Consider the following 288358-nt stretch of genomic DNA (forward strand, 5'->3'; position numbering starts at 1 on the left):
GAACTGCAGACTTAACATCCTTCTATATTGTCTGAATGTCCTATGTATGTCCTATGTTGTCTGAAAGATGTAACAAAAATAGGTTCTACGTCAGTGTCACCACTTTTTTAATTTCAATAACTAAATACTTAGAACTCAAAATTATGATTTAAAAAATTTACTTTGAAAACATTCTTCTGCTTGAATATATTCTGTTCAGAAAGACAATGCAGGATTTAAATCCTGTGTGTCTTTTGGAAAAAGTAATAGTGAGAAACCCACAAAGCTACTGAAGCAGAAACTAAACCACAAATGTCTTCTCTTTAGCTGAGTGACAGCTTTAATCAGTAAGCTAGAAAGTCACACACATGTATATTCTCTCCCTTGATTTCTTGCTGTCTTTGGTCCAGCATTCTTTGATTATTGCATGAAAAATGGAAAGGTTTCAAACGCAAGGATTGAGAATGCCCTTGATCTCTGTATGTGTCCCTCAGGCAAAGCCATTTTGACTGTAACTTATATGATTTTGACTGTACCTTATATGAGTATTCAAATAAACACTATGTGATAAAAATGGGAACAGAGAGGTACTTTCTAAACTAAAGGAATTTTATAATGTTATAAAAAGCGATTTAAGTATTTGAAAGAAAAAAAGTTGTGAGTGTCATGCTTTGGGAAGGGGTTCAGAGGTGCAACTGCCATAGCAGGAAAGTACTTCTCCAGGAGATACACCTTAGACACATTCAGAGAGAAGATCATACCTGTGTCCTCAGATATGATCTCTTCACCTTCAGTGTGCCACCTTCTCATCATCCAATGCTTCCCAAGCATCTCATAGGGATGGACAGTAAAAGCCAAATCCAGATTGTGTTCTTCAAGGATCAAAGTTAAAGATGAGGTGTTACAAACATTGCAATATATATTTTCTTGTAAAGTTAAAATAAGTAACGGGTACACTTAGCTGCTACTTTTTCTCTGGTTCAGGCTCCCCCTGGAATATTTCAAAGCACAGATCTACACAAGAAATCCGGAATCTGGCCAAGTGGGATGTCAAAAACAGAATCTTAGACCCAAATATTTAATCCAAGCTTTAGGTTGGTCCCATCTTAATTAGACAGCTGTTCTAGAAAGGACCCCAACAATTCAGAATGCCATTATTTCTCCTTTTGAACATCATATAATATTTTATTTAGTAAGATACATTAATAAACAATGGATCTGTTACCTTCCTGGCATTATTTCATTTACCATGGTGGAGATACTCAATCTAGCACCAGTTAGAACATTTCTGTAGAGTGTTTCAATGATAAATGCTAATTTAACAGTTATAAAATATCTCCAAAAATTAAGATGTTATGCACCCTAGTGTCTGTGAAATTAGACAGTAGACCGGCAGCAATCAAATAAGCATTCAAGATCATATAGTTCCTATGTGATTTCTATAATTGTCATACTTTCATTTTATTACTCTTTACAGCAATATTTTTCAATTAAGCATTAGGGTCTTGGAATCTGCAGGCTGGCTTCAAGACTTTGAGGTATGACGTTAGATACTCATATGGTTCAATTTAGTTGCATCTGGTCAACGACAGTTGCACCCAGTCTCTTTGCTATAGATAATTGACTTTGACAGCATTGAAATGAAGTGACAGGATGCTAGCAATCATTGTAAATGACATCTGTCATTGCACCTGAGACAAAGTACTATTGGCTTGTACAGTATATAAGAACTTGTCAGTAAATTATAAAAATATAGAGGATTACTTTTTTCAGGCTTGACCTTAATAAGGAAAATAAAAGCATATGTCAGAATTTTTCTTTTTGTATGGTCCATAAAGGTACATTTTTGCTACTGAAAATTATTTTTTTAATATGATACATTTTTTACTTTTATTCTGCACATTTATAAGTCAGAAACATGATGATAATACTGAAACAAACTTCTTCTGAATTGGTGGGCATTGTCTCCATGGCACACAACTTGTTCAAGTAACAGAAATGCTCTCCAGGCATGCCAGGAACTAAGTCTAATCACAGATGAAAGACAGGTACATAAACAGTTGTTATAGTTTTGGCCCGTGGCCGACAACAAAGGGCCACACGGTCACTCTATAGCCCCTCCACCTGCTGGGGTGGAGAGGAGAATGGAAAGCAAAAGGCAAAAACTTGTGAGTCAGGATAAGGGCAGTTTAACAGAACAGCAAACAAAGCGAAGAGTGACAACAACAATACTGATAAGAAGAATATACAAAACAAACAGCGAAATGAACAGAGCAACTCTCACTGCCCATTGCCCCCACACATGATGAACTTCCCCCAGGGCAGCGACCCCACCCAGAACCCAGCATGGCGGCACATGGTATGGAATACCCTGTTTTGTTTGGCCAGTTTAGGTGGGCCAGCCTGGCTGTGATCAGTCCTGGCTTCTGGTAAAAATTAACGCTGTCCTGGCTGAACCCAGGACAACAGTATAGATGGAGGCTTAAAGTCAGGGAAGTATCCTTTATCTTTGCACTATACCAGGATACTTCCTCATATTCCTGCTCAGTCTTATGCTCCACTTCTACCCTCTCTTTGGTACATGCTGTGCTCAGCTGGATACAAGTGATAACAAAAAAATATTATTTACCTTGGAATGCATACAGTAATATATGTTCAATTTTTTCCCACTTTAGTTTTTCTTTTCTTCATATGATTTCCTCAGTCAGTAACAGTCTCACTTCCTGTGTGGCAAGAAGAGGTAGTTATCTGTAATTCCTGGCTGTCAGTGCTACTATCACTCCCCACACTGAAGGAGCTGAGTCTCTTGTATCGGTTAAACGTAGTTAGTAATTCCTTGATCAGTATAAATACAACCAGACGTTACAGCCTTTTTTGACTGTATTGAAGGCTCTGCACTGCTGTCAACTCAGGTAAACTGCTAAATCCTGCCTCTAACAATTTTTATCTTCTCATCTATCCAAGGGAACTGCAGTCCACTCTGACAAGTGTGGCACAAAAGGCACTTTTCTTAGCACGGGGGTGCTTGCTCACTCTTTGTTCAGCAGTAGAAGACTAAAGAGATTGTTGTTAGGGTATGTGCCCAGATAGTTAACCCTGACCTGTAGCTACACTAACAAGATAATTGCACAGGTTGTTGACAGACCTTAAAAGTAGTAGAAAAATAAGAATATTACTTAGGTGAAGAGAACCAAGATAAGAATATGAGAATATCAGAAATCAGAAGTTATATGGATAACAGAAAGGAAGAGCAGGTAATAGCTCAAGAGAATTTCTGACAAAGGTAGAAATTACCAAATTATCATATCACAAATACCAAAGAAGTTTAAAAAGTCACCAAAAAACAGAGCTAATGGAGAAAGAGTAAACACAGGGGGTTTGTTTGTTTGGGAGCGGATGAAGATGGCACAGGGAAAGAACCTGGGATGGGAAAAAGCATGTAAAAAGGCACCACGGGGAAGAAAATCCTGTGATGAGCATTGTACAGGCACTTGCTAAGCATCCCTGTGCCTGATTGCTGTAGAAGAAAGAAAACTGCTGTTCTCACCACATGGGCATCTAATCTAGGGGAGATTTGGAGTGCTCTCTTTAACACTAATGAGGTATTGCCCAGAGAGAATGTCCAAAGAGTCATATAGGCCACTCTGTGGAAGCAAATTCACAGGAAAAGGGTAAAAGAGGAGAAAGATGTGTCTCATATGTCTTAGCAGTATTCTATTGTTTACAGTACCAACAGTCCTCATCCGGGTGAGATTCCACTTTTATTTCTCCTAAGTGTTTCTAATTGCTGTCCCTCTCACGTTGCAATGTTGGAAATCTTGAAGAACATTAAGAACATTCATTACTACAGGTTCATTCTGTACAACACTTTGCTAAGCTGTAGGATGTTTTGGAACCTTGCAGAACTATTTCCCATTGACAGGGATATCTATTTCATGCATGTGGGGTATTTTAACAGTTTAATTAAGCTTTTCTCTTACTCCGTACTTCTATTTCATTAACAGAGGTGGTGAAAAAAAGTATAATGAAAACCTTCTTTTTCCAAAATCTCAGACAATACCTAGTTCTCAAAAAGTGTATCTGTACTGGTAGCTGAATCCAATTAGTAAAAACATCATAGATTATAATAATATTCTTGTTGACAAAAAGTTCCCTAAAAATATATTTAACTTTTTAAGATTATGTGTAACAGCAGTCTGTGCTTATTCTCCCAGAGTGGCTTAAGCAAAAAGGCAAGCTGAGCTCCCTAGCACGTTGCCTAACAGTCAGCCCTCAAATGAATTTGCTAGCTTTTCCTTCTACCCACACATAGCCAGGCATTTGCCAGTGTCTGTTTGTGTGGTCACACATTTAAGCTGCTAGTGTGACTGTTCTGAGCCAGGTAATATTTTCTCACTGATTTAGAGCAGCTGGGCAACCCTACCTGAACTACATGTGGGTTTCTGCATAGCCATGCTTTAGCAAGGGATATGTCCTCTAAATGTAACCCAAGCTGTAGTAGAAACTGTGAGGCTCTTTGGGTTTGTCTGGTTTTTTTTTAATTACCTGATTCCGCAGTCAAGCTGGGCTTGGGAGTGGGATACCCATATATAATTTCATTGTTAAACTAATGCTATACCAAAACACTTATATGGATTTGTATGTAAATATTTGACTTCAAAGCTAACATTGCTTTTACATTTTTACAAATGTGAAACATCAGGAATTACTGCTCTGGACTGTTACATTTACTGACTATTCCTTGTTTTAAGAAAAATATGACATTTTCTAAATGGAAAGAAAAAGGAAGAAAAGCAGAAGCCTTTGTATTCCTTATTCCTTTATTTTTCCAAACAATATTGTTTTAAAATGGCATTTTTAAATTTACTACTAATGGATATTCACAGAATTTCTTGTGATCTATTTCTTGTTGACCAAAATACAGAACAAAAAAAATAATATCTAAGGCTTCCTTCATTGAAGAAGTGACAACATATTAAAAATATTCAGAACATAATCTGAACATATATCTTACATAAAACATAAACAATGAAATAGTACAAAAGGCATACTTCATACTTTTATATGTATGAGCATGAGTACATGCATGAATGGATGGAGATGAGTAAGTTTGACTAAATAGTTAATGGATTCAGGCAAAGTAGCACCAGATCTGGAATGGTAATTTAAATCAGGAAACTAATATTTGTTTTCATATTTTTATTTTCTCATTAGTTTTGTAATTGACCATTTCTGTTACCCTTAATGAATATTTTTATATATATGGTATTTACAAGCACTCTTGTAAGTTTGTTACTCTGTAGTTCAGAATTAGGCACCTTGAGGTGATATGAATATAAACACTTTACTTCCCTGGTGCATTCCATCTAATCCATTCAATCTTCCTTTTTCACTGTTGTTAGTTTGTTTGATTTTTTTTTCCCTTTGCACAGACAGTGCACTACATTGAAGGAAGCTTGAATGGGGCATGCAGCTCTTCAGAAGGAATCCTGTTGTTAGGAAACCAATTTCCCTTGTTTACAGCATATTTGTCTGGAATTGTCACACCAGATTTGGCATTTTTCTTACAGCTGCAGATTGCAAAGTGATGTCGGGAAATATGACAAAAACAATAGGCTTAAAAGGTAAAAGTCAATGAATATTAGATTTCTGCTTTAGTCTAGCTGTGTTGCAAAGAGCTGAGTGTGTTGTAAATAAAAAAAACTGACGATTTATTGTGTACTGCTATTAAGAAGTTCCCTTAATCCTTTAAATTCCATTTTGAAAAACTTTAGAATATACATCTTCAATTTACTATGACAACATTTATGGGATTAAAAAGCACAATATTTGGAGCTCTTTATTATTCTTGATTAATAGAAGTTATTATATGAACTCTTCTCATTCATTTGGAACAGGGTTAATGTTTAAATTCCCTGCTGGATTTTCAAATCTTTTCATCGCATGAATGTGTTTAGTAATCACTAACTTAGGCTCCTCTGCAGTGTAAAAAAAATTAATAACTGGAAATGGTAGGCTCTGATCTAAGGAGCTCATGGCAACTAGACAGGCCAGGTGGTCAAGTTAAACAAACATCTGTGGTGGCACACAAGGTGGTTTCAAAGAGGGCTGATCAGGCAGTAGCCTCAGCTTGCCACCTGCTTAGCCATTTTCTGTACTCACTGTAATGGCCGTGACCTTTTCCTTTTGCTTTTTTAAATAACTAAATTACTGCAGAGAGCTCCTGAGTTCAATGACATTGCATCTCTCAGTCTTTCTAAACTGTTCTAATAATCCAAAAGTGATCATATCACCCATACTTATTACTATCATTATTACTACTACCGATTATTCTCTGTTATGGTGGCAATTAAATGGAGTTTAGAATAGCCTGCCTATATGTGGTAACATCATATTTTAACCAGATGTGAGTTTTAACCCATGTAAGGAATGACACATTTATGCTAACTTAGTTTAAAAAGAAATAAAAAATACTTTGGTTCCATCTGTTTTGTTTAAACTTTTTTTTTCTTTAGCATACCTCAGTTTAATTGTAAGTAGCGTCAGCAACAATAAAAACTTTCATTAAATTCCATTGTTTCTCTGTGTGAAAGATGCTGTTTATTAACAGCATTGTTTTTTTTACTTCTTGTTTGCTTTGTCTTTATTTTCACTGAAGATTTGTTAGCTAAGTCAGATTTATAGTCACTGGGAAATGTATCAGGTACTGTTGCAACCTTTCTCATTCGTTTCTTCTGCTTGGTGTTTTCTCAGCTCAGACACCTTTATGCATAGCAGTGAAGTGAATCTCAGAGCATCAACCTGAGATTGGTATGTTACATTGGTCTGCCAAACGTTTACATACTTCTTTAAGTCTTTCCTTTATTTCACTTATCTCTTCTAAATAGTCCTTTATCTCAGGAAAAGCGGAGTTAACAGTGAAGACAAAATTGTTAAAAGCTCAAATAATTTAAAAGACACCTAATGGAAGCTACCATTAGAAACCAACCATATTGACTCCCCCTCTCCTCCCCTTTATATTACAAGAAAAAGGAAAGATATTGCAGAAACAAAAAAACAGGAAAATATCTTTAAAAATTTATTCCATTTTTCAGTAGTTCCCAGAATCTGTGAAGCATTTCTCCTGTCTCCTATTTTTCTAAGTATTCTTGAATACTGTTTGTTAATTCATTCTAAACTGTATGAAGTTTGAAAGCACGTAAAACTAGCTATAGAGAGGAAAAAAGCCATTTTGACTGACAGTAAATTTGAGAGATGTGAGCCTATTCTCAGTGAAAATGAATGTAGCTAGCAAATTGGAAACGTCTCATAATTCCAAGCTATCTAAGAAAAAACTAATTTTGAACACAAACTTGCATATAAACCAGATTTTAAAATACGAAAAATATTTTAAATAAACCTGCTTAGAACGTAATGGAATACTTGTAAATATTTTGAAATAGAGTGAAATTTAGGGCATACTCAAACCCTTTAGTCCTACTCCTGTTTTCCAGTTTGGTCAAGGAATAAAAAAAATAAAATTAAAGAAATATAAATTCATCTACAAAGTAAAAGTCTTTTGGTCAGAGAAGCAATTTGTTGGACTTCACAGAAGCAGATCTTAAAGAAAGTAACTATTTATATTTTTCAGCATTTTTCTTATGTGGAAAATATAATTTTTGAGGAAGCAAATAACAATGATTATTTTTCAGCTTATTTAAAACTGAAAGATACCTTCTGTGTGATTATTTTCTAATACAGCTCTGCTTAAACAAAAAATCCTTAAAAACATGGTGACAGTTCCACAACAAAATTTTGCTATTTCAGAGCCTTGACTTATCCCAAGCTGGAAAAGATAATTAAAAAATTAAATTATTCTTCAAGAATGAAAATGTAAAATATAAAATAATGTTTAGAAACATCAGAACAAACTTACAATAGTGTTTGCACTCCCCATGATTAGTATGGGGAGATTAAAAGTTTTAGCCTTTTTGACCCAACAGCTTCAATGACTTTTGCAGAAAAGTGAGACACTGAGGAAGATAAAAGCATGATGCTTTCCTGTACGGGTAGCAGAAAATTAGGAAGTTCCCTATAACTGAACAGTACTAGATACTTTGTAAGACCAGGAGTTATGATGAAGAAAAGGGGCATTGTGTGTGTTCCCAGGAGGTGACACTGCATTATATGAATGTAAGAAGGTGTTATATAAATAGTCACGATGTGAATGAACAAAAGAAATTTGAATCAGTACTTTACTATGCTTGCTATGGAGGTAAGCCTTAGGAGTAGGGGGCTGCCGTCATCTCTAAAGCCAAAAAATTTTGAATGAAATGCTGTGGTGAGTATTTTTCAGCAATAGTCGATGTGGTGGTTTATGAGAAATTATCTTCTATCATGCTTGACTGAATGGAGACCATCACCTTTCCTGCACAGCACCACCTCCTCTCGCCTGCATCTTGCATTACACATTTTGCTACAAACACTCTTCAGGGACCTGTAAAGGCCTTATGCAAAGTCTGCTGGCTCCCCTGCCTTCACTTGCAGGGATTTGTGTAGCAGGATTTCCATGGGATCCTTTTTTCCTTGCTAGTCTTTTCTTTTTCTGGCTTTACAGACCTCCAAAGAAGGGTGTCACTCTGAGGCTCACCCTCCAGTTTCCTAGATCCACCAACAGCTCTCTCTTTGGGGCTCTGGGAACATGAGGATAAAGTGGAACACTTTTTTCTTTGTTTTAGAGACCGCTGCTGCTTCCTGAAGCAGGACAACAGGAAACGACGCAGGCAAGCTTTCTGCCATTAAATCAGTGAATAACTGCTGTCTCAAACAAGAGGATAACTGTCTACTAAAAAACCATCAGAAGGAAATCATAAGTGAAAAAAGAGCACCTAATTTCTTGTTGGGCTGGAAGACTCCTTTTCAAAAGCTGCTAGTCCCTGCTTGTCTTTCACCAGAGATGCAGTCTGTGGAGTGCTGCAAAAATAACTTCAAATGATTAAGAAAAAAACAACCAAGCAAGCACTGACTCTTAAGAAAAAGCAGACTTCAAGGGACTACGCAGAACCAATTGGGTTCATAGTTCTGCAATGAAAGAGCGTGTAAGACAACACATTCCAGAAATATGCACATAAGAAATGACAAAAAAAAATAAAAATGAAGAGATTTTGTTTAAAAGAAACAATACATAATTTACTGGTTTTGGCAGGGATAGGGTTAATTTTCTTCACAGTAGCGAGGATGGGGCTACAGTTTGGACTTGTGCTGAACACAGTGTTGATAACACAGGGATGTTTTCATTAGTGCTGAGGAGCACTCACACAGAGACAAGGCCTTTTCTGCTTCTCACATCACCCCACCAGCTAGTAGGCTGGGGGGACACAAGAAGATAGGAGGTGACACAGCTGGGACAGCTGATCTCAACTGACCAAAAGGATATTCCACACCATATGACATCATGCTCAGCATATAAATCTGGGAGAAGAAGAGGGAAGGGGGGTTATTTGGAGTGATGGTGTTTGTCTTCCCGAGTAACTGTTACATGTGATGAAGCCCTGTTTTCCTAGAGATAGCTGAACACCTGCCTGCTGATGGGAAGTGGTGAATGAATTCCTTATTTACTTTGCTTGTGTGGCTTTTTCTTTACCTATTAAATTGTCTTTATATCATCCCAGGAGTTTTCTCAGTTTTACCCTATTGATTCTTCCCTCCTCCCCATCTGGGGGGAGTGAGTGACCGGTTGTGTGGGTCTTAGTTCCTGGCTGGAGTTAAACCACGACACAGAAGCAGAGAAGAAAAGTCTACCATCCATAGAAATACATTCTAATTAACAAAAGAAAAATCTCTACCCATTTCTGAAGTTGAGATGAAAAGATAAATTTGATATATGTATTTAGAGTAGTTATTAATTGAAATGATCAAAGTTAATTTCAACTTTATGACAATATTTTTTCATAAAAATTCTCAGCTAACCATTATATAACAGATTTTCAACAAAACATTTTTGCCTGTGAAGCTGCCATATGTACCTGAGATGTTGGTAGAATATAATTTACTTTCAGTATATAAAAAATTCAGTTAAAACTAATGTTGTTTTCATATTTTTTCACTCTTTAGACCTTTTTTAGCTACCATGCAGGCACATTTAACTTAGAATTTTTGAAAATATTTTCTTTTATGAGCTTCCAATGCATAACACTTGACTAAGAATAATGTTAAAATAGGATTTTATTTGTTTCATTTCTAAGTGGAACGGAACAATTATAAGAACATCTACTTATTTATTTGCTAGCTCCATTTCATGTTAAATGCACACATTGTTCTTGCATGTGTCCATCCAGCAAGTCATCCAGCAAGTCATCCTCTGAATAAAATCTGAATATCATGAAACTGAATAAAGCTATAAAAATGCATTTCAATGAGCTCCTGGTAAATGCAATGTTCCATTAATTATCATGTTTCTTTTGCTATAAAGAGGTACTAACTAAATCAATAGTGCCATACATAAAATCCCACAGATCTTTTAAAAGTAATGTAGTATGCATTAGTTTTCAATATATGTAGTTTTCAATAATACTATGACTGAGAATGGTGTGCATCTGTTTCATAATTTGTTGTTGAGATGAGCTTTCAGAAATTAAGTTTCCCTCCACAACTATTCTTTAATTTGATCTAAATTTGCAAATTAGAAAATTGGTTATACTAGTGAAATAAAATATGCATGATTGATACATTTAATAACTTGTCTTTGCATTATGCTGTGTTATAGTTACTTTTCATTTCCATCATTAATTAAAATCAAGACTATAAACTACTCAGTGAAGAAGCAACAAATCACAGAGGCATCTTGAATATATAACTATAGTGACAGCAAAAATGAACTGTATGTTTTTAACAGATACGAGCTTACTTCAGAACACCGTATTTTTCTCATGCTTTCAAACTGAGTTTTGCTGAAAAATAATTTAGAAAATATGAAGAAAGCTAGTCTTTATGACATTTTAGTATCAGATATTCTCATTTGACAGAATTATTGTTTATTACTATCTGCTCCTTCAAGATGTTGAACATCTTTGGTGATAAACAGAGCCTCTTAATTCTCAAAGAAATACAAACTTAAAGAATAGCCACTTACAGAGCCCTTTCTGTTTCACAAGATCAGGTCCTAAATAAGCTTTTCAATTCGTTGGTTCCACACTAGTGCATTTTTCCATTCAGCATTTATCGAGGACATTTATTCATATTGAAAATTGTTTGACTATAGGATGTCATGCAGCTATAGTAAATATCAAATAGATTATTCAATTACTCTGTACAAGAAGAGACAACAAAGTATGCCAAATATTAAATAAGTTCTTTGATGTACACATTTACTTGTTAAGACTTCAACAGCATTCTAAATCCATTAACGTTTCTTGTGGTTCCTTCTTGCTTCCAGAAAGGTTGCGTTTCTAACAAATTTGACACGGCCATGATAAATGAGTCATATTTGCAGATGTTGATTATATGACCTGTTTAACTTCCTGTCCACCAGTCCTGTCTTGCTAATAGATGCCAAGTAGCATAAATAAGGACATTTCCTGTAAGTGAGTAGCAAATGTCATTAATAATAAAGTGTATCACCTAAGATGCTCACAACACCTGCAACACACATGATGAAAAGCTATGTCTGACAAACACTATATGAGCTTTTAAGGAGCACAAAATTATATTTTGTTTAAGGAAGAAAACTTTTCAAGACAATTCCAAATGACCTAATATATGTCTGTCTTTTTTGATTGCTACAGTCAACATCTACAGTTAAAAAAAACAGTTAAATGATATAATACTTGATAGTAATTTTTTAAATTTTTTTTTACCCTAGTCGATCACTGTTTACATTGCTAAAATGTGCTCCATGGGCAGCAATAACCAGTAACGAGACATTCTGATTCATAGGACAAGGGAAGTTGAACTTCTCTCTGATCATACAAGAGACCTTTGTAGTTCACAGCATAATCCAAAAAGCAGTTAGCCAGCTAATTTCAGTGTAATTACTTGGTGTCTTATATTTGATTAGATAGGACTTTCAAACCTACAGAGGTATGTGCTTCTAAATCCCTTTGGTGTTTTTTAACAAAGCATTTTGCTAATTTCTTTGGGCAGCAGAGACTGTGGAAACCTCCACTGTAAACTTTTCTGAAAATAAAAAGAATATATGCTTCATAGGCTGCCTACCAGTCAAGTTTATATCCAAGTGCACACTAAATAAAAATTTCAAGATAAATATGCAGTAAAAATATGCTTAGTAGATATAGATTTTCCTTCCAGAAGCTGTCCTTTTGACTAGCCAGAAAATCAGCAGAGATTCAGTTAGGAGGAAAGGACCTAGACTGTGCATTATTTAATAACAAAAATGAATTGTGAAAAAGGCTTAATAGTGTCCCCCATAAGATCACAGATTCTTTAGCACTACTCATTAAACAGTCTTTATCAGAGGGACACAGTAAGTTATGTCAGAGCTAGAGTGTCAGTGGTGTTCAGAGAATTCATTAACATGGGACAGGTCAGCAGCTCATGATAATCATGGAAGAAACTAGAAATTCATAATGAAGTTTCTAAGAAAGTTCTAAGGAAGGTGTAGAGCAGGGGATAAATACAAATAATGGTGTATATAACGACGACTGTTCCTCCAAATATATGTAAACATGCACATTGCTATCTTTATGAAAGTTTAGCTAGGGCAAGAAGACTGACCCTTTTGCTCTTTATTCATACAAAGAGAAAAAGAAGAAGACTACCTGCGAAATACCAAAAAAATCTTTAGAATTTTCCTTATACTTAGGTCCTCATCAAATTACAATGACTATTCTCTTCTTTTCATTTCTTTCTTTCCCTACTTTTCCGCAGTATAGTCCCCAGTAAGTTAATGTTGAGCTATCCTTGAACCTCCAGAAAAGGAAGATAGCTCTAAAACTCTCATCAGCCATTTGGAAACAAAGTAATCACACTGATTTTAGAAGTTTATATTAGCAGGTATTTATGCAACTTATCGCATAATAACTTTTCATTGCTTATCCTGAAACACCATAAGGTAATACCTAAAACTGAGAGGGGGAAGGGAAGGAGTAAGAAAGGAGGAAATGATGGATATGAGGAACAGGGGATGAAAAGGAAGGGCAAAGAAACAGAGTGAAGACAGAACAGCAGTTTGAAGTTCATCTATCCCTTTTCAAACCATTAACGAGTACAGGTACTCTTTGAAGTCAGTCCAGTCTCCTGTGTCTTTTCTCTGCTGGTGGACAGATGATAGATTTGTCACTGTGCCCTCACACCAACCGCATCCAGGTGGTTCTCTTTCTAAATGACTTCCTAGCTGTGCCTATTTGCTATGTATTCCTAGTCCCTTGAAGTTCCATTTATTCAGTCCTGTTGTCTTCTCCTAATGTAAAGCTTGTGCTCTCCTGACAGGGGAAGTCAGCATCAAAAATCTCTTTCTCTAAAGCATGACCAGATCAGTTGAATTTGTACTACCAATGTCCTTGCAGATGCAGTAAACCCATTCCATTTGTTACTCTCATTTTTTATAATCATGCATGATTAGAATATTATGATTAAGTGTGAAATATTGTTAAGAATATTCATGCCAACATAGTCAATATTTCTGTTATGTGAAATATTCTCCTGGTTCTCATCACAAAATCTATGTAGGTAGCAGAGACAACTGCAGTCCTCCACTGAAGTTCTTACCATTCAGGTGACAATAAATTCCTACAGACCAGCTCAGACAGTCTTTGTCTCACGCTTTTTCATGCAAGCTTCAGAGCGGGATTTTGGAATGAAACATTTCAGACCGTACTGGTTCATAATCCTTTTTAAGATACAAAAATATGGAGTTTTAGTCTGCAGTAGTAGTTGAAAATGATTGCACAATAAAGTAGAGATAAATACAAATTCAGATTAACTACAAAATAAGTTAAAGACTGAAAAATACTAAGCCATGCTAAGTTCATATAGCCTGAAAAAAAGTGTCTGATTAAAATCTTAATACGAACTTTTTATTTTCATAACCTTAGAGGACTTTGGTTAAACTGAAAGGTTGAATAAAATCTATAATAAAACAAAATTATTATAAAATGTGAATAATACTAGACACAGGATAAGCAAGATCAGATGGTAGATGCCGAAAGTATTGAGTCCAAAGACATATTCAATGTCAAGAGTACTGAGCCAAAAGAAATATTTAGTTTAAAAATGCCCAAAAAAGTATTCAACAGAAAAAATTTATGTGCTAACATTCTGAGCAGAAATAAAGATACATATGTACTAAAATGAGTTTCTTTCTGCTGCTAACATCCCACCAGAAAAAAAAAATCCCACCGTAAGAAAAAATACCAGGTTTTGTTTAATTTCAGTTACTTTTTGAGCAAAAAATTATGAAAATATCCAAGAAGTTAAAATTCTGCTATCACTGAAAGCATTGAGAATGTTGTTTGGAGGGTGGGGGTGGGGGGAAGGAAATCATTGGAATAGGCTTCTTTTAGTTGATTTTCCATTTTTGAAGAGGTTTTTTTTTCCATTCAAAAATATTAAGATATAAAATCATTAGTAATATAAGATCCTTGCCCTGTACTTTTCTTTCAGCTTTGGAGAAAAACTGTTTCACAGCTAATTTGGCCAAGAAATCCATTTCACTTCTGAATTAGCATAAACACTGTGGAGACACAATTTGACTTTAAGGTTCCATCTACATTCCTAAAAAAGATTGTCAGGAATTGTTCTCTGCTCCTGAGGCCAAGTGGCAGAGAATGACTACACCCACATCGAGTAGTATGCCAGTTCTCCTCTGGACCCTGTAGGGACTCCTGTGGTTTTAGGGACTAAGCATAACTTTACATGTTGTGTTTGGTTCCAATAATCTGAAATACGTATTCACCAGAATGGTGTGTTCATGATATGATACTGAAGACACTTATTGTCCGTTTGGAAGTGTAGTAACAAAGCACACAGAGGTGTATGAGGGAGCAAAACTTGATGGCAAGATGGATTTTTTTTCTATATATTATTTACTCTGTTGTCATGTCAGTTTCAAGACTGCATGGGCTTAATTATTGAAATACAAATGCTCCTATGAATGTCCCTTCACTTTCATTTTTCATGCAATTAATCTGTTACTGTCAAAACACATAGGAAGCTATAATCTACTTGCAGCATTTAAGATATAGTATTTGGTATTTAGTATTCCTGCCAATTTCTTCGAAATATACACACTGTGTCCTAAACCACTGAGAATCTATCAGTTTGTTACTATTTTACCATCAAATAATATTAACTTTGCATCAATTTGTGTGAAGAAAGCAGACAGTTTCTTCTGACAAACTGAGATCACTTCTGTAGAACATAACAGAAAATAAAATATTTTTTGACTCATTGTTTCCCATTTCATTGGTTTTTAGAAAGTCAGAGTTCAGTGCTTTTCTACTACATCTTGTTTGAGTTTAATTTCTTGGAGAAATAATAAAAAAACCCCAATCTCATCAAATTAATTCTGTTACATTCCCACACTTCCTTTCACTCAGGTTTCTATGCAGAAATAATCTACCTGAGTAGGATTTGCATTATTGTCACAGTAGATATTTCTATTTGGTATCATTGCAAAAAGGATGCCGTATATACGAACACACAAGTCAGCAGAATAGTTAGTCAAATTTTGACTTCAGGTCCATACAGAAACCTGTGACTCCACTGGTCTGTGCTTTCCTCTTCTGTGTGAAATTGCTGCTTGCAGAGCTGTGACAGCCACTACACTGATCTAAGTAATATTAGGTGTTTTCAGTGATAAAGTGATGAGGACCAGAACAAAACTCAGTGAGAGAAATAATAGAAAGTTGAATTCATGTAGGTCTGAATACTGTGGCTTGGCTTTAAACCAGTATTACTTCTATATGCATGCTGTTTTCATAATTTTACACATTTTCAGAAAAGAAGGGATCTGTTTTCTTGATCAAACTGTTCAACCAAAGCTGTAGACCTTGCTCTGACTTCAACTATATGTACTTGATTTCTGTTTGAGACATAGCACACAGTAGGAAGCCTTCTTGATTTTATCTACACCGTAGGGTAGGTGCCCTCCCTGCCATGCCCCACAGGTCTGGTTCCCTGATTGTCTGGATCAGGAGACTTAGTTTGAGTATATCATAAGTATCTTTCTCCTTTTCTGCTTGCTAGGTTTTCTTCTAAAGGAAACATGGGTGGTCAGGGTTATGGTGCTCCTTCTGCTTCAACATACATCAAGTATACACTTTCAGGACCCAAGTCTACATAGTGCACCACGAAGGATGGTTGTCCCACAGGCAGGAAAAGCACAGCAATGTAGCCTGAGCTGCAGGTGACAGATCTCCTTATGTCTAGTGGCAGATAATTCTAGCAGTTAAAATATCAGTTGTATTAAGGATCTAGATTATTTCTAATTTTTAAAGATTTTATGCTTCTGTTCTTTACTTTCCTGCCTGTTTTCATGAAACTTTTAAGAAACCAGGATTCTGAAGATCATATTCAATTGCATATGTTTTAGAACAATCAATTGCATTTTTAGAGTAACAGTTTTGCATTCACCTGATTTGTTAAGAAAAAAAGCTTAGAGAATTCTGAAAGTAGTGAAAAAAAAATTGATTTTTTTCATTGAATCTGCCAATTTTAGGGTGTTTTGAACAAGTCTCAATTTTAGTCTAAAGGATTTATTTTATATCATACTGTAGATGATGTTTTCTTGGCAGATCTATATACTCCAAAAGATTTTAGAAAGCATGAATATTTGCAAGATGATAAATTGCTGTCAGTTTTTTTCCCTATAATGTTAGTAACCAATAACTATTTGTTTAAATGTGAATATGTTGTCAAAGCACATACTCCATTTTGTGTTTCGTAACTTACCTTGCAGAAAACTTTGATGAAATACATATAATTGGTTTCATGTGTTTGAGTACTCATATTATACTGTACATATAATGAACATGCTTCCTTTAGCAAATAGGGACAAATTGTATAACAGCAAGTTTGTACGTGTGACTAGTTCTTTCTCGATAGTAGTTTTGTACTAAAATAAATACCTTAAACAGTGAATCAGTGCCTCCCCCATACTGGCCTTCAGAAATGCACTAAAATAATTGTGTGGTAACAATAATCTTGAAAGGCCATTCATCATTTAATTAATTTCAGTTCAATAGCCAGTGACCTTGCTTATCACCTCACCCTTTACTCCCTCTGAGATCGGAATGGAATACCTGAGAACAAGTCTATCAAGTAGGCTTAAGTCTCTTTGAAAAAACAACATGACATTAGTGGACTCAAAGGGGTGACAGGAAGATCAATTTTTGCTGAGGTTGTCCAATCAGTAATATGCAACCACATTAACATTGCTCCAGTGTTCTCCTTGTCATTACAGTCATTCTAGTCACCCAATGCACTGACTATGCATGTGGAAAAAGACCCGACCCAGATGCAAGAGGAGATCAGGAATAACATAGTACTTTATCTGGAGAAAGAAGAAGAGGCAGCAGTGGCTGTTTATTCTGATACGGAGACATATTGATTAAGTCAGGGAAGCCAAGACTATGTGACCTTTTAAGGCTGAACAGCAGGTATCTTCCACAGTGAAAATGACAGGAGATATATTGTAAACACATTCTTTAATGTTGTACATTAAAGTCCTGGAAAAAAATATTTCCTTAGTAGTAGTTAAATATGAATGTGGATTTGTATTATGTATAAACATAGAATAATAAATCTTTTATTATTTAATAATTGGTATTTTCAAGAAAAATTTGTAAAAAACTGCTCTCAGTTTCTTACTGCAATCTGAAATCACAAAACACTTCATAGTTCAAAAGAATTTACATGCTTATGATGAGCATTTCTTATCAAAAGTTAGAAATACTGAGCTAAAAGTCAGCTTGTTAGCAGAGTTTTAACATTAGCTGTCTAACTGTCATTTAAACAGATTTCACTTCAGATTCTGCTGTATATATTTTCAAAAGAATACTGAAGAAACTTGCAAGAAAGCACAAACCAAATGGCTCTATGCACTTTAAAAATAAAGGATAAAATGTAATAGATTGCAGTAAGTAATCAACAAAGTTAAGAAGTATTTTTCCTGTTGGTGACTACCTGATTTCAACTGGGATGGTATCCTATGAACTATAAAACCTTTATAAACACTATTTATGTTGACAAGGAGAGGAAAATAGAGAACGAAGTCATATTATTCTGCTATAAGCAAGTTAAAATATGCTTTTTAAAAATCTTAGAGTGTTACTAAGACTCCCAGTCTTTTGCAGATTGTTACTGTTTTAACTTGTGTGGAAAAGAAAAAGAAAGTTGCAGTATATGCAAGTATAGACTCACTTCTGTGATAAATTTCAGCTTTCTTCTTTGATAATACAGCAAGTTACTAATTGCAGTTTGACTGCCAAAATATCAGGTTAGCAACTGCCTTTTTAAAGGGTATTGAAAGAATAGAATTTTTGTTGAGTTGAAAGAGATTCATATAAAATTTCGACAACAGTCTGTCAATTGCTATGGTAAATGTTTTGTAAATTGCACATATTCCCACTGTATAGTACAAAAATTCAAAATTAAAGTGGTGTTTAGATGAGAAACCATTTAAACGAAAAGTACCGCAAAATGAGGGAGAACTGGTTCCTGTTTCTCTGGAGATGATTAAACATTGAAGAAGAGGCAATAACCAAGTAAAACGTAGGAAAATTAAGGTTTGCTCATTTTAGTTTTTGAGTGCACGGTAGTCTTAGTTACTGCTTTAAAAAGATGGCTATTTTAAAAGTTACCAAGTTCAAAAGTACTAACATAAAGCATTTCAATATGTAGCTGTATCTATCTGTGGCATCTATGTGATGTAAAGGAATATGCCTTCAGAATTCTTCAAATAGATACATAGATGGATAGAGGCTGTTAAGGCAGATGAAAATTGTATTTGGAAATTTAAATATGACATAATTTAAAGTGTGTGTCATTGGAGACATTTCCTTATTTAATGATCACACTCTGGAGAATACGCTCTTGAGAGAAGTAAGGACAGATTTCTCCCGTTTGTAAAATTAGGGCTAATTTGCCTCCACAACTCCCTCAAAGTAAAAGTAGTGGTATCTAAAGCAATCAAATCATCATCAGGCTTTATCACAATGTTACCAACATATGAGTGATGGACTTAACATTGATAATGGAATGTATATCTTCAGATGTGCAAGAAGTGTATATTTTCAAGGATACAGGATTTATGTTTCAGTTCTGCTGTACAAAACATACAATTAAGGATGATACAAGGTGTTTTGTTCCATTGCCGTATTTTCTTTGGAGGTGCATATTTGAGAGTAGTGCTGGCTGTGATTTACTTACGCCAATTTCTGTAAAAATAGAATAGATATATTCTGTAGAACTTTCGTTTTATTTAAAGGTCTTTAAAATCAGAATTTCTTTTGCATGTTGCTGCATACTTAGTGAATACCTTAAAACTTCTCTTTCTAACCCCTCTGAAAATAAGATCAATTATACAGCTGACTTACAGATACATTTTCTGGTTTCTGTCTCCAGATACTGATTATTTGAAAACTGTATTAGCTAAAGCAGAGTAACTCACAGCTTCTGCCTTGAATGTAATAAGCATTCAGCAAGAACTGATGATTAACATGAAGCAGCACTGTGTACACGAACCCACAGACTCCAAACAGGAGCACAAAGCAGGAAGGAAACCACCATGTCACCCTGAGTCACCAGGGGCACCACACTCTCCCTTGGAGTGGCATATCTTCAGAATTTGAACAGTCAATGAAACCTCATGGGATCATGCGTTAACGAACTGTGCCAAAGTAATACAAATCTGTAAGCTCAGTAGTAGGAAATACGGTTGAAATTATCCCCAAAGATGAAGTAGAAGAATACTCACAACTGCTTTATAAATTCTGACCGCCTTGTTTCTGACACAGGACAAGCAAAGCATAGTAAGTCTATCAGTTTCTGGTAGTAGCACGGAGAAAACTATTACTGTGCATTTATGGAATTCAGAAAGAGGTCCTATGGTGAAAATACAAAAAATAACTACTGTATATTAAATAAAATAGAGCATTTGCACATAAAAATAATAACATAGAAATGGAGAATTATTTAGGAATCTATAAAGAAAATGCATGTGGAGAGAGAAAGTGCAGAAAGATGAAAATCAATGAAATGTATGTTATGAAATGGGACAGGGATGCTAGATGGGAGAAACAAAACTAATAACATGTCCATTGAAAAAAAATTAAGAACAGAGTAATGAAGTAAACAGTGCTGGTATGGTGAAAAAGTCCTCTTTTTTTCATCTTAAACACACTCTTTTAGAAAAAATATATTTTTTTGTTGAAGAGGTGATAGTTTTGGTGTGACTTATTCCTTCCTTTAACAGATAACTCTGCTATCACTTCTGAGGGTATCTCTAATTTATGTGGCTGATCTTGGTGAACTTGTTCAGAATTCATGAAAAGGAATGGATGCTTGCTATGGATTAGTGCATTTTAGGCTGAGCATCACTAAGAACTTCAGATGCTCAACACAGTGTGATGAAGATGTATATTGTACAATATTTTACTGTATAATACTTTTATTGTCCAGATATTGTAGAATATTACACAATACAATATTTTTACATGTGTCATATGCTACTACTATATGCCAACTAATGACTTTTACTATGGCAATCAAAAGTCAATTTTGGTCTTTAATATTAGGTTTAGATAACAAATGCACACCACTAGGTTGTTCATGCACAACTTAGATGTTTCTGTAAGATTTGCATTTTCAACTTAGTTAATTAAGTTGTTGACATTTTGAAGTAACATGAAGGACCTGAATAGTAATTGCCCTGAAGAGTGAAAACAAAGTGTGTATATATTCAGCTTCAATGTACTAAAATGAAAGAAGAATGTTTTCTATAACTTAATTGCTATGTTTTACAGACAAAACTCTAGTCACCTTATTTAGGAGCTAAGCATATTTTGACTAAGACACTGCCTGTTCTGATGTACTACATGATGAAAATGGGACCTGACGTAAATCTAATGGTGTTGGCTAGCAGTCACATTCTGGAGCTGGGAAAAGATAGGGATAAAACCCATTTTGCTTGAAGTTATTTTCTTCCTCAGCTGTTTACATCTCCTCAAGGGTTTAATATATCGCGTTTGTAAGAGCTCTGTTTTCTGAAATCTACCCCCTCATATATACATGCACCCACACACTTTGTTAAATCTTTTTTATTAATCATATCAAGGTTTTTTTTATTTATTTAGGTTACAGCTTTTCTATATATGGATATTCTGGCACTAATTATAGAACAGATTGTGTTGGGATTTCTACAGGACTGCACTATGGCAATACAGATTAAGCAATTAACCTTGATGTCACTGTAATTATTAAGATACTTTAGCAAAATGAACTAATTTCCCCACAGGATGTTCTGCTGAAATCAACTTCCACTCTTTTTAAGATGCCAAAATAGAAAATGTTAATGGAAAACTAGTTTTGCAATTTTAATAATCTGTTGGGTATACAGAACTTGTCAGTAGTCATCTTGAAGTGTTTCACACAATAGTTCACTCCAAACTCACAATATATATTTTTTCATATATATTAGATTCACAAAAATGTTCATATTGCATATGATATTTAAAACAACATGCAGTAATACTCTGTGGAGATCAGTGTAAAAGTAGAAGCAAAAAGACTGTGGCTTTACCATACAACTTCTGACCTTAAACAAAGATTATTCTAAAATATATAGCCAAGAACTAGCTCGTATTTACATTCTGTACAGTATCAACCCTTAAAATTCAGATAATAAAACTATTTACATCCAATATCAGAATATTATGTACTAAAGTGTGCTATAATCTTACAGTTACTTTATTACTGTGATTTATCAAAACTACTAGTTAATATATTTAACTAGCTCAGATCCGAAATCAATATTAATCTAAAAAAAATGTTTAAAATCTCTTTATTTTGGTCTTTATTATATATAGGAAAAATATCTGTGCTATACAAGTTTCTTTGTAAAGAACAGTAATTTTCTTTAGTTAAACATCACATTCCAATCACTACATATAGTAATATGAAGACTAATTTCAGAAGAAAGGTTATAGACACTCAAAGGATAAAAAAACCCTAGTTGGCCAGAAGCAATGATTACTTTATTATACTACTTAAAGAAACTTTTTAACAACTTTCCTTTGTTTTTCAATACTGTTTTTTGAAGATAAATTTGAATATATTTCAATTACTATTTAAAATTCAGAATAGTAACTTCATAAGCTAATAAAATATGCATGCAGAATAATTGCTGTCACACATTTAATTGTATCTATATTACAGTAAAGAGTAGTCACGTAATTTATTCTATTTACTGTTATTAGAAGGTTTCATTATCTTCTTACACAGAATTTTTTTGAGGTATAACAGTAAAACCACAGAAGAAAAATGGTGAATATTAAGAAAAAATAATCTTCTTTTTTTTCAGATTAGGAAAAGGACTCCATAATTTGCCCTTTTTGTAATTTTTGTAGTGCAGTACATTTGCGTAGCACTGAAGGATGTAGAAGCAGCTACATCATTCATTTCTAAATGGAACTGAAGCTATTATCAGTTGCATTGGTAACTCTCCAAATATTTTTTTTTCCAAAAGATGGAGCAGTTCTTGAAAATCTGTATTTTTTATCTCATAACAGAATCACTTTTTTTCCTTTTTCTTCAAACCTTGATGACATTGAAGTGAAAAAAATATATTGTTAGAAAATATGCTGGTTTTATTATGCTGATATTTCCCTGGTATATTTATTTAGTGGAACTTAATTTTATTTTTTTAATTGCTTCATTTTTAATGAGAAAAAAAGACTTATAGGTTTTCTGGGTTTTGGAGTTTTTTGAGAACAGTGGAACATTTACAGACATTTAAGTGGACAGGGATGCAGATGCACTGAAGCCATTTATGCAGGGGTATATAATAAAATGAGAGGGAAAAAATGAAGAAAACCCTACCTAGCCCAGTCATAAAGCTGAAGGATTTACACTGCTTTAAAAAGAAAGGGAAATTTACTATGCTGATCTCTTTCTACAATAACCACATTTTTGGTTGAAAACGACAGGACTGTTCTAAAACTACTGTGTCTCATGCAGTGCATTTACCTGATTCCTTCCAGCACAATGTAGCCTGGTTTCTCTCTTGCTCTGTCCTACAAGAGTCATTGCTAAAAGCAACAATTTCATTAATATATTCTCAACAGATGTTGGCAGAACAGAGGAATGCACTGCTGACTGTGGCCATTCAGTTTGATCATTTGCTCCCTAATTTTTCTTCTGTAGCTTTTTTTTCACCTGAGCATATTTCACTCTTTTCCTCTGCATTGCAGATGTTTATATTTCAGGAAAACCTTGTCTATCTTTAATATGTTAAAAGTTTCAGTATATTTGAATGTGCTTGTAGTATTCCAGAGAAAATAAAGCATTTAATGGTGAGAATTACCTATTAATAATTCTATGAGTGAACTGGAAATTATTCAGCTGGAATATTTAACTAAGTGCTCTAAGGGTGTTCTGATTCAACTGTGAGGTGACATAGAGCTTCCAGAGAAGTACCACAAATACACAAGTTGTATGGAGAAACAGGAAAATTACAAAAGATTGAAATGTTTCACTGGAATCCTTGTAAGGGCTGAACGCAGAGAAAATAAAGAAAAAAAAAAAGATAATTATCAACATAATCAGGTTATAGAACTGTTCTGAGGTGAGTCATAGTTATTTAACATTCAATTTAATAAGTGCTATATTTTCTTTTGTGAGGTTTTTAATAAAAGTAATGCAAAGACATACATTTACAAACAAAAGTGCCTTTTTTTCTGGCTGACTGCCAGAAAGGACAATATTATTAGCAGTATTGCATAGTACCCATGACACTTACCTACTGAAAATATTTCCAAAAAAGTGCATTTCCATTTCTGTAATGTGTGGCTATATCATTCTATAATAAACCCTTCTAGGATAATGGCAGAAATCAGTCCTTCCTTCCTTCCTTCCTTCCTTCCTTCCTTCCTTCCTTCCTTCCTTCCTTCCTTCCTTCCTGCCTGCCTGCCTGCCTGCCTGCCTGCCTGCCTGCCTGCCTACCTGCCTTCCAGCCTGCCTTCCTGCCTTCCTGCCTTCCTGCCTTCCTGCCTGCCTTCCTTCCTTCCTTCCTTCCTTCCTTCCTTCCTTCCTTCCTTCCTTCCTTCCTTCCTTCCTTCCTTCCTTCCTTCCTTCCTTCCTTCCTGCCTGCCTGCCTGCCTGCCTGCCTGCCTGCCTGCCTGCCTACCTGCCTTCCAGCCTGCCTTCCTGCCTTCCTGCCTTCCTGCCTTCCTGCCTGCCTTCCTTCCTTCCTTCCTTCCTTCCTTCCTTCCTTCCTTCCTTCCTTCCTTCCTTCCTTCCTTCCTTCCTTCCTTCCTTCCTTCCTTCCTTCCTTCCTTCCTTCCCGTATATATGGTCCCCTCTCAGCCTTCTCTTCTTCAGGCTAAACGAGCCCAGCTCCCTCAGCCTTTCCTCATAGGAGAGATGCTCCAGTCCCCTCATCATCTTCATAGATCTGAAATAATTCAGATTTTTTCTGAAATCATTTAGATTTTTCAGGAGTGCTTGAAACTATTTTCTAACTTAAGTATGAAAAATCAGCCTATAAGAAGAAACAATATTTTTAACAATGAAGTATTTAATCTGTAAAGCTGTCCAAAATCAGTCCTTAATACACATTGCAGTATATAGTTCCCAGTTCATACATCCGTGTAAATTCAGGAACTTCAAGTGTGTTTTTCCACATTGATTTCAGGACTACGGGTACTTTCCTAAGCAATCTACGAGTCAGATGCATGGACTCTTTTAAAAAGTTATTACTTTTGTGATTTCCAGAACTGTTCCTATGAATACCACTGTACAGACTTCCGCTAAACTGTAACTTTTGATAAAATGGTTTTGAATAAACATGAAGCGATGCAAGAAAGAAAAGAGGTATTAAATATTTCTTCCTTCTCTTCATGTCTGTCTTTTGGTTTTTTGGGTAATGATACCACTACCATGAACTGAGTAGATTAATTCAGATTTGTTTACATTTTAATGAATTCTCTGAGGTGGAGAGTATGGAATCAGCAATCTCTTCATAGAGCAGAGGATAGAAAGAAGGATTTAGAGCAGGAGATTTAGAATAATAGATTTGAATACTAGAGGTACTGGTACCTAGGTGAATGGTAGCAGCGCTACGAATGTGTTGATTGGCTTTTTGCAGGTTCCCAGGGACCCCAAAGATCATCTAGTCCTACCTTCTGCTCAATGCAAGACCATGTTCATCTTGGTTTTGAATATCTCAGAGGGTGGAGACATTACAGCCTCTTTGGGAAACCTGTTCCAGTGTTTGACTACCATCACAGTAAAACTGTTTTTCTAGTGGTTGAGTGGAAATTTCTTGAATTTATGATCATTAACTCTTGTCCTGTCACTGGGTGTGACTGAGAAGAGTCTGGCTCCATTTTCTTTACTCCCTCCTATCAGATATTTGCAGACATTTTCTTATGTCTGTCTTTCAATACAATTATTCGATTAGATAGCAATGGAAGAGAAAACATTTGAAGACAAATTTCAGATTCAGTAATCGTTATATATTCATTTTAGTTCATTGTATTACAGTTTTAAAAGCTTAAAGCTTCAGTCTGTATACCTGATTTTGGAAAATATTTGCAAGAGACTGGCATTCTTAGTGTTCTAATAATTTAAAAAATTATCTTGACTGAACAGGAAACAAGTTTCTTTAAAAGCATGATGAAAAGTGAAAACTATGATTTTGTCCTTTTCAGGCCAATCTCCAGATTTGTTGAATAATGCACAATGTCTTTTGAGGTGATTGTTGGGAAAACATATGACCATATCTGCATAAATGGAGGAAATGTTGTATTTCTAAGAAGTTTCTGTAGACTTCAAGTAGTAAGAAAACTGAGACCTACACATATATTTTGTTCTTTCATTACTTTAAGTCCTTGAAGTCTGTCATAAGCGTCTATATTTTTCACAGAATAGTAGCAAAAAGTTTCATTTTTGCAAGACTATTATTCACAGGTCTGTTTATCCTGAATTGTTTTGTTAGTCAGATATATAATACAGTTTTGCAAACAGCAGTAGTGTCACAAACAAAGGGTCTTTCACGGGGAGGAACATATAGTTGTGGTGTGTGAAGTGGGGAATACTTAAAGTCAAAGCTAAAGGAAAAGGAGTGTGTGTAGCCTGAGATAAGCATCTTTTGGGGACCAACTGTAGCATAACTCTTTGGTCTTGATTTGGTGTTGCTGCATTCTGGGAAACAAAGGGGTTTTGAATACTGTTTAGGTATAAGCAGACCTGCTCAAACAAAATAGTTGGGGGAAGGGGTTGTTATTTATTTTATTTTTTCTGAGTTAAGTGAAATATACTGTGAATATTTTCTGTCTTGTCAGGTTTAGAATTAATTCTATTGTATAAAAACAGAAGGATTTTGAAGGCTTTTTTTTCACTCAGAATTTCTTCGTTTATAACTAATGACAAACACAGGCTGTCTTAGTCATGAAAAAAGTGAGCCAAAAGAGATTTGATGGCCTGAGTTACACAGAAGATCAGACTAGATGATCTAAGTACTTCTGTTAGTACAACTTGAAATTTGTTATTACATCTGAGAATTCAAAAGTATAAAAGTGAAGACAGACGAATGAGATAAATGTAAGAGTTTAAAATTTTAACTAGAATCTCTCCAGTAGGAGAAGCAGCACCCCAAAGCTTGTAATCTTCCCAATATTAGGTATGTACTCTCATACAGTTTCTCATTTTCCAGGTTCCAGCAGAAAGAAATAGGTGTCTTCTAAGCTGATTAATCACATTTAAAACACACTAGTCACCTTGAAAAGGAGGTATTTTGTTTCGATGAGATGATTCGGGGAAGGAAGTGACAATAAACTTGGCTCCAGGTTTCACTTTCAGATGGTCGAAGTTAAATGAAAAAAAAAACAACACCCCAAACCTGGTTTGGGCTTCTTTGTATTTTTTACAAATTGGTTTCTAACTTTGATTAATTTTTCTTTTTTCTTAGAAAAATATTAGACTACTAGGTCAAGCATGGGAGCCATACAGAACTTCATCTTAAGAGTTGCAATCTGTTTTTGGAAGTGTGGTCCTTAGACTTCTGTATCACACAGTCTCAAATCACTGCAAAAATAATAAAGGAAGAGAAGGAGGTTGTATATAGCTAAGTGATTCAGTGCTTACAAAGCAGAAGTCAATCTAATTCTTAGTGAGAAGACCATGATGTTTATAAAATTATAAAGGTTCATTTAAAGAGAAAATAAAAATGCAGTTATAGAAAATAAATGACCAAATTATGAGTTCAGAATATATTATTATGTTTCTCACAGAGCATAATTATAGTTATGTCATTAGCTCAGTTAAATTCAAGGTTGTAGCAGCGGTAAGAAATTTACTTAGCAGTGAAAAGTGATACACTAACTGTCAACCCTAGAATGTGTTGTTTTATTTTGCAGTCTTTCTCATTTCTTAATGCATGTAAGTGCAAGATTAAAAAGTAGTAAGCTGCTAATTGGGCCAGGGGTATGTTATTTTGGCACTACAGCTAAAAATAAGAGTGGATCCCTTGCTCCTCTCTTCCTAAAATTAGCACAAGTATTCACCAGCAGGAATGTTAAAGTATTACTGTGTGGTAGTATGAAAAGTTCCTGTTTGTTCTGTACTAGAAAATAACAAAAGTGAATGCCCTTCATGTTTTCACCACTTTTGACAATAAAGGTTCCTTTTTCCCCTCGATTTTTGGTTTAGTTTTTGTAGTTGTTGTTTTTTTTTTAATAAAGATGTTTATGTATGCAATTCTCAATTCAAGTTTTCCTTCATATTTACTATCCTTTTTTTCGCTTCTTCCTCAAAAATTTGCATGACTTTTAGTTCCAGTCCAGAAGTTTTCGTTAGTTTATTATTTGATATTTTCTTTGGTTTTATTATTTCCTAAACACATGGAAATACAAGTGATTTGTATATGTATGTGTTTATATATTAAAAAATGTATATAAATAACAAAATGTCAGTCTTCAGTTAACAGTTTTGGTTTAGTTTCTGTACAAAGAAACCCTGTAAAATCTTCACAGAAACAGAATCATAACAATGATTAGTTTTCAGGTTTTCTGAAAGTTGAAATGAAGTCCACAATTCAAAGAATTCTTAAGAAAATTAACCTTGGTTTCTAATAGTTTCATTCTACAAAGGAATTACGTTGATACAGACTGACAGTAACATAAGTCTTTAGTCAATGGTACTTCTTGAGTAAGCATCATTTAGGTTTTCAAGTATACAGTTTCTTTCTTTAGGGGGCTGCAAATATCTTGAACAAAATAAGAACACAAAGAGTTACATAACTGAAAGAAATTCACTGTTTTAGAAAACCAATGTTTCTTTTTGGCATTCTGTTTTTTCAATTCTTCTTGTCATTTCTGTATTTATTTTTCTTCTGGGACTGGGTCTGTGCTGAGGTTTTAATTTTTAACTACTTATATTTTTAACTGGCTTTTTTTTAATTACAGTGAGAAATAATTAATTCCTATATTTTTTAATGTGATAACTTCTGACTTTGTTTACTATAAGAATTTGTTCACCTTTAACCCTTTGAAGTAATTTCATTACATATTTTTATCTCTTTTTATGCAGATGTCAATTGTGAAAACTCATCAGAGGCACCTATCTGCATACAAGTCTGCAGTATCTGAGTTTTATTGTTGGACACTAAAAATTTGCTGTGCAGTACAAGTAGACGTACAAAAAAATTTTCTATTGACTGTGCTTATTATGCTGTCAGCATGAAGATGGAATACGAACTCCCTGTAAGTTAGAAAGCAAACAGATATTTAATCTCTGACAAAAAGGTCTAAAAATATCTATGAGGTTTTACCAGGATTTCTTTCCTAGGATCCTAGCCTCCACCTGTCCCTGGTTTATTTTTAGGTGACATTAAATCTGTTTGCTTTGTATTCAAATGTTCTCTCTCTCCTACTTCCCACCCTTGCAAATACAGTCACACATCTTAGGATGTGAAGTGTCTCACATAATTTCAATTACATTCATAGGAACAACAAAAAAATCCCAGAACTACTTAAGTATATGCTGTCTTACAAATAGTTATAAACAATGCTGAAAAATAAAGAGAAGACAAAGAAAAATAGAGAATCACAAATTGTGGAGAATAGTAAGGCTATTTTGGAAGGTTTCCTTGTACAAATGGTGAAATTTGGAATTTAGTTTTTGTGTCTGTATGTGTATACAAGCTTGGAGACTGTACTTTTCACATTTGTTCCTGACATTTTCTCAAAAAATAAAACCTACACTATGTGATCAGTTTTCCACACAGGCATACACTGAACCTGGTAAGGCTGCATGTCAGGAAAGAGGTTGCTGCCCATGAAACAGGTTTCTGAACTACTCCCAGGAGTACATTTTCCAAAGAAAGTAGTCAAGAAGCCTTCATTTCTTGTTGATGGGATGGAGCTCTATGACTTTGCAGCCTTCTAAGACCTGGTCATCTTTTCGTCCTGGCAGCTATTATGAGCAGTCTAGAGGCCATTTTAAAGTTACCTTCTTGGGTTTTTTTTGGTTAAAAAGAGGAGAGGCATACTCAATATGATAGATGTAAATAAAAAAGGAAAGGTCTGTCTAAATTTGTTGTCCTTGATGTGTGGTGTGATAACTGCGCATTTATTTTTGTTAGCATATTTCATGTTTTAGAACATAACTTACTCTTTTCACTTGTTTACACAACAGAAGGAGTGATAAGACTGTCCTGCTACACCACAGACAAATGGTGAGTCCATAACTGATTTTTAATGCTTGGGTCAGGTTATCTGAGAACTACATAGTCACAAGTCATAAGAAAAAAATGTCCCAAAGCATCCAAGTGTGCACAGAGTCTACATTGCTTGTAGCAGAAGGCATGTTTAGAGTTACATGTTTCCCCTATCAGATTCTACAAGAATACAGCACATTCAAAGCATAAAATCCTTCTATGCATAAAGTTAATGATTTGCTAAACGTGATACAATTTGCTGGCATATACAGAACTGAGTCAACCCAATATCTCTGCTGCTTAGAAAAAAGTTCTTGCGTACCAGCTGAGAAGTATGACAACTAAGATAATTTCAAATCAGATCATACAAAACTATTTAAAGAACTTACAGAAGTTTGCATCAACTTGCATAAGGTTACACTCATTACCATTTAAATGAGATGGATTATGCTTGTCCTCAGTTTAGCTCAAAATTAGTTGCCTAATTAGGTATCCAGGGGTGCTTAAACTTTAGTGACTCATTTCAGACACATAGGTATCTGCATGCAGATAACAGGTACTACACATCCTGTGGACTTCTGGAGATACAACTGGAGAGGAGGTATGAAAACTCGAGGATACTTACTATGTCACTAGATGTCCATGTTCAAGAAAGGGAACTGATCTCTTAGACTCTTTACCAGGCAGAATTGATCCCATTGCATCTGTTGGGTGGATTGTCCTCTAAACACATCAAGTGCTTTTGTTGACTGTAAGAGTGGGGTTTAGCTGCAGAAATATTGGTATCTGTTACCCACTGAGACTCACCTGATATTTGCTAGGTCCTCAGCTACTTCTCAGAATGGCTGAGGTCTCTGCAGCTGTTTCTGTGCTATATCTGCAAGCCTCATGTACGTCTAATGCCTGGTGAAGTCCGTAATGAGACTAGGTACCTACGTTTAGGCAAGACACACCTACTGAAAGTCGTATACAATTATTTAGGTTGGAAAAGAGCCTTAAGATCATGGAGTCCTACCATAAACCTAACACTACCAAGTCCACCACTAAACCATATCCCTAAACACCACACCCACATGCCTTTAAAAAATACCTCCAGAGATGGTCACTCAGCCACTTCTCTGGGCAGGCTGTTCCAGTGGTTGATAACCCTTTCATTGAAAAAATGTTTCCTAATATCCGATCTAAACGTCCCCTGATGCAACTTGAGACCATTTCGTTTCGTCCTATCATTTGTTACTTTGGAAAAGAGACTGACACCCACCTCACTACAACCTCCTTTCAGGTAGTTGTAGACAGCTATAAGGTCTCCCCTCAGCCTCCTCTTCTCTAGACCCTTCACCAGCTTCATTACTCTTCTTTAGACAAGCTCCAGTACCTCAATGTCCTTCTCGTAGTGAGGGAACACAGTATTCAAGGTGTGGCCTCACCAGTGCCCAGTACGGGGCGGGGGGAGGGGGGGGGACGGGACACCTGATCACTGCCCTAGTCCTGCTGGCTGCACTGTTCCTGATACAAGTCAGGATGCTGTTGGCCTTCTTGGCCACCTGGGCACACTGCTGGCTCATGTTCAGTCGGCTCTCAATCAACAACCTAAGGTCCTTTTTCGCTGGGCAGCTTTCCAGCCTCTCCTCCCCAAGCCTGTAGAGTTGCATGGGCTTGTTGTGGCTGACCTGTAGGACCTGGCATTTGGCCTTGCTGAATCTCATACAATTGACCTCAGCCCATCAGTCCAGTCTGTCCAGATCCCTCTGTAGACCCTTCCTACCCTCAAGCAGATTGACAGTCCTACCCAACTTGGTGCCGTCTGCAAACTGAGGGTGTATTCCATCCCCTCATTCAGACTGTTGATAAAGATATTAAACAGAAATGTCCTCAAGACTAAGCCCTGGGGAACACCATTTGTGACCGGTTGCTATCTGGGTTTACCTCCATTTATCACAGCTCTTTGAGCCTGACCACCCACCCAGTTTTTCACCCAGTAAAGAGTAGGGCCTTCCAAGCCATGAGCAGCCAGTTTCTCCAGAAGAATGCTGTAAATGCATGGTGAAAGCAATGTTTATAAGACAGGATGAAGCAACAACTGTTTGAATAACTGTTACAGATCTCATTAAACACTGTCATATAACCCCCCCCAACAAAAACCTGTATAAACATCACTATCCTCATACATCATAACACAGCCAGAAAAAAAGGAAAGGGAAAAAAATATTAAAAGGCTGCAAGAAATAAAAATATTATTGGTGGACAACACATTGGTGGATATATCTAATTTCACTATATCTTGTGCAAAATAATCACTAAAACTGTGCTATGCTACGCTAAACAACACTGGTGCAACAAGTGTTAGAAAAATTGGAGGCATCATTATTACACAGTTTGAACAGCAGCTGTATGATGTGGCTGAGAAAAAATGTTGCTGTGTGGATATAAGCAATCCCAAACACAGTGAGTACACAATAATGCACATTCTATACATTGTTACTGTCTTGGGAGGTCATTCTCATTCTGTCAAGTTAGTGCTGGAAACTGGCCCAAAAGTCTCTACTGATATAAATCTGTTTATCTAAAATGCTTTAGAGGTTTGCTTTGTACTAAACTTAGATTAAATCCAGAGAGCTACTGAGGAACAAAATTCCTGTGGTAAACTGTTAGCAAGTAAATATGACTTCTGCTTCCTATTGAACACCTGCTGGATTGTATATTGTACACTGTGATATTCATATCCTAAACAAACATTAATTTGGTGTTGTGCTCATGCAGATAGTTAATAATTTCAAAACCACCAAACAGTATTATACCACAGACTATTGAATTGTGCTTTAAAAGTGTCATAGGAAAATGTCTTTCAGAAGAATATTTGCTCACAAGATCAAAAGTCAACCTATTATCAGTTACGTCTTGTAGAAATTATAATACTATTTTAGTGAGAGATGTTGTGTTCCAAAGGATTAAGATTTAGTTCTAAGATGGTAATGAAGAAATTGAATGTTCCCAGTGAGGTTAAAGAGTTGTATCAGCTTTCAGGAACTGCTGTGATTGCAGCTACCCATTTGCACTAACAGAGAAATTATCTGCAATTCTTTATTTGTGAAATAAAATTGTCCTCTTTTTTTCTTATTTTAAGGGTACTTGACACCAAAGAATGCTACTAAGTATGACACAGATCTCAAAACATTTGTATGTTGGTGTTTTCCACTTTAAATATGACTATACAGACATGTATCAACACTCAGCATTATTCAAAGAATGATGTTTGCAATCTTCTATAACGTGCCTGGAATTCAATGTTGTCTTGACGATGCTGTATTTGAGAAGACTTCAGACATTCTTGAAAAAATTTTGTCCATATTACCATGTATCAACACAGCAGGGTTGAACTTGGCCGAATATCACTTGAGATCTTCTTATCTTCAATGTACAGTTTTTCGAAGAGATATAAGATATGAACATTTCCTCTCTGCTATAGTTCTAAAAAAATTGACTTCTCTTATCTTGACTATTATTGTGTTATGCTATCAATATTTACTGAGGACTATGCTACCGTTGTAGAACTACTGAATACAGTACAGCTATATAGCTTGAACTTTGCCCTGGTAAACTGTTGCTCTATTACAAAAACAAAATCAAAACCCACCCTACAAAAAGTTCAGGATTTACACTCTCTAATCTTTTGTTACCTATCATTATGATTATTAATGTCTTATATTTACAGTTCAGAAGAGCATTAAGTTCTGAGAATATTACATTTGCTCAAGAAATTGTAGAAAATGATAAAAAGTATAAGTTTAGAAGGAGGCATATAGTTGTCAATGGATTCTAGAAAGATGAATAAAATGACAACTTTTGGTCTAGGAATTCAAATTATACATAGGTCATAACCTTTTGACAACAAAAAGTATAAACAAGAAGAAAGAATCCTGTATCTGCAAAACAGCAAACTCAGGCATGACATGATTCATCTTTCATATTTGCTTTTCAGTAAAAAAAAGAAGTATTTTGGTCATCTATGTGTAATAGCATGTTTTACCTACTTGTCATTAGCTTTCCCAGAATAGCTAGGCAAGGAGAGATGAAGTCTGACAAAATCCTACCAGACATAAACAGCCTTCTGCATGGACTAGAGACTATATTTGGAAAAGCTGCAAAATACAGTGGTAGTTATTTAACACAGTTCACATAAATTTTTGTTTCTTACTTCTCTTCTGCCCTTTCTAAACTAATCTAAATATTGTGATAATGTAAAAGACTCATAAAATAACTAAAAATACAAATATGAATGTTGGAGTGGGAAGCCGGACCCGGAGTAATGATGAAATCTCAGTGTGAGTATGGTCTTTCTCCTTTATTAGTCAGCAAAACAAGGTTTATATAGCAAAGCAGTTACAGCCTCTGATTGGTTAGTTACCTTAACCATATATAGTCAAAATAGCCACAACTCGCTGTGATTGGTGCAGAGCTGCATCTCAATGCGGAAGCGACAATAAGGCAGGAAGCAGCGACATGGCCGGAATCGGCAAAGGCAGGAAGCAACAACGTGGCAGTCCCCATGCTCCAGCGTTCCGTGTTCACCACTCTACTTCTGTAGCAGTGCTCCATGTTCGCTACTTTCAAGGTCTGTCTCCGTTACCAAGCCTGGGTTGCTCAACAGCACCAAGCTATGTCCCTTCTAGTCCAGCCAGGACTCCACAATTCCCCTTTCTTGTTTTTGAGCAAGCCAGGTATAGTCGATCATCCTGGAAAGAGCTTTCTTAAGACAGTTAAAGCAAATACATATTATAATTTCGACAACAATGAACACGATACAGATACCCAAACTTTCTACAATTAAGCCCTTAAGCCAAGTGGGCAAATTACCAAAGAGCGAGGTGAGCAATCTGTCCGAAAACCCCTGGTTTTGTTGTATCTGGTTAGCATGTTGCTTAAGCCACTGTAATTGCTTGTGGATGGACTCACTGTGATCAGACAAGTTCATACAGCACGTGCCTTCGAAATCTTCACAACCATGTCCTTGTGCTAAAAGCAAAAATCCATTGCCACACGATTTTGTAAAGTCGTGTGTCTAACCAAATCAACATCTAAGAATAAACTACTTAAGGCCTAAGAAGTAGCATTAGTCTTCTTGGTTAACGCATATCCCAGTTTCATCAGGGCAACTAGAGCCTGAAAGGCTGCAATCCTGGGGGCTAAAAATGATGCAGTGATTATTTCACCTCTATTCTAAAATTTGATATTGTGTTTGCAATCTGAGGTAAAAGCATGAATTACTCTCTTCCCTCGGTATCGTGCATTTCAGTGGCCAATTATCATGATTTGATTTGGTGTTAAAAGCAATAATCTCCCTAGACTACAGGGACCTTCTTTTATATGGGATGGGATGGATGGCTAAGCATGGTCCCTACAAATGATAAATACTCTATGGGGTAAAGCTAGTGGTTGATTAATCGATTTAGATATGCTCAATGTATTAACGCTCCATGCATGTGTTTGATTTTTCTTTGTATAGCTAAAAAACAAAACAAAAATCCTTTGGTATGGAGTCAAGTAACTCTATCTCCTGAGGCTCTAACTGGACCAAGGGCGGTTGAACAGTCCATAGGTCCCACGTATCAGTGACTGTGCCGTTGTTCGGGGGGACCACACTGGTCAGTGCCGATGGTATGGGCCATGCATCTAAAGGGACACCAACAAGGCATGTGGAAAAGGGGATTCCCTGGAGATGCTATGGACAGGCAAATAGAGTCTGGTCTTGTCAGGTCTGCTAGCATGACCCACACACTCATTTTTGTTGCAGTGGCACCCATACTGCTTGCATACACCCAATCAAGCTTAAGAGGATCATTATCATTTCCATCTTATATACCGGTCTGTGTTACAGCAAAAACAGTGGATTGAATAGATCTTACTTACGGTATCGATTCTTTTACAGCAAATGCACAAGGGTGTTAAGGTACGATTCAGATAAATGTGTTAAGTACTATTAAAATAAATCAAATGCCTTTTTACAAAATATACAATGTGCGATAATATATCTATAACAGCGCTTACAGACTAAACATATAGACACCTGGGGCCTAGTGAGGCCTGATACACCACTCTTTACAGTCTCAAACGAATCACTTCCCATCAAACAGTGTGTTAACACTCAAAATGTCTTCTGACGGTTCAGCGGGCGCTTTAGAGTCCTTTGTGGTTGTCTGTTGCTTGTCTAGTGCCGGCTTAATGCACTTTGCTGGGAATCACTTAGGTCCTATACGTTTGCCTTAGGTCATATATCAGCATTATGCCAGGTCAGCTGATGAGGTTGCTGATGATGATGAGAGCTGACATAATTTTGGTCTTCAGCTTGCTACCTCTTTCTTAGAGGCCCACACAAACTACAATACTAAAAACAGACATAAGAACACTAATGCCAATTGAAGACATAGAGATGTGAAGTGTATACCATAACCTGCTGGGCATAAAGAAAGATCAAATTAACTTGAGAATGGTACATACTGATGGTAAATCTGTTACCTAGCATATGGGTGTAGATTGATGTACTTGCGTCCAGTTTTCTTCCTGTGTGGATAGTGGGACTAATGTACCGCTTGACCACAACATATCATTATTGCCAATTGGAGGGGATGCATCCCACTGTGTCAGGTGTCGAAATAATGGTGTATCAATAGTATGAGCTCAGTAAACTTGCACTTGGATTATAGGTATACTCATCACACATACAAACATCCATAACATTTAGTATTGGCTATCCATATTAAACACCTAGGTTAAGATCAATGTATCTAGAACTATGACTCATTAACTATATAGGCTAAAATTAATGTACATAAAAGAATAACGCTGCAAACATCACCACATCTATTCCCTGTTGCATCAAATGCTTCCGAAGTCTTGATAAATCAGAGTCCAAATACAACAGTCTAAAGTCAAAAACCAGAAATAATCAATACCTGCAGAACTTACCAAACCAGAAGACACAAAACAGTTACTTAGTCCAGACAAATCCGTTAGATCACAGAAACCAAATAAATCCATCAGATCACAGAAATACAAACACTGTAACATAAAATCACACGTTCGTTGTCGCGACCACACACACACACACAGGCACACTAAGTTTTCAGCATAAATCCAAATATTGCAAAGACTTATGAACAGACAAGGACAGACAAGCTCCCAAGCCTCAGTTTCAGGAAGAGTACTCTCTTTTCAATTCTGTTTTAGAAAGGACGCTTTCTTTTCTCGTCAGGGATATAGCCCAATGCTGTGAAGCTTTTACTATGACTAACAAGCAGGCAACAAGAAACAATACTGGAAGAATGCCTTTGCCTTATTAATGGTTCGTGCTCAGAACTTCTTCTTTTTTTGGTCCAGGGATCAGAGGTTCTCCCCGAGAATCCCTTGGTGCCGGCTGGAGGTCCTGCAATCCCTCGGACCACTGATGTTCAAGAGTAGCATCCTACCTGGGTACCCAAAATCTATTACTAGAAAGCAGCAAAATAATTAACTTTCTAAAACTTAATGTTGGAGTTCTAGAAAGCAGGCATTCTTTACTTCAGTACTGAACGCACAGGGAATAGCTCTACTCAAATGTGTGTACCAAAAAGACACTCCTATTAGATATTTATGCCATGCTAACACACATAATCATTACATTTCTGCAAAGTATTTATCACTCTCCATTTCTCCCCCCCCCCTCTTTTTTTTATATATATATTAATGTCTTTTGTACATGCATATTAGCACCTCTGGGCAGTAGTCGCGAGCCCTCAGGTGAAGGTTCATACTTTTCCTCACGGTGTCTGCTAGTTGACCTTTGCTCTTGTGCAGACTCAGTTCTAAAATCACGTATACCGTGTCCTCCAAGATTGCTTCGTTGTACAAAAGCTGTTGTGGGAGATAATTGCCAAATATGCAAGGAATGTATTAATTGGTGTGGGTGGTGCACCCACTGCAGTCATCAGAGTACTTGCATTTGCTGTAATTTTTTCAGTTTTCCCTGTGTAATAGGATCATCCACAGTGGATCTTTTCTGCTTCCACGTCAGAGGTTGCTCCCTGAGAGTGAGTGTGGTCATCTCTGGCATCGGATTCTGTGTTACGTTCTTTCAGCTCATGATATGGCTTCACATATTTTGCTGGTAACCATCGAGGGCCTGTTGAAAGAAGAACACACGCATACCCTCTTCCCCACATTATTAGTTCTACAGGACCTGTCCATTGAGATTCCCCAAATCCTTTATACTATACCTTTGGTCGAGCCACAAATGGAGGGACCATCCCAAATTGACGGTCAGCTGCTGTTGTAAATAACTGATAATCAGAACGATTTAAAAAATTAAGTACATATAGCGCTTTGTCTAACTGTTCCTGTGGGGTAACACTGTCCATAGGATTCCCCCTTTTTTGTTTATTTAGCATAGCTTTGAGGGTCCCGTGGACACTTTCGACAATGGCTTGTCCAGTAGGAAAATGTGGTATACCTGTAACATGTTGTATACTCCAGTCCTGTAGGAAAACAGAAATTGTCCGTGAAACATAAGCAGGACCACTATCAGTTTTAATTGTTTTGGAACGTCCATAGTGGAAAAACATCTTAGCCAGTGATGTTTCACATCACATGTTTTTTCTCCTGTAAGTGCAGTGGCTACCTGAAATCCTGAGAAACTAACATGTCCGTAACACAGTCGACCAAATGTTGATATATGTGTAACATCACTTTGCCACAACTCATTAGCTCTTAAACCACAAGGGTTCACTCCTGTATACGACGGTACAGGTGTAATACATTGACACTCAGGGCATGCACGAACATTTTCTCTGGCTTGCCCCTTGGACAAAGCAAATTGTTTATGCAAGGAAGAGGCATTTTGATGAAAGAAGTCATGAGATAATCGGGCTTGCTTAAAACTGTGTGGCAGTACTGCTGCCATTGTCAATTTATCTGCTACAGCCTTTCCTTCAGTTATTGGTCCTGGTAGAGTAGTATGTGACCATACATGCATTGTAAAGCATACATGTAGACGATTTTTAAGTAGTGTAGCTAATTTCAATAGCAAGGAAAAAAAGTTGTTTGTTATTGACTTCTCTTATCATTGCATCTTCGATGCGTTTAACAATACCCACAACATATGCAGAATTTGCGACAACATTGAGTGGTTCAGTTGAAAACAATTCAAAGGCGTGCAAGGCCGCTGATAGTTCAACAATTTGCGTGGATCCTTCAACGATTAAAATAGATGATTGCCAATCTGATGAATCTGTTTGTTTCCATACAACTACAGCTTTATGTGTTTTCCCTGATCAGTCCAGAAACACTGTTCGTGCTCCTTTAATAGGAACAGGAACACATCGGTTTTTTGGCCACAATGGAATTTGAGAGAGGGAATGTAACAGCTTATGTTGTGGAAGGCTATAACGTACGTCATTTAAATAATCAGCTAGAGCGGCTTACAGCGATAAGGATTCCCTGTTTAATACCACAAAGTCATCTTTAGCCAGCGACAGGTAAATAGCATCAGGATCACGTCCTGTCAATTGCTGACAAAGATTCTGACCTTGTGCTATTAAAGACACTATCCTATCTACCTTTGTGGTAAATGTTTTCATGGGCGTATGAGACAAAAAGATCCATTCCAGAGTCTTCAACTCCTGCACGTTAACACTCCACTGACCTAAAAGAGCATAAGGCTGGAAAAAGTAATAAATTATATATAAATCTGTTGGCAAATTGACATTAATTCTGGAGGTAAAGGTAATTGCAATTTTATCTGAAATCTTTTGTAAAACAGTTTTTGCTTTTGGCATTGATCTTCAGGAAAATAATAAATCTGAGTCCCTTTGAACAAAGTAAATAGAGGGGACAACTCTTCAGCCGTAATGTCAATATTTTCACCTTTCAGCAAAGTGAATAACATCATCTAGATAGACCATCTGAACCCTGGAAAGATAATAAAGTCCAGCTGTTTCTTCACAAGGAATTCTACTGCAGTAATTGAATTATGCACACTTTTTCCCAATCAAGTCCTTGAATGTCAGAAAAACGGTTCTCTCTGCGCCGCTTGTGGGTTAGGGCGCTGGGCTCGGTAAGGGGGACACGGGCCACGCCGCCAGTTGCCCGGGGGGGGTGCCCTGTGCCCAGCAATGTGTAAGGTTTGCTGACCTGTCCGATGCAGTGACTGCTGGCGCGGCGGCTGTACAGCATCTGAGGCACTGTGCAGTTTTATATTGGAATTCACCTCGTTTTGGTCTCAGGTCGGGTACGCCAATTGCTGTAGAGAGACCCTGTCGTACACTTTCGGGATGCTGGATTTTTGCATCCCACTTCCCATTTCTCTGGATTCAAAGGATCATCAGGTTCTGGCAGATTTACTTCCCACATTTCTCATGTTGGGCTAGGAATTTCGTCGTATGTAGGGTTAAATTTCAAAAGACTGCTGCTCTGTCCTTGCTTTTGAGATAAGGGTGGAGGAGTAGCAACTGCTTCTAAGATAGTTTCTGCAAGTTTTAGAGCATTTAAGGTTGTATGCACTGATTTCCAAGTAATGATTTCTTCAGGGATTTTAAACTGCAAAACTTTGTTCTTTCAAAATTTTCTGTAAAATTTTTTAATGGAGCCTTCGCTCCTATTCTCGGTGACTGTCCCATTCTCCAGCGAGCTGGAGGGGGGGGGCAGACCCGATTCCTGTTCAGTGTCTGTTGGACTGAGCCCCTGCTCACGGCTTTTTTCAAGTGGTACTTTTGCAAGAAAAGGACTTTTCTGAATGACTCTGGCCACTTTTTTTCTCTGCTAACACATCTTTTAACGCTTCATAAACCAAACGCCAAGTTGTTAATACTCGACTCGCATTCACATCACCCCTTGAAGTATGTTTGAAAGGTAACTCTCCTGACACCTTCCAAGTTAAAATACCGAAAACACGCGGTGATTCCACGGGCACTCCATTACTTCTGAGTCAGGCTAACAACAGCTCGAAAAACAGGGGCTAATTATCGCTCCTCTTTGTTGTCGACCTGCGTGCACAGAGTCCACGATTCTGTGCCACACATCCATGTCGAGCAACTAATCTGTTTTCCAGTTTTTTACACTCGCTGGTATTGTGGTTATGTCGCTTATAGTTCATACCCTACTTTAGCTATCCCTCTCCACCGTACCCCCGACCCTCCTCTGGTTCCCAACCCCCCATTCCATGGCACAGTGCAAGGTGGGGCTGGAAGAGAAAACGGGTTATATGGGTTATGGACTGGTGGCTCCGGCAGAAAAGTGTCCGTAACCTTCTCATCTGTACGAGTCACTGGAGTCCTGGGAGATGGCGGCGTAGGCGGAGGAAGTGGAGGATACCGCAGTATAGGATTTGGGGACATGGGACGATCGGAAGGGGCAGTGGTGGCGCATGGCCGACCTGCGGGCGGTGGCGCCTCAGCGCATCCCACTCCGCGGCGCGGTGGTGGTGGTAGTGACTCTGGCGGTGGGGGTGGAAACCCCTGTGCCAGTGGGTCTCGCTGCGCGTACTCCTTTTCCTGGACCGCAGGTTTCCCTGCCTCCACGGGCTGCTGACTCGGACCCCCTCCTGCTTTCACAGGTGGCATACGGAGGCTAGGACCCTGAAACAGCAGAGTTGATGCCAAGCAGGTCCCTCCCTCGGGTGTTAATGTAGCAAAAGCAGAAGTAACGGCTTAAGTCCTTTCTCCGTGCCGCAGCAACAGAAACTTCAAGGTAGTTGAGTCATATTGTAACCCTCTCACGGACAGGATGGGTTGGAGGAGCTTAACCACTGCTGACTCTTCCTATGTCAGTGTGGACCCCATCTCCTCCCCGGCCCAATCAAGTTCACGAGTTCTTTTCCTGTTGCCTCTGTTCCTCTCTTAGAGATAATACGGACAAGCAACGTCGCCACAGCCTCCACTTCCATGCTTGCGGCTCCAGCCCCACGTGAGGCGAGTGATCACCTCGAACTGTGTCTGCCTTGCGACTATGCACCCAGGCAGCACCAGGCCTCCTTTTTCCCCTGGGAGGTGGCCAGACTGTGTCTGCCCTGCAACTCTGCACCCAGGCAACACCTCTCCCAGCTGCTGTTTTCCCACTCCCCTCCTCTAGCTGCTTACTGCAGACTCGGAGATTCTGCAGGAAGATGAATCTTTTTTTGCCACAGGGAACTAACCATCCTCTGCTACCAGTTGTTGGAGTGGGAAGCTGAACCCGGAGTAACGATGAAATCTCAATGTGAGTATGGTCGTTCTCCTTTATTAGTCAGCAAAACAAGGTTTATATAGCAAAGCAGTTACAGCCTCTGATTGGTTAGTTACCTTAACCATATATAGTCAAAATAGCCACAACTCGCTGTGATTGGTGCAGAGCTGCATCTTGATGCGGAAGAGACGATAAGGCAGGAAGCAGCGACATGGCCGGAATCGGCAAAGGCAGGAAGCAACAACGTGGCAGTCCCCATGCTCCAGCGTTCCGTGTTCACCACTCTACTTCTGTAGCAGTGCTCCATGTTCGCTACTTTCAAGGTCTGTCTCCGTTACCAAGCCTGGGTTGCTCAACAGCACCAAGCTATGTCCCTTCTAGTCCAGCCAGGACTCCACATATGAATTTCCCAGTTGCCCTGTGCAACTGGGAAAATAGTAGCCACATCTAAACTCTCTGATTAATCTAGCCTAAGCAGAACGCCTTACATCACAAAGTCCATTACCTATTACAGTGTCTTTATCACTCCCGAACTATATACTCTAAGGTCTTATCTTATCCTTTGAAGGAGACGATGTGGAGTAAGTGTGCTGTAGAAAAGCTACTGAATGATTGTCAATCTCTTTTTTATTAACCTACATTTTTATTGCAGATAGGGAAGGTTCAGGTTATGCTTTTAATTCACCTCTTTTCCAGTGCAAACACACATTCAAAATGTAAGAACATTTGATGCTTTGTGTGGAGGCAAACATCTCTGAAAAGTACTTTTAAACGCAGTGTCTGAGACTCGTTAGAATCTCTTCAGGAGCTGTCCTTAGCAAGTGCGTGTCAAGTCAGCACCAGCTTTATACCCTGCTGAGTTATTGTAATAATCTGCAGCTCCAATAAGACTGATCTTGCATTTGTACTGTGAAGGCAGTCGGAAGTAGTAGAGGTAGCTCAGCAGGTAGTTTAGTGTGCACTAAAGATATCCTTCTCTGGAAACAGCTGATGGGTATTTCCTGTTATATAAGACTAGTCTAATATTGAAATAAACTATCCTCTCCATATTTGTCCTTTTTTTTTTTTGATATTGCTGCTTTGCAAAAGAAAAAACAGACTGTAGATTTCTGCAAATTACTATAGCTCAGAAGATATTTCACAAGGAATGCCGTCTCAAGGACAATATGTTATCTTTAGCTTCTACACGATTGTACACAGTGTAATGTGAGAGAGTAAAGAATATTTTGATGGATGATTCTTCTGTGTGTTGATAATGGAGTTGATTAAATAAGTCTGTTGGTATACAAAACCACATGTAGATTTGCAAGTCTGAACAGGTGTCCCTGAGGTGGCTCAGGGACTGGTGCCATCAGTCAAATTTTGGCTTCTTTGATCATGGGGAGGTGTACACAGCACCGGGCCTGCTGGCGACAGGTGGATCGCAGCTATCTCAAAGGGGAAAAAGGATTCTTGGCCACGAGCTGGCGGGGCTCATTGAGAGGGCTTTAAACTAGTTTCGAAGGGCGAAGGGGACATCGCCCAGCTCACTAGGGATGAGCCCAGGCTTGGTGTGCCAGGGTCAGGGGTGAGATTGACAGCCCAGCTCAAGTGTGTCTATACCAATGCACATAGCATGGGCAATAAACAGGAGGAGCTGGAAGCCATTATATAGCAGGACGGCTACGACTTGGTCGCCATCACATAAACGTGGTGGGACAACTCGCATGACTGGCATGCTGTCATGGATGGCTACAGACTCTTAAGGAAAGACAGGCCAACAAGGAGAGGTGGGGGAGTTGCTCTATATGTGAGGGAGCAAGTAGAATGCATTGAGTTTGGCCTGGGGGCAAATGAGGAACAAGTTGAGAGCTTGTGGGTTAGAATTAAGGGACAGGTTCATAAGGGTGACATTACGGTGGGTGTGTACTACAGGCCACCTGAGCAGGAGGAGGAGGTTGATGAGGCCCTCTACAGGCAGCTGCAAGCAGCATCACAATCACAGGCCCTGGTTCTCATGGGGGACTTCAACCACCCTGACATCAACTGGGAAGACCATACAGCTAGGCAGGCGCAATCCAGGAGCTTCCTACAGAGCATCCATGATAACTTTCTGATGCTAGTGGTGGAGGAACCAACAAGGAAAGGCGCTCTGCTGGACCTTGTATTAACAAACAAAGAGGGACTGGTGGACGATGTGAAGGTCGGAGGTAGACTCGGCTGCAGTGACCATGAAATGGTGGATTTCAGGAATCTGCGTGGAGGAAGCAGGGTGATAAGTAGGATCAAAACCTTGGACCTCAGGAGGGCTAACTTTGGCCTCTTCATGGAGCTACTGGGAGGAATCCCGTGGGCCAGGGCTCTCGAAGGCAGGGAGTTCCAAGAGTGTTGGTCACTCTTTCAACGTCACTTCCTCCTTGCTCAGGAGCGATGCATCCCCCTGAGAAAGAAATCTAACAAAGGAGGCAGGAGACCTGCATGGTTAAACAAGGAGCTTCTAGCAGAGATCAGGTGGTCTCATACCCCTTAGGGCAGGGAAGAGATCAACATCTTTCTGAAAATCTGCCTTTTCAGTATGCCTCCAGTTCTTTCTTTCAAACTGAAGACCTCCAGTTTAGTTGCTTTTGAAATTTATATCACCCTGGGCAGCTTTCCTGGCTTTTTTTGATAACTCATTATTATCTGGTGATAGTTATGAACTATACTGTTCTTGCGAATTTTTATGGATTTTGATATAGTTAATTTCTGGATATTTTAAACACTTCGAATTCATATTTACATCAGCTATCAAACTTCAGTATTCCTGCTTCAAATTTCAGCATTAAATATTCAACAAATAACAGTGATAGAACTTTACTAAGGTAGAAAAGCGCAATATAGCCTCTAATTTCACTACAACTAAGTTAGTTCAAGTGAGTCTTCCCAAAGTCTCAATTTCTCTATCAGTAAAATGAGGATAATTATATTTACTTACCTCAGATAAGGCAGCGAGGCTTTATTCAAGTTTGTAAAGAGCTTTAATATCCTCAGGTGGAAGGAATTATGGAAATGAATATACTTTCTTTGCTAATCTATAAATACAAAGAGACATTTAAATGCTTCTAATAAGTATCATTCTTATCAACGGGATCTTTCCATAAGTCTCTGCAAGTTGCCATTCTGCAGTAAATTGAGATTATTAATTTACATTTTTAAATAAATATAACCTATTTATTTCAAATATTCTACTTTCAGCAAACACTGTAATAAGAAAGGAAGCTTGTCATTAAGAAAAATGGAATAAACTTCTTCTGCTATGAGGTGCTGAGGCACAGACATGGACTTTTATCGTGGCGTAGCTCTGTACTGCAAAGTCCCAGACAGTTCTGCCTTGTGTTTAGCTGTTTGTTTACTTATTTCCTTGGCAATGGTGAGTCCTGGTTTTTGCTGCTGTTGATGACTAATCTTCTTTCCATGAGTTATGAATACATCTGTGTGTTTGTGAGAAGCTTTCCACTGCCCTTCATTTTGTGAAATCACTCTTGTTATCAAGAAGGCCAGGGACCATGCCAGCGAAAATATTATAGGAAATGGGTGGAAGATGAAGTACCCTGTTATACATGGGTCTCATTCTTCTGCATCAGTATCAATGGATATGCACAGAGAGAATTAAAAGATAAGCTCTTCCTTTCCAAAAGTGCTGTCATAAATCTGTGTCACAATTCCTCGGTATTTTAACAAACCATAGAATATTGTCAGGGCTCTGTTCTCTGATAAGAAAGAGTCATAGAATCATAGAATCATTGTATGGTTTGGGTTGGAAGGGACCTTATAGAACATCTAGTTCTAGCTCCCCTGTGGGGACACCTTTCACCAGACCAAGTTGCTCAAAGCCCCATTCAACCTGTACTTGAACACTTCCAGGGAGGGGCCAGCCATTGTTTCTCTGGACAACCAGTTCCAGTGCCTCATCACCCTCATAGTAAAAAATATCTTTCTCAGATCTAATCTAATTCTACCGTCTTTTAGTTTCAAACCATAACCCCTTGTTCTAAAACTACATGCACTTGTAAATAACCTCTCTCCAACTTTCTGGTAGGTCCCCTTCAAGCACTGGAAAGCTGCCATAAGGTCTCCCCAGCGCCTTCTCTTCTCCAGGCTGAACAGCCCCAATTTTCCCAGCCTTTCCTCACAGGAGAGGTGTTCCACCCCTCTGATCATTTTTGTGGCCCTTCTCTGGACCCCCTCCAACAGGTCCATGTCTTTCCTGTGCTGAGGGTTTCAGAGCTGGACACAGTACTCCAGTGGGACCTCAGAGTCAACAGAACAACATTGAAAGATGCTGCCCTATATTTAATTATTGAATGAAAAGTGTTAATAAAAGATTTTAAGGTCATTTTAAGGGTTAATACAAGGCTCAAAAGGCAGATTTCCACAAGAATAAACACTACAAGAGCTAGGAACTTCTGTTTTAGCGAATACAATTTAGAAATTTCATCATTTTATTCAATTTTTCACTGAAGTCTCCATTTTATTGTATAAGGATTGTTGTCTGCTGACAGTAGGTTTCTGAAATCATCTCAGTGATATTTTTATTCCAAATAGTCATGCATAATTGTTAGTGAGGGTGAAATTGTTCTCAGAATTTTCCTGATTATGGCTTTTCCTGTCTCCCAGATGTATTTTAGGGAATCACAGTTTGTTACCAGCAAGTCTTTTTGTCTCACTACTGGAGAAGATTAACCCCTGTGGACAACTTCATTTCTTCAAAGGAGATACTAAAAATGTAAAGTAATTTATTTCCATTGTTTCTCTTTGTGTGCTTTTCATAAACATATACTACACTATATCCTACAGAGCAATCTTTGTATAGACACATCGGGGAAAAAAATCATTGCTTTTGATTTTGACTAGTTGTCCTGGATTCAGATGGGATAGAGTTAATTTTCACAAGAAGCTGATTGGGCTGATCCAAACAGCCAATCAAATGGGATGTTCTATACCATGTGATGTCATGCTCAGTATTTATGTGGGGAGCTGGCTGAAGGAGAGGCTTTGTTAGTCAGGAGCAAGCTGAGCATCAGGTGATGAGAATATTGCATGTTGTATATGCTTCTTTCAGTATTACTGATTGTTGTTTTCTTCTCTCTTTGCCATTCTCTTAAACTGTTCTCATCTCAACCCAAGAGTTTTTGCCTTTTTTCTTTCGGATTCTCCTCTCCATCCCACTGGGCAGGGTGGAAGGAGTGAGAAAATAATTGCGTGGTTCTTTTGTTGCAAATTGAAGCAAAACCACAGCACTAGTACTTTTTCAAATTCTTTGTGTATTTCAATAATTTTTCTTTTGAGATAATAAATGGCATTTATTTCGTACATAGACAGAAGTATTAATTAACATAATAACAGGGTCATCACATAAGCTCACAGAACAAGAGTCTGAGCTTTGAGCACAACATTATCAGTGATGATCCAGGCCTCAAGTATAAAAAAAAGATATTATTTACTGTCTTCTGGAGGAATAGCTACAAATTAAGCATTCTATGATATCCCACAGTTTTCACAGCTTTGTTTTGAAACTCTTTAAAATATTCTGTTTAGTAGTAACAGTAGTAACTCTCATCATATTGTAAGGTGATAATAGTCTATACCTACCATTTTGTTAAAGGCAGATAATTTCATTTTGGCTGCTCTGCCTTTTATTAATAGCTAGTACTTGAAATGAAATATTTATCTGAGAGTTGAATGGATCTGTAAAAAAACGTCTGATGTTAAATGTTTTTAGGTAGCAATGTATTGGAACACAATTTGAAAAAAAAGTCATTCACAACTTCTGTTTCAAATCTGTACTCTGCTTCTTCTGAACAGCTCAGTTAGAAATAACACAGTTTAGCATACCACGTGGTGGCAATGTTCAAAATACTACTATTAGGAGGGAGATGCCCTGTCAGAATCTGCTTGCCTTGTGTCCTATAATATCTTAAACTGCATACAACCATTAAAAGAGACAAAGGAATGCAGCTACAGAAGTATCTTAGAAGAATAATTCCCACAGGAATGCATATTTTTTTTTAATTTCCCAATCAATACCTGTGACTCAAACTGCAAAAATCATGGCGGCTGCTTCGTTAGTGACTAGCATAGCATAAGAGTATAACAATAGCAACAACAACATAAGAATAACATTAGTATTTAAAACTGGTTTCTACATGTTAAAAAGATGAAAGCTTGACTGTATTTAGGTCTAAATGCATGACTAGTAGTCAGTATAGAATCATAGAATCATTTGGGTTGGATAAGACCCTTAAGATCATTGAGTCCAACTGTTATTTTAACACTACCAAGTGTCGACCATCATGTCTTCTATCATTCTTTGCATAAGCTTTTTATACAGTGCCTAAAAGACCAACAATTTTTTTTGTTACAAACTGTGATTTTAAGTTGAAAGGAAGGTAAGATTTAGTATAGCAGGCTTAATTTCCTTCAAATTTCTAAGAAATAGAAGCAATGGACAGATTGCCACATAATTAATATTTCTTCAGTTTTCATGGCAAATTTAACTAATAAACGTAAACACTTCTTTCTTACCAGGAAGAACACCGTCAGAGGACAATTCCCTCATGGCTCCATAATAAGTGGAAAGTGGCGAATAACAGTAGTTCAGTAATCAACAACATAAATCGCAATACAAGTTATTTGTTGAAAGTTACTTCATATGACTGTAACATTGTTAATGGGAGGAATGATCATTGCTCTTTTCAACAGTTATTCCCATTGAAAAACGCTCAGAAGAAGTCAGCCAGTGTTCCTTCAACTTGAAACTTTTTCAAAAAAAAAGAAACTAAAATCCACACGCTGAAATGCAGAAACTTAATGTCAAGCCAGTATGCTGGCTTCTGCCCAGGTAGGCACAAGGGAAACACAGAAAGAGAGAGCGCTTTCATCAAATTAAGGAGAAGGATCATAAGACATCAACAGAAAGACAAGGGGGACAATGTGCTTGAAAGTAAAGATAGGTTAAAGACTTTTTTTGTTTCATTTTAGAAGACAGAACTGAACAGAAAGCAAACCAAAAGTGGCTGAAAGCTATGGTATGAGATGTATGGTACAGACAAAAATACTGAGTCAGGAGAATGAAAAAGTATCTAGAACAGAAAGCACAAAAAAATACAGGTCCACTGTGAACTGGTTGTGCTGAGAAATATGTTAGCATTACATCCTTCTTTTTTCCCTCCAAGTTTCTATTTCTGCAGTTCAGTGATGCCATCTTTAACTTCATTTACATTTCTTAAAATAAAACAATCCTTTCAGAGAAAGAGATTTAAGAAGAGAAGTTGAAAAGCAGGCTTCAAATCCATCATAAAATTTCAAAATTAATGAGAAATACAAGGAATACTTGTTTTAAAAGAACTAGATTTCTCTTTTTTGAGTCATATTTTTCTGATATATGGTACAAGTTTTTTGAGTACTTGAGGTTGAAACTATACTTGTTGGAAATGAATGTCTGATGGTTTGCATACAAAAAATAATCAAAACTGTCTTATTTAACTTAATCCCATTTCACCAAAGCGATATGATGATCATCTGTGCAAGATGAAGATGAGGAGGGAAGATCTATACAATAAGAGAGAAGTGAATGAAGTTTGGGAGAGAAGGTGGAAGGGGGCAAGTTTTTTCAGTCTTGTGCAACTTTTTTCTTCACTATCAGTGCACTTCTGATGCAGCCTCCATCCACATTTTGTAAATAACACACAATTCCTATACATGTCAACAGCTCTAATTGTCATACTTCCTTTCTTTTGGAGACTATAACAAAGCACGAGACTGAAAGATATATTATTCATTGTTCTCCAATGATACTTTTGGAGTATTTACATAACATATCAGTCTTCAAGTGCACTGTGTTGCCAATAAGGTAAGTGAACACATCATCTTAATTGTGGGTAGAATATAGGAAGCAGAGGAATAGCAGGAAAGAAAACGCTAATCAGTCAACAAGGGGAAAAAATATGTAAATTTTCCTGAAAATTTCTGCATAGTTTACAAAAGTGACCCTGGAAACATTTGTTTCACCTCCTCTAGATTTTATTCTCAAAGCTGTCCCAACATAGGTTTTTGTTCTCATGTTCCTCTGTGAAAGCTTATGTCTGCGGCAGATTTTACAGCACAGACTGAGAGAAAGAAAAATTACTTCTGGGAATCACAGAAGTCAACTAAGTAGCTTCACCTCGCAGGGTTCTAGCAGTTCTTAATTTAAACTATGAATCACTTTGCCACAACTGAAAGAAAGACACTCTTAAAGTGGCATCCTTTGGGGGTAATTCTGCCTTTAGTTCTGCAGTACATAATTCAGACATTTGGAAGAAGTTAAGCGTGTGAATCGCTGATGGTGGCCACTGCGCTTAAAATGATTACTGATTATTCCATCAGACTAAAGGAAGCATGCTTTTCTACGTTGAAGTACTCATTTCAATGGTAGAACCCTTTTAAAAGTGATGAAATCCGATGCCTCACATGAACACAGTCAGAATTTTGACTAAGTTTGGCTTTTTCTCTTCTTTTCCCCCGCTATTTGCAAAGGTAAATATGGAGGCAATGTTTGTGAGTACAAATTCCAAGTGACTTCAGAAAGAATAATTTATACGCTTGATCCTCTTGAGAGGACTAGCCAATAGGGATATGCTTAATGAAGTGAGTTTTACCCTTTTCACCCACTTCAGAGATAAAAAATTCAACCTGTAGTACCTGGGGATGTCTTATGTATGACTGATGACAAAATGTGGATGATTGTTAATAAGGAGTTAAATAAGACCAGTGCAGAAGGTGATGGGAGCATGACCTCATATCATGTCATCTTTCAGTGAGAGGCTAATGCCTCTCAGAATATGCAAGGGTAGCAACATTGATGATTGCCAAAGAAAGGAATTTAGGAGCTCTCAGGCTACTGGGCAGATATGTATCGGGACTCAACCTTAGATACGTGTCAGACCTAAAGTCTGTTTTTCAACTGAATCAGGGCTGCAGATAGCATAAAGATTAATACCCAATGCTGTATGTTTCTAGCCTTCCTTAAAAAGTGAGATTAATCATAATGAAATTAATTTTTAATTTTCAATTTTAACCCTAAATAGAGTTCATTTCAAAATTAAATTATCTTAATCTGCACTTCAATGTGTGCCCATCAAAGTTTCCAAGCTCTCCTATATCCCTGAAGGTCACAATCTCAGTATTTCTTCCTTTAAGGTTACGGCTGAAAAGCTGGTGACAAAATAGAAAATTTAGATGTATGGGCAGATTCTACATGAGAACAAAATCAGCTGGAAAGAAATGTGCTTGGTTTAATTATCTTTTTCTAGAAGCCCAGTGAACTTTTTCTCCACTTGTTTTTTAATGCACATTTCATGATGGGAACTTTTTGTTTCCCTCAAAATGACAAAAAAAAAGGTAAATGAATAATATCAGGAAATTTAAAAATCCAAAATCCATGTAGAAACCAAAGCTTAATTCATAATATCTGTCAATAAATCTTCTTACAGTACTTAAATGTCATTGCCTTAGGAAATTTAAGTTAAAAACTATAGTGATTTCCCCCTTAGATCTCATTCCCATCAAAAATATTTTAATAAATACATACTATTCCTGTAAAGGTAATAAGTTTAGGCTGCACATTTCAGAAACTACTTTTTCTTTTCCAGAATACAGGGAAGTTTTTTTTTTCCTTGATTTTTCCATAAGGATCATTGTAGCTATATGGTAAATATTTTGGTTTTTGTAAATCTGATTACAGTAATAGCCAAAATAATACATAATGTCCTGTACAAATCTTTAGTAGGCAATGACTTATACAAATACTATTATTTATTCAAAAAGAATAAACAGCCACATCAAGAAAAAATGTTAACTTTAAATTACTGAAATATTTGTAACAGGTTTATAAAAAGCTCTCTAATGTAAGATTTTGTGTCTTTAAGATATGATGTTTCATTAAAGACTTTACTTGACAGGGTTGTTTTGAATTTTCATGTTTCCAAACTACAAAAAAAAAAAAAAGTGAAAGAAATGTTTCCCATGATAAACAAATTCCTCTGTCACATTTGTAAGAAAATGGCTTTACATGACTAATTCATTTACTCAACTCATTTAAAGAGAACTTCTTTTGGAAAGATAAAATCTGATGTTAAAAATGAGATGTATTTTCATTGTATATCACTGTACACTGTAGCGTCTATTAAAGTAAGTGTCTTGGAAAGTGTCATGAAGTGACAGTTAAAATCAGATAAATTGTTAACAAAGATATGTATCATGAAGCTAGTCATGTATGACTACTACAACACAAAATATGAAAAAGCATTCAATTGTTAAAAGAGTGTATAATTCCCATTTTGTATTTCAGTGTCTTTGTCTGGAGTCCTTCTTAAGAACAATTTTGCAGCTGCGACAATGAAACTACCTCCCTTGTGGAATCTACTGTCTTATAACCTGACATCAGACTGGCATAATGGTTGAGGTTGAAAGGGTCTCTGCAGATTTGCTAGTCCAACCGTCTTGCAAGTGAGTCCTTGCTCCAGATCTCCCCATGGGTCCCAGAGGCCTGAGACTTCTGAAGGCAAATCTTACCAGTAAAGACCAAGGTGAAGGGACAGGCTAAGGTAGTCAATTACTTCAATTCCCGTCACCAGCTCCTCTACCCCATTCAGCAGGGGGCCCACATTATCCAAAGTTCATTTTACTGCTGATATACCTGTAGAAGCCATTGCTGCTGCCCTTCACTACCCTTGCCAGTTTCAATACTGGGTGGGATTTAGCCTTCTAAACCTCATCCCCACAAGCTCAGACAGGGTCTCTATGTTCCTCCTGCTTCCACATCTCATTTTTTTTTTATGTTTGAATTTAGTGAGGATGTGTGTTTTCATTCTCATAGGCCTTCCGCCACCTTTGCTTGATAACCTGCTCATCATGATGGACCATTCTTGATCTTGAACAAGGTGAATCTAAACACACACACACCCACGCTCAACCCCAAAACTCCCCCAAAAAATCCAGCAAAACAACTCAACCAGAACTCCTCCTCTACAGGTCCATCTCCTGTTGAACTCTTGCAAGAAGGTCCCTGAACAGGCTGAAGTCTACTTACAAAGTCAAGGGCTGTGATCCTGCTATTTAGGTTTTTCCTTCCTCTCAGGATTCTGAACTCAGGTTCTTGAAGCTGCGTCTTAGAGAATGTCCAGTCAACTGTTGTAGCACCAAAGATCATAGAATCATAGAATCATTCAGACTGGAAACGACCACTAAGATCATCAAGTCCAACCATCTACCCAACACCACCATGCCTGCTACACCCTGTCCCAAAGTGCAATATCTACATGTTTTTTGAACACCTCCAGGGATGGTGACTCCATCACCTCCCTGGGAAGCCTGTTCCAATGTCTGATGACTCTCCTAATAAAGAAATTTGTCCTAATATCCAATCTAAACCTCCCCTGGAGCAACTGGAGGCCATTGCCTCTCGTCCTATTGCTAGTTACCTGGGAGAATAGACCAACACCTGCCTCACTACCACCTCCTTTCAGGTAGCTGTAGAGAGCAATAAGGTCCCCCCTCAGCCTCCTCTTCTCCAGATTAAATAATCCCAGTTCCCTCAGATGCTCCTCATAAGACTTGTTCTCCAGACCCCTCACCAGCCTTGTTGCTCTTCTCTGGACACGCTCCAGCAACTCACTGTCTTTCTTGTAGTGAGGGGCCCAAAAATGAACATAGTACTCCAGGTGAGGCCTCACCAGTGCCGAGTACAGGAGCACCATCTCTTCCCTACTTCTGCTGGCCACACGATTCCTGGTACAAGCCAGGATGCCCTTGGTCTTCTTGGCCACCTGGGCATACTGCTGGCTCATGTTCAACCGGCTGTCGACCAGCACCCCAAGATCCTTTTCCACCAGGCAGCTTTCCAGGAGGTTGTAGTGAGGCAGGTGTTGGTCTCTTCTCCCGGGTAACTAGTGATAGGATGAGAGAAAATGGCCTCAAGTTGCATCAAGGGAGGTTTAGATTAGATATTAGGAGAAATTTCTTTACTGAGAGAATGGTGAGGCTTTGGAACAGGCTGCCCATGGCACTGGTTGAGTCACCATCGCTGGAGGCGTTCGAAGAACATGCAGATGTGGCATTTCAGGATATGGTTTTGCAGGCATGGTGGTGTTGTGTAGGTATTTGGATTTGATGATCTTAGAGGTCTTTTCCAGTCTGTGATTCTATGATACTAAAGTCCAGGCAGATGACATCCACAGCCTTTCCTTCATCCACTACGTGGGTCGCCTTGTCATAGAAGGAGATCAGTTTTGTCAAGCAGGACCTGCCTTTCATGAACCCACGCTGGCTGGGCCTGATCCCCTGGTTGTCCTTCACATGCCTGTCGAGCGCACTCAAGATGAATCGCTCCTTAATCTTGCCTGGCACCGAGATCAGGCTGACAGGCCTGTAGCTCCGAGGATCCTCCTTCCGGCCCTTCTTGTAGATGGGCATTACATTGGTGATCCTCTGGTCATCTAGGACCTCCCCTATTAGCCAGGACTGCTGATAGATGATGGAGAGTGGATGACACAAAAATGAGACAGTCTGCTGATTTTCTCCAGCTCCTTTATTTGGCAACACAGGTAGTCCAGCAGTATGCCCACATCCTGCAGACAAGAAATATTAGTCCCTGCCCCAGCAAGAGGCTGCAGAAATTCCCTAGTGCTGCATAGCTGTGTCCTGCCCCAGGAACCTGGTCTGAGCCAAAGCCTCTGACGTTCCAAGGACAGCTTCTCCAGTGGCTGCTGCGCAGCACGTCACCACCGTCACTGAGTATGGATATACTACCCTAAGCAGAGCTCCTCACCCTTTTTTGTACTGAAGGTTACATCTGTTCACTGCCTCCATGAGCTGTACTCAAGATCAGCCCTTATATAGCTCAAAGACAGCTCACAGAGCTTCTTAGAAGCTGCTGGAGCTTGGCAGTCACAGTGTCCTGTGGTATTCCTTCCCCGCCAGCAGCAGGAACCCTGATGTTCCTCTGAGACTTCCCATGAGTCCAGCAGTGATCTTGGACAAAGTTTCTAGGAAATCTAGAAGATTATAAAGCAGAGCCCATGAACTACCACACAAAATGCTGTGTCTGCTGGCTTAACTGCCTTAATTACCTTAAACTAGGATCAGGCTATATAATGATCATAGAGATAAGATATGTTTCCTGGAATGAGCTGTAGAGAAGTGTTATTATTTTTAGAAAACAGTGCTGGAAACTTTGCTGATGATTTACAAGCCTTATCAGATAATTTTGTTTTTGTATCTTGTGGACCGTAACATAATTAGAAAATAACAAATATTGTTATTCACATTGTTGCTGCAACATGTATGTATCTAACAGAAGTAAATGTCTCCTGTGAGAAGATGATGATTAATTTGGAAAATTCTAACGAGATTATCATTCAATTAAACATCTGATTTCTTATCCGTTTCCTTCCTATAGATGAGCAATGTCAGATTACACACTTAGCTATTTATATAGTATACAGCTGAGATTATAATCTCTAAATGGTGTTTGGAGCCAACAGTCAATAGCATTAATCTCTAATGAGATGACACTTTAAATCTCATTATGCATTGTACAGTTAGGGAAGAACAACCAATACACACACACACGCACATGCACACGATGCTGGAAAAGCAGTCAGGGAACAATTGTTCTAAAAAGCTTCTAAGAGACATAGATACATCACTTAACATCACTGTTTACTCTAATGAAGAATAATCACCCTCAGTGTAACTGGATAAAAGTTCTTTATTTTAATCTATTTTATTAATTCCTGTAATGCTGGTTACCAGACAGATCAATTTTCAGCTTGTGTATTCCTTAAGAAAACATGTCCCTAAACACCAGAACACAAGTATTAAACCCAGCTACATAAATTTCATATGTAAATTGTAATTTTGAATTTCTAGATGTAGTGCTGAATCTGAAGTGCAATTAGTTAGTGGTTTTAATAATATTATATCAATCTGAAAGATAAATAATTTTATCTCTATTTAGGACACTTTTTCCAGGTGTTTCTCAATGGATTGTATCTAGTAATTTAAAGACCATTTGATAAGTTTTTCGTTGGTTGTTTGGTTGTTTTTTTTAAACATGGCATTAAACTTCCTTTTTTTTCTTTTCCAGTACAGATGCAGAGTTTTTATGACAGAACTTCAAAGACTCCTGTGGCTCAGCAACAAAAATAACTAAGCCCCCTGTAACAGTACTTTTCTTAGCACTATCCTATCTGGCCTCTAGCTGCCATTCTAGAAGGATGCAGATGTCCCAGAGGTTGTGAAATTCTGCGAATAATATGAAATGTTTCTGACGATCTACTGCATCTCAAATGATGATAAATATCTATTTGTAAACAACTAAATCATGCCCATGATGACACTGTATTTCATGTACCTGTACATGTAATTAAATCGTTGGCTCTAGGCCTACCTTGATCTAATACCCCTTGCTATTCTATCCCAAAAATATGCTAGTAGACAATGAGGTCTCATAAAGAAGTGTGCTCTCCGTTTCCTTTTCTGAATGAAAATCAGATCAAAGCAAGCCTCTCTCAGCCCTAATATTCAACAGTGACATGAAATTATGAATTTCCAACCTCTGAAAATATTATACATTTTATGTTAAATAATTTTTTAATGAAAAAATGAAATGTTCAGAATGACCAGACTGCCATGATATTTCCTTTGTTCGTTTTTTTGGGAGCTCAACTCATCAGCCCCTAGTTATGTCACATCCTCTCATCCTCCACTGCCTTCTGCATTTGGTATCCACAGATTTTATACTACAGTGTTTCCCCCAGTACACAAAGACATTTAGTTTTCATTTTCATACAAGGACCTGTTCCCAGACAGATGTGTGACAACCCTCATATTGGCTGCTTCTATCATATACGCCTTTTCCATTGCTTTTCAGAAGTAGCTAATTCTCACCATCAACTACGAAGGGAATCCTGCTGTTACCCAGGCCAGTAATTTTAGACCCCAGTTTTTACAATATGGCTTTTCCTATTAGAAAATTACCTAGGAAATATTTAGCAAGGACTGTACACAGGCAAGTTCTGTATCTGTGAAAAAATTTTAACTTGTAGCAATTTGCAGACATTCTAATAATACTAATACTAATAATAAGTTAGAAAATAATTAAATAAAGCCTGAAACTTGAAATTAAGAGCTCACAGAAGAATTCAGCTGCCCAGTAAACATTTAAGGATGTACCAGGTGCATTGAATTACTGTGTCTGATATAGAAATTTTGCTCAGCCTTATTTTCAGTTCTTTGTATTACTAGCACTCTTTAACTATTGTCAAATAGTTAAATATTTTCATTACTTAAGGTGTCAAATGCCACTTTGTTGCATTAAGAATACCAAAGCTTAGATTCCAGATACATTACTTCATTGAATTATTTTATAAGAACCTCCACTTCTCTCTACCTAGCTATTTTCCTTGTTTATATTTCACATACCTTGTTCTTTAACCCCTCAAAACAAAACAAATCAAACAAACAAAAACCCCACTGTGTTTTGCAAATGAAAGCCTAAATTAGAGAAAAAACAATACTGGCTTCCCTGCAGCACATTTATTGTCCAGCTGTGTAATAATGTGTAATCTGTTTCCATAACCACAAGTTCACCAATTTTCGTGCTGTCATGTCCTAACAGGTTATAATAACTGTTACATTAATCATACAGATCACATCATAATTATTTTTTTTTTCTTAAGAATTTTAGACTTGAGTATTTTACTTTGTAGGAAAGTTAGTGCATTTTTTCCCTCTGCATCTCCCCACACATTTTTCAACATCAATTTTTGCTACTGATTGCAATACAGAAGGGTTTCTGCTGTTGGTAAATTAATGTCATGACATTAAGGTACTCAAATTGTTGGAATTTCATGATGAATTTTAATAAGTTTCTGTCTGGAGCATTTCATAGGTATTATCAGCTGTAGGTAAAACTTCTGAAGAAAACCTGAACTACTTTTGTAATAAATAGTCAAAACAATCGGTTATGCTGACACCAGTCAAGCACTTCAACAGCTACAAGAAGATATGAAATGCTGCCAGGTGTGGATATGTGAAAGGTATATCTGTCAATATCTGTATCTGTATCTCTACAACTATATCTATCAATCTATATATATCTCTTTGAAAATCTTTCCTGATTAACCAAATATCAGTTACCATATTCTGATTTTTAAAGCAAGAAATAACAGTATTAAAGTATGAATTAGAAGAAAAGATTATTTATTCCTTCTTATGTATTTCTGACCTAAATAAATGTCACTCTTCCTCCCAGTGCATGAATAGATGACACTCAAACATAACTAGATGACAGAAAAATACATAGATATTTTAGAACATACCTCTACTACTTAACCAGAGCTCACAAACTAGAAGAAAATTGCGTGTTTAGAAAGTGTATTCATAAGTACATTGTTGCTACTTTGGCAATAGCTACAAGCTGAAAACTGTGTAATTAACAATAAATAGACATTAGGGGCTAGATGGAAAAAAATCTTGGTGTCTATAACACAGTTTCCTGTGGAGTTGAGGCACCTAAGTCCAAAAATTCTGATTGAAAATGCTTCACTCATTGAGTCTCTGCTCTTGAAATTAGGTCTTTACTGAGATCAATTATCTAAGAGACCTGATAACAGAAGCACTTAGAGACCATGCATAATGCTTAAGAGAATCATACCCCCCAAAAATAGAGCTGAGATCACTGATATTACCAAAACTCCATATAATAGCCTACCTTGTGCTAGATGGCTGGAATACTATAACCCAAAAAGTGACAATCTCCCTGCAACAATTTTATTTCTCTTAATCACCAGGCAACGGGCTGGAATAAGAATGTTTACTGAGAGACTCTCTGGAAGCCTTGCCAGTGTTCAGAAAACAGTGCAAGGCTCTTGAAGGCAAAAAAGAGATCCTGACTTGTAGTCCCATGACTCAGCGTCTAAGTAATTTCTGGATTCTGTTCTAGGAGTCAGCATGCCTGAAGGTCGTGTTAAGGCAACTAAAATCCTTCATTTAGTATAAAAAATATACACCCTATAATTTAATTCTTTATGTATATATGAATAAAGATATATTTATTGACAAAGAAATTAGCAGAATATTTAAAAAACATTTTTGTTTACATTTACTCAACTAAATGATTGTAATAATAATGGTATTTAATTGACTGTATAGCTTAGACCTTTAGAGCAATTGTGTGTGAAACAGGTGGAGAGGTTTGCTAGAGTAAAATAGCCATGCTATTTCCGTGTGTTTGTTCACTCCTGGAATATTCATGTCAAAATATTCCACCATTTTTCATTTTTTGAATACCATGAGTTAAAGACTTTATACTCTGAATTACAAGTCTATTCTCATTCAAGAGTATAATTTCTCTTTGCATACTCCAGCAAAGTCTAGCACAGATGAAAAGGTGATTTTACAACTAATTCGCAGAATGTTGCTCTGATGTGATTTTAAGAGTGTTTATGCTACTTTTAAGTCACAGAAAATCAAAGCAGTATACCTGTCATGTTTTAATGCACCCATAAATAGAATTCTGTTCTAGTAGAACTAATTGGTACAAATGATGACTTGTTAAGAAAGCTGGCACAACATACTCTTAATCACCCAGGATTATGGAACTCAAGCATAAGAAATCATATGCAGCATCTGAAATAAAATGAAATGTATTTTGCCTTCTACAGTTTCCTTCAAGACGTGATCACTGAATAAGTTGCCACCTAAATGTTAACTACTTCTTTACAATTTTCCTGATCTCTATATGTCTCTATATGTTGGTCACTAGTTTTGTAGATCCTGGGGTGAAATCCCCCTTTCTGAGATGAAATTCGCAAATCAAAGCTAACCACAGAAAATCTATGTACCATGAGGGTAGGGAATTGTGTGTCTAAGATCACCATCAGCCAGCTTTCTTCTGCTACATAAATTAACCAATAAGAAACATGGAAGAACAATTTGTTGTCCTAAATTCTGCCTTTCTTCATCCAATGTTCTTGTGTTTGGCAGGGTTTTTCTACCAAATGCTATGTGGCAGTAATTGCTCCTTTGGCTCTGTGTAAAAAAAAGAATAAACCAATTGTCCATAAAACCCAAAAAAGAAAATGCTAGGATAAAATTTCAAACTATGAATCCCAATCCTACACTTGTGTCTAGTTTAGGGCTTTAGAAGATACATGAATTCTGGAGATAATTTGAGCAAACACTTTTTCAAAGTTTTTAGAACATCTTATGGTTTAGTCCTCCATCCTGCTTCTAGGAACTCTGTATTTATTTACTTTTTTCTATGGCTTTTGAGCAGGTAGAGCACTTAGTCATGATTTTTAAGTTATAAAAGCAGTAAAAACTCATGCTTTCCTTTCCAAGTTATCTCTAAATGCATGTAAGTTAATAACTAGATGAGGAACTTGTTTCAGAATTGACTCTGAAAGGTTTTTATTCATGAGTTCTGTAAGGCATTTAACTTCTATCTGAATGTTGAGGAAAAAATTATAAAAAATGTGTATTTTGTAAAGTAAAATCAATAGAGAATTATAGAATGTTCTGGGTTGGAAGCGACTTTTGGAGGTCACTTAGTCCAACCCCCCTGCAGTGAGCAGGGATATCTTCAACTAGATCAGGTTGCTCAGAGTACTGTCAAACCTGGCCTTGAGTGTTTCCAGGGAAGGAACCTCCACTACTTCTCTAGGCAATCTGTTCCAGTGTTTCACCATGCTTATTGTAAAAATTTTCTTACTTCTATCTAGTGTAAATCTACCCTCCCTTTGTTTAACGCCGTTGCTCCTTGTCCTATCATCAATATGCTTAGTTATGTTTTTCTTTAGTAACTGCTTACAGACTATGAGCTCAAGTAGTATATGAACACAATCTGAGGAAATGCCAGTTCGTTATCTTCATTGATATCAGGCCACTATTTCTAAATTTATCATTTTTAATAGCTTGAAAAATATAATTACATGGTTATGGCTAGGTATGAAACTTATTAATGGTTTTATTAGTGATGAGTGAATTATCTCTCTCGTCTATGTGTGAATAAAAGGTGTAATTTAGGCCAGTAATAAAATATTAATACATTTATATTATTGAGATGTCCATATCAATTTTTAAGTTGCAGAACAAAGCAGTTCACTCTGGTAACAAGGAAAAGGAAATGCATGACATAGCCATAAATAAATACAGGTAAATTATATGCATTTTTTAATACAACACAAAGAGAATGTTTAAAAATTTATATGTTCTTTTAACATCTCACTTTCTTTGGTCTACTTGTACAGTTCTTCAACAGATTCAGTCGTCTTCCGTATTCAGGTAGACGAACAATATAGCTGTTGATAATATGACAACACGCCATAGCAGTGTATATTACCTTATTTACACAATCAAAATTGTTTTCTAGAAAAAAAAATTGGAGGGATTCAGAATAGTTTAATCATCTATCATTTTTCATGCATAATAGAACAGAGAGAAAACAGATTTGTTCATGGAACATATGTAGTATAAATTTCATGTGAATCTGTTATGATTCATTAGATAAATTATCTTTTGAATATGAAAACAAAAGTGGGCTTGGGACATTGCTGCTACAAAGATTGTTACGAGAATAAATGGCCACAAAAAAATGAACATTATTTCAGTACTGAGATATAAGCCTCCTTCAGTCCATTAACTTAGGTGATTCAAATTCAAAAGGTACTTACCCTTGAAATGTATCTTGGACTCCATTTTATTCCAAACTAAAAGACTGAGAACAATTGTTATGCCTTGAATGCTGAAAGTGAAGTAATGCACAGACATTATTCTTTTGATTATACATAGAGGCTTCTGTCAATATAGCACATGTTCAAAGTCACTCCTGTTGTTTCAATACATGTATTATAGAAAGGTACTCCTCAGTGTAGCTTCCCCACTTTGCCTTCAATCTACATTCAGATGTCTTGCTGACATGCCAGGATAATGCCATGAGCACATGTGAAATACAAGTGGATACCAATGACATTTTCCCACTCTAGTCTCCAGTAAAAAACCCCACAAAACCCCAAGGCAAGCAGAAAAAGAAGATCCAAATGTTTATCCTCTTAATAAAATCAATCCTTTTAACTCCAAAAGGCTCACCTCTAGTGCTAAAAGTTACTTACTCTGAGAAGAAATTCCTTTTTTTATTCTCCTCTTCCAAAGCTTGCACTGTTCCTGAGTTAACTATAGGCAAAGAATTCTTAAACAGGAAACTCTTTAAAGGAGTCTTTGCAGCAAATATTTACTACGTTGTATTACTTGAATTACAGCAACAAGAATCACTTACCAGGAAAGATGTCATTCTGTTTAACTCTATGCCAAGAAAAAAAATAAAATAAACCCAACAAAAAAGCCCAAATGTAACTAAAGAATTCACAAAAAAATGAAGAAAGCCCCACTCATCCTGCATTTTGATTTGAATAACCTGTCCAAAAAATACAGTCTGGATGAAAAGCAGCTTAACATAGAAGGAACAAAGGGTCTTGGTGGACAGAAAGTTGAAATACAGTTTTTCAATAGGTCAAAGTTGTTGTTTATTCAAAATACTGTCAATATTCTGGAATAATTCTAATGTTTTGAATGTTCTTTGGATAGACAACTGAAGCACTCCACAACATACAGATACCTTCACTTTCAGAACAGGGCCTTCTCACCAAATTATGAAGTGAGAATCTCTTACTCTGTCATACATCAGGGACTTTTCACTTGGCTAGTTCTCCAGCACATGTAACCTACAAAATCTCATACCCTTTTTGTGTCTCTCACCTAGGCTTTTTGTTTGTTTGTTTTTTTCCTTAATTTTCAGTAAACTGTTGTTTCTTTCTTCTGCTTTCATGGAAATTCACGTTTTTCAGGGAATAGCTTCTGAAGAGATTATGAAGAAAAAAAGTATTTCTCCAGTGACAAAGAATACTTATTTTTCGTAACTTTTTGCTATATACTTTCTAATCAGGACCTAATAGAACTTGTGTACATCTGTCTATCTGGATCATGAATACATATATCAGATCCTTTTTCTCGAATCTTTAACTCTTTAAAGAAAAGTATACAATAGAAACACAGAGAAAGGCATGCATAAGTAAAAGATGGTAGAATTTCCATAATTTAGAATTTTCTTGCTCACTAGTAACAAGTATCAGTGTACAACCATAAGGACACATACAAATATAAGGCAAAAAGATATCAAAATTTTAAAAAATCACCTGTCATGTAACTGATCCAAATGACAAAGCATAGGTAGTCAAAATCAACTAAATAACTCCTACTATTGCTACTACTACTAACAAAAAAATCTATGTAAATAAAAAATATTATTTTTGTACTACAATAAAATGCAGTTAGGAAAAATGAGGAAAATTAAATATTCTTACATATAAACTATTCATACTTTTTTATTGGATCTTATCTCATCCAAGAACATTTTGGAAGCCAAAAGTGGGTAAGCAAGTATAATAATACTGATAATATGGTCTGGTCTTTTGAATATTAGAAATAGGGAAAATCTATTTCCAATTCTCTCTGTCACATCCAGATTTGGCAGCCAGTCCCTAATAAGGGGGTAACAGACTGGACACACAATGTAAACCGTGTGGACTAAGGAACCATTATACATAGAATAACAGAATCACAGAATCACAGAATAGTAGGGGTTGGAAGGGACCTCTGTGGGTCATCTAGTCCAACCCTCCTGCCGAAGCAGGGTCACCTACAGCAGGCTGCACAGGACCTTGTCCAGGCAGGTCTTGAATATCTCCAGAGAAGGAGACTCCACAACCTCCCCGGGCAGCCTGTTCCAGTGCTCCGTCACCCTCAGAGGGAAGAAGTTCTTCCTCATGTTCAGACGGAACTTCCTGTGCTTCATTTTGTGCCCATTGCCCCTTGTCCTGTCACTGGGCACCACTGAAAAGAGCTTGGCCCCATCCTCCTGACACCCACCCTTCAGATATTTATAAGCATTTATTAGGTCCCCTCTCAGCCTTCTCTTCTTCAGGCTGAACAAGCCCATCTCCCTCAGCCTCTCCTCGTAGGGGAGATGTTCCACTCCCCTCACCATCCTTGTAGCCCTCCGCTGGACTCTCTCCAGTAGCTATTCATCTTTCTTGAAGTGGGGAGCCCAGAACTGGACACAGTACTCCAGATGATTCATCACCAGGGCAGTGTAGAGGGGAAGGAGAACCTCCCTCGTCCTGCTGGCCACAATCTTCTTGATGCACCCCAGGATTCCATTGGCTTTCTTGGCAGCCAGGGCACACTGCTGGCTCATGGTTAACCTGTTGTCCACCAGGACGCCCAGGTCCCTCTCCGCAGAGCTGCACCCCAGCAGGTCCACCCCAAGCCTGCACTGATGCATGGGGTTGTTCCTCCCCAGGTGCAGGACCCTGCACTTGCCTTTGTTGAACCTCATCAGGTTCCTCTCTGCCCAGCTTTCCAGCCTATCCAGGTCACGCTGAATGGCAGCACAGCCTTCTGGTGTATCTACCACACCTCCCAGTTTGGTGTCATCAGCAAACTTGCTGAGGGTACATTCTAACTCTTCATCCAGGTTGTTGATGAATGAGTTAAACAAGACTGGGCCCAGTACTGACCGCCGGGGGTCACCACTTGTTACCAGCCTCCAACTAGACTCAGCGTCGCTGATGACAACCCTCTGAGTTCTGCCAGTCAGCCAGTTCTCTATCCACTTCACCGACCACTCATCCAGCCCACATTTCCTCAGCTTCCCTAGGAGGATATTATGGGAGACTGTGTCGAAAGCCTTGCTGAAATCTAGGTAGACAACATCCACGGCTCTCCCTTCATCTACCCAGCCAGTCATGTCATCGTAGGAAGCTATTAGATTGGTCAGGCATGATTTCCCCTTGGTGAATCCATGCTGACTAGTCCTGATAACCTTCTTTTCTTCCACTTGCTTGATGATGGCCTCCAGGATAAGCTGTACCATCACCTTTCCCGGGATGGAGGTGAGGCTGACCGGCCTGTAGTTCCCTGGGTCCTCCTTCTTGCCCTTTTTGAAGATTGGAGTGACATTGGCCTTTCTCCAGTCCTCGGGCACCTCTCCTGTCCTCCAGGACCTCTCAAAGATGATGGAGAGTGGTTCAGCAATGACATCCGCCAGCTCCCTCAGCACTCGTGGGTGCATTCCATCGGGGCGCATGGATTTGTGGATGTCCATATCACTTAAGCAATCCCTCACACAGTCCTCCTCGACCAAGGGAAAGTCGTACTCTTTGTAGGCTTCTTCTCTTACCTCCGGGGCCTGGGATTTCTGAGGGCCAGTCTTAGCACTGAAGACTGAAGCAAAGAAGGCATTCAGTAGTTCTGCCTTCTCCGCATCCTCCGTCACCAGGACACCCGCCTCATTCAGCAGTGACCCCACATTGTCCCTAGCCTTCCTTTTGCTGCTGATGTGGTTGAAGAAGCCCTTCTTGTTGTTTTTGACGTCCCTTGCCAGCTTCAATTCCAGGTGGGCCTTGGCCTTCCTCGTCGCATCCCTGCATGCTCTGACCACGTTTCTGTACTATTCCCAAGTGGCCTGCCCCTCTTTCCACATTCCATGGAGCTTTCTCTTCTGCCTGATCTCCGCTAGAAGCTCCTTGTTTAACCATGCAGGTCTCCTGCCTCCTTTGCTCGATTTCTTTCTCAGGGAGATGCATTGCTCCTGTGCATGGAGGAAGTGTTGTTTAAAGAGCGACCAGTACTCATGGACCCCCTGCCTTCGAGAGCCCTGGCCCACGGGATTCCTCCCAGTAGCGCCTTCAAGAGGGCAAAGTCAGCCCTCCTGAGGTCCAGGGTTTTGATCCTGCTTATCGCCCTGCTTCCTCCATGCAGGATCCTGAACTCCACCATTTCATGGTCACTGCAGCCGAGTCTACCTCCGATCTTCACATTCTCCACCAGTCCCTCCTTGTTTGTTAACACAAGGTCCAGCAGCGCTCCTTTCCTTGTTGGTTCCTCCACCACTTGCATTAGAAAGTTATCATGGATGCTCTGTAGGAAGCTCCTGGATTGCGCCTGCCTAGCTGTATGGTCTTCCCAGTTGATGTCAGGGTGGTTGAAGTCCCCCATGAGAACCAGGGCCTGTGACTGTGAGGCTGCTTGCAGCTGCCTGTAGAAGGCCTCATCAACCTCCTCCTCCTGCTCAGGTGGCCTGTAGTACACACCCACCGTAATGTCACCCTTATGAGCCTGTCCCTTAATTCTAACCCACAAGCTCTCAACTTGCTCCTCATTTGCCCCCAGGCCAAACTCAATGCATTCTACTTGCTCCCTCACATATAGAGCAACTCCCCCACCTCTCCTTGTTGGTCTGTCTTTCCTTAAGAGTCTGTAGCCATCTATGACAGCATGTCAGTCATGCGAGTTATCCCACCACATTTCTGTGATGGCGACCAAGTCGTAGCCGTCCTGCTGTATAATGGCTTCCAGCTCCTCCTGTTTATTGCCCATGCTACGTGCATTGGTGTAAACACACTTGAGCTGGGCTGTCAATCTCACCCCTGACCCTGGCACGCCAAGCCTAGGCTCATCCCTAGTGAACTGGGCAATATTCCCTTCCCCCTTCGAACCTAGTTTAAAACCCTCTCAATGAGCCCCGCCAGCTCGTGGCCAAGAATTCTTTTTCCCCTTTGTGATAGCTGAGTTCCACCTGTCGCCAGCAGGCCCGGTGCGGTGTACACCTCCCCATGATCAAAGAAGCCAAAATTTGACCGATGGCACCAGTCCCTGAGCCACCTGTTAACCAGGTGAGTTTTCCTGCCCCTTTCAGTGCTGTCCCCTGCCACTGATGGGATGGAGGAAAACACCACCTGTGCCCCTGATCCCTCAACCAGTCGCCCCAGTGCCCTGAAGTCCCTTTTGATGGCCTGGGACTTCTCTCTGCGATCTCGTCCCCGCCAACCTGCATTATCAATAGGGGGTAGTAATCAGTATGCCGCACCAGACCAGGGAGTTTCTTCGCAACATCCCTAATCCGGGCCCCAGGGAGGCAGCAGACTTCCCTGTGGGATGGGTCTGGTTGGCACATTGGGCCCTCTGTTCCACTCAGAAGGGAATCACCTATGACAATTACCCTCCTTTTTTTCTTAGTTGAGGCAGTTGTAATCCTCGGGGCTGTTTGACTCGTTCTAGGCAACCCCCTGGATGGAGCCTCACCTTCACCCACTTCCTCTGTGGCCAGTCCCTCACATTCCAGAGCCCCATGTCTGTTGCTTAAAGGCAACTGGGCAGGTGAGGGAGGCCGGGGGGAGATGCGCTTGCCACCTCTAGCAGGGACCCGTTTCCATTCCCCCCCATCTCTTAGGCCCCCTCTTTCTGCTTGGTGGCAAGAGGGTAGGGGGTTCTCTGCTTTCTGTGGAGCCGCTTCCTGCTGCCTCAGCCTCAGGGAGGGCAGGGTGCTGCCCCACCTGTCGATCTCCCTCTCACACTCCTGGATGCTCCTCAACCTCTCCACTTCCTCTTTCAGCTCTGCCACCAGGCTGAGCAGATCATTCACCTGCTCGCACTGAATACAGCAGTTGTCTCTGCTGTCCGCCGGTACGAGTGCCAAGCTCAGGCACTCCCTGCAGCCAGAGACCTGGACACCCGCGTTCTTGCGTGGGGCCTCCGTCTGGGTCCCCACGCTCCTTCGAGGAACAGCTTTACCACGGGTGGTAACCATGGCTAGAATATCTCCTGGACAGGCGATGCCCACTACTTGAGTTGCCAGAAGGGACGGCTGTACCCTGCCAGTCGCCTTCCCCGCTCGTCCTGCCTTCGCGAACTGCCGCGCAAACTTCTGCGCCGCTCCCGGGCTGCTGCGCCGCCTCTGTTTGCCGGCTCTGTTCGCCCGCGCTCCTGGTCGCTCACGCTCCCTGGGGGCTGCTCTTATCCGTGAGGGCTGATATTTATTGTCAGCTTAACTGAAGCATAACAGCTTATTCCTAATAATGAAATAGCTAAAAACATTATACACAAACTTGTTAGTATTTGCTCTTTTTTCTGGTCTTGTACTTGCTCTTTTCAACTTGTTTTTACAAGAAGTCACTAGAACCCCGATTTTTTTCACTGGAAGGGAATGGTGGTGTTGATGGGTGTCTTCCTCTTCACTTCATGATCTGGTCCACTTGTCTCTAATAAATGTTCTACTGTTCACAACATCTTCTTAATCCTTTGCTTGTCCACAATTTTGAAGTATATTAAAATGTCCTATATATGTTATATATTGCATATATTGAAGCTCTTTTCTTCCCTTTATTCTCCATAAAGCATCTTACAGCCAGCATCAAAGGTTGCATTCCTTTAAAGTCTTGCACTAACCAGTGATGAGTTCCTTATAGCCCTGAGGACTCCCTTATCATCTTCTGCTCATAATTTCAAGGTTTCTATTAAAATCTTGCAGCTGAACTTTTGAGGTGCTTTGTTATAAGCCCCTGTTTTATTTCAACAGCTTCTTAGTTGTGCATTACTAAAGTTTTGTTACCAGAATTTAGGAAGGTCTTTAGTTGTTCATTTGTTTACTGAAACATACGCACGCATATAAATACAAAGACACATGAAAATAATGCTCTCATAACCATTTGGTGACAAAATCTACAAAGGATGACAATATCAACAGCATGCTACCAAAATCTCTTTGCAACAGCTTTCCCCTTCATTGTCAAGCTATACTTCTTGTTCTGTAGGTTACTGATGTCGATAAGGAGAAAAAAAAATCTGCAACTGACTGTCATAATTAATAAATAATTTTGAAGTAACACAGAATAAAGGGCAGAACAAAACAATTTTACTTGCAGTAATATCACTGAGCAAATCCATCAGGTCTAAAATGGGGTATTTGTTATTGTACTGGACAGGAAACTAAAATTGATGCATTATGTACACTCTATCTAAAAATCATAACAACGGTTTTTGCAGCTGCTGTAGCAAGATGCATTCTAGTGGGAGAAAGTAAGTAATGAAGTACCTAGACTTCATCTTTGTGACCGAACTCCTTCATGCTTTTAAAGGGCAAAGTAAAACAGAAAAAAGATACGTAAAAAAACAACAAAAATGAAGGAGAAGTAAAAAAAAAGAAAATAAGAAAAATATTAAAAAGAAGAGGGATAAAGGGAAAGAAAAACAAAAAAAGAAAAAAGAAAAAAAGAAAGTGAGGTAATGATAGGAACTTTGAATTATCTTCACAAAGAAGAACTAGAATATTATGCAAGAAGAACTGAATGGTCTTGTAAATGTACACAGCACATATAAAATTCTACATTATAAAATATAAGGTCATCTATTTATTAAGGACAGACTAAACACACTAGTAGCAAACTTGTTTTCTTATTAAGGACAAAGAAGAATGAGAAAAAGTGATATTTTCATTTGTCATATGTGAATCACCAACATGATAAGGCCATGAAAGAGTCAAATAAAAGCTCAAGCTCAGTACATGTTAGGCAAAATATTTCCCAGATGCTACCCAAAATGCTAGAAAGGTTCAATTCACAGACTAAGTGGTCTACCTTTAGGTGCTGACACAGATGTTTCCTCCATAGTTAAACGTTTAAACTCACGTTGTAAACAACGAGCATCTAGCTAGTAGATAGAGTCCAAAGAGTAAATCAGCTCAAAATGGGCAAGATTCAGTTGTATCTACTGGTATTGGAGATGATCTAGATGTTTTGAGGCTTCCACTGAAAACTGACATATAAAGGCTGCTGAAAGACCTAGTTCTGTCCAAAGCAGCTGAAAGCAATGCCTCATACTCTGGCACATTGCAAGTTACACTACCTCTTAATGTTTAGAACGATTTGTGCTTTAATAGTGTACCTTAGGTTGAGTCAACGGCTAGGATCCAACGATTACATTAACTATATCTTCATTAACTATAATGGGAGTTAGATAGCTAGTTTACCTTCATATACATGAGCATATTTACAAGTGTGACTCTGAAGCCAATTACCACACGCTGTCTACTTTTAGTGACCATGATAAAAACTAATTCACAAGATCCACAGAGAAGGTCATTATAAGAATGAGCAAAAGAATGAAGAGCTGCTTTCATATAAGAAAAATCAGAAAAAAAACAGCTTTGGAAAGACACTGTTGTGACTTTCAGGTGATATATGAAAAGAGGGAAATTTATTATTCAGGATGAAGAACAGAGGTATATTTTGGTCATGAAAAAATGTAATTTTCCTGTCAAAAGAAACTTTGCAACAATGACATGCTAGAGTACTGTGAATAGGCAACTGATACAATTTAAAAAATTTTATTACATATGAATCTATGTCTTGAATACTGCAAATTATTAACCAAAAAAGTAATCTCCAGTGTGATTGAACTGAAGATTTAAAAACTTTTTCCCACCTAAATGATTAGCCATAAGGGTTTGTCTAACCTTCATGGAAATTGACATCAGCAAACCTGCTGAGAATTTTATTTCTGAGATCACTGGAGTCACTATGGCACTTACATTTTGGAGGGCTTTGAGAGCTTAAAACTTGCCAGGAGAAAAAAGGTCGTAGCTCTGGCAATCTTTCAACATTGACCTGCTGTTTGAATAAAATCCTTCTGTTACTCAAATTTGTGGGTAATCCAGTTAATAAGTAAATCGGTTTAAAATTAAATGTTTTAAAAATCCGCTTATCACTGACTATGCTCAGATGGTAAAACCTTCACAGGAAGTTAATGCGGCTTAGACATCTATTACTGAGATCATTCTTGCTGGAGTCCAATTCAATGACAGTTACAGGTTAATGTTAATTCAGAATTAATCACTGAAGTAACACAAGGTCATGCATTGAACGAGTTAGTTAAAATGAACAACTAGGATGCTACTCCTAGGCACTCAGCAAGTCTTTGGATGTCCCTTCAATAGGTTAATGTTGCCATCTATTATACACTATTTTCTATACTGTTTTCTATTTTATGGCATGCTTCATTATGAAATTCATTTCCTGTTTATGATTTTACAGTAATCTTAACTGTATCTGTGAAACTGTCAGCATTCAAAACAATTGTTCTGTACTGAAGATGAGTTAACAGTATTAATTGGCTGGTATTTTGAACAGCTTACCCCAATGAGACCTATCAAACAAATATTTTTTGGCAAAATTATCAGTGACTGTTATGATTAATTGTTCCTTTGATTCTCATCACTTCAGCATTGTCTTTAATGAAGTAGTTCAATGTGGAAAAACAAATAAGAATGATATTGTCTGCTTTGTAAAATTTCTAACCAAAGAACTCCTTATCGGTTCTGCTTTAAGGATAACGAATTATCAGGAAGAAATGTATACCGAGTTGTTTAGGGCATAGGCCAGGATCAGGCATGGTCTTTTAACTCTGTGTTTCTGCATTGTGACAGGATCCATCTCTGTGAAGATGTCTTTTAGGTGTCAGTTCTGTACAAATGATCAACAATGATGACAATATAACGTATTATACACATTCACTGATAAAAAACCCAGCAGTATTTTTGAAATAACTGTCTATCCTTTACCAAATGAAAAGCATAATTTTTTAAACTCTCTTTTAATAGCAGACCAGAGTATACCTGACTGTATGATTATTTTTAGATGTCAGCTGAAAACACTAGCCATGTTAGTTAAGATATTAATGTACTGGAGAGTGAGTGGAGTAGATACTAAACAATGCTCTGTCTGTAAGATTTATCTGATACTTAAAACTTATGTAAAGGAAATAGACAAAATAATTGAAAGTAAACATTAAAAAGTTTGTGTACTGAGGTTCAATATTGAGAGTTAATGAAAATAGATCAAAAAAACAGGGACAGAAAAAGCAATAGAAAAATAATACTCTAAAATTTATTCACACTGCTTAAGTGTTCTCCCTTAATTTTCTATATTTTTCTAGCTTTTTACTGGCTGCATAATGGTCAGTCTTCCTTTGCTCTTCAGTGGAGAAATTTTCAGCCCTTTAGTTTTTCAGTTTTCTTTCATTCTAGATTTGCATCTTCTTTATTAGTAGAGCAATTAAGAAATTTAAAAGTGAAGCATATGCCTTTGAGGTATCTTCTTACAGAGAAACTAAAAAAAAAACAAAACCTTTTGAGAAAGAAGAAAATGTTTAAATATTTGTGGAAGTTTGTTTAGCTAGCTCTTTGAAGGATTCATCTTGTTCAATTTTGTTATCTAAATTAGGAGGCTTGCATAACCTAGGCTGCTTCAGCAGTTGATGGTGTGCCAATATTTTTCTTTTAGTGATTTTTACTATTTAAGATATGGAATGAGTGCCTTTTTGTGTTACTTAGAATCAGCTTTCCCACTATAAACTGGGAAATGTATGTTAATTTAAAAGCCTAAATCTGCAGTAAAGAGACCACATAAAATATCAAAATTCATTACTAAGGTTATACTTAACTCTGAAGATATTGGCTGCTTTTGTGCCTGAATGAACATTTTTTCCTTTCTTCTACGTTAAAGATAATTTCTATCTTGTAGCAGAAAAAAATGTTTCTAATTCCTACTGCTATTTGTTTACTATTGCTGTTACTTTTTTCTACGAAAATAAGAAAGGAAGGAAGGAAAGACGCAAGGAAACTGTTCATTTGTGTTTGTTACTTTCTTTCTTTTTGCTGCAGCCTCTCATTTGTGACATTTGTCTAGCAGATTCATAAGATACTGCTGACTATGTAAGTCTAAAAAGAAGATTAAAAACAGTGCCAGAGAAGGTGGACTTGGAAATATGTGGGTGCTTAAACTAGCCTAAACTTTCCCCTCTGTATTTACTGTCTTGAGCATTTTGCTAATTTCATGAGAAAAATGCCTGGGGACTCTCTACCATCTTCTCCTGAAAGAAAAGTGTTTAAATCAGCTGCTCTTCTTCTTAGTCATGGTCCAAGAGACAAGAAAGTTAGATGAATGTGGAGTAGTCTGTCTTTATCGAGATTTTTAAAAAAGAAAAAAAAAAAAAGTGAATGTGAACTCTAATCACCCCTTCTAATGAGGAGCTGAAGATCTTAACCTTCGATGAGAATTCTGAGTGATGGATCCTGAGTTAGAAAAAGTTGTAACGTCATTCCCTCAGATATCTAAATTCAGAGATGAATGAGATTTTAGCTGTTTTGAAACCTAATATCAGTTTTCTTTCCACATTCCCAATATAGGCTTTGTTTGTCCTACCTGGGTACTTATTCAATACCAGGCACAGTAGGGACACCTTGTGCCCTAGAAACCTGTATCCATTCTGGGATATAAGACATGAGAATATATCCATTAATTTAACACTTTAAAGATTTTATCAAGGGACATGGTATTAGTTCAGTGAGTCAAAATCTTTCTCAAGGTCATATATTAACTCTTACTTCCCTCTTTTCCCCCAGCATCATGCCTAAAAAGGTAAATCTAGATATAAAAAAATAAAATTAATTCTAGTGTGATGTTTGCTACTATTGTATACATTGTTTTTATGTGTGAGGGAGAGAGATAAGCATAAAACTATGCAATCTTCTTTCTATTTTACATTCGTGCTACTAACAGCTGCTGCTCATGCTGTAAAAAAGGTGTCCTGATAAAGAAGTTAATACTGTATATCTCAGTGGATTTTTTGGTATGAATTTGTTTAGACAGATAGATATGAATATGCATACACATTATAATTGAATTTCAAGGAAATAAAGTTTCATTTGAGAAATCTTCATAAACTGAAACTCTAGGTCAAATATTATTTTAATCATCGTAAACATTTTCAGACATTGTTTTAAGCTTAATTACAAGTGCAGCCTGAAAGAATGTCATTAACACAACTACTATCTGTGCCTTACATATCTTGGCCCTAAGAAATAATGGAGAGTTATCACCAGAATTTAACAATATTAATTACTACTAGTTAGTTTATACTGCATAGCTTAAGGACAAAATACAAATCCCCAAAGATAAACTAATCTCACATTGCTAAATTCCTCTAGGAAGGTTCAGTCATAAAATTTAGTGCTTTTGGCATTTATAAATTATTTGGTTCATTATAACAAAGACAGTTTGACATTTGCAAATGCTACAAAATTTCCATGTCTTATTGGACCAAGTACATAAAATTGCCAAGGTGTATACATTTTTTGCAGAACAATCTTAAATTTTTTCATGTCTAGAACCCTGGTCTACCACAGAGTAGAGATAAAATAGTTTTTTTGACCAAAGCATCACAGTGCTAGTCTTATATCAGTCACGCTGCAATCATGAGTCAAGCAAAAATAACACTAGCCACCTTGCTTTTCATGTGACTGGTTGAACTATGATATACTTATATTCAGGTTTTCTTAAAGATTACTACACCATTATTACATTTGGGGCATGAGGGTTGATTCTGTCATTTATTTGACAAAATTATATGTGATATTGTACAGCAATTTGAATTCTGTTTTTTTTATGACTTGGAAAATTAATGTGTTGCTTCTTACAGAATCATAGTATCATAGAACCATAGAACCATTCAGATCCAAAAAGACCCTTAAGATCATTGAGGCCAACCATAAACCTAACACTACCAAGTCCACTACTAAACTGTGCCCCTTAGCGACACGTCTACATATCTTTTAAATACCTTTGGGGATGGTGACTCAACCACTGCCCTGGGCAGCCTGTTCAGTGCTTGATGATCCCTTCGGTGAAGAAATTTTGGCCTAAACATTCCCTGGCTCATCTTGAAGCCATTTCCTCTTGTCCTATCACTTGCTACTTGGGAAAAAGAGACTGACACCCACCTCGCTACAGCCTCTTCTCAGGCATTTGTAGAAAGTGAAAAGGTCTCCTCTTTTCTTGAGACTAAATAACCCCAGTTCCCTCAGTTGCTTCTCATAGGATTTGTGCTCTAAATACTTCATGAGCTTCATTGTTGTTCTTTGAACACCACAAACCAATAACTTTTTTTCTATTTGTCTCCCTGAATCTTCTGCTATAAGATTACAAATACCATATTTAGTAACTTTGGTGAATTATGAATAATATCTTGCTGAAAGTAATATATTTTTGATATTTCTATAAAAATACACCACCTTTTTTTTTCTTGATTTTATTTATTTATTGTGATTCTTAAGCAGATGAAAAAGTTTCACCAAACTTTGAAATGCATTATGGTATATGCAAGTTACTAAGGACATTGGTACTGTTAAATATTACATGTCTCTATGACATGTAGTTTTTACTCCTAAATATTTCCTCTCATCTATGCTTAAATAAAACTTTAAAAATACCCAACTTTAGTCTTAATTAAAAAAACCTCTTAACATTATAAAAACATGTTATAAAACATTGTAAAATAATTTATCATTGCTGAAATCCATATCAGAGCATGACAAAAATTATTAGCAGCATAGGAAAAATAAAAACATAAAAAGCAATCTGAAAACAGGGGAACATTCAGAAAAAAACTTCCTAGAATGGTAATAGTAAAATTTTAAAAGATTTTCTAAAAATCAGTTATAATACTAAATCTGACAATTTACACTTTGTAAATTTTGTTTTCTTTTGCGTTGTTTTGTTTTGCTTTACTTTCAGATTGATAATTTTTTAATCCTTTCCAGCATCTCCAGAGGATAAATTATTAATTTTCCCTGGATATTATCTTCCACTGATGGTCTAAGTAGCAATGGATTGCAAGCTTGCGAACAAACATATTCATTCAGGAGGTTAACCCAGCAGGAATACAACCACTAGTTCTGGCTGTCATCTGCTGTACATTACATTATAATACTCTGAAAACAGAACAGCTGGATAATAACACGTGTTCTCATAGTAGTTCAACACCATTACTTGGTAACATGTGCGTAATTGCCTTATATTACAAAGAAGTAAAGATTATTGTGTAAAATGACTATTAGTAATAGTTAGTTAAAAAAAGGTTTAATATAAAAATGTTGGACTACTCTCATAACTTGCTTTATTTTTCTAAATAGACATCTCATTTTAAAGGAGTGAATTCCTCTGTATTTAATTAGCATGTCCAGAACACTAAACAGTCAAGCTTTTTTTTGTCATACAAACACTTAAACTAAAAAGAAAATGTTTCCTTGGGGATGGGGGAGAGGAGTGGGGTTCTTTTGTTTTGTTTTTGCTTTCTTGATAGTTTATGTTATGGTGGGTTATTTTGTCTTTTGCATGATCATTTGATTGCTCTTTTTATTTTTCCTTATTTCTTTGTGTGTATTTTACATAATAATTTGATGTTTAATGTAACTTTACAGATTGCAAAGTAGTATCTTGCAGACCTGGAAAGGCTGTCATAGTCAAATCAACATGTCAATTTTTATGTTAAATTAAAAAAAAAAAATCAGAAAAATTTTTAGACTGTTACTGTTTAAACACCAGCTGCACAAAAGTTTTTCCATCATTATTATGCAAGACTATGTGGTCTTCTGCACCTTGTGCACCTAGCTTTCTTCGATCACAGTGTTGTTTTACAAGACAGGAATATCTCAGAAGACCTTTAGAAAGTCAACTAAACTGGAAAAGTTCAAGTTAGTTGTGTACAGTGGTATTTTATAATATAGAAAATAATCGTAAGTGTCAGGAATCTTTGGGTGGAGGAAATTAATCACCGTTCTCTAGAATTTAAACATGAGATAGGAACAGTAAAGAACAGTCTGCGTATGACATGGCATACCTCCATGTCTTACTGGAAAATTAAAATGTTTAATACTGTTTTCTTGATTTACAATGGATAAATTTGAGATACGTTAAGTTAGAGAAAGTAATGGATTCTAAAACATTGGTTATGGTTTGTATTACCCAAAATAAAGTTATATGTGACTACTGCGATAGATATTTTTTAGCTGAACTTGTGCCTGTCTCTTTGAGTTTAAATAAGAAGGGCTTGTACTTTTGAACGAGAAAGAATTCTGCTTTTTCTCAGTCTTATTTCAGTATTGTCAAAAGCATTAATTTGTATCTCCATGAGAAGAGTAAACCAGTCTCCGAATAGCCTACGAGTATCTATTAATAATTTTTTTGGTTTATATAACAACTATAAAATCTAGTATGAATCATAGACAACCATATCAGCATGAAAAGTAAAACGTATTCTTTTTATTATTTTCAAAAAGATCTCGTTCCTGAAAAGTGTGAATATTATTTGTAATTTATGTGAATATTTGCATATGAAGAGACATAAAGATGTATACATCGCTTCTATTTATTAATACATTTCTTCAAAACACAGATGAAATGGACTGGAAAAACACTGAGAAAAAACACTGGGTTTCAAAACCAAAATCCTTTACAATTTAGGAATGCTTAAACTCCTTATTACCAGAAACCTGCACTGCTGTCATCCTTTTCTCAAGTCCCACATAATTTTTTTAACAGGATAATTACAGCACAGGGTGCAGAGATACGATAGTTTTGCAAAGCTGCAATTAAGTCTCAGTTAACCTGTCTCTATAATCCCTTCATCTCAGTTATTTTTTCTCCTCATTTCATCTCACTGGACTGAAAAGACTCGTGTTGATTCCCATCCCCAATATTATCTATTTGTCTCAACCTTATTTTTTATGAAGCTTTCTAAAAAAGGTTGTGCTGTTTCCGAATAGTTAACTAGACTGAAATGAAGTTTGTCACAGAATCACAGAAAGATTTAGGTTGCAAGGTACATCTGAAGGTTGTCTCACCCAATCCTGTGCCTGAAGCAGCGTTACCTTCACATTTAGATCAGGTTGCTCAGGGCCTTGTCTCATGAAATTGGGAATACCTCCAAGAACAGAGGGTACACCAGCTCTCTGGGCAAACTCTTCCAGTGCTTAACCACTCTATATGTGAAGCATAATCTAGTAATACATAGTCTGAACTTCCCTTGCTGAAGCTTGTGATTGTGCTCTCTTGCCTTGCTGTGTGTCTGCCTCTGTGAAGAATCTGACTCCACCTTCTCTATAGCCCCACTCAGGTGGTGGAATATAGCAGTTAGATCCCCTGTTAGTAGCCTTTTCTCTAGGCTAAAAAAAAAACAAACAAAAAAAAACAAACAGTTTTCTCCGCATCACCTCGTATATCATATATTCCAAATAGTCTCTCAGTTTTTCGACATCTCTCTTATGCTGGACAGAAAATACCCATAGCTGGACAGAGGATCCTGGACGACTGAACAGGGTAAAACCAATCACTTTTTCAAACTGCTGTCTGCCCTCTTGTGAATTCAGCCTAGTGTGTGATTAGCCCTCGTTGCACTCCTGGCTCTGGTTCAGCGTGTTGCCCACCAGGACTCTCAGAACCCTCTCACTAAACGAGAAAAAGAACAGTTCATACATGCCAAGGCAAGAATTCATTGTTAATCTGATAAGTAAAGTCTTAACAGCAAAGAACCATTATTTGTACAGCTACAATGCACTAAAAGTTCAAATAATGTACAGTTAAAAAGTTAAATGCACAAGCCGTCTACTATCTACCCGTTTCATAGAATCATAGAATCATAGAAAGTTTTGGGTTGGAAGGGACCCCTAGAGGTCATCTAGTCCAACCCCCCTGCAGCAAGCAGGGACACCACTAACTAGATCAGGTTGCTCAGAGCCCTGTCCAACCTGGTCTTGAATGTTTCCAGGGATGGGGCCTCCAATACCTCTCTGGGCAACCCGTTCCACTGTTTCACCACCCTCATTGTAAAGAACTTCTTCCTTATATTTAGCCTAAACCTACCCTGTTTTAGTTTAAAGCCATTACCCCTCGTCCTGTCACTGCTGTCTCTACTAAAAAGATTGTCCCCATCTTTCCTATAGTCTCCCTTTAAGTACTGAAATGCTGCAATCAGGTCTCCCCGCAGCCTTCTCTTCTGCAGGCTGAACAAGCCCAACTCTCTCAGCCTGTCCTCATATGAGAGGTGCTCCAGCCCTCGGATCATTTTTGTAGCCCTCCTTTGGACCCGCTCCAACAGTTCCATGTCCTTCTTGTGCTGAGGGCTCCAGAGCTGAACGCAGTACTCCAGGTGAGGTCTCACCAGAGCAGAGTAGAGGGGAAGAATCACCTCTCTCGACCTGCTGGCCACACTTCTCTTGATGCAGCCCAGGACACGGTTGGCCCTCTGGGCTGCCAGCGCACATTGCCAGCTCATGTCCAGCCTTTCATCTGTCAGTACCCCCAAGTCCCTCTCAGCAGAACTGCTCTCGATCCTTTCATCCCCCAGCCTGTATTGATACCGGGGGATTACCCCAACCCAGGTGTAGGACCTTCTAACTTGGCCATGTTGAACCTCATGAGGTTCACACAGGCCCACCTCTCCAGCTTGTCCAGGTCCCTCTGGGTGGCATCCCATCCTTCTGGTGTCTCAGCCGTACCACTCAGCTTGGTGTCATCTGCAAACTTGCTGAGGGTACACTCGATGTCGCTGTCCATGTCATTGATAAATATATTGAACAGCACCGGTCCCAGTACGGACCCCTGAGGGACTCCACTCGTCACTGGTCTCCATCTGGACATTGAGCCGTTGACCACTACCCTTTGGCTGCGACCATCCAACCAATTCCTTATCCACTGAACAGTCCACCCATCAAATCCATGGCTCTCCAATTTGGAGAGCAGGATGTTGTGGGCGAAAGAAGGATGTTGTGGGGGAAACTTATTGTTTCTCTCATGTCTTGCTCATTCGATCAGATGACCCTTGAGGTCCCTTCCAACCTGGTATTCTATGATTCTATGGTCCTTCCACAGCCCTTCTGACACCTGAAGGTAGGGTGTGGAGGTTGTGTCTTCAGTCTGTGTGAAGGGGGTGCCTCTGGGGAGGTATCCAGGGGAGTCATCAGCATCACAAGTCCCCTGCTGGACTTATGATCTACATGCTGATGATTTCATTCTCTTTGCCTTTGGATCATAGAATCAAAGAAAAGCTCAGGCTGGGAAGGACCTTTAAAGGCTATCTAGTCCAACTCTCCTGCAATAAGCAGAGAAATCTTCAAGATCTTCAAGATCAGATTGCTCAGAGACCCCTCCAACATGACCTTAAATATTTCCAGGGATGGGGCAAATTCCAGTGTTTCACCACTCTCATTGTAAATAGTTTTGTCCTTATATCTAGTCTAAATCTACCTTCTTTTAGTTTAAAACCATTACCCCTTGTCCTATCACAACAGGCCCTGCTAAAAAGTTTCTCCCCATCTTTCTTAAAAGCCATATTTAAGTACTGAAAGGCTGCAGTAAGGTCTCCCCACAGCCGTCTCTTCTCCAGGATGAACACCCCCACCCTCTCAGCCTTTCATCATAGGAGAGGGGTTCCATTCCTCTGATAATTTCTGTCGCACTCCTCTGGACTTCCGTATGTTCAGGTTCCTCAGGTGGTCCTGGATATGATCTTCTCTTACAGTGGAAGGAACTTTGCTTCCCTAGTCCCTGTATTGCAGTCCGTCCACCTGAGAGGTGGGGGAAGAGAGGTTGTCAGTGAAGACCAAGGCAAAAAAAATTGTACTTTTCCATTTTTATACATGTGCTTAAAGCCTTGCTCTCTCTTCACTGCTCTGCATCTTAATCTACTATGATGTGTTTCACATATGTAGGATACTGGTTCTTCATTTTTCATGTTCCCCTTTCCAAACAGGTTTTATCCAGCTCCCAAACCTTTACTCCTTTAGTGGCCATTAAATGACCAGTAAATGTTGATTTGTTGATGGGGTCCTCTATATTAACCAGTGACAGTATTTTCCAGGCCTTTGAGATCATCCCACACCTTTAAACCCCTCTGCTACACTTTATGCCAGGGTCACACAGAGTGATGCACAGAATAGGTCACACACATTCTACATTGAATGAATGTACCTGTGCACATATCTATGTATATGTACATGCATATGCATACCTAAATAAAAATAGCAATAACAACTAGTTTTTTCAGTGTAGAATGAACCATCTGTGACTCTAGATAAATACACATATATACATATTTATGTATGCATGCGTATCCCAATATTGTGCTAGTTATACCATGCCAAGCAAAATTTAAAGTAAGCAATAGTCATTTGGCCGTTTGATGATTGCTATTACAACCTACAAAAATCTCCAGGCAGCACAAATTCAGTGTAAACCTGGGGTCCTGGGGCCTGCTACAAGCAATGCCAACATCTTATTTCATGGGGCTACAAGGGCACAAAAACCTACCTGTAATTTTTATCCTTTTCATAAAGAAAAAATAGATTTTTTTGCAATTTCTGGACACAGAAAGATTATTGTATTCTCTTCATTTAAGATGTTATCAAGTATCCTGTTTGGAAAATGCTTATATTCATAATCACTGATTTTAATGTCACATCTTTGGTAGTCTGTTCTCTCTGTAGCACTTGAGGAATCACTGGGAAGAAATCTGGCTGGGTTTCCAATTCCCTTTTCTTCTAATGGAAAAAATGTCGTCCACTTATTTTTTTTTCAAAATCTGTTTTTTGTTGTCTTATTGTAAAATATAACTGACCGTGCACCATAAAGGCATATAGGTGTTTGTTTAGAAAGCTGAATTTCAACAGATCAGCACTATCAGCTCTGTTGGACAGTTTATCTGCAGAGTTTACCATAACATCTGATAAATGAAAAATGTGATACGAAGTTTTAAAACTTACAAATCTAGATGGACTTCAGTTACGAAGCTAGAAATTTATGCTACTGAAATGTCTCTTCGACCTAGCTGAACTACTAAAGAACAAGAAGTTTCAAGCTATGTTAACATTCTGCTGCTGCTACTTTATTCGCTTTTACGGTTGGAGGACATCAAAGCTGTAACAGAGGAAACACCTTGTCCTCGTTTTAATGAGGAAGTCATCAGATTGAGTGTGGATATCAGATGCATACACACACACACAGAGACTAAAAAATTATTTTGGTTAATTTACTGTTTACATATCTTTAATTAAAATGCTATCTTTGCAAGACAAATGCTGAACATAATCCTGGGATTATGTGCTACTGATTCTTAGACTTGTTTCTTAATCCTTTTCCTTTATTTATTAAAGAGAACTATTGATCTTTTACTTTGTGACCTAGTAGTCATTTATTTCAGTATGATGTTTTTGCTTCTCTAGATTCCTAAAAAGAAAAAAAAGACTTTTTTGGCTGGAAGAAGGATAAGAGATTGATGTAATACATTTTTTTGACATTTACATAAGAAAATAGCTAAAACACAGTCTAGATGATACACCAGAAGGAGACGTACAATTAACCAAGAAAACTCTATTCAAAATGTAAGCAGCAGTTACAGGATGTTAGATGGATTTCTACAGGGATCTGTTTTGGGACAAGTAAGCACAGTATTTAAATTAGTAATGTGGAAGAAAGGATAATACTAAACATGGAAAGGTCATAAGACCTTCAGAAGACATGACTGGACAGTATCATCATACAGAAAATTTAAGAAATCTCGAAATAAAGAGGATGTAAATTAATAAATGCTACTGTAAAATATCCAGAGGATAAGACTCTAAATTACCAGGGGCGGGGGGAAACAAAACTCTTATTTGTCAACATAAAGGTCCCGGCTGGGCTGTTATAATCAACAACTTCACATTAAAGAAAGATTTTGAAACTGAGCAGTTAGAGTAAGTCCCAAATAAATGAAATGACAATGATTTACAAGCCTAAAACCCATGATATATGAGAAAGAATGAAGGACCTAAATTATTTCAGTCCAAAGACTACAAGATTATATGACAGAAGTCTGTGTGTATGTAAAATGGAGAAAAAAGCCCCAAACAAAACAGTTTGCTAGATCTACTAGGAATAAAATAAGAAACTATGTGCTTTTCTCCACTAAAATGGTTCTAGATACTAACTCTTTTTTAAACAATTTTGCCTACAGAAGTTTAATGATCTGAAGCAATGATATTTATACATATAAGAGCTGGAAAATTTTTCTTCTTATTCTACTTTTACCAGAAACATTTTCTTGACTTACATCATCATTTAATTTTCCATAACTACAACATAATTTTAGATATATTCCTGCTATTACCTCATAACAAGCTGCAACTGTATTCCACATAAAAAAGAAATACAGATTTTAAAGATTTTTAGTTTTGGGTTACAGGGTTTTTCTTTTTGCCTTCAAAAATAGAGATTTCCAGAGATTATTTTCAATCAAATTTTACACATTTTTGAAGTGTTTTTCTTTTTTTTATTAAATAATACTACAGCTGAAATTACTTAGATTTTATGATCTGATGATTTTCTATAATAATGAAAATTTTCCAGCAAAATTTACAAATCCCAGGGTCTGTCTTTACTGATATATTGATTGTATTCACTCCTTTCACAGAATGGTCAGTTGCGTACAACAATAAAAAAATATTTCTATTTGTACATGTAATAGTTCATCTGCATTGGCTATCTTATGAGAGCACACATTGTATAAGGTTAGGAAAATTTAGCTTGTAATGGCAATGCTAGCTGCATATGGACTAGCTTAATGCAATCTTAAATCTGTTCAATAAAATTCACACTCTGTGTTAAAGGTGAAAATTACTTGAATTCTAACCAACTTTTAGAGTTACGTCAAAGAACTCAGGAAGGTGATATTTTCTCAGATATAGACAATAAATAACAAGGTGCACAGAGGCTGTTTTAAAATCTCCAGATATAATGGAATCTTAACTGAATTATGTTTTTATATCAAAGGACTGAGCTTTTCTATAAAAACTGAAGTTACATATTGGTGAAAAGTATCTCTCTTCAAGTTAGGAAAATAAATATTTTGATTTCAGTAAATGTAACAGTAAATATTTTAAAAGAAAAATCTTAATGTTAGTGCTTTTAATCATTTATATAAAAAAAGTTTTTGACTGTAAAGGCATGAGATTTTTTTGTTACTATAACTTATACTTACAGAATTGAAATCCTTTATATTACATCTTTAAAAACAAACCCTATCTCATTTAAATGTTACTTCCTACTGAATTAGTACTTTTTTCTTTATTTACATTAAATTAAACAGATGTTTTGAGTTGATTCCATTTTTTTTGCATAAGATGATGAAGATACAATTAGGACTTTTTTCAAAACTGGAATTGTGAAATTGACCTTATTAAAATTCCACTTCCACCATAATTAAAAAAATCTTAATTACTTGTAGTAATTGGACCAGAAATGACATTTTCAGTTCATTAATATTCAACAAATTGTTTTTGAAGATGTTCTTGCATGGTTAGTAGTCAGTCCTCAGCACTTCTGTTAATTTCTTATTTAAAAGTCATGTGGAATAATAGTTTGCATTCTAATAAGACAAGTCTTTATGAATTGACTTTATTTATAAGGTTTTTAATTGCTAACTAATGTGTGAAAAATCTGTCCTCTGTTATATTGGTAACACATGAAGTGAAAGGTAAATGTAGTAGAACAACAATTCACACATGATGCATCACTCTAAATAAGCATGAAAGATACAATATTTCCCATCCATGAATTTTCATTATTCTTTCTACAAATGTCAAAAACAGGTTTAATATGTCATGGTACTATGCACCTGAATAAAGAAGTCAATATATCTAACATCATGAAGTAGAGGCAAATCAAAATAATGATGTACAAATGATTGCATTAACTAGCAAAATGCAACTGAGATCATTTCAAGGTGTATACTGTTTATATTATTTAAATTGATATCTTATATGCACTCTAATTTTATTTGTAGATCTTTGAATATATGTGTCTATACTTCTAATCTTGAAGTATAATTCCTCTGATGTTCCTGGAACAGTCACAGCTCAGAAGAGATCAGTCAGAGCCATGAAAATATTTCCCTTCTAATAAGCCTGAACCATGAGCTGGTGTCATCAGTTTTAATGATAAGTGTCAAATTGCCACTAAAAACTGTCAGATGAAGTTAAATATGAAGTCATTTTGAGGGACACATCTGCATCAGAAGTAGAACTTAAATGGTTTCACTTTCCTATTGTCAGGAAAAGAATCTTCATGTGATTTCGAGGTTTATATTTCCATAAGTATATATAACTTTTGGATACCTCTGCTTCTATTTCTTATACCTCAATGTTATCACATATTTAACCTGTACGTATCAGAGGTGGGAATTCAGCTGCCTGGGAAACTGTAGCTCTTTCAGGAATTTAGGGAGCTTCCAAAGTATAGGTTGCATCCGAGAGAGATTTTTAAGGATGACAGTGCTGCACTGAAGGACATTTTTTTAATGTATCCTTCCGGATCTCCTCCAAACGTCACATTTTAAAGTTCCCTTTTTTTCGCAGGGAGCCTTTGCTGTTAGAATATTTCTTTTCAATTACCGTTAAAGATTTTTGAGAAAAAAAGTAGATAAAATCTGTAAATAAACAAAACTTTGGTTTTGATCTAGAGTAACCATTGTATAGAACCTACTACTTCAGTTAAAAATCACTAAGAGTTAGCTGAATTTCTTAAACAGTCATTTCTAGTTTAGCCTGCAATCTCGTACAAGCAGAAGCAGAGAGAGTTGACAGCACCCAGGACTAACCAACAGACATTCCGCGATTGAAAGGGAGATTTAGGGCTTGGCTATTCTATGTTCTTAGGTTTCAAAACAGGACATTTATCAAAACCTATGTTCCAAAGGTGGTGATGTCCAAAGTACATCCATACCTTGCTGAAGGTGTCTCAATTATTCTTCAAAGCTCCTGTGCTTTCCAGAAGGAATGCAGTACTTCCCATGCTCACAAGCCCACTCCCACAGACGTATTTTGAGTCTGCAGATGATTCAGCTCCTAGTTTAGCAGGTTACTCCATCTGTTAGTTTATAGTCAGTTGAAAAGCACCAATTTTGTTTTAAATTTCAATACAAAATCAACCTTTTTCAGGAACCTGCTGTTTCATTGCAGTCTCTGACAAAAGGGCTGCTAGAGATTCCTGGCTGCACATCAAGGCCAGTTGCTTCCAGTAGAATAGAGAATGAGATGTAAACATTACTCTTCCACCTTTGACATGAAAGTCCTGTGAAACAGAGAAGTCTGATCATCCAACCAGCATCACCTCTGTAATCGATGGCCTTGCTGGACTTGTCAATGCAAGACAAAAGACACGCTCGGACTGAGGCATCAAGAGCAGAAGAGCTAACAAAGGGAGCAATTAACTGGTGCTTATCCTCTCAGACAGAAGTAAGGTGGATGGCCCGGCACTCTGAACCAAGCGATCTGCGGGGCGCGGCAGAGGCCGCGCAGCCAGATGTTGCTGTGGACAGGGAACAGGTGGCCCCCGGCAGCGCACACTGAGATGCCCGCTCCGAAGGCATCACACTGCCGAGTCCCGCTTCTGAGGACACGACATTCCGTGCCAAGAGCCAATCGATACACAGTAATTGACTTAGTCCCACATCGCCAAAAGATTTTCCAAACATATAAAAACTGGCACTTGCAAACACTCTTTGGGAGGAGGAGCCAAGAGAGAACTTCACCTGATGGACGGGTCGATGGGCCTGAACCTCTCTTCCCCTCCCAAGAAGAGACGCCTTTTCGGTAAGAGTCACGCCTCTGACTTTGTCAGACGTATCTCCAGGAACAAATTGTTAACTAAAGCGCTAAACAATTACCTTGAGCTCAGCTTCTGTAGACAGTGCATTTACCAATGGCAATCCCGAATCTGTGATACCTGTCGCTTGAATAAATTACCTGTTGTTTCAACTTTGCAAAACTACTTCAGTGAAAGTCCTTGGTGGGGCTCTGACAGGCAAAGGTTGAATCTAATAGGTGGCTCCACACTTAACCCTTTAGACATAAACCGTTGACCATGTCTGGGACTAGGAGTAGATCCAACCACACCTAGGATATCCTCTGAGAGAGAGTTTGGAATGCAAGGTGGTCTGCTCTGAACCTCGTGACTCAACTGGAGGGCTCTCCTTTTGCTGCTTATCAGACTCCCCTTACCCCCCTTTTAACGCGACAGCCTCTTACAGGTAGGAATTCATATGGAGCTACTAAAATAGAAGTTCTCAGAAATTTCAATATATGACACACAGATTTGAAAGAGAATGAAACACATAATGACTAGACATCCACATTTTGAAAATCTGAACATCATTTGTTTCCTTATTACATATATTTTCCTGACTGTACATCTTTAATGATTGATTTGAAGATCCGGTAGGAAAAACCTAACAGTACAATGTATACTGTTAAGCAGGTATTCTTTATTGCGGCGCCGGGCACACGGGGGATTTCTCCTCCAAACATGCGCATAAGACACCCTGTTTCTTCAGGTTAAATACAATCACACATGTAAATATTCATTATATTTCTAGGAACTAATTAGCATATGTAAATATCTTTCACGCATGTCTGTTAGCATCTTTGGGTGGTCTTCGGGAGTCCCAAGATGAAGGTTCATCCTCTTCATCACACTGTTCACTGATTGACATTTGTTTCTGCGCAGACTCAGTTCTAGGATCACGTATATCATGTCCTTCAGGTTGTTTGGCTCCAGTCTTTTTGCTCTCTTGGTGCCTCCTTATCTCTGTAGCTTAGCACATTTGTCCTCCCAAGGCCGTGCTGTCTGGAGTAGAATTATTTAGGAGTCTCTTTTATCCCACAGTTATCCCAATTATTTGCTGAGAACCAAGACCACTTTTGTTTCACTTAATTATTTTGTCTAACTACTAAGTGATAGCTTGTGTCCATGTCCTTCCACTACATTCCTTAATAAGAAAACAGGGTTTAGTGTAACAGTTACATCGTTAGATCACTATGCATGCAGAAATACAAGTTACAGTACTAAAGACCACTAAAAACTAGAAAATATTAAGGCTTTTTGTTATAGTTTCACATTTCTTACAATCCCCTCTATCATGACCATGGTAGTTTAAAAAACTCTTAGCTAAACAGATGTCATCACTATCTTTACAAGGGTTTCTTTCGTTTGTATAAGGCTGAAAATTCCTTGTTTTTCAAACTTCTGGTATACGCACAAGTCTCCCTTCTCTACAAGCATATGAATACAGTCAGCTTATTCTCTGCTACAGTAAGTGAAATATCCTGGGGTTATTTATTAGAATATTCATAGTGATTTATAAGCAGGTATAGCAAGTCTGGGGAAAAAAAAAAAAAAGAATAAGAGAGAAAGAAGGAGAGAAAGAAAAAAGATAACTTCCTTAGCTCTATAGTCACATAATGGGTCTAAAATACTAATCCTGGCATGCAACAAAAGAATTACTTCTATCACAGTTTTGAAATAATAACGATCTTTCTCACACAGTTACTTTCCACAGCAACTAATTAAAATAATGATGCTGTAGTTTATGTATAAGGTATATACCTGAAATTTGGAACTGCGTGCTATTTGAATAACATGAAGAAGTAGCCTCTATATATTATATGCATAACTTTTGTTGACAAGAAAAAAAAAAAGGATTAATCTGCTGTGGCCTTCATACTCTATCAGGAAAACGTGGATAGATTTTATAGTCTTCATAGCCTAATATTTGTGTGATATTTAGAACCACATTTACAAGGGGAACTTATGCTGGCATTTTGGAAAAGAAATCTTGGGATGATAATATAAAATCATTGGGAAACAAAACAATTAGTCACTATGTCCTAGAAACACTGTCCTGTGGAATGAATATGAAAAATTTTGAACTGTAGAAATTATGATTTTCTCTCTCAATCCAATGAGGTAAGAGTGATGGACTGAATGTATGAAGATTTTGAAGGCGTATTAGGAAAACATAGTTCATCCACTTATATTTTTATGAAATAATTTCTATTTACAATGATTTTATTGAAATCAGATGTTACTGAATTTTCTGTTTGTTTTAAAACATATAAACACAATATGTCTTACCCAGAAGGTTAAGGCTTGCAAGGTTTCTAATGCCTGTGACATAAAAGTGCCTGAGGAGAGGCTCATTTCCTCTGTTTATAAAGGTTTAAAATAAATAAATAAGGATCATAACACTAAAGGTAATGGTATGTCTGAAGATGCCTGACATTCTACTAAGAAGCTGGAATAAAAGTTATCCCGTACAAACCATGTGCCAAGCAAGGATCCAATTGTTCTTCATGACAGAAGACGTGCTGCTAATTGCAGCAGATCTCAGAACGGTGTTGCATTGCCTTTTTATTGCTGTTCTCCTTGATGCTTCTTTTTTGTGCTACACCATTCTTTGAATCCCTTCCAAAGAACATGGCAAATGGCCGTTAGCTCAGATTTACTCCCTTCTTCACTTCTCTTTCTTAACACATTTTTTTCATGTGTCAAATGCAGTCACAAGCAGATTTTATTCTGGTCAGTCTACTGTGATGCCTTTTCAAATTCTGCACTCTTACAGAGTAGTTGCAGCTCTACATTCTTACCCATTTCTACTCTGTCATGAGTTATTTACTCCTTCCTCATAACATTTCCATTCTGCAACCCCTGGACCTAATTCCATGTAGACATTTTCAGTAATATCAGATTAATCCCATTTCTTCTTTTTGTGAATGTTTCCATTAGCCAATATATTGTTGACTGGAAACTTAGGCCTGCCAAAAGCACACTAATTGGCATGGTGGCGGTCTGATGTTCACACAGCTTTGGAAATGGAGCATGTATGCCTTTGTGCTTCTACCTACTGCTCTACCAGCGTGAGTGGATGTTTTATGAATTCATCCCTTTCTGATGACAGCTGAACTTCAGACCCAACAAGTAGTCCAGCAAGATTGTCTGAAATAAAATCTCCACTCACTGTAGCAAATATTTTCCATTACTTGTAGGAAACAGACATGTTTCTCAAAGTCAGGGAAATTAAGTACAGCACACAAGTAATGTAAGTAACTACAGCATATATAGTGTTTTTCTTCACTACAATACAATTACAATTTTCTGTATAAATTTGTCTTTCTTAGGACCTGAATTATACAAATTATTTGCCCATTTCTGTTACATTTTGCCACAAACTTCACTCTAACTGCCCATGGTACAGTATTATGCACTGCACAAACATACCTACTTTAATAGCTTTCTCCAACAAAGAGGTCAATAGAAATAGCTCATACTGACCCATCATTGAATGCAAGAGATTTAGCAAAACTGATTAAGCTTTCAGAGTCATGCACAGGCAGGTATACTCATACATCTCAACCATGCTGTAAGTGCACATCTTCTCTAATACTGACTTGAAGATTTAGCAGTCATGTCCTAGGTCAAAGAATATACTCATAACAGCGCAACCTGAAAGTGCCTGGCTGAATAATAGTCATTACAATTAATAAAACACTTTGCACAAGGGATGGCTGATGGCATTGACAATCTTTCAAAATATTTTGTGATTGATAATGCTTGCTTAGGTTTGCAAATCTTCTCTTCTTCATCATTTAAATTAATACTTTACCTTAATTTAAAATGCAAAGTCAAACTCAAATGAATGGGGCCACATCCCAGACTGTTGCAAACTGTTCTACATTGATTGACTTTACCAGTTAGTAGAAGCCCAGTTACTACATTAGACTTTCAGCTTTCATATAAAGTAAACACACAGATGAACAAGCAAATGAACTTTCAGTTTATTTTTTGGGGTGGGCATCTTCTTTTTTTAGCCTAGGTAAAACATAAAACATAGACTTTAAGTAGCTGTAGATCAGACAACAGTTAAAATGTTGCAGTTTTCACTTTGGAAAAAAATATGTGCTGCTTTCTACCTTGAAAACTCACACTTGAAATAATCAGAAACCATGACTACCTTTATCCTGATTCAGGTACGCTGTGAACAACAGTTACCCTTTAGCACCATTTAGGCAGTTAGGGTAGAATAGGATTTGTATAAACTGTGGCAACACGTAATGGCCAAAGTGTTTCAGATACTGAGGTCCTGTGCTTGTCCGTGATTACAATTGGTACTTCCTGTTCCTTTACATTTTTGTAACATTTTTGTGATATTTAACTTTAGGTATCTAAGATTGTGAGATATTAAGTAATTGTTTTGTAGTTTCTCTACTTGTTAATGGAATAAACTAGGCATTATTCATCACACTATTTATCTAACCTTTTTCTTAATGTCTGTTTCAGGGTAAGATGAGTCATTTCTGAAACTTTATTGACTGAATCTTCACTGATTTTGGTGGCACCCTGAAGCAAGAAAGTTAGATGCAAATATTTGTATTTAAGTGAACATAATTCACCGGTAATAATCTCCCACAGTTTAACAGATAGGTCATGTATATACTTCTTTCTTGCCATATGTGTGTAGCAGTGTGGACTCAAAAAGCAGTTGCACTCCAGGTCTCTTCCCCTCTCTTTCTATCCATACATTTGTACAGTCATAAACTTTCCTTTAGTTCACTCTTTACCTTTATTCCCCCTCTGTAGTATCCAGTGGGGAAGCCTTGAAGGTAAAAAGGTAAAAAAATTGTACTCTCACAAAACTTTTTTAAAAGGTAAAAAAAAAATAGTCACATTATGCTACACTTCCATCAGGGTATGTCTTAATCAACAGAAGACCAAAGGCTTACAAATAATCTAAATCTTTTTACATTCAAATAATATACTATAAATGTTCTGTTAATGTAAATATTAAGAACTCCTCTATCTCTACACTTCAAACAAACATTCTAGAGGAATAACCTTGCTTTCTGCAACAGACCTAAACTGTGTCTTATTTCACAACATGACACATATGTAAGGAAAGAGGATATGTGGTATTCAGAGTCATTTTTATAAGCACTTCTATAAAATTTTCTATGCCTTGAGTATTTTCTATAGACTTGCCATTTATCTTCAAATTTGTGTTGTACCAAATGGGCACAGTAAATTAAATTATTCTAAAAATACATTAATCAGAGTAATTAGCTTGTTGACAGCATAAACAAAAATGCCTCCAGGTCTGAATTATCTGATAGATTAGTAGTTTATAAAGTATTCTTTATTTCTAATCCATGGAACCATATTTCTGAGCTGTGGTGTCTAATTTCATACATATTTTATCACAAAGAGAAAGTTTGCATATATAAGTAAGTATTAATGTTAATGAAATGAGACTAAGCATCAGAAGAGATAGAAACTAATAGATCAACAGTTTGCTTTTAAACTGGCTTTTGCTCCTCCTAGCAAAAATATTAAAAATTAATTGCACTTCATCTAAAAGTTCTACCTGAAGTCTCTGTATGTTTGTGCAGACTTAGATCTAAAATATAGTTGTGTGTATGGCAAGTGTATATATATGCATACACATGCTATGTTTTGTAGTATAGCAGAACACATATTTTATTACCTTAATTTATTCAAATGTACATTATTTTGACTTTCACATTTAGTAGTCACACATGTTTGTCTTCTCTATGTTGAGAAATTGTACTCTCACAAAACTTTATGGTAAAACTCCTGTTAGCATTTCTATGTGCATGTAATATGAAAGATTCTTTCATTTATGAACTTAGATACTTCAAGTGCCTGCTTCTTGCTTAACTTCTTACTGAGAGAACCAGCCCTTAAGTTAGAGAAATGCAAAACCTTCCAACTCTTCTTTCATTGAGATCTTAACATACTAACACATTATACTGAGTTACTCACTCTCTGTGCAGACAGTTATTCTGCTTGTGTCCTGGCTGTAGAGTGGCAAAAGAAGGTTTTATTAGCAAGCGCTGCTTTACTGAATGTGTCAGAATGAATTCTGTCACTGCAGATATTCTGAGATATGCCTAGTGTCACTATCAGTGAATTGTCAAGGTTAAAATGTATATTGTCATTGCTGGGTTCCAAATTAATAAGCACGTATGGCATTTCACATTGCTCAGAGCAATAGTTACAGATTTAGGAACATTCAAATACCAATAGCAGCGTTATTACCGGCTACATATAGGTTCAGAACTTCTGTTTCAAACAGTATCTATAAGGGGCTCTTTTAATAGAAAAAAAGGAAATGTAAGATTCTGAAGCTCTGGGCTCAGCTTCAATGTGGTTCTCTTTGGTATCACTGGTGCCAGAACCCAAAATAAAAAGGCCATTATTCTCATCCAGAACAACATCATCCACTTATTTTTTTTTTCTAGTAAGTAGCATATGACTCTTTTAGTGATAGCTTAATTTTTTATACTGACCTGCACATTTTATACTTGTACTCTTCCAATTCTCCCTCCCCTTTCCACCAGCGGGGAGTAAGTGGGAGGCTGTGTGGTGCTTATTTGCCAGCTAGACTTAAAGAATGACACTCTAATAACCCTTTCAGTGACAGCTTATTTTTCATTCTGACCTGTATATACAGTTGCCAATTAAAGACATTTCACCATGACACAGATCTTGGAATACATGTAGGTAGTTGTGATTCAAATGGCTATAATATAGAAATCTTTGAGACAAGTATACTTTGACTTTCATACAAGTTAGGAGCAGGGCTTTTGAGGATCTGGTTTCACATTCTTTGGTAATTTAATCCTATTACTTATGCAACAATACAAGATGAAACAATACTGGGGAAAAAGGAAATTAAGCTTTTTTTAAAGTTTTATGCTTAATGGTCGAAATTCTGGTTTATTGGGAGAGCTTCATAATTGCTATCTATATTTAGCCTAATCTCTTGAGCTTCTTGTATAGACAGTCCTTCTAGGCGGTGATTCAGAGCAACATAGATTTTGGTTCTGAATCATGTCCTAGAGGAATCTACCTGACTAGAAATAGTAAGTGATTACTTACTACAGGGCACTGACTTCGGAGTCACTGGAGACTAAAGGTACTCTTGTGAATATTTTCCAATTGTTCATTTCTTTCCAAACTTTGAAAATAGACAATAATCTTTAGTCACTAGGATGAGTCAAAACACTTCTTTAAATATGTGAAACACAGTGTGCATTTACCTTGCTGATTTGTCCAATGTTAGGTTTTACTACTTTTACTTGTAGTGAACAGATTCATACATCTTAAATAACCTCACTGAAATGAAGGAACAGTATTAGAGTAGAAGAATATGTCCTTGGGCAAAAAAGCAATTTCTAAAACTTGAGAGCTGCATAGCTTTTCACAGAATACTTCAGGTAAGGAAACACATTCTAATTAGAATCGATTCTGTTTTCAAAACAAAATATATGAAGCCTTTGCTCTTCCCCTCCCTGCAATCAGATCATTGACAGAAATCAAATTCTTTGCTCCTTGGAAATTTATCTGTGCCTTATTGTCCATCTGATGTTAGAATCCTCTGTTTGAAGAATCATAACGTCTCCGACAATTAATTATGATGTTGTAAATAAAGGATTAGGATTTTCAAGTGGAGGATAAGTAGAAGGAGCTGATCAGTTCCAACAGAAGAAAGATCCTGTATTCTTGTAAATGTTCTTAGAAACAAAGTAAAATTACAAGTGAAAAATTTCAAAAATACATAGGCTAGAAAGTTTGCCCTAGCGTTTCAAAAGCGGTTCATGAAACATAAATGTATCTTGTTAAAGAAAGTAGAAGAGATATTTTAAGAATGGATAACTATATTTTGGGACCTTGTATTCCTGTAGAATGTATTACAAAGAATTGTATTTTGCAAGATTTCTATAAAATTAAACCAAATATTTTCCTAGAGACTGGAGATATTGTCTTTTGAATGGCCTTTGGAATACAAGTATCACTTTTTACTGGACTAAATTAGTTTATAGCCCAGTGTGGGAGTATTCTTACATATGCTCTCTACATAGAGAATAAAAACCAAGAATAAACAGTACTTTGTTAAGCCATATAAAAACATGGGACTCCTCAGGATTCTTTCATACCTATACTGTGAATACAGAGACAAGGAAGAGAAATTAATCTGTGAACTTGCATCTGCATGGACTGAAGTTTGATACACTTGCTCTGAGCAAACCAATACCAAATCAGTATATATTTACATGAGTGTAGCTGTATCAACACAATTTCACCTGTTTAATCATATGGTGATGTCTTTCTGCGGAGTTGCTTTGACCTGCACTACGATTTTACTAGCTTGGACTACTGTTTTCCTAAGGAAGTCTTCGCCGTACTTCATTTTTCAATGTAAACATAATTTCAGAGAAAACTTTAGAGATCTAAACAGACAATCCAGGTAAAGAGGGAGTAGGAGAACATTTCACATGTGTCAGAAGGTTATTTCCTGTGCCAAAGTGAAAGAACTGAATGTTTTCTTCCTCCTGTCACACACCACAGTTGTTCATGCTACCTGTTTTCAAATGGAATAGGACGTGACAGAAATTTGCTTTTCCCAATTATGAACATTTTTAATGGCAAGGTTTTTTCAAGTTTATTTAGAAGACATGGTACAGTATTCCTGACATCTTCACTGAAAATCTATGAGATAATGACAGACAGCTTTCCTAATAGGGAAGAACTTTACTTCCTTGCACCTTTTTTACCAGTTTAATAAGGTGAATAATATCAAATCATGGCACTACTTTCAACCATTAATTATTATTGAACACAGTTAATTATTCATGCTCTGGTTTCCTTACAGATGGCAGTATAACAAGATCAGGGAGGGACTAAAGGAATGAAAGAAATTGAAAGATTAAATTTTTTTTAATGCCTTTCCAGATTATACATTTTTTCCTTCAGGTTGGTTGATGATAACATGGAGAAAGCTGTTTTAGATATGGAACTAGAATTACATTATGGATTTAAAACACAGGTGAGATGAAGTGCCAGATAGTGGACTTCCAAGTTATTCTATCGTGTATTCAGACAATAAACTCTGTTAAATTTTATGCAGCTATTTGTGTAAAGTGGTAGAAGGTAGTTCTCCTTGGTTTCATTTTGCTGTTTATAAAGGCAGTGGGTTGTGGTTGGTAAACAAAACTCTTTGTTGTTCTATTACTGAAAAAAAATATCTATCTTTCTCATAACTAAATAAATAATACTAAAATGTCCCTTGAAACCTCAATCACTAGCTATACGAGAACACTGTTCCCATGAAAACACACTGGTTTAATACTGGCCATCCAACCTGCTACTTCCAGTGGGGAATCCTAGCAGGTCAGTGAACAGAGGTCCCCTGAACAATATGAGACGTCACTGATTCTCTGTGCAATGGAATGATTACAAACCATGTGAAGTAACTGTTGAAAAATATTAAATATTGCACTCATGAAGCACCTGTGAAGACAGAAATCTTTTGTATTCCTTAGAATCTCTCTACTCAAGTTAAATTGCCAATAATATGAGTATGAGGTAGCATCCTCACAGACGGACATGTGAATTATAGTCTCCAAGAAAACTTCATGTTAAATAAAAAGCGAACTTCACAAATATTCTCCATAGTTTATAATTGACCTTGTTAGAGTAGAGATCCTTCCTCAGAGGTAAGTAATTTATCATGGCATTAGTTACAGCCAGATGCCAAGCTGCTTTCATTAAATCCTTTCTGTAATAAGGTATCATATGGGTGGTAGAGGTAGTCTTGCCCCAAAATACTATTCTGTACAGCACATTATATAACAATACATGATATAACTTTAAAGGGTTTATTACAAGCTATGTTTCAAGTTTCCATGGCATCTGGATATGTAAAACCCAGGATTAATTAACTGCTTTCTGTTGTGCAGAAAAAAAAAAATCATATTTAATTTTTAAAAAATCAGTGTATTGACTTTGATTCAATAAACAGAAGTTTAATTTCTGCTTGATTTTTCTTTTATTTTGTTGTGTTTTTGTAACATTTAGGCATGAGTCATATTGCTAATTTTGTGAGTAGATTTTCAGCACTTTTGACAAATCTTGGAAGATGTCTGTCCAGATTATCAGGTCACTCTAAGCCATCTGTTTCATCACCTCTTCAGATATTCCTAAAGTTAGAAAGATTCTCATAACATGGAAGTCAAAATTTCCTTTTTGGGACCAATTATTTCACAAAGTCCAATATTACTTTTGTATCCTAAGTAGATAGAGAAATTTTGATTAATTTGTTTATATATAGATGTCTTGTGCCCTTTGAGATGTTCTGTGTCATCCAGCTAGTACTGGGACATGCTAAAGGACACAGGGGACACTCCTACCACCCACACCCTTACAGTGTGGCAGCTGGAGACTAAACAGGATTCCCAAGGAAATCACAAACAGTACTAGATGCCCATGTGTGGGTAGCTGAAATGAGCCTGGAAGTCGGCTTATACACCTCTTCCTGTAACTAATTGTAAGTGTTAAAGGTGAGAGGTAGCTGTCAGTTCAGACTTGTGTTTGTGCCTATATATGAGTGTCCACACGTGAGTTAAGTCTCTGAGCTTACTTAGAGCCAAGTCAGTGTGTGCACTGAAAATTATTTCGGGTACTCTAAAATAGAGTACACAGGTAAGTAGAACAAAATCTATTCACCAACTGCAGTGTTGCATTGGCTTGCAGAGATACTTATGTTTTTAAACCACAAAGACAAGCAGGTGTGATACAAGGACAAACAGGACACAGGTGCCCAGGTGCAGCACTTAGAGACTAGCTGGGATACCCTGTGGAATTTCAGATGACACTAGACACCTGCACTCTGGAAACTAAATATTTTCCTAGTGTATGATCAGCTGAATGCCTCTCTAGACTCCAGTGTCTGTAGTGAGTAGCTCTCCCTTGAAAACAATGATAATGTGAGCCTGGAGAACCTGCCTGCTACAGATTACCTTCATTTGGTTACCTAAATTTTAATGGTTTAATCTTTTAATCAATTTTCCTTATCCCTCCAGTGGCTCTGATCATATGTCCCTTCAAATTTCTTTTCTATAAGCTAAATAAAGTAATTCCCACAACCGTAGGTCAATACCTCCATCTTCTTTACTTTCACTTTCTAAGAAAACAGGGAATAATTTGTCCTGGATTCAGCTGGGATAGAGCTAATTTTCACAAGATGCCACAAGGGGGCACAGCCCAGATGGGCTGACCCAAACTGGCCAAACAAATGGGGCATCCGATACCATCTGCCGTCATGCTCTGTTTAGAGTGGGGGAGCTGGCTGGTGGGGGTAGGTTAATCAGTGCTTGGGAGTGTGCTGGGCATTTTGGAGGTGAGAGAATTGCCCTGTCTTCTTTTCAGTATTATTGTTGTTACTGTTCACTTGCTTTGCTGTTCTGTTAGACTGTTCTTACCCTGACCCATGAGTTTCACCTTTTTCTTCCCATTTCTCCTCCTCACCCCACTGGGGGGAGGGGAGACAGAGCAGCCACTGGAGTGGTCCTTTGTCACTGGCTGGGGCTAAACTGTGACAGAGATGAATCCAGAATTAGAAATTTGGAACTTCTATTTACTTAAAGGTATTTCGATCACCAGGACATCAAATTCCCCAGTTCAGAAACAATCACCCTAGTGAAGTCAGCTGACTTTTTCCTCTGCTTCTGTCAGCAGAATTTGCTACCAGCAGTATTCAAACAGCACACAACCTGTAAGACCTATAAAAAGGAGAGTGAAATAACACAATATATTCCAGTAAAGTGAATGGAAACTAAAAACGTAATAGTTTGTGGACAGTGTGAGCTTTATACTATGGATAGATGTGCTGTAAATTTCATGGAGAAAGGATCTATTTACAGACTTTTTAATCATAGGTCCACTAATGAATTTTCAGCATTTATATTGAATTTTCCCCAGTATCTCATGATTCAATCACCATTTCATTTGGTTATCCATGTTTGAGCAGCTAAATTCCAAGCAGTTTTAAAGCATTTAAAGAAATATGTCACATATAATAATTGTCCTGAAAAAATAAAGAGTAATTTTTTACCTTCTCACACAGATCTGTAAGGATAATATCTAATGACCTCTAATAAAGTAATTCTACATATTAGAGTTTGGTGAAATTTTTTGTGTGGTTTGGGTGTTTTTTTTTTTGTTGGTCATAGTTATCAGGTTTTGGGGGTTTTGGCAGATTATCACTACCTCGGCTTTTCACATTGGGCCAGTTTAAGGAAATTCTTCCTCACCAATATGTCATAATTATTTTGAAAAACAAAATATGTCTTAAAAAGGAAAAGTTTTATCATAAAAGGTGGATCTTGAAGTTTGATAAAAAACAATCAGGTACTGAGCTACAGTGGTGTATATACTTGCATGTGTGAAGAAGGACTAAGAAGAAGGATCTCTGTTTCTTATTGCAAGGTCCAGCTGCTGCTGGCTGAAGCTTCCTGCGTGTGTGTGGCAGCGACAGGCAGCTGTGAGCCAGGTGGTGGGGAACACAGGGCGGGGAGGGCGTGACCCTGAACCTTCTAGAGCAAGTATCGTGCAAGCTCTCATGAGGTGTGACTGAGGGCAGAGGCTGGGCTACAAGAGGCACATCTGCAAGGAACAGGGTGTGTGCTGCCACCAGACCCAGACGTTTGACACGACCGTCATCGTCGGATCCTAGCGTGGTGATCCCTTTTTCTCCTCTCTTTCTTTTCCTCCTTTTTCTCTCCTTCTCATAGGTATTTCTGGTAAGAACCCACATTGTCAATGTTTTGTGCGTTTCCCAAGCTCAAGATACCTCTGCTGTAAATAACATGCTTAATTGATTTTTTGGTATCATTTCACCTTAATTTAACCCTGAGGGGATTCATAGAACCTTAGTCACTCTTCCCCCTGTCCCCCCATAGGTGGGACGGGACAGCATCTCAGTTCAGTTAGACCTTCAGACTAACTGAACTGAAGGTTCTCCCTTGAAAACAATGATAACGTGAGCCTGGAGAACCTGCCTGCTACAGATTACCTTTATTTGGTTACCTAAACTTTAATGGTTTAATCTTTTAATCAATTTTCCTTATCCCTCCAGTGGCTCTGATCATATGTCCCTTCAAATTTCTTTTCTATAAGCTAAATAAAGTAATTCCCACAACCATAGGTCAATACCTCCATCTTCTTTACTTTCACTTCCTAAGCGATTATTAATTGCGATGATGTCTTTCTGAGATAAAAGGCCGGTGCTGTCATATTTTTGTAGAGTTAATGACACTTTCCCATTCTGTTTTCCTTTAAAAGAACTGTTTTCCATTACCATGCAAAAATCTGAATATTTTAAAATGCATTTTGAAAAGCACTTTTATTTAGTGAAATATCTTGTAGAACATAGTTTTTAGATTGCTTGGTCTATTACTAATCCAGATTTTCAAAAAGTAACTGCAAGTTCCTTTTCCTCCATATGTGTAGGTTTGATGCAAAGCCAATAGGGCAGCTATAAAATCTGCCTGTAATGACACAGAGCACACTCCTGGGCCCTTCCTGGGACATCTAATAGTCTGAGCTACAATAACAGCTGTGGTTTATCTCAACCTAAATTATTGCAATTATATTTAGAGGAATGATGCAGAACTTTCATAAAAACATCCTTTTGTTATACCAGGGTCTTGCAAAGACCCACAATTACAGTAACAAGATATCCTAAGTAAACCTGAATTCTGTGGTTCCCCTCTGCCATAGAATTTGAGATATCTAAAAATATTTAGTGAAGACAATACATCTCATATAACTCTGTTGTCTATAGTGTGTTGTCAATTTCTTTGTGGCATCCTTCCCGTTTGCTCAAGCATCTTTTTGACCCGAGATTTTTCGAAAGTAATTTACATTTTTTATAACCTCAGTTTTGGTGTAACACATTAAAAAGACCTGACAATTAGAAACCTTTGAATTCAATAGGAAGAGATGTCACCTGTTGCAATAAAACTATCTCAAAGTCTTTCATTAAGCAAAAATGAACTCATCATACATCTGGAGCTAAGAATTTACTGTTAGTATAATTAATGCTCTAACAGTCAAATAATGCAAATTATCTAATTAATACAGAAAATCATCGTTAATAATGACAACAAGCTCAGCCCACCCATGGTCAAAGTGAGCCCAGACCAGCGCTGAGACCTTGCTCTGTCAGGTTGATGCAGACCCTGTGGCCTTTTACTGGAAATGCCAAAGATCAGATTTACTGTTTTATATACACAGACAAATAATTTGCTTGCATTTATGTGACACTGTGCTCAAAGTAATTGATTTTATATTACTTACATGTTTCAAGCCAATCTCTCCACACGGTAGAGTTCTAAGCCTGTACCATCTCTATTTGCATGATACAGGCATGTCCATTTCTTGGATAACAGGCAAATGAAATGTCCTGCTGTCTTGGAGATAGGCCCAGTCTTTGATTAGTGTGAAACCTTTTGCAATTACATATACATGGCGCATATATTTTTAGCTTCTAAGTTTCAGGGGTAAAAAAATTACTTGCTTGATACACTATGCTTTACACCCACTTCCCCTCTTATAGCTTGCTGAAGATAAAACCATCCTCAACAGTGATTCATAGTATTTGTCATAAAAATGAGGGTATAACATAATGGTAATGAGGATGCTGTTGGCTGTCCTTGCAGCCGGTTCTTTGCTCACATGGTAGGCATGTATTATCACTTCCACACAGTCTCTCCACCATCATTATGGTTACACCCCATGCTCTGCAATGCTGGGTATTTCTGACTCATTTCCTTGAAGTTTGAAGTTGTAAGGGGAAAAAATCATATTTAAAGAAGAAGTAATTTTAAAACATGAGAGATTCAAATTTACTGTAGTGGGTCTTCCATTTCCTGGATTAGTGTTTAAATATCTGTGCAGTCATATGAAAGGTAGCTGTTTCACTGTTTTCAGAGGACTTAGTTCTGCCCTCTTATTAGCAAAATAGAGATATGATCAGAACATGACAGCATGGAACTTAGACTTCAGATCCATCTATATGAACCAGTAATTTCTGGCTACTATGATATCCCCCTTTTCACCTCTGTCCTATGCCTTATGCCATATCTAGTTTTTATCATGCCTTTTCGTAGGTGCTTTAAACACATAAAATAGCCAACACCATGGAGATATATATGTATACACATACATATTTTACCAGTCTTGTGTGACAAATCAGCTCACCACAGGATCTTACAAGTTTGAGAGACAACCCAAGGTAGATGAAGAAAAATGCATTTGGGGAAAAGGGAAGCAAATTAGAGAGGAGTTGTTTCAGCTTGTCCTGCTGTGAAACAGCAGGCTTCTGCAGCTTTCTGCCTAAGTTTAGAATTCCAAGGTAGAAGAGATGAAGATACAATTTAATATTTCTTTTTCCTCTTTGTCATGGTTTGGCCCTGGCCAGCAACAAAGGACCATGCCGTCGCTCTATCGCCCCTCACCCTGCTGGGGTGGGGAGGACAATGGAAAGAAAAAGGCAAAACTCATGGGTTGGGATAAGGGCAGTTTAACAGAACGGCAAAGGAAGTGAACAGTAACAACAGTAATACTGATAAGAAGAATACACAAAACAAAGAGCAAAATGCACGGAACAACTCTCACTGCCCGTTGCTCAGCGCGGTCCTGAGCCGCAATTCACTTCCCCGCTCCCCGGCCAGCTCTCCCACTCAGAACCGAGCATGACATCACATGGTATCAAATGTCCAGTTTATTTGGTCAGTTTGGGTCAGTCAGTCCAGGCTGTGTCCCCTGCCGGCTTCTGGTGAGAATTAACCCTATCCTGGCCAAACCCAGGTCACGCTTCCTCTATTTTTCTCAACCTAAAACTTTTATGGGACTGTTAAAGCCTATTATGCATGCATGGTTGTTCCGACTTTTAATAGTAATTTAGTTCAATCTTTATTTTTGACCCTTTATGATATTGACAAAAAGAATGAGAGTGTTATTTCCATGATCATAAATATCAGAAAGTGCCGTCCTCAGGGATGATCTGCATTAACAAGTGTTTGTTAGTAAAACAAAGCAATTGCTCTGTCTTCTTTATTATTTGTCATTCAGCACTCTCCTGAAGCCCTCAGTCAACTATTCAAAAAGCAAAAAAATGCCATGTCACAAAAAATGCCATGACACCTCTCAGCGCTTTGCAAGACTGAATCTTTAGTGAGGCGCCCGAAAGTTAGTTTTTTGTTTGGCTAGACTGATCAAGCAATGATGCATGCCAAACACATTTATAAAAATCAAAGCCTATTTGAGAACAGAAATAAATAATTCAGTAACTGCAATAAATAATTCAACCCACCCTAGTTAAAGACTGAACTACACCCTCACCTTTAGAGGCAGGCCCAGCACACCAGTACTTCAGCACAATGATAGAATCAGTTTGAGCAGCTTTCCCTGGTGCTGCTCCTGAGCTATCTGATCTGCACCAAGAAGCAGCTTTGAAGTCTTTAAGACAGTTAACATTTTTCATGAGAACTAAAATGTACTTTATCAAAAGTGTTGCTACTATTAGTATTAATTGCATAGCAATACAGGCCAAGTTCTACTCTCTGTTTCACTGATACAGTCCCTTGACTTTGATGGGGCTTGGCAGGTAGGAGTGAGAGCAGAACTTGGTCTCTTAACTAAAACTATTTCTTTATCCACACGCAGGAGCTTGCCATTCCCACTAAGAATAAAAAGTATAATCAGCTAAATTTTGTTGAAGTGTTTCCTTTTTTTAGGACAAACAGGAGAGCTCTGAAACAATTTCAATTTCTTTTAGAAAGAGGTTTGTCCAATATACATATACATCTATGTATATATGCATATATATATATTCTATATTTATATCACATATATTGTCCTCAAAAGGTTCATGTAACCTATGTTACAATGTTGTTATAGGTGAAGGGAGCACACCACACATGGAGGTAAGACTTACTGTTGGTGTAAATAATGTTCTAAGAGTCTAGTAGTTCAAATTGTCTAATTAATACAGGAAAGCATCAATAATACTCTTAAAATTGTTATATAAAACCAACCTTTCCAGTACATACTGGTGTTCCCTGGTGCTGTGCTTGCCCATCCATGTCCCTCTGGGTCTTAAGTCAACAAACCTTCTCAAGAAGCATGGAGTAGTGAAGGCTTTTGACAAGTCGTATGGCATCCTGAGATCTGTTCTGGGGAAGTACGTTCATGGTGGGCATTTCTTCCTCTTTAGTCTAGTGGTCCACTTTGATGTATCTGAATGCTTCCTCACCTCTGACTGCCACTTTCTGTCTGGTCCCAGCTGAGGTGTGAGCATGAAATGTTTCATTCTGAAGGTAACATAGTTTACTCTGCTTCCAAGGCTGTGTTTTATGAGATACCTCCTACAGCTGTGCACTTCAGTCATTCATTTCCTGCTTTCCAATGAAGAATGTTTATGAGATTAGAAATAGGACCTAAATAGGAAAAAAAAAATTGATGAATACTAAAGCCCATTACTTTCTAGTATTATCAAAATACAAATAAGCATTTGTATTTTACACAGTATGGATAATGCCTGAAGATCTGCATATTTCAATAGGACGAATGTCATATTCTAAGTTCTACATGAGCATCTGGAAGAACAGAATCACAGAATCACACAGAATGGTAGGGGTTGGAAGGGACCTCTGTGGGTCATCTAGTCCAACCCTCCTGCCGAAGCAGGGTCACCTACAGCAGGCTGCAGAGGACCCTGTCCAGGCAGGTCTTCAATATCTCCAGAGAAGGAGAATCCACAACCTCCCTGGTCCAGTGCTCCGTCACCCTCAGAGGGAAGAAATTCTTCCTCATGTTCAGGTGGAACTTCCTGTGCTTCAGTTTGTGCCCATTTCCCCTTGTCCTGTCGCTGGGCACTACTGAAAAGAGTTTGGCCCCATCCTCCTGACACCCACCCTTCAGATATTTGTAAGTATATATTAGGTCCCCTCTCAGCCTTCTCTTCTTCAGGCTGAACAAGCCCAGCTCCCTCAGTCTCTCCTCGTAGGGGAGATGTTCCAGTCCCCTCATCATCCTCGTAGCCCTCCGCTGGACTCTCTCCAGTAGCTCCTCATCTTTCTTGAAGTGGGGAGCACAGAACTGGACACAGTATTCCAGATGGGGCCTCACTAGGGCAGTGTAGACGGGAAGGAGAACCTCCCTCGACCTGCTAGCCACACTCCTCCTAATGCATCCCAGGATACCATTGGCCTTCTTGGCAGCCAGGGCACACTGCTGGTTAACCTGTCGTCCACCAGGACACCCATGTTCCTCTCCGCAGAGCTGCTCTCCAGCAGGTCCACCCCAAGCCTGCACTGATTCATGGGGTTGTTCCTCCCCAGGTGCAGGACCCTGCATTTGCCTTTGATGAACCTCATCAGGTTCCTCTCTGCCCAACTTTCCATCCTGTCCAGGTCACGCTGAATGGCAGCACAGCCTTCTGGTGTATCTACCGCACCTCCCAGTTTGGTGTCATCAGCAAACTTGATGAGGGTGCATTCTAACTCTTCATCCAGGTTGTTGATGAAGAAGTTAAACAAGACTGGGCCCAGTACTGACCCCTGAGGGACACCACTAGTTACCAGCTTCCAACTAGACTCAGAGCCGCTGATGACAACCCTCTGATTTCTGCCATTCAGCCAGTTCTCACTCCACCTCACCAACCACTCATCCAGCCCACACTTCCTGAGCTTCCCTAGGAGGATGTTATGGGACACAGTGTCAAAAGCCTTGCTGAAGTCTAGGTAGACAACATCCATGGCTCTCCCTTCATCTACCCAGCCAGTCATGTCATCGTAGAAAGCTATCAGATTGGTCAGGCATGATTTCCCCTTGGTGAATCCATGCTGACTAGTCCTGATAACCTTCTTTTCCTCCACTTGCTTGATGATGAGCTCCAGGATAAGCTGCTCCATCACTTTTCCCAGGATGGAGGTGAGGCTGACCGGCCTGTAGTTCCCTGGGTCCCCTCCACCAATTGCATCAGAAATTTATCATCGATGCTCTGTAGGAAGCCCCTGGATTGCGCCTGCCTAGCTGTATGGTCTTCCCAGCTGATGTCAGGGTGGTTGAAGTCCCCCATGAGAACCAGGGCCTGTGACTGTGAGGCTGCTTGCAGCTGCCTGTAGAAGGCCTCATTAACTTCCTCCTTCTGCTCAGGTGGCCTGTAGTACACACCCACCGTAATGTCACCCTTATGAGCCTGTCCCTTAATTCTAACCCACAAGCTCTCAACTCATTCCTCATTTTCCCCCAGGTCAAGCTCAATGCATTCCAGTTGCTCCCTCACATATAAAGCAACTCCACCACCTCTCCTTGTTGGCCTGTCTTTCCTAAAGAGTCTGTAGCCATCCATGACAGCATGCCAGTCATGCGAGTTGTCCCACCACGTTTCTGTGATGGCGACCAAGTCGTAGCCGTCCTGCTGTATAATGGCTTCCAGCTCCTCCTGTTTATTGCCCATGTTACGTGCGTTGGTATAGACACACTTGAGCTGGGCTGTCAGTCTCACCCCTGACCCTGGCACACCAAGCCTGGGCTCGTCCCTAGTGAGCTGGGCGATGTTCCCTTCCCCCTTCAAACCTAGTTTAAAGCCCTCTCAATGAGCCCCGGCAGCTCCTGCCCTAGAATTCTTTTTTCCTTTTGAGATAGCTGCGATCCACCTGTTGCCAGCAGGCCCGGTGCTGTGTACACCTCCCCGTGATAAAAACAATATGGGTCCAAGTCACATCCTAACATTTATTTGAGGCCAGACCAGAATACATACTTGAAAGATGACAGTACTCAATGGAGATCATGAATAGGCAGTAGGTATAGGCCTACTGGTGGGTCTGATATTCATGTTATATGTCCAGCACCACAAGCTTATGGCCTCTGGTAGACTTACATATAAAAATCTGAGTCAGGATAATAAGTGCTTAAATATTTTGAAAAACAAAGTTGTTGCAACTTAGTGTCAACAGTCTAATCTCAAATACCTGAGAACAAGAAACACACTATGGAGAGTTAATAATATATTCTACTAAGCTGATGAAGGAGAGGCAATCAAGAAAACTCTGATTCCTATGTAGGTGTCTTAAGAGTTAAATATAGAAGTGGAAATAAAATGAGTTTTTCAAGGGGTTTGTATTTGATTTGTTGTCTTCTTCACGTTTCCTTGTTGAATTTATTTCTGCATGTGATATGAATTTGGAAGTATTCTGATGTGAATTAGAGTGTTTTCTATTTTACTAAAAATGGGACTGTTTCAAGAATTTTATAACTTTTTTATTATTCTTGTAAGGTTCTACCCTATTAACCTTGATTTTGGTCTTCTTGATTTGGTTTACAGCCATCTAAGTGATTTTAAACAGTATTTTCATGTGTTTCTTATAGACTATGTCAATGCATTGCTTTTAAAAATACTTACTGTTAAGAAATATTGCCTACAGTCGCAATTATTTTTTTAAAGTGATATAAAAATTCTGCAAGTCTTTTCTTATTTCTACAAATAATTTTGGAATGTTTCTGTTTTTCCTTATTTTATGCTTACTTTACCTGCCCAAGCTATCTAAGCCAAGGCAAAATTCTTAACACATGTATGAACATGTCATGAGCATGGGAAGGAAAGAATAATTACAAATAGGTAAGAACTGGTTTTCTATTAATACAGATACCCATAGACTCTGCTGTGAATTCCAGCTAGCATCACCTTATGAAAAGAAACATAAAAGAATGTGGTTTTTAAGAAAATACTAATGGGAATTTATTTCTAAGACTTTGGTCTATACTTAAGTGAAGCATAATCTGGGGCTATTTTTGAGTTTTGGGGAAACAGTATTGAGAAGAATGCAAAAGGCTTTTACTGAAAAGTATGCGAGTGGAAAACAACTTGAGAAAATAACCTTGTACAAAGAAATGTTGAACAGAATCAGGTAGCTACAAACGCAAATTGTGAGTATTTTTACATTTTCATTCACATGTAAGAGAAGAATGGCAGCTGTTGCTATTATCAATGTACTTTACACCTGCAAAATGTTTGTGCTAGGCTAGGCTTTGGTCACAGCTGGCATGAAGACTCTATGTTTTCCTTTCTTCTGATTTTTGCTTTCTGTCAATCTAATACAGACAAGTAAAGTACTTAAGAAATCTGATTAAATAGATTGAAATAATAATCTAAATATTAGATAAAATTACAGTATTTTTGTTTTGGTTTATGAACTCTCATGTTCTTCAGTGGACTTTCAGCTTTCTTATATATAAACTATCACTAGTTGTTTATCTGATCCTTTCTGAGTATATTAGTGCAACTAATGTTGGGCAAAATGTTTTACTTGGTGTGATTGTTATAGTTTGGCCATGGCCAGCAACAAAAGGGCCACAAGGCCACTCTACCGCCCCTCCCTCCACTGGGGTGGGGGAGAGAATGGAAAGAAAGAGGCAAAAACTGGTGGCTTGGGATAAGAACAGTTTAACAGAACAGCAAACAAAGGGAACAGTAACAACACCAAGATAAGGAAATACATAAAGATACAGATAAGGAAAATATACAAAACAAACAGCAGAAGGCACAGAGCCACTCTCACCGCCCGATGACCCACCCGCTCCCGAGGCGCGACTGCCTTCCTGCCGCCCAGCTCCCTCCAGCCAGAACCCAGCATCGCAGCACATGGTATGGAATACCCTCTTCTGTTTGGCCAGGCTGGGTCAGTCTGCCTGGCTTCTGGTGAAAATTAACCCTGTCATGGCCAAAACCAGGACAGTAATGTATATTCTTCCACTAGACTAAGGATTTGGAACCATTATTACAGAGTTTTGTGACTGATATGAAGGGGATATTCTTGCGTGAGGTCAGATCATAAACAAAAGCAATTTGGAATGCGATGGAGGAGATAGAAAAGAAGGGAAAAGAAACACAATTTGTGATGGCAATTTTACATGTAGTAAAAAAGGAAAGGGAAGAAATACAAAGAATGATTCTGGAAGAGGAAAACAAGAGAGAACGGAATGCAGAAAAACTTGCAGAAACTTTCACACCAGAGAAAAAGCCTATTATTAAACAATTTATAAACACTTAAAAATGAACTGACTGATTAAAAACATTATAAAGAAATGGTTTGTGGTTGCCAATTACTTAAAAGACAGAATCAAAGTACAAATTGGTGTTTCAGTCAATTACTGCTAAGATGGCATAAAAGCATTTTAATTGTAATCTTAAACTTACACTATTCAACATGGGTATTAAAGGAAATAATGAGCAGTCATAAATACAGTGACCCATTTATCTTTTTATCTGTCTACTTACCAAACACAAGCATTAAATTCAAGCAAACTGAATCAAAAACCAGAATGAAGTTAAATAGTTTTACTGAATTAGCAGAACATATAAACTGAATCCTATTTCAAGGTTGCTGAAACTTACCTTAAAGATGATTTGCAATTGAATGTACAGAAATTAACTAAAAAAAAAGTTGTCAATCAAGATCAAAAAAGAAAATAGTTTTGTGATACTCATACACTGACATTTTTTCCAGAAAATTATATGTGCATGCCATAAGGATGTCATTGAAGGCAAGGACTCCTCAGCAGAAGCAAAGTTTTGAGATCTGGAAATCTCATGTTACAAGAACCCAAATGGGGGAAGTTCCCTGTGGAATTTACTAGGTTAGTATGTTCTACTTACACCTCACGAAATCCAAAGTTTAAAGAACATCACTATAGATAGGCCCAACAACCAACTGCAACATTTCTCTAGCTGGAATAGATGCCATGAAGAATTTATTTTGTTATTATACATTTTTATTGTGTGATTATAAGAGCTACCAACAGGCTTTACTTTAATAGGTGGTGTGGCTTGGGTTAGATTTAATATTCACTGAAGAAGTATGTGTTGCTTTAATAAAACTAAAATAAGCATGCATAGAGAATGGAAGGTTTTGTATGAGATTACTGATATTATACTTTTCTAATGTTAATATTTTTCTCCCAATACTAATTTAACTTCCTTACTTTTTCATTACTCTCTCTGGTTTTGTTGCTTGCCTTTGTGTTTTCCTGTTTCTGCTTTGCAGTATCTTCTTGTTTACCATTTAAGTAAGAAAATGTACACAAGAATTTAAAACATTTTGTCTGTCCAGAGTGATTATAGAAGCTGTACAACTACCTTCACTTTTTCTAGGGAGTTGATTGTGTTGTAGAGGAAATATTTTTATTCTAGCTATTGCCAGTTTGAATAAATTGTGTATATTCACAGGAGGAGTTTTCACTATGAAAGGTGAAAGAACTCACCAGGTATAGAGGGACATTAATTTGTGATTTTGATAGGCAGATAAAGGAATTGGTGGTGTTGGACTAGAAACAGAAGAGAAATGTAAGACTTGTGTGACAACGTAAGAAACAGGGATGTAAAGATAAGAACAAGTGAGACAAATAAAGAACAAAAAGAAGTAAAGGCAGGAACTTTGCAGACCCAGCTGTAACATCAGAGCTAAATTATCCAGTTAATCAAATGCTAAGAAAGCTAAGAAGTGGCATGTGTTATTCATATTTCTGAATTAGTTGTTGTTCATGTTATTTATCATTTAATTTAAGACAAGAACTTGTTTTTTATGCTGTATGCAGTATCTGGGCAAAGATGAATAAACCTGCAATCAGAAACTATGTAAAGCTTGGAAGGACTGTGATTTCTACTTGAACAAGAAGAAGAAATCTGAGAAACACAAGCTGACTGTCATTGTTATCATTTACTGTATTCCTCATTGATATTATTGCTAGACTATATTATTTTGTTATCTTTACTCTCGCATACCTCCAAAATGAATCCTCCTGAAATTTGTATAGGCAGCAAAGGCTACTTTTGTTTTTCATTTTTCGAAACAGATGAGTGAGTACTAATAATTGCTCAAGATGGTTTGCAAATGCTGTCTTTTTTTGTAGGATAGGAAAATAGTCCTCTGATTTCTTAAACATGCACTACCAAACTTCATATGTATGTGATAAAGTCGTTGCATATCTTTTCTTCTGGCTATCTTCTTGTGTATCAGAAACAGACAAAGTGTGCTGATTCCTCTTTTTTACAATGTAAACTAATAAAAGTGAGGAACACCGAATACTCCTTGTAATGGTAAAATTTCCAATTCAGGTATGATGAGACATTGAGGTATTGATTCCTTCCCCTTTAAAGCTCTCTACAGTTGCTTGACACAGTAAGGTATCTGGGAGGCTTCCTCTCGTTATATGGGTGGAATAGTGTCAGAGTGCATGTATAGGAAGAGTATCTGAATAATGTGAGATTCTGGGTTTTTTAAAAATCCTTTTCTAACAAGATCCCTTTTGCAACTGTTAATGAGCTGCTGCAGGGGGACTAAGTCAGGAAAGCAAGGTTTCCCAATGGAGTACTTGGGTAAGGTCTACAGGGAACACAAAGAATGATGGAATGACAGCTCAGTCATTCAAAGACCCGGGCATCACCTTGTTCCTGCTCGTTCTACCCTCACCCACATCACCTCCTTCCCACAAGAGTGTTACACCGGGATAACAGTAAAAGTAGGACCCATTTAACAATTTTAAGATGGTTAGAAATGCATTGAATTACTGCAAGAATTATCAATGCCTATGTAGACACACACAATATCCCTTACACTTCTTATGATATAATACCTAGCCATTTGGGCCTGTTTGAGCCTTCTTCAAAACTGGCCTTTGTTTTCAGATTTTTAAGAAGTTTGTTAAGTTCTAAAATATCTAGTATTTATTTAATATTATAACTAATCAGAACTGAGAGATGCATAAATGAAAATAAAAATTAAAAAGGTTGAAAATATAAACAGGTGGGGTAGATGTTGAATATGGGAGACAAATATATTAGATTCAGAAAAATAATATATTCTTACCTCATCCTCCTATACTGGCTGTTGATTTTTGTTATTTAAATACCAGATTATTTGCTCATCTCTTGAACAAGTTTAATTGCTGACATAAATTCACCTAAAGAAGATAACGTAATGTTGACATCTTAAAAAATGATTGATAAAGTTGATAAGAACACAATTTTTGCACAAATTGTGATTGCTAACTGTAGCCAACATAATAGCCACGAGGATGAGATGGAGAGCTAAGCAGAAACATCTCAAAGGAGCCATTCAGTTAAAAATCCCAACCTGCGGAATATCAACTAGTGTAAAATGGTGCACACGCCTTCAATGATTTTTTTTTTAGTCTCCTTCTTGCATTTACCTCTATATGTACAATACATTTCACTTCATCTCTGCATAATCAGTTAGAGAGTCATGGGTTTTTGTGTTACTGGAAACACTCTTTTGAGCAGCAGTAGGAGGACACATGTCCTAGTCATAATGAACTGAATTTTGAAATGGTTTAAAAAGACAGAAAATGTATTTTTCATTTTTTAACAAGAAAAAGGGTTATCTTGCAGAACGATATTTTTTGTTTCATTGATTATAATCAATGTTACAAGAATTTCAAGGAAGGGTGCTGTACCAAGCAGACTGCAAAACCTCCTGGCTACAAACATTTCCAAACATGACATAGCATCTATTTTTGCTAATACAGTTTCATACTAACCAATGCACAGGAATTACTATTTTAAAATATTTTTAAAAGAAACATGAAAAACTGAATTTCTGCCAAAAAGCTTATGATGGGCAGTTATTTTTGAGTATATGGAGTTGCATGGAAAATATTGATGGAATTCTACCTTCGTAGAGTTCATTGTGAGAAAAAATAATTAGTTTTATTTAAAGTACTCTGGTATAAGTGTCTACAGAAGAGGTACCACATTCACAGAAAGGTGGGAAATGCCTCACAATCCATACCAGAATGCAGATCAATCTCTAGTGTTTTTATTTACTTGAAATCTCACGAAACACTGTCCTACATTTGTTTCCATTGTATATATAAAGTTCTTTATGCTATGAATTTGAGGTCCTTAAGAATGAAACTTTCCCAGTGTTTGTATGTCAGTATCTTTTCTTTCCTCCCTTCCTTCTTGCATTTCCTCCCTTTCTCTCTCTTTCATCTCCTTCCTTCCCGGTCACTTGCCCTCCTCCTCCCCTCCTCCCCTATTACCTCCCCTTTTTCAGGAATTCATGTATCACAAAGACTTCTGTAGCATAATAAAAGAGAAAAACTGAACAGATGAACATTTACAGGGTGTTTATAGGGTGGGATCTGATCTTTTCCAGGTATTCTAAGATTGGTATATTGCTAGAAAACACAGTTCTGCGATATTAAAACTCAGTGATTGCCTACAGATTATTTAAAAAGCTGTGTGAAAAGGTATATAAATGTATATAAACCAATGCAATTATTACTATTAAAAAGTCTGCATCTGATATTTTCCTCTCAAGGCTGTTTTCCTTTAATCACAATAGGAAATATATCTGATAACTCAATTTCTTCTTTAAAATGAAAAAGAATATGTAGAGAAAGAATTGCTATATGATGCAATATAGACAACTGAGCTATATGTACTGCAAGCAAGAACAAGATGGATGCCCAGGGTGTAGAGCCATTTTAAGCACCATATTTGGTGTCTGTGGCAAGGTGTTGGCAGTGGAGGGCTGCCACGGTAGACTCTGTAAGAAGAAGCAGGGGCTGCCCTGTATCAGATACAGCTGGTTCCAGCTCATTCCATCCAGCTTCAATGGACTCACAATAGGACACAGCTGAGCCCATCAGCCACGCTAGTGGCACCTCTGGGAAAATGTATTTAAGAAAAGGGAGAAAACACTATATAGGCAGATGAAGAGGGAACAAAAATAGTGAGAAAAAGCAATTGGAACAACAAAGTTGGAGGAGGATAGGAGATGCTCTATGGTCCTGGTGCAGGTACATATAGCAGGCCAAGCCAAACCTACGTCAGAACAGAGAAAATGTGTGAGGAGGAAGGAGCTGCAGAGAGAAACCGCTGTGTGCTGACCACACTCTCCCTATCTCTCCTGCACTGCTTCAGGTGGAGAACGGTGAAGCCAAGCCTGGGAAAGGAGTGAGGAAAGTTCCTGGTTTGTTTGTCTTTTTGTTTATCACCAGTCAATTCTATTTAAATTGTCAATAAATCAAGTTAATTTTTGCCATGTCCAGTCCATTTTACACACACTTTTAACTAGTAAGCAAGCTCCCTGTCTTTATTTCAACATCTGAGATTTCTCATTACTGTACTTTTCCTATTTTCTCTCCCTTTGCCCTGAGTGGAGGGGAATGAGTAGGTGCCTAGATGGGAGTCTGGCTGTTAGCCAAAGCTTGCCCACCAAGGCCATTTCAGTTGTTAACCAAAATTGTAAGCCATTATGAAATATAAAATGTATTTGCTGCCCTGAAAAGTTTGCAGTCTGCAAGATGAAAATCAGTTTTAACAACGACCAGCAGAACTTCAGGGAGTATGTTCTCAATTTCCTGATTATGACCAACAGAGTCTAATTCTGTATTAGCTTAAAAATATAAGCTAAAAAATTCCAATTTTTGTAAAGCTTAGATGTTAATAGTTACTCATGTAGTCACTCTCATTTTAGCTCCTTTGTTCACTGTTTTTTTTTCATTTCAATGACCATGAGAAATGTGTTCTGTTGAAGCTAATTGTAATCTGTTACAAATATACAAAAATAATAATTTAGGAGTACAGACTTCATGTTTATTGGAAAGTACAGAGGGTTTGACCTAAACTGATTTGCCTTGTATATTTACAAGCAGAAAGACATACATTAGAACCTGAAGACCGGTGTAAAAGTCATATAAGAAAAATGTATTTTCTGTTTTACAAACTAATTGATTCATTTTCTGTGAGTATGGTTTGCAATGGTACTCTGTGGAGACCTGTGTTTGTCTGGGTGAAAACTGGTATGTGTGTCAATTCATTTTCATTTTCTTTTCAGAGTTAATTAGGAAGTATTAAGTATGGAGGAGGGCAGGGGGTGAAGAATTTTGAGACGTATGCCAAACACTTCTTCAGCTATTGTAATTGGATTTAACTTCCAAAGGCATATAAAAAGAAGCTATCAGAGGGAGGTTTTTAGAAAAACTGTGCCAAATGTTTTAACAGTCATTTAGAACCTGAAGATATAAAGTGCATATTCCAGTGTTTCTTACTGAAAAAAATAACATGACTCTGTTTTATCTCATTTTATTTCTAAAGAAAAGTTGATCCAATCTTGGTGAAGAGTGAGTAGAGATTTCTTATTTTATTTTTAACTGACAAAATCTAGAAGACTGAGAAATGCTTACTGTCCAGTAATGGGTATACTTTCCTAATTCCAAGTAGGGTTGGACAAAGTGGCTTGGAAATTAACACCTAGGTGACACTGCAAAAAAGTAAGCAGAAAAGGGTAAACTAAACCCAAACTCTCTATAGTGCATTGAAGAGTGCAGAGACTCAGCTAGACTCGATCATCAGCAAGATTTGGTCCAATATACCAGATCTGTTTTGCAGAAGTACTGAACAAGGCGCTTGCCAATTCAGTCCCTAGTTATTGCAGCATTATGAATGGCAGGGGCTTGATGAAGACTGACAGAAGTATTAGATTTTTGCCAGATGTAACCAAGTGGATACAATTTTATTATAAGTTTATTAACCAACAAGATAATTTCAAGAGACCACCTGTCCTGGCAGCAGAGAGAGAGGGAGGAGAACAGCTGCCTTGAGCTATTGCCAGCTGTCTCCCCAACTGAATGATCAGATCCAGAGTCAAATGACTGTGCAAGGCCCTAATGGATTTACAGAGCAACCTGCTTAGGATAGACTACTCCCAAGGTAACTCTTCTTTCATTTCAACACTGTCCCTTAGGAATCACGTTGTGGGCCTTGATGGTCAAAATAATTGAAGCCTCGTCAAATTCTGAACACTCTATGGCACTGGGATGGCAGACAGGACTATACATGAAGCTATAACCCCATACTGAGATAGCAAGACAGGAGACTTGATTCAATTTGGCAAAGTCAAGACCAGAGAAAGGCAAGGTGAGGCAAGGCAGGGGAAGAGCACATGCTACTGTACAAAAAAGATGGTAATGCATAATGCTTCAGTATCATCGTTTCTACAGAGATAACTTTACGTAGCAACATCAATTCAGGATTTATTTTAGAATATGCAGGCATCATGGTTTCACTCTACAAGCAGCTTCACAGTGCATGCCATTTTTGTATCTAACCAAGTCATACTATGGTTGTGATTTCCAAGATGTCATAGAATCGTAGAATCATAGGTCTTTAAATAGTATCTGAATTAAGAATAATGAAAAGGCAGTGCAAAATATCCGATATATTAGCCTACTAGTCCTAGGATCCTTTTTTCGTCTGTTGTGAGGAGTAGGCAATAAGAAATAGGAAGTTAAGACGATTTGAAAAGGTCAAAGGCCTGTCTAGCCTTCTGTCTAATCTGAGACTCTGACATGTACTTAGGAAAAACAGACAGCTAGGACAAATATTACCCTTCATATTCCAAAAAGCCTTTTCTTCCATGATATTCTGAACACTTTTGAACCTCTTTACATCTTTGAGTTCAACATTTTTTTATACCTTGTATGAAAATATATCAACTAAACCCGCTGCCTAATCCCTTACTTATCTGCCTCAGTTCTTTAGCAAAACTAGGTCATAAACATGTGTAGTTCATCTTTTTCATGCCATCTGTGATTTTAGAAACCTGTACCATATTGTCTTTCGGTTTTTTCTTTCTCGGTAAGAAAAGTGATAGTCTTTTAATCTCTCCTCACACATCAACCTTTTCATGTCCTTGGTCACTTGCTTTGCTTTCCTTTCTTTCTTTTTTAGTCCTATTACATGATTTTTGAGATTGGAGGACAAGACCTGCATACAGTGCTAAAGGTACTGGTAAAGAAAGGGTTTACACAGTGGGATAATGGAATTTCCTGCTTTGTTCTTTATTTCTTTCTTCAGAAGTCCTGATGTCCTGTTTGACTTTTTGAGTACTGATGTTCACTTAGCTAATATTTTCAGAAAACAGTCTGCAATGATTCTAAGGTCTTTGTACTCATCACAGTCTTTGGATAACTAGGATTATTTTCCCTATGTGAACAGCAGACATCGCATTGTGTTTGACGTTTTGCTGCCCTTGCCCTTTCCTCTGGATCCCTCACCAAACTCATAGTTCAAATGGAAACATAAATAAAAAATGTCTGTCTACACAGGATTCTTGCTTTTGTACCCATCTTAAATTCTTCATTGGTTTTCACTCTTCCATAAAAAGCCAACCCAAAGGCAGACTCCTGTACCTTTCCAGCAGTGCTTCTTCTGGGTTTTTTCTAATCAATGCCCTACACCTATGGTGGGTCTTCTGTTCTCAGCTGTACTCAGTTTTCTCTCACTAATGAACATGTCTGTGCCTTCAACGCAGAGCGGTCTCTCAGTGCATACACTGAACCTTTGCCTTTCCTATGTTAAAAAAGTCCAAAGATTCAGATCAGCTGTTCACTGGATGATCAGCAGCTTATATTTTAGGCACTGCGCACTGACTATGGGGTCCATTCTGAAATGGGGTTTTGGGTGGCAGGCTTGTGGTTTATATTCATGCTTCCAACTCAATGTTTCACATGACCTGATGTATCATTTAAACATTACGTGGTGGAGCAAACAGAACTTTCTGCTCTAAGTTATCTTCTTGACCTCAGCAGGATTTACACAGTATAACCCAAGAAAGTTCTTTCTGGAATTCTGCAAGGAACGAAATATCAAAAATACAAATTTGAAATTACCAGTTCTGACTAGCGAGTTAAGAAGATCACTATGATTCTGCTATAACTGTTCTCTCGCAAGCTGCATTGTTTAAAAGTATCTGTGTACTGCAGTACAGGTGATATTTTAGAGTCATAGCAGAGTTTGAAAAGTTTATTTTTTGTACACAAATCAGCTTCTGAGAGCTGCAGAATTCCTATAGGAATTTGTCAAAGACAGAACTAGGAAAACATAACTGTACTCACCTTTAGTAGACACGAAATAGCATTGTGTTGGAATGAAGAACACTGTTTCACTTATGTTTGACCATTGCTATAAACAAATGCCAGGGAGTGGAACATTATTTTCTGTCAGCAGCATCTGTCTCTTTGGCAAATTCCTCAGACAATTATGCTGGCAGCTTTGGAGTAGCCTCTAGGTCTGTCATGTAGCTACCCTTGTCCTTGCAATGCAGTTTTATAGTGATTCAATTTGTTTCTGAATAATGTCTGCAATTTTTACATGATTAAGTTCCAACACAAATCACTTATGAGCTCGCTAAGCCAATCTTTTTATGGCAATATGCAGTACTTATTAACTATTGACATTCCCCCTACCAAGCATTTATTATAATAAATAATACTGCAACACAAATTATTCCATTGCCAGACTGGAAATATTCCAGCCTTTACATTAATACCATCCTTTGTGAATATTCCTAGTTTCTTCTCAGTTACACAGACATTTTTCAGATTGTTGCAGTTAAGTTTAAGCCAAGACAGTCTCATTTCCTATCAGTTAATCTATGCAATTAAAATCCCATGCAACTTGCTGGATGTTATGTCTAACTAGATGGCTGTAACTGGTTAAATAATAGTTTGCTTTTGAATCCATCATCAACCTGTTCTTGGAGATTCCCATTGAAAAGGTGCTTACAAAATCTTTGCAGCCCAGATTAAAAAACTGAATCCTCGCTGGTGATAAATATGTAGAGCTCAATTTTGTATTCATTTGAGAATCTGTCATTTAAATATTAAAACTAATTATAAGTTACTTTCTTGTGTTCACACATAACAATATATTTTGTACGTAAAATACATATTGGTAAAAGATGTAGAGTCTTACACAAAGATTTCTTGACAGTAAGGATTAGAGTTTTAGACGAGCACAGGCCTAAAATAACTTAAAACCCCTACTTTCTACTTCTCTCGATTGCTGATTTGAAACTCTTTTTGTTCTTTTCGTAAATGAATTCCCAATAAAAAGAACATTTCCCACGGAATATTGCTAGGTGTGTTTAAAATATTTCTCTGTGTGAATGTAGGAAGGAACCCTTTATCAGTTTAAAATAATCCAATATCGCATCAAAATTCTTACCGATGTCATGGACAATTAAGTACTTTAATCCTTATGGAAATCCTATCAAACAATTATTGCACAGTTATATATCTAAACACTTGTAAAATACTTGTTCAGATTTTAAAGGGTTTTTGAATTACAGCATTTGAAGTATTAAATATCCATAATTTTTAAAATTTTACCATACTCATAAACCAATTTTTTTCAACCTCAGATGTGCTGATGAAGTTGTCTCTTGCTGAAATGCAGGCCATTATACTCCACACATTAAAACATTTTTTTTAAAATTAAAGAATACCTATTTTTCTAGTGTTAGTGTCATTTGTATTCAGGCTTTTAGAAATAATATTTGTGCATCAGGTATAAAAAGAAATCAAGCAATTTTTAAAAAATATTGTTTATAAAAGGAATAAGGATAACAACAGTGTAAGACCACTAGCATAATGTGTTAACTGTAATGTTAAGAAAGACATATTTATGTTAACTGACTGAGTAGTTTGAAGGGCACATAGAAGCAAAAATTGAGGGTATCTTAGCATAAAAACATGTAAGATATTTACAATTTTTTTGTGACATATTATTGAACTAATCATGCAAAATCAAAATAAGATTACTCTATCAAGTAATAGAATAAAGCATAGCAGATATATAATGGAGAATACATCCTATGAGTAATGCTTACAAAAATTGAGGTGAAGTAGATGGTCTCTGCTGATTGGCACATGGAGGGATGTCCTTTGTCCCACAAGATGCATAATATATTTCCCTCATCTTGCTAAGGTGATGAGTTTATGATGATGAATGGTAGTATCTTTATTTAAATTGTTATGCAACTGATTTTTACAATAAAACATTTTACTTTAGTATTTCTACTTTTAGTGGAAGTATCCAGTTATTCTTACGTGATCAAAGGAATTAGATAGACCAGAAGTCTTAGTTACCACAATGTACCAGTCACCAGTGGCCTACAGACCATGTCTAAGGGCATGCAAATTTAGGTGTCCCAAATTCAGCCTCTCAGAACAAAATTTAAAAGTTGCCTTTTGTAATGGATGAGTAGTTATAAATCAATACATTCTTCATTAAATTCATTGCTGTATTGATTTATGCTATCAAAGCTTAACCCTGAAGTATTTAAAAATCAACTAGTTAATGTCTGGATGCAATATTTATGTGTTATTAAGGGTTGAATGCTGACTTGGATCTCACTTGAGTTATTGTTATCTCTATCCTACTACAGCTTCTTTCTTTCCCCACCCTCGCTCCATCCTATAAGACTGATTTGCACTGCTGGATTTCTGTGGCAACAAAGGGATCCTAAGATGGAAGTTACGTACACACTCTGGAGATGAGCCTCTGACCTTTTTCTCACTCACATTTTTGTTTTCTTCCCCCACAGTGGATCCCAGTTTGCTGAGCAGGAGAGCATTTTTTACCTCATGGGACTTCTGTGTTAAAAAAAAAAATCGCTGACAACATTCAAGGCCTTGAAAACATTTTAGATAGTAACATTTGCTTACTTGCCATACCTCCTGTAATATTTGGATACAGCAACAAAATCCAGGATGACCTAGTTGAATCCTGGAGTCCTAAAGATGGGTATGAGAAATTCACATCTGCTTGTTGTTTGTTATTTGGTTACTCTGCCTTTTGGATATTTCAGATTAATCTACAAATGTTGCAAAAAGACAGAGAAACAAATGCATAGTTTTCAAAACGTGCAGCCAGAAAGCAGTGAATATCCGCTTAGTCGGTTAGAAAGAAAAGACACAATTTTATTATGGCCCCCAAAGTGATTGATGTTTGCAAGGTGACCATGTTCTTGATCCTCTTTATCAGCTTCTGTCTGGATACAGAATTTCTCTGTCACAAACCAGAACAGTTTTCAGTAGTGAGAGATCTGGTTATCACTATTTTTGAGGTTACACTTATGTTGTGTAGAGTAAAAGGCTAACAGCTTGTAACACTGTTTGAAAACATTGCTTGCAGATGGCATCTCTTTCAAATTGCAATTCTGTCAGTATGTAACACTCTTAAAATTCTCTACACTGTTAAAATTATTGAATAGCTTTGCTGGGATTAATCAAACTGATCAAAGAAAAGTACAGTTTAAAAAAGATTTGGAGTACATATCAGGAAGTGAAAACTGAAAAAATTTAATTCATAGAAAGGTGTGTGAGTAGAGAGCAAAACAAGCTGTGTATAATATGGGGGAGGGAAAGAGGCAGGGGAAGAGAAAGGAAAAACCAGAGAAAATCTCCATCAACCATTCTGTAGTTTCACAAAGATATATCGGTACTAGAAAACAACAAATAGCCCACCAATTTGTATTTCAAGTGACTAGGAATATATCCTTTCCAATTCCTCTTTGTTTTTTAATGTGAAGAAAAAAGATTCTGCTACATGGTTTAAATGTGAAAATGTCCTTTTTTGTTGGTAGAATATTTTTCATTGGAAACAGAAAAACACGTTTTTTCTGAAGTTCATCATTTGTGTTTCTGACTTCAGATTTGATTTGCTAGAGAAGATTTGTGTATGTTGCATAGGATTTTGTGACAGCTTGCTCATATGTTTGATAAAAGAAGTGAAGAATTACAGAGATACTTACTAGCATGTAAATGAAACAGAGGAAAGAGTATATAGAATTTAAAAGTGGAGATAAGAAACGAGCCTTTGTGTTCTCATACTCCCAGTAATCGCATTAGCAACAGTGTGAATTTAGAAAGTGCTTTATGTAAAAAGGTATAAAGCACCACCTTTTTAATACATTCAGTAAGAAGAAATAAAATGAAAGGACTGTAGATAATTGCCATGGCATGCATGAGATCAGACTGTTCTCCCCAACAGGGACTGAATACTTCTTTTTCTTCGTTCAACCAGAAGCAACAGCTTACTGTTCAGACATCTTTGAACTTACATAACTATTTTGCTTTGACTTCATAGACTGTTACAATTAGTATTTCTGGTCTGTAAAACAGGTATTGGTTAACGAGTCCTTGCTTTTTGTCATTGTTCACATAGTCTGTGTACTTCCTTGAAGAAAGTAACTGTCCTGAGCATTTAAAGACAAAGTTTTTGAAAGTGAATGTCTAAAGAAAATAATCTGTAATCATTCCTAACCACTATCATTCCCATTTCTGTTCCCACAGCTGAGCTACTAAGGTCTCAGGCCTCAACAGTATTTGAATACATGCTTCAGTATTTTCCTTTATCATAACCTAAACCAGAAATGAAAGCTCTCTATTATTTGTCTGAGACTTTCATTCAAATAATGATCTATAGGATCCAAACCCCAAATATAAGATTTTCATTTTTTACTCCAGTGGGTAAGCCTTATTGATGACTGCCTCTGTTGAAACTTTTGTCCTTGGAATGGCCATAGGTCATCTTGCCTCTTCTCAAAGTCACTTTCCTCTCACTTCCCTGCAGTTCCCACCACTGTAATACATGGCCTGGGGCAGGCCTGTAGGTCACCCATCAAGATATGAGCTCCGTACATATGGCAAGTCTTCAGCATTACAGAGAGTGTACTCTAGCCTAGGCTTTCCAGCTTACTGTCTTTCTGTGACCTTATAGCTACTTTTAGCTGTAGATATATTATTATATGTTTAAATCCATATCTGTGCCCTAATTTACTGCTCAGGATGACAAAATAATGCAAGTTGGAAGCAATCCTTGAAGATCACATAGTTTCTTCATACTAGGAACTACCTTAAATTTGAGCAGAGAATCATTACAACTTGCAAACACTTTAGTTTATGGTGGGGGTAGCTCAGAAAAGTGCCATGGAATTTATGTATTTAGACAGCATAGGAAGACACGAGAGGCACTGGAGCTGCCATATGCTACCTGAGACAGGTATCAGCTGTGCACCTCAGAGTACAGCTGTTTGCCAGTACTCTAGGCAGTGGCAATACCTGTCTTGGTGAAAACTGCACTCCTGATCCAGGTCTCACTTCAGGTCCCACTAAAGGAATGGGGCAGAGTACAGAGGAGGGGAGGCAACCTTATTGGCAGATTTGCAGATGTCAAGTGCCTGTCTCAGATGTGAGTATATGTTGTAAATTTTCACCCAGAGTAAAACACAAACTATCTGTGTTTTAAACTGACCTACTTGACTTTGCAGTGGAACACATTGCTGGAGAAACACATTTTACTGGACTCATGGGAAGAAACTGAAAATCAAATCCAGTGACTGCTTCCTTATTTAGGTATGATAGTGCCAAACTAAAGCCCAGAGCTCAAATGGTGTTTTATATTCAAAGATAAGTACATTGGAATATCTGACTTTTCACTCTTCTGAACTGATTGTTTCAAACTTAAATTAGAATCCAAGGCGCTGGGCTGCATGAGAAGGAAAGTTGCCAGCAGGTAAAGGGAGTTAATCCTTCTCCTCTCCTCATCTCTGGTGAGGCAACACCTGGAGTACTGTGTCCAGTTCTGGGCTCCCTACTACAAGAGCGACAGATGGACATACTCGAGACAGTCCATCCAAGGTGCACAAAGATGATTAAGGGACTGGAGTATCTCCTATGAGGAGATGCTGAAAGAGCTGGGACCATTCAGCCTAGAGAAATGAAGGCTCAGGAAGAGTCTTATTAATGTGTATGAATACCTGCAGGCAGTGTGCAAAGAGGACGGAGTCAAGACCTTTTGATCAGCGTGATCAGCGACAAGACCAGAGGCAATGGACACAAACTGAAACACAGAAGGTGCTTTCTGAACATCAGGAAACACTTTTACTGTGAGAGTGACTGAGAACAGGTACAGGTTGCCCAGAGAGGTTGTGGAATCTCCCTCCTTGGAGATATTTATAAGCCATCTGGACGTGATCCTGGGTAACTGTCTGTAGGTGGCCCTACTTGAGTGGTGGGATTGGACCAGATAGCTCCAGAGGTCCCTTCAAGCCTCAACCATTCTGTGACTGTGTGACGAGAATAAAATCTGTGTCTTTGCTGTATCCAACAAAACCCAGACATGCTTCAAATCTCAGCATTAACTTACCGAATTGACTTCAGGCACTTTGATTCTATCCTTCCCCTCAAGCCCCTCAAGTCTGCACACAGTATGCATATCTCATACATGCTTCAGTCTTAACTGAAAGGAATTGGTTGGATGGTTGCAGACAAAGGGTAGTGGTCAATGGCTCAATGTCCAGATGGAGACCAGTGACGAGTGGAGTCCCTCAGGGGTCCGTACTGGGACCGGTGCTGTTCAATATATTCATCAATGACATGGACAGCGACATCGAGTGTACCCTCAGCAAGTTTGCAGATGACACCAAGCTGAGTGGTACGGTCGAGACACCAGAAGGATGGGATGCCACCCAGAGGGACCTGGACAAGCTGGAGAGGTGGGCCTGTGTGAACCTCATGAGGTTCAACAAGGCCAAGTGCAAGGTCCTACACCTGGGTTGGGGTAATCCCTGCTATCAATACAGGCTGGGGGATGAAAGGATCGAGAGCAGCTCTGCTGAGAGGGGCTTGGGGGTACTGATAGACGAAAGGTTGGACATGAGTCGGCAATGTGCGTTGGCAGCCCAGAGGGCCAACCGTGTCCTGGGCTGCATCAGGAGAAGCGTGGCCAGCAAGTCGAGAGAGGTGATTCTTCCCCTCTACTCTGCTCTGGTGAGACCTCACCTGGAGTACTGCGTTCAGCTCTGGAGCCCTCAGCACAAGAAGGACATGGAACTGTTGGAGCGGGTCCAAAGGAGGGCTACAAAAATGATCCGAGGGCTGGAGCACCTCTCATATGAGGACAGGCTGAGAGAGTTGGGCTTGTTCAGCCTGGAGAAGAGAAGGCTGTGGGGAGACCTGGTTGCAGCCTTTCAGTACTTAAAGGGAGACTATAGGAAAGATGGGGACAATCTTTTTAGTAGAGACAGCAGTGACAGGACGAGGGGTAATGGCTTTAAACTAAAACAGGGTAGGTTTAGGCTAAATATAAGGAAGAAATTCTTTACAATGAGGGTTGTGAAACACTGGAACGGGTTGCCCAGAGAGGTAGTGGAGGCCCCATCCCTGGAAACATTCAAGACCAGGTTGGACAGGGCTCTGAGCAACCTGATCTAGTTAGTGGTGTCCCTGCTCGCTGCGGGGGGGTTGGACTAGATGACCTCTAGGGGTCCCTTCCAACCCAAAACTTTCTATGATTCTATAACTGTTAAATCACTGCAATTTTGTCAGCTCCGTATTTTGTTTCAGGACTTTTGATCTTTCGTGAAACAAAAGGTGAAAAAGTCTTTTCTGAGTTTGACAAACTAATCTCACAATTTAGTGAAGCACCCCTTTTGTAAGGACAGGCTGAGAGAGTTGGGGTTGTTTGGCCTAGAGAAGAGGAGGCTCTAGGAATACCCTAGAGTGGCCTTCCAGTACTTAAAGGGAGCCTACAGGAAAGATGGGGAGGGACTTGTTATCAGAGAGTATAGTCATAGTACAAAGGGTAAAGATTTTAAACTGAAAGAAGGTAAAGCTAGATTAGTTGTAAGGAAGAAATTCTTTACTATGAGGGTGGTGAGGCATTGGAACAGGTTGTCCAGTGAAGTTGTCAATGGCCCCTCCCTGGAAGTGTTCAAGGCCAGGTTGGATGGGGCTTTGAGCAACCTGGTCTAGTGGAAGGTGTCCCTGCTCATGGCAGAAGGGTTAGACTAGATGATCTATAAGGTCCCTTCCAACCAAAACCATTCTATGATTCTATAGGACATTGAATAGGAAAATGTCTACAAACAAGCAAATACATGCAATCAATCTGAGAAGATTTAATTTTGTGAGATTAAAAAAGTAAGAAAGCTGAAAGCTGAGGTTCATTGTAATAATCCTCTTCTTCCTTCCCCAAGTACATTAAAACTGAAGGAACAGTAAAATCTCAATGTAAGGCAGTACTGACTTCAGTTTGGATTTATAGGCATGACTGAAATCAGTTTAACTTAAATGCTTAACAACAATAACTCAAGGAAATTGAAATTATATGAGATCAGTGAAAGGCATCTATCTATCACCAAAATATATCAGAATCAACCCTATTAACAGCTCTTGAATGGTACAAACTAAGTTGATTGTCCATGTCATATCAGCTGTGCAGAAAATATGACACACACCTCCTCCCTGAAAAAGAAATTTAGTTTATATTTTTGAGAGGTTCAAATCAATATGTGATATGTAGCTTAGATGCTGGAAAATTATTTAAAAAAAACACTTCTGACAAAAATATGATGAAGTTTTCTGAAGTATAAAGATAACAGAAATTAAGGATATCTTTCATATTATATCTCGGTAGAGTAACTGACACAGTTATTGTCTATTCTCTGTAGACTAAGCCGCGCAAAGACCTCTTCCATGAAATGCATAGGCTACCTTTGCAAGAAGTTTAACAGTGTCAGTTGTGAACAGCTGTAACACCGTTTCTCCAAATTAGATTTCTAAAGTCAGTCACTGGGCTGATCTATCACTCAGAGTTTTGCATATCCTTGTTGGCTTGTTTGCTAGATTTTGTGCTTTAACATATTTTACCTTCTACATTTTTACCATTATAATCAAACTTACACAGTCAACACAGAGTTGTCAGGCTTTTAGGGACCTTTGTTGCTCATTTTAAAAAAATATGCATTTAACATCTAATCTTTTGTGCTAGCCTTCACTTTTGTGTCATGGAAAATAAGCAATTTCTTGCTAACTTATATAGCTAAGTTAAGACAGGGCTTTAGAGCTTGAATTTGAGATCTCTCAAAAAATTCCAATTTTGGATAAAGACCCTAAACTATTTTACATGATATAAGTCACCTTAATCCTTTCTTTAAAAAAATAAAATCCAGGAAATTGAAAGAATGAAATACACACATATTTAGAATTGAAGTAGTTGGCTTTTTGGTGCTTTCTGTAAAATAGAATATTTTGTCAGCTGAAACTTAGAGAAAATTTAGCATTAATTTCTTTGTGTTGCGAACAACAAAGTTTTGCTCACTTCAAAAATACAGATTGTAGTGTAAAATATATGGCAACTGGGAAACTGGTATAAAAGAGGTCTGAGCACAATATTTCATGTTCTCTACCTTTACTCAACACAATATATATTAAGGGAAGTGTAATTCAACTATGTAAAGAAGTGTTTTTTGTAAAAAGAATGGTTGTGTTGAAAAAGACCTTTAATTTTACATGCCAGTTGTTTTAACCGGCCTCATTGAAAATTCTCTGAAACTAGAAAAAATTAAAGTGAGAGATAGGTAACTGCTTTTAAGTTGCTGATGGTTAGGTTTATACTGTCAGTAATATCAAAGAGCCCAGATTAAATCAGAGATACACTGCATTGAAAAAAATTCACAAGAAAATACAGATGAAACAAATGCCTGCCAAAAATCTCTATATATTGACTCTTGTTAATGCAAAACTAATGCAAATTTCTAAACACAAACAATGATTATGATGAGTTTTGTTACTGTGCAGAAACAAAATATTAATGTATGCAGGGCATTATCTAAATGATAAAGCATGTTAAGCTAGATGAAACTGAGCCCCTACAGTATCTTAGAGAGGCTTAGGGTTTGTTTAACTCTACATCTTTAATGGTGAGGTTATTCTCTGTATGACTTTTTCAGAGCAATTAGAAAATAATTATTAGATGTGCTCTGCATACTACCTGTAACTCAACATAAATTAAAGGAACTTATTTCTATTCTTTTTCATTCTGTGCTAAGCATCTGTATTGCTCCTTTGATCACTGCATGGAAATGTGACAGATGCCTCCTCCCCCTTCACCCCCCCCAATACTGTTATGTGAGCTGTAAGAGTGAGACATTTCATTGGCTATATGTGATCTCCTTGGAACACCTTTGTTGTGAAGATATTTTAGCTTTTGAATCCAGGATGAAAGCCTAGCTTCTTGATGTAGTTGTAACTGTTCATTGAATTGATGTCAGCGAAGTTACTTCCAGGTGTATTTCTTTCGTTTGATTAGTTTTATTATGTCGTTATACTTTGCCCAAGAAATGCAGTAAAAAACTGATGGTATGGAACAGTGTCTGGGCCAAAGCAGAGGAAAAGCACACAGAATATTCTGCTATTTTTTTGAGCACTCAGTCCTATAAATGCACATAAAAACTACATGAGTATCAGACCAAAGATTACACACAGATATTTTTTTTAAAAAGGGTCTTTCTGGTCTTATAACTTTACTAATTAGTTTTATTCCCAAGGCAACCAATTAATTATATCCTCTGAAGATGAACTTTTACCCTTCTAATTTCATTCAAGCCCTTTCTTTCCCAATCTTCAGGCTTTATGTGTTCAGTTTGATATTTTAAATCACTTGTAAATATTACAAATAGAAAATGTCCTTATATTTTTTAATGCTTTAAATTTCAGAAGTTTAAAAAAAAACCAAAAAGTATTTTTTTTCAGTTTTGCTTCAAATTTCTCATTCTGTCTAGGGAAACAAATAGAGAAATCTGTCTCATGAAAAAGCAAACTGCAAAGAAATTTGAAGTTGAAAGTACAGAAAAAGAAATGTTTTTTTCCTAGGAAATTTTTGTGTCTGTGTGTGTCTCTATGTTCAGCCTAGTGAATAATAGTGAAAAAATGTATCAGGCATTTTTACAAATTCATATCTAGTCAGTTAACAATATTTCACTTTTTATCATACCTCAGACACACATGAACTTTAGAGAAAAAAAGGGAAATCAGATTAAGTTCTCTAATGTATGTATATCTGCATGCAATCTCTAATTTCATCGTTTACTTTTTCTATTTCTGAAGCATTACTTTGTGGAAGCCCAGAATCAGGTGAAATAACCAGTGTATAGCGGTCAGTTTCAACAGTCATATCACTGCTTTATGCATAAGTCTCTTAAGATCAAGGATACATATAACTATAAGAATTGTTATAAGTGAAGACTGAAGCAACTACAATGCCATAGAGCCCAGACCTGGCAAAACAATTTTGAATCTAGTTTGTCATTTGACAAAGAGCTGCAATATTTTTCAGAATAAGAAAAAAATTACAAAGCATGAAGACTTAGGCAGTATGTTCTGTAACTAATGATGCCATGCTCTGTGCTACATAATCCTAATATACAGGAAGATTTTTTGATATTTACAAAGTCAAAGAGAACATTTGATATAAAAAAAAAAGAGCAATTAGGCAAAGAATTTTTGTTATACAGTTCAGATTAAATGGCTAGTATGCATACTAATAAACTAATTTTGACTGTCTGTAGTAATGAAATCAGGAGATAAATGATCTAGGTCTTTTCGGTTTAGACAGATAATCCCATGAGCCTTTGTGTTTGATTTTCAGCGCTTCTTAGTTTGTCTGCAGGAGCAGAACTATGAAATATTGGAGTTGTCTAATGTCTAACCAATTCTGAAACAGAGAAAGAAAGTATGATTTCACTCCTGCCTGCTTTTTCTCCCTTTTTTTTTTTTTCTTTTGTGTAAGTAAAACAATTCTAATTGAGAACTCAGTCTAAGTCCTGTTTTGCAAAACATTTGGTACCACATCAGTACTAGGTCTTCTTTTCTCTAGTTACCTTGCAAACAGTTTTCATGAAGTTATTAAACTCTGTCACAATGAAGAATAGCATAAACTGTATATGTAAGTGTGTGTGCATCTATATACATCACTGTTAAAATACTATTTGGCATGCCTAGACTTCTTAACCTTCTCAGTGTTGTATATATGCACGGTAAAACATTATTACTGCACCAAAATATTTACAAGTTCTATTTGATAAATAAATAAAAGAAAAGAGATAATATGATGGACTAGCAATAAGTCTATGATGCTTTCAGAGAACTGCTTGATTGCACAGAGGAATATCTGATAATTCCGATAAATCCACAACTTACCTTGCCAACAGCATCATCAGAAAGAGACCTTTCTTTTTTCTTACATCTCATAGGTGTGTTCTCCACCAGCTGACTAATATGGTTAATATTCATTATGTATTCATACTGACTGTGTGAAAATAATAAAAAATTTAGAAATTATGCAGAGGCAAGCATATTCTAATCTGAATCAGGAGAGTTTTCAAACATTAAAGAACACATTTTTTTCTCTCACTTCAATCTGAAATTGGATTGAATTTGTCTGGATTGAAATTGTCTGAACATGAAGTGTATTGAGTTTTTAGCCTCTTTTACATAGACAAAAAAACATACATATGTTGTCTTTAAATTCCTCTAAAAAAAAAAAAATTAAACTATTTTAAACTCTTCCTGTTCTGATTTTATAGGGAGACTATGGAATAATTTTGATAATAAAGCTATGGTAACACTGTGGGAAGTTCCTGATACTTCTATTTGAAGCTCTCAAATAAAAGCAAAAAAGTTTAGTCATAGAATCTCACCATAAATCTTATTTCCCACTGATTTTAACTCGAAATTCACTGATGCCATTAAGAGAAGTCTACTATATTTAAACAGAATGGACCAGAACATGCATTACGAGAAAAAAATTAATATTCTATTTTATTTTCCTCGATTGTAAGTTAGTATATAATATGTAATATAATTAGTATATTACTTTAGTAGCCTTCTGTTTCAATTTTCATTCAGAAGTACGTGAGTTTACGAAGTATGGGTTCATTTCAGCATGTCAGTGAGCACTTTGAGCTAGCAAAGTACTTGAGTTTGTGTTTAAAGAGAGGTAAATGATTAGTCCCATTGAACTCATAAGATTGAATAACATCCAGCGTGGAATAATATATAGTTTGTATTAAAGTGTCTTTATTAGATTCTTATTGCATTTAAATGTAGCTGAACATATGAAAGATAGGAATTGCCATGAAAATCTTTAGGAATCAAGAATTTAATTACCTCTACAGATAAGTAAAAATCTAAAGGCCAATACACTATGGCCGATACTCTGGCCCTCTGACTACTACCCACTCTTAGTTGTTCAGGTTGGCAGTGAGGAGGTTAGGGACAAAAGCGCACAGGAAATCAAAAGGGACTTCAGGGCTTTGGGGCAACAGGTTAAGGGGTCAGGAGCACGAGTAGTGTTCTCCTATATCCCTCTAGTTGCAGGGGAAGATCAGGAATGAGAGATCAGGGGAAGTGGATCATATCACTGTAACCAACACTTGTGAAATCAGTGTTGTTCGTCTGTTTTTTTTTTTTCCCCATCTTCATAATAATATATATACAAAGATTGACATTGAAGTTTTCAGACCCAGGATTAAAGATAAGTATACTTAACTGTTTTAGCTTGAGATCAGAAACTGGTGCCCTTCAGAATTTACACAGAACTTTCATTCTCTTTAACCTGCTCTGTTATGAAAAGCTAATGCAATTAATCTGAAAATGCAGTAGATGCTTGAAATACCTTCCCGAGAGCCAATAGGATCTAACCAACAGTTTGCAGATGCACTGATGGCATACATAGAGGAGTGTTATATTCTACCACATAATCCCAAACCTATAAATTTTATGCTTTAATGTAAAAAAAGAATATTTTTCCCCTTGAGATAAAGTGTCGTCAAATACCATCTGTGCTGCCTGTAAATTTAGGCACAAATCTTTGTGGTATTTATCAAAGATTTATTTTTCAAAATAGCTAATTTTCATCTCAGATTCAGCCACATGCTAATTTCCTTGCTTCTTTCTTGCTGAGAAGTCTGCTGTAAAAGCCTCTCACAGAAAGGGTTTGGCACTTGCCCAAAACAAAACAGGCTCATCTCCTTTCGTGGAATTAGTTTCCTTAATAGGGCTAGAACTTAGAATCACTAAATACAGTAATTAAAAAAAAAGTAATAATTCTCTTCATACAACAGAAACTATTCAAAGGCCTGTGGGAGGTAATGTGACAAAGTTCACAATTAAATTAGTATTAAAACTAATAAAAAAATGAGGGTAAAATGATTGTGCAGGTAGAAAATTAAAGCAAGTAATGGGTACAGAAGAATGGAAAGAACATGGCAACATTACTAAGTCTGAGCTAGAACTGTTCTCTTTTTTCAAGTCTGTTGAAGGTGCTACATGACTTTAGTGCATTCTGGAAGACAGATAATGTATACAGGTTGACTGTCATTTAGAACATTGGTCATCTATGACAAATTTCATGCATCATTTTGGAGTAATTAAGTTACTTTGAGAGCCCTCGGGAGAAACTGATACCTCATTGTAGAAGAAGCTATGAAGATAAACAGTAAAAGGCATGTTTTTCCCCAAATATTTTACAAGATAAAAAAGAAAAAGTGCTTCTTCCTCTATTGCATTTCAGACAAAAAATCATATTTTTGAAGATCAGAGTTAGGAAACTCATGAGAAAAATCTAGATTTCACACTAGATTTCTTACTTCTAAAATGTTACTAACTTCTGCACTAAAATATATTGTTTCACTTACTACCAAAGATGGAACACCTTCAATAGAATAACAGGAGAAATTACTGGTGATATTACAGTGGGGATCTGCTACAGGCCACGAGACCTGAAAGACCAAAAGGACAAGACCCTCTATAGGTGGATAGGAGCAGCCCGATTTTCACAAGCCCTGGTCCTCACTGGGGACTTCAATCACCCCAATATCTGTTGGAGGAACAACAGAGTAGGGCATAAGAAATCCAGAAGGTTCCTGGACTGCGTTGATGATAACTTCCTTCTCCAAATGACAGAGGAGTCCACAAGGAGAGGTGCTATGCTGGACCTTGTCCTCACCAAAACGGTGGAGCTGCTGGGGAGTGTGAAGCTAAGGGGAACCTTGGCTGCAGTGACCATGAAATGGTAGAGTTCAAGATCCTTAGGACAATGAGGAGGGCACACAGCAAGCTCTCTACCCTGGACTTCAGGAGAGCAGACTCTGGCCTCTTCAGGGACCTGCTTGGTAAAGTAGCATGGGATAAAGCCCTAGAGAGAAGAGGCGCCCAAAAAAGATGGTTAATATTCAAGGATCACTTCCTCCAAACTCAGGACCAATGTGTCCCAAGAAAGAGGAAGTCAGGCAGAAATGCCAGGAGGCCTGCATGGATGAACAAGGAGCTTCTGGACAAACTCAAGCACAGGAAGGAAGCCTACAGAGGACAGAAGCCAGGACAGGTAGCCTGGGAGGAATAGAGAGACATTGTCTGAGCAGCCAGAGATCAGAATTAAATGTGGCCATGGACCTTCTCCAGGTACATCAGTGATAGAAGGAAGACTAGGGAAAATGTGGGCCTTCTCTGGAAGGAAACAGGAGACTTGGTTACCCACTATATGGAAAAAGCTGAGGTGCTTAATGATTTTTTTGCCTCAGTCTTCATTGGCAAGTGCTCCAGCCACACCACCAAGTTGCAGAAGGCAAAGCAAAGGCAAGGACTGGGAGAATGAAGAACCGCCCACTGTAGGAGAAGATCAGGCTCGAGACCATCTAAGGAACCTGAAGGTGCACAAGTCCATGGGGCCTGATGAGGTGCATCCACAGGTCCTGAAGGAATGGGCAACTGAAGTTGCTAAGCCATTATCCATCATATTTGAGAAGTCGTGGCAGTCCGGTGAAGTTCTCACTGACTGGAAAAGGGGAAACATAAACCCTATTTTTAAAAAAAAGAGTAAAAAGGAAGACCCAGGGAACTACAGGCAGGTCAGTTTCACCTCTGTGCCTGGCAAGATCACGAAGCATACCCTCCTGGAAACTATGCTAAGGCACACAGAAAATAAGGAGGTGATTGGTGACAGCCAACATGGCTTCACTAATGACACATTATGCCTGATGAATTTAATGGTCTTCTACAACAGAGTTACTGCGTTGATGGATAGCTGGAGAGCAACTGACATCATCTACCTGGACTTGTGCAAAGCATTTGACACTGTCCCACACAACATCCTTGTCTCTGAATTGGACATGGACTTGATGGATGACCACTCGGCGGATAAGGAATTGGCTGGATGGTCACACTCAGGGAGTTGCAGTCAATGTCTCAGTTTCAAAGTGGAGACCTGTGACGAATGGTGTTCTTCAGGGGTCAGTATTGGGACTGGTGCTCTTTAACATCTTTGTTAGTGAAATGGACAGTGGGATTTAGTGCATCCTTAACAAGTTTGCCAACAATACCAAGCTGTGTGGTGCGGTCAACACGCCTGAGGGAAGGGATGCCATCCAGAGCGACCTTGACAGGCTTGAGAGATGGGCCTGTGTGAACCTCATAAACTTCAACAAGGCCAAGTGCAAGGTCCTGCACCTGGGTTAGGCCAATCGCAGGCACAAATACAGTCTGGGTGGAGAATGGTTTGAGAGCAGCCCTGACCAGAAGGACTTTTGAGTACTTATCGAAGAAAAGTTGGACATGACCCGGCAGTGTGCGCTCAAAGCCCAGAAGGCCAACCGTATCTTGGGCTGCATCAAGAGAAGTGTGGGCAGCAGGTTGAGGGAGGTGATTCTGCCCTTCTACTCTGCTCCGGTGAGACCCCAGCTGGAGTCCTGCATCCAGCTCAGGAGCCCTCAGCACAGGAAAGACATAGACCTGTTGGAGCAGGTCCAGAGGAAGGCTACAGAAATGATCTAAGGGATGGAACACCTCTCCTGTGAGGAAAGGCTGAGAGAGCTGGGGATGTTCAGCCTGGAGAAAAGAAGACTGTGGAGAGACCTTTTTGCAGCCTTTCAACACTTAAAGGGGGCTTATAAGAAAGATGCGGACAAACTTTTTAGAGGAGCATGTAGTGATAGAACAAGGGGTAATGGCTTAAAACTGAAAGAAGGTAGATTTAGGTTAGATCTGAGAAAGAAATTCTTTGCTATGAGGGTGGTGAGGAACCACCTCAGGTTTCCCAGAGAAGTTGTGAATGTCCCCTCCCCGGAATTGTTCAAGGCCACGTTGGACGGGGGGTCTGAGCAACCTGGTCTAGTGGAAGGTGTCTCTGACCAAGGCAGGGGAGTTGGAACTAGATGATCTATAAGATCCCTTCTAACCCAAACCATTCTATGATTCTATGATTCTGTGAAATGCCCTAAGCTAGTGTCATCAAGAGTGCCAGTTAAATCTTTTATCTTACATTCATTTGACATTTATGAATTTAGCCTAGCATTCTCATTTTAGTTGAGCCAAATCAAATTTTCTACACATTTCTCCTGAAACAATAGCTGTTTATTGAAACTGATACTGTGGTGAGTTAACATACACAACACCGTGAACTTCTCCCCTAGATGATCTCAGCAGTCCTGCGTAGATGGGCAGAATCACCTCCTTGTACCTGTAAATGCTCTGCCTAATGAAGCCCAGGAGACTGTTGGCCGCCTTTGCTACGATGACACACTGCTGGCGGATGTTCATCTTGGTGCCCTCTAGGATCCCTAGGTCCTCTGCTGCAAAGCTGCTTTCCAGCCAGTCATCTAACACCTTGTACTGGTGCATGGGGTTATTCTTACCCAGGTGCAGGACTTGGCATTTACTTTCTCTGATCTTGCTGAGATTCATGTTGGCTTATTTCTTCAGCCTGTCAAGGTCCCTCTGAATGGCTGCACAACTTTCTGATCTGTCAACTACTTCTCCCATTTTTGTGTCATCTGCAAACTTGCTGAGAATACACTCTTTCTCATGTTAATGAAAATTCCTTCCTCCAATTAATGAAAATGCTAAACAATATTATCCCCAGTGTTAATCTCTGAGATGTATCACTACTGATTGGCCTCCAGCTAAACTATGTTGCTCATCACAACTATTTGAGCCCAGCAGTTCAGCTTGTTTTCAATCCACTTTACACTGTCACTCATCTAGCCCATATTTCATCAGTTTGTCTATGAGGATGTTATGGGAGACATTGTGGAAAGCCTTGCAGGAGTCAGGATAAACAACACTCACTCCACTCTCCTCATCTACTAAGCTAGCTATTTCATTGAAGAAAGCTATCAGTTTGGTCAGGCATGATTTCACATTCATAAATTGATACAAGTCTTTGTCACCAGGTTCCCTGGATCATTCAGCAGCAGGCAAACATCTTTCCCAGTCTTCGTTTGGCTGCTGGTTCACCTGTAGAAGCCCTCCTTGCTGCCCTTCAGATCCATTAACAGATTCAATTCCAGAGGCACTTTAGTTCTCCAAACCCTGCATGCTTTGACAGAGCCTCTGTCTTCCTCCTGTGCCACTTGTCTTTACCACACCCAAAAAAAGTTACTTTTCATATTGAATTTTTTTTTTCGGGAGCTCCTTGTTTATACATACAGGCCTCCTGCCACCTTTGCTTGATTTCCTGCTCACCACAATGGACCATGCTGTACTCTGGAGGAGGTGATACATGAAAATCAACCAGCTTTCTAGGATCACCTCCCACAGGATTCTTGCAAGAGAGTCCTAAACAGATAAAATTAAGCTCTCCTCAATTCCAAGGTTATGACCCTTCTGTTTGCTGTTTTCTCTCCTGAACTCTGCCATCTCATGGTCACTGTGGCCAAGGCTGCCCCCAGCCTTCACATCTCAGGCCAGTTCTTCCTTGTTTGTAAGCATCATGTTCAGCAGAGCGTTTTGTATCTTCAGATCCTTGATCACCCATGTCAGGAAGTTATCATCAGCATTCCAGAAATCTGCAGTTTAAAAGACTCATCTATCCAAAGAAAAAAGAGATTTTTTAAAGACAAGATCTGTGCCACAAGCACAAAATTAATAAAATCTGATTTCTGAAAGGATTGTGTCTTGTGTTGATTTTGAGCAATAATCACATTTCCTTTGGCTTCAACACTTATAACTGTGGATTCTCAGAGAAAGGATTCGGTTCAAGACAAGTACAGTAACTGATGTACCTACCTGTACTTTAAGTATCTAGTTTGGGAACAAGTGAATCATTCTTTACGAATAATTTAATATGGGGTATGTTTCCATGGACTATGACAATAATTTATATAACTAAAATATATTAAGATTTCCATATGTAAGCATCTACATTTAGACAACCTTATCTCAAACTGATATCAGACAAGATATGAACTACTTTTGTTCCTTTTCTCTCAACTGACAGAACACAGCATGATAGTTTATATTTTAGATGCCCTGTTAAATGCAGCTGGGAAAAAAACCCACAACAAAAACCAAAAACCAAATAAACAGTCAATCAGGCCAAAAGGTAATGAAAGAAATGGATACGTTCGTACATATTAGATGACAGAATGATCCAAAATCCTAGAATCATAGAATCATAGGTTGGAAAAGACCTCTAAGTTCATCAAGTCCAACCATCTACCCAACACCACCATTCCTACTGAACCATATCCAGAAGTGCCATATCTATACATTTTTTTAAAACCTCCAGGGACAGTGGCTCCACCACTGCCCTAGGCAGCCTATTCCAATGCCTGACCACTCGTTCTGTGAAGAAATTTTTCCTAATATCCAATCTAAACCTCCTCTGACTCAACTGGAGGCCATTTTCACTCGTCCTATTGCTGGTTACCTGGGAGAAGAAACCAACACCGGCCTCACTACAACCTCCTTTCAGGTAGTTGCAGAGAGCAATAAGGTATTCCCTCAGTGTCCTCTTCTCCAGACTAAACAGCCCCACTTCCCTCAGCCTCTCTTCATAAGACTTGTTCTCCAGACCCCTCACCAGCCTTGTTGCCCTTCTCTGGACATGCTCCAGCACCTCAATGTCCTTTTTGTAGTGAGGGGCCCAAAAATGAACACAGCACTCCAGGTGAGGCCTCACCAGTGCCGAACAGAGGGGCACCATCACTTCCCTACTGCTGCTGGCCACACGATTCCTGATACAAGCCTGGATACTTTTGGCCTGCTTGGCCACCTGGGCACACTGCTGGCTCATGTTCAGCCGGCTGTCAATCAACAACCTAAGGTCCTTTTCTGCTGGGTAGGTTTCCAGCCACTCCTTCCCAAGCCTGTAGCGTTACATGGGGTTGTTGTGACCCAAGTGCAGGACCCGGCATTTGGCCTTGTTGAAACTCATAAAATTTGCCTCGGCCCATTGATCCAGTCTGTCCAGAACCCTCTGCAGAGCCCTTCTACCCTCGAGCAGATCGACAGTCCCACCCAGCTTGCTGTCATCTGCAAAATTCCTGAAAGAGCACTCAATCCCCTCATCCAGATCATTGATAAAGATGTTAAACAAGACCGGACCCAAAACTGAGCCCTGGGGAACACCACTTGTGACAGGCTGCCAGCTGGATTTAACTCCATTCACCACCGCTCTCTGCACTCAGCCATTCAGCCAGTGCTTTATCCAGCAAAGAGTACACACATCCAAACCATGTGGCAGCTAGTTTCTCCAGGAGGATGCTGTGGCACACATAATTACCAAACAGTAGAGGATCTGGCCCATTTTTGCTTACATTTACCATTCTTTAGTCACAATTGTTTCGGATTGTGGAGTATATAATTTTTCTGCCTTTTTAGTTATGTTATTCCCCTAGCCACATGTCACACCATTACTAAAATTATTCTCCAGAGCAACAGTTGTAGTAAATAATACATCTGGGAATGATGCTTTGCAGAAAAAATTAAGTACTCCTGGAAATGCACTGACTAAGAGTCTTCTGCCCGTTTTACTGAATATTGATGAAGCAGTGAGATATCATCCCATGTGGTGGACAGCAAAAATGAGTCTCATCCTAAAAAGGTGTTTGCAGCTGTAAACTTCGTCCCGTTTTCCCAAATTCATTTCATTCACTAAGCCAAAGGAAGTTGGCTAAATTAAATTACTTAGCCACTGATACCTAAAGTTGATAATTTTACTAGTCAAAGCAGCTGGGGGCCAGTGTTTCCTGCAGTGTTTATCAGAGCACTAACACGGCTGCTGTGAATTGTGCCAGTCAGTAAAGGAGCACAATGAAATGTTTCACCAGACAGAGATGACTGAAATGAAGCAGTGTTTTGGCAATATGTCCTCCTCAATGGGAAAGACTCTGAACTGCCAAGAGATTTCTCCATCAAACTGTAACTTCTGGTGGACTGAGACCACTTGTTTTAGAAAAAAGCATCCAGGGTTTGGGGATTTCTTAGTAACTTGAGAAGTTGTTACATCAGAAGGCATACTGTCCTACTGGTTGATTACATATACTGGCAAAATTGCCTGTCTTTATTCAACATCTGAATGAGCTTCCTTTATCCTACAAACACTGAAAATATTGTTACATCTTCTAGGGACAAATTAAACAGTCCTCTACTATCAGAAATCTTTCTTTCTGTGTCTTGACTATGATCAAGCCTTATCCTTTCCTTTGATAAATTAAATATTAAATACTTTTAGTCTCTCTGTATAAAGTAGGTTTTACGCTGCTTTAGATGTTAACAGCTGTACGTAAATACCCTAAAATTCCAATTTTGATACACAAAGTAATCAATATGCAGGAATATTGTAGACATCAAGGTACAAATGTGGTCTTCATGTACAATAACCAAGTTTCATTCTAGTACAGTTTTTGCTGACACCAAAGATGCTTGATTAAACATAAAACTGTGTACTGAGTTTGTGTGGCAAGGTTTTGGTAGCGGGGGGCTACAGAGGTGGCTTCTGTGAGAAGATACCACAAGCCTCCCCCATGCCCAACAGAGCCAATGCTAACCGGCTCCAAGACAGACCTGCTGCTGGCCAAGTCTGAGACCGTCAGCGATGGTGGTAACACCTCCATGCCAACATATGGAGAGACTCCAGGATAAAGAAGAATTAGTTATCTAATTGGGACCAATTTGTCAGTGTCTGGAGAGCTTTTTCATCTTTTTTATTGCACATAGAAGATGGTGTTAAGTTATAATGTGAAGAAATAAGCATATTAAGGTCAAAACACAATGGAGTTATTGTCAGAAATTCAGAGAGTAGAAGATGAAATTACCTCAGAGGTAAAGGAGATTTAGGTATGAGAATCACAGATTCTACCCAGTATTCTTCGGGGTGAATTAATCCAAAGTCTAGCCTTCATAACTTCCTTAATTCTTGTTCTGTAAATATCATTTTTCTCTTTAATTGTGATGAAATTAACTGAAGTAACAAGTCTCAGCCTGCTGAAACTTCCATGAGCAGAGGATGCTGGATGTTGGGGTGTTCTGGTGCTGAACTATTCCCATCTAAAGAAATGGGATGTACACTGTCAGAGCTTTTCTCCCTGAAGAGAAGGGAAAGCTTGAACTTTGCTGCATCAAGTCTCTTTGGATTCTTCTTCCATGTATCCTGAGGAGAGAAAAAGAAGAACCAGGAGGAGTTATTTAGTAAGCTCTAAGGTCTTGTGGTATCTCTAGTTAAATGTCTAATATGCAGAGAAGATAGAAGTTAATAAAAGTATAGCCATACTGAAGACCTTCCCTGCATCTTTCATTCAGCTACCCATGTCAGTTGCTGGAACTCTTTATTATCGTTTCTGTGCAATTCATCAGTTCTGCTTATTCAGCACAGGTGTTACTTCTTTATAAGTCAGAATCCACTCATCCTTTCTCTTTAGGATGGTTGAGTTCTGGTCAGTGGAGCCTTGACTTGGAATTCAGTGGAGACTGACTCAGGTTCTTGTCTGTGCCACTTCTTCTGTATTCTCATTCACTGTGCTGGTTGAAAATTACTTCTTTACAGTCTCCCATATTTCTTCACTTCCACAACCCACCTTTGTGTTGTTCTCCTAATTTGTCATTTTGTGCTGCAAGCAAAAGTAAAGCAAAATCTAGTAAATAAAAGAAAATAATTTTTTTTAACCTACCAAAAGAAAAGTTTATTCTGTTATTCCTCAAAGCTTTCACAGAGATTCTTTCCTGTGAACCACATTTTCTAAAATGAAGAGTGGATCTTTGACAGTAACTCTTTCATTAAATCTAGTAATGCAAAAGCATTATTCTGCTTTTTTTACCATTTTATACTGCTTCACATGGTAGTTTATTATTGTTATTTTTAATGGGTATATACTTTTTCCTTTTTTTCTAATCCTGGGAGATTAATCGTGGATTTTAATCCTAGGAGTGTCTACCAATTATGACAGTCCTTTTTACATAGCTAAAAATCAAGCAAGGTATTAAGCTGTCTTAAAATCCTGAAGTAAAATTCGGTGATGCGAGTGTTTTAAAAATTATTTTTGGACCGGAATATATTGAACAAAGCTACTTGAATGTGTTGTTGACCTGGTGTCATGTCTTCCAGATTTCTTTGATTGAAAAAGGAAAGCACTTCTTATGGGCAGAAATGCAAATCTATTCATTAGAGCTCTGTCTAAAAGTATTTGATAAGATTGTGAAACCTGTTGGAAATATACCAAGTGGAATTTATGCACTTTGGAAGACAGACAACGTAAAAAAAAAAGATATGTCAGATGTGATATTGAATAAAGTCTGATACTCTGTGACTTTCATTTGTCCTACCTATCTTTTGCTAGACACTGTAACTACATCTGACATAAAACCAGCCTGATTCACTCCTGAGTAAGCTCAAAAACTGCAGCAGTTCTCAGCCCATTGTAAACTCAGTGTAAGCTTTAATGTGGGAGATGAAACAGCCTCAGTCACCTACTTTTAATCCACTAATGGAAGTCTTATAGAGCCCTAAGGAAAGTCCTCAAGAAGGAACTCAGACAATCAATGAAGGACAGAAATACCCAGTTATCATTCAAAGAATGTTTTTCACAAAACAAGCACTCCATCCTAGATCTCTCAGTCCTCAAAGGAGAGCAACAAAATAGCTATAACTTATGAGGCTGGGAATTGTCATTCATAGCTCTTCCTTGTTCCGAAAATCATGGATTTAGTAAAACATTGTTTCTCTGATCAATTGCTACTTCTTCCACATGTTGTCTTCTGACAATTCCTGACTGTTCCAGAAGTGTAACTGCTTGTCTATTTTTTCCCATAGGCTTTAACAATGTCACCTCTGCTATGTTAATTCTCCTTAAAAAAACATCTGTGCGTCTGCTTATAAGTGAAGTGCCTAAATCCCACAGTAAAATAACTAAAAATTATTGACTGAGTCATTGTAGCCTAGAGGATTTGCCTGCTCACCCTGAAGTAGAAAACTGGTGACTGGCAATATGCATTTCTCTTTTGTTTACATCACCTGTACGTATTAGATCTCCACTGAAGTTTAGACTCCCAAACACATGTAAATACTTGTATATAAACCCTTAAATATGGCAGTCCTAATCTCAAAAGTAATCTCACCCTGAAGACTTGTTTCTTATACCCAAATAAATTTAACTAGTACCATATGAGAGGCCTTTGTGTATCATAGGCATCTTCATGGAGCTGAGATGACCAAGAGACATTGTCAGTCTTCTTCAGCAGCAAGCAAAGTCCAGAGAGAGAGAATACTTTTCTGGCACTAAAAATAAAATTGAAATCATATATTCAGGAAACTGAGACATGTCCAATATGTTCACTTTACTATGCAACTTTAATTTTATCTCAGAATTAAAAAAAAACAAATGCAAACAAATCCTGGTGAAGTTGCTGCTTAACACAAGGAATATTTGTCTTTGTCTCAGTTTGTCTCAGTCATTCCTGCTTAGGATCCTCTTCGGGATAGATGTCTCTGCATTGATGGTTCAAGTACTAACCTGTGGAGTGGAATTGTTGAATACTAGAGGGAAACAGGAAGCATACAGACTAGTTGTGACATTTGACTGAAGTTTAAGGGATAAGGCAACTAATTTCTCTTGATATGAAGCACAGGGAGACTCTACTGGAATATGGATGAAATTCATTTATTACCTTTGCAGCATTCTGTGGAATGCTGGGGAAACTGGAGGGGAAAAAGGTCTGTCTTCCCCTTCTGAGGGTCATATACTCTAAATGCAAACTCTCTTCAGTCCAGAAAGTGGAATTTGCAATGTACCCTCTGAAAAGTTAACATATTATTATGCAAAATGTACAGAAGATACTTCTGATTTATGCATATTAAGAAATCATGGTCTCTAAGTGTTTGTCAGTCTTGAATTCTGTTCAGCAATATAATACTAAAAGAAGAAAACTCTTCCAGGAAATTATAAACCTACATGGTGTGGGGCCAAAATTAACCTCGACATTACAATCAAAATCCTCACAGTCTTTTCATTTTCAAAAAAATGAGGCTTTTTTTTTCTTTTTTTTTCCCCCTTGTTTTCTACTTCTTAACCTTGATCAGTTTGAAAAAGAACTTTATAGTTAGGTGTATTTATTCAGTGAATTCTTTTATATATCCTTTTGGCTTTTAACAGAGTCAGCAATTCTGTCAGCCCTTAGTAAGAAGAAAAGAGAAAAGAAGTATAAAGGCTTGCAATTAGTAGCATATAAAAGAAATTGTAATGAGTATACATAAGGTGAAAATGCAAATATTTCCTGTGTCTTTGTAGATGAAGGTGTTGGGAATCAGCGGTTAATCCATGGAGATTTCATTAATGAGCCAACAGGACTACAACAATTCAGCAGATATTTAATAAATACTTAAAATATGTTTATACATCTGTTACTTTTTCTTTTGTGAGTTGTAATTAAAACAGCAATTGTATCTCTCTTGGGCAGAGCTGTTTTGAAGGCAACACATGCACTGAGAATGATAGAAGAGAATGAATTGCTGGGTTTAGAAGATTTGCTGTCTAGGTAGATCTCATGCAGTGAGGGCTGGCTTTGCTGTAGTTTGGAGAGTTTTAATCTTTCTTACCTCACTCACTTTTGCTCCATTATGTTAAGCAACCTGCTGTCACCAATTTGTAAGCTATTTTTCACAGATTTTTTTTTAGCTGCTTTCATTTTTCCTTGAAAAAACACAGTCTAGAAGCATCTAAACAGTGTTTCACTCAGAGTTAAACAGCTACAAAAAAGTAAAATACATTAGTATCACAGAATGAAAAACAGGTACTTATTTAATACCTAAAGAATAGGAAAGAGAAAAATTCATTCATGAACTTTCTTTAAGACTCTTTTAATGCAGTATTTATATCTGTAGTCCTTCCTGCACTTCTAAGGCAAACATTTTAGCAAAAATATGCATTTAACTAGAAGACTTTTTCCTTAATGATTATCTTACATCTTGCAGTTATTTATGTAGGTTCTTCCCTTTATTATAATTGTTCTGTTTGAAGACTCCCCTATAACGAGGACTGTCAATGTAGAAATTGATATGTGGAATTTCACGAAGATTATCTCCTCAGCTACTTTCTCTGCAAATTTGACCCTCAGTTGAATCAGAACACACAATTTGAAATTACTGGCCAAAAAATGTATTTCAGAAATAGCATCAGCTGAAAATTAGATTTAAAACAGATGATCCATTAGACTGGGAGTCCTTCTTTTATCCATTTCCCAGATATCAGTCATAAAAGAGCTTTCTTCTGCATATCTCTAACAAAGAGCTTAATGGGTTATTTCTGTCAAAAATATTTCAATTTAAAGTCTGTAACTTTAGTGGTAATAAACTTTACCTAGAAAAATATTCTTGAGAAAATAATTTGCATATATTTGAGAAAAAACCATTTTTTTTCTTTGTTTAACATCTGGTCTGTCATTGTCCATGGTTTCAGGTAGATGTGAGTTTCCTCTGCCACTGAGTAGAAACTTCCTTCAGCAGTGGTTCTGTCACAATATGATGCACCTTCATCTGGTCTCATTGCAACTTCTAATTTAATCTTTTTCCTTATAAAAGTATCTCTGCATCATAATATTTACCTCAAGGTCTGAGCTGGATGAAAAAATTATTTTAAGACACATGTACAGAGGAAAGGTCCCCTCTAACTTTTTCTCTAGTTTTGTGTGGGGTTTTTATAATTTTATTTTCATTGTTGGAGTATTTGCATATCTAAGTTTGAAGTTGCAAAGTTCAACTGGTTTTCAACGATGTCTTCCACCAAGAAACTGGTAGTCAGAAATTAGCATTTATATAGCAATATGTAATTCATAATCTTATAGCTATGAAATGGCTGAAGGGATTTTCCTCTAATGTTCCAGAAATATTTGCTTTAGGAAGGAAGCCAAGCATGAACAGAAATAAACTTTAAGAAAAGTTTGTCTTATTAAGTCCAAAAAGAGTTTAATAAGGAAGAAGATCTATTATATAGCAAGGATAAATTTGGATTTTGTTGCTATTGAAAGCTGTCACTTTACAAAGAAATGTAAATTTCTCTCTCAGGAAGGAACCAACTTTCTCATTTAACCTTTCTTTTTAATGAGAACTCATTTCCTATAAATAGCAACAATTACCTCTCTAAAACTGTCTTCCACCTTGATTCTGAAAGTGGCTGCAAGTTTTATGTGCATACGATATCTCTGTATAATTTTTAGGCATATTTCATACTAAAATGTTTCTGTTCCAGTATATCTGAAATCTAGGTTATAACACAGCTCTAATCTGAAAGATCACTGATCAGATTGACTGTTAAATTAACCAATAGTAGAACAAAATGACAGAGAATTTATCATAACAAATGTACACAAAGGGACCAAAATAAAGATAGTGTAGCATAAAAAAAAAAAAAAAAAGAGAACAAAGGATTAAGATGGAGAAGGAAATAACAAGGAATATAATTTGTCTCAGTTTCTCCCCTCTCTTTAGCACTGGTGAGGCCACACGTGAATTACTGTGTCAAGTTCTGGGCTCCCCATTTCAAGAGAGACATGGACATACTGGAGAGGGCCCAATGAAGGACCACTAAGATGATGAAGTTCAGCCTGGAGAAGAGGAGGATCGGGGTAGACCTCATCAATGTATGTAAATACCTGAAGGGAGGATGCAAAGACTATGCAGTCTTTTCAGTGGTGCACAATGATAAAACCAGAGTCAATGGGCACAAACCAAAAGACAGGAGGGTCCATCTGAACATAAGAAACACTTTTTTTACCCTGAGCATGACCAAACACTGGCAAAAATTGTCCACAGTGGTTGTGGAGTTTCCCTCCTTGGACTAGGTGAGTTCCCTTCCAACCTCAACCATTCAGTGATTCTGTGATTCTGTGATACGGTAGTACTAGCTGGTTTGGGACATAATTCTAAACTGTTGAAGTATCACACCTCTAACATTTGTTTGTGTTGGTTTGAATTAGTCTTCCTTTGGTAGTATTTTAAGTAAAGAAAACTATCACAGGTGATCTGTCTCTCATGGTTTGTTGCCAAAACACATCAACACATATCCTACAATGTAAGAAGGACTTTTCTTCTTGTCTTTTCAGGGCTTTCAATTTTGCCAGGACAATGAAATAGATATGTACCTGCCTATTTGCCGCTCATGCAAGGTGGTAATGTATTTTCCTCTGCAATGAAAAGTGTTCATCAGGGAGAAAGAAGCAGTGAGAGCTTTCATGAGATTCCCTTTGGAACCACTTGTTCTCTCTCGGTATGTTTTGAACAGTTGCCTAATCTGAAGTCTGACTTTCAAAAAGTTCAAATCATGTACAGTAATAAGGTAAAAAAAAAGAAATACGGAAAGAAATAGTAACTTTTGTTATGCTGTGTGATGTTGCTAATGAATAAATTATTTTTCTTTGACAGTTCTTGACTTTTGGTGCAATATTCTTCACCGCTTGTTCAGCACTTTGCCCACCTCTTGTGCCAAATACTGAGCTGACAGCATTTTCGCATGGATCCAAACTCCTTCTTTACACTGAAAGATATGAGAAAAAAAAAAAAAAAAAAAAACAAAAAACCTTGCCATAGTTAATTTACTTTCTCTTTACTCCTGTAATTTCATGTTTATTAATCCTACAGAGGAGAAACTGCTGTTTCCCTCTATAGACTTCTTGCAGATGACTTCTCATGATTGTCATGATCATTACTCTTTCCTTTTTTCTCCTATGGCTAGCAAAGTGCTGCCATAATTTTGTGTGCATGATCTACATGAAAGTAATGGCGTAGTTTTCCTGGGTTTTTCTTTTGTGTTACTTGTTCCTTTGCATTAAGTTTTAATTGCTTAATCAGAATTATTTTCATTCTTCTCCAACTTATTTAAGTATCCAGATGTTACTTACCGAGAAATCTCATTTCAAGAAGTTATTAACCTGGTTTTCTACTGTCAAAGATTTGACACAGTTCCCCACAGCATCCTCCTGGAGAAACTAGCTGCCACATGGTTTGGATGTGTGTACTCTTTGCTGGATAAAGCACTGGCTGAATGGCTGAGTGCAGAGAGCGGTGGTGAATGGAGTTAAATCCAGCTGGCAGCCTGTCACAAGTGGTGTTCCCCAGGGCTCAGTTTTGGGTCCGGTCTTGTTTAACATCTTTATCAATGATCTGGATGAGGGGATTGAGTGCTCTTTCAGGAATTTTGCAGATGACAGCAAGCTGGGTGGGACTGTCGATCTGCTCGAGGGTAGAAGGGCTCTGCAGAGGGTTCTGGACAGACTGGATCAATGGGCCGAGGCAAATTTTATGAGTTTCAACAAGGCCAAATGCCGGGTCCTGCACTTGGGTCACAACAACCCCATGTAACGCTACAGGCTTGGGAAGGAGTGGCTGGAAACCTACCCAGCAGAAAAGGACCTTAGGTTGTTGATTGACAGCCGGCTGAACATGAGCCAGCAGTGTGCCCAGGTGGCCAAGCAGGCCAACAGTATCCAGGCTTGTATCAGGAATCGTGTGGCCAGCAGCAGTAGGGAAGTGATGGTGCCCCTCTGTTCGGCACTGGTGAGGCCTCACCTGGAGTGCTGTGTTCATTTTTGGGCCCCTCACTACAAAAAGGACATTGAGGTGCTGGAGCATGTCCAGAGAAGGGCAACAAGGCTGGTGAGGGGTCTGGAGAACAAGTCTTATGAAGAGAGGCTGAGGGAAGTGGGGCTGTTTAGTCTGGAGAAGAGGACACTGAGGGAATACCTTATTGCTCTCTGCAACTACCTGAAAGGAGGTTGTAGTGAGGCCGGTGTTGGTTTCTTCTCCCAGGTAACTAGCAATTGGTAAGACTACATGACATTCAGTCAAGTGTTCTAAGATAACTCAAGGATGAAATAACTGAGTTACTAATGGTAGCGTGTAACTTCTTTCTTCTAAACTGCTGTTATACCTAAGGACTGGAAAATATGATAAATGTGATCCAAGAGAACATCCAGAAAATTCCTCTGTGTGGTGGGTTGACCTTGGCTGGCTGTCAGGTGGCCAACAAGCCACTCTATGACTCCCTCTTCTCAAGAATGCAGGGGGAGAAAAACACAACTAGAAGCTCATGGGTCGAGGTAAGGACAGGGAGATCATTCAGCAATTGCCATCTTGGGCAAAGCAGACTTGACTTGGAGAAATTAATTTAATTTATTGCCAATTAAACAGAGTAGGATAACAAGAAATGAGAACAAATCTAGAAATCATCTTGTTCCCACCCGGTGCCTTCTTCCCAGGCCCAACTTTACTCCCAACTCCTCTACGTCCTCCTGCTGAGCAGCACAAGGGGATGAAGAATGGGGGTTGTGTTCAGTTCGTAACACTTCACAAGTGCTGCTTTCTCCTAATGCTCTTCACCTGCTCCAGCATGGGGTCTTTCCCACAGGAGACAGTCCTTAATAAACTTCTCCAACATAGGTCATTCCCATGGGCTACAGTTCTTCAAGAAGTGCTCCAGTATGTGTCCTTTTCATAGGATGCAGTCCTTCAGGAACAGACTGCTTCAGCATGCATCCGCTACAAGATCAAAGTTCCTGCCAGAAAACTTGCTTCTGTACAGGCTCCTCTCCACAGGCCACAATTCCTACTGGGAGTCCGCTCCAGTGTAGATGCTCCATGAGCTGCAGATTCCTTCTGGGCATCTCCTCCTGCTCCGATACCAGGTCCTCCACAGGGGTCAATGTGGATATCTGCACCATCATGGTCCTCCACGGATTGTAGGGTGACAACCTGTGTCACCATAGTTTTCATCATGGGCTGCAGGGGAATCTGCTCCAGTGCCTGGAGCACCTCCTCCCCCTCCTTCTTCACTGACTTTGTGTCTGCAGGGTTGTTTCTCACACTGTTTCCCACTCTTCTCTCTCCCAGCTGCTGCACAGCACTTTTTACCGTTTCTTAAATCTGTTATCACAGAGGCGCTACCAACATCACTGATGGGCTTGGTTTTGTTCAGTGGCGGATCAGTCTTGGACCTGGCTGGAACTAGCTCTGTCCGATGTGGGAACAGCTTCTGGTGTTTTCTTACAGTCCCCCACTCCCAGCACCTGGGCATACACCACCATTACATTTGAATATACAATTGAATATATAATTGAAAAAAGGAGGCAAAAGTAAGCAGCCTTCTCTTGGACAGGAGTGAATTTAGCATAGACTTGTGCTGGCACCATTTTTTTACACTCATTTGCAAATAACCTGAGAAAGGAGATCAACAGTCAAGTTACAAAGTCTTCAACAGTATGAAGTTATTTAGTGCAGTGAGGACAGGATTTGACTATTAAACGATTGAGGAAGTCTGTAAGAATGTGAATGACTACGTAATATAATGATAGATGAAATGTAGTGTTGAGAAATGTAAAATAATCCACCTGGGGAAACCAATGAAAGGCACTGAACTGATCATATTACCCAGGGGAAGATCTTGGTTTTATGACAGACAGTTCTAATGCTGTGAAAAAAGGAAATCAAGTGTCAGAAAGTGATATAGACATAGAATGAAACAGGAAATGCCATTATGCCGTTGTGTAAGTTCATGTTTCACTTATGTTTTTAATTCTCTATACAACTCTAGTCCCCACACCTCAAAAGGATAGAGTAGAACTGGAAAAAGTTCAAAAGTTCAAGAAAGAGTAAAGCGTCTGATCAAAAGTGTGTAAACTTTTCCATACAAGTAATGATTTAGCAAGGTGGAACTGAACAGGAACCCTTAATGGATGAAATGAGGTGGTGGGATATGATAAACATCCATAAAATCATGAATGTCACAGTGACTTTAACAGGGATCAGTCATTCACATTTTCTTCCTATCTACTATCAAATAAAGCTAATGGGAGGTAGGTTCAGAATTGAAAGTAGCTTTTTTTCCCCCCCCCCATGCAGCAGGTAATAGATTAATAAAACTGTCATAAAACGCTGTGGATTGCAAAAATTTAAATAGGTTCAAGGGCTGAATGGATTGTTACGTGAAAGAAAATTTTCTTAAACATTATGAAATAGGCAGAGCACATCGGATTCAAGAGATTTCCTGAAATGGGGAAAAAAAAAATTAGAGGCAGAAAAGTAATTCAGGAATTTTCATATGTGCTTACTCTATTCTTCTTTCTGTAGTGTCCACTTATTCCCACTGCTAGGGAAAAAAACCTGGGTGTGAACTTTTGGTCTGACTTAATACCATCAGCCTCATATTCTGTTGATTATTTTCTTCACCAGTGTTAGATATACCTTGATTTGATGAATATGCTATTCTTGCAATTAGATCAGTGAAATGCATAAGTTCTGCATGATGTTTTGTCAGGAGGGGAAGTGGAGGTGCTGATTTCTTCTCCCTGGTAACCACTGACAGGATGCATTGGTGTGGTTCAAAACTGCACCAGGGGAGGTTCAGATATAACAGTAGGAAACATTTCTTTATTGAGAGGGTGATCAAACACTGGAACAGGTTTGCTAGAGAGGAGGTTGATGCCCCATGCCAGTCAGTGTCTAAGAGGCACTTGGACAGTGCCCTTAACAACATGCTTTAAATTTTGGTCAGCCCTGAAGTGGTCAGGCAGTTTGACTAGATGATCATAGTAGGTCTTTTCCAACTCAAGTAGTCTATTGTATTACATTCTAAATCTAATAGAAAGATCCTCAATTAGAAATACTGTAAAATACTTGTCTATTTATTTGTCACGTGTAGAAAAAGGCTTGTGCATAATTTGGGAAACATTTTAGTACCGTTTTGAAAAATAATTACACTACTTAATTTCACATCCATCCAGCCCTCACATGATTTTGAGGTCTTGCAAAGGAGGTTGAAGCACAATGCTGTGACAGTTGAATAGTGAGTCCACTCTGACTCACTTCTGTCTCTTGAGAAAAAAATAAAATATTTAGACCGTAGCAGCTGCATCACAGTTTAACTTATATGGTCCTAACAGCTAAGAAGAGTAAAATGGTTAATGAAATTCTCCCAAACAAACCTATTTTCTGCGGCTTCTGATACTATATGTAACACAGATACAGCTTTCCTAGACTTATTCTGTGTGTTTTAGAGTTTTTTGAATAGCATGGAAGCATGGCTGAAGAATTATCTCAGTTTGTGTCAGCAATCAAAACAATAGGTGAAGCTGAGGGCAATGAGACAGTTTCTAACAGTCGTTGATTAAGACACCCCTAGACTAGCCACCTTGAATTTTTCACTAGAGTTGTACATTAAAATCTGCCTCAGTAGGTTGATTTTCTCTAAAAAAAGATACACAAGTGATAAAAATTTCTTGATTTTTGAGCTCGTTTCTCACTGAAATTAATCAGAGTATCTTCTGCTTCTTCCAAAATATTGCAGTCTCTTCCTCAGTGTTTGAGTCACACATAATCATATCCAAAAGACCAACATATCCATCGTCATTCAGCCGCTGTCGTGTTTTTAACTCTGCAAGAAGTGAGATTATTTTATCAGCAGGAGGTTTTCTGCTACTTCCATTGAAAACTGGGTGTTGTTGAGGAATCTTTTATATTATTATATCAGTGGCAGTGACTACAGAAGAATCAACAGAGGCAAGTGTCAGCAGCTAGCAGCATTATACATCGTTACAAATCAAATAACCTGGGTCACCCTGAAAGGATTGTGATTCATCAGGGAGCGCTGATGAAGTTAGAGGTTTCAGTTAAAGAACTGTTATTTAAATTTCACAGTTGTTCTTGACTTTTTTCTTTTTTCTGTGAATTTGTCCAGTGTTAAATTATATGCAAGTTGGACACAGCAAGGTGACATACTTGGCCATCTTTTGGTTTACATCCTATAAATAAAGAATGTAATTGTTAATATAATGTGTATATTGTGTTCTATTTCCGAGTCTTATACATTTTCCCACAATGATTCCTGCGATGAGAACTAGTCCCATCACCTCTTATCAGTCTCACACATATTCCTTACTTTAGTCTAGGAATCTTTTTCATAAAATTAGTCCTTGATTCTCTGTTAAAAGTAGACCCAAGCAGATGGACAAAGTTTCCTAAATAAACTGAGTCATTTAGATTTTAGCAGGTATCTCTTGCTCTGGTTAGATGGTGATTACTGGCAGAGTTAGAGAGATTAAGGCAATCACATCACTGTACGTCTGTGAGCAGTGTTCAGGATTGCTCAGTTTAGAATTTCATACAGATGGATGTTTACAGATACTGAAGTTATTGAGTGGAATACTGTTTTGCTGTTTTCTTTTTTTTGAAGTAGTAGACACAGTGCCAATGTTAAACAAGGTCCACTCCTACTCATGTAAGGAAAACAATTTAATTACAGATTTTAATAGCAAACATCTTATAGGTAAATCAATGCTAGATATCTACTAGAAAACAAAGTATGTGCCTTTACTGAATCTATATGTTTGTTAGCTTTCAGACAGTTATATTTTTTTACAATTTAGAGTATGTTGTCTAAGGAAAGACACACACCTTTTTGGAACACATTTTTAATCAGAAGACTAAACATAATGGGCAAAGACCAATTTTTCATTTAACACTTAAACAATTCTTTTCCATGAATTCTACAGAAACATCAATAAAGATTTCTTAAAAAACAAAAGTTTCAAAAAATAAAAAAAAATCCTTTCCTAGAGAATTTTTTTTTTAGAATGCTAGTTTTTATTTAATTACTTTCAATTTTTTGCACTCTTAAGTAGAGTCATTTACAGTAATTTTTCTTATCTGTTACCAGAAGGCCTGGATTCCTACTAAATTAAAATATCTCTCCTATTTTCATAGTGCTTGACAGAACCTTTGGAAATGTTTTGTTCCTGTTTAGCATTAAGCATAGAGATTAATGCGGCTAGAAATTAGAGTAAACAAAGTGACATGCCAAAAAAATATTGTCTATAGACTGCTGATTTGAAACAGTTCTCTTCAGCTATGCTGTGATGGAAACCCTCCATGGAGAGTTTAGTTAGGGTGAAGTTGGATAATATGAATGCATTAGTTAGCACTATCAAAGGGAATTTCTGAAAATCACTGTCTCCAAAGCATCTCTGAACCTCCATCCTTACGGATCAGACCAGGGAGCTGACAAAAAATGGGCATGTTTCTGGCTGGGAAGGCTTTTTCTGGTAACGAGCTGACCTGTGTCAGTGACTGCCATAGTCATCATAAAGAAAGAGACAAACACACAGGACTGGAAAGTGAAATTACCGTTCTTGGGAGCAGTGAACTTTCAGATCTTCTCAACTGTACCATGGAACATCACCATTAGGATTTGTATTTAAAAGAAAAGTAATTTTTCCCAACAGCCTAAATAATCTTTTAAGACAACAGAGATAGATAGTAATTTTTATCCTAAGATTTCAACAGTCGTGATCTCTGAATAAGCATTGAAAATACTTACAGCAAGAATATTTTATCTCTGAGTCACTTTTATATGTGTGTATTATTTCTTAAAACTTTACCAAATGAACTAAAATCTGTTATAATAATTTCTCAGACTTTTGATCACTATTAATTGTAGATTAAGGAGATAAAATTTCTTTTATGTAATCACTAATTGGGAAAAAGAAAGGAAATTTATTTTCATCAGAGTACCAAAATAGTCTTATTAGAGTTTGTTATTAAAGTCCAGAACCCACTTAACTTTACTTTTAACTGATTGTGGCAATTAGACTGTTGATTTAATGTGGCAGGCTTTGGTGGATTACATTGCTGTGAATTGGTAGTGATACAGAATGCCAGTAGCCTATGACTAAATTTTATGGATGTCAATGAGAGAAATAACATATTAAAAAAATCTCCATACAAAACAGTAAGGTTTTTTATTCCAGATCCCGTGGTCCTCATTTTGCAGTTCATCAAGTTTTTAATTAGACAAAGTGATAATTTTGTAAATCTGTTTTTCAAAGAGAAACAACAGGAGAAACAAAACTTATGAACAAAATAACTCTTGAAAAGTATAATTTATTTTCTTCAAAGGAAGGATGTGAGTTATAGTCACGTTAGGTTTTTTACTTGCAGGCCTCCTAATATGTAGTAAGCCTACAAAATCAAGTTCCCCAATGGATACATTTCTATACAGAGACAGGAAAGGAAAAAATCCCCACAAAAAAGCCCCCACAACCTCTTAAAAAAAAGAACAACTCATTCCTTTTAGGTAATACTTTGATATAAATACAGAACACAGAGACGGCGGAGGAAAAGAAAATCCTCAGAAGAACTTCCAGAAATCTTTCACTGAAGGTGTGTTGCAAAACAAATACTTTTTCTGAAGTGGTAAATCTTTGAAAATGAAAAATACTGGCACGAAATGCAGAAGGAATCCGGTACAAAGAATGCAAATGTGCAAAATATGATTTAAAAAAAAAACCAACCTTCACTGTATATAAGTTTACAGTGAAATTTCTTCCTGTTCATGTCAACAGGAAGCAAGCCACTGACTTAAACAAGACTAAAATTTCCAGTACTGGAAGTTATTTCGCTGGACACTGAGGATTACTGGAATTTTCTTGTGATAACCAGTGTAAAATTTAGAACTCCTTTTCCTGTGAGCAAAGACTGCTTTACTCATAAATGTCACTAGGGAATATAATGGATCTGCATTTGTCTCAGAATAGGTATTACAGGCCAGCACTACAAAAATAAAACAACTTTGTGTCCATAAATTTAGGACTTATTCTGGAACAACTTAACATAAAAAAATCAATTAATCTCCATTATTTAATTAAATGTAGAAGATAGTTGGACTTTATTTTCAGAAATATAGCTGAAACCAGAAACTTTTAACTTCATTTGTCTGTACAATAAAACCAGTGTGGCTGCAGCAGACCAGGCTTCAACATCTGATTCTTAGTTGTATAAGCAGACTGACTGCTCAGCCAGTTTTGCTGGTATCTCAATATCTCCTTTTGAGATATTTAGTACCTCAAAATGGAGATGTGAGACTTTTTTTACAGAAGTGTTGTTGATTTTGTTTCTATTCATTTAAGCTAAGAATCTGGTTTTGCTAAAGGGAAGATGTCTGTCAAAGCTCATAGGATGGAATGTTGCTTTTGAGAATGTAGAGAAAGATACTTACTAATTCTTTTGCTTTCATTAAAATAAAGGCACTGAGATCTGCTAAAGGCCTGATTGCTTAGCCACAGTCCTTGGTGGATTGAATATAGAACTCTCACTTTGAAAGAAAATTAATGTCAGCTTAGTACATGGCATGTTTCCAGAATCAGTCCAATTTGTAGGACCATTTTTGTGTGTGTGTGATTATAGACAAAAATACCCTCAGGGCTGTTATGTTAATTATATAAACTAAATGTGTATATGCACACTGTATGTATTAACTAGTCATAACAACCACGTAGTTGAGTGATTAGATAAATAGCATAGCATATAGACTCCGAGAGTTCACTCCTATATGAGACAAAATTCTGTTAAATAAAAAGATTCTATAAGAATACATTCTTATTTAATCCTTTCTCATTTAATGTAGTTAGATTTTCACCAGGAAGTCCAGTACTGCTGATTTAAAATACATACCATTTAGCAGGTGAAGCCCGTACCTTTGATAAACTGTGAGATGGCACATTTCCAAAGGTTAACTGGGACATCACTCACTGTCCCGTTGAGCAGTTTGAAGTCACTAGGTACTAGTACAGACCTCTGATTTTACCTGTTTTACCTAGGTGAGAGTTGAGGCCTAGGTGGGTGAGATATTAGATATTCTAAACAGCTCTGCTCACTATGTTCATTTATTTGTCATAGTATATACAACACTTGAAAACAAGTAAGCAAGTTGGGTAACTTTTGAAATATGTAATGTAAAAAACAAAAAATCAGTCTTTCTAAAACAAACATAATATAACTTACTGGAAATATCAGTTTTTTCTGTTATTTTTAAAAGATTTCCTAGTAATATTGTCATAATTAAAACAATATCATACTATTAGCAGTTTTGGATTTTTAATTGTCTTATCGTCCTTTCAAAATTTTCACAGCTTGATACAGTTCTACAATTTGTTAAGGACCTTGAAATGTGATGTCTCTCTTCCTCTTCTCTTTCCTCTTTTAAAAGATGAAATTTTTTCTCAAAAAGCAGCTGGTGAATTATCAATAATTTTCTTGATGTGCTCAAAAGTGATTGAATCAACATAATCACATGCTACAAATGAACAGGTGCTGGAAACATGGCTTCAGACATCTCAGAAAAAAGATCAAATGAGGCTGAATAAGCTCAGTTACTAAAAGTAACTTTTTTGGCATTCTATCTGTTTTTAAATACTGGGACATTCTGAAAATTATTTTATTCAAAGCATGGAGAATTAATTATTGTCATTTGAGCTCTTTGTAATTCTCCCTGCAGCATACAGTATTCACAGAAGACTGGTGGTTTTATCCCAATTATCCACAGTCTTAAGAAACAGTGCTGAGAGAAAATTCAGGGTATGTGATTTACAAAGGTGCTTTCTGAGTCACTTGCGCAATTTCTGTACCTTTATTTGTTTTAAAACAAACCTAGTATTACTATGACTTTTCAATAATTTTGCAAGTGTATGCAAAGTTATCTTTGGAGCTTCTTTTTTCCTCTTGTTTTTTGACCCTAAGGTTATAAGATGGCAACACTTGTTTTTTCCTCTCTCTTAAAAGCAAAGTTCAGTGTTTCTCTGCAAATCACACTTCACTGATCTGAGCAGCAGCTGTTGGAGTACAAGATTTGTAGTGAGCATTATCACACCTGTACAGAAAATGACAGTTAAACCAACCTTTTTGTCAACAGTCTTAAGACTTTTACATAATGCATTTACAAATCATCTAAGAGTTAGAGAAAACAGTGAAGGCAAAATGTGTTTATGTTAGTCTATGAGCAAAGCTGTATCTCTATAAAATTTCACACTTGTGGCAATGTGATGAATAAGACACATAAACAAATGCTATACACATGCTCTCTGGGATAAGCTTTAAAACATTTCTGTGCTTATGGTGATAGTTATCCTGGATGTAAGAGTAAAAAGACTTTTGCAACTACCCTAATTGGTTCTCATTTCATAAGCAAGTCAGGTCAAAAATACATTTCTTTTTTTGTCCAATGCAAGGAGACTTACCTATGCCTTCATTCCAGTGTGTGAAGCCAACCAATATATGACAGGTAAGATCATATACTATTCTTGACTGGACAAGGTGTACATATATATATATATGATAAATATATTTAATTCTACTCCTTCCACTGCTTCTAGCATAAATTTGTGTAAAGTAAGCACTGACTTCTCTTGTAATTTCTGTGACCCAGCAATGAAGTTCCTGATTTATTTCTTTCCCTACGTACTTTCCCATTTAGCTTCCATACCATCTTATGCTGTTCTAAATCCACGTTCAAATGGAGATGAGTCATATATATTCACCACAAAAATATTCCAGCCTCCCATAAAGTTTACCTGTGTAAAAAATTAGTCTTTCTCTGAAACCTGAATTTAACAGTACAGAAATGAAATGACCTGATCTAAGTCAGAGTAACAGTTAAGAAACTCATGTTTCTACATGACCAGGACACTTTTAAGATTCTGTTTTGCTCTTAAGTATTTCTTTAGACCTTTACATCTGTGTCTCCACCTGATTTTGGTATTTCCAAGAAATAGTTTGTGGTTTTCTGTGTTCAAGTTTCGTGTACAAAGTGTCAAACCTTAAACTTCTTCATTTCAAGAAACTTTTCTGTCAGGATAAACACTGCCTCAGTGACCAGTCCGGGCTGCAGTGTAAGCAGCAGTGCAACTGCTCAATACTCACTATCTCAATACTCAGTGTGATGAGATACAGACTCCAAAAAAGTTGTGGGGGATTATGTTCCATTGCAAGACCTGTGTAATTCTTATAGGCTGCAACATATTTGGGAGCAGGGTGAGATTCATAAGCTTATTTTATTCTTTAGAGTCTATTATGCTCTGGGTTTTGTCAAAAGCAGAAATTCCTTACATTTTTGACTGATTTATTGAAGGGATTCTAGACAGGGCTTTGTTGCACCTTAGATGTTTGGCACTGATGGCTTTTATTTGTTGAGGCTATTTGGCAAACAGAAGTCTGAGACTTTCAAGAAAGATGAAATGCAAGCCTTTCTGCTTCTCTAAGAGAAAATATAATATTTATATTTATCAAAAAACCCACCTGTCTTTATTTCAAATAAGAAACAAAGGTTTTTCTTGTGAACAGTGTTAATTTGTCCTGTTTTGCATTTGCAGTATTACATTACAGGCCCAAAATGTTTCCTGTTTGTTTCCCAAAGTCCTATTAGTTAATTTGAGATATTTGTCTAAACCATTATTAGTGAAGTACATATGATTTTCTGAACAAATGCCTGAAACAGTGTTGTACATAATGTGGAAAAGCACAGTCATTGTCTCCTGACTTTTCCTTGCCAGGGAGGGAAGGTGTTATTTATAATATCTTCCAATCTTGAATAGGGTAATAAGTCAAAATGTTCATATTTGGAACAAATGTATTCTTTCCTTTTCTTCCGCAGGGGCACACAGATTCATTTACAATGCTCCCTTACCATGACTTTAGCAAATCCCATGCTACCAACACGATATTCCAGTCCTTCGTTCCAGAACCATGTCTTCCCAAAAACAATTTTCCTGTGTACTAATCAACTCCATATAGGGTATGAGGCCCTAGAACAGAACGGACAGACACCAAACATATCTCCTGTGTATTTCCATTCTGTTTCACTATGAGCAGGCTCCAGCAGAAGCTCCTTCTTCTTTACATTGTCCAAAGAGCATATGTAAATTTATCATAGGAAAGCATACATGAAGAAAGAAGAATATGTAGAAGTTTGCAATGACAAAAAGAGTATCTTCCCTGGTGACTGGAAACAGGGAAACATTGCCCCCATTTTTAAAAAGGGTAGAAAGGAGGACCCTGGGAACTACTGACCTGTCAGCCTCACCTCTGTGTGTAGCAAGATCATGGAACAGATCCTCCTGAAACCCTATGCTAAGGCATATGGAGGGCAGAGAGGTGATTCAAGACAGCCAGCATGGCTTCACCAAGGGCAGGACCTGCCTGACCAACCTAGTGGCTTTTCATGATGTAGTGACTACATCAGTGGACAAGGAAAAAACAAAAGATGTCTTCTATCTGGACTTCCGTAAAGCCTTTGACATGATCCCCCAAAACATCCTTTCTTCTACACTGGGGAGACACAGATTTGGTGGGTGGACTGTTCAGTGGATAAGGAATTGGTTGGATGGTCACCTCCAGAGGGTAGTGGTCAACAGCTCAATGTCCAGCTGGAGATTTGTGACAAGTGGTGTCCCTCAGGGGTCCTTACTGGGATGAGTACTGTTTAATATCTTCATCAATGACATCGACAGTGAGATCAAGTGCACCCTCAGCAAGTTTGCAGATGACACCAAGCTGAGTGGTGTAGTCCTCAGGTGTGGCCTGAGGGACGCCATCCAGCAGGACATGGGGAAGCTTGGAAAGTGGCCGCTTTCTTCTAATAGTGTACCAAGTTGCTCAAGAATTGTAATGGCAAGACATTGTCTTGTTTCTCAGTAGTGAAGGAAAAATTGTGGTTGGTTGCACTCTATCAATTTTTAATCTTGTTCTCAGAAGCATTACAACTTCCTTACAGAGGCAATATGGATAGTCTGTACACTGTATGGATAGTCAGATCACTATTATAATATGTGATTAATGCTTTTATACCAGTTGCTATCTCTGTCAAGCAGTAGCTTCAAGTCATTTAAAATAATTCTAGAAATGAATGACAAATGCAGAAAATTCTAAGTCAACTGTGGCAACATTTCTGAATAGAAAAATAATAAAAATCTGAAAAACTAAAAACACACTGCTAGAGTATTTCTAAGGTTAACTTCTGTGCTTGATGTGTTTAAAATTCTGTTGCTGAACTAAATCATCACTAGCATCTTGTTTTCAAAACAGTTAGGACTCCTTAAATTTTAGAATGTGCTGCATGTAAGCCAACTGTCAAATGCAAATTATTTATCTTTTGATAAAAAAGGTGATTGTAAATGGCAGACGTTTTTGTCCAAATGCAGAATTAATTAACTTTTAATTAAAAAGCTTCATAAAATAATAGTAATTAATTGTTCTCACAATCACATGATTTATTTGACTTCAAGAAAGAATAGGTTTAGATAAAATACCTGTTTTTTTTCTGTTATTTCTTCTCTAGTTATCAGAGTGTGTTGCAAGCATGTCTATCCATGCATGACTGCTAAAATAAAGGACACAAAGTCATAGAGATTGGGTTTGGTATGCTTCACCAGAATTTTTGGGCATCCCTTGAAGGATTCCTCAATCAAATATTGAAAGTCAATCAGTAACTGATGTGCAGGCTGTGGGTCCCAGATAATCAAACAGATAACTCGGAGTCCATCTCAAAACTAATAAGAAAAACAGTTGTGAAATAAAACCTGAGTGTACTATTGTTGTCCATTTCAAACTGATTTTGAAACAGGATCCCTTTTGGTAGGACATACCTAGTGTTGTTAACTTGTATGAACTGAACTGGGTTTAGATGTTTTGAGTCTGTTACTTTTTGAGGAGTTAGATTTTCAGCTGACATTTGCTTTGTAACAGCAAAGACAAAGAATAAACAAGCCAAAGGTCATATTACAGACTCAGGGGACAAAAATATTTTTTTTGTGTGCAATCTACTATGGTAATGCAAATTTCACTTTGCGATGAAAGTTTGAGCCTTTGACTAGAGTAAAAGTTCCAGAGAAATCTGATACAGGGAAGTTTTTGCTTTGTTTTGTTTTGTTTTGTTGTTTTTGTTTGAAGTTGCCAAAATTTAAAGTTAGACATATAATGGACAGACAAGTAGTAGTGATGACTGAACTCAGAGAGGCAGCAATGATTAGTGAAGGCTGCCTTTCCAGTAACTGGAAGAACTGCCAAGTCTCTAAGTTAAAGAAAGAGATGAAGTTATGGTAAGACTTCATATATTATTTTCATGAAAACTGTCACCAAAGCTGAGTCAGGTAACCTGTAAAGTGAAGAATCAAAACAAGAAGCAGAGCAAAAGAATCAAGAGAAACAATTGGTCTGAAGAAAAGAAGGAATAGGAATTGATAAGCAATGGAGGGATGGGAAAGAAAACAGAAGGGAATTCCAGAAGAACTTCAAGTTAAACAGAAAGAATTACAGAAACAAAATTACATTCAACTGTACCAAAAACTATCACTGTCTCCCTTGGAGGGAGACTGCTGGTAGTAAACGACATTGAGATGGAAAGAATATTAACGAACCGAAACGAATACCTATTTTTTTGTCTAATGCCACCCTTAATGTAGAAATTGATATAATTTCCTCCCTATGGGAGAGAAGTGTTTCTGCTTCAAATTCTTTGACATATGGTAATAACTAAAAGATTTCATTAGAAAGGACTTTGGCTACAAAGTTAAAATATAAATATTTCAAAAGCCAATCTCCATTTTTGTTATATTCTTTCAAAGATGAAATCATATATTTCTGATATGACAAAAAGAATAGAGACTGAACAGTAACTAGATTAGTACAGGGTGTTTAGTACCTAAACTATTCTCTCTGCATATTCTCAGAATATAAATTCTCTGTTGTAACAGCTTTCAGTGTTGTGAATTCTCATATACGTACACTTAGTACCTCTGCTTTCAGTTTATTAAATCTTAGAAGGTTGTCTACCTTATTTTTCAGTCCTAGCAGGAATTCTTGAAAGTGTGCCATTGTTCAGGAAGACATCCCAGTGTGATGAAGAAGAAAAAAATCTCGCATGTTACAAATTTCAAACTCATTTGTGTTTTGGACCATGGAGGCTATTATTTGCCATAATAAGTTCTATATTGATCAATGATTGCAGGATGACAAATGACTCTCAGAACACAGTAATTCAGCTTTCATTTGCTTAAAAACTCTAGTGGATATGTCTATAGTGTTTTTCTCAAGGCAAACCTGAGGCAGCCTTCTGTTTAAGTTTTCAATACTGCAAGGCTGCCTGTGTGGCTTCGGGTGGACTCAGCAGCTCACTGAACCTTGTCTAACTGTCCCTATCTTGTTATCGCAATTTTAGCATGACGCACAGGCCACTATTTTAATAGAGATATGTGAGATGTACCAAAACCTAGCTAGAAAGCCATCTTTAGAACAGACTTTCTTGTAAGTTTTCCCAAAATTCTGTTCATGATCCAGCTGGAAATATCACCAATTCAGTTTAAGAAACAGTGGGCGGCAGTTCAGCCCAAAATATATCAGCAAAAGCTGACACACTACGTGGGATTTAAGCAGTGAATAGGCCTTGTGCTAAATCTCCATAGATGAATAAATCTCACTGAATCAGGACTAAAAAGAGTTATTTGTAAGAGAAAACAAGCTCATATACAGATCTTCTCTTGGTAAATGATTTGCCAGTCAATCCCAATTTCCTTTTAGCAGATTTGTTGATTTTCTGCTATAGACTTCATGACAAGCAGTTTGTTTGGACTGTTTACTGCTTACGTTGAGGCATTGGCAATCCTTGTCACAGGTTATAATTTCCTCTGCATGGCTGGGTGAATGAAATATGCTAAATTATAGAATAACACAGAACTAATAATGGGCAAATAGTAAGTAGTACTGATTTTCCATTAAATAGATATTTCTGCAAGAACGGCTGAAAATTTCAGAAGCAGAACATCTATTGAATTTTTTTGGCGAAGTTACAACTAATTAGTCGTAACCAATAACATAGTCGCAGAAATTGCAATGCGTTTAATTTTTATTGAGAGAAGAGATGTATAAATCTTTTTCTCTCTCTCTTTTTTTTTAAAGTCACCTTTTAATGCCAGTTTCATTAAAAAACTAGAACAGAGAAAAATGAAGGCAAAATAATTACCTTTAAATAATAATAAAAAAAGGGATCCTTTGGTTTTTGTTCCTGGTATTGCAACAGCTTTTATGAATGACAGAATTCTTAAACTGATTAGAAAGCTTCAACCATCAGTCATCATCTCTCGCTGAATGAAGAACTGAAGAATGATTCAAATAAACTTTGTCTCTAAAGGCTGTTAACTCTCCATAATAACCAAATAAAATGACACTGTAGGTTCCCATATGCATCCACACAACTCACATAGTAATACTTTTTTGATTCATTCAAGAAGGCAAATTTTCTCCTTTTTTAAAAGATAAAAAGGAAAAGTTTACTGTCACACCTGCTTCAGTATGAATACATGTGTACAAAAAGCAGAACTCAGAGATCTTCTGACACTGCACATTATCCAGAGTTAAAGAAAAATAGTTATTTTCCTATAGTTATACATCCGTATTCCCAAGCCAAACCTAAGGTTAAAAAGAACATCCTATGTTTTATGCATGCATTCACAGAATGTATTCATATAGTATTTAATATTTGTATCTAGAAATACAGCAAGTTACAAAGGTAAATAAGAAAAACTTATTGTTTAAAAAAAATCACTGTCTATACGTATAGCAGTAGTGGTACATGTTGGCACAATATATTCACAACTGTCTTTCATTCAGCAATATCATCAAAAGCCTTGATTTATATAGAAATTGAGTTATTTCTCAAAAAAGAACTGATACCAGTTGCAGTGTATGTAAAAGTGTGATTTAAACTACCACTATGACTATTCTGGCATAATAATAGATATTCTGTGATACAAGAAAATGGACCACCTGACCACTAGAACAGATTATTTTCCTTTTACGTCTTTTCTATTTAGGGCCAGAGAGGACTATAGAGTTTTAGGGCCAGAAGTCCCTATGTATCAAACCTCCTTTTCAGTAGTTTGTCATCCACAGTGTACCATGAGAGGTAAAGATTACACTTAAAATGACTTTCACGGCTTCTTACACCATGACAGTAAAGCACGGCAGGTGTTCACTAAAACAGCCAGCCTTTGAGATTATCAGAATCTTTATGAAGAAGGGCCAAAACACTCTTAGTCAGATGAGGAATGCAAGTAAAGACACCGCAGAGACAGTGAGAAAGGACACAGGATTAGTGCTGTCAGCTGGATGCTCATTTAGGGTAGAAATAGAATGCCTCGCCAAGCTGTTTCCACTGTCTGTCCCTATCTTTCTTCACCTTTCTTAATACCTGACTAAGGCTTTTCTGACGTATGAGTACTCTTGGAATGCCTAGAAACTTGATAACTATTCTCCTAAGTATTATTAATTACAAAAAAAAGGATGGAGTTTGTGGACAATTCTTGTAAATGTGAAGTATCTTTTGTGAAATAGTCCAAACACAGCTGAGCCACTATGTGAGTATGTGGTCATAGTCAGATTCTTGCCAAATGAATAGGTTTAATTTTGGGGACCTAGCTGGAATGTTCCAATCCACTGTATACCTGATTACTGATAATTACTGTATTTTATGAAAAGCTCTTAGCAGATAAACCCAGTGCTCTTTGAGTTTCGTGACTGTGTGAACTGGGTCTTTGAAAAGCAGGGAAGACGTTTCTACGTGGAATGGCCAATATCTGCGTTAGTACACATACTGAAATATAGTATAATTGTAATAACATTTTTTAAGATTCCCTTGAACAGGAGGATGAGCAATAAAAGCATTTAACAGTCTTTTGTCATTGTGCTGAACTGGTGATATTTTAAGTCAGCTCTTTTGCAAAGTACATGAATGGTACGTTCTCTCTTAGGTGTTGTAGCACAATATGAAGGTAATTTAGTATACTGTAAAACAGGTTCCAGTCAGCATAAAGATTAACATGAATCCAAATCTGACCTTTGATATACCTTATTATTATTCTTTAGTAAACTGTTGTCAAACAACTCTTTATTTCCTTTAGCAATACCTTTGGCAATACTGCTCTTTCATGCATATGTGGGTGTGATCATTGTGATTATGGAGGCTGTCAGAGGCTTCACATACGTATGTCTACCTTTCCCTCTTGCTTCCTAACAATTTCACACAGAGTACAGAAATCGAAAGCTGCAACTCTTGTGACAGGTCTTTAGAGTCTCAGTTCAGTACTGCCAAAATAGGTAAAAAGATAAACACACTATGAATTCACCTACAGACAAATCTAGGCATGCATTATGAATACACTAGCAAATAGCTATGAAGTTATTCACTAGGAAAAAAAAGATAAAATTCCTGGCGTAACTAGAATGTACACTTCAGCATAACAAGAACATTCATTATATAGAGATCAAGCTTTGCTGTTCTCTGATTCACAATACTTGTACTACACTCAGAAAAACAGTTATAAGGCTGAGAATGAGGAATGCAGGAAGCTTAGCTGTTATAGGTATGCAGATGAAGTGTTGTTCTTAGGAGTACAAGTAAGTGATTAATACTTTGCCACTAAGGCAATATATAGGATGCCTGCAGTCCTTCAAGATGCTTTCAAGTCCTTCAAGTAGTGTATGTTAAGAATATGTAGATTAGGAAAAATTCAATTATGGTATCAAAAAATATCTAGCATGGGCTGAACATATCTTACTGATAATGACTGGCATTTGAGTATGTACAGTAAATGAATGAAGTAAGTAACTGATTAAAATACATGCTAGATGCTTGTAATGAACCCGATCAGTGTAGATTGCGGAGCTAATGATGCACATAACAGTTAACCTGAGTAGTGGCATGCCTGTTTGCTGATGACACAAAACTGGGAGGAGTGGTAGACACACCAGAAGGCTGTGCTGCCATTCAGCGTGACCTGGGTAGGCTGGAAAGTTGGGCAGAGAGGAACTTGATGAGATTCAACAAAGGCAAATGCAGGGTCCTGCACCTGGGGAGGAACAACCCCATGCATCAGTACAGGCTTGGGGAGGACCTGCTGGAGAGCAGCTCTGTGGAGAGGGACCTGGGTGTCCCAGTGGACAACAGGTTAACCACGAGTCAGCAGTGTGCCCTGGCTGCCAAGAAGGCCAATGGCATTCTGACGTGCATTAGGAGGAGTGTGGCCAGTAGGTCGAGGGAGGTTCTCCTCCCCCTCTACTCTGCCATAGTGAGGTCTCATCTGGAGTACTCTGTCCACTTCGGGGTTCCCCAGTTCAAGAAAGATGAAGAGCTACTGGAGAGAGTCCAGCGGAGGGCTACAAGGATGGTGAGGGGACTGGAACATCTCCCCTACGAGGAGAGGTTGAGGGAGTTGGGCTTGTTCAGCCTGAAGAAGAGAAGGCTGAGAGGGGACCTAATAAATGCTTATAAATATCTGAAGGTTGGGCGTCAGGAGGATGGGGCCAGAGTCTTTTTAGTAGTGTCCAGTGACAGGACAAGGGGCAATGGGCACAAACTGAGGCACAGGAAGTTCCACCTGAACATGAGGAAGAATTTCTTCCCTCTGAGGGTGACGGAGCACCGGAACAGGCTGCCCAGGGAGGTTGTGGAGTCTCCTTCTCTGGAGATATTCAAGACCCGCCTGGACAAGGTCCTGTGCAGCCTGCTGTAGGTGACCCTGCTTCGGCAGGAGGGTTGGACTAGATGACCCACAGTGGTCCCTTCCAACCCCTACTATTCTGTGATTCTGTGATTCTGTGCTCTGCTACACATACAATTGTATCATCAGGCCTGCGCTGTGCATCTGTGCAGTGCTGTACATATCCCTTGGCTGCAGGGTAAGCTTAGCCCACCGCGGTAACAGAGGAGCCTGTAGGCAGCTCCCACTCATTCCTGGAAACTATGCCACCTGCATGACCTTGCCTTTATCTAAAAGTGTGTCAACAAATTCTCACGTGAACATCTTTTCTGTTTCACAGTAGAAATTATGTTTTCTTTTAAGAAAATCTTGTAAGAGCTCAAAAGACCAAGATGGGGTAATTTTTCCTGGTGACGGAGGATGCAGAGAAGGCAGAGCTACTGAATGCCTTCTTTGCTTCAGTCTTCAGTGCTAAGACTGGCCCTCAGAAATCCCAGGCCCCGGAGGTAAGAGAAGAAGCCTACAAAGAGGATGACTTTCCCTTGGTCGAGGAGGACTGAGTGAGGGATCGCTTAAGCGATCTGGACGTCCACAAATCCATGGGCCCCGATGGAATGCACCCACGAGTGCTGAGAGAGCTGGCGGATGTCATTGCTGAGCCACTCTCCATCATCTTTGAGAGGTCCTGGAGGACAGGAGAGGTGCCCGAGGACTGGAGAAAGGCCAATGTCACTCCAGTCTTCAAAAAGGGCAAGAAGGGACCCAGGGAACTACAGGCCGGTCAGCCTCACCTCCATCCCGGGAAAGGTGATGGAACAGCTTATCCTGGAGGTCATCATCAAACAAGTGGAAGAAAAGAAGGTTATCAGGACTAGTCAGCATGGATTCACCAAGGGGAAATCATGCCTGACCAATCTGATAGCTTCCTACGATGACATGACTGGCTGGGTAGATGAAGGGAGAGCCCTGGATGTTGTCTACCTAGACTTCAGCAAGGCTTTCGACACAGTCTCCCATGATATCCTCCTAGGGAAGCTGAGGAAGTGTGGGCTGGATGAGTGGTCGGTGAAGTGGATAGAGAACTGGCTGACTGGCAGAACTCAGAGGGTTGTCATCAGCGGCGCTGAGTCTAGTTGGAGGCTGGTAACAAGTGGTGTCCCCCAGGGGTCAGTACTGGGCCCAGTCTTGTTTAACTCCTTCATCAACGACCTGGATGAAGAGTTAGAATGTGCCCTCAGCAAGTTTGCTGATGACATCAAACTGGGAGGAGTGGTAGACACACCGGAAGGCTGTGCTGCTATTCAGCGTGACCTGGATAGGCTGGAAAGCTGGGCAGAGAGGAACCTGATGAGGTTCAACAAGGGCAAGTGCAGGGTCCTGCACCTGGGGAGGAACAACCCCATGCACCAGTACAGGCTTGGGGTGGACCTGCTGGAGTGCAGCTCTGCGGAGAGGGACCTGTGTGTCCTGGTGGATGACAGGTTAACCATGAGTCAGCAGTGTGCCCTGGCTGCCAAGAAAGCCAATGGAATCCTGGGGTGCATCAAGAAGAGTGTGGCCAGCAGGACGAGGGAGGTTCTCCTTCCCCTCTACACTGCCCTGGTGAGGCCCCATCTGGAGTACTGTGTCCAGTTCTGTGCTCCCCACTTCAAGAAAGATGAAGAGCTACTGGAGAGAGTCCAGCGGAGGGCTACGAGGATGATGAGGGGACTGGAACATCTCCCCTACGAGGAGAGGCTGAGGGAGCTGGGCTTGTTCAGCCTGAAGAAGAGAAGGCTGAGAGGGGACCTAATAAATGCTTATAAATATCTGAAGGGTGGGTGTCAGGAGGGTGGGGCCAAGCTCTTTTCAGCGGTGCCCAGTGACAGGACAAGGGGCAATGGGCACAAACTGACGCACAGGAAGTTCCGTCTGAACATGGGGAAGAATTTCTTCCCTCTGAGGGTGATGGAGCACTGGAACAGGCTGCCCAGGGAGGTTGTGGAGTCTCCTTCTCTGGAGATATTCAAGACCCGCCTGGACAAGGTCCTGTGCAGCCTGCTGTAGGTGACCCTGCTTCAGCAGGAGGGTTGGACTAGATGACCCACAGTGGTCCCTTCCAACCCCTACTATTCTGTGATTCTGTGATTCTGTGATTCCATGGATGAGATCTGCACAGCGCACAACAGCTTTCTCATAGGCCCACTCAATATTTCACAGCTTGGGCTTCCCAGTATCTGAAGGGGTGTAAGACTGTCTCTATCACACTCTCATCCTCTGTTTCTTTATAATGTTAACTATAGCTGATAACTATGGTTGTAATATATAATAATATACAATATATAACTATGGTTGTAATATTATAATAACTATATTAATTATAGTGTCAACAAAATTAATAAATGGTATTTTAAACAATACTTTATTTCATCCAAGGGCCTTTCTTACTGGAATCACTATGAACCAGGACCTCTTGGTGCTAAACAGTTCCTTATAGTTCAAAACAAGCAGTAGGAAAATTAAAGATACAATTTAAACATATATGTAGAGAGAAATGGCTTGTATCTTGGAGACCTGAATAAAAACCTTAAGTGATAAAGTCAATTTTTTTTCTGAGTCTGTGACAAAAATATTTGGATGAGAACCTGTTTATAGAAGAAATAAATTATTTGAATAGTCATTCTTAACTTTGACCAGTAGGTCAACTGCATCCCTAGAACTCCAAAAAAAGAAAGACATAAAAATCCAGATTCTGTAAGAAAGAATTAGTCAATCTACCCAAGCATATAAGAATACAAGGACTTCAAATATAGATAATTGTGGGCAGAAGGATTTCATACTGTGTAAGTAAATGGACGGGTTGAAATAACATCTGTGAGGTAGGGATATACTGCTAGAGTGTGGACTCAGAAAGCGAATTAGGTAAAAGCTCTGTAGCACTATGACTGCTCTTCCAATTTTTATTTCAAATTCAAAAGCGTTATGTGAATAATGTTGGATTTCATACCTTTTTTTTTCATTGGCATTCACCAGATCATAGATGTACTTAAAAGGTGTAAAATTTATAAATCAACAAACGTTAGTTCTCATTCAAAACATGATTAAGCTCATTAAACTCAAGTAGTTCCTGAAACTGAGGACTTAGCAGGATTTAGAGAACAGTTTGGATATATACTGGGAATGAACAGTGTCTTGGGGTCTTTAAAATTGGAAACTGGGGCAAAGAAAGGGGGAGAAGGGTGAGAGACACACAAGGAGAAGAAAACCATTAGCTCAAGTAATAACTTAAGCCAAATTGTTGAGATCCTTATTAATACTTCGAAAGAAAGCTGGCCAGGAAATTTCCCTAAGCAACAAATTATTGGAAAGATAGTGCTATTTCCAGCACACAGGAAGTAAAATATACAGTCAAATTCATATTATTATCTACAACCAAACTACATGTCGTAAAAAATTTCATTGACAGCATAAAACTGGAAAGAGAATTGCAGTGATCAGAATTACATATATGCCAGTAGCAGAATACTTCAGCATGTGTTTCTTGGGCAAATGCATATGTCCAGCATTTAATCCCCAAAATGGCTGTCCATTATGGTGATGAAAATTGTCATCAGAAACATAGAAGGATCACAGGCTGGATGAGAACTGGATTCCAATAAGCCAGAAGGAAATCACTGTTGGGAAAGAAAATGAGGCAGAGGGAGATTCTGTCAGATAAAGAGCAATGCTGATGAAGGACTTGGAGCACCTTGAACTGGCATTTCATCAGGATCATATTTTATCTCCTTTCTGTGCTGTAACTTCAAGAAATTCAATCAGCCTGTTCCAGCTCAGAAAAGAAATCTTGAGTGTAAGCACAGATTTCTTCTCCAATTCTTTTTGAGTTTCTCCGTCTGTTCATAGCATACATATATTGTTGTAATCTCATTTTAAGCATAAGTATGTACTTAAGTCAGTGTACTTTGGCTTTAATACAGTGATAAAATCATCAAAGATTTTAACTGAAGCAATAACTGGAAATAAAGTTATGCAGCTTTCAGCTGTCTAAACATGGGCATCTAGTGTTCTTTTAGGCTCTGTTGAAAATCTTGCCAGGACTGCAGCTGCAGCTTCAGAAGGGCGCAGGTCTCCCATGAAGACTCTTTGTATATGCCAGCAGATGTCACGCAATCGCCTAGACCACTTAGAAATAGTACTTCTACATTCAGACAAGTTAATCCTTTCCTATCTTCTTTACATGCCTAGAAAATGAATAGGCAAAACAGCTGTGTAAATCATACTTTTTTTGTATGTGTGAGAGACTTAAGGAGAGCATGAATATTTTGTTACTAATCAGTCACTTTGTTGAGCACTGATGAAATCACTGATATCAACATGAAATAGTGAGATGCTGATGAGGTGGAGTAACTTGTCCCATTCCTGGTTTTGTTACGATTCTGAACACGCAGGAGTAAAACACTTTAAAAAATCTGCTTTCCCACTTGCTATTAAAAGTGAAAAATGATTCAGTGTGCAGCAAAGATTTATTAAGACACTAACCTCAAAGTCAAATCAACTGTGGAAATAATTCATACATACATAATGGAGCTAAATTTCTCAGTGCTGTGGCCTTACAGATATATTTTATTGCTTGATGTTAGACAACAGTCCCTATAGGACCCTTGTGCATGTTACAGAAAAAGGAGAAGTTGAGAAACTGCTTAAGTGACAGGGAAATAAAGAAAGTGGAGGGAAGGAGAGAAGGAAAGGTGAGGTCACAGAATCACAGAATCACAGAATCACAGAATCACAGAATGGTAGGGGTTGGAAGGGACCTCTGTGGGTCATCTAGTCCAACCCTCCTGCCGAAGCAGGGTCACCTACAGCAGGCTGCACAGGACCTTGTCCAGGCGGGTCTTGAATATCTCCAGAGAAGGAGACTCCACAACCTCCGCGGGCAGCCTGTTCCAGTGCTCCGTCACCCTCAGAGGGAAGAAATTCTTCCTCATGTTCAGGTGGAACTTCCTGTGCCTCAGTTTGTGCCCATTGCCCCTTGTCCTGTCACTGGGCACCGCTGAAAAGAGCTTGGCCCCATCCTCCTGACACCCAACCTTCAGATATTTATAAGCATTTATTAGGTCCCCTCTCAGCCTTCTCTTCTTCAGGCTGAACAAGCCCAGCTCCCTCAGCCTCTCCTCGTAGGGGAGATGTTCCAGTCCCCTCATCATCCTTGTAGCCCTCCGCTGGACTCTCTCCAGTAGCTCTTCATCTTTCTTGAATTGGGGAGCCCAGAACTGGACACAGTACTCCAGATGGGGCCTCACCAGGGCAGTGTAGAGGGGAAGGAGAACCTCCCTCGTCCTGCTGGCCACACTCTTCTTGATGCACCCCAGGATGCCATTGGCCTTCTTGGCAGCCAGGGCACACTGCTGACTCATGGTTAACCTGTTGTCCACTGGGACACCCAGGTATCTCTCCGCAGAGCTGCTCTCCAGCAGGTCCACCCCAAGCCTGTACTGATGCATGGGGTTGTTCCTCCCCAGGTGCAGGACCCTGCATTTGCCTTTGTTGAACCTCATCAGGTTCCTCTCTGCCCAGCTTTCCAGCCTATCCAGGTCACGCTGAATGGCAGCACAGCCTTCCGGTGTGTCTACCACTCCTCCCAGTTTGGTGTCATCAGCAAACTTGCTGAGGGCACATTCTAACTCTTCATCCAGGTCGTTGATGAAGGAGTTAAACAAGACTGGGCCCAGTACTGACCCCTGGGGGACACCACTTGTTACCAGCCTCCAACTAGACTCAGCGCCGCTGATGACAACCCTCTGAGTTCTGCCAGTCAGCCAGTTCTCAATCCACTTCACCGACCACTCATCCAGCCCACACTTCCTCAGCTTCCCTAGGGGGATATCATGGGAGACTGTGTCGAAAGCCTTGCTGAAGTCTAGGTAGACAACATCCACGGCTCTCCCTTCATCTACCCAGCCAGTCATGTCATCGTAGAAAGCTATTAGATTGGTCAGGCATGATTTCCCCTTGGTGAATCCATGCTGACTACTCCTGTTACTAATGTATTAATGTTACTAATTTTTTTTTCTTAGAGAAAATTAGCTAGTTCTTGCATAGCAAGCAATGGATACTGGATGAGGCGAATGAGGATGACTTGAAGGAGAGAAAGTATGAAAATAAATTTTAGGTTTAAAAACATTTGAATTCAGTAGAGAAATGAAGTGGATTATGCATATTCTAGTACATATACCCCAGAGGTATAAAGTAGTATTAGTGATGTGACAATGTGGATGAACTCTGAAATAAAAGAATGTGACAAAGAGCCAAGGGTAAAGAAGAAAAAAAGCCAGAAGAGTCAGACATTCTCTGTGGTAGATGGTAGAACTGTTTGACTTGTTTACCTACAGTTTACTTTATTGCACTGCTCCACTCTGATGGGAGCACGAGGTCAGTTCTTTCCTGGAAAATGACTGTGAATGGTCATCATTGGAGAAACTTCAGAAGAAATCAGGAAGAGAGGCAGCTAGGTGGGATACTGCAACATAGGTGCATAGAGTAAAGCATTTTGGGTCCATTTATTAAGTGTTTTTAAAAAAGGCAGGCCAAAATTGCAGTTTTACTGTAAGGTCCTGGGTGTATTGAGGTCCATTCATACCATATCATAAGAGAAAAGGGAAAAAAAGGTCATGAACAATGCTGAAAGGGCTGAACAGAGGTACTATTAATGCAGATGTATTAGAAGTCCACTGGGAGTGCTGACAGACCAGCATTTGATTTTGAAGGGAGATGAAGGAAAAAGCAGTGCCAGCTGGGCAGTGTAGTCGTTCTGCACTGATTAAGTACTTAGTGAAGGGTTAAGTACTTAAAGCTCCCTGAGAACTTCACTCTGGGTTAAGTGCACTCAGCATGTGGCTCAGGGAGCCTCACACAGAAAAAAAAGCAGTTATTGAGGCTATGCTAATTCACTGGCAGGTTGTACTCTGAAAATATGTTAATGTATTGCACATAAGATGAATTTGGTGAATGAACTGTAAAAATAAAGAAATCAAAAATAAAGAAGTCTGTTTATTGAAATTTGTTCTTGTATCTTTCTGTGTTCATCACCTACAATTTGCCATTCAAATGAAGATGATTATTTCTCTAGGAACACATGAAGACTAATAATGAACATTTAGGGGCAGGGAATATTTTATTTTGTTTTCAAAACACTTCTCAGTAGCCAAAATACAGCTCCAGAAAGCATTTTTGCATCATCGTTTTTGAATCCTTCACAGATTTTCTACATCTATGTCAAGGCACTCACTTTTTATTAAAATATTTTCTGGTTTACTTTTCCTGTGTGTGAAGTGTACCATTTTTTTATGGTCATATGTCCATTGAGTATATTTATCTCACTACAGCCACAGTCCCACACTAGAATACATAAAATGCTTTTGTTAAACAGTTCCCGTCTCTTTATTTCATATCAAAACCAAATAATGTTGTATTTGTTTTATATTCACCAACTCTTTAAATACAATACCCTTACCATAATTCCCCTTGTGCTTTGATTACCATTTACCGGCAGAAGAGCTTACTAATTAGCCTTGAGGTCAAATCTCTCAATTTGACTGATTAATCAGATTTTGAAAAAAATCACAGATGACCATGGCCAGAAAAAAATGTTGTTACTATAATGCAGATGTAGATACTTTTTTATACCTTGGTTGGTAGGTATAGGTGTATTGGGTTTATTTGGCATGGTTTTTGGTGGGGTGGGCTGCCAGTGTGACCTCTGACTACCAGAGTGACCTCTGTCAGAAAAGGCTGCCTCCATGACAGACACAGCCAGTTCCAGCCAGCTCCAGTGTGGACCCACAGGTGGACAAGTCTAAGCCCATCAGCCAAGCTGATGGTGCCTCTGTGAAAACATATTTAAGAAAGGCTAAAAGGGTGTCTTTAGTTTTGTATTTGTTTCTCAGCATCCTACTCTATTTTTAATGGGCAATAAGGTAAATTAATATCCCCAAGTCAAGCCTGTTTTGCCTGTGATGGTACCTGGCAAACAACCTCCCTGTCCCTATCTCAATCCACATACTTTTTAGTCTTATTTTCTTCCTCTGTCCTGTTGAAGAGAGGAGTGAGAGAGCAGCTTGGTGGGTGTCTGGCAGCTAGCCAAGGATAACTCACTATGTTAGCCCTTTATGTTTTAATGAAAAAAAGCATGAAAATTTAACGTAAATAGATTATTAACAACATAATCAGGGTCATTTCTTGGTAGCAAATCAATCAGAAAAATGATAATTATGTAAAGTCTTGTAGGCTTATATTAATTTATTAGTAATTAAAATAAGTACAAATCAAACATTGATCCTAATAGTAGCCAAAAGGCATAACTGCCTTTTTGTTGAATGAGAAGACAATGATATTTAGTTCTCTGCATTAAGACTGCTTATATATTATTTCAGATGCCCAGAGCCCTAATGACACACTAGAAACAGTATTTAATGAAAATCTGTAAGGATATTTTCTTTTGGAGACACATCAGGGGAATTTTTTTGTTATTCTGAGAGACACTAATGCTGAGACACTCCATCTTGGAATGCTTAAAAAAGTAGCATGAAAGAATCCTACACACAATGATGGAGTGTAAGTTCATCTGTAGAGTTATATCAGTGTTAATACTTATTTATCTAGATTATTGAGCCAGGAAATAAAATGCCTGTAAAGAAGTTTTTCTCAAATTTTTCCTCTTACATAAGCCCAGGCTATTCCATAAAATTTGGTATGTGTGATTACGTAGAGCTTGGTCATTAATCAATGGAGTCAGTTTGAGATTTTGGTTAGCAACAACTGTTTGACACATGTCTTTCCAAAACTTTGCTTAGTCTAACTTTCAGGGAATTCTACCAGCACACAGAAGATGACTCCCCAAACACATTTAGGCAGAAGAGGATTAAAACCTTAGGCTCCCAGCTCTTGAGGAAGTGTTCTACACAGTGGGGAGACAATTATACAGAATATTATATAGAATATAGGTGACTTTCTCCTTTGCAATCTGAACAAAATCAGAACATGACAAGCACATGGAGCCTCAGGTAGAGGGAAATCTGTTCACTGAATCCCAAATACAGAATCATAGATTCTCTTGTGAAAGATATAGGAATCCAGAGGAACAATTTCAAGCTTTTCAGTAAAATTTCCTCTCTCACTACAAATTCATAAAATGAAAACTTGCATAGCTTACCCCTTATATGCTACTTGATTAGATGTCAAGACAATGGAGTCAGAATAAATTTCAGACATCAGATTTTCTTTTTCACCATTAATACAGAACTGATGATATTTTCTTCAGTTTTGTGTAATCTCATTTTAGAAATCCCATATGTGTGGCTTCTGATATACTTTACTGTGAGAAAATTTCTCAGTCAGACAAACTTTGCTCTTGGGAAGTATTCTGTGATCTCAATAAGATTTATTTGTCTTGCTTCCATCATGCTACTTTTTTTCATGTAATTCTTCTGACTCTTTGGTGTGAGTACCGTTTAGCTGTTAATATTTTAATATTTTAATTACCTTGACTTCTTGTATTTCTCAGTCCATCCTTCTAGTTCCTCCATCTTATTAATTTTCCTATTTTAACTCACTTCAGTTTATCAGTATCTTTCTAGAAGTTCAGGTATGCCTGTATACAGAAAATTCAGTATTAACTTCTTATTCATTATCAATTCATCATCATGTCTCACCTTGAAGCCCCACTGGATTCCTGTCTTTAATTTTCCATCACCTTAATCTCAGGCTTGACTTAGTATTGCTGGCTCCTTTATTTCTCTCCTCAACACAGATTTTACAACTCACTTTTCCAGAGATTTTTCGTTTTGCCTTATTCCACTCATATGATTAATTTTATATTTTAAATGTTTTCATAAACCTAGTATTTACTCCTTCTTCCAGATCAGTAATAAAGCCATGGTATTGCTTTTTGATAAAATAACTGAATTTCTAGACAAGAGAAACACAGTAGATCCAGTTTATCTAGAGTTCAGTGAAGTGGTTGATATGGTTCACTCATATGACACAGTTCGACAGCAGGGAATGGAGATTAATAAAAAGAATTATAGAACCGACAAAGAAACAACTAAACTAAAATCAAGAAGTACTTCTTAAGAAAGATTTATTATTTTGTAGAGAGATTACTGTTGTAGTTCTCTGAGATCTGTTCTTGGGACAGATCTTTTTAAATTTTCATTAACAGTCACGGAAGAAAAAGTAGGAAAGTGAGTGAGATTTTCTGATAACCACACACATTGTCAGCACAGATAAATATTGGAATATCATAAAGGAAGGACTGGATGATCTTCAGGGCAAAAGTAATAGAAAAGCTATGAAATTTATTAGTTGAAAGTGCAAAGTTAGGGACTCAGTGAGGTATTTTTGATTTGTTATAAAAAAGTGGATTCATCAACTGAAAATAGTGGATGAGAAGAAGGCAGTGGATGTATTTTTTCAGTGTTTTAGTAAGGCTATTGATGCTGTCCCTCACAGCATCCTTCTGGACAAGCTGCCCAGCCGTGGGATGAATGGGTTCATGGTGCGTTGGGTGAAGAACTGGCTGAAAAGCAGGACTCAAAGGGTTGTACTGAACAGGGCTACATGTGGCTGGTGACTGGTCACCAGCAATGTTCCTCAGGGTTCAGTTCTAGGGCCAGTTCTGATCAATGTATTTATCAACAGTCTGGATGCAGGAGTTGAATGCACCATTAGCAAGTTTGCTGATGATACCAAACTGGGAGGTGCTGTTGACTTTCCCGAGGGACACGAGGCCTTGCAGAGGGATCTAGATAGATTGGAGCATTGGGCTATGATTACTGGGATGAAATTTAACAAGTCTAAATGCCAGATTCTGCATCTAGGATGGAGTAATGCCAGGCACAAGTATAAACTGGGAGAAGAATGGCTGGAGGGAAGCCCTGCAGAACAGAATCTGGGGGTGCTGGTTGACAGCAGAGTCAAAATGATACAGCAGTCTGCCCTGACAGACAAGAGGGCAAACCTTATCCTAGGGTGCATTAAACACCGTATAATCAGTCAGTCAAAAGAGGTGATTAGCCTGCTGTATTCAGCATTGGTGCAACCTCACCTTGAGTACAGTGTGCAGTTCTGGGCCCCACAGTTAAGGAAGGATGTGAAGGTCCTTGAATGCATCCAGAGGAGGGCAACAAAGCTGGTGAAAGGGCTGGAAGGAATGTCCTGTGAGGAATAGCTAAGGACTTCGGGTTTGTCTACTTTGGAGAAAAAGGAGGCTGAGGGGCGAACTCTTTGCTCCCTACAGGTCCCTCAGGAGGGGATGTGGAGTGGGAGGTGGTGATCTTTTCTCCCTGGTATCCAGTGACAGGACACACAGGAATGGTTCAAAGCTGTGCCAGGATAGATTTAGGCTGGACATTAGGAAGCATTTCCTTACCAAGACCGTGGTCAAACACTAGAACAGGCTTCCTAGAGAGGATGTTTATGCCTCAGGTCTGTCAGTGTTTAAGAGACATTTGGACAATACCCTTAATAACACGTTTTAACTTTTGGTCAGCTCTGAATTGGTCAGGCAGTTGGACTAGATGATCATTGTAGGTCCCTTCCAACTAAACGGTTTGGTTCTGTTCTGTTCTGTTCTATTCTATTCTACTCTATTCAAGGAGAGAGAGATGTGTCTATCAGCCACCACTGTGATGCTTCTGGCAAAAGAACTAGTATGTCTGTGGATGTATGAATTATGGTGGAAATGGGGAGGTATTTTTGCAAATGTACTTGTGGAGCTTTTGGGAGCATTCGTATAACCCACCTTTAACTAACAAATGTTGACACTTCTTATACATGAGTCATCAAGGAACTTTCCATGGTTGATTTGAAAAAGTACACATTCCCTGAGAATAGTATATCTCACCTAATGAATGCCAACTGAATTTAATATTGAAAAAAAATAAGAGGTAATGGACAGAAGTAGCAGCAGGAGGGGTTTCATCTAGACAGAAGAAAAAAATTTTCCACCATGAGAGCAATCACCCACTGCAACAACTTCCCCAGGGTCATGGCAGAATCCCCACTGCTGGAGGCTTTCAAGATGCGACTGGACATGGTGCTACATAATCTCATCTAGGCTCTCTTTCCTGTGAAAGGATGGACCAGATGATCTTCTGGGGTCCTTCTCAATCTGGGCTGTGCTATTACTTTATGATTCGTAATTTACTATGCATGAACAATGATTTAATTTGATTAATCACTGGGTACTTATGGATCAGTTTTATTGTGTAAAGGGGGAATATCTATTCACTGAAATCAAAGAAAATAATAAATTCTGGATGCTTTATAGGCTCTGTACTGTAAACAAGACATTTAAAGTTGCTTCTCTTTGATATACATTCACAGTCTAAAATTGAGATGTCTAATTAATCTAGTCTTAAATTAGTCATTGCCACAAGGGCAACATCTCCAGTCTCTGGTTTATCAGACTACCTTTAGACATTTTTCAGAGAGTGAGAAGAGATGCCGTCTTTGAGGTGTCTTGTCTCTTTATTTATTTGAATTGCTTCAAAGTTAGCCTAGGTGATGAACAAAACAAATGTATGACATTTAGAAAGCAAAAGGGTGGTTGAATCTTGACCCTTGTTTGGAGAACACTGGAGAATTTTGACTGACTTTGCCAAGGGAAATGGGCAATATCTGAAAAATGGCTTTAGAATGGAAAGTCTGGGCCACTGAGGGATGCAAGAATCAACTGTATTACCATAGCAGTATTAATGGATTATTTCCATTGACTGCATCTTTACTCTTTGTAATTAAAATATCTAAATTTTACTTTATACAGTCCCCTGTTTGATCCCTTTGCCTCTCTGTATCTCACTTTCCTACCCTATTCATTCATTGTGTCCTAACCTGACTCTAGAAATTATTTAGTCAGAAAAAAATCAATTTCTCAGTTTAGTCACAACTGTCTCACAAGTTGTGTCCTGTCATCCATGTGTTTAAACCAGGAATTCTGCTCATAAAACAGAAATATTTGCTATTTTCTGTCTGATCCAGTCTAAACTGTATCTCCATTACAATAACAAAGAAATACATGCTCGGTTTGGAGGGGTTATCAGCTCCAGTGTTGCTGTTTTATTCTACCAGCTGCTCTACACAACTAACTTGTTACAAAAGCACCAAAGTATGTATTTAAATCACCAAATGATGTATTTATGTATGACTTCTGTCAGTTCATGAGACACTTCATATTATTAAGTCATATATGGCATCTTATTCTTTTGTATGATATGCCTATTCATTTATTTAACCTGTGTAACCCACTGAAATCTTGGTCAAACGAAGGTAGAGGGAAAAAACAACTCTGTCGCTTCAAAGGCCTAGTTATCCTCTTATAGCTACAGAGCAAAATCAGCACCAAAGTTAGATGAATAATAACTCATGCAAAAGGAAAATATAACTCATCACCAATGTTTAATGTTTATTATGATCAAAGTTTATATGTAATGGATACCAAATGTCTCTTTCTAGATATTTCTTGAAAGCATTGAAATATAACCCCATAACAGAATTTATTTAAAAACATTACTACTATTACTACTAACTACACAAAGAAATCATATTGAAGAAGATTAATGGGCACAAATGTAAACTGCAACTAGTAAAAACATTAAAAATGGCTCTAACTTATTTAAACTTCTCACAATATCCTGATAATTTGATATTAGAAATGTCTTCTTGTCATGAATAAATGCTAAACTTGTGTGAACTTAAAGGTTTACTTCCCCTTTGTTAACAGAAAGAGGCCAAAAGTCTGAGGGAAAGATCCGGTAAAAGAAATTGTCTTCTTTCTTGACCATAGCACTGTAGAGAAGGACTTACATGTGAAAAATGTTTAGTTTCCCTGATAAGCGTTTGCAGGTTAAGGTGGTTTTGAATTAACAAGGGGAATACAATCAGGGAAGTGTTAAGTCATTTGGTTTTCCTTTTGGTAAAGCCATGGGGTAAGTTGGGATTTAACAGTGATTTCATTAACTGTCTTCTCTGCATATTGTTTCTCTGCAGTACCATATAACTCTGGAATAACATGAAAAAGCAGAGACCGTTTTCAAGGAGACAAAATACTGAAGATCTGTCACCAATAAAGAAGAGACTTCAAAATAGAGAATATGACATAGAAGGTCATCATACTGCAGTACAGAGCAAACTTTGTCCTAAAGTAATCTTGACTGGTGCAAAAAGTTGATGGTGTCACAAAACAAGACTCCATAAAAAACTTGAGGGAACTTTCAACAGAATAAAGTGTCTGTAAAATTTTTTTTACACTTTTTTCATACAAACAGGCTGAATTATTAAGTGGCCAACAATTACATATATTTTAAAATGATGTAAGATTTCTAGTATGGTAATTTTCTTTCTCAAGAGGAAACAGTTGCTATTAGCAGATGTTTTAATCACCGTGTCATTTCAAGAATATTACTGGTTTTCATTTACTTTTTTTTTAATAAGCTATTCTTAGTTCAGTGTAGAGAGGGGAGAAATAGAATAAAAGGGGTGCACTTAAAAAGAAAAAAGGAATGATGAAGCAAACTTTCTAAACTAATAGGAAACAAACAACTTGGTATGCAAAATTTCTAAGTGACTAGAAAATGATTACTTTCAAAACCTACACATTTTGAGTTTCAACAGATTTACCAACTTCTAATGATTTTTTTAAAGAAAACCTTAATTTTTCATTGAGAAGGAATATACATGGAAGGTTTAGATGTTTTTAATCATTAATGAAACATGTTGAAGAGATGTCAGTAAGAATTCCCACTTTCTACATTCTTTTTACTTCTAAATCTAGTAGGCTGAGAATTTGATTCTTATTTTCTAGATTAAGGAAGAGTCACATGAGTTTTACTTCTAGTTTTATACAAGAGCAATGAGATCTAGCAGTGATTTGATTTCTTCAGTCTTTTTTATCAATTTAAATCCACTGTCTCAGATATGTTATTCTACATGGTTATTCGTACATTCTGTTAAAAGGTGGCATCCTACAAAGTGACAGATCTTCTTATAAGATTTTCTTGCTGTCACTACTAGCATTTTGAATCTGATTTTCATTGTGGAATATCATCGATTTCATTTGCATGAAAAGTGACCTAGACTGTTTATTTGTGGAGATTTTGCTAAAACTTTAAAGAAAGGCAAATGTGCCTTCATATGGTCAAATATGACTACCCTTTTTAGTCTGATTTCAGGCATATAGTCACTGTGAATATGACATTAACAATTGCAAAATATTGTAAAAGATGAAATTCCACAGCCTCACAAGGCACAGTTTCCAACAATTATCTTACCATTCAAATCAAAGAAGTGAGAATGCAGCAGAGTGATACATTTATTCTTTAATCTATAAGCAAATTAGAGGGTCACAAGAGGATTTTACTGGTGAGAGAAGAGTGATGGAACAACTTACAACCATGGAACTCATTACCTTTTCTATAGGGTAAAAGCTATATTTTTTCAATAGATCGCATTTTTTGCCATCACGCTTTCTCTCAAAATGTCTCTTTCCAACTTTTTTTAAAAAAAAAAAACAATCAACTGTAATAGCACATGGAAAAATCTGTCATGTTAACACCCTAAAATATAAGTCACTCTTTGAGATCAGTTTTAAATCCTAGGTATTACTTTCCTATTTGGAGTGAGAAATTACCTTGTATTTTTTCCCATTTTAGGATTGTCTGTCTAAACATTTTATACTGCTTTCTCTGTGATTATTTTTAAAGTGTTCTTCCTCTACAGTTCAACACAACCAAACTTGCAGGTATCACAGAGATAAAAACCTACTGAAAATGTATTTTGACTTTGAAAGTTAAACTTCTTAAGATAAACCCTTCCAGAAAAAGTTCCTATTCCCTTCAGATAACTTTTATGAGGTCATTTTTATGAATTTCTCATCAATTGCTCCCCATTCTTTTCATAACTACTTCAAGAAGGAAACAATATATTCTATAAGTGGAAGTAGTTGTGAAAACACTTTAGGCAAAGATTATGATTCTCTGTTCTCCCTTCTTTCTAGAATATGATAAAAGGTACTGTTTGCAGGGTCATAGGAAGAATTTCTGTGTTCCTTGTATTAACCGTTCACAAGCATGAATCTTAACTCTGTGGTAAATTAGCTTTCACCTCTCTATATTGGTCAAGATTCCTGATTTGAAGAACACCAGCTTGTTGAAATATTTGTTTCTTCTTCAAAGAAAACTGTCAGTTCTTTCTCTCAAGTCCAGACCTAATTATAGACCCCTTAGTAGGGAGAAGCTACAAATGATATTGACTAAAGCCAAACACAATTCCAATAGAAAAATTTTTTCAGCTTCTTCTTATTTTTCTCAGTGATAGCCACTGCCTGCCAGACTGACTTCCACCTTGTTTATATCGATCCTCCGCCAACTTTCTCACTAGAAAACAAAGAGGTTACAGAATTCAGTCTTGGTGGATTTAAGATAAATCACATTTCACTATATGAAGAATAAGGGAAAATTCTGTAGCAGTTAGAAATATTTACCTTCCAATTATGTCACAAATATCTTTGAAATTATTTCCATCCTGCAGAAAAAGTCCTTTTCTACCTGTTATAAAAATTTGGTTTTCTACCCATTTTTTAAGAAAGAATGATAGAAATAAAGGTTAAACAAAAGAGAAAAATGGTTTTTTATCCTGTCATTTGTTGTTAATATTCTATCAATCCAATAATCTAGAAAAAAAAAAAGACATTATTTCTGATAATTCCTAAGGTTTCATTTGTCTTTTTTTCAAAAGGAAAAAAATAATGGGGAGAGTGAAAGAGAAACTCAGAAATGTCAGGAAATGCTGATCACCATAGCATAGAATGACATTTAAAGTTCATTTTAAGGATATTTATCCATAAAAATGTTTGACACATGAGAAGAAATATTGACTCAGAATAGAAAGCAAAAAAAATTTAAGAGGGCCTTTAAACCAAAAATATATCTAGAGACCCGAATTTTCTCCCTCTTTTTTTTCTCCAGACAAATACTGTTTAGATCAGTAGGTTATCTGTATCTAATATCTGTGATAATACGGATGTCTTTGATCTTTCAGAGATTTGGTTTTGGTAAACACAGTTTTACACTAAAAAATAAGTAAATCTCAGCTCTACATATTAATGCTAATGCCAGCAGAATTAAACAGAGGCTTATAGTTTTTGCAACAATGACTCAGCTATAGACATGTAAGTACATAATCTGCTGCTGGTCAAAATGACAAGTAGTATTACTGTATTTTATTTGAGTTCTTAATATCTTGAAATTTTCTATGACGTAATGCATCTTTTTGTGTTTATTCACATAAATTTATTTTCCTGGAAGAAAATATAAGTAAAAAATTACAGCTTCCAGCAGCCATAAGTGCTTGAGACTTGGAATGTATTTACACTCCACTTTCCTAATTGTTTTCTAATAGAATGATGACCTTAAATGCTATTTGTTTGGAAGTTCTATCTTAAAATCTGTATAATATTTCTCAGAAGCTTAGGAACTCAAAAGCCTGCTCCAACCTGTCTTGATCTGTTAGAGTCATTCTTGTATCTTTTTCTGAGGTAATGGTAGTGTTGATCTGTTCAGTGGTTTAGACAGTAGAAAACTTATTTTGTCAGGCTTATCAGCTAAACAGAACAGTTACAAGCACAGATAGAATTGAACTTTTTCTTTTCAGTGATAACTTTAGATTGCAAATAGCAAAGACGCTGTTAGTTTCTTGACCCAGTAATCTTGCACTAGCAAGAACAGTTGATGAGAATCACACTTCTCTCCTTTAGCTGTTGCTCATTGCTGTAGATGGAAGAATTTGTTAACTGCTGATATGTTTATCACTAACAAGTCTTTCATTTACTCTGCTTGAGAATTTAAAGTTAGTAGTGAGTTAAAATGTCATTAATAAGGCTAGAAGAAACATCAAAAAACCACCATCTTAGGGTGAAGCACCTTTGTTTGAACTTAAAATTCCAATCTAACAAAAATGATCAAGTTATAACAGCCGGATTCATGACACGTAACTGCAGGTAACTGAAAGCTGATCGTCTAATTTAAGAAAACCACCTAAACTCTGCTTTTACTCATAGATAACACCCTTTAAAGATCTAGTGTGTTGAGTTATCCTTGGCTGGCTGCCAGATGCCTACAAAGCCGCTCTCTCACTCCCCATCCTCAACAGGACAGGGGTAGAAAAGAAGATTAGTAAGTTCATGGGTTAGATAAAGACAGAAAGATTTCTTACCAGTTACTGTCAAACAAGCTTGACTTGGAGAAAATCAATTTAATCTATTCAAAATGGAGTAGGATGGTGATAAGCAAAGACAAAACTGAAAACACCTGCTCCACCCTGCTTCCCATCTTCCCAGGCTAGACTTCATTCCTTCCTTCTTGACTCTTCTACCTCCTCCCACCTTGAGCAGCAGAGAGGGAATGGGGTTTGCAGTCAGTTAATAACAGTTCTTCTTTGCTACTCCTTCCTCCTCACACTTTTCCCCTGCTTCAGTGTGGGATCCCTCCCACAGGCTACAACCCTTCACAGACTTCCCCAACATAGGTCATTCCCTTGGGCTACAGTTTTTCAATAATTGCTCCAGCAGTCTGGGTCCTCTCCAGAGGCTACCATCCATCAGGGATAGACTGCTGCAGTGCAAGTTCTCCTGTGAGGTCACAGTTGCTGCCAGAAGAAGTGTTCCTGCGTGGGCTCCTCTCCAGAGGCCATGGTTCCTGGCAGGAGTCTGTTTCTAGGTGGGCTGCACACAGTCTGCAGCTTCATTCAGAGCATCTCCACCAGCTGCTGCAGCGTGGGGTCCTCCACAGGTTGCAGTGCGGATGTCTGTTCCGATGTTATCCTCCACGGGCTGCAGGGGGACAATCTGCTTCACCATGGTTTTCACCATTATCTGCAGAGCAACCTCTGCTCCCGCACCTGGAGCATCTCCTTCACCTCCACCTTGGAGTCCACAAGGTTGTTTCTCTCACATTTTCTCACTCTTCTAACTCATAGCGCTGCACAGTTTTTTTTACCCTTTCTTTAGTATGTTCACACAGAGGCACCACCAGCTTGGCTGATGAGCTCAGCTGTGCCCTGTTTTGTGTCCATTTGAACTGGCTGGAACCATCTGCATCCAGCACAGGGCAGCCCCTGGCCTCTTTTCACAGAAGCCACCCCTGCAGCATGCCTACTACCAAAACCTTGCCGTGTAAACCCAACACATCTAGACATGTCTAGAGCGTCTCACGGCTGAATAGAACAAGGAGGAGTAGTTTAGCCAGAGCAGTTTTAAAGGATTGCACTTTGTTTCTAAATTAATCTCAGGAGTGCTTGATGCTCATGAAACTAATAGTTCCCTGGATAATTTAAACAACACACTTGAAAGTAATTTTGAAGTGATTGGGTTTTGGCTAAAGTTCATCAGGGAACTCACTTGCATTTCTTCATAGTTTTCCAACAAATCAAGTTTTTTCACTTAGTTCTGCTTTACCTTACTTATTTTTCCTAAATGAAGAAATACAAAGTAAAACTTGAGAATCTTTGATCCCCATGTGCATAGAATAATTAAAAAATGCTTTCAAAAGCTCTATAAAGCAAACTCACCGTCTTCATAGTTTAATAGAATTATGGTTTAAAGCAAGTTTTAGAATTTATTTTACCTCCAGAAACTCTATAAAATGACTGATGCTGTTGCAGCACTTTGGTAAGCAGTGTATTAGTCACAATGAAAAACTGTTATCACAAATACTACATTGTCAAATCAGGGAATTACAGCCCTAGTGGAGTTATACAGAAACTTTCATACATTCCTGATCAAAACGAGGCCTTTCCCTACTTTTTCCACAGTTTCTTTTAAATCTTAAGAATTTGAGCAAGTGCTGGGTGAGTCTTTATAAATGTTCTCCTGGACTTTGTTCAGAAGTTCTAACCAGTCTGGGAGCTAGGAGAGACATTTGATGAAACCTTAAGACCTTGAAAACAATAAGTATATTTTCTCAAAATTTTATAAAAGGTGCCAGGCTCTCTCAAGTATTACAACAATTTTAGGGTTTTAAAGATAGGTATAGAAGTTATGTTGTATTTTGCTTAGAAAAAATTGTGCAGCTAGAAAATCAGAAGAATCATGCCATCGCCTCATGTAATGGCAAGTTCAAAATTTTTAGGAGAATACTGCCTTTTGTAGTACCTTCTGTTGAGACTGTTTTCAAACACTGAGAGAAAGTATTTATTCCACCATAAGGAAACTAGCCTTTTAAAAAGGACCTGGAGATTAGGTTCTAAGTGTTATTTACTTCCAAATGCACTGTTCAACTCACTGAAGGATATTTATGAGCAGTACTGCATTTCTCGTTTTACAGTATTTTTGTTGTGAACTTTGAGAATAAAATCTTCATTTTACTTACAAAAACTATCCCCTGATTAAAGAGCATACAGAGGTCAAAGTGTATCCTAAAATTACAGTAAGTCCTATGTTTCTTATCATTGTCTTGGTAATACTGGCTTATTATGTTCTTGTTGCCTCAAAGTATGTAGGATAGAGATTTATTCCACTTTAAAAATTTTATTTTTCCCTTTCTACTCCCATTCCAACCAAAGCAAAAAGTGGAAAATGAAAACTTGCTTAGAGAACAGTTCTATATTTGTGCAAAACCAAACCTGACAGTTATATTGCTCTTGGAATTTTTGACTAATTTTCCAGCTACAATTTTTTATCCTTTTCTATTAACATAACAGCATTTTCATTTAGGCAAAAAAATCAAAATAAAAAAATTCTAGAACACATTTTGTGATAAGCCACTGGGGCCACAACGCATCTTGTAACTTGTAAACCAGAATACGGTGGTGATGGTATTACTTGAAGTCAATTATAATTATATTTTAAAAAGCAACTAAAAAACAAAAACCCTGCTGAAATGTCCCTTTATGACATCTGTCTACGCTCATAAAATGTTTTATAATTTAATGCTCTTTGTGTGGCTTTCTCAGTGCTGATTCACAGCTACTTTTCAGGGTTGATGTCAGAGAGATCTTGACAGGGAATTTTGCATAGAAAACTCCAGAGATTTCACATGCCCTCAAAGGATGTCTTGCAGGAAATGTTTCAAAATGACTGACCTCCTTTTACTACTTTTTTTTTTCCCAATAAAATAATATATTCTTTAATCCTGACAGACTTCTGTAACTCATCTATTCCCCAACTTAAGACAAAAAGGCCACAATTATAGCCCTGATGTTTCAGCGTCATATCTTCTAATGGCATGCTTTTGTCCATCTCCTTCCCCAGACTGAGTGTTGCTTCATCATTTCTCTGCTTTTTCTACTAGTATACAGCAGTTTTACAGCAAAGATACAAATATAATAGCTGAAACATCGATCTTATTAACCCTGATTAATAGTAAAATTCTGACTTCAGTGTGGTAAAATTTCTGTCATAGCTGGCTTTCTTAGAAACACTTTGACAGACATAGATTGATGTTTTTCCTCCTTCTCTTCCTACAGAATACTTGAGCTTTATTTTTTTAATCTTTTAGTTTAAACCTTCAAAATTTTCCAGTATATTTTGTAATCAAAGAATCCATTGACAGAGACAGACTTGGATGAAATAGGAACTGATTGATCGATCATTCTTTATAAACATAGAATAATTAAGAGTATTTTTGTTCACACTTAGTGAAAGACAAAGCATTCTAATACTCCTTTCTTTGTATCTGAACCTTTAAAGAGTGGATTTTAATAACCATAGCCATAACCATAAAGGGGATTCCAAAAGTAAACCTGCTCTCTCTATCAAAATAATCAAGTTAAACTAAAAAGTACACTTATTTCTTCTGCTCTAGTGAAAAATAGCAAATGCAGTCACAATAGATTAAATTTGTGTTGTGTAAACCGAGTTTTTATTTTCAGCAAACCAAAAATTTTCAGCAAACCAAAAATATATGTTATCTTACACTCAGCATTATTCACACGGAAAGAATACAAAGGAAAAAAATGCAATAAAACATACGATTGTCTTCCATGAAAATAAATGAGGTCGTTATTTCAAACCATCTAATGAGTTATAAGCTGATGATTTAGACAAAAGCTAAGAAGAAAAAAATTATTAATAGGGAATTCATACCTACTGTCCATATACTTCTTAATGCTGAAACCACATAAAAATGTTCTGCTAAAAAGGTTCTGCTACAAAACCTGACAATCACACAAGAGGAATAAGTCTAGCATATTCTATTCAAGAGAGTCTAAAACCACCTTTGACTATGACCTTGAAACTCTACTACTGAAGATGACCAAAAAGAGCTGAGTGTTACTTTGAAATATTTGTTTCAACAGTTAAAAACAGTTGTAGTATAAAAGACGATAAAGATGAACATGTTATGTTTCATCAGCTCTTACTGTCCTCTACTCACTCAGCTTCATTTTGTTTCAGTCTGGATTATTATGCCTGGTGGAATAGTACAATCTCTGTATATATTTGTTCAGAAAACATCAGTTCTTCAGGAAGGCCACTTTAATTTCTTGAAAGAGAACATAATTAATAATCCTTACCACACAGAGTGAAATACAGCATAGTTGACACAAAATAATGCTTTGTGTTTGAGAAGTATTCTTAAGTCCTTATTCCACTACTGTAGAAATTATAAGATTAAATAATAGAATTTACTTTTGTTAACAAATTGCGAAGTTTCAATTACGAGAGTCTCCCTACTGAAATGTAATTCTTAATTATTTAGAGGTATTCAGAGGTATCTCTGTTTTTTTCTTATTTTATAGTAATTTTTTGTAGTGTTTTGGAATGGCTTGATGTTGCAGTACTTTGGTTTTTAAGATAATGCTTAAATTTTTTACATATGAAACACATTAGCAATTTGATTTATGTCTTGCTTTACACACACACTCTCTCTCTATCTCTATTTCTCTCTTAATAGCTTGGTTATATATGGCCAGGGAAAGAGCAATGGTTTTGTTTAAATTCTTCCTGCTATCTACAGTGAGCCACACAGGTGCTAAACAAGGCCGTATTGCTTTAATAGTCTCGTTTTGCTGCTGATAAATACGTAGTTGAAAATGAAGTATGTTTTCTTGTACTCTGACATGTTCAGTGGGAAGTAGACCTCCACATGCTCTGGTAATATGAAACAGCTTGAATATTGCTCAGTCAATAGAATTTCTCAAAACACTCCAAAAATAAACCTTCAAATAATATTTAGGGCTCCATTATGGGGGAGGGGGAGAAAAAGAAAAAAAAAAGCTTTTATTTTTATATGCGAAGTGATACTTACAGGTTATTTCTAAAACTGATTCTATTTTGCTTTTTAAGGAATCCAGTTCATTTTAAAATCCAGACACAGTGAGGGAAATAGAGGAAAATTGCAGCCATTAAGCACAGACAGGAAATGTGTGCACCAGCTTTAGCTCAATGCGAAAATTAAATCCAAACTGCTACAAACCAGGTCTGGGTTTTAATGTTAATTGTTCACATGTCCTCAATACAAATTATTCACACTAATGTACTGCATTAGCCAAGCATGTCTCTTCTAGAATTATTGTTTTTGTTGTTGTTGTTGTTTTGTAAATGTCATCTCATTTTGTGTCCATTGTGGGAATTTAGGTAAGCTGCTTTAGTTGTAAGAAAGTTCTGAGCATAACATTTAAGGCTGCTGCAGCAGTTTCATGGATCATTAACAATTTGCTAATATTGTTTTAGCTTGCAAATTAGTGCAGCTTAGTGACTAGGGAAAGATTCCATAGCTGTCATCAATCAGACTAAAATTCTTCATGCATGAGATGAAAAACTATTTTAGCCTTTGAGGCTCAGACAGCAATTGCAGTAACAAAAAAAAAAAAAAAAAGAAAAAAGGTGGAGGGTGGGAGGAGGAGTGAAAGGGAGAAAACAAGATATACAGAATGCTGTTAGCTATTCTATTAAATTTATTTCTTGTTACACTAGAAAAGAACGAACACATGCTGTGTAACCATGCCTTAGCTTCCTGCTATATTTATGAAGTGACAAAGTTTCAAGGGAATAAAGAGAAGCTTTCCTAGGAAATGACAAGAAATTAGTGAATAAAGAAAGGGAAAAACCAAAACCAAAACAAACCCAAAGCCAAAACCTGGGAGTTCAGAAATATATTTACTTCAGACATCTGCCCACTCCTTTTTGTATTTGCTCTCGAACATTTGAGTGATTGAGTTTTATTCACACAAATGCTCACAGAAACCAAACCCTTAGATTCCATGCTCTAGTACTCACAGACTGAAAATTTTAGAGACCATGTACACACATGTTCATGGAAGAGAAAAATATCAGGCTTCTCAGACTCTTTCAGTGGAGACCTGCAGCAGCACAGTTAGGAAGCCAACGAGCAGCTCCTGGGGACCACTCAACAGTTAAGTGCAAACTCTGTTACCACTCATTTTTTTCAGAGCAACTAGCAGTTTCAGTGCACACAGTGTGAGTGTGCAGCTCTCAATGGGGTTTCCTTGCCTGCCTCTCCTGCAGAGCAGATGGCAAGGACAGATGTGTTATAGAGAGTGGTAAGGTAGAAACTCTGGTGAGTTATGCTGCTCTCTTGTAGCATAAGCTAGTATGCAATCAGCGTCTTCAGCTTCACTTACACCAGCAAAAAAGTAAATTTCTCAAGAAGTTGTTTTTCATTTTGTTTTTAGCCAAGCCCATTCACTCCAAAATATTTTTCTCTCATCCATCATCTTTAAACTCATTCAGCTACTGTCTTTTCCTATTGCCTTCTCTGCACACTTCCTTGCGGCCTTTTCCAGTTTCATACTTTCACAAAACTTTCCATCAGATGTTCCTCTTTCCCATTGCTCTCCTCTGTCACTTCTAGAATCTGTCTCCATCTCATCTACCTCATTGTAGTTCTACAGTCCTCTTCAAACTACGTATCTCTCTTGGTATCAAGGATTGTACAGGCCGTTTTTCACTTGTCAATCAGAAATGCAGGCAGAAACGGCATGTGCCTGTCCAGCAGCCATTGAAGTTCTCACCTGTGGTTAGCTTAAAACCCTGACGTCTCTGGTAGAAAGGCGGGGCATTAATCCGACAACAGGTATCATCATAGTGCTATCATATTTTGTAAAGTTTTGTCAAGGTCACTGGAAAGACAGGCTTAAATTTTCAAATTTATCAAAATGCTTCTCAGGATCAGAGCCTATGTCCTTTATGTTTAGGGAGGGATGGAATTGAAGTGTCAAACATATCCATAAGACTGCATAAACAATCCATAACTCTGTATTAGTAATCAATATCATGCATAAGCACAGGAAACGTATTGGGACAGAACACTATTTTATCAGTGTACCACAAGCTAGAATTTTAAGATGATCAATATTTTCTAAAAAAAAAGAGACCAGTGTAACCAAAAATAAGAAAGTTTTACAATATCTTTCTTAAACAATTATTTTGGGTCCTATGTTTACAAGACATTGACTCATTCCACTTTTTCCTGCCTTCAAAAATATTTTAGTTTTGTCTGTTTTCCAAGTGTCTCAGATGAGTTATCTTTCTAAGTAACAGAAATAATATTATGTAATTTATGTGATGAATCAAAACTCAGAACAAATCTTTTTCATTGGACAAATGCAAAATTATTTACAGTCAATCAATACAGTAAGAAGCCAGAGTAAAGAAAGGGAAAAACAAGTTTTGTGAACAAGAAATAAAAGTTTTGAAAAGCTATTTGATAGAAATTATTTGTTTAGGTGTGTTTTAAGATATTAATCAATTTAATAAGGTAGTAGCTAGATTTATCAGAGTTGATTAGCCATTATTATAAAAAGTGAGTTTTTTAAAAAAATCATATTTTAAAATAGTAAAAAAATTTCCTGTTCTAATATCAAATACAGATTAACTTAATGTGAAAGGAATGATCTTCCAATTCAGTAGTGTCATCAAAGTTCATAGTTATGTGTCTTACATCTATGTCGAATAATACACAATGTTAGAATCTTATGCTTGTCTTAAGTTTTATGCTAAAGACCACTCCCAGCTGACTTGATGATGCACAAGATCATCATGGCTGTAAAGTCATGATTCACAGATGTGAAACTGGATAGATCTTCGTCTTTGTACCTAAAGTTTGTAGTCCCAAGAAATTTGGTGAGCTTATTAGTTAAAATAAGGGTCATAGCTTAAGGGTTTTTTTAAGCTTCTCAAAGTAATGAATTTTGAATTTGGGATCAACTAAAAAAAAAAATACTGGTGTTTTCTGAACCAGTGAGGAACAATATATAAAGTAATGTTTCAATAAACATTTTAACTGTTTTTTGACTTTGTCATTCTAAAGACAGTTATACGCAAAAAAGCCTGTGAAATCAGATGATGGCATTTTAACATTTCACATTGATTGTAGTAAAAAACTACAGTACATATAAGAATCTTAATATGCCAAAAAGTGTTGTTAATCTTCTTCTACATTTCAAAAAGTCTTGAACTCTACATATATAATGTATTTTCTTGGTATGTCACTTGTTAATCACACTTCTGTCACTGATAGTGACAGCCATATATATATTTCTAATTATGGCATTTATAATTACATTATTGGACACCATATTTATTGGAATGGTTGGAACAGTTGAATTTATTTTATACCCCTACTGTATCTGAACAACATAATGAAATCCATCGATCAAAAACAGTATTAATTTATTACTGGTTCTTTCCATTTATAAGGACATTTTTTGTAAGCCTGACAAAATTAAATATGAGTCCTATTTTTCAGACTTCATTGTCCTTTAGAAGTTAATTTAGGAACATCAGATACGTAAAATAAAAAAAACCCCAAACTTTAAAAAAAGCACAGAGAGAAAAAAAGTACTTCTCTCTAAATATTTCCAAAAGAGTGCCTTTTACTTGTTGTATTTATTAATACATTAAATCTGGTGCTCTGTTTTACCTAACAAGAACGTGGTATACGTTTTAGTAAAATAATTTATTTTTTAGTCAACATATCTATTGTGGGGTATATATCTTTGGTCTCAGTAAAAAAACCCCAATATTTATAGAAGCATAAAATCATTAAGGTTGCAGAAGACCTCTAAGAAAATCAACCCAATACCACCATGCCTGCTAAACCACGTCCTGAAGTGCCATATCTACAGCCTCAATGTGGTGAGAAAATTCTAATTAACACTGAATCATTACATCTGAATTTCAGAAAAACGAGATCTTATCAAGGGTGGAACAAATACACTAGTTGTTGTTCATTTTAGATTGTCTTCTCACAGTACCATAAGAAATGTAGAATTCTCACAAAACTTTCCTCTAATGAGGAAATAAATAAATATGTCCATCAGTTTAGGTGTAAGAAAATTACGAGACATAGCTTTCCAGAGGACTTTTTTTTTCTAGAACACATTTAATTAATAGAATCATAGACTCATAGAACCGTAGAATCATTAAGATTGTAAAAGACCTCTAAGATCATTAAGTCCAACCGTCAACCGAACACCACCATGCCTGATAAACCATGTCCCGAAGTGCAATATCTACATGTTTTTTGAACACCTCCAGGGATGGTGACTCCCCCACTTCCCTGGGAAGCCTGTTCCAATGCCCGACCACTTTTCCAGTAAAGAAATTTTTCCTAATATGCAGTCTAAACCTCCCCTGATGCAACTTGAGGTCATTTCCTCACATCCTATTGCTAGTTACCTGGGAGAAGAGCGCAAGAAGAAAAAAAAAAGAAAAAAAAAAAAGAGAAGATTAAATTCTTTAAATATATTACAGTTTTCTCAATTAGTATTTCAAAGAATGATCAGTCAAATATTTAATTGATGTAAACATCTAAAATGGTAACCAGTAAAGGTTTTTTAATTTTATCTCCAGGTTTTATAACTTGTCTTTCTCTATTTTCAGTCACAGAGCATTTATTTATTTATTCATTCATTTTGGGGTGTTTATTTAGTTAAAAAGACTCCATTCACACCTAAATTGTTATTACACAACTCTAAATTTCCAGCATAGCAGCCATGGTAATCACTGATGAATTTGAAAAGAAAAAAAAACCCCTCCACTTATTATAAGTTTATTTTTCTCAATGCCACTCAGAATGGAAACTGAGTTGAAAAGGATAATGCTTCTAATGCTTTATCTGCTTATGGGTAAGCAATTAAGGCTGAGGTGGTGGACTTGCTCTGTATGTGAGGGAGCAACTGGAATGTATTGAGCTCTGCCTGGGGGTGGTTGAAGGATGAGTCAAAAGCTTACGGATAAGAATTAAGAGACAGGCGCATACGGGTAACACTGTTGTGGATGTGTACCACAGGTCACCTGACCAGAAAGAGGAAGTTGGTTAGGCCTTGTACAGACAGCAGAAAGCAGCCTCACAGTCACAGGCCCTGTTTTGCATGGGAGACTTCAACCACCCTGACGTCAGCTGGGAAGACCACATAGCCAGGCACAAACAGTCCAGGAGGTTCCTGTAGAGCACTGGTGATAACTTTCTGATGCAAGTGGTGGAGGAGGCAATGAGAAGAGGAGTGCTGCTGGTCCTTGTGCTGACAAACAGAGAAGGAGTGTTTAAGGATATGAAGTTTGGGGGCAGCCTTGTGATGTGGGAAATTGACAACTAGTTCGATTTTGCTATAGCTTTAGTTTAATTTCGTTATATAACTTTGCATCTGTGTTAAGGTAAGAGTTAAACACTGTTAATTAATTTAGTTCTGCTCTTTGTAATCTTGCTAACAAGGACTGTTGTGGCTCAAATGTAGCTAACAAGGACTGCTTGCGAGACAGACAAAGAGAAACAAGGACTGATAACCAGAACTTTGTTGCCTGTAAGAAGCAACTCTCCAGCTGAAACTGTTTCTATGGTATGGGACTCAGCCAACACAGACAACTCAGGAATTTTTGAGTCCAAGGTGAAAGCACACAGCAAGGAAGACTACGAGCCTTCATCCAGAAGACCCCCACAGACGACCACCAGATGACACTGTGCAAGTGCTAAAGGGGGGTGGAGTATGATAATGAATTCCTAGAAATAATTACAATAGTCCAGCCTACTTAGATAATCTTTGTAATAAATAGGTACATGCTTCGTGACTCGGTGTGCAAGTTAGGAGGAGCGATCCCCCTTGCACCCAGCACCGCAATAAACATATCAGCTTTATAACTCTCTGAGTTGTGAAGTTTGATTACGCACTTCACTTGACTGCAGTGACCATGAGATAGTGGAGTTCAGGACCCTGCGTGGAGGAAGCTGGGCAAAAAGTAGGATCAAAACCTTGGAATTCAGGAGAGTTAACTTTGACCTCTTCAAGGAGCTACTTGGCAGAATCCTGTGGGTCAGGGCTCTAGAAAGCAGGGGGGTCCAAGAAAGCTGTTTGCTATTTAAGCATCACTTGCTCCATGCTCAGGATTGGTGCGCCTGCCTGAGTAAGAAATCAAGAAAGGAGGCAGGAGACCTGCATGGATGAGCAAGGAGCTTCTAGCAGAACTCAAATGGAAGGAAAAGGTCTATGGGATGTGGAAAGAGATACAGGCCACTTGGGAGGAATACAGCAAATTTCTCAGAGTGTGCAGGGGTGAAATGAGGAAGGCTAAGGTCCATGTGGAATTGAATCTGGCAAGGGATGTCAAAGACAACAAAAAGGGCTTCTTCAACTACATCAGCAGCAAAAGGAAGGCTAGGGACAATGTGGGCCTGCTGATGAATGAGGTGGGTGTCCTGGTGACGGAGGATACAGAGAAGGCAGAGTTACTGAATGCCGCCTTTGCTTCAGTCTTCACTGCCAAGGCTTGACCTCAGGAATCCAAATCCTTGGACTAAGAGAGAAAGCCTGGAGAAAGAAAGACCTTCCCATGGTTGAGGTGGATTGTGTGACAGATCAGTTAAGCAAAGTGGACACCCACAAATCCATGGGCCCCAATGGAATGCTCCCACAAGTGCTGAGCAATGCGGCAGATGTCATTGCTGAGCCACTCTCCATCATCTTTGAAAGGTCCTGGAGGACAGGAGAGGTGCCCGAGGACTGGAGGAAAGCCAATGTCACTCCAGTCTTCAAAAAGGGCAAGAAGGAGGACCCAGGGAACTACAGGCCGGTCAGCCTCATCTCCATCCCGGGAAAGATGATGGAGCAACTCATTCTAGAGGTCACCATCAAGCAAGTGGAAGAAAAGAAGGTTATCAGGAGTAGTCATCATGGATTCACCAAGGGGAAATCATGCCTGACCAATCTGATAGCCTTCTACGATGACATGACTGGCTGGGTAGACGAAAGGAGAGCAGTGGATGTTGTCTACCTCGACTTCAGCAAGGTTTTTGACGCTGTCTCCCATAACATCCTCAGAGGGAAGCTCAGGAAATGTGGGCTGGATGAGTGGTCGGTGAGGTGGATTGAGAACTGGCTGAATGGCAGAACTCAGAGGGTTGTAATCAGAAGCGCAGTCTAGTTGGAGGCTTGTAACTAGTGGCATCTCCCAGGGGTCAGTACTCAGCCCAGTCTTGTTCAACTATTCATCAATGATGACCTGCATGAAGGGATAAAGTATACCCTCAGCAAATTTGCTGATGACACAAAACTGGGAGGAGTGGCTGATACACTGGAAGGCTGTGCTTGCCACCAAAATTCATTACATTAATAAATAAACACATTGTACTAATGTTTAATTAACACACAAAATATATTACATGCATGCACTTGCACTACAGAGCTGATGCAGCATAGCTAGAGCTGAGAGGTACAGTCCTTGAAGGTGCTTGGTTACTGAAGCTCAGGTGAGCAAGCTTGAGAGCTCTTTGGTGAATGAATCTGGAACTAAGTTGGTCTTGTCTTTATTTTCTGTTCAGCTTCTTTGTGCTTCATGGGCTTTTACTGTTTTCAGCCCTTCCCTAAATGAGAACTCATCTGGTACCAGCACTGCCTCTTTCGATTTTAGTTTTGCCAGTCATCTTTCTTTTGTGTTCTGCCAGATGCCCTGACTACTTGCAGAAACTTTCATCATTTGTGTGTCGTCTGGGGCTACTACATGCCTTTTCTGCGTTGGGGTTCACACACTTATGTATGCATTGTGACTAGGAATGCCATCATGTTGTTAACAAGTACCTCTATACTGCTAAAATACTTGTATACTGCAGTTGGTCACACTATATTCACGCTGGTTTGGTATGTTCCTATTTGTAAGCAAAGTAATATTTAGACATTTTGTAAGTAGATGAATATTAGCTGTATCCAGATTCACACAATTAAAACTAATGGGTGTCTCTGGCCTCTGCTTTGGCAACAAAAGGAGAGACAAATAAACACATATTTTACACAATATTATTCTTTATTTTCCATACAAGTAAACCAAAAGACTTTTCTGTTTCACTGTGAGAAGAATCAAATACAGTATATATGAAAACTTGCACATTTATTTGAGTCGACTTTCATCTCTAATCCTAATAATTTTACCATTCAAATGATACAAAACCCTGGCCATTGCTAGGGTAATTTCATGAAAATTTTCCATGAAACATATTCCCAGATTTTGGAAACATTGTGAAAATAATACCACAGAAGAATAAGGATACAGTCCCTAAATCACAAAAGTCAGAGGAAGTATATGTGAAACAAGCAAGCAAACAAACCATGTCTGAAAATATTACTGATTAGTTCAACACACTAGCTGAAATGCTGTGGTGCCTGCAAATCCCAAGACACTTGGAAGTTTGTGTGTGATTTGGATTCTGTAGAATCACATCAAGCTTAGCCAAACAGGACTTCTGTCAGACAGGTCTAGATGAATATTCCCACTCTCCTGTTCAACCCTAAAGGTTAGATTCACTTCATCTACCTGATCTTTTTAAATAAATTCAGTTTGCTTCATTTACAGCCTACCTTTCTATAAGAGTTCTGAAGTCAAAGAAAGCCAAGTTTAATCAAAGAGTTAACTTTTGGATGAATGTTTAGGCCACAGAAAATCTATATTAAAGCTATATTAAAGGCTATTTGTAACCCCTAATTATTTCAGCTAATTTCATTTCTACTGTACATAATGTTATTTTTTCTTTTCTAAACTCTTAACCTGACACACACCTTCAGATTTTCTAACCTTTGTGCAAGATGATTGTGCCTCTCTAGCACTAGGTACAAGGTGGTTCTCACATCTAATGAACATATTTTATAATAAAAAATGAAACTACTTTAAAACATCATGTTCTTCACTGGAAACAAAAAAACCAACAACACCCTCCCCCTCCAAAAAGATCTTTTAAAACCTTCAAAACTGATGTGACAAAAAATAAAAGAAGGCATAAAAAATAGGGAATAAGTTAAGAGATCTTTGGTAATTTCATGTAGGGAAAGGCAAAGTTTCAAGTCCCCAACTTGATAGATGACAGTTTGGCAGATATGACAGTCTCATTTAGTCTCTCCTTTGGAGTTGCGTTTCTTTATGTAAATGAAGAAATACAAATTGGATTAGCCAAGTCTTTTTATACCCTACACATGGAAAATATTATTTAACTCTGGGATCAGTCTTACATTGGCCAAAGAAATGTTTAGTTGTACATGTACATAAACTGCCAGCAGAATGAAACACTGAGAAAAGAGATTTCTGATGAATTAGGGCACACAGCTGGAATGGAAAACAGAACCTGTGAGGGAGGTACCCTGTGATCACCAAATGGATTTGCAGCTAGGACTCTCCTGTGTATTTCTTTTCTTATGCTTGTCAGTTTCGACTAAAACTTTGCTATAAACGTCTGGATTTATTTGTTAAAGAAAATCCAGTCTGTACTGTTTACTAAGGGTACCTAATGTCTTTTTTTCTGGTGGAGAAAAAATGGTTTGTTGGCAACTTTCTGATGACCTGTGTATAAGAATAGGAATAAACACAATATTTTGTAGAATAAAAACACTAATTTAAACCTAACCCAGGCTTCCACGCTTCTCCTGTATTTACTGTCTCCAAGGGAAACACCTGTAAGATCAAATATGTATTCCCTAAAGACAGGCAAGCATGACATATATGAAGCACTATTTATTTTGCTTCCAAATAAACACAATAGAAAAGGTGGAATATATCAAGACATGATGTAACAAAGATCTCCCAGGATTGGAAGTGTATTTGGGAAAATTTTCCAGCTATTTTGATGTATAGGAACTTTCGGCATGCAGTATAGGTAATTTCTGTGTCTGTCCCAGGATTAGAAAAAAAAGAAAAGGAGAACATCATTCCATATCCAGTTTTAAATTCCATTCAGTGTTCTACAAAGCCATTGAGCCAGGAAATGAGCTTTCTACTGTCAGGGAACAGCAAGCCTATGCTGCTCTGCATGGAAAGGGGAGCTAGGAACTGGAAATCACAGCAAGCAGGCAATACAGCAACTCTTCCACAAAGGGACACCATTACAGAGTACACATGTAAGAAGAGCAGCAGATTGGTGGCAGTGACCAGGGTCATCGAACAGCCATGTGATTGCCAGCCACATCCTTAGTGAAAATGTAGGTCTGATATCAGGCCAGGGAGCCAAGCCAGCAAGGCTAGATCAAGAGACAGCAAGGTGCAGTGCTGGACAGAGGCACAACTGCAGCAAAACTCACATAAGAACATAGGGCAAGGGCCTGAGCTTAAATACAGCTTCCAGGCCAAAGCAACAAACCTTCCAGAAGAGGCTCCCACAGCTTATTCTCACAGCTGATGTGTTTTCATAGTGGTTTGATCCCAGGTTACACAGCTGAGCAAAATCAGAATTGATTTTGAACACAAGTAGCCAAACTCCTAGGAGTTGAGGGAAGGGGCTGCATAACTTGTTAGTTTCTTCAGCACACTGGCACCTGTATCAATCAAATTTTTTTCCAGTCAAGAGAAGTTTAAGTCCTCAGCCTTTGGAGAGGACAGGACACTTCGAGGACACAGAGTATTACTCATGTTTTCCAGCAGTTTTTCTTTGGTTTGGCTAAGGTCAGTACTGTATAGCTATTTCAGTTCTGGTAGGTACTCAGATTGGAGGGCATAAAAAAATATAAAAATAACAAAACAAATCTAGCAGCCAGCCTTACACACGCACACTCACACACAAAAAAAATCAAAAAGGTGGGTGGGGGTTTATGCAGTTTTGAAAGATCCCACTTTAACTTGCTTTGCAGATATGAAGGGTTGGGGAAATAGAAATGTATGCAAGAGTTCCATTTATCTAATTGATTTGCCATCTTTTAGCCAGAAGAAAGCACTCTTCCAACTGTTTCAGCAGCACTTTCAAGATACTGTAATGCATTTAAATTGTTTCAATGAATTTTTATTATAGCTGCTAGTTTAACAGTTCCACCAAATTGTGAACCCTTTATCTCAAAGCTTGTAAACAAAATTCATGGCAAAAATTAATACAAACTCTTTACTGTATTTTTTACATTGAAGAATCTGTTATTTTACGGATGAGTAAATGTTAAAGTGTTGTATAGGAAACCTCTTTATTTCCATACACCTTTACCACTTTAAATCTTTCCACTTCTGTATTCCTTTACCATTTTAAATCTTCCTTAAGCTCAAGTTTAGGAAGGAAAGATTTTTAAACTTCTGGAGATGGGAAGTGGATGCAGAATTTTTAGAGCACACAGAAAAATATTTCCTCAAATGTCATTGGTTCATGTTCGGTATGACTAATTTGTCAGGCTTCTTTTCCTCTGAGAAGGATTTATTCTTTCTGTTAGGTTGACCTGGAACCTGTTTTGTTCCCTCCTTACCACAGTACAAAGATCTTGTTTGTTGCCTGGACCATAAATTTCATTGATCATACCACATAGCTTTCTACCCTAAGGTTACTGAGTTTGGGGACTGGCATCATGCACCTCAAATCTGCATACTGTAAACTTTATTGCCAGTATGTGTCTGATCCAGTTGGACAAGAGGTGATGCCCTAGTGTTTCTTCCCTTCCACAGTAATCTGCAGACAAGTCTATTGAAATCTTTTAAAAAGAGAAGAGATGAAATATAGCCAAAGCATTTCAAAATAATAAATTATTAAAAATTAAAGCCTGCAACACTCTTTCAAAGCATTGCTTCAATTACTGTGAAACTGTGATTTCTGGTTGTGGTTAATGATGTGGAAATAGTATGTGATGAGGTCTAATGTCAGACCACTACTGGGTGCTATGAATTATGGAAGGGAGAGTTACCTACTTTGAGCATATTGTTAAATAATACCCAGCCTGCTTCAACTATATTTCTAACAGTCTCATTTTTACTTATGACACCTAACAGGATAGGGAATAAAGCCACTGAAGTCAACACACTTGAATTAACATAAATCTAAGTAAATGAAAAGATGTTTTTTCCCCATGTTTAAAAAAAAACCAACAACATAGTAAAAGTAGGTCAAAGTATAATGGAAGTGGTTTGGAGGGCTACATATGTTCTATTTTTTTCAGCACTTTCTCCACTTCAAGGGTATGAAAACTATTTTGATAGAATTTTAGGTCCACATTACATTTCTACAGAGTAAATCTAGAGTCGTACTGTTATATTCATGAAAAAAAGACAACAAAACCACCACTGATTTTCTGCTCTTGTAATCACATCTGTAAAAGCAGATTAGGAGCATTTTGCTTTTTCAAATTAAATGCAAATGAGCTAACTGCAGAAAGAACAACGCGCTAGAGAATCAGACCTATCACCCACAGAAGGGATCTTCAGTAACTGCCCAACACTACAGAAATCCATCAAGAAAAGAAGCAGCGGTTTGCAAACTGCTAGGGACTTTTTCCTTCATTTTAAACAACCTAAACGATATCTCTTGTGATAAAACTTCTTATATATAGAACTAATCTTCATTCTTTGGCAGGTTGCTGACCATTCAGGAGATCATTAGAAGTAGTCATAGTAATTTGGCTATTTAGGTTGAGTCTCTCCCTGCTAAGTTAAATGTCCTCCATTAACATGATCTATTTACAGCAACTCCCTTGAATTTGAAAATGTTTGGTGGTGTAGCTACAAGCTTGAAGACTAATACTGAATTTGTGAACTCCTCATGTTCCCAGTTTCTGGGAATACAAGATACTTTGCCACAGCTACTCTGACAGCTTTTGCAGTACAAAACAAAGATACCAAAGTTGCAGCTGAACTGTCTCTGATATATTACCTTTTCTTATCCTAACTGGTTTCTTAGTTGTCCTGGGTTTGACTAGGATAGGGTTAATTTTCACAAGAAGCCAGGAGAGGACACTGCCGGGATGGCTGACCCGAACTGGCCAAACAAACTGGGTATTTGATACCATGTGATTTAATGCTTGGTTCTGAGTGGGGTAGCTGGCGGGGAGGGAAGTGAATCGCAGCTCAAGAGCGTGTTGGGCATTGGACGTTGAGAGTTGATCCATGCATTTCACTGTTTGATTTGTATATTCTTCTTATCAGTATTATTGTTGTTACTGTTCGCTTCGTTTGCTGTGCTGTTAAACTGCCCTTATCCAAACTCATGAGTTCTTGCCTTTTTCTTCTGATTCTCTTCTCCACCCCAGTGAGGGGAGGGGTGATAGAGCAACCGCGTGGTTCTTAGTTGCTGGCTGAGGCTAAACCACGACACTAGTTTTCACTAATCTACTTGTTTTTCTAGAGTCATAGAATAGTTTGGGTTGGAAGAAATATTTAAAGGTCATCTAGTTCAACTCCTCTGCAATGAGAAGGGACATATTCAACTAGGTCGAGTTGCTCAGAGCCCCATCCAACCTGGCCTTGAATGTTTCCAGGGATGGGGGATCTACCAGCATTCTGGGCAACTTGTTCCAGTGTTTCACCACTTTCATTGTGAAAAATTTCTTCCTTATATCTAGTCTAAATTTAGTCTCTTTTAGTTTTAAACCGTAACCCCTTGTCCTATTACAGTGATTCACCACACTTGCAAGTCTGGGACTGATGATGTGGATAAGATCAGGACTAGAGATTTGTATTAATTGCCACCAAAGAAAATGTGACTTGTCAGTCTCCTGTGTTGTTTCCTGCCCTAAGCCCATAATTCCTTTTCACCTCCCTGTGCCTGTCAGTCCCTCCTCCAGTGATACTGCACCAGGGTCATAGGCCCAATCCTAGCCAGCCTCAGCCCATCTCCAGCCCCATGCAGTTGCACAATGGCCCCAGCTGACCCCTGGCCTTTGGCTTTTGGTGATGGGACTGGCACTGGCTGTGAAGCCCTGTCCTGACACCCCATGAGGAGCCCCCTTGACCCTCAGTGCCTGGTCCAGGAAAGCCACCAGCCCTCGCAGCGCTCTGACAGAAGACAGCAAGCTTTAGCTTTTATCCTATAATGTTCTGACCAGAGAGGGCTGATATTTAAGTTCCTTATACATATTCTGTTTGGTAACTACAGGTACATCACAGCATTTATGTTATGATGTAAATAACTGCTTGTAATATATACCTTTTTTATGTTTTGTCACTGCTTTCAACATGGAGTTAAACAAAAGGTTTTCAGGATCTCTTTGGGGTTTCTTTGGCTCGGCTGTGCCTAAAAATTGTGTTAGGCACAATTCCTCAAGCAGGTCTTTCAAGGGACATAAAGCTGGCAGCAAAGAATGCCAAAATAGTTCACTGGTTGTATTTTATTTTATCACTTAGACACATGGCACCATTCATGGGTTAGCCATCTTGCATCCTGGATTAGATCAGAATTGGAATTAGTCAGATGATTACAGTCAGTATTCACAGGATTCAATGGAGCTGGTTTTCTTGACTTTTCTTCTTTTCAGAGCGAGTCATCTGTTTTAAACCTGCTTTAGGATTCCTAGTTCAGTCACACATGCACACAAATGCATACACATGAAGACAGGAGCAGTAAATCCCACCAGGGATGTCAAAGTATAGATGGTATCTTATTCTTAGTTACTACCCCAGACTTTTCTGATCAAAAATAGATCAGGAGGAAGTCTCATGTTTTGGGCTAGATTTCTTATGATCACAGGTAGAAGGCACAGTCCTGCAGCATGGTTTTCATGTGAGTGCTCTACAAAGACACAGAAGAAACCAATTTTGTCTTTAACATTCAGAATTTCCTTAGGGAAGCTGCCAATATGACATGTTTTTTCACTCTGTACACTCTAATACTGCTTGCCTAGGTAGTTCAAACCTGACTCTGCCCCAGTTCTGGACAGCACACTGCAGGGATCCCCGAATCTGAACATAAAACTCATTTGGGTCAGTGTAGAGAAAGTATGAAGCCTGAATTTGGGATTCGGAGTTGAGATGGAAGTCCTGGTGGATAGGGGTAAAATCACAAGAATATTTTTCCTTATAGTTAAGGGCTTTCAAACTGAGACTGCATTTTTACCTAGGCACTCCTCTGATGGGAAGCCTGCTTTAATTACCTGCAACAGAAGATTATTCTTAATCAGTTTAAGAGAAGAAAAACCCGAAATAAATCTTGCTAAAAAGCCATGAGTTCTTAACTTGCTGCAGTGGTTCATTTTAAACTCATTTTAATAAAAAACAATACAAAGTCCTTATTTATAAAACTATAAGGAAATGTAACTGGGAAAGACATTCAAATTCATGAACTGGAACTTAAAACTGATTAGTCATTTTATATCAATATCTATTAATTTCAAATAAAAATGTTTCCAAATTGACTAGACTGTTTTGAAATTGTTAGTCGACATGCCTAGAACCCTGTGGTGTTGTTATGACAGCCACTTTAAAACCAAGGAAAGATTTATTTGCTATGTGCTTGAAAAGGTCAGAGAGAAAAGTACTTACACAAGGACAATGCACACAGTTTTATATAAACACAACAAGGTAGTAAGCTCAAATATTTACCAAAATAGAAATAACTCTTGCCTGTCATTTTTAAAATGACCTTCTGATTAAAAGAACATACCGAAGTATTTGTGGTGAATTTGAAGAGGCAGTAATTCAGTTTTTCACATAGACCAGTGAGACTGGGCATGTTTCAATGAGATTGGTTTGTTAAATGTTTTATAGATCAGTTTTCTGCTTCTATTGAATTAGAGTATAATCATCACATTATATTTTCTTTACTGGAGAAGAACTTGTCAAGAAGCTTTTTATATTTGGTTATTTATTTCTAGGGTAGATAATTTATTCATCATCATCACTTGATTACTGTACCTATCTTCAAGAGAAATTTTAGTTGATGTAATCTGACAGAATTGTTACAATGAATCAACAAACCTACCAATCTGAATAGAATAATCCTTAATGTTGGCTAGTAGAATGTATCAATTGTTTCTTGTATTTCATAGAACAAAACAAAACCAAACTAAAAAATCAACATCATACAAAAACCCTAACCTGTCACTGATTTAACTGCTGATAGAAACTTGCAAAAGCTGTTTATTGCATATAGTTTGTTTAACAGTTATTAATAAATGATAATAATATACACTTATTACATATATTACTGGAAAGACCCTCCTTTTAGGGAAGTCTGCTGCCTCCTTGGGGCCTGGGTTAGCGATAGCACTAGAAAATCTCCTAGCATGGTATGGCCCTCAGACTCGTCCTAATTACTGCTCTTCCACCTGAGCAGCAGTGAGGCTGCAATGAGTAGTCCAAGGGTGATCAAAAAACACTTCAGGGCCTTGGGACAGTTGGTAAGCGAATCTAGAGCACAGGTCATTATTCCCTCTCTCATGCCAGTTGTGGACAATGACATTCAAAGAAACAGATGGGCCCAGTCTATTAATACTTGGCTCTATGGCTGGTGCCACCACTGCAGTTTTGGGTTTTTTTGATAATGAGGTGGCTTGCATGAGGTGGGTTTCACTTCTCTCAAAGGGGAAAGAGGGTCTTTGCTCACAAGCTAGTGGGGCTTATTGACAGAGCTTTAAACTAGACTTGAAGGGAGAGGGGGATAATATCAGGCTTACCTGTGACAAGCTGTAGGATAATACAGCAAGGTTACAGGGACGAGATGCTAGTGATGGCCCTCAGCCTCTGAGATGTGCTGGCTACACTACAGTACACCTGAAGTCTTATGGAGATGAGCCAGGGGCTCCTGAGGTAATAGGGGCCAACAGGGAAACACCAGTGAAATACCTCAAAGGAATTAAGTGGTGTTCCTCTAAAAGATGACATGGCTGACAACCCAGCTGAAGTGCCTCTACACCAATGCATGCAGCACAGGCAACAAACAGAAGAAGCTGGAAGTCACTATGCTGCTAGAAAGCAAAGATCTAGTTGCCCTTACTGAAACTTGGTGGGATGAATCCCATGACTGGAGTGCAGCTATTGATGACTGCTGCCTGTTCAGAAGGGACAGGCAATGAAGGAGGCGTGCAGGCATTGCCCTCTTCATCAAGAAATAGATAGACTGTGAAGAGCTGTCTCTGAAGAATATCCATGACCAGTCTGAAAGCTTACAGGTGAGAATCAGAGAACGAGGCAACAAAGGGAACCTTGTGGTTGCTGTCTACTACAGGCCGCTTGATCAAGGGGAGACTATTGATGAAACCTTCTTACTCCAGCTACAGGTGGCATCACACTCACAGGCTCTCATCTGCTGAGGGACTTCAGCCACCCTGACATCCGCGGAAAAGGTAACACGGCGAGCTGAGGCAATCCAGGAGACTCCAGAACTGTATGGAGGATAACTTCTTAAGCCAGGTAATACACAGCCTTACCAGAGGGCAAGCAATACTGGACCTGTTGGTAACCAATGCAAGTGAGCTAATAGGAGACAGGAGGATTAGAGGCAGCCTCGACTGCAGTGATCATGCATTGGTGGAGTTCGGAGGGATAGGGGTCAGGCAAAGAGTAAAGTCAGGATGCTGAATTTCAGGAAAGCCAACTTCCAGCGCTTCAAGGAGTTAGTCAATAGGACCCCCATGGAAACTGCCCTCAGGGACAAGGGAGCAGAACAGAGCTGACAGATCTTTAAGGATGCTTTCTGTAGAGTACAAGAGCTCTCAATCCCCAGGTGTAAGAAATCAGGAAAGGAAGGCAAGAGACCAGCGTGGCTGAGTCAAGACCTGCTGGTCAAACTAAAGGGCAAAAGGGAACAGCACACACAGTGGAATCAGGGAGAGGTATCCTGCGAAGAGTACAGGAACTGTGCCCAGTTGTTCAGGGATGGGGTCAAGAAGGCCAAGGCACAGATGGAGATGAACTTGGCAAGGGATGCAAAGAATAATGAGAAGGGCTTCTACAGGTATATCCACCAGAAAAATAAGGTCAAAGAAAGCACAACCCCCGATGAGCAAGAGTGGCAAACTGGTGACAACAAGTGACGAGAAGGCTGAGGTACTCAACAACATTTTTTGTCTCAGTCTTCACTGACAACCACTCTTCACATACCTCTCGAGTGGATGGACAGCAAGATGGGGACTGGGGGAACAAAGTCCCTCTCACTCAGGACTTTGGGAAGATCAGGTTTGCTACCACCTGAAGAATGTGAACACACATAAGTCTGTGGGACCTGACAAGATGCATCGCAGAGTCCTGAGGGAATTGGCTGATGTAGTTGCCAAGCCACTCTCCATCACATTTGAAAAGTCACAGCAGTCAGGTGAAGTCCCTGGTGACTGGAAGAAGGGAAACATTGTGCCCATTTTTGAAAAAGCTGTAAAGAAGGACCCCAGGAATTACTGACCTATCAGCCTTACCTCTGTGTCTGGGAAGATCATGGAACAGATCCTCTTAGAAGCTATGCTAAGGCACATGGAGGACAGGGAGGTGATTCGAGACAGCCAGCTATGGCTTCACCAAGGGCAAGTCCTGCCTTACCAACCTAGTCGCCTTCTATGATCGAGTGGCTACATCAGTGGACAAGGGAAGAGCTACTGCTGTCATCTGTCCAGACATCTGTAAGGCCTTTGACATGGTCCCTCACATCCCTCTCTCTAAATTTGGGACATACAGAGTTGAGGGGTGAACTGATCAGTGGATGAGGAATTGGTTGAATGGTCACCTCTAGAGTGTATTGGTCAGCAGCTCAATGTCCAGATGCGGATCGGTGACAGGTGGTGTCCCTCAAGGGTCCATGCTGGGACCAGTACTATTTAGCATATTCATCAATGACACCGACAGCAAGATCAAGGGCACCGTCAGCAAGTTTGCAGATGACACCAAGCTGAGTGGTGTAGTCAACATGCCTGAGGGATGGGCTGCCACCGAGAGGGACTTGGACAAGCTCAAGAAATGGGCCCGTGTGAGCCTCATGAGGTTCAACAAGGCCAAGCGCAGGGTCCCACACCTGGGCCAGGGCAACCCCGGTATCAATGCAGGCTGGGGGATGCAGGGATTGAGCTCAGCCCTGACAAGAAGGACTCGTGGTTACTGGTAGCTGAAAAGCTAGATATGAACCAACAATGTACACTCGCAGCCCAGGTCAACCGTGTCCTTAGAAGAGAGAAGAGAAGGCTTTGGGGAGACCTTACTGCAGCCTTTCTTAAGGGGTTAAAGTGGGGCTTATAAGAAAGATGGGGAGAAACTTTTTAGCAGGCCTGTTGTGATAGGACAAGGGGTAATGGTTTTCAACTAAAAGAGGGTAGCTTTAGACTAGATATGAGGAAGGATTTTTTTACAATAAGGGTGCTGAAATGCTGAAACACTGGAATGGGTTGCTCAGAGAGGTGGTAGATGCCGCATCCCTGGAAACATTCAAGTTCAGGTTGGATGGGGCTCTGAGCATCCTGATCTAGTTGGAGATATCCCTGCTCATTGCAGGGGGATGGGACTAGATTACCTCTAAATATCTTTTCCAACCCAAACTATACTATGATTACAAAAGATATTTTCAGCGTATTACAATTATACTGAATCTGGCTGGGATGGAGTTATCTTTCTTCAGAGCTTTGGATTTGTGACTAAACCAGTGATGATAACACACTAATTTTTTTCTTGTTGCTGAACAGGACTAGATGATAACAAGGCTTTCTCTTTTCCTCACTCTGTTCAACATGTTATTTCAACAAGTAGGCTGCGTGTGGGCAAGAATTTGGGTGGGGATACAGCAAGGACAGCTAACCTGACCAAAGGGATGTTCCGTACCAGATGATCTTCTGCTCAGCAATAAAAACTGCAAGGGAGGGTGTCTTCCAGGTAGCTCTTGCTCAGAGATTGGCTGGACATACATCTGCCATTGGAAGTGGTGAGTAATTACCTTTGCATCTTCCACCCCTCCATTTCTTCACTTATTAAACTGTCCTTGTCTTGGCTTTGAGTTTTCTTGCCTTTGCTCTTCCTGTTCTCTTCCACAGTCCTGATGAGGTTGGGGGGCTGAGAGTCAGGGAGAAGCTGTGTGGATGCTTTGTTGCTGGTCAGTGTCAACCCACCATGATGATATATATGCAATACAGGTATTAAATACCTATGACAATATTGTAAATCAGATTTTGATTATTCTGTACTCTGGTCACGCAACCACATACGGATCTGTCTTAATCAACTGTTTCAGGCAGATATACCTGCAAGGCCTGCTGAGCTGGTGTTTTTGAGATATGCCTGCTCACTGATTAACAGGATGATTTAACTACCTTTGTATCTGTCCAGCTTTGCCTTTAGGAGTATCCAGGTATTCACACATCAGGTGAGTCTAGGTCAACTGGATCTCAGCTGAGCAAACTCACATCCCTGCATGAACCCAAAGCCACACTATCATACATACCTGTAATATTAAGGTAGTACTAGAGTCCATAAATCATTCAAAATAATATCTAGATAACTTCAGGTTTTAGTCTGTTCGAAACCACAATCCACAGAGCTGCCATCTGCAACCCTTCACAAACTATGTGTTAGACCCTGTAAATTACTAGAATGTCTGACAAATTATAAAAATGGGCTTCTAAATATTACATCTGGTGCATTTACATTTTTGTTCTGAATATATCATGTCCATGGTTTCATGCTCTGCCCTCATGGGACATATAAATCTAATTTAAAAAGTAAAACCTAAAATCTTTATTGAAAAAAAGAATTTGTACAGTAAGTGAAATTTTAAACAGGAAACAAAACACAACAAAACTTCAAATAAGATCACAAAATAGATGCCACTGTACTTATACATGAGTTAGTCCAAAAAACATTCAAATCAAATTACCACGTAAACTAATGTTTAGCGAAGACTAGAAAAACAGAAAAAAGTAACTTGGAAATTAGATAGAGATTTTTAGGGCATTCTTTTAAGGAACCTGAAATAATTCCTTTTAAGGAATATTTACGTGCTTACATTTTTGTATATTTGTAGTTTTAAATATTTGAATATGTTGTAACTCAAGACGCAAGATTTAGAAACCGTTTGACTGTTGAGGATGTTAGTCAGATTTTTAATTTCTCTGAAGAAAATACTACATGGTTTCTGAACAATTTTGCATACACTAAGCATAATTTTCCTGTGCCTGTCTTTGTGTGCTTGTAATATTTTTTAAGAGCTAATGAGAAGTGGTGATATAAAATGATCATTCACATACTGCTTATGTTTTTCCCAATTGTACTAGCACACTAATTTCCAAGTCAAGAGATACACCTATATAAAGTTGCACACAGTAATAATAAACAAAAGCAGGCATAAATTGTCATGTAGGGTTATGCTGTGCTTGCTCTCTCATTTAACCCTACAGCTTCCATCCAGCTACCGCGAAACTATGTGACAGGACCAATGAAAAATCAGATAAAATTACCTGAGTTTAACTCACAGCTACTATTTCAGCTCACTGTTACTACAAGAAAGGAGCATAGTGGGGCAGTGCTCCTCTGGCAAACAAACTGCAGTTCTGGAGACTCGTATATCATCATTAATTGCAAACTATAAAGCCAACATCTGCAAAATGCCTGTGTGGACATATCATGGTAGATCATAACCTTTAAGTATTTACTATAAGCCTGTAACTATATTTCATTTACATACCAAGATACGTAGGTGGAATCATGTTTCCAACTACAAAAGTATTTTTTTGCATTCTTGTTAATTTGTCAGGGAATTAACAGTTTTAACAGTTTTTCCTATCTGTCTAGAATTCAGTCCTAATAGACCTGATTTAAGGTGTTCGTTAGCTTTTCCTCTGACCAAGGGGGAAAAAAAATAGAAAAGAAAAAACTTCTACAAGGGCTATGATTCAACAGTGCTTGGCATTATGTTTTGTAATTAAAACTGCACAGTTCAAGACTGCATCTGGCTGAGAATATCAGCTTCTCCAGCTGATCTCTTGTCCCCCTTTTTTCAGGCAAGGGTTAAAGAGCAAGGGAGTTGTCTCCTTTCCCTGAAGAGAGAACTGAGGAAACAGGCTATAGGGGAGAACCATTTCCTGGTTGTCTGTAGGGGATGTCCTCATGACTAGTCTTATCCCAGCTTACTCAAGCACCCAACTCTTTGCTGAACAATTACTTTCTGTATTAGGAAAATCTGAACCTTTACCTGTTGTGGGTAAGGTAAACACAATCTTCCTCATCATGTGGGGAAAGATTTTTCTTTTACTGCCCAAAATAATATTGATAATATCTTACCTCCCCCGAATTTTCTGATGTAAGGGGAAGGTGATACTTGGAATAAGGGAGCTGTTCATAGGCTGTTGGAAGTCTCTACTACATGCAGATGGTGTTTGGTTTCTCAGAGCAGTGTTCATCTTGTCGACCATTTCAAAGAATATCTCTCCCCCAAACACTTATAAGGGATCCTTATAATTTTTTTATTTTTCCTGTCAGTTCACATGAAACCCATTAATCTGTTGTGAAGTTCTCATTTTATTTTTGAGAAGTGAACAGAAATTAATTCAGTTTTCCTCCTTCCGTTGAGACCAGACATATATATATATGTTTCATTAAGTTTGAAAACAACAACCACTAGTGACTCATTCAATTGTATCTCAGAAAACTTCTGAACAGGATCTTGGCAGTTGGAAGTATATTTCTCTCTATCTGCTACCTTCCTGCATAGTGAAGGAACAGCAAAGCTTGTAGCAATTAACACAACTCAGGCACAGGCAGTACAGACTGTAAAAACCTTAACTGACTTTTGCTCTCATGTAAGTGGATAACATATGAACAGACATCTGTCCCAAACAAAAGTACAGTTTTGGTGTACTCAAGAACATAAATAATTAAATGATGCAAATATTTTGATGATTAACAAGTGCAAATGTGTCCAGATGTGTGTGGAACAGGTTGTGAGTGCCAAAAATGGCAACAGCAAAAAAGAAAATGAAAGTAAAATGTGAATGGACTAATCACTGATGAGGTACTCTCTGTCCAGCCCTGTAACTAACAAAAAATTAAGATCGTTGGATGTACTCAGAGGATCTGAAAGACTCTGGGCTTTGGGGGGGAGACACCATGATGTGGTACCAGGAGCCGAGACCATCTGTGCAATCTGTAGAGAATTTAGGGAGTAGAATAGAGCCCAGTGGACTCCATGACCCTGCCCAGGAATATGCACAGCACACTGGCTCATCCTGATTGTCTCTGGGACCATGGTGTCTCTCTCACAAAACAAAGAATTTGTGTAATTTGTAAAATTGCATAAATCTGTGATTAGTGTTTTGGTATCCAAATGCATCTAGTCTTAAAACTATCATTAATCTGTGACAATTTGCCTAGTTATTCCTCTCGTGAAACAATATATTTTCCAATAAAACATCTGTTTTTCAGTTATAAAAGTGGAAGATTGCATAATTAAACCACTTGCTTAATAATTTAATGAAATCACGACATATGATGTGAAGAAAAGCCTGGCAAACTGTCCCAGTAAATACTTCACCAATGAAAATCTGTAAGTCTTTAGTTTTAAAGAAGTATGCACATTCACACACAAATCAAGGCCTGGATTACAATGAAGGAAACAAATAATGTTCCAGACTGTAGGGAATAAATAATTCCTTGATGTGATTTAGTGAAGCATCTTTTTGATTCAGTTGGGTATACATTTAGATTTTCCTTTGTTGGTGTATTTTCCCTAGAGACACAACATGACTTTTTCAAAGTTTCATTCTCTGCTTTTTTGCGTGTGTATAGGAGAGCTACCATTGATGACCCAGCAGAGTAGCTGTGGATGGCATCCAGTCATTTGAAAAATATTTGAGCTAGTATAGGGAAGGTTTAAATCAGTGTAGCTTTTGAAGTCAGCTGACAAATGGGGTTGTGCATTCACATAGTATATGCCTTCTGTTGTCTGATGGGTGCATTCTCATTGATAGCTACAGAATCTGTTTCAGATGAGCACTCATTTCACCCAAACATATCATTACTATGGATGAAAGTGATACTTAATAAAACTGTATTGTCACTAAGGGCATCTTCCAAACAGATGACTCATATTGGATAATGAATAATAATAATAATAAACACGTAAATCAAAGCAAAACCAGGACACCATTGTACATCAGGATTTTGTGTATACAAAGGGTGTGCATGGGAGGAAATAGGGCTTTTCTAGTTCTGATACCTGGTTTTTTATGTGAATCCCATTTTCTCTCTTCTACCTTTGTATATAGAAAGATTCAATAAATTTATTTTTTTTCCTTTTCAAGTTTCTTACTTTTCAGTCATTTGAAGCCCTTCTAGCTAGCTCTTCTGTTTGAGTTAACCAACTAAATATAACTAAGAACAAAGATTTTCTTCTCGCTTTAATGTTTTATGTGAATTCAACAGAGAGATCTCTTTAACTATGTTTAAGTTGAGGGGCAGGGAAAGAGGTCTCATTTTTTAAAAGCATACTTGAAGAAAAATGAAGTAAACTGTGGTATAACTTAAGGCTAAATTAGAAAAAATAATATCTTATATGTCATGTTAGTTAATAATTATTTAATTACATACAGATTAACAATCCCTAAAGGTTTGAAATCTTCATTTAAGTCTTCTGATTAATTTTCTGTCCATAAACAAAAGTTTAATTAAACCTTAAATAAGGGGTGTTAGATGTCCATGTGACACATGAATGGGTTCACAAATATATAAGAACAGCAGAGGTCAGGAAATATGTTCTGAAGAAGAATGTGTGATTTTGGTATCTTTTATACTCTGCAATAAACAAATACAGTTATGATTTCTTTTTCTTCATTTTAAGCAGGGGAGACACTTGATCAAGTAGAAAAAGTCGATATTTAGTCAAGTAGAAACAGTCTTAAGATTCAAAGATATGCAGTGGAAAACAGGAAAATTCGGTTTGGACTATAAAATCCTTTGTAGTAAAATACAGTAATACTTCTTATCTTTATCTTAAGCTAATTTTTTAAGAAGACGACATGTATCTGTGTTTTGAATGTATTACAATTATAAAAGTTGTGTGAAGGCAACTCCTACAGTTGATGTGGAAGGTTAGGGAGAAAGAAAGGAAAAGTGACAAAATTAGTGTGATATATATTTATCTATCAGTGAATGAGGAAGAAGAAATTTCTGAAGCCAGGAGTTTAATATGCCTTTTTAAGCAAGTATAGTTTAAAATACGATTTGGTTATGGATTAGATTCTATGATGGCACATTCATCACACAACTGAACTGCTTATTCACACACAATTAAATTTTGTTAGTACAGAGACTCTTATGGACACTTTAATCATTTACTTCATGAATTGAAAAGGGGCATGCATTTGATTTACTGTCATCTGGATGGGTGATAAAGATCAGCTAGCTGATAAATGTTGCAAATGAATTTGCTGATCGAAGCTATCCTTTCATTTGTTTTGCACAATAATTAAAGATTAATTAAATCAGACGTGCTTCTAATGAAAGACTCTTACCTGCAGTTCCCTTCATCCAACTGGAAAATATAAAACAGACCAAGATTAAAATCCTTCAAAGAATGACGGCTTGGATAAATAGAAGAGGGAATGTTTATACTGTTCTGTAACTATTGAGGCAAGCAACGTATAACATTTATACTCAGCCTATGTAGAACAATAATTACCTTGGAACTGACATTTGGTAACATTCAAAAATGAGCATGCAATCAATATAAAACTTGTAAAGATTTTTTTTTTTCAAGTGGAAATGAATTATATGCTTGGCAGAGGGGAACATAAACTTTAAACTGAACAAGTACTAATGGTTCAGAACAAGAGACTTTCTGATTAGCAAATAGGAAGCAGTTACTCATTAAAGTCAGTCTTTTGAAATCTTCTGGGTTTTTTTGGTTCGTGTGCTTTGCAGAAGTCAAGAAGGCATATTTGTTTGTCATGATCAATGTCCTATAAAAAATTACACTCTTGTAATGACTTAGTTTACTCAAATGTATGACTGTATTTGGGAAGTTTCAATTAAAGACCTTTTTGTGCATGTGTGTATTTGTGTTGGACACTGCTGGTTATAGCATCTCTAATAAGCCTATGTGGATTTTTGTATTGCTGTGCAAGAAGGTGTGAGTTATATTCCATGATAGCTTCACTATCACAGCACGTGGTGTCAGAGTTCAACTTCTTAACTCATGCTTTAAACTCTCATGCTGTAAAGCACAAAATTAACAAAAAAATAAGTAGAGAAAACAAAAAAATTTGAAAGGTCACATCAGTTTTTCAGGATGATTTGGTGGAAAATGGATTGGCACACCAAGAGTATTACTAGTTTTAAACTAGTTGTTTCAGAGACTTTTCAGGAAGATGCAGGAAAAAGTCAACCTGCAATTCAGTACTGTGAAAAGTGGAAGAGGCATGTGAGCCAAAAAATGGAAAATGGAATATTAATCTAGAATGTATTTTAGGTATCTGCTTTTGGTCGGGGTTAATTGATTCTATAGGAGATGGTCAGTGTGACAGAAAACATAGTTAATTTGAAACCTAGTATTTAGGAGGATAAAATGATGTCATATAACTTCTGTCCTAGTGGTTTTCCTGAAAACAGAAAGTGATGAAAAAGAGGGAATATTTCTTTATAAAATTAGTATAGATAGGCAAACTTATACGTAGAATTGAAATGTACTCTCACATGAAGATGGAAGGGACTATATAAACTTTCCGTCTTATTTTATGCTGCATTAGATTTTTAAAAGCATCTGATGGTTGACAAGGTACCTTGCTAAAGCTTATAGCTGCCAGTAAATACAGATTTTTGTTCATTAATTATATCCTTCTCTTTAAGCAGTATGAAAGCTACTGAATTAAATAAATATTTAAATAAGTTACAAGCAATAAAAGCCATAATTTTTTTCTGATTGCTTTTAATGATTAGAACACTAATGTCATTATAATTCTGTTTATTCATGAATTATGATAATCATGAGTATCCACAATAGTTTTTAATTACATCTGAATTAAAAGTAATCACATGCTTTCCCAGGGTACCTCTCTAGTTTTATGTTCCTTGGGCCATATTATGTTTCTAAAAACCAATAGAGAATAGACAGAATGAAGGAGAAAGTCTATTAGGAAAAGCATTTCTAACCATTGCTAAAATGTCGTATCTGTGAAACATGTACAATAATTGTAACTGCACACAACAAGTTTGCGCTAACATTGTATATCAAGTCATATCTTTTGGAGCCACAAATCAGAACACTTTCAGAAATGCCAGTGGAACTATGGTAATGATAGATTTCCCAAGATGAGAATCCACCTTAAGACAAAATCAGGACTAGAATTCAATGGGTTTTCATCTCCAGATCTATGCTTATCTTGTTCTTCCAGACTTGCAATTTCTGAGAGTTTGAGAAGTAAGCCTGGACAAAGACTGATCTTGAAACTTAATTTAAAAAAAAAAAAGAAGTATGGAGTGAGACGATTTCCCCCATGCCCACCAGAAAAGACTATAATGGGAATTTGCATTAATGGAAAATATACTTCATGGCTCCTATATTCTGTCCGTTGATTTGATATTGTTCCAATATTCGGATACCCTTGGTATTGAAGTTCATGTTTCAAGTATTTGCCTTTGATGTCTCTGATGTCTTTGAGAGGTTGATCAACGCATTTGGTGAGACAAATCCTTCTACATGCTTGCTAACTCTTTGGATATAAACCATTGCTTTCAATTTTGTGTTGGACAGTTGGGTTTGAGGATGTTCTTTCCTTCTTCCATATGCCTACTTTTCTCTTTGACATGTCTGCTTATGATTCTGAAGTTAAATGTACCACAGACTAGAGTGGGTACAACTTCAGAATTGCAACGTTGCCTTTAAACAATTTCAAACCTCATAATTTATTGGAATTAAGAACTCATTCTGATATTAATATTTATAAAGATATAAAATCTCAATACTGGAAATCAAAATAACATTTAGTCAGAGAAATTCAAAGTTAACAAGCCATGAAAGAAAAAGCATTGATTTGAAATTACAGTTCTTTTGTAAATTTTGCTCTGAGAGATTTGTTTAGAACCTTTGAAAATATCCTTCAATTTTCAATCAAAGATGGGATTTGAGAAAAGAAGGATGCAAGTCCTTATACATTCTGTCAGTTTTACTGACACCTCAAGAGATGATGGCTGTTTACCTGTCTCCAACAACTGTCATATCTGTGTGCTATAGTAAAATGCTAAATCAAAGACATCAAAAGTGTCTCAAAGAGCTTTATATTTTTGCAATGTGAAATGTATATGTTTTCCAAATATGAAGGTTATTGTGTTTGTACTTCACCCACTTTTTTTTATATTTGGCAGATCTAGTTACATTTAAAAGCCTGGTTGTTCTCATAAAACTGTAAACAATAATACAACAATAATGTGTTACCTTCCATGGCAGTAAGACTTATTGCCCTGACCTTACCCTCTGATTATGTTTTAATCTGATGTGGACTTCCTAAAAGTTACATTAGCTGACTATGAGAAATCAAGACATTGCAGTCACAGTGCCCAAATGGAATTAATACACAGAATCTAATTTATTCAACTTTAATCAATCAATATATAATATACTTAAGATTTTTTCTCCTCACAAGATAAATCCCTCTGTTGGAGTGGGAAGCTGGACCCAGAGTAACGATGAAATCTCAATGTGAGTATGGTCTTTCTCCTTTATTAGTCAGCAAAACAAGGTTTATATAGCAAAGCAGTTACAGCCTCTGATTGGTTAGTTATCTTAACCATATATAGTCAAAATAGCTACAACTCGCTGTGATTGGTGCAGAGCTGCATCTCGATGCGGAAGTGACGATAAGGCAGGAAGCAGCGACGTGGCCGGAATCGTCTAAGGCAGGAAGCAACAACGTGGCAGTCCCCCTGCTCCAGCGTTCCGTGTTCGCCACTCTGCTTCTGTAGCAGTGTTCCGTGTTTGCTACTTTCAAGGTCTATCTCCGTTACCAAGCCTGGGTTGCTCAACAGCACCAAGCTATGTCCCTTCTAGTCCAGCCAGGACTCCACATCCCCCATTCTTCAAGTTTTGTGTTAATGATACTTCTGTAATTTGAGTTAGAAAAGTCTGAAGACACATCTTGTTTATCAAAATTTATCTTATTAGAACATCTTTCACAGTAATCAAGTACTCGCTTATAGAATGGCTTAACAGAAACCTGACCTTGTAAGTCTTCCTCTTCTTAACAGTTTTCTATTACCCAATGAACTGCAGTCAAAAGAGGAAAAAAATGAACTGCTTATAATTATATTTAGGAAGTCAGATAATTTGAATTTGTCGAAATATGACATTCAATTATTTGTGCATGTGAACTTGTTACATGAATCAATTATTGTTTCATGAGCCTTTCTAGCCTCTTTCAGACTTTCTCCAGCACAAAAAAAAAAAAAAAATCTTCAGAACACTGAAAAGCTTTAACCTAAATAGATGCCCAGAGGCCAGCAGTTATCCTAACAGGAGGGAAACAAAGATATTTTGTAAGTGAAGAAAGCACAAGGATAGAAAGACCAAAATTCCTCCTGTAATAATGTGATTGTCTTTCATAATATTGTGGTTACTTTGTGGTTCAATGCCAAAATCTGACATACTGCTATCACATGTTTACGTAGCGTATTGAAGGAAAAAGGACAGATTGACATAATATTTCTGTGATTATATTGGTACAGCAGAGCCTATAAATATGATTTTTGCTGTTCCCAATGAAAAGTCTTGGACTCTGCTCTGACTTGAGAGCACAAGTCTCAAGGCTGGCCTGGGCTCACCTTGGCCAAAGCTGAGCTGATCTGGTTTCAGCTCCTGTCTCAGGGCCAAATGTCTGTTGCCTCCTCTGTCTGAGGTTAAGCTCTGCCAGTGACTTTGGGGAAGGCTCTGGAAAACCCAAGGGTCATTGCCCAACAAATGAATTCCCCTGGTGGGGGGCTCACCATGAGAAGGCTCTGGGAGCAGCCAGAAGGCAGCAGCCTTCACATTAAAATAAACTCCACCTGACTCAAGGACAGAGGGGTTCCAAATCACACTGTTCCTGGCAAAGAACTCAGGATTATGGTGGTTCATCATAAAATCCCCCTCTGTTCTTCTTGAGGAGGCTGGCACCACCACCTTCAAACCTCAGGGTACATTGGAAGGGTAAGCACAGCACCAAGTGAACAGGATTACATAGGAAAGGGCTTATAAGATACTAATTTCAACATGTTCATGACCCATTAGTATCAATTTTTGCTCAATTTTTCAGTTAAAAATGATGAAATTAATTCAAGTCATTTTGTATTCAGTACTTTGACCTACATTTTCGTCTGTTAAAGACTATACTTCTGGGGAAATTTATCCCATTGAAACCACTGATGTAGCAATTTCACTTTTGTGCACGTTAGTGTCATCAAGCAAATTTATTTATTTAGGTATTTTAGGAGCGATTGAAAAATAATTTTTATTTCTCCTTCATAATACTGAACTGGGACCATTAGTTATTCATCAGATATTATTACCTGACACGTGTTTCTCACATAAAATCTGAATACAGACTTGTTAATAAAGAGAAAAAGACAGCTAATTTTGGCTTCAGGAGGAATTGGATCAAGTCATAGAATCATAGAATCATTAAGGCTGGAAAAGACCTCTATGATCATCAAGTCCAACCGTCAATCCAACACCATCATGCCTGATACACCATGTCCTGAAGTGCCATATCTACACATTTTTTGAACGCCTCCAGGGATGGTGGCTCCACCACTTCCCTGGGCAGTCTATTCCAATGCCTGACCACTCTCTCCGTAAAGAAATTATTCCCATAGAAAGGATTTTCTCTAGTGACTAGGAGTGAAGTATTCTTCTTCGTATTATGTTACAAAAAAAATTAATCCAAAATAAGCCAGAAACCCATTAATGGGATCAATGAGCAGACATAAGGAAAAAGAAAAAGCTATAATGCCCAAAAGGAAATCATATGCACTACCCAGAAATAAAGTTAAATATCTTAGAAATATAGACATCAAAACACTAATAGAAAACAAATGTTTGATAATAAATAATAACATAATTAAGATTGCAGTTATTCCCATTTTTTGTAAGTTTTTTTTTTTAAATAGAGAAGAAAGTTTGTTATTGTTCCACACAGGATGTGTTATTTCCAATACACATTCTCAGCTGTACTAAAAAACTGTGAAAATATTGCCTAGATTTTTTTTACCACTTCCAAATGCTCATTCCCAGTTTTGATTTTTTGATTTTTAAAAATAAAATTCATTATCTTAATGAAGTGAAAAATTAATTGAATTTTCCTACTTGAGGGATATTTCCACTAGGAGCATAAATTAAACAAATGTGAATCAAATAAGCAAAACTAAATTTTTTTTATTGAAGAGAGTAGGGATCAAATAAAACGCAATGTCTGTTCAAAGACTGAAATCTTTCACTTAGCCAGAGTAGGTTTTTTCCTGAATTACTCTACTAGTACTTGTCTGGGATAATTGCAATACTCCCATAAACTTTCCTTAAATCAAAGCTATGCTTACGAAAAGGAGATAGAAAACGCAAGCTCTAATTATGTAAAAGTGTAGCACTCAGGACACCAGACATAAAAACACTGCTGCTGTGTAAAAGTACATATAATGACTGAGGTTTAATGAATCGGAAGAAACAGTGGGCTTTTTCTACCAAATAGTGAAATCACACTGAAGAATATGTCCTTAACGTGCCAAGACAGAAAGTTAATGTTTTGAAGCAAGTAATTTCTGTTAGAAACAGTAGACAGACAGTTATATACCGAATGTCTTCAAACTTTTTGTACTGGTAACATGCCGAGCATTATTTAACTCTATATCATAGAGAATTATTTGAAAAATTATGAAAAAGTTAGATATGAAAAAGTGTCATAAACAGTTAATTCCAACTTTCTTCTTCAACTAACATCAGATCTCTATTATCTTTTCTCTGACCCTGGCAGATATATAAAAAAAAAAAAAATGCACATAAATGTAGATTCTGAGTTAGAGAAGGCTGAGGATATTTCTGCAAAAATTTGGGGCAAAATGTAGAATATTGTTAAAGGAATGTTAATGATGTCAAGTATCACCACTTTTTCATCAAATCTTGATGTCCCTGAAAGCAATAATGCATGCAATCTTGCTGTTGAAAGGTAGTTTTGAGAGGACATCACAATGTAGCTAGTACATTTTTAAAAGGATAATGAAAAGCACTTTCATCTTGACACTGTAGGCTGCCTTGAGAACAGGTTACAAGGAAAGCACTATCAATGCTATGAATCAATAGAACAAAAAATTGATAGGGAACAAGAGACATTGCCCTGACATTGTAAGTCTCCCTTACTCGTGTCCTGAGTACACATTAATTGATCCAACAGTACCAATAGTATGACCACCAATTTTAGCCATCTGTAGAAAATAACATCAGCCTTGCTTTCTGAGGTTTAAAAAACATAGAATGGTAGTTCATAGCACAAGGAACTGCACTGTATGCTGGCTTATAGCAGAAAGATGCAACTCACTTTTAAAAATATCAGTATTACGCTATTAGATCTTCAAGCGATCCTGAATTAGAAGTCACTTTGTACGAAATAAGGCACAGAGGTGACCCAGAAGAATAAGTAGCTAGATATATTTTGTGGTAAGACTACATCTTCGATTGCACAAGCTGTTGTCCTACATGATAAAAATTTTTATTGGAATCCTTTGAAATGATATTTATATTGCATGATCTTTAATGAAATTAGAAATATAATACAATTTTAACTGAAGAATTGAAATACCCAGCAAATGAAATAATAAAAAAACCCAAAACATTGTGAAGCAGTGAATATCTGCCAGTGCCACAAGACCTGAAATCTGCACTGACATGGTGATACCAGGATGCTTGATCATCTACTGAGGTGTTCTCTCACAGTCCAGGGAGGCCCATCACCACACTCCCACCCCTGTCCTCCTAATAGCAGAAGATTTGACTCATGTGGTATTATTATATCAACATGTTTGGTTTATTGTCCCGCTCCATCTGTGATGATCAATCACAGGGCTGCCCCACAGGTACCCCCAGAAAACACCGCTCACACAACTATGTAACTTATTACTCTTTTTTCTGCTTTTTGGACCTCCTTTTTGTCCTCCTTGTAACTCCCTTTTTTCATCTCAGTGTCTTCTCTGCGCTAACATATAACTTGCCTTAATTATTTTTTGCCCATTCATTCCCAGTTTTGCTAAATCCATACTGAAATTTAGTTTTTCTACACTTCTTATGTGATCCCAGCTCTGTATAATACAACCGATGTTGTTACCGAGGTACTCCTGACCTTGCAAGGTAGATCTGAAGGTAGAACGGCTTCTTTGATTTTTCTCAGTAATTCTCTCAATAACTTATAGCATAGATCACACAATCACACACTAACGTACATTACAGCATCTTAATTCTAGAAGTTGAATTTTTCAAGAATTCTCCACTGTCTTCAGCTGAACTGGAATTGCCTTTTCCTGAAAGGAATTCTGGATTTCATCGTTGTCCTAAACTTTAGCATGTGGATGCTATGGATGACATGAAGAAACTACCCAGAAAGTTTTTAGCAGATAATGGATTGATGATACATAAATATAACAACAATAAAAAGACCTCATAGCCTATAAAACAATGTATACACAATATATAAACCAGATCAGAAGGCTTTCTTGCATAAGGAACTTGAAAGTTTGAATAGAAAACTAGCTTATCTGGATGAGTGTATTGCATCTATGTGGTAAGGTTTTGGTAGCTGGGGAGGGGGGAGGTGGACTGTAGGGATGGCCTCTGAGAGAAGACAGAAGGAGTTGCCCCGATGTTGGACAGAGCCAGTTCTGGATGGCTCTAAAACAGACCCACTGCTGGACAAAGCGAAATACTTTATTTTCGTCACTATTACTCTGGATTCTGAATCACATTCCTATTCTCAGTATATGGTGTACCCTTCTCTGTTATTTTCATGTTAATTGATTTGCAAGCTTAAATGCTGGACAGAACTACTTAGCACTGAATGTTTTACTGTGTTCAATATTTCCACTACGTCCTGTTCAAAGAACCATTTGATTTAACAGCTTAGTTTTACTGTGTTGAAAAATATTGTTAAGAAATGTAAAATATAGAATCTTAGGACATACTCAGCAGGAAAACTCCTGTTTTTCTAAGGTATCCAAAACTGGTCTGTCACTTTGGCCAAGTGGTAGAGACATCTAGAAATGATATTTACAACAGTCATTTTTTTTTTCCTACTAAAATTAACTGGAAGAAGGGAGCAAGGGTCAGAAGACAACCTTTGTGTGTTGAAGATGATGTAAAAAATCATAGAAAACCATTTCTAAGGGTCTCAGAGACCATAAAATATACTGTTAATACTAGAATTTTTTCCATGTACAAATAAGTCTTTAGTGAGACTGTGCAGCAGAACGTGAGACAAAACAGCTCAACAAAGACAGAGCTGAATAGCATAAGAAAGAGTTCATTGTAAAAGTGCACCAGATCTTCAACTAATAGAAACTAACGTAGTATGAAAGAATTTGATAGGCCAGTGTTTGGTGATTTCTTCTATCTGCTAAAGCAACCCAAAAAGAGAATTGCTGTATAAGGAGTGTTAGATTTTCTTTGTACTTAGAGGAAGAAGTAGATTGGCATTTATTGCCAGCCGGGGAAGAAGTAGAATATTGAGATCTGAAAAAAAACAAATGTATTTCTCCTCTTAGTCCTTTACAGGAAAGAAAAAAAACCACCTCTTTTAGTGTAGAACACTGTAAAACTGTATTCTGATGTGTGACCAGTGTAACAAGTGTTAGGTATTAGTTTTATGGGAAAAAGCCTGTCTGCTTGGTTAAACCATAGCTTCATGTTAGTAACCCTTAAGCAGCAGTTGCAAATTATGAGTGTTCTGCCTCTTCTGTTCCCACACTTGCTTATTCCCCAGGAAAGATCACCATCCCTGTTCAATTCTATTTCTGTGTCACCTTACTATAACCTACATTTTCTGAAATGATCCACTGAAATAAATAAAAAGTTGTAGTGTGGTTTACTCTTAAAATGCCTTGTCTCTGCTTTAGAGCAAGGCCATACAACTGAATCAGCACACGTGAGGGTGTCATAAAATCTTGCAAAGTATGCAGAGCAAAATATCTTAAATTAGATCCTCCTCCAGCGGAAAAGTAATGGAGAATGGAAGCCACAAACAGAAAGAAATTGGACCATGTCACAATTTCACATCCTTTACAGTTGCAAGAAAGCAATCAGATTCGTCTGCACATATCACCTCTGCAGCTGAGTCAGCCCAAATATCCTAGAGATAGAAAGCAATATAAGGAGGAAGAATCGTCACTGCTTTTGATATGAATTGTTTCATAGGATCACCAGTCTTGAGTATATCCTGGGAGTCTCAGTTTTCAGAGTGATCATACAACTCCTGTACAGGCTTTATTCCCAGATCACAGGAAAATATTTCTGATGTACTGTAGCAGTAAAGTTTTCCTATTTAAAAGAAGTCAGGTTTTCAAAAGCATACCAAACTCACTGGAAAGACTTTGTGCAATTGCACATGCTATATACTTTTGTCAGTGTCCCTGTTGTGTATCTAGTGGCAGTAGACTTTTTTGAAAGACTGAACTACTACTACTATCCTACATTAGTGGAAGGAGAAGATGTGTAATCTATGAATTTAGTCAGTAATACAGCTGACAGCTATATTTCTATCTATATAATGTGCTCCAGGCAATACTTAAGCATCTTCTTCAGTCAATTCCTGTGATATAGCTATCACAGTGAAAATGCATTACCTAAAGCATATAAAAATCTTTGGACATTGCACTCATTCTTTTAAGATAAAGAGAGAGGATAGCCCTTAACAGCTTACAGCAGCTTACCAAAATATCACCTAAAGCAGTGGGACTTATACATAATTATACATTTGACAGGCTTTAATAACAAACAGAAATTGTCTCCAGCATGTTGACAAGTACAAGATAAGAAAGGAGAGATGTCCTAAAAAGGTTAGTAGCCAAACTCATGAATTTCTTTCAGAAGATTAGTTAACATCAGCTTGGAAAATGCTCACACTATATTTCTAAGCCATTTAGACAACGCTTGCAAATAAATTTTTGAAACTAAAATAAGGCATGGTTTCATAAAATGCATGTCACAACTTTTTCAAATGATCATCTGTTAAAGCAAATCCTACATACATGCAGTTCTCTATTATGCCCTAAGCTTATGCTCAAGAACCACTGGCACCACTGTCAGAGACGACTTTAGTACTCACCTGGTACCTAAACAGCAAAACTGCAAATGAGGCCTTTCAGAGAAAAGTTCTATCAGTCAATTATTTAGCAAGCTTTTCATGCCAGTTAGTGATTCTTAGGAGGCCTCAGAGCTCATATGCTTTAAAAAAACCTCTGAGCCACTTAAAAAAATGGATCTTAGCTTTGTTTCATCAATTATCACAGAGTCACAGAATGGTTGATGTTGGAAGGGAACTCTGGAGGTCTTCTGGTCCAACCCTCCTGCTCGAGCAGTGCCACCCAGAGTCACTTGCCCAGGATCATGTCCGGACAGCTTCTGTACAACTCCAGGGGTGAAGACTCAACAAACTCCCTGGGAAATCCGTGACAGTGCTCAGTCATCCTCACAGTGAAAAAATGTTTCCCGATTCTCAGGTGGACCCTCCTGTGTTTCAGTTTGTGCCCACTGCCTCTTGTCCTGTCACTGGACACCACTGAGAAGAGTATAGTTCCATCTTCTTTGCACCCTCCCTTCAGGTGTTTATACACATTGATAAAATCCCCCCTGAACCTTCTCTTATCTTGAGTGAACTGTCCCAGCTTTCTCAGCCTTTCCTCATATGAGATATGCTGCAGTTCCTTCATTATCTTTGTGGCCCTTCACTGGACTGTCTCCAGCATGTTCATGTCTCTCTTGTACTAGCGAGCCCAGAACTGAACACAGTGCTTCAGGTGTGGCCTCACCAGTGCTGGGTGGCAGGCAAGGATCACCTCCCTCAACCTGCTGGCAACACTTTGCTTAATGCAGTCTAGGATACTTTTCACCTTCTTTGCCACAAGGGTACTTTGCTGGCTTGTGTTTAACCTGGTGTCCACAAAGATCCCCAGGTCCTTCTCTGTCAAGCTGTTTTCCATCTGGGTGGTCCCCAGTACGTACTGGTGAATGAGATTGTTATTCCCCAGGTACAGGACTTTGCACTTCTCCTTGATGAACTTCATGAGGTTCCTTTCAGCCCGTTTCTCCAGCCTGTTGAGGTTCCTCTGGACGGCAGCGAAACCCTCAGGTGTATCAGACACTCCTCCCAGCTTTGTGTCATCAACAAACTTCTTGAGGCTACACTGCCCTGTGATCCAGATCATTAATGAAGATGCTAAACAGGACTGGACCCACTGTTCACCCTTGGGGTACACCATTAGTCACTGGTTATGAGGGTTCGTACCACTGATCACCACCCTCTGGGCTCGGCCATTCAGCCAGTTTTCAATCCACCTCACTGCTGCTCATCCAGCCCATACATCAACATCTCCTCTGTGAGGATCTTATAGGAGACAGTGTTGAAAATCTTCTCAAAGTCTAGGTAGACAATATCTGTTGCTTTCCCTTTGCCTATCCAGCCAGTCAGTCCATCATAAAAATTTATCAAATTGGTCAGGCATGACTTCCTCCTGTGGGAATCCCTGCTGACTAATCCTGATGATTTTCTTGTCTTTCACATGCCTGGAAATGTTTTCCAGGATTAGCTTCTCTATCACTTTCCCAGGAATCAAGGTGATGCTGATTGACCTGAGTCATCCTTCTTGCCCTTCTTGAAGATGACTTTGGGTCACCTTTAAATAAAAATAAATAAGGAAAATCAGACCCTTCAGATAGCTTGAGAGAAGTGGCAAAGGCCGTGTAAAATCAACCAAACCCTAAATAACTATACATTGAAAAAGCCTGAATGAAAGTTTTAGCTATTTTTTGGTATTTTACTGACTGCTCAATTGTAAGGAACAAATTTCCCTTTTCCATTTTCATGGTTCCTACAAACCCTGTTTGTAAGCATTATTTAAAATCAAAAAAGTATTACAGAAAAGTAGTTTTCTGTGTTTTTCTAGAAAACAATTTTCCTTTATGAAATGTTATAGTTTTTGGTTTGGTAACTTATGTGATTTAAAAATCTGGCTGGCTATATTAAAATTTGAAGTATCACAGCTTTCAGACATTTATTGGAGGGTTTCTTCAAGCCTTTGCTTCTATTTCTACACCGTCATCTAATCTATTCTCTCCAGAAGACTATGACTTTCCAGCTTTGTCTGGAAGTCTTCCCACCTTCTCTGCCTGAATTAGTTTGCCATAGTTGCTGTTAAGAAGAATGGTATGCCCCATAAACCGTTTTAAGAGCTTGTAGTTCTACATGTACACCAACACAAAAGGAGTGTGGAGAAAATATATCATCCTTTCATGTTTCAAGCTTGTAAAGCAGAATCAGATTGTCTGACAACCTGAGAAGAAAATTGAAAGAAAACACTTTTGAGAGATGTTCAATTAAATTACATGTTACTTTCGTTATTTGTTTTCCCATACACATTATTTGTTTTCCCATACACATACCTAAAAAGGTTCCCAGAAAGCTTACTGAGGTCACTAAAGAGTTTCTGTTACTGTTTTAGTTTGTAAAGCTGATTCCATGAAAAGGAGAAATTACTTATACAGTCCTAGTGTGTTCTCTTTAATCTTCTTTATTTTTTTAAAAAAAAGTATATAATTGCAAACTCTTTTACTTTTGGACACGGCATAAACAGATGACAGGCAATTTCTTTCCTCAGAAATTCTTACCTGTGTTAGTGTAGAAATCCACATTTTCATAGAAATTTGTTTCCTTTTACACTTAGACTCGTGGCTACTGAATACTCCAGCTTTATATCAGCATCACTTTGTCTTTGATGGATGATTACAGCACTGAAGTACCATTCTGTTAACATTACAACTCAGAGAGTCACATCATACTTTATACTGATTTGTCATTTTCTCCAAAGAACAAATTATTTCAGTTCAGTCCTGTCCTATATCCCTTGCTTTCTGTCTCTGGAGATTTTATCTTCAGTCCAAAATATTCTTATCCATAAACTGAGGAATTTATTAAGTAAATACAAAATGTAATTTCAAAACCATCACCCACAATTCTGTCTTCCTCCTCTTCTTTTTTTTTCCTTTTTTTCCAGTAGTGTTGATGAAACCCAGAAAGTTTGATTTTTACCATCTAGCACTGATGCCGCCTTCTATTTCAGAAAACCAAGAATTGAAGCCATTCTTAAGTCTATGTTTATAGGTGCATTAAAAAGTTTTCAAATGTTATCAAGGTTTATGAAGTTATCAATTCAATTAATACAGTGAGAAAATTATCACTTCCTTGATGAAATTTTTCATCCAGAACCACAATATTGAAGCCAACAGAAAATATTCTAGTAGTCCATGTGAGAGGGAGATGTGACAACTCAACATGAGAAAATATGAAAATATCTGCCTCTCATGCAGGTCTTGTTCTGGTCTTTGGTAGATGGATTGTGGATGAGGTATACGTATCTATTTTACATTTTTAAAGATATTGTAACAGCTTTGAGAACCATCTACTTCACTGTTGAATCCTCCTAGATCCAAGTAAGAAAATAAACTCTATATTTCAGTTAATAATTCAAGTATCATTCTGGAAATATGTTATATAGACTAAATAAAGGTCCTAAAGCCCAGTAGACTTGTGTTACAGTCAGTCTGGTGTATCCACTGTGGTTGTATTTGGAATATTTGGAAAGCTGTCTGTAGAGAAGCTCAGAAAGCTTATAAAGTGAGTCAGCAGTCACATCATGCGTCCCTGATTGTTTATATTGTAGGCTGAGAAGAGTAATTAGATTGAGCCCTATGTGAGTCATCTGTGTTGATTACTGTTAGCTGACCAGTGAGATGTGAAGGACAACCAAGAAGTTGGCAACTATGATTAAAACTGATAAGTTTGCTTGCTGAAAAGAATAAAACCAGACTAGTTTGCTGTCTTCAGACAGATTTGTATAGAAACTCTTGTATAAGCATATGGGTTTGTATGGATAAATGAGTGGAAAGCATTGTGACCACAACTGTTCAGTTATTCTATGACTGACTGTATATATAATTCACACAAGTGTGTGCACAAACACACGCATTCATGCATACAGAGTATTCTTTCTGCTTGTTTCCTAAACTAGTGACAGCATTTCTGAATGTACCTTTATTAAAATAATCACTTTCAGGAAATTATAAATACTCCTGCTTTTGGTTCTTGTGAGAAAACAAATGGGAGGAGAGAATTCACTGGGTTTAGAGCTCTTTTTTAATAAAAATACTATTTTTAATAGATTATACATTTTTGGGGGGGGGGCTGAAAAAACACAGAAAGGTCTTTGATCGACAGGAAAGATGCACTCAATGAAAAAGAGAAATTCCCAGTTTATTTGTTGCAGTTTACGACCAAAGAAAATATGAGATTACGATTCAAGTAAGGAATATTTGTAGTTGCTTTCTTTCATGCATGTATTGAAATAAGGAAAAAAATTGGGGGATATAAGGTTATGTGGATATTACGCGGACTTTGTAGGCAAATATGGAGAATGATGGGAAAATTGGTTTAGGAGATTTACAATACTTAGTGGTCGTTGTTAAAGGAGGCAAACTGTTCATACTGTACTTTGGGTTCAGAAATTTAAATAGTTTTCTTGCTTTTGGGGGTATATGGATGGGAGGTTTAGAATTATAAAATGCAAATTAATTTATTCATAAATAAAAAATATTGGACACTGCTATGGTCTAATGAAGAATAATTCAGAAGAATCTTATCTGTAATAAAATTAACAGTTCTAAATAATTCATAAGAATAGAAATCAAAAGCAAAACCAAATATGTATTTTCCGTAATACTTTTAGTAGGCAACTGTACTCAGATAATTTCTTTTCCTTGGCTAAGGTGGTTGAAGTTGCACTTTAAGAAAGGCAAGCAATGGATACTTGTTTTCTGCTTTTAAAAACAGTTCACTTGACTTGCATTTTAAAAAACATATGTCATTTTTCAGATACTAAACTCTCAAATCTGACATTTAATAACAAAATCTCTCTGAGTTCAGAGAAAAAAAAAAAAAGGAGAAATACTGTGAGATGTAAGTGCTTATTACTACCAGGATAAGACCTACCCCTACACAATAACAATGTGTATTTTGCAGATGAAAGCAGAATAGCAAAGAAGAGGTAGCTGGTAATTTTAGTCTACTCTGAACTGACGAATATATCCAACAATGACTGAACAAGAACCACGTAAACTAACAACCATAGAGAGTGAATCTTGGAAGCTATGTCCAGATTGTTAGCACAATGACAAGTTCGTCATAACTCATGCAAACAGCCAACTAGACAACAGATAAATCCATGAGTCAGAGCATTTCTGCATTTTTTCTGGTAAGGAAGCACCTTAGTCACATTCTCTCACTTTTATCTTTCTATAGAGAATATCAGAAGGTGCTAACTTAATAAAGAGAAAATTCTGGAGTGCTTAAGGACTGGTTATTTATTGCCTACCTTGAGATCAGATTATTAGCTTGTACCAATGTCTTTAATACACATGTCCAAGCACCGATAACAGGAAACGTAAGCAGAATGCTTGGTAAAGATTTATCTTCTAGAATGAATTTAGTAAGTCATAGGATGTAAAACTAATTTAAAAGTGCTTAATTTGCAAAGAGTAAGTATGAATCATATAATGCATTCAAAGTAGATATCTATAGCTCTGTGTGTTAAAGAATATGTCCCTTTCTACATTTGAACTACTGGTGACATGTTTACCATAGTATGTGACATTCCAGTATATTTACATCACTGTTTATCTCAATATTTTCTGTGGTATCTTTCACCAAAGAGGAAGAAAGTTTGAAATAAGCTTGTGGTTTGCTATTTCAAAGTAATCCTCAAACACTGAATATTGCCTCTTATTCCTAGGCAACATGCAAAATTCCTGTGTTTGATTTTTAACACTGGATTTGAATGTAGGAACTATTCTTAAACCAATGCTATTTTACTTGTTGTGAACTGAGTATTTGGTAACATGTACCTTTTCTTTTTGCCTCATAATAGACCAGAAAGAAATATTTTCAAATATTTCTAAGTCATATTGGAATTAAAGCTTCATTTTCTAAGAAAAACATTTCAAAAATATGTCTCTTCAATGGTTTCAAAAGGGCAGGTAAGCCCTGTTCAAACCAAACCATCAGTCTCATGGTTTCAGTTTTTTTTTTTTTTTCCTTTTTTTTTTTTTTTTGGGGGGGGGGAGTGGTGTTGTGGTTTTTTTTTAATTTTATGTATTCAATCCTTTATTCCTTTTAGGTTTTTTTTCTAGATTACCTTCTTCAAAACATCTCTTGTTTCACACCATCTTCGGCTACTAACAACATAAATCAAAGCATAATACTAACAGTTATACTAATTGGCCACAAATGCGCTATTTAGGACCTCGTTTCTAAATGAATGTATTTTCCTTTGTCGATTGTGCCAATTCATAGTTCAAGGCAAATGGTTCTGTTACTAAATCTTTTTCTCCTGGGATCTGTCCATGGGTATCTGATTAAATTGAGCCCTACTACTTGCTCTTTTTTAATTATTAAATTATATTTGAATGAATTACTTTAGATAAAAAAAAGAGGAATAAATAGAGCTGCCTCTCATTTGATCTGGACAAAAAGAAATTCTGTATTTTTGAATGAAATGAAAGCTACAAATTTTGATTGCCTGGGGTAACAATCTTTAATTCATAAGAAGAATACAAGTATTTATTTTTCAGCTCTATCTCCACATATTCTGTGACTGTAGTCAGAGTGAGCTTTCTTTTAATTTAATTTTTTATTTAAGAATCTTTAAGGGTCAAAGCAGAGGTCAGAAATTGTTATACTCTACAACATTATTTCAAAGAGTAATACCTGGTCAGATATGCCTTATTTCAGTCAGGTGGTCATCATTTCTTAAGATCAAACAATAATTGTTTCATATATTGTTGACATCAGTCCGGCTGATATACTATTGATGAGTAAAGAAAAATCTTTTTCTTACAATTCACGTATAATTGTGGTTACTGTTAAAATACATTAACCAGGATATATGCCTTTTGTCTCTTCTGTAGGAACAGCATTTTTTTCATAATTTCACATTCCTCTCTAAAATATAGACCCATGCAGAAGAATGTTATTTCTGGTAAAGGATGTAATCTTAAAATTCGTGGCAGTCAATGTGACAAGTCATATTTTAAACTTCTCAGAATAAGGACATTTCTACATTAAAAAATTGATTCTCTATTTCCTTTTGTTTAATATAGGAATATGCACTAATATGCTTTCACTTTAATAAGCAAGTCATGAAGTCCTTACTGTAGTTATAAAAATGGTTCTTCTATGAAATCAGTTATCAAAAGTTATATAAAATGGAAATCACAATAAGGTATGTTTTTGTTATCAGTCCAGCAATTAGTTTTCCTGCTGTGCCAAATTCTAAATATGATATCGGTGATGAACCTGATTAAAACACTGAATTGATAATAAAAAGACAAATTCATTATAAGCTAATAATCTAACATCAAATATTAAATTTCATTATAATACTGATCAGAACATCCTTTATGTTATTTAAAGAAGTCTGCTTTCCCTCAGAATAAAAAGTTACAAAAGATAACACAGCTGGATGTTCTCTTGCAGTGATAGCTCTTCTTTTGAGTTAGGAACATATTAAAGTTTCTGAGTTATAATTGCAAGTTTTCCATAAATAGTAGCTTTCTGAATGCCTTCCATATTTTCACTGAAAATATACTGTATGATAAGTGCAGATCACATTGTCAGAAAATTACTTGCAGAGACATTGGTGACATTCTGAATTATAGATTTATATGGATAAAAAACATCCTGGGTAAATAGAAAATTAGAAGATCATATGGCAGGACTAACATGGTGAATTATAATTTCACCTTTTGAGCTGTAGAAATAGAATGAGAAGATCTTTATTTGGTTTTAATCCCAGTTTTTACATTAAATAAGCCTTAAAATCTTTAAAAATTTTAGGATTTTGTGTCTATCTAAAAGGTCAGATGAAATAAAAAATGCATGTGCTTCAGTATCCTCTTTCTGTCAGTGGCTGATATTTAGAAAAAGAGTAAATTAAATTGGACTTCTCTAAAGGGAGCTGACTTCATTAATATGCACTGGTTTTATGCTATTACTGACGCAAGGACTTCCAAACCCCGAGTTACATCCAAACTACTGCACTTGCTATTCATCGTCCCCCAGACATTTGAAATCTATTTACATTTTTGCCTTCTTTATCTGTCCTTCAAAAATATTTTCTGTTTCTAAATTGCCTGAAAAAGCTTTCCTTTTTTTACTCTTAAAATTGTCTTTTAATAATTTCTCTGTGTTGCCCTCACAATATTTAAGATGTGGGCTTATGGTGATTTTTGGCAGCGCTGTCTCATTTGTTTTTTTGCAAAATCTTTCCTCAGAGTAACAAACATCATCTTTTTGACTGCACCTGAATGAAAAGACAATGATCTTTAAAAAAAAAAAAATCTGTGTAGAATTCTTCCAGAAAAAAAAATCATAGATATTTAAACTTCGATATTTTGTATTTTGTGCACCATTTACATTTGTATAGAAGTTTGCATTAAACAGTATAATTTTATGTCATTTTATAATCTGATTGCTAAATAGCATGAAACCCTGAAGTTTTTCAGTCATTTTATAGTACTAGTGTTTTTCACTCCACTTTGAAAAATTCTGTACAGTCAGAAAGCATAGTCACCTCACTATTTTAATCCATTGCTAGAACACTTATGACTGTACTGTGCTGGTGTCATACATTTGGGATACTTATTGATAGCCTAGATTTACTGTGAAAACTGACCTTTCTTTACCATCTCTTCTTTGCTATCTTACACCAGTTAGTAACCCAAGGAAAGATTTTCTCATATCCAGTTACAGCTTAGTTCCCCACAAGGCCTTTTATACAGCTTTTCCAAATCCAATGCGCTATATCTGCATGTATAGCTTTTTCAAAGAAAGCTGGAAAATTTGCAAGGTACAATTTATTTCGAGAAAGCCATGCTGCCTCTGCCCTGTGCAGTGTACCTATATGTCTGCTGATTGCCGTATTTACGATCAGTTCTGTCAATTGCTTAGAGTACAGCCCATTAAATACGATTTTTGCCTTTAGTAATAAAGGGTGAAAAGCTCTGCACTGACCAAATAGAAAAGGTCATTGGCTGGAGCTGGGCTGAGCTGATTTTGGTGCCTGACTCATGGTAGGCAGTAAATTCCTAGCTCCATATGTATGGTGAGTTTCTTTTTGCTCATAACAAGATTTTGAACGTAGCAAGTACAGAGATCAGAGCTGTGACTGTTTTAAAAACTGACATTGCACATCAAGCATGCAATTTCTCTGATACCTAACCTGTTTAATCAAATAGCCCTGCTTCACAGTAAGCAGCTAAGCAATTTCATATTTGAGTTTGCCTGAAATTAGATAAATGATACAGTGTTGGAACAGATCTTGATCCTTCAGATACTTTTCTTCTAGGCTAAAAAATTGAAAATAATTTGTGGAGTCAGTGTTCAGATGACCATAACCTTTCACAATAGTCCTGTAGGAAGTGGTAGGTTTTCAAATCTACATATAAAGATGCAGCATAGGTCAGAAAATGAAAAAAAGAATTCTGCAGAGACTTAAAAGTTGCCATTACACCACGGTCAGATTTATTCTACACCTCAGGGTCTTCCATTGCTCTTCTGAAGCATGCGTTTTTGAACACATTTCATTTAAGCTTTCTTTTAGAATGAAGGAATCTTAGATGGGAAAAACAAAAGGAAAAATACAGATAGATGATAAGGAGAGGTGATACGGTGGTAGAGATTAATTAGTATGATCTGTTCATAGCATAGTACTTTAGGAACAGCATATATGGACAGTTCCAGTGGAAGCCATAGAAAGTCATGAGGTAGGGAGATGGACAGAGGGATGAAGGCAAACTGATTGTCTAGAGACAGTACATATAGCACTCCTATTGGGTATTTATTGTCTTGCAAACTTGATGAAGAAAAAGGTAAAATACGTTTAACTTTAAGGAGATGAGTAGTCCCACTGAAATCAATAGAATCAATCACTTCTGAAGTTCAGTGAGCGTTTCCTTCATAGTACAGGGATCAAAAGATTAATTCATAATCTCATTTTTGTTGTTCTTTTTAAGGAAATACTTCTTTTACTATATTATTTATCTATTTATTTATTTATTTATTTATTGAAACTTGGTTAATTATGCTGGAACTTGAGTGTTACACTTGTTGATGAATACAACAAGTTTTTTTTTCTCTTTAAAAAATCACATTTGGTAGTTGAAGGCTTAAATGCATAGTAATAGCCATAACACTGATCAGATGCAAACAAAGAGCGTTTGACAAGCCGCTACATCACTATCAGAGCTCAGCATGTTATTAAACAGAGATGTAAGGCTGACGTCCAGAGACCTTTAAAAGTCAAAACAAATAATGCAAAGACCTATTATCAGATTATGATTATCTATTTTCATTCACAGACTTCTGTGCATTTGGTTGGAGTTTTTTTTTGGTTTGATTTTCTTGTTATGATTTTAATATTTTTTAAAAATATAACAAATAGAAACATTTCTGCATGATCTTTGTTTCCCAAGATCACATTGATAAACTGTTTCTAAAGAAGAGACAAGCATCTATAAATTGACAGAGGTGAAAACTCTGAAACTGCTCTGAAACTTTTCGCCTCAGCTTTCTGTGATTCTTTCATCCATTGCCCTCCGTTATCCCCATTACTGTGATTGTTGCACTCAAGCTGCAGCTCTGAGGACAGACACATTGCCATATCCTACTGATACAAAAGGTAACATCCCTATAGCCGTTCACAACAGAACAACAGAGCAAATTGCTAGATAGAAGGGCAAACTGTAATTTTATGTGTCTCTTTTATATAGTGCATAGTTGTAAGTTGAAAGAAATTTTGACCAGCACTTCAATCTATTGAGCAAATTTTTTTTAAAGACAAATACAACTCACAACACTAGAGTTACCATAAATGTTGCCATATGTTCTTTTATGTTTGTCTGCCTATCAAGAACGCACAAGCATCACGTTTATTAATTAGAGCTGTATATGCACAAGATTTCTATTTCACTCATAGAGAAGAAAATAAAGTTTAAATTAGTGGAGTGTATCAGTCAGGCGCTGTTATCACTATGTCAGGATTTTGCTAATGTTTATGACATATTTCTATGTATTCACTACTACTTTAGTAAGTAATACAGAGACTAAAAGGCAGCTGAGTGGTCTGTTGAGAACAATTAACTCAAAACAGATGGCACTACAAATACAACTCTTAAAGGCTCTTTTCTTGTTTGGGATTTTTGCCTTCCTTGTTGATTTTGCCCCCTGGGTAAATTAAGGTCTTTATTGATAGATTTAAGATCTCCCTAACATTTGATTAAGCAAACTTCACACAGAGCTTGTATTAAAACTTAAAATCTGCCAGAACTGAACTGCAGTTTTTATCAGATATTTTCTCATCATGTTTAGTGTTTAGTATCATATAAAGTGACTGATAGCTCAGCAACTACAAATCTGGAGAAAGCAGTGCAAGCACAAAGACTTGAACTAATAACAACTTTGAAACATCAGCCCTAAGGACCAACAGTGTCATCTCCAAACAGGATGGTTAATTTTCAAAGACATAAAGAAATATAGGAAGTAATTTCACTGAGCTGTATATAGAATATATTAATATATTTTTTTAAGTACTTGAAACATCCAAGTGCTGATCCTTTAAGCAGCATCATTCATTAAAGGAGGCTGATGCACTTCACTGAGGTACTGCATATGTGTGAGCATCTCGCCATCAAGATTTCAAAGCAAAACTGAAGTCTTGTGTGTGTAAATACAGCAGTGAAGCATCTCTCAAATTGTAACTGAGACTGAAGAGACAAATCAGTGTCAAAGATGTGTATATCAGGTAAGTTCTACACTAAAGAGAACACAGTTACCCCCAGGCTATTTGCAGTTTTAATCATAGAATCATAGAACAACAGAAAAGGTTGGGTTGGAAGGGACATTTACAGGTCATCCAGTCCAACCACCCTGCAATGAGCAGGGACATCTTCAACTAGATCAGGTTGCTCAGAGCCCCATCAACCTGACCTTTAATATTTCCAGGGACAGGGTATCTACCACCTCTCTGTACAACCTATTCCAGTGTTTCACCACCCTCATGCTAAAAAGTTCTTCCTTATCTAGTCTAAAGCTACACTCTTTTAATTTAAAACCATTGCCGCTTGTCCTATTACAACAGGCCCTGCTAAAATGTCTGTCCTAATCTTTCTTTTAAGCCTTCTTAAGTACTGAAAGGCTACAATAAGGTCTTCCTGAAGCCTTCTCTTCTCCAAGCTGAATAACCCCAACTCTCTCAACCTTTCCTCACAGGACAGGTGTTGCATCCCTGTGATCATTTTTATGGCCCTCCTCTGGACCCGCTCCAACAGCTGCATGTCTTTCTTGTGCTGGGGGCTCCAGAGCTGAATGCAGTACTGCAGGTGAGGCCTCACCAGAGCAGAGTAGAGGGGCAGAATCACCTCTCTCGGCCTGCTGGCCACGCTTCTCTTGATGCAGCCCAGGACACGGTTGGCCCTCTGGGCTGCCAGCGCACATTGCCGGCTCCTGTGAAGCTTTTCATCCACCAGTACCCCCAAGTCCTTCTCGGTAGGGCTGCTCTCAATCCATTCATGCCCCAGCCTGTATTGATACTGGGGGTTGTCCCAACCCAGATGCAGGACCTTGACCTTAGCCTTGTTGGACTTCTTCAGGTTCAGTTCAGCCATCCATTTCAGTGCTACATTAAGCCATGATTTTTGCTGCTCCTTTACATAGTACTTAAAGCAGATTTCATTAGAGGTATACAAATGGAAGTATCCATATGCATGCAGAGTATTTTGGAGGTGCAGAATGGTTGACAGGAAGATTTGCAAAGTTATTAAGTGCAGTGCTAGGATGGAAAATCTAATATTTTTTTTTCCCTTTTTCTTTTGTAAGCAATAAATACTCCTGCTTTATAATGCATATTTTTTCTAAATAAAAAGAAATTTGTAACTATACAGGAGTCTGCTTTTATAGAATCTTGAAATACAGTTTATTGTATTAACATTTTGCAAAAAGAATAAAAAACAGAAGTAAGCTGCTGACACTGCTCTGAAAAAACAGCAAATAGAAGACAATGCTGTATCAAAATTCAGTAACTGAAACAACTTTAGTGTTGCTTCTTCGAAAGAGTTGTTTGGTGTTTGGGTTTTTTTGTGATCATTTCACTGCAGTTTTCTGTGCCCTTCAGAACCTTTCAGGTTTTTGCAGCTGCTCGTTTTGGGTTGGCATCAGCCATATTGATCATCACCTAATCTTAATTGAACCTGTTTTGATGCAGTTGCACACACTTCACTAGTAAACTTCTGATAAATACTGGTTTGAATATTTTACATGGTATGTTGTCAAATTTTTAACCAAATGTGTTGGCATATATAAGTGCAAAAAATTTAAGGAGTTACCTCTTTTTTAAGGTTAACATCAGCTATTATAAAAATATAAATATGTTTATTTAAAGGTATAGAGTATTTTCAGATGAAAGTCAGGAAATGCAAATAATAAATAAATAAAATAATCTTCTGAGCCATATATATATGCTATAGCTATGCTGCCCTAAATCCTTAATAGCTGTGTTATTCTCCAGAAGGCATATCTGTCTCAACCTTAGCACTACTTTGCCATGTATATTTTGACTCTGTTGCAGAAAATAATAGGCTATCATGTCTCAATGACAGTAGTTTCCTTTGACATTTTTTAGCCTTGTAATCCACATTATCAACAAAATTTATGGTATAGATTTCATTTTTGGGTTTGTTGCCTAAGCTATAACAACTCTGTAAATGTAATAATACAAATTTGAAAATATATGAACTAAGCAAAAGACAGAATTATATGCAGACCAGGGGAAATAGGGGTAGATCAAACTAACTTTAGATTCTGCATTTGTTATTTTCTCACTGCTTCAAATATAAAGAAAAAAGCTTAATTTGTTAATTTTGACCCCCTTTAATTTAAAAAATGTGTTTATGGTGTTGTCTCTTCATAGGATAGACTCACTACAGAATTGTTTACACAAATCTTACACTTAGATTTTGTTCATGTACAGGGGCAGAAGAACATTCTTTTTTAAAAAAGGAATAGGTGAACAAGACTTTAATTCTGCAAATTTTGATGAATCTTGGATAAAATGTGACACTTTCTCCCATATCCTTCCACTGGGCTTCACCATGCTTATGTTAAATGTATGGACATGAATCAGCATTTGGGTATTTGGGAGCAGAAAGATCTTTAGAGATAAAACAGTAAAATAAAATCCTCCAGCTATTGCTTACTTTTAAAGCAGAAGGCAGAGTCATTGTCAATCGTCATAGTCATTATCAGTCTTCAAGCTGCCATAGAAAAAACATTTCCTTCTCATTTGCTTTGACTCAGTGGTTATTCCAAACACCAAGGCCAAATTTGGGGTACAAAATTTGCTGGATTTATTGTTTCACATCACCTGTGACTTCAGTATTTTTGAATGTTGTGTGTGAAACTTGGAAATCTTAATTTGTTCATATGAAGATATAGATTGATTGAAAGATGACAAAACTCTTTGAGATATTGTAGAAATAGCAATAATTATCATACAAATATGACAAAGATTTTATTTTGTTTCAAAAATCCTCCAGTAGGTATGGGTAGGTTTAGGTAAATCCTCCAGTAGGTTTAGGTAATACCTAAACCACAGTGCCTGGTGCCAGGTGATCCAGCGCTCTGTAAGGCCCATGTCTTCTTCATCTTCTGAAGTAAGTTGATCAGCTGTATTTTTATCTTCAATATTTGAAGCAGTTTCCAGTTAAAGTATGACTTGTTTTGCTCAGTAAGGTTTATCCATACCCACCATGACAAGAAAGTATGATCTGCCAGATTATTTAGAAAGGATTAATTCAGAAGCTGTTTGAAAAATAGAATTCCCAGGTCAAAAATAGGAATGGAAAAATGGAAATGGTCATTTACACTCCTCAAGATAGTATTTTTTCTCTACAATGTGCTTTTCTAGTGATTTCTGTTTCCTAATAGGTAACTTTACACAGTCTAATAGTTAATACAACATATTACAGGAATTTGGGGCTCTTCCACCACCTCCAAGGTTCAATATGTTTCTGTCTGTTTTGTTTGTGTCTACTGTATTCAGTGGTGCCCCCTGGACTATGTTAAATAACAAGTGGTCATTAGTTGAAGAGTCTATTAAGGCATACCAACAGGATAATAAAGTTACGAGATGAGCAAATATTAACACATTAGAAAAGATAAGTTTTATTACACTGAAATCATCTATTTTAAAAGCTATTCTTTTTTTACCCTTTGGCTATTTAAAGTCTAATTCTGATCTACAGTGAACAATGGTATTATATTTTGATGGTTGGTTGCTTTCCAGAAAAAGTACTTATTATCACCAAATAGACTAATTTTGTTATTCTTAGAGAAAATACTGTTTATTTCTAAAAGGTTGTGATGATTTCTAAACATCTATGGTGAAAAATGACAATTGCTTGCATAGGTCTTGTGGAGATAGGTAGCCATATGCATGCCAATAAACTTTTATAGATCTTTTAAAATGAGTATTTATAAAGGTCTTCAGAAAGGCATTAGAAACTAGCTGTAAAGAAGAATGGGTCACTTTTCTATCAGGGTTTTAAGGCTTTAAAGTTAATTGTTATTGATAAAGCACATAAAAAAAATTAAACTCATTTTGTTATCAGTGAAAACATAAACTAAGCAGAAAACTTTATTAGTATTTACTTAGTCCAAAATTCTCACTCAATTATATGTATGTAAACCAGACTTTTAAATAAACATATGCATATTGTATCATAATTTACATAGAACAGAGGAGTAATGTGGCTTTACAAAACATCTGGAGGCAAGATGTCTTTGTGTGTAGTACAACCACCTGAGCTCTGGTCTGCTATCTGACCTTGGATAGTAGCTTCCTATCTCTAGGAGTCTCTTTTTGTATCCTCCCTTTGATGATTCTGTCTAAACTATAAAATCTGCTGTAAACACTATCTCTGACATAACAGTTCAGCCTCTGCATTTGGGTCCTGTTGAAAACAAAAGCATCTTCTATTACATTCAATGAAGAGTGCAACCCTTGGCAGAAGGAATTGGGTGTGCATGTCTACCAGATCAGTCTAGTGATCCTAGAAGGTGACAGGTCTAAAAAAGAGTAGCAGGTTACAGTACTTAACCACATAAACATAGTTGTCACTGCAAAGCCATAGCTGAGAATGATAAGAAGCATTCTTTGGCTATACAAATACAGTGGGAATAGCAAACAGGGATAAAGCATATAGCTTACAGCTATTTCTTAAGAGAAGAAACAGGTCAGATGTTTTTTTACTTCTTTTTAACACTTCAATTTTACATATATTTGTTCTAACTGAATAGGACAAAAAGCATTATTTTAAATGATTAAGGTAATAAAGCCTTTATAATTTCACCACTGTTCTTGAATTTTCCTTACTAGGACAGCAGGTGGGATATCAATCATACTATCACTATATCTAAAGAAAAGATCCAAATTTATTTCTTCAAGGCAGACATAGTGTATCCAAATTTATATAAACATCAAATAATGTAATGACATTGCAAAAATGTATCTGATCATACAATAATCCCAGATGAAGCTATTTTTCATCCCTGAAGATTTTTCAAACACATCTATGAAGACTGTTTTGGTATTTACATTTTTGGTGAGGTTTTGTATGTATACATGTTTCCATATGTATATGTAGTGTATGTATTTTTTATTAAATCCATATATTTTACTAATTTAATACATGTATTATAATTCTTATATTTATGATTTAAGTAAATGTTAATATTTTGTCAAAATTTATTTAAAATCCATATATTTTTCTAAATACAAATAGAAATCTAAACCCACACAAAAATGTCAAATAATTCACACCAGATTTTCACCAGTCTTCAACTTCAGCACATTTTTCAATGTGCTCATTTCCTTTAATGCTCTAGTTGTTGTTTAAAAAACAATGATCATTGATTCATTTATGTTTGAAGAAGCTATTCCCTCAGCTTTCAAGATTCTGAAGAGCTTATGTTGCAGTTCATCTCTGGATGTATTAAAGTACATTGTCAACAAAACAGAACTTTTGTTATTTGCTCAAAATGCACTTTGGCAGTTACAGAATCACAGAATCACAGAATAGTAGGGGTTGGAAGGGACCACTGTGGGTCTTCTAGTCCAACCCTCCTGCTGAAGCAGGGTCACCTACAGCAGGCTGCACAGGACCTTGTCCAGGCGGGTCTTGAATATCTCCAGAGAAGGAGACTCCACAACCTCCGCGGGCAGCCTGTTCCAGTGCTCCAACAACCTCAGAGGGAAGAAGTTCTTCCTCATGTTCAGACGGAACTTCCTGTGCTTCAGTTTGTGCCCATTGCCCCTTGTCCTGTCACTGGGCACCACTGAAAAGAGCTTGGCCCCATCCTCCTGACACCCACCCTTCAGATATTTATAAGCATTTATTAGGTCCCCTCGCAGCCTTTTCTTCAGGCTGAACAAGCCCAGCTCCCTCAGCCTCTCCTCGTAGGGGAGATGTTCCAGTCACCTCACCATCCTTGTAGCCCTCCGTTGGACTCTCTCCAGTAGCTCTTCATCTTTCTTGAACTGGGGAGCCCAGAACTGGACACAGTACTCCAGATGGGGCCTCACCAGGGCAGTGTAGAGGGGAAGGAGAACCTCCCTCGTCCTGCTGGCCACACTCTTCTTGATGCACCCCAGGATTCCATTGGCTTTCTTGGCAGCCAGGGCACACTGCTGGCTCATGGTTAACCTGTCGTCCACCAGGACACCCAGGTCCCTCTCCGCAGAGCTGCTCTCCAGCAGGTCCGTCCCAAGCCTGTACTGGTGCATGGGGTTGTTCCTCCCCAGGTGCAGGACCCTGCACTTGCCTTTGTTGAACCTCATCAGGTTCCTCTCTGCCCAGCTTTCCAGCCTATCCAGGTCACGCTGAATGGCAGCACAGCCTGATGGTGTGTCTACCACACCTCCCAGTTTGGTGTCATCAGCAAACTTGCTGAGGGTACATTCTAACTCTTCATCCAGGTCGTTGATGAAGAAGTTAAACAAGACTGGGCCCAGTACTGACCCCTGGGGGACACCACTTGTTACCAGCCTCCAAGTAGACTCAGAGCCGCTGATGACAACCCTCTGAGTTCTGCCATTCAGCCAGTTCTCTATCCACTTCACCGATCACTCATCCAGCCCACACTTCCTCAGCTTCCCTAGGAGGATATCATGGGAGACTGTAAGTTCTTCAGTTTTTACATATCTTGATTACATGACAACGATAACACAGTATTTACTTATTGTACCACCAATCCTTGTTTAGATGACATCAAACCTTTACAATCCTGCCTACATGACACAAGATATAATTTTGTCAGCATCTGTATTATTCTTCTAAATTGATTGCACAGTCTATAAACAAATAAAAGATATTTTTTGTGCTTGTTTTAACATACGTATATATTTAGATATACGTATATCTTAGAGAGTAAAAGAATTAACCATTTTGAAATAGCTAGTCTTTAAGAATAACTAGTTTACCTTTAATACTTCTATTCATTACATGGACTCTTCGTAAAAGAGAAGAAAGGGATTAATTGAAATGGTTGTAACACCTTAGTTCTGAAGCCTGTGAGCTTTTGTTAGAGACTTTTTGAACAATAGTCCAAGGTAGCTGCTACTGTTCCAGTGTTTAAAAGAAAAAGAAACAGATTCAAATGCTAAACCAGAATGCTGCAGAGACTTCTAAGGGGTGGCTGATACACCGAAAGGCTATGCTGCCATTCACTGAGGCCTGGACAGGATGGAGAGTTGGGCGCAGAGGGTCCTGATGAAGTTCAACAAGGGCAAATGAAGGGTCCTGCACCTGGGGAAGAACAACCCCATGCATCAGTACAGGCTTGGAGAGGACCTGCTGGAGAGCAGCTCTGCGGAGAGGAACCTGGGTGTCCTGGTGGACGACAGGTTAACCATGAGTCAGCAGTGTGCCCTGGCTGCCAAGAAGGCCAATGGGATCCTGGGGTGCATTAAGAAGAGTGTGGCCAGCAGGTCAAGGGAGGTTCTCCTTCCCCTCTACACTGCCCTAGTGAGGCCCCATCTGGAGTACTCTGTCCAGTTCTGGGCTCCCCAGTTCAAGAAAGATGAGGAGCTACTGGAGAGAGTCCAGCGGAGGGCTACAAGGATGGTGAGGTGACTGGAACATCTCTCCTACGAGGAGAGGCTGAGGGAGCTGGGCTTGTTAAACATGAAGAAGAGTGGGCTGAGAGGCGACCTTAGAAATGCTCATAAATATCTTAAGGGTTGGTTTCAAGAGAATGGGGCCAAACTCTTTTCAGTGGTGCCCAGCGACAGGACAACGGGCAATGGGCAGTTAGAGTGCCAAAAAGAGAACAGGAAATGCTGATCTTCCCATGACAGCAAATAATACTATTTTCTACTTTCTTTCACTTATCAGGTTACTACAAAGAATATTGTCCCTTCACCAGAGTCAAATAATTTTATGGATTAAGTTGAGAAGTGGACAGAACTTCAATAACAAATAATTTCCAAACAGTGATTTCTCTTTTTCATTATCAGTGACATACACTTGATTGACAGGATCCATCTCAACACAAGTTCGTTCCCAGAGTTTTTGTGTTGTTCTCAGTACAATTCGTGCACACAATGTCTGAAGAATGAGACAATGTGAGGACAGGAGTCTTAGTTGGTTTCTGATTTTATTGAGCAGTTTTTCTGCCATAACTGTAAGCTTTGCATCAGGATCATTCACAGCCTTGCCTGTCAAACATCATCAGGTGTAAACGATACACCTTTTGCTTGCTTCAGCATTAGCTGTTAATTTACTTCACTGCTACATTCTGACAAATATGATTTTTTTTAGTTTAGTGAGTGCTTGCTAGTACTAATTAAGAGTAGTGTCTGTAATACACAGCGCCTGTAATACTCTTTAAGAAAAGAAGAAATGTTGAATCCATTCAAACTATTTCTATGAATAAATGTTGGCAAGCACCCCTCAGAAATTTTTTTGTGGAGTGCCTCAGAAACAGTTCCTGTATTAGATACTGGTGGATCTCAATCCAGAATGAAAGAGAATTCTTCTGATAAGACAATTTTAGAGTGTAATGTTGAAGAATCATATTTTTGCCTTGTCATTAGACATGAAATGTTACACCAGGAGAAAGCGTCACCCAGCTTCATAATATCAATCAAAATAATAAATTTGTTTTCAGAATTCAGAATAGAAGAAACTAATTATCTTTCAGAGACTGTCGTAAACAATGAAGTCTTACATAGTACTAAAATATAATTTAACATTTACTTCCTGAAGAGATAGGGAAAAATTTCCTTGCACATTTCTAGATCATATTCAGTTGAGATCAAATGGTGTAAACCATTGTTATGTACTTAACACACCTTTGGGAAGAGATGATTAGTGAGAGAAAATTTTGTGATAAGTTCCTTAGCCCCGCTCAGCTGGAAAAGTAAATATATGCCTGTGACAAAATACGCACTTCCATTCACTTACTCTTCTACCAGTCACAACAAAATTACTATGAAATCAGAACAGGATTTTGAAAGAAAAAAAGATCCCTAATCCCTTTCACATTTCTGTGGATTTTCACTTTAGCACTGAGTAAAAATTAAATATATGCTTAAACAACATGTTAGCTTAAGGACTAAAAGAGGATCCCTGAGGAATTTCAGTTTCATGAGCTAGAATAGCATGCAGCATGCTGCTTAGTTTGTGCTATTCCCGATTCTATGATTTTTGCTATATTTTCACTATTAGTTATATTTTCATTATAAGCTATTTCAATATTATGACTATAAGCAAAACAAGAACTTTCAGCGGGAAAAGATTCTATAAAAGCAAAACAAAAAACTTTGAAGTGAAAGTGATTGGCAGTTGCAAATTTAACTCCATTTATAAAACCAAACATTCAAGGATAGCTCAGAGGAAATGTAGATCCATGCAAGCTTTGAAAAGTTTATAACTTAACTAAAATGTTTTTACTACGTATTCCACCCTTCAAGAACATTGAAACATCAGAATAAGCATACTGCCCATAAAAAGGTATACATTTTTCAGTGTACTGATAAAAATTTATCTATGCAACAGAGTGTAAGGTACCTTAATTCTATGTTCAGCATTTAGGATGTGTTAAGTCAAAAAAAACAATGCAGCTTTATTGACAAGCATTCTATGATCTAAATTTAGTGTCAAACTGATTTTTAAATTAACTAGATGGATTGTATAAAACAAGTGGCCTCATGCTGTAAAAGGTTACATCATGATAGATGTGTTTAATTCCTTTTAGATATGAAAATTAGTTGTGAAAAGGTCATAGAAATGCTTAAACATAGTATAATCAGATAATTAAGTCAGATAATTCAGATCTTCTTTGAGTGATTAAAATTCATGCTAGTGACACCTGAATAAAATAAATATTTTTTGATCTCTAAATAATTGTCTGTTACGGTGAAACAACTACCTCAGTGGAAGAGGGGAGAGCTGTGGATATGACCTGCCTTGATTTTAGTAAGGCATTTGATCTGGTCTCTCACACAGTTTCCTTGCTAATGAGCTGGTGAGATCTAGACTGGACAAAAGAATAGCAAAATTGGTGGAAAACTGACTAAACTGCTGAGCTCAAAGAATACTGCTAGTTAGTAGCTTGATAGCATACAAGTGGAATTCCTTGGAATCAGTACTATCTCCCATACCTTTAGAAACAAGACAGTAGTCTTGTTTAATATCTTTATCAACGGACCTGGAGGTGTTGGTTGACAACTGGCTGAACATGAGCCAGCAGTGTGCCCAGGTGGCCAAGCAGGCCAACAGCATCCTGGCTAGTATCAGGAATAGTGTGGCCAGCAGGAGTAGGGAAGTGATGGTGCCCCTGTACTTGGCACTGGTGAGGCTGCACCTGGAGTGCTGTGTTCATTTTCGGGCCCCTCACTACAACAAAGACAGTGAGTTGCTGGAACATGTCCAGAGAAGAGCAACAAGGCTGGTAAAGGGTCTAGAGAACAAGTCTGAGGAGGAACAGCTGAGGGAGCTGGGACTGTTTAGTCTGGAGAAAAGGATGTGAAGGGGGGACCTTATTGCTCTCTATAGCTACCTGAAAGGAGGTTGCAGTGAGGCAGATGTTGGTTGCTTCTTCCAACTAACTAGCAATAGGATGAGAGGCCGTGGTCTCAAGTTGTGTCAGGGGAGGTTTAGATTGGATATTAGGAGAAATTTCTTTACTGAAAGAGTGGTCAAGCATTGGAACAGGCTGCTCAGGGCAGTGGTGGAGTCACCATCCCTGGAGGTGTTCAAAAAATGTGTAGATACAGCACTTCAGGACAGGGTGTAACAGGCATGGTGGTGTTGGGTTGACAGTTGGACTTAATGATCTTAGAGGAGTCTTCCAACCTGAATGATTCTATGATTCTATAAATATCTTTATGACCAATCTGGATGTCAGGATTGAATACATGCTCTTCAAATTTGTGGATGACATCAAATTGGGAAGAGAAATAGATAAGGCTGCAGAGAAGAGTCACCACTCAGAGTGATGTCAGCAGTCTGGAAGATAGACCAGCGAGAATCGCATAAGGTTTAAAAAAAATAAATGTGAAGTCCTGCACCTCGGACAGAACAATAATTATTAACGCCATAACCAGAGGCTAGGGACTGATGACTGAGAAACAGCTGTGATGCAAATGCCCTGGGATTCCTAGGGGACAATAACCTCAACACGAGCCAGCAGCGTGCTGTGGCAGCAAAGAAGGGCAACAGCCTTCAGTGGCGCATCACAAAGAGTGTACCAGCAGACTGTAGGATATATTTATTCCACACTGCTCATCACATGGTAAACTACGCCTGGAAATATAAACTGTTCTGATCCTCCTGGTTTAAGAGACATTGATAAACTAAAGAAGGTCTAGCAGAGGACTATCAAGATGATGAGATGGCTTGGGAACTTGACTGACGAAGAAAAAAGTTGAAGGAACTGGGTCCATTCAGCCTAGAGAACAGAAGACTCAGTAATGGTAGCAGTGGAAGAACCATACTCCAGTCACACTGTTTCATGAAGTAAATGGTAGTAACAGGTGGATGAATATCTTCACAAGGATGCACAGTGACAGGACAAGAAGCGATGGACACAATTTGACCTGGAAGGAAATTCTGTATTAATACAATAAATGCTTCACTTTGAGAAAAATTATTCATTGGCATAGGTTGCCCGGAGAAGTGATGGAACCTCTCTCACCAGAAATATTCATGGCTCAGCCTGACAAGGAGCTGCAACAAGGCCTTGGAAAACCTAACCTGAGGCCTTGCTTTCAACAAAAGGTTGGACCAGATGAGCTCTGGAAGTCTATTCCAGCCTAGATTCTTCTATGGATCTGTGTTTCTACAGTGAATTATTTCCACAAATATCTGTTTTCAGGTACTTGGGGAAGTACTTCTCTTTTTTCCCATTACAGAAGCAAAGATACTCTGTCAAATCTCTTGGAGGATGTTGACAGACAAGTTTGATAGATTTGTCTTAGCCTAAATTACACTAAATGCATTTAATACTTAAAGTATTATGAAGTAGAATATAGAAGTTCCATTAATATATCCCTCAGTGTCTTATCAAAATGGCCAATTTTATTAAAAAAACAAACTCCAATAAATCCATTCTATTTAAATTACATAAAATTTATGATATTTACATGAAATACTACCTGATTAACAAGTTTTCAATGGTTTCTATCCTTCTTTATACACAAATATGATTGATTATATGTCTGATCCATATAGCCACACTAATCTAGAAATTAACACAAACTTTTCTGGCCCTTAGCACTAAGCAGAGTTTAAAATTGTCTTCTATGCATCGCAAAGTTGAATAATTTAGCCAAAATGTATTGTATTGTCAAAGTTTTAAGTTACAAAACAGTAACTTCTGCTTTGCAAGGACTGTGTCTAAGTTCTTGCAAATGCAATCTAATAATAACACTGTAGGAAACAGTGATCTATATCACATAGCCTGGAAAATATCTTTTGAATGTAATTTCACAGTACTGTCACAGATTTAAGTTTGTAGGAAGGTCTGGAGATCATCTAGTCTAGACTTCTACTTAAAGCAGGATCTGGTTACTTGGGTCAGGTTGCTCAGGTCTAGTCAAGATTTAAATATCTGCAAAGATGGAGGTTCCAGGGCTTTGCTTGGCAATTGTTCCAGTGTTTGACCCCCCTTATTCTGATTTCTTTATCTGTAGTTGGAAGTTCCCTTTTTGTTACTTGGGCTTTTGCATCTTTTCCTGTCACTGTACCTCCAAGAAAAGTCTGGTTAAGTGTTTGAAGACAGCAAAGAAATTTCCCTTAGCCTTCTCTTTTTAAGATTGAAATAAGTCAGTTCTCTGAGCCTCTACCTATACATCATGCACACTGAACTCCTAACCATGTTTGTGGCCCTCAACCACACTCATTCCAGTCAATGTCTTGCTTACAATACACACCTTAAAACAGTACCCTGGATATGACCTTAAAATTACCAAATGAAGTGGAAGAATCACTTCCCTTGACCTGTTGGCTACATTTTTCTTAAATATCTTTTATCTTCCTTTTATAAATTTGTTCTGACTCTTCCCAAACACCTTCCCAATCACCATGTGCCAGGTCCTAGTATTCAAAAATATTTTCTCCATAGTCCTTGCAGGGACTGAAATGAAGCTGCCCAGCTGGACACTACCCGGATCCTCCTTCATGCCGTTCTTCAAGTTGGATTTGCCTTTTTTTGCCCTGATCGGGAACCTCCCTTACCACCATGACCTTCCCAAACTGATAGACAGCAGGCTTACAATGATACTGGCCATGTCCTTAAGAAACCTTAGATACAGGCTGTGTGGTCTCATAGACTTCTATATGTCCAATTTACTTACATCGCACTTGTCTTTCTCTGCTGTGGGTAACACTGCATTCCTTCACTGATTCACTGCTTCAGTCTTTTCCACCCAAAACAATGTATCTGTATTTCTCCAGGTAACACATAACTGGCCCTGATTTCTTTGATCTTCCTTTCTGCACCTAAGTTTAGTCAGAAATACTTTTATTTACCCATGCTGCCTTCTGCTATCCCACACCAACAATTTTCACATTGGAATGGATCATTCTATGCTTTGAGGAGGCTGGAGACCAACTAGCTCTTCTGGATTCTTTCAGGTCTGCATGATTTGGGAAACTGCCAAGCAGATCACTGAACCAGCTCAGATCTGCTGAAGTTCATGATTTTAATCCTATTCTTTGTCTTCGTTGCTTGTCTCCAGATCTTAAATTCTACCAGTTCATGACTGCAGGTGCTAATGCTGCTGTTCATCAGCGGGTCCCTGATCAGTTCTTTCTTATTCCTGAGTAAAAAATTCAGTCACTTTCTTTCTCTGGTCAGTTTGTTTATTACCTCTGTCAAAACCTGCAGCAGTCAGAAGTACATGGGAATCAGTGACTTCAAAAAATGCGTATGTCTAATACCTGATTAAGATTTCTGTATTGGGTGTCCCTGTCCAGGTGTTCGTAATAAGGAGGCTGAAGGGGTGCTCTCTCTGAGCAGAGGACAGGGACTGTCCCATGCCAGACACAGTCAATTCTAGCCAGCCCCAAACAGAACCAACACAGGACACAGATAAGCCTGTCAGACAAGCTAGTGGTCCCTCTGTGATGGTGTGTTTAAGAGTAAAAATGCACTCCACAGCAAGCAGCTGTGAGAGAGAGGAGTGAGAAAAATGTCAGACAAACAGCCCTGCAAACACCAAGGTCAGTGAAGAGGGAGGGTGTCGCGTTAAAGGGGGATAAGGGGAGTCTGATAAGCAGCAAAAGGAGAGCCCTCCCGTTGAGTCATGAGGTTCAGAGAGGACCCTCTTGCTTTCTAAACTCTTTCTCAGAGGAGAGCCTAGGTGCGGCTGCATCAGCTCCTAGTCCCAGACTTGGTCAACAATTTATGTCTAAAGGGTTAAGTGTGGAGCCACTTCTCAGATTCAACCTTTGCCTGTCAGAGCCCCACCAAGGACTTTCACTGAAGCATTTTCGCAAAGTTGAAGCAATAGGTAATTTATTCAAGCGACAGGTATCACAGATTCGGGATTGCTGTTGGTAAATGCACTGTCTACAAAAGTTGAGCTCAAGGTAATGGTTTAGCGCTTTAGTTAACAATGTGTTCCCGGGGATATGTCTGACAAAGTCAGAGGTGCGACTCTTACCAAAAAGGCGTCTCTTCTTGGGGGGGGAAGAGAGGTTCAGGCCCATCGACCCCTCTGTCAGGTGAAGTGCTTGCTTGGCTTTTCCTCCCAAAGAGAGTTTTCAAGTGCCAATGTTTATATGTTTAGAAATCTTTTTGCGAGGTGGGACTAAGTCAATTATTATGTGTTGATTGGCTCTTGGCATGGAATGTCGTGTCGTCAGAAGCGGGACTCAGCAGTGTGACACGCCTTCGAAGCAGGCATCTTAGTATTTGCATCCGGGCACCATCTGTTCTTTATTCGAAGCAATCTCTGGCTGGGCAGCCTCCGCACCCCGTAGATCACATGGTTTACAGTGATGGGCTATCCCCCCTTACTTTTGTCTGAGAAGATAAGCACCAGTTAATTACTTGCAGGGACTGAAATGAAGCTGCCCAGGTGGATACTACCCGGATCCTCCTTCATGCCATTCTTCAAATTGGATTTGCCTTTTTTGCCCTGATCGGGAACCTCCCTTACCACCATGACCTTCCCAAAATGATAGACAGCAGGCTTACAATGATACTGGCCATGTCCTTAAGAAACCTTAGATAAAGACCTTGTGGTCTCATGGACTTCTATATGTCCAATTATATGTTAGCTAATGTCCAATTAATGTTAGCTCTTGGGGTCTTGACACCTGAGTCGAGAGACGCCTCTGTCCGAGTTTTGTCTTTTGTCTTGCATTTGACAAGTCCAGCAAAGCCATTGATTACAGAGGGAAAACATGTTATCCAGGTGCCAGAAAAGAGATTCCTTTGCAGTCCCTGGAGAAGACTATGGTGACACAAATTTTCCCCCTGCAGCCCATGGAGGTTAATGGTGGAGCTGATATCCACACTACAGCCTGTGCAGGACCCCACATTGCAGCAGGTGGAGATGCCCTGAAGAATGCTGAAGCCTGTGGACAGCCCAAGCAGGAACAGATTCTCTGGCAGGAACTGCAGTCCACGGGGGACCGCACTGGAGCAGTCTGTTCCTGAAGGACTGTACCTCATGGAGCAGACCCATGCTGGAGCAGTTTGTAAAGGACTGTATTCCATGGGAGGAACTCCACGTTGGAGCAGGTCAACACTGTGAGAAGAAAAGAGCACAGAGATGAAGTGTTATGAACTGACCACAAACCCCATTTTCCATCCACCTTGCACCACTCCTGGAGTGGGCGGAGGTAGAAGAATCAGGAATGAAGGAGTGAAGTTCAGCCTCAGAAGAAGGATTGGGATAGGTGTATTTTTAGTTTTGTCTTTGTTTCTTACCATGCTACTCGATTTTTAATTGGCAATAAATTAAATTAATCTTCCCCGAGTTTAGTCTGTGACAGTAACTGGCAAGTGTTCTTTATCTCAACCAAAGAGTATTCCCTCTCATTTTCTCCTCCTGTGCTGTCGGGGAGGTGGAATGAGAGCACGGCTGGGTGGTGTCTGGCAACCAGCCAGACCTAAACCACAGCAATTTCTTGGCTAGCTTTCTTCTTTTTAAAACCAAATAATAAATTACTGATATGTATTTAAAAAAAAAAAATCTTACTGTTCATGGCATGTGCATTACTGAAAATAATTCTACCACAACCTTAAGGTCAAGACACTTTTATTAGGTAAGATAGTCATATTAACAATACATGTAGGTTAATTTGGGGGCTGTGGGGTTCTTTTTTTCTAGCATGGTGTGCAACCATACAAGGGTACACTTATGAAACTCTTTTTTTTTGTGTTGGCAGCCACCATTGATTTGCAACAGACAAAAAGCTCAATTTATCAGCAGCCTTCATAAATTAATAAACTATTTAGAAACTTGTTGTGGCCTTGGAAGGTATCAACACCAACATCTTCTCTCTTTTCATAATCTCACAGCTGATAACAGTCCAGCTAGGGATCCACTTCAATTTGGTATATCAGCTCCCAAACACAGACACTGAGTCACATAACTTTATCATAAGACACAGTCTTCTTAAAAGGTAAACTACATGAACTGTTTTAACTGTATGAAATAATTAAGAAAAGGGTGGTGGGCCAAAACTGATAGTTCTGCCCGTTTTTCATTTTAGCATCAGATTAGTTTAAGGTTGAAAAACTAGATTTTTTTCTTTTGGCAAATTAGAGATTGAGTTATTACTTATAAAGTAGAAAACAAACTGAGGAAGTTATAAAATGATAAACAAACTAGAGTTTGACAATCCATCTAGCAATTGCCTTACCTTTGTCAAGATACCTTGGAAAGATGCTTTTCAATTCATGCTCTTTCATTTCTTCAACATTGACACTCTCTTGTTTTTATTCATCCTTGTTTGCCGGTTTTTTCTTTCCAGTAGGAAAGAAATGCCAATGATTTACATGTTTTATCCCAAATATATCTACTGTCATTCACTTTGTTGTTTCCACCTCCTCTCCCCTGTCTTTTCCTTATCTCTTGTGTCGATCTTTTTCCTAAACCTTTTTAAAGTAAATGAAACATTCAGTACTTGGCCTAGGGCTGATTCATTGTAAATTAAGCATTCTGTTTTATCAGGGGATGAGGGAGGAACAATACAATTTTTTTCAAGACTGTTACAATATTTTATAAACTATGCATCATAAGAAGTATTTACATAGATGTTGCACAATTCAGAGTCTCCATAACACATTTACTTTTCCACTGAGATTTACTATTATGCATTAATAACATGCATGATAAATACTACTTTCAGAACACTCTTTCTAAGCTGTCTCTTCTGTTTCTTCTTCTTTTTTCGTCCTTTTTGTGCATATCACAAGTTTTACCATCTCCCTCAAAAAAAACCAATCCATAAAGAAATAAACAAAAATTAAATATCCCCTGATGTCTTTCTGAAGCAGAATTTCCCTCTTCACAGTATTCTCCCACTCACATCATTGAGTTCTATGAGGGGTATGATCTTAGAATACTGAAAAAACAACTCTAATAGAGGCAAACATGGGTAAGATAGTCCTAAGTATTCAATCAATGTCCCTTTTTAACTCACTCACTTTTTACAGACTCTAGTCCTCGACTGTGACTATCACCAACCTCACTCAAACTTATGAGCAATGACTGTCAAATGCCTTGTTGCAGGTAAGCTGCTAGTTCTGAGGAATAGGTACTTGCATGGTTTTTACTGGAAACATCTGTACCTAATTTAGTGATTCATCTTTATTTGAATCTGATGATGTCCATGTATCTAATCACTTCCTACAAGTAAAACCGACAATACTATTTCACCCTTCCCACAAAACTTTTTGGAAAGGCCTTCCTCCCTCTGTCTTTTCAGAGACAGTACATTGTGTTTTGCCACAAAACTTATGATGAAAAAAGCTTTAAAATAAAATATTACTTCTTTGTTTTTTTCCTACATCATGTAGTAATTTCTCCTCCCTAAATTCATTGTCTGTACAATAATAAAACTTGAATCTGTTGGCTAAACGCAAGCACTGGAGAAACTGACATGCCCTAGGACACCCAAGGACATCTGATCAGGGCTGGCAAAAATGGAGTTTACACGAAAACCACATTTTTCTGGATGGCAGAAAAGGACAAACCAGAAAGGCTATGGCTGGAGAAGCCCACATGGCAACAGACATCTATCTTTAGGCAAGTCATTTCCCTCCTTGATGTCACCTCTCACTGAAGTAGAAAGCTAAATGTGGAATTTATCCTGTGCATCTTATTGAAATCTCATTGCTTCAGAGCAAAAAAAGAATGAAGAACTAAGCATATAGTCAGAATACTCTTTATGTCTATGTAAAATTAAAGTCAGTTAAAGCCTTTTTTCCTTTTCAAGGCAAGTTCAAGAAAGACTATATGACAGTGTAATTTCATTCTTCTGGAGGATTTCATTAATTTACTCTCCACCTACATCAAAAGTCAACAGTCTGAAATCAGTGAAAAATATTAGATTTGGTATGAAAAGACAATAAAGGAATATGATCTATATGTTAAAATACATTTTAAAAGAAAAAGTCATTTGTGTCTCTCCTCTCTCTCAAAGTCAAGAGGCTTTGACTCTAAGCCTTGAGTTTGAAGATCTTGTCTTCTTAAATTCCATTTGCTTTCACAGATCTACATATGCTTTTATCCATTTTCCACCAGTTTTCAAGAGTTTTTTTGTGTTCTATGGCACAATCTAAAGTTCACTGAAACAAAAGTGTGCCTTGAATTCTTTTTATATAGTAAATACTGCATAAAAAATAATGGAGTTCAATTAATGTTTGCTTTAGAGAGTCTTGCACACATATTTTCCTGTAACTAAAAATCAGAGGTACAGTAAAAGTTTATCCTTTCCATAAATCTACATTGCACCTGAGATATACTTAGTCCAAGATGGAGACAGATTTCATATACATTCTTCTTTGCTCTTTGCAGAGAAAGGTCTTTGCATGCACCTCTATTATTCCTGTAGCTCTAGAAACTCTTGAAAGCCCCATCTTGATATACGTAAAATGCATTGTTCTTATGAACATCATAACCAGTTCCTAGGTCTGTTCTTTTTATCTGCCCAACACTTTCGCAATACATTTTAACACTTCAACAGTATCAATAAAAGTATTTCTAGTGTATCAGTGCTGGGGCTAAACATATCTCTTTTGAGCCACATAGAATAACTTGAGAATAATTCTGATCTCAGAAAGCAATGAAAGCATTTTTTTTACTTTAACCTCAGCCAAACTTCTTATCACAAATTTGTCTAGATATGTGATCAGGGATTTTGGCTACATTCCATGTAAAATTGTCTCTTCGGTCCTTTCCTTTACTTCTTACTGTTTTGCTACATAATATGTGTCCATGGCTTCAAAGGATCTAAAAAAAAAAAAAAAGAAAGAAAAAAAGAAAACCCCAATGAAAATAAAAAACACCACAAGGAAATTAAAGGAGTACAGTATAGGATGATCTGCAGCAGAAACCTCTGATTTATATGGGTAAAATCTACCCATTACTGTAAAGATAGCTTCATAGGAAATCATCTTTTTCTTTTCACTTTGATAGTGTGGTTAGGGGAACCTATATTTAGCCTTTTTTTTGAGGAAAGAATTAGACATTCAGCTAATTGGGATACTGTGTTAAATTGCACAAGTTCTGACTTACACAGACTGCACACCAGTTTTAAATTTAAAACATATACAGCCTGACGTGTACAATGTCCTCATCTACTTGCCAGCTAAAAAGAGGTGGATCCCAGTAGTGTATGGGTATTTTATCTATTTATGTTCAAAGTGTTTCTATATAATAAAAGTCCAAGGCCGATTCTTTGTATGAAAACAGCAAAGGAAATTGTTTTGAACTCAGCATCTTAATGACCTTGGTTTATAATTGCTCTTTCACCTCTCCAAAATATTTATTTTAGCTAAGCTTTTTTTAATTTTTATTTTTTTTGTGCACTTAAGGACAATACAAATAAAACCAACGAGTGGAAAAGCTATATCTTAAAGTTCAAAATTATTTCATTTTAGAATGTACTAACATGCAGTATATTTCTCTCATATTTTGGATGGGCATTGCATGATGAAGGGATTTGTTTCTTGTGAACACTAAGAGTCTAAAATATCTGCTGGATAAGAAATATTATTTTTTAATATTTTTATTTACATTACCTTTACTAAGCCGGGTTTCACATTTCATGCCTTGGTGATTTTAAAGTTGTTTATTGCTCTATTTTTCTTATCACTAGGGAACATGTTGCAAATTCCTGTCACTTCTCTGTCTTCAAGGACTTGTATACGGGATTTGTGCAAGTTTTTTACAGAGGATAAAATGCCTTTGTTTCACACCACCAGAGAGCAGTGTTGGATCATTGAGATTTGCCTTTTTTTCTTTCTAGACATTTGCTAAAGTAACGAGGACCATGAAGACAAACAAAACTTCACTAAATATAATCTCTTTCTTACCACATGACAAATATTGCCAGCACATAAGGTATAATAAATCAATTGGTATTTTTGTGTTTATAATTCTGCATTCCTTCAACATTCTTTTCTTTTAAACAAATGAAAAGATCAGTGTCCCCAGGGTTGTAATTAGTGATACAGTATGTACCATCAACTTTCACAAATTTTATTTTACTCACCAGTTCAGTGGCACAGCTGTGAGCTATATCACAGGACAACTGTGAAAATTGCTTCTAGTTCCTCATTCTGGGAAAAAGTAAAAATCATCCCCTGATGCCGCAGTAAATAATGCAATAAGAAGCTGAAGACCATGCTGCAAACATACCTTGCCATTGTGCCAATCAATACACCCTAGCAGAAGCTATCCATTCTTTCAACTTTATACTTGAGTAATGCAACTATTGTGTCAAAGATCAAGGAAATTGCGTTCAACTAGAAAAAAAAGATATGGCACCTTTAATGGATGAGGAAGAGGGTGACAGCTTGGTTGTCTGACTTGAATTTCCACCAAAATTAAGAACTACAATGAAGAACTCAAATATTTGGTAGGTTAGAAAGTCATTGAGTGTTTCTGCATGTAGGTAAATGTAGGTATAGGCGTGTGTGCCTATGGCTACATACCCATGCATATAGCCTTGCATAAAATACACGTATGTATAACATATTCATTTAATTAAAATTCTTGTAATTATGCTAGGAAGTTAAGCATCTCTCTCTACACAGATGTTTAAAGGAAGCTTTACAATAAATTGACCGATCATAGGTTTGAGGCTTTTTTCATAATTAAAAAAGTAACCATTAAATGAACTACTAAGACTACTTAACCACTTGGTATTTCACAGGTTTAAGATTTAGGCTTTAAAGATGTTTTAAGATACTGTTTAGGATTTTTTGAAGACAGGAATAACCAAGATTATTTAAGGTCCTAACTTCTATTTAGATTCACAACTTCCAATTTAAATTTCGATGTCTATATGAATTTCCATTTTAAAGCTTAGTGATTAAAAAAAGTTGAGCAAATTGAAAATAATTTATTATTATTAACTAATTAGGATACTTCTAGTGCAAATACATAAAAATTAAAGATTTATAGAAAACCTTCTAGAAAATTAGAGGGCTGTTCGGCCTGGCTGAACAGGGAGCTTTCCTGGGACTCAGGAAAAAAAAGAAGAGTTTACCACTTTTGAAAGAAAGGGCAGGAGATTCAGGAAGAGTACAAGGATCTTGTTAGGTCAAGCAGAGAGAAAATTAAAAAGGCAAAAGCCCAGCTAGAACTCAGGCTGGCAACAGTTGTAAGGGACAACAAAAAATGTTTTTACAAATACGTCAACAACAAAAAGAAAGAGAAGGAGAATCTTCAACCTTTACTGGATGCAGGGGGGAACATTGCCACCAAGGATGAGGAAAAGGCTGAGGTACTTAATGCCTGCTTTGCCTCAGACTTTAATAGTCAGACTGATTATTCACAGGGTATTCAGCCTCCAGAGCTGGAAGATAGGGAAGGAGAGCAGAATGAAACCCCCATGATCCAGGATGAAACAGTTAATGATCTGCTACACCACCTGGACACTTACAAGTCTACAGGGCCAGATGGAATCCACCCGAGAGTACTGAGGGAACTGGCGGAGACAGATGCAGATGACACCAAGTTGGGTGGGAGTGTCGATCTACTGGAGGGTAGGAACGCTCTGCAGAGGGATCTGGACAGACTGGGTCAATGGGCCAAGGACAACTGTATGAGTTTCAACAAGGCCAAATGCCGGGTCCTGCACTTGGGTCACAACAACCCCATGCAATGCTACAGGCTTGGGGAGGAGTAGCTGGAAACCTACCCAGCAGAAAAGGACCTTGGAGTGTTGATTGACAGCTGGATAACATGAGCCAGCAGTGTGTCCAGGTGGCCAAGAAGGCCAACGGCATCCTGGCTTGTATCAGGAATCATGTGGCCAGCAGCAGTAGGGAAGTGAGGGTGCCCCTGTACTCGGCACTTGTGAGGCCGCACCCGGAGTACTGTGTTAATTTTCGGGCCCCTTAATACAAAAAGGACATTGAGGTGCTACAGAGTGTCCAGAGAAGGGCAACAAGGCTGGTGAAGGTTCTGGAGAACAAGTCTTATGAGGAGCATCTGAGAGAACTGGTATTGTTTAATCTAGAGAGAAGGAGGCTGAGGGTAGACATTATCACTCTCTGCAACTGGCTGAAAGCTGGTTGTAGTAAGGTGGGTGCTGGTTGCTTCTCCCAACTGACTAGTGATAGGACGAGAGGCAGTGGTCTCAAGTTGCTTCAGGGGAGGTTTAGACTGCATATTAGGAAAAATTTCTTTACTGAAAAGTGGTCAAGCATTGGAACAGGCTTCCCAGGGAAGTGGTGGAGTCCCCATCCCTGGAGATGTTCAAAAAACATGTGGATATTGCTCTTCGGGATATGGTTTATCAGGCATGGTGGTGTTGGGTTGACAGTTGGACTTAATGATCTTACAGGTCTTTTACAACCTTAATGATTCTACGATTCTATGAGTCTATGATTCTATTAATTAAATGTGTTCTAGAAAAAAAAATGCTCTGGAAAGGTATGTCTCGTAATTTTCTTACACCTAAACTGATGGACATATTTATTTATTTCCCCATTAGAGGAAAGTTTTGTGAGAATTATACATTTATTATGGTACTGAGAGAAGACAATTAATCTAAAATGAACAATAACCAGTGTATTTGTTCCACCCTTGATAATATTTCATTTTTGCTAGCTTTCATTTTAATACAATATAAATAAATTATTCTGAAATTATGACCTAATGGTTCAGTGTTAACTAGAATTTTTTCACCACATTGAGGCTTGGATATTGAAATGCATAACTATCATTTCTACTGTTTATTTCTAAATTGTGGCTGTAGCACAAAACATCAAACAAATCCTTACTTTTTTTTCCTCGGCATATCTTACATTCATAGTAAATTCTGCAGCAGAATATAATGCAAAAACATCTTTCAGTGTTTTCAAAGTGCAGGGTTAAACAGCATTTTCCTTCTGATGTATCTGCAAAGTAAGCATTTTTACTTCCTACTGTTATAAAATTCTACCCTATAATGAGCTTTCTCCCGTTATCCACAACCAAGGTGATACAGACTATACCGAAATTATCTCAGATTTTTCCATTGGCTCAGAGATGATAGTACAAAATGCTTGTTTCCTCAATACTAATTCTTGTCCTTCTTCTCCAAGCTTACTCAGATAAAACATGCACTGGAATTTTTGCTTGAGTAAGGACTTCAAAATATCTATATATTGAAATGAGAAACAAGATAAATGTGATAATCTTCTTAACCTATTTTCTTGATTATTGCATTCTTTTGCTATCGCATTTTTTCATATCTATATCATACATTATTTATATGTAAAGTTTGTTCTTATGCTGTAAAAATAGGTAAAACTCTAAATATTGAAAAAAATGTTCTATAAATAACACTTCCATACCTTAAATTTTTTTAATAAATTTAACATTACTTTTATGACAATATTTTTATGGCAACAAATGAGAACTTGGGACAGGGGTGAAAGGAAGAAAAAGGTTTTTTAAGAGAATATGTTTTTTTCCTTAATTAATTTGATCCTTCTGCTTATTCATTAACCACTTTTAGCTCCTCTATGTGTCATAACTGTATTGCTTTATGATATTAGTGCAATATCAAGGTTGATATTGTGATTTCAAGCAATTTATAGGTGTGGTGGTTTAACCCTAGCCAGCAACTAAGCACCACACAGCCGGATGGGACAGGGGAGAGAATTGGTAAAGTAAAAGTGAGAAAACTCATGGGTAAAGCTAAAGACAGTTTAATAGGTAAAGAAAAAGCTGTGCACACAAGCAAAGCAAAACAAAGAATTCATTCACCACTTCCTTTCAGCAGACAAGTGTTCAGCCATCTCCAAGAAAACAGGACTTCATCATGCATAACGGTTGCTTGGGAAGACAAATGCCATAACTCCAAACGTCCCTCCTTTCCTTCTTCCCCCAGCTTTTTATTGCTGAGCATGACATTCTAGGGTATGGAATATCCCTTTGGACATTTGGGATCAGCTGTCCCATCTGTGTCCCCTCCCAATTTCTTGTGCACCCCCAGCAGACTCGCTAGTGGGGTGATATGAGAAGCTGAAAAGGCCTTGACTCTATGTAAGCATTGGCCAGCAACAACTAAAACATGTCTGTATTATCAACACAGTTTTCAGCATAAATACAAGAAATAGCCTCATACTAGCTACTATGAAGAAAACTAACTCTATCCCAGCCCAAACCAGCACATTCTCCGTCCCTTATTCCATATTATTTATATCATGCTCCGATCCCACACTACTGAATACATTCTGATTACCCACCCCCCTTCCCCCTTCCTCTCCTTTGATACAGTACATGAATATCATTCCCCTAGTCTATGGACCACCCCCGTGAAATGTCTGTAAAATGTCCACAAATGCCCACAAAACATTCACTGAGTTCATTTAGTCCAAACTTTGGGGTCCATCTGTTATGGTGGTCACACAGGATAGGTTTTGTGTGGAGTTACTGAGCACCAAACCCAGCTCAGGTCAGGTCACTACTGCACTTGCACTGCTTCTTGTAAGGCTTCTCCTCCGTTTGTTCAGGTTGTTCCTGCTACAGTACTTCCTATAACATGCAAATAAAATCATGGGTTACAATAATTTAAAGGTGTTTCCTTTACAATCTCCATCCCCGGTCCCTTTGGACCAGACCATAGGGTTTAGCATTGCAGTGAACTCCTCCCATTGCCTCTACTCCGGCTTGGATTTATCCACAGACTGCAGACCCTTAGGGATGTACCAGCTCCAAGTGGGGCCTTATCTATGAGTCACAGTCTTTTCAGGGGTATACCTGCTGTGGCATAGACATATCCACAGCCACAGTCCCTTTGTTGTACACCTGTTCTAGTGTGGCCTTATTCATGGGTCACAATGCCTTCAGAGATGTACCTGCTCCAGTGTGCCTTCACCCACAGCCACAGTCGCTTCAGGAGTGAACCTGCTCTAACAGGGCCTTACCCATGGCTGCAGTCCCTCCAGGGGTGTACCTGCCCTGTGATGGGCTTATCCATGGCCACACACTTTGGGGTGCTCCAGCATGATGTCATACACAGCCACTGATGCTTCAAGGTGTACCTGCTGCAGCATGGACTTACTCATTGAGAAACTTAGTTCAAAATGATCTTGACTGATAGTGTCTATATGTAATCTAACTTGAGAAACATTTGCTAAAAGTCAAAGATCAAAAATGATCTAATTCTCAACTAGAGAAAGAAAGAAGAAACAAGCAGAAAATCCTATTTAGTTATTCAGGGATTAATTTGAATCTTGAAAAGCTTGTGTGCTTCACTGACGGCAGTACAAATTTCCAGGATGACCTTGAATTAATTATTTAGGATTGGATTTTTAAATGGGCTTTATATAACAACATCAATTCGGAATTTTTTAAAACCATGTAGATCATTTGGATGTACATACAGGACTGTCTCTGTATGTTAGGGACTGCTTCGATTGTATAGAGCTTGACAATTGTGATGACAAGGTTGAATGGTTATGGCTAAAGATGAGGGGGAAAGCCAACAAGGCAGACATCTTGCTGGGGTTCTGTTACAGACCACCCAATCATGACGAAGAGGCAGATGAACTTTTCTACAAGAGGCTAGCAGAATTCTCACAATCGTTAGTCCTGGATCTCATGGGTGACTTGAGCTTACTGGACATCCGCTGGAGATACAACACAGCAGAGAGGAAACAGTTTAGGAGGTTCCTGGAGTGTGTGGGAGACAACTTCCTGACACAGCAGGAAAGTGAGCCTTCCAGGGGAGTGCCTCACTAGACTTGCTGTTTACTAACAGAGTAGGACTGATGGGAGATGTGGTGGTCGGAGGCCATCTTGGGCTTAGAGTTCTCAATTCGTGGTGAAGTAAAGAGGGGGGCCAGCTGAACCACCACCATAGACTTCCAGAGGGCAGACTTTGGCCTGTTCAGGATGCTGCTTGAGAGGGTCCCCTGGGACAGAGTGCTGAAGGGCAAAGGGGTCCAGGAAGGCTGGACAATCTTCAAAGAGGAAGTCTTAAGGGCACAGGAGTAGGCTGTTCCCATGTGCCACAAGATGAACTGTCAGGGATGACGACCGGGCTGGCTGAACAGGGAGATCTTGCTGGGACTCAGGAAAAAAAGGAGGGTCTACCACCAATGGAAGAAAGGACAGGTGACGCAAAAGGAATACAGGGGTCTCATTAGGTCGAGCAGAGAGGAAATTAAAAAGGCAAAAGCCCAGCTAGAACTCAGGCTGGCCACTGTTTTAAGGGACAATAAAAAATGTTTTTACAAATGCATCAACAACAAAAAGGGAGCCAAGGAGAATCTCCAAGCCTTATTGGATGTGGGGGGAAATATTGCCACCAAGGATGAGGAAAAGTCTGAGAAACTTAATGCCTTCTTTGCCTCAGTCTTTAATAGTCAGACTGGTTATCACCAGGGTAGTCAGCCCCTAGTGCTGGTAGATAGGGAAGGAGAGCAGAATAAACTCCCTGTAATCCAGGAGGAAGCAATTAACAACCTGCCATGCCACCTGGACACTTACAAGTCTTTGGGTCCAGATGGGATCTGCCCGAGAGTGCTGAGGGAACTGGCAGAGGAGCTGGCCAAGCCACTTTCCATCATTTATCAGCAGTCCTGGTTAACAGGAGAGGTCCCAAATGACTGTATGCTTGCCAAAGTAATTCACATCTGCAAAAAGGGCTGGACGGAGAATCCTGGGAACTACAGGCCTGTCATCCTGACATCAGTGCCGGGCAAGAATATGGAGCGGTTTATCTTGAGTGCACTCACCAGGCATGTGAAGGACAACCAGGGGATCAGGCCCAGCCAGCATGTGTTCATGAAAGGCAGGTCTTGCTTGACCAACCTGATCTCCTTCTATGACCAGGTGACCCGTCTAGTGGATGAGGGAAAGGCTGTGGATGTTATCTACGTGGACTCTAGTAAGGCCTTTGACACTGTTCCCCACAGCATCCTCCTGGAGAAAATAGCTGCAACGTGGTTTGGATGGGTATACTCTTCACTGGATAAAGAACTGGCTGACTAGCCGAGTGCAGAGAGTGGTGGTGACTGGAGTCAAATCCAGCTGGCGGCCGGTCATGAGTGGTGTTCTCCAGGGCTCAGTTTTGGGTCCGGTCTTGTTTAACATCTTTATCAATGATCTGGATGAGGGGATTGAGTGCTCCCTCAGGAAGTTCGCAGATGACACCAAGCTGGGTGGGAGTGTCGATCTACTGGAGGGTAGGAATGCTCTGCAGAGGGATCTGGACAGACTGGGTCAATGGGCCAAGGACAACTGTATGAGTTTCAACAAGGCCAAATGCCGGGTCCTGCACTTGGGTCACAGCAACCCCATGCAATGCTACAGGCTTGGGGAGGAGTAGCTGGAAACCTACCCAGCAGAAAAGGACCTTGGAGTGTTGATTGACAGCTGGATAACACGAGCCAGCAGTGTGTCCAGGTGGCCAAGAAGGCCAACGGCATCCTGGCTTGTATCAGGAATCATGTGGCCAGCAGCAGTAGGGAAGTGAGGGTGCCCCTGTACTCGGCACTGGTGAGGCCGCACCCGGAGTACTGTGTTAATTTTCGGGCCCCTTAATACAAAAAGGACATTGAGGTGCTACAGAGTGTCCAGAGAAGGGCAACAAGGCTGGTGAGTGGTCTAGAGAACAAGTCTTAGGAGGAGAGTCTGAGGGAACTGGGATTATCTAATCTGGAGAAGAGAAGGCTGAGGGGGGACCTTATTGCTCTCTACAGCTATCTGAAAGAGGTTGTAGTGAGGTGAGTGTTGGCCTCTTCTCCCCGGTAACTTGAGATGGGACGAGAGGCAATGGCCTCAATTTGCATCAGGGGAGATTTAGATTAGATATTAGGAGAAATTTTGTTGCTGAAAGAGTGGTCGGACTTTATAATAGGCTTCCCAAGGAGGTGGTGGAGTCACCATCCCTGGAGGTTTTTAAAAAACATGTAGATGTGACACTTCTGGATATGGTTTAGTAGCCATGGTTGTGTTGGGTGGATAGTTGGTCTTGATGATCTCAGAGGTCTTATCCAATCCATGATTTTATGGTTCTATGATTCTATTATTTCCCATAATGGAAAAATTAAAACAATATAGAAGAATTGGTTTGATTTCCAGTAATAAAGGCCAAAACACTTGCATGCAGAGATATGGTATCCTTAGAGCAAGTTAGTTGAAGAAGAGTACAAAAAAGAAATGTTAGCTGTAAGTTTATGTTCCATGGTTCTTTTTAATTCATATTAGGAGTCGGAATACGTTTTCTGACTGTGGAGGTTATTAACCACTGGAATAATATACCCAAGGACAGTATGGATTCTTTATCTTTTGACATCTTATAAGGGAGATGGAGTACCTATGGAGAAGATATACTTTAATCCAAATTCAGTTTTTTTCTGTCCACACTGCATTATTTGTTCTGTATTTTATACATTATTTAGTATGACAAAGTTTAACCCATATTGTCTCAGGATTTTTTAACCTTAAAATCTCCATGGCTGACATAGGGTAACAGGTGAAGTAGCAGCAATATAAATGTTAAAAATTTGGTTATAGTTATGGTTCAAGAGATTCCCTTGTCCACTGCTTTCCAGATTAATTATAGAACTGTAAAGACAGAGCTTGGTGATAGTAAGGGTTTTGGTCAAAGTTTGAAGGACATTATTTTTATTTTGTGAGTTCAGAAAAAAAAACTATCTTCATGACATTCTTCAAAACCCACACCTAACTGTGTTCTGTAGAACTTCAAATTCATTTAAACAACATAGCCTCCTACACTACAGCTGCTACAACTCTTAAGCCTAGTAAGCTATTATCACTAAATGTAAAGTAGCCTTTACAAATATATCCCACTGCTATGAAACTAATTCTAAAGAGAACTCACATCTTCTGACAAGATCTGTTCAATTTGTTAAAGGGGTATGTTTTAATAGAGTTCAAATCTAGGAACCAATGACCTTCTGTGACAGAATTCTACCTTCTTTTTACCATGTGTGCGTACTACATCTCTCATGTTAGTAACTCAGGTTTTAATATCCTCCCCTAGTAATCAATGACTTGTTCTAGTAAGGTCCCAAGCCTGTACTGTTATAGTACCCTGCGGGATTGGTAAATTTCTGTTATAATAATTTCTTTTTCCATTCTGAAAATCCTTTTTCACTAATGGCATTGAAATGAAAATTTCTTCCACATCACTTGTGAAAATCAAGTATTAAAGAGAATCTTAATAAGTACAATCATATTTTAATTCCAAACCATTCTTATTAAAGCTCTTTAATCAAAACTCTTTCACAATGCTGGCAAAAAATAGGACTAGATTTATGAACTTATTCAAAGAAGTTGACAGCAAAAATAGGTCAGTGGGATGCAAAAAATCCCACGTTCCTAATACAGCCTTTTTTGTCCAACTAATTTTGTCTTTTTCTTTGAAACTTTACATTCATTGGACACTTGCAAATTCGCTATATTAGCTTTCACTCTGTAAGCCACACATACACTCTTAGGTAAAGACCATCATCCTGATTGCAAAATTTGCTAGCTTTAAGTAATTATAAAGATATAATTATTGAATTTTGAAAGAATAATCTGTGCAATCTGCATTTGGTGTATAAGTTAAACAGACAGCCTTTCTAAGAAACCAACCACACTAATCCTGTTCAGGCGTCAAAGCCTTGCTGAAGTCTTTTTTGTGTGTGTCCATAAGACTCTCTGAAACACTAAAACACACTATACACTCCTTACTTATCTCTAGTGCTGCTTTGCTTGCCATCTCCATTATTTCTGCTAATATGTATGCAAGAACAAAGTTTATTAGCTTGGCCATATCAGAAATATGTTAAATGAATTCATATAGGAGCACCTCAAGGGAAAAAAGGAGTGCTCTGCTATGAAGGTAACAAGGCCAACAGCTCAGATGAAATGCCTCTATACAAACGCACGCAGCATGGGAAACAAACAGGAGGAGTTGGAAGCAGTCGTGCTGCTGGAAAGCTACGACCTGGTTGCCATCACGGAAACTTGGTGGGATGAATCCCACGACTGGAATGTGGCTCTTGATGGCTACAGGCTGTTCAGAAGGGACAGGCGAGGAAGGAGGGGCAGGGGCGCTGCCCTTTACATCAAGAAAACACTACAGAGTGAAGAGCTGTCCCTGAAGAATAGCCACGAGCAGGTCGAAAGCTTATGGGTAAGAATCGGAGAGAGAGGCAACAAAGAGAGCCTAGTGGTTGGTGTCTACTACAGGCCGCCAGATCAAGAGGAGCTGATAGACGAAGCGTTCTTCCTCCAACTCCAGGAGGCTTCGCGCTCACAGGCTCTCGTCCTACTGGGGGACTTCAACCACCCCGACATCTGCTGGAAAAGCAACACGGCAAGCTGTAGGCAATCCAGCAGGTTCCTAGAATGCATTGAGGACAACTTCTTAAGCCAGGTAATAAGCACCTCTACCCGAGGGGATGCGATACTAGACCTGGTGGTCACCAGTGCGAGTGAGCTCATTGGGGATGTCAAGATCGGAGGTAGCCTGGGCTGCAGTGACCACGCGCTGGTGGAACTAACGCTACTGAGGGAAATGGGAATAGCGAAGAGCATAGTCAGGACCCTAAATTTTAGGAGGGCAAAATTCCAGCTCTTCAAGGAGATAGTCAGAAGGACTCCCTGGGAAACAGTCCTCAGGGACAGGGAAACAGAACAGAGCTGGCAGGTCTTTAAGGATGTATTCCACAGAGCGCAAGAGCTCTTGATCCCCAAGTGTAAGAATTCGGGCAGAGAAGGGAAGAGACTGGCATGGCTGAGGCGAGAGATGCTGGTCAAACTAAGGAAGAAGAGGGAACTGCACAGGCAGTGGAAGCAGGGACTGGCTTCCTGGGAAGAGTATAGGGAAGCTGCCCGGTTGTGTAGTGATGAGGTCAGGAAGGCCAAGGCACAGCTGGAGCTGAACTTGGCAAGGGATGTGAAAAATAACAAGAAGGGCTTCTACAGGTATGTCAGCCGGAAAAAGACGGTCAAAGAAAGCGTACCCCCGCTCATGAGCGAGACCAGCGAACTGGCAACAGCAGATGAGGAGAAAGCTGAGGTACTCAACAATATTTTGCCTCAGTCTTCACCGGCAACCTCTCTCCTCACACCTCCCGAGTCAATGAATGGCATAAAGGAGACCAGGAGAGTAAAATCCCTCCAGCTGTGAGTGAAGACCAGGTTCGGGACCTCCTGCGGAACCTAAATGTACAGAAGTCCATGGGACCTGATGAGATGCATCCCCGAGTCCTGAGGGAACTGGCTGATGTAGTTGCCAAGCCACTCTCCATGATATTTGAAAAGTCATGGCAGTCAGGGGAAGTTCCCAGTGACTGGAAAAAGGGAAACATTGTGCCCCTTTTCAAAAAGGGTAGAAAGGAAGACCCTGGGAACTACTGACCTGTCAGCCTCACCTCTGTGCCTGGGAAGATCATGGAACAGATCCTCCTAGAAGATATGCTAAGGCACATGGAGGCCAGGGAGGTGATTCGAGACAGCCAGCATGGCTTCAACAAGGGCAAGTCCTGCCTGACCAACCTTGTGGCTTTCTATGATGGTGTAACAACAAGGGTGGACAAGGGAAAACCTATGGATGTCATCTATCTAGATTTGTGTAAAGCCTTTGACACGGTCCGCCACAACATCCTTCTCTCTAAATTGGAGAGCCATGGATTTGATGGATGGACCATTCGGTGGATAAGGAATTGGTTGGATGATCGCAGCCAAAGGGTAGTGGTCAACGGCTCAATGTCCAGATGGAGACCAGTGACGAGTGGAGTCCCTCAGGGGTCCATAGTGGGACCGGTGCTGTTCAATATATTTTACAATGACATGGACAGCGACATCGAGTGTACCCTCAGCAAGTTTGCAGATGACACCAAGCTGAGTGGTATGGTCGAGACACCAGAAGGACAGGATGTCAGCCAGAGGGACCTGGACAAGCTGGAGAGGTGGGCCTGTGTGAACCTCATGAGGTTCAACACGGCCAAGTGCAAGGTCCTACACCTGGGTCGGGGTAATCCCCGCTATCAATACAGGCTGGGGGATGAAAGGATCGAGAGCAGCTCTGCTGAGAGGGACTTGGGGGTACTGATAGACGAAAGGCTGGACATGAGTCGGCAATGTGCGCTGGCAGCCCAGAGGGCCAACCGTGTCCTGGGCTGCATCAGGAGAAGCGTGGCCAGCAGGTCGAGAGAGGTGATTCTGCCCCTCTACTCTACTCTGGTGAGGCCTCACCTGGAGTACTGCGTTCAGCTCTGGAGCCCTCAGCACAAGAAGGACATGGAACTGTTGGAGCGGGTCCAAAGGAGGGCTACAAAAATGATCCGAGGGCTGGAGCACCTCTCATATGAGGACAGGCTGAGAGAGTTGGGCTTGTTCAGCCTGGAGAAGAGAAGGCTGCGGGGAGACCTGATTGCAGCATTTCAGTACTTAAAGGGAGACTATAGGAAAGATGGGGACAATCTTTTTAGTAGAGACAACAGTGACAGGACGAGGGGTAATGATTTTAAACTAAAACAGAGTAGGTTTAGGCTGGATATAAGGAACAAAATTCTTTACAATGAGGGTGGTGAAACACTGGAACGGGTTGCCCAGAGAGGTACTGGAGGCCCCATCCCTGGAAACATTCAAGACCAGGTTGGACAGGGCTCTGAGCAACCTGATCTAGTTAGTGGTGTCCCTGTTCACTGCGAGGGGGTTGGACTATATGACCTCTAGGGGTCCCTTCCAACCCAAAACTTTCTATGATTCTATGATTCTATGATTCTATGATTCTATGATAATGAATCATAAAGTGTAGATAAGCATGGACCCACTGTGAATAGGACTTTTAGAGCACACAGACATTTCAAAGATAGTTATAAAATAAAAAATGTAAATATGCTAACAATCCTTTCTGTTCCTGCAGAAAGAAAGAATGCATTTAGTACAATAGCTACTTATTTTCTTTTAATTTTACACAGTGGATAATCTAGTTATGGAAATGCAGAAAATTTCCCATGAAAAAAAAAGTCACTTTCTACATATACTGAATAAATGAACCCTAGTAGAGCACAGAAACAGTCCCATTCCTTAAACTTGTCTTTTAGATTGAAAATCTTTGCCTCCTCCAGAATTTAAAGACACCACATTCTTGTTCGTAATTCCCTTTCCTAGTGCAATGCTTGCCTTTATAAGTTACTATAAATCTTCTGTAAGATGCTGAGCAGCATAGAAGTGCCTAAAGGAAGCTCAGTAACCTAAAGAAAAAATCTGCCTTCCTGAAAGAAAAAATTCATCTTACAGATTAAAGTATATTAGAATGCGTAACTAAACTTTATAAATGCAGTGCTACAGCTGGTCGTGCACAAATTCTGTTTGAAGCCAGCTGAGGTCAACTGCAAAAATGTAGTATTCTACATACCTAGAATGGAACTTATATCTCCAATAGCTCTTCATGGACTATGCAAGTAATACATCTGTGATTTGTCTTAAAGACTTACTTCCTACTTTGCATGGAATGTGCCAGCAATTTCCGTGTATTGTTGTGCCCTGGTCACAGGATTAGTTCAATCGGTCCTTGAAACAAAATAGTTTGTAAAAAACATCCACACTGCTATAGTTACTATTTAAGGGACATGAATAAAAAGTACCATTTTAATTAGACAAATATCTCAGAAGCAAGAGTTTTCTTGATTACCACTGATTACAGCTGTATTTTATTTTTTATTTCAGACTGGTTGAGTGACAGTAACTGAAGACAATATCATTAAAAATGCTATACGAAGGCCCATCATTTCTCAGTGGAAGCTCTAACTATCATACTCTTATGAACAAGGTGACACTGCTTTCACAACCACTCTGCCTCTTACCTCTTGTGTTGCTTCCATTAACTCCTGAAACACCTTCTGAGGAAAGAGGATAGGCTGGCTACTTAAACTTGGATCAGATAACAGGTTTCAGAGGCAGATATCTACTCAGAAAAGAAAATTTTTAATATCTATGTGAGATTAAGACCAGTTATCCAGGAAACTTTTAGGCTTAACCATCTTAAAACAATGTTCCAGAAAACCTATAAGTACTCAAAGAGGGTTGCTGTCTGATACCTAAGAACCAGACACTCACTGCTAACGAGACTCAGTTGGCAAGTATTTCATCCCTGTTTTTTAAAGTCTGTGTTTATAACAGTGTTGGTATTATGCTAGAAAATATGTAATTTTAATACTTTTACGATAGTGTATATTCTGGGTTCCAGCTTTGAGTAGAAAAGCCAACTAATTTAGTTTGCACCCACCTACCTTTTTTATAATGAAAAATCTGTGTATACATATTTTTCCATCTTTCATTACTTTGAATCTACTCTTTTTGTTGATTGTACTAATTTTTTTATCATCAGCAGATGATGACATAAAGTTAATATTTGTTTTCCTTTATGTCTAATCATTTCTTTCCTGTCCAAGATTCTTCTGTATCACTATTTATTGCCCAACAAAATAAAATAGTTGTATATCAGGCATGTTCACTAGATGCAGCAGATACAGCAAGTCATATATATGTATGGATAAATATATGAGAAATACACCAAAATTGTGTGGTATTGTATAATATAAGTTCCAGATGTAGGATGTAGGCATCTGTTGTTTAATAAAGACAGCTTAGCATGCCAAACTTCACTAGATACAGTGCTTACTAATACAGAGATGCTATACACAGTTACATTCTTTCACACTTTTATGTATATCAGATGCTCAAAATAGCTCATTGTAATCGATGGCCTTGCTGGACTTGTCAATGCAGGACAAAAGACATGCTTGGACTCATGCGTCAAGATCTAAAGAGTTAATAAATGGAGCAATTAACTTTCGCTTATCCTCTCAGACAGAAGTAAGGGGGTATAGCCCATTACTGAAAACCAAGTGATCTGTGGGGTGCGGCGGAGGCTGCGCAGCCAGAGGTTGCTTTGAATAAAAATCAGATGGCCCTCCTGAGCACACATCAAGATGCCCGCTCCATAGGTGTGTGAAACTGCTCAGTCCCGCTTGTGATGACATGACATTCCGTGCCAAGAGCCAATCAACACATAATAATTGACTTAGTCCCACCTCGCAAAAAGATTTTCAAACATATAAAAATTGGCACTTGAAAACTCTCTTTGGGAGGAGAAGCCAAGCGAGAACTTTACCTGAAGGAGGGTTGACGGACCTGAACCTCTCTTCCCTACCCCAAGAAGGGATGCCATTTTGGTAAGAGTCGCGCCTCTGACTTTGTCAGACGTATCCCCAGGAACACGTTGTTAACTAAAGCGCTAAACCATTACCTTGAGCTCAACTTTTGTAGACAGTGCATTTACCAACAGCAATCCCGAATCTGTGACACCTGTCACTTGAATAAATTACCTATTGCTTCAAGTTTGCGAAAATGCTTCAGTGAAAGTCCTTGGAAAGGCTCTGACAGGCAAAGGTTGAAACTGAGAAGTGGCTCCACACGTAACTCTTTATGCATAAACTGTTGACCAAGTCTGGGACTAGGAGTGGATTCAGCCGCACCTAGACTCTCCTCTGAGAGAGAGTTTAGAAAGCAAGAGGGTCCTCTCTGAACCTCGTGACTCAACGGGAGGGCTTTCCTTTTGCTGCTTATCAGACTCCCTTAACCCTTTTTAACACGACACTCGTTAGTTGTCATTTTTGCCTGAGTGTTTCATAGTGGCTTTATTCCAAGGATATTTCACCCACTATGTATAAACTTTGCTTGAAGCTCTTAGTACCTGAACTACACTGTAGCTAGATCTCTACTGGAGAGTTTTCAGTCAATCTAAAGCAGAAATCGCAAACACTTTGTAGGTACTTTGATACCCAGCAGGTAAGAGTAATTCAGGAACGTACCGGTATAAAAATTTTCAGGACACTTAACAAAGCAGTAGAATGGATCTCCCGTTTACTAACTTCTACGAAGTTTTAAAGTAAAATAAATAAAAGCATACAATGATTCCATCAAATCCTGTCATTACATCTGCATTAAACTCTGTAGCATTGTATAATAACAAAAACATGGAAGAGTACCAGAGATTCTCATTAACTGTTGAACTCAAATCTCTGAGTAACTACAAAAGAACAATGAGTACCTTAAGCTGAGTTGATCTTGAATTTGCCACTCAAGAAAATCAGTCATTGTAATTGGAAAGTCTTGGTACTGATAAATATATGCTTTTTAAAAGAAGCTGAAAAAGCTATTTGCAAAATTTACATAAGATTAGGTCCTTTTCCTGCTTGACTATGTTTGCATGATATTAAGCAGTCACTGGATATGAAGTAAGTATTTTTCAGAGCCTGGACTATCTCCTCTCACCTGACTGCCTTAGCAGAAAGCATCCAAAACACCTCCTCTGCTCCTAGTGCTAGGACTTTTACATTCTTATGCAGTTTTACATACACACAATCTCTTTAATACTGCAGAGAAAATGGAATAATCTGCAGCCGACAATCATTCTTCTGGAATATGGAAAACATGGATTCAAACCCTGCAGACCAAGCTGGGGTGAGAACTTAGATAACATGTCCTCTTTGCATGGCTGTAGAAGAAGCAAAACCAGGGAGCTAACCAAATGCATCCAAATGTATGACTTAAGCCTCTACATGAAGGAAATGACTGCAGTCTTTGGATTCTGTTTTGTGAAAATGTTTTTCTCCACCCTTGTGTTAGTGCCAAAATCCTTTCTAATGCATATCCTTAGAAGCATGTTGGTTATCAGCTGCTGTGAATACCAGTGTTAGAAAGCTAGATCTCACCATTCACTGCAACTTTCTCACCAGTACTGTGAATCCTTCTCCCCAAGCCATGACATTTGATAGCACAGCCATGTGCTTCACAATGCCGAAGTAATTATTTGTGTTCAGTACACAATGTATAGTTAGAGTTCGACCATGTAAAGAGATTTCATCAATATTCCTAACAGAGATATTAATAGAACAGAAGTTAGCTCCCAGAATAGGCACAACAGCGAAACCTCTCTATTAGTGAGGTTTAGATGTTGGAGCATATTTTGTTGGTGGTGGCTTTGGTTTTGGGCTTTTTTTTCAGATTATTTTAAAATATATATGTATAGACACTGTACTGTTGTTGCGGCCTTATCCATCATTTAAAATAAAAAAGTGATTATTTAAAAATCCAGACTATAATGTCATTATCCTTTTAGTTTGCACCCAGAGTATTGCATTGTACTATAGCCTGAAGTTATACCTCCTTTAAATCACATTACTCTGTTGTTAAAAAGGCAGCACAATACAGTGGAATGTTACTAAAATATATAGGTACATTTTCTTACGTTTGTGGAGGAAAAATTCAGTTATGTGAGCATGGAACAAATGAAAATTTTCTCTTTAATGAGGCATAGCTTAACTAAAATATCTGTAATCTATGGTAATTAACTTAAACATATTCTGCAGGTATAGTAAAAAGAAATATATGTGTTTGAAATCAAAATATATGGAAGAGATTTCATTTACTGCTATGCTGTAGTAAACAGGGTACCTTTTTTTTATGTCTGTATATCTGAGCCTATTTTGACAGTACCTGTATCCACACAAATGTATAACACAAGACTGTACTTTTTAAAAGGCAAAATTGCCACTGGTTTTCTGTGGTAACTCAATATTAATTTCCTTTAAAAATTTAACCTTTATATACACTAACCCTATGCTATGCAAGTATTTATGCATATGGTGTTTGGGAAGGAAGTAACTTGTGAAAGACAGCCTTGCTTTGCTCTTGAACTGTTTTTTTTTTCATTTAATTTTGAGACAAAAACAAATGAACAAATACATAGGCATATACTTTTGAGACAAATTAAATTGTTTATTTTGTATTCAGAGGTGCTATGGGCTGTTAAAAAATACAGTGTCTTTCACCAGGGGTTGGCATTCTGTAGGAATGTAAGTCATGCTACCAAAGATGTTCGCACACCTGCATGACTGGATGTGCATTCATCAACCGGCCAGACGCATTCCTTTTCATTTGACAGGCACATGTCCCTTCATATAACAGAACACAGAAGTTGTCTCAGTTCACATCATCCTATAGATAAACTCTTGTTACATGAGCAAATCTGTATCTACTGCATGGCAGAAACCCCTTCCGCCTAGGGTGCTGATAAGGTAGGTACACATGTAGTAAAATTTTTCTCCAAAAACCTGTGACCACTTTCCTAAGCATGTAATAAAAAACAAGTTCTTGACAGGATTATTAGCAGTTTTGCAGAACAATCTAGTTGATAACTTGTTAATTAATGGGGATAAGAGGCTGAATTATGTTTTCTGTTAGCTTCACAGAAGGCAGAGAGCACCATGAGTATACATTAGGATGCAATCTACTTTGTAATAATTTTTAAAGTTTGTATTTGTTTTTTTTTTTGTTTTATATATAATAAATAATCAAGTAACACATTTTAAACTGTGACAGAAGCTGTGCAAGATAAACCCAAAGTCTTCTAAAAGTAATACAACCCCCCATGGCTGGGATTTTGGAGCTCCCATGGCAGTGGACTTGGAACTAGATGATCTTTAAGGTCCCTTCCAATCCAAACTATTCTATGATTAACTTTTGAACTAATTGTATGAAGTCCCAAAAAAATAATAAGACGTTACCAGTAGCACAGTGCTGAATAGAAAACTTTCTGGTGGTTAAATAATTCCAAAACCACCACAATTCTGAGCTGTTTCTATTGGTCTTGAAATTCTATTTTACTACAAAAACACAAAACATAAATGAGCTATTTCTTCTACTTGTGATATGTTGGTAGACAATGCTTTGATATATGTGTGCAAAGTACACAGAAGAAGTTATGCGTGAATAGTGGTAAAAATAGATCCATCAGTTGGAATAATAGACTAGAAGTAGGTTTAAATTTCCAGAGAACAACTGTCTCTTTTGGGGATATTTCTGCATACACAAGAATGACTTCATGGCTTTAGCCAGAATTGAAAAATACAAAAGATCCTTTGGTATTCTGTTCTGGGTCACCTTGTTTTCTGCATTTTTTTCTTGATCTCCACTGACTTTACTAACTAACATCTGAGTCTTGTTTTAAGTGTGCTGATTCCATTGAGTTCATATTTGCCATGCAAAAAGCTGGCACTAAGAAGGATTTTGATCTTTAATCTGGTTCAAGGGATTCTAAGCAACCCTAATTGCAGCCATAGGCAATACATGTACTAAATGAGATTGAAGGACGAATTAAAATAAATAATGTTTAAGTAGATCACTTTGTCCTGGTTAAATGCATTTAACAATTTCATTTTCCCTTGCAAAGCAAGTTTTAAAGAATTAACAAGTGTTTTATTTTTTTTTGATGTAAGTATAATGAATCTTTTTCCATACAGAAAAACTAATATCATTAAAGTTGCGTCTGTCCTCCACGTATTACAATAGCTTCAAAGCTTTTGGGTAGAAAGCTGACGAGAAGTCAGAGATCTGTAAAATATATCACTATATTTATTGCCAAAGACAAAGCATGGGAAATTGGTTAAAGCTTTCTTAACAATCATAGTTCACTTGAGTAATGATCTTTTAGGCCTTTTGACTAACAGTAGCTCCTGCAGCCAGACAATAGCAACTTTATATAGTTTGCATTGCTCTAAGAAATAAAGCCTGGTAAGGAACCAGTTAGAGAAAAAGAAATTAAAAGCAGGTTTATTTGATCCAGTTATTTTAGTGTTCTTCTACCTGCTAAAATCTACATTTCTTGGGCTATCAGTTTTATGATGTGTTCCTATATTTGGAGAAAACTAAACAATATACTAATAAGTTGTTCAACACTGTAATGAGGGGAAACACTAGAAACCACAATACATATAGTTTTAAAAAAATATTTCTCCAAGAAAGAAATTAGTAGAACAACTAATATTTGTCAGCAGATTAGCTACGTTAGACAGGTAAAAATAACTGATAATCTGAAGACTAAATCCTGATTGACCACAAACCCAAAATGAAAAAAATAATTATAGACATTGCAACACTTTGGGACCTATCATTTTATGTTCATCAGTTGCTTCTCTGTATGTGAATATATTTATATAATTAAATGTCTATAAATATGAAGTGTCAAAGCAGCATATACACCAGTTCAGAAAGGATGAATGGTCACAGAATACTGTTTAAGTGATCTTTTCTGACTTCCACTTTTTTATTGTCATTGTTTAAATGCATAGTTATGGGGAAAATTCCATGATGTTTTTGGTATGCCTTAGTGTCCTTATGGAATTCAGGAATAAAACCTTGGCCAATTCTGAGTTATTGATAGAATTTCTATTGATTTCAGCAAGATAAATATTTAATCTGGGTTGGATCAGGAATTATTCAACTTCAGTTTATTTCATCTAACGTTTTTTTCTATGTTTCAGTATTTCCCTTCCACTCTTAAGTAAAATTCCTTGCGTGCTACAGAACACATGAATGTATTGCTTTTCATATGACTTCCCTCGCATTTAATATTGGAGCACCTTGGCAGAGTTTTGCCGTATACTACCAGAGCTCAGAGAACTCCAGTAGTCGGGATGTTAATTATCTGCTAATATTTCAAAGTCTTTTCCTAAACACAGGCTTATACTACTCTTTATGTACCTTCGCCCTCTCCCCCTCCCCTACACACCCCCCAGCTCTAAAAGTGAAATGTGAAAAAACTTTTACTTATGAATGATAAGAAGTCTTTCGGCTCATTGTAGAAGACTGCTGCAAATTGATTTTGTCTCAACACTGCCGTTGTCATCTCTTCCAGGCCTCCGAAAAAACCGCCACAACGACCTGGAGGAAAGTGCTTGCACGCGGAGTAGCACACGGACTGGCAAGAGAGGACTTGTCTAAGTGGGCAGCATGTATGGCACAAACTGCCCGTATGGCGCATGGGCAAATGCCCGTATAAAAGGGCAGCACACGCTGCCCTAAGCCCTCTTGTTGTCCTCCTCCCCACCTCGCTGCCAGACCTCATCCTCACCGGAACCTCCATGCCTGCACAGAGACTGAGCTGACTGGACATCGCTGGACATCATGAAATCCGTGGTCGTGGTAACCTATTCCCCCCCCCGCACTCCTTTCCTCGCCCACTGGGGTTCGACTTCTTTCTTTCTTTGTCTAGTCATTTCGTTCCTTTTTTTTTTTTCTTTTTCTCTTGTCCTCCCCCCCGCTGCCGTTCCCACCCGACCTCTGATTCCTGGTTCACAGAAATAAATTTTACAAGGTTGCACAGCATATGACTCCTTTTGCGTCTTAATCTCGCCCCCTGGGATCGCATCGAAAGCCCTCCCTATATTGGACTCGGACACTCACTGAAGTTGAACTTTTCTTCAGTTGTGCCTTGTGTGGCACACAGTGCATTCCCACACTGCTGTTTTGGAAAGAATTAGGATTAAAACTAGACAAGTTGTTCCATTATGCAATCCATTACAGAATTTTGTACATACTTGTGTCTTATATTCAACTGATAACTATTATACTCTCATGATGACCTTATGTTTGTTTTGTCTCTTTTACGATACCCAAAGCACAAACAAGATTATAAAAGTAGCATTTCTCTAGCTCCTGTTAGCAGCTTCTCTCTGCATTAATATTTCACCCGGTATTGTTGGTCCATGTCATTCTACATTCTAGTCTGCGGTAGTCTGTGAATCTGAACGACCTCTATGCACTGTCTGGGAGGAAAAAAGATCTAGTTTTCAAAGCTTTTTATTACTGTGTAAATGAAGTAATCATGCATTTTAAATCATTTTGGAGAAAAGTTCTGATGTTGTATTTAAAAACTGCTGGAGAAAGAGTACATTTCCTCTAAAAGAATTCCCAATAACATGTGAAATGGTCAATACTGGTTTAGAGCTTGCTCAAAATGATTTAAAACTGTGCATCCCAATAGAATATTTGAATCACAAAACTACACTATATGCCAGTGTAGTAGGTATTAAACAGGTCTTAAGAGAGCTGTAAAGGTGGAGTGCAGTTACAGAGAGAAAACAACAGTTTTTTGGGACAGAGATGCCTAGACGATGTGGCCTTTTAGCAGAGCTTTTGATCAGAGGAGGAAACTATGTAGAAAAGAGATGTAAAATAATTCTGTTTCCTCTGAGGAATGGGAAATGTTTGTACAATGCCTCTAGCTCACTTAAAGGAAAACAGCAGTTCTTCAAGGAAAGATTAAATATTTTGAAAAATTTCACGTGAATGCAGAGAAAAAAAAAAAGAAGCAACCTGACTTTCCCTTCCCCATCCCAGAAAAAAAAAAAATGGGAGTGGGATGGGGAGGCTGGTTAGGGAACAAAGGAATAACATACAGGAGACCAGTGTTTAATTCCCTAAAATATATCAGCCTGATAACTCATATAGAGTTGGTTCACCCATGTAACCAAGCGCTATGGGTTTGCATGGCAAGGTTTTGGTAGCAGGGGGGGCTACAGGGGTGGCTTCTGTGAGAAGCTGCGAGAAGCTTCCCCCACATCTGAAAGAGCCAATGCCAGCCAGCTCTAACACGGACCTGTCATCAGACAAGGCCAAGCCAACCCGCAACGGTGGTAGCACCTTTGTGATAGCATATTTCAGAAGGGGAAAAAAAACTGCAGGGAGGCAGCAGTCGAGAGAAAGGAGTGAGACTGTGTGAGAGAAACAACTCTGCAGACACCAAAGTCAGTGAAGAAAGAGGGAGAGGAGGTGCTCGAAACGTCGGAGCAGAGAGTTTTCCCCTGCAGCCCGTGATGAAGATCATGGTAAGGCAGGCTGTCCCCTTGCAGTCCATGGAGGTCCATGGTGAAGCAAATTTCCACCTGTAGCCCATGGAAGGGACCCCATGCCAGAGCAGGTGGATGTCTGAAGGAAGCCGTGACACTGTGAGGAGCCCACGCTGAAACAGGTTCCTGCCAGGACCTGTGGACCTGTGGAAAGAGAAGCCCACTCTGGAGCAGGTTTGGTGCCAGGGCTTGTGACCCCATGGGGGACCCACACTGGAGCAGCCTGTTCCTGAAGGACTGCACCCCATGGAAGAGACTCACGTTGGGGCAGTTTGTGAAGAACTACACCCTGTGGGAAGGACCAATGCCGGAGCAGTTTCTGAAGAGCTGCAGCCCGTGGGAAGGACTCACACTGGAGAAGTTTGTGGAGAACTGTCTCCTGTGAGAGGGACCTCACGCTGGAGCCGGGGAAGAGTGTGAGGAGTCCTTCTGCTGAGGATGAAGGAGCGGCAGAGACAATGTGTGCTGAACTGACTGTAACCTCCATTCCCCGTCCCCCTGTGCCACTCAGAGGGGAGGAGGGAGAGAAACGGGAGTGAAGTTGAGCCTGGGAAGAAGGGAGGAGTGGGGGACAGGAGTTTTAAGATTTAGTTTTATTTCTCATTATCTTACTCTGATTTGATTGGTGATAAATTAAACTTTTTCTCCCCAAGTTCAATCTATTTTGTCTGTGACGGTAATTGGTGAGTGACCTCTCCCTGTTCTTATCTCGACCCTTGAGCCTTTCATCATATTTCCTCTCCCCTGTCCAGTTGAGGAGGGGAAGTGATAGAGCGGTTTTGGTAGGCACCTGGCATTTATCCAGGCCAAACCAAAACACAAAACTATCAGGATACACCAAACACAAAACTCCTTGAAATGGCTGTTAAGAATGCAGATATCTAGAGCTGATGGTCAAAGCCTGATACCACTTCAGCCGGCTAACAAAGAGTATTGAAACTATCAAGTCGTACAGGGATAATTCTTGATTGATGTTAACAATACCATTCATTAGATTCTGCTAAAGGAAATAAGAGACTTGTATTGGATGCTTATAGAATGTATGAAATATTGTAAAATTAAATTACTGATGGAAACGTTTTGCATTTGGTGCAGTTCTGTATGTTTTTAATCGAATACTGTGCCATGAACAAGAGTATTCAATGACTATCTTTTGGAAATACACTATCGGATTTAGCAAAAAAAGTACTATAGGTCCCCTGGAACCTCTTACTTAATTCAGAAAAAATTCAGTGATCTATTCAGGATTTTGCTTGACATTTGGAGAGCATATTAGAAGATTGCCTGATGGTAAATGAAACTAATACTTCACCTTGTTTGATAGCATCTTCATTATTTGATAGCCTGTGACATCTTCACATTATGAAGAAGCACTGTGAGCCACTCTGTGTTTAATTAAAAACAAACAAACAAACAAACAAATGTTTGTGGCTGGTCTTTTGCACCAAAACTGCACAGGATTCAAATTTATACAACACACTATCTATTTACCTTTAACATAAATAGAACTTTTCACCTATACAAGGTGTTTTGGTTTAACCCAGCAGGCAGCTAAACACCACAGATCCATTTGCTCAACCCCCCCACCCCAAGTGGGAAGGGGGAAAAAGGTCAGAAAAAAGAAGTAAAACTTGTGAGTTGAGATAAAGACAGTTTACTAGGATAGAAAAGGAAGAGGAAAATAATAATGATAAGGATAAAAGAATATGCAGAACAAGTGACGCAAAATACAAGTGCTCACCACCCACTGACTGATGCCCAGCCAGTTCCTGAGCAGTGGCATCCTGGGAAGCTTTCCCCCTAGTTTGTATACTGGGCATAGCATTATATGGTATGGAGCATTCCTTCGGACAGTTTGGGTCAGCTGTCCTGGATGTGTCCCCTCCCAGTTTCTTGTGCCCCCCCCCCAGCCTCCTCACTGGCAGGTCGGTATGAGAAACTGAAAAGTCTTTGGCTGCTTAGCAATAACTAAAACCTCAGTGTGTTATCGACATTATTCTCATCCTAAATCCAAAACATAGCACTATACCAGCTACTACAAAGAAAATTAACTCAATCCCAGCCAAAACTAGGACACAAGTATAGACTATATTTTTCACCAAGTATTTCATGACGTTTTGTCAGTAAACACTGTCAGAAGACAGCAGAATGAACTTTATGGGTTATATATTATAGAATTATCGGAGCTTTTTTTATACTAAAGGTTGTTGTTTCCTTCTATCAAAAAACCGTAAGTGGTCTCAATAGATTCTTCTTGCCCCTTTCAAATATTGCATCACATAATTTCCTCTTTTCTCTCCGACCTTCTTGCTGCTAGGTTGATTTGCCTATAAATGCATGCAGCACGGATCTATTGTTTATGCTAATCTACAAGCAAAGTTACAAAATCTTCGCTCCTGGTGAATTCATTCTCTTCCTTCCCATTCATCTCTTGATAGATTTTGACTGTCAAGTCAACTTTTCTAAGAATACGAATGTGTTCTTAGTTACAGCGGCTTGTACCAAATTGAAACTGTATTTTTATCAAGCTGTGCTTTTACTAAAGAACTATGCTGCATATGAATATTTTCTTGAAATCAAATGGTAATCTGGGCATGCAATAGTTATCAAATCAAGCTCTTAAATCCATGCAGGATTTTCCTAGAAGTCAAACTGCAGAAGTCAATGGGTTAAAACTGGTGTAAATACCACAAAAGAGTAGAGACTTGAAACGGTGTTCAAGCCAAATGATCATAGGTGATAGCACAGACATTTTTATGTTTTCCAAGTCTTTCCTGATTTTATTATATAAGATTTGTCATCAGAGAAGCTCAGAGATAACTGGAGGCTTAATGTTAGGATAGACTGACTAGCTTAGATAATTACAGAACCAAGAAGTTATGAATAGTGATCTTTTCTATCAGCAACTTCACACTACAATATTATCTTTTCATACCAACATCAGAGTTAAAAAACTTTCTTGGTCACAAAAGGCATCATGGATAACAGGAAGCATTTACATATGGAACACTATTTTTAAATCCTTGGGTGAAGTAAATTCTTTAGTAAGGTCTTTCCGCTATATGCTTTTTGGTTCATTTTATTGCCTTTCACTGTAACTCGTGAATCCTGCTAGCTCCAAAACACATTTAGTTCAACCAGTTCATCAGACTGATTATTTTTCATTATTTTTTAAAATTGACATTGATTAGGTGAAATTTGTAAATTGTAAGAAGACAGAAGAATATTACAATGGGTAGATTAGATTATGCAGTTATGACATGCTGAAAGCATTAAACATAGACAAATTACGATATTCAGTAGTCTAGGGACCCTAAAAATTTAATAAGCTTTAGTTGCGGGCAAGAATCTAGCAGTTGCAGGGACAGAGGAGGAGTAAAGTCTAATCTCTTGGTAGCATGTATTTTCTTGTCAAAAGTAATGTATCATCGTAACCCTCTTTCTGTTACTGAAAATTCTCACAAACCATCACCTACTGCATATATCTATGCAATTACCTATTGCTCTTTTTAAATATTTTGCGAAAGTGGTAGGCAAAAACTTATACTCCGAAAAGTCTTATTTCAGTGTTTCAGAAATATTAAGGCTCTGTGTATTTATTAATTTATATTCCAGCCCCATCCCTGCAAACATTCAAGGTCAGGTTGGATGGGGCTCTGAGCAACTCGATCTGCTTGAAGATATCCTTGGTCATTGCTGGGGGTTGGACTAAATGACCTTTAAAGCTCTACCAGCCCAAACTATTCTATGATTCTGTGATTCTGTGATTCTCTGTTCCAAATAAACCTTCTCGACCATGAGATTGATCTTTATGAAAAGGATATATTTTCTGATAAATATCCTGTAGGAGGAAGCTGTGTGCAGGATATAGATATTGAAACAATATACTGTCAAAAGAAAACAAGCAGTTCAGTCTTACATTGGTCATGTATAAGAGTCAATGCATAAACAAAAGTCACAATATAGCATTGTTTTCTAGCTACTTATTCAGATATACTCTCCATCTTTATTCTCCAATCCTGCTGCAGATGCAATGGTATTGGAGCACATATACTGGAGACTAATACACTTATAGCACATAGTTTTCATTTCCTATTACAGCAGATACTTCTGGAGTTGTAGGCCACAAAAATGGTGTTGATCATATTTCCAGCCAACCTGCAATCTGCTTTAACTGAATTTGAAAGTGTCTGAGTCTTTATTATGAGACAGAGTTCTGAAAAGAGCTGTGACATATCATATCACTATTCATTACGATGTTTTGTCAGGATTTAGGTCGTGCACTGTGAGTGAAGTATACAACTTCAAAAGGTATTAGAAAAATCTCATTATAGAAATCACTCATTCTAGAAACACTTCACTCACTAGGCTAAGCTACCTCAGGTTAACAGACTCCTCACATTCCTCCCCTATTTCAGTGCTCTCTAGAGATACAGCTTTTTCTTGTTTAGTTATTTAATTTCTCTAAAATTCTATCTTAACTACACAATACCTCTGCATAGACACACAAAGGAACAAAAAATATCAAAGCAAAACAAAAAAGCTTGTATATGATTATCTGATTTTGGGGAACACTGTGTTAGTTGTACCTTTTCATTTGCAAACATAGACCCAAATTTCAAACAGAATAGTGCATAATTGTACTAGTCTCATTGACAGAGTTTTAAGCTAGACTTGAAGGGGGAGGGGGATAATATCAGGCCTGCCCATGACAAGCTGTGACACGACACACCAAGGTTACAGGGATGGGGTGTTAGTGAGGGCTCTCAGCCTGTTGCTCCGGGACATGCTGTTTACACTGCAGTACAATTCAAGTCTCACAGAGATGAGCCAGGGGTTACTGAGGAAACAGAGGCCAACAGGGAAACACCAGTGAAATATCTCAAAGGAGTTAAGTGGTGTCCCGCTAAAAGGTGACATGGCTGACAGCGTGGCTGAAGCGCCTCTACACCAATGCACACAATAGGGGCAACAAACAGGAAGAGTTAGAAGCCACTGTGCTCCTAGAAAGCTATGATCTTGTTGCCCTTACTGAAACTTGGTGGGATGAATCCATGACTGGAGTGCAGCTATCGATGGCTACAGCCTGTTCAGAGGGGCCAAGTGAGGAAGGAGGGGTGGAGGTGTTACCATATTCATCAAGAAATGGATAGAGCGTGAAGAGTTATCTCTGAAGAATACCCATGAGCAGGCTGAAAGCTTATGGGTAAGAATCTGAGAACGAGGTAAAAAAAAGGAACCTTGTGGTTGCTGTCTACTACAGGCCACTGGATGAAGGGGAGCCTATTGATGAAGCCTTCTTACCCCAGCTACAGGTGACATCACGCTTGCAGGCTCTCATCCTGCTGGGGGACTTCAGCCACCCTGACATCTGCGGAAAAGGTAACATGGTGAGCTGAGGCAATCCAGGAGACTCCAGGCGTGTACAGAGGATAACTTCTTAAGCCAGGTGATAGACAATGCTTCCAGAGGGGATGCAATACTGGACCTGTTGGTAACCAATGCAAGTGAGCTAATAGGAGACAGGAGGATTGGAGGCAGCCTCAGCTGCAGAGATTATGCATTGGTGGAGTTCAGAGTGGTAAAGGATGAGGGTCAGGCGAAGAGCAAAGTCAGGACGCTGAATTTCAGGAAAGCCAACTTCCAGCGCTTCAAGGAATTAGGCAATAGGACCCCCTGGGAAAGTACCCTGAGGGACGAGGGAGCAGAACAGAGCTGGCAGATTTTTAAGGATGCTTTCTGTAAGAAATCAGGAAAGGAAGGCAAGAGACCAGCGTGGCTGAGTCAAGACCTGCTGGTCAAACCAAAGGGCAAAAGGGAACAGCACAAGCAGTGGAATCAGGGACAGGTATCCTGGGAAGAGTATAGGAACAGTGCCCAGTTGTGCAGGGATGGCGTCAGCAACACCAAGGCGCAGATGGAGTTGAATGTAGCAACGAAAGCAGAGAATAATGAGAAGGGCTTCTACAGGTATATCCACCAGAAAAGGAAGGTCAAAGAAAGCACAACCCCTGACGAGCAAGTGTGGCAAACCAGTAACAACAGATGACGAGAAGGCTGAGGTACTCAACAACTTTTTTTGTCTCAGTCTTTACTGGCAACCACTCTTCACATACCTGTCGAGTGAATGGACTTCAAGAAGAGGGCTTGTGAAGAAAATTCAGTCCCACTGCAAGGGAAGATTTGGTTTACAACCACCTGAAGAACATGAACACACATAAGTCTGTAGGACCTGACAAGATGCATCACAGAGTCCTGAGGGAATTGGCTGACGTAGTTGCCAAGCCACTCTCCAGCATATTTGAAAAGTCACAGCAGTCAGGTGAAGTCCCTGGCGACTGGAAGAAGGGAAGCATTGTGCTATTGTTAAAAAAGGTAGAAAGGAGGACCCCGGGAACTACTGACCTGTGAGCCTCACCTCTGTGACTGGGAAGATCATGGAACAGATCCTCCTAGAAGCTATGCTAAGGCACATGGAGGACAGAGAGGTGATTCGAGCCAGCTATGGCTTCACCAAGGGCAAGTCCTACCTTACCAACCTAGTCGCCTTCTATGATCGAGTGGCTACATCAGTGGACAAGGGAAGAGCTACAGCTGTTATCTATAAGCACCTCTTGTAAGGTATTTTTTCTGGTCCCCCACAAGGTCTTTCTATCTAAATTGGAGAGATACAGATATGATGGTGGACTTTTCAGTGGATGAGGAATTGATTGGATGGCCGCCTCCAGAGTGTAGTGGTCGGTGGCTCAATGTCCAGATGGAGATCCATGACAAGTGGTGTCCCTCAGGGGTCCATACTGGAACTAGTACTGTTGAATATCTTCATCAATAACCTAGACATGGCGATTGAGTGCACACTCTGCAAGTTTGCAGATGACACCACACTGAGCGGTGTGCTCGACATGCCTGAGGGATGGGCTGCCATCCAGAGGGATCTGGACAAGCTTGAGAATTAGGCCTGTGTGAGCCTCATGAAGTTCAACAATGCCACGTGCTAGGTCCTGCACGTGGGTCAACACCAACCCCAATATCCTTTCAGGCTGGGGGATAAAGGGATTGAGACCAGCCCTACCGAGAAGTACTTCACAGAATCACAGAATCACAGAATAGTAGGGGTTGGAAGGGACCTCTGTGGGTCATCTAGTCCAACCCCCCTGCCGAAGCAGGGTCACCTACAGTAGGCTGCACAGGATCTTGTCCAGGCGGGTCTTGAATATCTCCAGAGAAGGAGACTCCACAACCTCCCTGGGCAGCCTGTTCCAGTGCTCCGTCACCCTCAGAGGGAAGAAGTTCTTCCTCATGTTCAGACGGAACTTCCTGTGCCTCAGTTTGTGCCCATTGCCCCTTGTCCTGTCACTGGGCACCACTGAAAAGAGCTTGGCCCCATCCTCCTGACACCCACCCTTCAGATATTTGTAGGCATTTATAAGGTCCCCTCGCAGCCTTCTCTTCTTCAGGCTGAACAAGCCCAGTTCCCTCAACCTCTCCTCGTAGGGGAGATGCTCCAGTCCCCTCACCATCCTCGTAGCCCTTCGTGGTGCTGGTGAATGATTCAATTTGTATATGACATATTAAAAGTGAAATTATGGTCAGACAATACAGATTCACTCATTTTATCACTGGAAAAAAAGAGCTCCAGCATCAAGCCATGTACTAGCATAGCAATATACCTTTTCTTTTTATTATAGCAATGTTTGAACTGAGTATATATTAAGGAAAAAAGACTAATTAAAACTGTGTTTGCAACAGCATCCCGTCTATCTATGATCACAGATGAAACTATCGCAGGATGATTTAACAGTATATGGTATTGATCAAAAGCATTATTGACATCATTGACTGTGCTCAGCTGTAAATCAAAGTTTTTCCTTATTCTTGTCCCCATATAGTGAGTGAAGACCCTCTAACAGTATTAGAGAAATTATGTATATACCAGTTTCCTATTGTCAAAGACATTTCTTAAGCCTTCTCTCTCCTGTTCTTTGTTACAGCTGCACTTCCTTACCATCAGAAAGAGGTGTATGCAACGAAGAATCACAGGACAGAGTGTAAAAGTCACTTTGATCCAACTCCCACCTAGGACTAGATTTTCTGTTTTAGAAAGGTTGTTAGAGGTAGTTTTACTTTCACTTTCACA

This window comes from Opisthocomus hoazin, chromosome 8, assembly GCF_030867145.1.
Source record: "Opisthocomus hoazin isolate bOpiHoa1 chromosome 8, bOpiHoa1.hap1, whole genome shotgun sequence".
NCBI classification, from domain to species: domain Eukaryota; kingdom Metazoa; phylum Chordata; class Aves; order Opisthocomiformes; family Opisthocomidae; genus Opisthocomus; species Opisthocomus hoazin.